Source organism: Diprion similis, chromosome 6 (assembly GCF_021155765.1).
Source record: "Diprion similis isolate iyDipSimi1 chromosome 6, iyDipSimi1.1, whole genome shotgun sequence".
NCBI lineage: Eukaryota > Metazoa > Arthropoda > Insecta > Hymenoptera > Diprionidae > Diprion > Diprion similis.
Window position 1 is genome coordinate 9,798,935 of NC_060110.1, and position 228,785 is coordinate 10,027,719.

Genomic DNA, 228,785 nt, shown 5'->3' on the forward strand with positions numbered 1-228,785 from the left:
CGAAGGCCACAAAGTGCCTCGCCAAGTGCGACGCCAATGCTCGCGCAGGAGTTAAATTCGGGGACGATTGCACGCCGAATGTTCTTGCGTCGTATCAAAGTTCGAGGAAATAAATAGGTATCATACCTACTGTGAAGTTGTGCAACGTGTGAAGTAAAGAGGGAGTAAAAGGAAGAAAGAAAAGCGTTTCATTCCATTTTCCACGTGAGTTTCTACAGGATCAATTGAATTGCACCGCAAACGGATACCAAGCGCTTTCACGCGAGTTTCCATTATAGGATATATCGATGTACTTTACCGTCCAGCAACCAGAGCTACCAATTACCTATTCCAAAGTTCTTGTATACACACTGTGCGAGTGTGTGTCGTACGTGGTGTAAAAGGCATATCTTGGAGAAACGGATGAAACTTTAATTGTACGTGTGTAAAGTGGTCGAATCGTTTTAGTGTGCGTGAATCGCGCGGTTTGCGCAGAGCTAATGTGTGTGTAGAATTATAGCTGCGCGTGTTCGGTGTTGGTTTAGAAAGTATACCTTCAGCTGCTGCATACACAGTGAATCTCAACGACGCGATATAAACTAAACTCGATCTAAAACGATTTATCACGTACGTGTACCGCGGTGTGGTTACAGTCCTCAAATTCGTTTACTCGTTAATCAAATTTTCTATTAGTGATCTGTGCAGAATTGAATAAGTATACAGAAACCGGATTTTTGCCTTTTTTCGTTTGTTTTCGCTAAAGCTATTGCGGTAATTTTTTTAATGCGAGAAATCGGCACGATCTTTGTAGACGAGACACCAAACAGTGAAGTGAATATCGTCTCGGCATATAGAGTTCTGGGATACTTACATCGTACTTCCAAACTGAGAATCAAATTTAAAATTCAATTTTAATTGTATGTGGAGCGTGATTCGAAATGTGACAGAAGAGCTATAGCATACGCCGTTGTAATATCAAATTAGATGTAATCCAATTAATAAACTCGTCAAAACGCAGAAAAACTTTATTTATACGGCTCCAAAAATATTTTACACGTCTTCGAAAAATCCTTAAAACTGCAAAATTAAATCATAGGTGATAGAAAGAGTGTTTTCAGGTCTGACAAGAAAACGTGAAACGAACGGTGGATAAGAAAGAAAAACCTGTATCAAAATAAAATCGTTTGTGTGTTTTTTAACTTGTTCAAAATCCACTGCTTCTAAATGCTATTTGTGAATCTAATAAATGTCCGAGATAACTCAGGCAGTGTTGGGTGATACTGACGATTCGTTAATGAAGCGATACAGGTGCATACAAGGGAAAAAAGTTGTGCACGCAGGAATATAGGTTGGAAGGAGAAACACACCCCGGAAAAATACGCCTAGCCAGCGATAATTGTGTTGGTCACTCGCTGCAGGATTTATCAGAGAATCATCAGCCCATGCAGCGAAATGTTCGTTATATGTGCGATCATCGCTGCAGCGGCCTTCTTCACAGAAGCCGGTAAGTTGCTACATTTGAATATGATAACGAAAAAACGTCCCAGCATGGGGACTTGTCGAGAATAACGATTGGTCGCCATTAGCGCTATTCATCAATACCATGTAACGGTTGAAAAATAGTCTGTAAACTTTATTACTCGTATACTGAGACTGCAACACAAGTATGTCACGGTTTTCAGTATACCGAGTCAATTTCAAGTACAGCTACTGCGCTGTTAAAACTTTACTGAGAAACTAAAATTATATGACGGTTTGAGCTTTGAAGGTTCTATATTATTCAAGGAAATTTATCTTGAATTTGAAAAGAGATATATATCCCCAAAAATTCATGCCAAGTTCCATTCTTTTCTATTTATTATCGTATATTCTTATGGGTCTGGAATTAATGGTAAACATTTTACAAATATTATGCATATATATAGGAATACGTGAACCATATGAGGGTCCAAAGAAAATCTCTCTTGCACAATATTGCAGTTATATTCTTTATAAACGTGGTGGGGCATCAAAGAGATCGTGATCAAATACCAAAATTTCTACCAGGACGAAAAAATGTCGCAAAAGAAACAGTAGTGAACTTGATCGACGAATTGACTTGATGCCAGTAAGCGAGGAACGTATAATCAGGTCACCAGACACCGCTTGCTGTCTGCAAGATGATGCAGAAGGTACTCAACGTGCACCTGAAACTACCTTTCATGTCACATGATCAGCATCGCATTTCTGCGACCAGAGTCCCGATTCGGGTAGCTAAATAATGCGAATTACTTTTTTACAAAAGTATTGCCTCGTTGGAACATACGTAGCTTATTATACCTACTTCAGCGATTTTATAAGCACTTTGAGTGAGGAGAAATTGGTTCGCCGCGAGTTTTAAGACCAGCCGAGAGATTTTTATATTATATGAGCTTTTAATCTAATTGTTGTATGCTATTGCTTCGATGCGATAATTTCAGAGAAAGGTGTTAACACTGACCCCATTAGCACAACTTCACATGGCACGTTAATACTGCTAATATTATAGAATATGTGAATTTTTTGCAAATGCGAAGGAAAAATATAAGGATTTACCCACGCATGGTATGATAATTATTCTCTGGAGTAAAGTAAAAAGGTTTTAAATGAATCGAGATTTATAAGATATCCTGAAACTCGCTTGAGTTTATCGAATCAGTGAGTATTGAAACGATCATGATGAAATTTAAACAGTTTTCAGTAAAACAACTCTGTTGTCGTTAGGTTTTAAGTTCATCGTTCCATAATTTTCTTTCAATTTTCAAGGTCTCTTGATTCTTCAGAAAAATCTGATGAGATAATTTCCATAAAAGCTTTCAGAGCGTTCAATTTTGAACCTGACCAAGAAATGAACTTAAGTATGCTGAAATAAATTGCCGTTAATTTGTAAAACGGTGTTCTAAGGAAATCTCTCTTTACTCCGTACGCGAGATGAGTAGATACCTATTTCTGAAGAGCTAGAGTCTCCAACAATTGCAACCGCACCGTTGGTGTTGAACTAGGACTCTTCTTTATACAACAGCGAAGTGATTTTGGTGAAAGTAGGTAATTCAGCTATTTATATTCAGCTGTCATCAACTGATAACCAATAAACTAAAATGAGATTCAGTGAGCCTGAAACTTCATTCTACGTTGCTAAATTCTATCTTTGGTATAAAAAATTATCGGCGTGATTAAAACCTGTGCGCTCGCCATTTTTCAACTCTGATCCTTTGCTGGTATAATATTCGTATGCTGATGAATTTTGGGAAAACTATGAAGTTCCAGTCTCGGCTTTATACTACCGCAGCTTGTTCAGTGATGAGTCACGTATGAAGTTGTGGAATGTTTGACCACTAGAGTCAATATAGCGTTCACGCACGACTCAAAAATCGCGCAACTTCAAATAACTCTATCGGTGGCTTAAACTCAAAAAAAGTCAATCATAAAACCGAGCATAAAGCCGTGTCTAAATACAAGACACTGTTAAGTCATCATGCGCATTCCGAGAACCAGAAATACGTTATACAATGGTAATGGTTCCCGGTTTTGAGGGAGGCTGTAGTAATAGCTCAAAAATCAATACGGATAGACCAACTGTCATAAATTTTCTCAAACGCTTGCTCAAACGTATTAAAAGAGTAAAATTATTCATATGGATCTTTAATAACAATAAATAATAATATTTTTCTTACAGGGATCATTACACAAAACTCTAAAAGTGTGCGAGATTAATGGTTGCGATGAGAAGATGGTGGCTGGCAGAAGTGTTCATCAGAAGTAGATGCCATTTTTTGGTGTAGAAAATTAGTATAGAAAAACAGAACCTGCATTATGTTTATCCTGAAAAACACATTAATTGTACCAATTGGTTAAAGAAATTAATGTCAATCCTGAGATGAAAAACTGTAGGGTACCAAAGCTTACAGAAAAACACTTGGGCTAAGCTCCTTTGATTTTTGCCAAAATTTTGGCTGACTTTATAAATCTGTCGAATTAGGTTTTGACCACTAATGATTAAGTCAAATTTAACGATGCTTTATTCACCGAATATGTGAAAAGCCGCTCCATTATTTCGATAATATAATAAATTGAATATTATTTCATAAAATTTACCAAATCGGTATCACAATTTCGTCTGTATTTTTTATTCAATAAATTTTTTTCATTATCTCAGAGTGGTTGTTTGATTGATTTTGTTATTTACACTAAAACAGTTATTTTGGTTATCCTTTTAAAAAAAATTCTTTAAAACCTATAAGTCAATTTGGTTACAAAAAAAAAAAACGTATCTTGAAACGTTTCTTCAAAAAAAAATATCTTCAACTCTGTAGTTTGAATGTACAAAATGGAAAAAAAAATAAATACACGCAAAGATTACAAGTTCTGTGTAACTAGTTTATACTCGCATGCTAATTGACCTGGAATTATAAATCGTCATTTCAAGACCTAGAAATCTACCGTCAAAGTAAAAATAGAATCACGGGTAAAGAATACAGAGAAAACATGACACATATCGAAAAGAGCAAGTGCAACTGCTTGACGGATAGCTGCGCTATACTGAAGAGATACAGACACGTAGAAAGATCGAAAGCAGAAAGCATTGAGCAAAGTTGTAATATATTTACACGAGTAAAAACTCAAACGCGAACGCTGCTGTGGGTGCATCTTCACCCGGACTTTACATTGCGCAGGTTTCCAGATCTAATTGAACAATTAAAATACTCGTAGGATATGATAATGAAACAGCGTGTTCGTACATTCATCGACGTACATGGTACCAATAAAAATAATATGACTAATCGTAAACTAAAACGCTTTTAACACCGTAGGAATTCTCATCTTCATGGGGTTAAATAAATTTGTAAGTAGAATGAAACTATTAAGTTCTTTGCAAGTGCCTGTAAGTGAAATTCAAGCTTGACAGAAAACTTCCGCCAAAGAAAATGATTTTTGCGACTGAAATACCGCGTGCAACAAGCAAGTATTCATAAAATGCAAGAATCGAATACTTATTGCCTTGAGTTGAAGTAGACAAAATTTACCGCCAGCGAAGCAAGTTCCTGTTTCTTGTTTCAGTCATACAGTCGGTTTTAAAAAGGATGATTCAGAGTGTACAAGTAACTTTAGACCTACCTAAAATGGCCGCGTGTTTTTGTTTTGTGTTTTTTTTTCTGGGAGGTTCCAACTCAATCATCTCTACGTGTCTGTGGACCGAGTCTGAACTCAGAACTTTCACTTAGAAAAGGCCAGCCACGCTTCTCAAATATTCAGAACCTAAGGCGACTTCACTTTCATGCGCGCTGCATGATTCTCGATTCAAGAGAGATGTGGTTACATTTGTTTTATCCGCATCCGATCGTCAAACTCCGATTTTCGTTTCCCAATACTATAATCGGTTGTCCCGTAATCATTAGAAATAATTTGTCGACTCGATCGGTAAAACGGTCAAATATTTTTCATTTGAAGAATGTATTTTTCAAATCCAATAAATCCTTTTTAGTTCGTAGACAACTGAGCTGAAAAATCAGCTATTTCTAATTATTGATTGTGGATTTATACGAATCACTGAAATGGCGAATTTATCGGCAAAAAGAATTCAGCATCCTCGAGCACGTTTAACAGTACAAAATGAGCCAACGGAGGCGGCTGCTTGAGTCATGCTGTATTCGGAATTCGTATACAGCAAGTGGTACGAAATGTGTGGGAAACGAAAATGGCGAATGCAGCTTTCTGGTCAATGAGCGCAGGTCGAATTCTCTGTTGCGAATTTACCACACAAAGTTGAATGGATCACAATCAGACGTTGTACTCCGAATCGTTGAAAAAGTGAAATAATTATTCGGTTCGATAATCTATACATGCGATATCAGTCATAGATGCCCCAGTTTTTAACTATCCAAAAGACGTGCTCGAAGTCAACGGATCTGCGTTGATGATTATACTTTAGCCTGAAGTATGCAAGAATTTTGCGAATAATTTGGCGACCTTAGTTGTGAATAACTTGATTAGTTCCGAGACCTTATAGCCGATGGAAAGAAAAATAAAACGACTCGTTATACGTGACGTCACGATTAAGTAACGACGCGTGATCGCCCACCTGCAAAGCGGGCTTGAGGAAATCCTCAACAGGTTGGATATTTTCAAGCTTACATATTTTCGTTGTAGATCCTGTTTCCCCCTTGGCTGGGCCTCTTTCACATTTTGTTACGACCTATTACGTAATCCCCGGATGCGATAGCTTTACCACGAAAATCTATGCCTATAATACATACCTATAACGTACGATGCGTGCGTCTGCAAGCGGATGTTTGGTCTAAGATTGGCCTGATGGGTAGGTATTATAAAACAGGACCGTTTTTTTCCGGTAAAGTTATGGAATAAAAACCGAACGACTGTTGTGAAAAACGGTCTTGATAGAAAATAGTATAAATATGCTGTCCAAACCTCCGAGCTCCATTGCACGAGGTTCAACGCTGTGGAATAGATTTGATACGTCAATATAGATACTCGAATTTTATGGACCGCGAATTAACAAAGAAATATCACAAATCAGCCAATAGAGAGCCTTTTGGCTAGCTTTCTAGCCGGGTAGAGATTATATAGGTATACGTTCCTTTCGCCATACCTGCGTTAACGATGTATAAAGATAACCGCTATTTATAAAGTGATCTTCAAATCGTTTATGTAGTCCAAACGATCGTTCAAACTTTTTTACCATTGTATCCTGAACAATGAATAACGTACTGTTATAAAACTTATACTGTAAGACACACTGCGGCGTTGGGGATCCGATTTAATCCTTCAGAGGCAAACACCAGGTCTGAAAATCCAGAGAATAAAAAACGGGGCGGTAAAAGGAGTAAATAAAAAATACGAAATGGTGAATAATGGAACGAGTTTTAATTTGTTATGCCACGACAAAGACAGATCAAAAGAGAGAAAGAGAGGGAAAGAGAGAGTAAGAACGGAATTAGGAAAAAACCAGGCACGGTTATACTTTACCACGCACAATTTTATGTATATATGCGTCTTCTGATATCCATGAATGTCTACCAGGAAGAAACCTGAAGGCCGTTAGGATGTAGTTGTTAGCTACATTCTAAAAAGTTTATACCTCTAATGCGTTATATTGTACTGTATCAAAGTGAGTAAAGGCATGGATTGGCTGATATTTATATTCGACACCTTTCACTGACGAGCGTAGGTATGTAGGTACAACTTATAATTCGTTCGAACTGTTGACAAAGAAACGTGACAAAGAACCGTTAACCAAAAACTGAGCAACCCGTAGTCCCATGTAAATGACATAATGCTGCTACCGTAAGAGCTCGGGATACAGAAAAAACGTGTTCGATTTTTGAATCCACGACGATACGGATCGGGGAAAACAGATTTTTCGTTCACCTGAATTTTCAGATTGCAGTTTGCAGCGTTCGTTAAACTGATGTTAAACTTTCTTAATTATGCAACAATATATGAGGATTGGAAAGTGGTTCTAAATTTCTCATGATACCGTTGCAAGTGCAATTCTACTCGTACATAACGCATATTTACGCAGAAGTTATAAAACGTAACCAATCATGTTTCCTGATTTTTTTTTGCGGGAAATTCAAACTTGTTAAACTTATCTTCGGTGTGTATTCGTCAAGGTGAAGTTCGGTTGGCCCGGATGTACGTGCAGACCACGTATATAATGCAAAATTACATTATCACATATCTGTGTGTTTCAGACATACATACAGCACATCATGCGCATCCTGGTGGATATATGTGTCTACCGAATGAAACTTTCACTGCAGGAATGAAACGCATTACACCTTATTATTATATACCATACATCCGTAATGCAAAAGAAAAAAATTATATTCACATTAATTCTGTGTTTGCAATTTAAAGCGACTCTGTGAGGATATTTGAGGTTATTCAGGATGTGTATAGACACATGGAATTACTTTTGCAATAACATTTATTTTAAATATAATGAACTCAAATCAACCGTATTTCGTTTCACGAAATCATTCTTCCACTCATGTCCATGTATATTTGTTTGAAAAATTAAGGCTTCCGATTCTAAGGACTGTATAGAAATCAGCGTAAAATTTAAAGGTAGTGGGTTTAGAAACCAGATGAATTATGAAATCAGGGTTTCGAAAGTAAAACTGAAACTGCTTGTGTGAAATTTTAGGGTAATGATCTATCCTGGAAGTGAAAAACATTTGAAAAACTGAAAATCTAAATGATTATAAAAACTTGAGAGATCACAATTATCTCACGTCTTATTGACTTTTTTTTAATGGATTCTCTTCGAATCGCCTGAACTTAATTCTTTTGTGATGCCAATATTTTTTTCAAGTAGTAACCACCTGTGATGATTCGATAAGAAACGTTTTTCTTATTAAGAATTATAAGAAAAGAATATCGAGGTTCATCTCTGGCACTTTGGAGAGAATGCGTTTATGGGAAAATATATATGATCGTAACACATTAATATTCTGAAAATAATATCGTTTTTGATATTTAAAAAAAATTCAGAATAACGTATTCGCTTCGCAACATTGTGAGAACAAAACATAGCTGTTCAAGTTAAAAAAAATTCCGCTTGAAAATTTTGTCGAAAATGTTGCGAAATCAACTTTAATTATATTCAGCTTGATTGATTTGAGTTACAGATTTGGAACTACGATCATTTCATACCTTTGTCCTGTAGTTTTAACGCTCTCTGTACATCATTAACACCAATAGATTAGGATTAACCGGTCTTAACCCAGACGTTAATGTATATAGAAAAAAATAGTGAGGCATTTCCCATATAATACAGCGTGAAATTGTTCGTTATCTGTCGATTGAATTTCATTTTCAAATATATTCCCTATCCACGAGTGAATTATAGTAATTATCGATGTTTTCAAGTACGATATATCGAAGTTGGTAACCAAGAGAAATCCTGAATTCCACGAATAATTCACGTTTCCATAAAATTTTCCATGATTTTCCCAACAGTCACCCACCGTGTGATTCGAACCGGCAAAGAAGTGAAGTCATCGGCAGCCATTGCATACCACTGCATCAACGTAGAGTATTTAATCGTTGAAAAGATCCGGTATCACAGGGAAATCGATCGACGTCTGTAATATTGGGTGGTCGTTCACATAGCGCAAGGTCCAATTAGCAGCTCCGACGAAAAGAGAAAGTCTCAAAGAGAGTTCTTGGAATCGCGTAAGGCTCGGCCTCGAGATGAATCGGTCGACTCTAAGGTGCAGCGAACACCGATCTTCGTGTAGATGTACACCAACACTCGCCGGTTCCATCCGATACACTGTGTGCATCGCAGTCATATATATATATATATATATATATATGTATAATGCGTTCCCAGGTATGAACGCAGCTGCGATCCGGAATGCAGTGACATTGTGTAACCAAAGAGCGTTGGGCTGCATGGAAGCGGGGAAAATTGCGTTGAAACGACACGTGGTCATTCATGTTGGCTGCCTTGGAGCTAGCAATGCGGCCAACTTCATTTTTCATCATTCTTACCTCTCATCATTAGCACAGCGGTATTTTTCTGGCTCGGCTTTGAGGAAATCTAACCAATCGACCATGTCGTTAAGTCAGGACATTAAGAGTGTAGAAATTTCCTAAAAATTTGTATCTAGAATATGATGTATGAAATAAGTTAATGATAATTTTCTGGTGGGATTCAGAAATGCATGAGTTTCTGGTAGATCGTGTATAATAATCAGTTCACGAATTCAGCTGTGATGATTGAGTGGCATCATTCAGGTTACTTGCAAAAGTATAAAACTATTATAATACACGAGGAACACGAATACTGGAGCAATTATACGGAAGAAATCGACACATGATAATGAGGAGTAGATATCTTGTGCAGTTAAAAGACGGCAGAAATTTCCTAGTGCTAAATGGTATTGCTTAGCTCCACAGTTGTTTGGTCGCACTTTCATCGTCCCACTTTCTCTGTAAGATGCCCGCTAAAGTCGGCGCATGACGAGAACGACAGTCGTATTCATGTCAATGAAAATTTTCTTGACGAGTAAATATATGATTACTGTGATGCATCACGCTGCAACGATGTAAAAGTGCATTTTTTGCGCATTTCTTAATCTCTTTTTTTGCCTACCAAATCAATTCGGTGTTGGAATGTTCCTGTCTTACACAATGCTCAAGCTATAATTTTTGAGGAGCCTAATGGAATGTAAATTTGTAGCATAGATCGAAGGTTATTCCTCTAGGAGTGCATAATTTTTATTCAACGAATCATCAGGCGCCTCCTACGAATGCCCGAAAAAAAAATCAGACGCAATCAATATTGTCCAAACAGTCTGTAGATACTTTTGTACAGTTGCATCACTCGCTTAGCAAAAACTGCTTATGTGTAATACCAAAAACAACTTTTACGGATTTTTGTAAATCCATAAGCCAATTTGGACATGAACCGTTCGAGATGCAGTCTGTATCCACTTTCTCGCACCAACACAAAGTCAAACTACTGTTTAAAGGGTACGAGCAGTTCGATTCCGGTTCAATTGCATTGTTACAATGCGACAGGCAACAGGTACCCCCCAGTTTCCATTCTAACCACCGACATTGTATAACGGATGCTCGAAACGAAGACCGTCGCACAAGTAACGATGTTAGTATATTTATTACAGCGAAATTTTTCTTAGTTAAGGTGCACGTTTTCATCTATTATACGGTGTCAAGAATTAATACACCATTTCACTAAATCTGCTACGTATATACGTCGTGTCCAAAAAGAGTCTTAAAATTTACAATACGAGTCTACAAAAGCGGTGAATTTCTTTCATTTTCATTACTTCATTTTCACTTTGTCAGGTGTCTGAAGCACGCGTAACAATGTCAGATAACAGACAGCCATACAGGAATGTTTGACTCCGTTGTATCATACATCACGAGCACATTTATCATATGGCAAGTATATAATAACAGTGATTTAGCCGTTCGATACTTACGCAGTGGAACACGTGAGTCTAGGATGGTTTTCATGTCCTAGATACTAGATTTCATTACCATATTATGAGTTGCGGTCCGACTATATGCTTACCGCTGATGTGCATCGAGCCTATAGCGAGCATCACGTAAGAAAACTCACACAACATTTACATAGATTTAGATTGAGGCGAAGTTCAATGGCTTTGATATATAAAAGGTAGCCTAGTTTTTTGGTTGATGTGATAGAAAAACTGCGTCTTCGGATCGGATGTACGTGTACACACTGCGGTAAATATAAGTCTAAGTTAGTTTGCTATAACATGAGACCCAATTAGTATCGTCAGACGAAAGCCATTTAGTTTTAATCATATAGGTGTGAATTCCGACTGTAGGAAGATGTCGACTAAATTTCGTGGCCGATCATTCTCTTACGCTGTTAAAAAACTACGGTGAAGACTTCTATACAATAATTTTTTATGTCGATCTAACACTATTTGATGTTTCTGAATTCTGAATTGACCATAAAAATTATTTTATAGTAGTCCACGCCAGTCGCTTTTGGTCAGTTTTAACACCGCCAATTTTATACAGTGCATGGATGAACATTAGCCACAACTGTCGGAACATATACCTACATGACATGTAACTATGGGGTCAGTAAAGCATCACCATGAAACCGAGCAACGGATACCTCAGCAAAAATTATAACAATAGTCGAACGAGAAAGCGACAAGACAAGGGTCACACTCTACTTGACGACCTGAACTAAAAATCTTAAGACATGCACATCAAGGTCATTCTCCTATACGGTGTATCTCTGCCTCCATCTTTGTAAACAGCTCTCTCTTCAATTATCACTGATGGTAATAACATTCGGCTAGAACTGTTGAGCGTTAAACGTACCGTGGCATCATCGCGTGAAATAGAAGTTGCTTTCCGCGAACGTTTTTTTAACCGATCCAACACCTTAAGGTAGCTATGAAAAATTGCTCACAATCAGAGGATGTAATGGATTAATGTATGATCCGGCATTGTATTCGGGGTAAGATGATGAACAATTCAAAACTCCAACGTAATCCACTATTTCTGGATTACTGTATGTATAAAAAAAAAAACTGGTACATAGAGAGGAAAATCGATGCCGTTGGCACATTTTTATCTGTCCTTTTGCGCGAGAAGTAAGTGGCAGAGATAAATTAAAAATTACGAGACTACATAAACCATGTTGCCCCCTGTTTATACCTTACGACTAATTGTAATTGGAGACCGTAGTGAGTCACAAATATATTAACTACTTTTTTAAAATTGACTTACAGGCTGCCAGTACAGTGAGAACACTCCTCCAGTGCCAAATGTCAATCGGGATTGGGTGGTTGCCGACAATGCGACCATAGGAACTGTCGTGACGATGGTCGGGGCTGTAGACAACGAACAAAAAAGGTTCATTTACGGATTGGAACCAGTGGGACACACCTTGAATTGGGAAAACACTCTGCAACGGCCCTTGCCTTTTTACATCGACAACAGCACAGGGACTGTCTTCACTAACGAGTCCCTCCAAGGCAGAGTGAGTTTCATAAATAATTTGCATGAAGATGGAAGTAATACGAGTATTTAAGTGTTTTGAAAGACCGGCATATGCAACGGATCTAAACTTTTCGAAGTTAGATGTGCACCACAAATTGTGCCTGCTCCTTACGAAGTTCAAACTATTTATTCATCTGCGTTTCAATGTGAAATTTGATAAATTGTTTTCGTCCCTGGCTAGTTACTGAGTCCGGTTACTAGTTTCAGCTTCAACTCGGTCTGAGCTATTATTTATTGGAAATGTGTTTTCTAATGCGACTCAATACTGCGAAGCTATACTGGTTAAGTTTCAGTGTCCCGGTCACGGGACCAGACGGTAAACGAGTCTGTTCACTGTCAAACCAGATTCTCTTATACCTCACAAGCATGTGTGTGTATAAAGACTGATGTACAAGACTGAAGAGTATCTTGATGTTTTACCCGACAAATCGAACCCGAGCATGCCAAGTGGCACATAGAAAACGTGACGAATATTATATCTTTATTCAGTATTCAATATCCAACAGTTGCATACACCATTGCATCCCTATCGTACCCAGCTGTAATCAAATTTATAAAAAATAGTCAGATATGCGACTTGTCAGACTGCCAACATTGACATACTATATTATAAGGACAACGGTTACTCGGGTCTCGATCGATTCAAGTATTTAGTCGAACTTTACTGATTATATTATGACCAGAAGCTAGCTGCAAATGTCGTGTAGGTAGTACGCAGCTTGAATGTGGAATAATACTTTTTATCAAATGGGTTCAGATTGCAGCTAGCCCAACCATCTTGTACCAACCATCGTGGCCGTGGCCGTAGCCGTAGCTTGGTTCCCAGAATCTAACGTATCTCTTGCTTGATTAAGCTTAGTCGACTACTATAACGTTAAGCTCTTTACGCGTTTTTGTTCCGTATTTCCAGGGAGGTGAGAACCTGTCTCTATACGTGACTGTCTCGGATGGTGCCCTCGTAGTAAAGACTGAAGTCTACGCACGCATCCTGAACTCTTCGGCACTGAATGGAGGCCAAACTAGCAGGTGAATAAAGCGTCCAATTATAAAATGTACCATAAATTTCGCTGATTCACATTATCAATATACATTTATGTAAAAATTTATCTGGTACGTACCGATACGTCATGCCGAACGATGTTTGTTATCAGATTAGAGTCAGGCGGAGATTCCGTTTCTAATATGATCGGGATTTTCCCGGCAGAAAAACAGAAGCGAGACGTTTCGAGTCCAAGGAATTCCAAAGAAAATGCATAATTGCTAACTCTTTTCGTCTAAACTCTTTTCCGCGACTTCTTCATCCGATTCATCAATTCCTAATTCATCTACAATCGTTTCCGGTAACAGTCGATCACCTTATAGTCAACCTTCTGGAGATAGATTCAGACCACCGTTTGGTTTTGTACCGTACCATGGATCCCCTCAACCGCCGGATAGATTTCCAATGACGAACAGGCCGCCGCCGCCGCCTCTTCCGCCACCTGCGACATCTCCGCGAACAACGATCCTACGTCCGCAGCCACCTAGGACAAAAAAACCCGAAGTCTTACCCTCGTCCACAACCCCACCAACGAGCAAATCGGTGGCATCAAATGAAATTCCTGGAACTGCATTGCCGAGTGCAAACGCGAATCCCAGCGAACCAAACGGGCCCCAAGACCTTGCCATGACGATTGTCCCTGTGGCTGCTGTGTGTGCACTTGTTCTTGGACTGGGAATGGGCGCTTGGTCACTTAGGCATAAATTTTGCAGTAGCAAGAAATCGAAAGAGGAAATGGTGAGTCGGTTTCCCATGAGTGAAGCTCCAACTCTTAATACTGGGTACTAAAAAATTCGACATCTCTAAGTGTTTGTTTCTAACCTTCTACTTTCGATGGTTTTCAGAAAGAGTCAGCTTCCGCTACAGTCTCGAATTTATCCGACAATCCATCCCTCGTCTTCAGCGGATGGGGTCGTCCAAAGGCACGCAGCAACACCTACGAAGGTTCGGACAAAGAGAACCACTCGGGAGTACAGAGTAAAGTTGCTCCGGATGATTGGGAGTTTCCCAGACATCGGCTCAAGGTGCGTAAAACAGCTTTCTGGACTCTTTATTGGGTCAGATGTAGAATGTTTCGATCAAACGTTATACCTGACTCGATAATTGAGGCTCGATCATTAATTTATCTTACGCATCCCGATTTTCAACCGTTTCCCATTAGACAAAAGTCGAACGGTTTAGACCACATGAGTCTATTTTTATGATGGTTTGGCATTAAGCATAAGATATTGTTTTCCCATGTACTTATGGAGCAGAAATATTAAATTCGTCGTAACTTTGAAGTCAACTCTTTTCGAAATAAGTCTCTTCGAACACACACAACGCAGGTGTTAATTATCGTCGATGCAAGACATTCCAAATAATATTTTTCACGGCGCAGGATGAGATTTTCATTGGAATTTAACAACATAATTGCTTTTTGGTTGTACCATTGAAATTCCTCAAATTGAGTTCTTAGTTTCTTCAACAATCTCTCGATGAAAATATGTAGTCACACTTTTTAAATATGAGGAGATTTGAAGCAGACGAAATACTATTTTGGACTGTGGTTTATACTAACGTTGTACCAAGGCCTGAGTGTGATTGACAATGCTGATTTGGAAGTTAGTGAATTTCTGAAATTTAACATGTACGACTGAAACACCGCTATTATACCATTAAGATCCATTAAACGTTGCATCAAGCTTAAACAAATAATTCTAGAAACATCTTTAGAAATGGCAAAGGCAGCAGGCTGCTCACGAAGTTGATTTTCTGTGTTTTTAGCGATTAATTTCTTAGCCGATGGGTTTTTGTTTCGAAACAGCAAAGTCAGCTTACCTATGCTTGTTATTCATTATCACGTCGGAAATATAGTGAATGGTTTTGAAAGCAGTAAAAGGCTTGTCAATTATTTCCAATGGCACATTATCACAGACAATTGTACGGTAAACAAATTTCAAAACTAATTGTAAGTCAAAACAGTTAATTGACAAATATCACATAGCGGGAAGAGTCTTCGAGTTAGACATGACTAAATGGGGATAAGTAATTCAAATAATCCTTTTCAATAAGTCTAATAATCGGTCATATTACCGTTGCAATCTTGGTAAATAAAAGTAGTACTTTGGAATTAGTAAATACCAGTTTATCAAATATTTGCACAATCCAAATTTTCGTAACACAACTCAATCGATGACGACCATCCGATGCCCCCAACGCAGGTGATAGAAGCGATTAACGATAAAGCGTCAGAAGTTGATCCGTTAAGCTGCGCAGGATTAAAAATATTTGCCAAGTTGCAACGATTTTCAAACGACGTCTGATCTCCGAGAAACCTCTCATTAGAGATAGATCGAATTCACTTTTTACAGAGTTTTAACTAATGATGACGCACCATAAAATTATACCATATTACCATGACAAAACCTGATCCTAATAACAAACGAGCATTGAATGCTTCACAAATCCAACAAAGTATTCAAAATATGACTATATTATTCCAACTTGTTTGTCATACAGATATTCAACATTCTTGGCGAAGGCTGCTTTGGACAAGTTTGGAAATGCGAGGCCCAAGATATCGACGGCAAGCCTGGGCCCAGCATAGTGGCTGTTAAAACCTTGAAGGAAAATGCTACGGAGCGAGAGAGACTGGACCTCGCCCAAGAGCTCAAAGTTATGAAATCGTTGGAGATACATCCGAACGTCGTGAGGCTGTTGGGATGCTGCACGGAACGCGAGCCAATGTTTGTCATCCTCGAGTACGTCAGCGGAGGGAAATTACAAAGCTTTTTGAGGGCCTCTAGAGAGGAGAGAAATCACGGAGGTCCCGGTCTAACTTCGCGGGATCTCACTGGATTCGTTTATCAGGTTAGTCAAGCTCGCGAAGGAAAACAGCCGAGAGCACTTCTGACGTAAAGACGTTATCTTTCTGTTATTGAAGCAGCCGAATGGATCTTGGATCTTGGTCCTCGGAGCTGTTGGTTTTCAAAATTTCATTACCTTCCAGATTGCGAGAGGAATGGAGTACCTCGCAGCGAGAGGAGTCATTCACAGGGACCTGGCAGCTAGGAATATTTTGATAGACGAAAATCGGGCGTGCAAAGTGGCGGATTTCGGATTCGCCCGAGACGTGGCGGCGAATCAAATATACGAAAGGAAGTCAGAAGGACGACTACCGATCAGATGGATGGCGCCTGAGAGCCTCTACGATAATATATTTTCGGTCAAGTCCGACATATGGAGTTTTGGAGTTTTGATATGGGAGATCGTCACCCTAGGATCCACGCCATATCCCGGGCTGGCGGCTGCTGAGGTAAGGAAATTGCGCTAAACAAATATAAATAATGACGAAATAGTAGCATACCACAATCAAGGGCTGATGATCTGTAGTTATCATCTTTTTTCGCGTCGTACTAATTTTTTTATGACGTTTGGAAAATTTTAACCACGACATTTCGACGGCTTCGCCTATGTTCACGGTATAATGTTCTCGGATTTTTACCGAATGCTATAACGGTCCTGTAACTGGTTGCAAAATAAGATCGTTCAGACAATTTCAGAGAATAATCACTGTGTATATGACATAAAAATTGATACAATGACAGACATTACGTAACATAGATATAAGTTGTTGTGATGTATGAGTTTTTGCAGAGTTTTTTGAACAACTATAAAACGGTTATATACTGAATACATTTTCCTATTCACGTTTCAAGAAAATTGCACAACTTCGGGTACAGAAATATCAATCGAAATCATTGTGGAGTTATTTATTTCTTAAAGGTTTTAGTACATCACAAAAATTTTCAGAAAAGAACCGTTCTAAACACAAGGATAATTCAGAAATGCTTTAGATAATTCAATTATGAAAAATGTTTTTCCTGTAGAATTTCAGGAATATTTGAAAACAAAAAAAAAATCGAAAAATTCGATGCTATATGTGGGAAATTATTTTTTTCATACATCATAGAATTGCAGAAAACGTCTCCGTTTATTCACATAAAATTGGAAAAATTTTGATGCGGGTATTTTCGGTGGGAGAGTAATTGACTTTGAGTTCAAGACAATATTTTCGTTCAATAAAGTCAAGAAATTTTTAAAACAGCGTCAATCATTAAACGAATTCTTGAATTGCCTTTCAGGTAATGAAGAGGATCAAGGAAGGATACAGGCTCGATCGGCCTGAGCACTGCAAAAGAGAACTCTACAATATAATGTATTATTGCTGGGACAAAGATCCAGCCTGCAGACCTTCGTTCACTGAGCTAGTCAATCTTGCAGAAGGTTTACTGCTTGATGAAACCGATTATATAGAGCTCGATAGATTTCCCGACCACTCCTACTACAACGTCCTCAGTCTCAGTGGCGAAAAATTATAACAATAAATATAGCCGTCAGCGATCGTGTTACAGGAGCTAGAACTGAAGCTGAGCAATGATATTTTCGAGACTGTCAGAATTCGAAGTATCATTCGTTCGTTTTAGATTCCGATCATCGCGCTAGTAGACATCCGACAGTGCACATTGTCAACAATGTAATTTTTACGTCGTTTGCCTAATCGAATAAACGATTGGAATGAGGGGAAAGTAATAAAAGACTTGGAGAAACAGGACCATCGGCGATAAAATGTTTATGGAGACATTGAACGTTATATTATTATTATTATGTCTGTAATTTTGTCGAAATTTTGTGTAATTTTTTTTCGTATACTGCATGAGTTTATTTCTTAATTAAGAAAATTTCACGTTAAATTTCTCGATGACTGTTGAATTTCAGTTTTAATTGATTTTAAAAAATTTGTTGTAATTCAAATGAAGGTCTCCAAATTTTTGACTTGAATGTACCTCAAAATCAAACAAATGTACGTACTATGACAAACTTTTTTTCCACATTATTATATGCGGAATTGTGTAACTAGCCTCAACGATAAGATATACTCTTGTAAATAATTTAAAAAATGAAAAGAATAAGCATAACGAATAGAAAAAAAAAATTACTAGGTTTTTAATATCGTTTTCAACTAATAATCATATTTCGGTCTGTACTTATGTCAAATTCAGAATAAACCTTTGTTAATATGCGGGGAAAAAGTAACAGAAACATTGATTTCAATAAATAGAACAACAAAAATCGAAAATAAGCTCAAAAAAGAACGAATGAATCGATCGTTTGATGGAAGGACGAATAAATAGTAGTTTGGTATTACTATTTCATAAATATCAAGCCTGGATTGATAGTAACATATATTTTAATGCGAAAATTAAATAATCTTCGCTTAATTTTCAACCATATTAGAACGCGCCAAATAAAAATTACTGTACTTGTATGAAAAACTACAAAAAAAGTCATACCTTTCTCTTCCAACGTGTAAATATGTACGTCAATGTATAACAATAAGTTATTTCTAATGTAATGTAACGTAATGTATTATAATAATGGATAATAAATACCAATAAGTTTTTCATTATAATAGGATATCACCAAATTGTCTTTATTTTCATCAGAATCAGTTGAGAAGCTATCCCACACGGCACGTAATATTTCAGAAATGTTTCGAATAAATTACAAGATTTTAGATCCATAAAATATTCCGGCAATATATCTGCAATGATTCTGAAGTATTTAAAAAATATACAAAGTGACTTATAACGCTTTTGATATTTCTGAAATATTCCAGGAATATGTCAATTGCAACATAATACTTTTACCGTCTCTGAAATGTTACGAAAGTATGTGAATTGATACATAAAATTTTAAGTATTTCTGAAATATTTTGATCATATGTTAAAAATTTCAGAAGTACGTTGTTTTAAACAAAACAGTTTCATCAATACAAAAATATTTTACACATTTGACGATCCAAATATGGCATGCCCAATATTTCTGAAATATTTCTGATCTTTCATATACTGTGCCGACCAAATTATAGTTTTTTGATTTTTTGAATAATCAGTCAATATATTCTTATTGTTGAATTTTAATATTCCTTCGATAGAAATCATATGGAGAAAACTGAGATGCTTATGTAACCGGTAGCATAGCGTAGTGATTAGGACGTGCGACTTGTAATGCGAGGATTTCGGTTCAAATGCCGGCTAGGACATAACAATGCAAATAGCACAGTGAAATCGAAATAGACATTGTAATCGACAATCGGACCTGTTCGGATGTGTTTCGGTAATCGAAAAATCCTGTTCACACTTCAAACATAGATTTTTGTATTTATTTTTATATTAACCTGTTCCATAATCACTTGATGTGAGCCTGATCGTGGTCGAGGCCTGATAGAAATTTCTGATCGAGCTGATAATCATAACTCAAGAAATATTAAATCACGTTGACAACGACTGGATCTTCAATTTTCAAAATTTCGTGGAAATTGACACTTATATTTGTCGCAAAATATCGCTGGGCAACTGACACATTGACAACGTGATATATCGCAGGCGTCTGAAGGCGCCAAACATCCTTTTTGTAATTGAAAATTCATGATAGCATACCTTCAGTATATCTCCACATCAAATCATTCGCGACAACATTGATTAACGTCTCGACCAATCACGCGTCAGTTGTGTTTAAAACTGACAAGCACAGGGATGGAGAGCCTAACATAAATTAAAGTGGAGAACGTGCGAGCAAAAAAATCGTGGGTAAGATTCAGCTTCCGTAAACAGTGGAAAGTAGTACTTTATTTACAAAGTTTTAAATTTATCGTAAACACAGCGGTAAAAAGGAGGCGATGACAAGCTTACACATCTTGGCGGCATCGACTCGGCGTCGGCGCAGTGCATTTCGGTAGCTGCGCGCGCAGCCGCGGCTCACTTCAGACCTTGAGACTCTCGGCAGGCAGGCGTGGTAGTCGATCTAGTCGGCCATCGGCGTCGCCGCATCGTTCGAGTAAAAAAGTCGACAGACAGGAAGAAATCCGAGGTTTCGATCGAGGGGATAACAGCGCGCATTCTGTCCTCCGAGGTGTCGTGGGACCGTTTTGCGCGATAGTTGATCGCCTTTTTTGCACTTACCGCCAATCATGGCCGCCTCCGTATCGACGACGCTGCACTCGCAGACGTAGTAAGTACACGCGCACGAAAGCTCTTTGGAGCAGACGACGCGTCGGACAGCAGCCCGCTATTGTCAACTGTTAACTGCAGACGGTTTTCAACGAGGGAGCAGCGGGGGTCTCTTGACGATATTTAAACCCGTCTCGGCGACGTGTCGACCGGATTCAACCCCGATTTAACCAGAGGCCGAGAAATGGACACGGACAAGAGCTGCGTGCCGTATTCTCAGAGCGGAGATAAGCAGCAGGATGAGGTTAGTTTGACATCGATATTCTTTTCTGCTTTAATATCAATTATTCTTGTCCTAAGTCCGCATTAAATTATATCCTTCGATTGTCATTTCTGACGTTTGTTTCGCCGCTGGTCTGTCTCTGTTTTTCAAACAATTGAACTATAATACCAGCCTCGCGTCGCATTTTATCGCTTATAATAAACGATCAATGTTTATTAAACTACCGAGTATAATGTCGCTTGATAGATATACTCGACGGATTGCGATAAATTATATACGATATGGACGGTATAATTAGACGACTGCTTGAACAGTCATTGGAATTCTAATCACACGGTGATTATCGTGTTGACTGACTGTCGTAAACGAATTTGGCGGTACTTTGATTCGATTCAAATGTCAAGTTCGAATTGACACTTGACCATAGCTGCCGAGAGCCTGCTCGCTTCTTATATCGTATGTTGAGTTTCCGGTACTTGAAATCCTGCGTTCGATCTAAGAATTTTCATCGTTCCACAAGTTTCGTTAACAGAAAAATGCATTGTTTCTTATGCGTGTAGTTCATATTTTTTTACTGCTGTCCTGTACCTCAATAAATTCTTTCGAATTACTTCAAAGTTTTGTAAATTTTTAAACACCGATCTTAGACACATAACTTGTAAGCGGGCGTCTGTATAATTTCAAGAAAAATATGACCTCTGATATATATTCGGAACAGATGTTCTCAACAGATGGAAAGAGACGGAAATTACAATAAGTCAAAAAAAGGCCGAACACACCTGGACGCAAAATAAACAGGAATCACAAGAGAAATGAGAAGAGGCATAGACTATATTATATACGTATATTATAGATTAAAATAGCTATCGCAGAAACAGTTTCTAGCTACAAAAGCTCAGAGGCGTTGAAACGTTTTAGGTTTCCGCCTGCATAAGCGGAATTTCGGAAAAGTTTGGTATTTTAAAAATATGTTGTTGCTCTAATATTGTTACGGGAAGTGTTCAGAATGTGGAAAACAAATACTGTTTATCTATGTAAAATTTAACCGGAAGGAAGTACAGACTGATAAAACTGTTTGTCATCGGAATGGAAATATTCTAATCTAATCATGGTCCTTGTTAATTAGATGAATAATAGCTTCGTTTCGAGTATCTGCATTGCATAAAAATATATTGTATTTTGAAAGACAAGAGATTTATCTTCCAGAGTCAATGAATCATCTGCTAAAAACTCTAATATTGAAATCTGTGAACATTTTTTCGTATTGAAGACGTTATTTTTCAAGTCCAAGCGTACGCGTTAAATGCCGCGTTGCATTCATCCTGCGGCCTTTGCTATCGCTGTTTACAAATTGAGATAAAAATCATCGGGTGAACGGTGCAGGCCCTGCGTATCAAAAAGAGCCGACACGAGGTGATGCTGGATAATGTAAAGAGACGGGCTTACAGATATCAGCTGCACTCGTTGTTGCTGACTGTTAGGCTGAAATTCTGTTACACAGAGACACAAATATATCCGGAAGTACTTTTTACGCAACGTCACCGGCAGAAGTGTTAAGTGAGAAAAAAAGCTTCAAGAACTTTTTCTCGAAATATGTGTTATGACTATTTAATTATATACATGCTGTCATAATTATGCGTGTCGCAAGCTTGTCTACTCATTATTGCACCGATTATAACGACAGTTTGTTGATTATTTAGTTCCACTTAGCGTTTCACGATTCCCATCAGAAAAAAAAGAAAAAAAACTGTTCGAAAAATTCATAAATGACGAACGAAAGTTAGAGTCGCTGTGAGCACGTACATAATTAAACATAGAAAATACTAATCCTGACTAAAATAACTTGAATCATTCCTTTCGCTAATCTCGCCTATGCGATTGTGGATTGATTTGAAAATCGTAAGAAAAATTATTTCTCTTTCTATCTCTTGGCTCCTTCGTCTAGTTTTTAATCAACCGACGCTTTGCTTGGTTGAAAGAATATTCCTTTCGCCACATTTGGGCGTATTTTGTGAAGTATGGTCCGATCGAAATTCCAAAATTGATGATTGTACATCTCATGGAGTGAAATCGTAAGATATTCTCGAATTGCAGAAGCTGCTGGAACCATTCACGTACATTCTCCAGGTACCCGGAAAACAGATAAGAGCAAAGTTGGCTCACGCATTTAATTATTGGCTGAAAATACCCGAGGACAAACTCCACGCCGTCGGTGACATTACCCAGATGCTCCACAACTCTAGTCTATTGTGAGTACCAGCCACTGTTCGATTTTCAAAAAGCACCCTACAAACCGAAGTGAAAATGGATCGCTATACAACCGATTCGAAGCTTTTATATTTTAAGATGCAAAAGAAGCTCGCTTCATGCGACGAACGTCGAATTGTTTGAACTTTTAGGCGGATGTGCTTTTGGCACGTGAACAATGTTTTCTAATTTTGTTTATTCGTTTATTTCAACTATCTTACAACAATTTCGTATTGTGCTGTATAGGTATAATCGATGATTTGCTTCTCGCTTGTAATTAGACAGCAATATTTTTATTTAGCAAAATTTTTAAACACCATATAATTGCTAAACCGCAGGCAACCGCCAAGTTACCGTGGTCGAAACGAAGAATTGCTTGCTTTACGTAAATCAGACGTTGACACGTTTCCGAAGTTCGTCTTCTCGATTGGGCAAAAGCATTTTGTTTGGTACCTAAACACATATTATTCCATCATTTTTGTACAGCAATCGTAAACATATTTCGATATCGTTCATTATACATGAGATTGTACTCCGTAACGTTATTTTAACGATGCATTTCTGGAAAAACTCGTCATTTCGTGACACTGAAATTGCCTGACATTTGCAGTCAACCGTAGTACACTATACTAACAAACTCATAGTTTGTAAATTCAACTTCCTTAGAGTTCTTCCGAATCTGTAAAACAATAAATTTTATTTCACCATTTTGTCACACCCGCGTTACTAACTTGAGCCTAATCGCTGTATTGGCTTCAATCGAATTCGAATGTCATCCCGTTATTTTTTCACTGCATGCGGCTTTTCCGTATTACATTATAATTGCTGCTGAATATAAATAACTTGAATATTGTATTGCATGTGATTAGTTCGTGTTTCTCACTTTAACTCCCTGCTATTAAATAATTTCAGCTGTACATAGTTTTCTTTGGGTTTATACGTACGAAGAAAACTTCAATTCCGAAAATCCATCATTAACTTATTTAACACTTTACGAGATTTTCACAACATAGATCATCGATAAAAACCATTTCACTGTAACTGTACTTAAATTGAAAATCTGTGAGAAATAATGACTATTCTTGCCTGAGCACTGTGCATTCGATATAACAGCTTTCAGTTACAATTTACAATTTAGACGATGATTATTTTGAGTATAACACGTCGCGGTTTTTTCTTAGGATAGACGACATTCAAGACAACTCCATATTGAGGCGTGGAATCCCCGTAGCCCACTCTATTTACGGCGTAGCCAGCACCATCAACGCGGCGAACTACGTGCTCTTCATAGCACTTGAAAAAGTTCTGGCCCTGAACCATCCAGAGGTAAATACAAAGTCGATTCCTGCATCTCCGAGAGAATAAATTCCTACACTGATTGCAAGAATATATACATATTCTTAGTTTCTTTCGCTTACAATTCCGCTCGCGAAGAAATGAATTTAATTCGCTTTGGTCTATAACCATTAACCATCGTGTATACATTCGTCGAACGCTTTGATCTTCGGATCGATTCATCTTCAAATGCTTGAGAATTTGAATAATGACGATATTTTGCTCACTTCGTGGAGTAGAAATTAATGAATTACGTATCACCATGCAGGCTACCGAAGTCTACACACAGCAGTTGCTCGAACTGCACAGAGGACAGGGGATGGAAATTTACTGGCGAGACAACTACATTTGCCCATCGGAAGAAGAGTACAGGGAAATGACGATACGAAGTAAGTTGAGACTGTATAATGAAATCGCGATCAAAGCTTTTTTGCACGTCAATGACTGGACTCACCCAGTCGCATAAAAACTTGTAGAAAAGACGGAATCCTATTCGATAGACTCACTTGGTCTCGTTTTTCAAATCGCAAAACAGAAACTGGGGGTCTCTTCAATCTAGCCGTACGACTGATGCAATTATTTTCCGATTGCAAAGAGGACTTCACACCGCTCGCAGGAATATTAGGATTGTATTTCCAAGTCAGGGATGACTACTGCAATTTGTGCTTACAAGAGGTAAGGATATTTTCGAATTAAATTAAATCTCGGCGAATAATAAACGGTTAAAAATCTCTTTTACGCCGATCGATCTCGCTCTAAATTTTCAACTAAGAAAACATTTTTCAATCAATTTTTTTCTGAACGCGTATCCGTCGGCTTTACTGTAAACATTTTTCCGCTCGCGTCGAGCCTCTCCAATGTTTATTATTGTGTTTGAACATCTTTTTAATACCGCATTACTTATAACTGATAAGACAAATATTTATAACTGATATTTCATCAATCTCAGTCCGTAGATGATTGATGATAAAACTTGGTGGGAACTACTCTTTACTTTTTCACCCAGCCTTCCTAACGCTATAAAGGATTGATGGGTTAGAAGCTTCGATCAGGCGGTCCCCGAGATAGTAGCAACCATCTTTTGTCGCGTTTTACTGTAATCTAGTCTTTTATTTATTTATTCATTTTTTAATAAAACCATCATTTTTATTTAAAAAAGGTGTTCAAATTTGAGTCTATGGGTACCGGAAGATTGTACGGTAACTTTATGATTGTTCGTGAAGCTCTATTCAGTCAATTGCACTCATTTTTGCACACCAAATGAATAAATAAAATTATACGTGCAAACTTCACATTTATCAATGTACGACATCGCGCAGTTCGATCTTCCAAAACACTATTTTTTTAATACTTTATGTTTCGCAAATAGTAAATTTGCACTCGTCATTGATACGCAACGACTCTTGTATATTGATTATCTCTGTTTTTTGAATTTTTGCTCAAATCGAATCGACTTACAGTCGATTGAAATCTCTGGATCCCATTTTCAAGTATTTGAAAAAAATTGATAAATTTGAATTATTTCGTTTTCAAGTATACGGAGAACAAAAGTTTCTGCGAGGATCTGTCGGAGGGAAAGTTTAGCTTTCCAATAATTCATGCGATACGAACTCACCCCGAGGACCGGCAAATCATGAGTATCCTTTACTTACGAGTGTTTAACGACGATAAGAAATTGCCCTTCACCTTCATCGTGCATCAAAACTAAGTGTTCAACGTTACCTGAGCCAAGCAAACTGCAACATTTTTCTTAACAAAGCTGTGCAGACATTCTTCGGCATCGAACAACAGACGTCGAGGTGAAACGCTATTGCGTAACGCTTCTTGAAAAGTTTGGATCCTTCGGTCACACAAGAGGAGTTTTGGGAGATCTTGACCTGAAGGCGAGGGCCGAGGTCGAAAGGCTCGGTGGTAATCCTCTTCTCATCAAAATTCTCGACGAGCTTCTAACGTGGCAGAGAACATGATGCGCGTTTACTTTTCCCGCAACTTTCAACGGTTGTCTTAATACAATTCAAACCAAAATTCACACGCGTAAATGCTTCAATTTATATCGTAACAAGAGGTAAAAATTCTTTACTACAAAAATATTTAACTCAGCTCGTTTGAAGCTACGAAGTTGGGAAAATTCTACGGAAATTTTTACTACCGTTGTAGTATAAGGCACGCCTAATCTTTGGATAGAATAGTTTGTTCAGACAATAATTTTCCACTCATTTTGATTGAAAAATTGGCCAAATTGTGAACGAAATCTGCCAAGGTTACAAAAATGAGGCCGAAGTAAATGGTGCTTGCTAATTATTTGAAATCTTCCGTTTACGATTTTTCCAGAAAATATTCAATTCGTTGAAAATACTGTTTCAAATTGTCGAAATTTTCACGTTTTCTGGATGAAAAGTATTTGAATGATTGAAGTGCCATCATCATGTTAAACGTACTTATAGCTACGGTCAAAATGAGCTAAGATATTTGACATTAATTTTCTCAAATCTCCGTTTGTAAAAGAGTACTTTGTTACGGATCAGTACTCATTATAAAATAACTTCAGTTTGAATCACTTTTACAGTCGTCCCGCTCTATTAGTACGTTGAATTCTGATTTTCAAAATCAATTTCTTTAATCCGACGTATTATCCTTCTCAGTCGTTATTACGGATCTCAATTTCGACAATTATTTGCATATTTTGAACGATAATTACTCGTTTTAATTGTCTACTACGTCAAATCAATGTACTTGATTAGAAGATATTAATTAATAGATAACTAAGCTAGCGTGATTTTTATCTTTACTTTGACATTAGAGCTTACGATGATGTAGTTATTTCACTGATGATGAAACTTCGAAACGAATACATATAGCAATATACGAAAAATCTAATCCTATTAATAGAGACAAAGTAATTATAATAAATAACAAAAACTGATTATAAAACACCCGCATGTATACAGTAATGCTAGTTGAGGAAAACAATAATAATGATAATAATATTAATAGTAATAATAATACGTCATAGTATTGAGGAAAATTGACGCTAATATATTGCTCATCGAAATCTACGTTTTCTTTTCAATCGAAATTTGGACAAGATTATAAACTAATCCAGAAACTTTCCGTAGAGTACGGTGAAGTTATGAATACAATTTTTTGGAAATCCGGTCGATTCGCAGAATTTACTTTTTTTCAATAGGTTCAAGACAATTTTTTATTTTTTTAGTTTATCTTTTCTTTTTTAAATTTCAGCATTAAGTTTTCAGGGGTAATCGAATACTATTAAAGTTATAATATTTTACGTCGTGACCTGCAAGACACAGCACCTCGTTATAAAAACGCGACGCTGCTTTGTCTAATAAAAATAAACTGCAAAAGTTTTTTTAATGATTCCATTCTGTCCTGCAAGCTGAAGCTAAGGTTCGCCTAGTTTTTGTTCCCTGTTTTATACCTGAAAAACTTCAATAAACGAGGAAGAAAATATTTACTGCAATAGCAAAAATACAGGCACGTGCGACAGAATTCTGGTTTAACAATTCACAATTTTTTCTAACTATGCTCACTTACATTTTCAAAAAAAATCGTTGATATTTTATGTACCATGAGTATACATATATAATTGTAATGAATTTTGTTTCTAACTTGACCATTCAATTAAACCAGTTTTCAACCAATTTCAAAACAAATTCTCACCTCTCAGCCAAAAAGCCAAAAAATCTCAGAAATCGGCCGATATTAAGCTTGCCTTACATCGCAACCTATTCTGAAATGTCAAAAATCTTACGATTTTTAAATGATCTCCATATATCCTTATTCATGCCATCTGTATTAAATTAGGCACACCAATTTTCAAGGTTACGACAAGATCAAGTCTCTACTATATCAAACGAAATAGTAAACAAATTCCTACCACCGAATTAATCCTATAATCTTAATATCTCAAACGATGTTTCATATCTCTTCAGTATAACATGTAAATTATATCTTTTCCAAACATTTCTCGAAAGTTTACAACTTTCACAACTACCGGCTTTTGTAGCGTCGCGTACGGATTGGACGAAATACACCCGGTATCAAAATTCACATGCGCACTGCTCCGAAACCACGCATCGACTAACGCCGCCGTTTGGGTGTCGGATAATCGGTATCTCAAATCCCTCCCCCCCCCCCCCCCCCCGCCCTCCTTCCCGTCAACACGCGCGCCCCCTTCCGCCGGTCTGACCACCCTTCGCCAGCTCCTCTAACAATAATCATGATGCGACAATTGAACGTATGAGCGGGTGTGATATCCGTAACTCAGTCTGTACCCTAAGGGTTACGTGTCATCTGAATGGTGAAAGTATTCCTTATATATGCAAAAAACCGATTCAAAGCTTGCTGGTCAACCACTGAGGGAATTTTCTCTGGCGGTATCAAGAAAGAACTAGTCAAGTACATTTTACAAATGCACCAACAAATGCTTGGACTAACTCTAAGAGATGTATTCGAAAATTGGGAACGTCACTAGTGACGAAGGAGGAATGGACAATGCTGTAGTGCAATGTTGCGCAAACTTCTCATAATAATATTTGTAAGACGTGGATGGTTTAGGAACTTAAATTTGGTACTTTTGCTGGCAGTATAGTGCAAGTATGCTCAACAGGTTACAACACAGAGATCGTTTCTGTGTGTGGATAAAGCATTTCACTGATACTGTTCACTTGTACGAATGGCAGGGTAGAAAAATTCCGGTATACAACGGAATAATCTTGCTGCTACTGCAAGACACCGATATTGCTATAGCCTTCTAAAGAATTGTAGGAAATTTAGAAGCAAATATTCTTGTTCATGTTGACCATCCTACTGCCACGCTTGTTCGCAATGTTAGAAATTTAAACTTGTATACCCTATGTAAGTATACGTATTTAATTACATAATATATCTAGTTCGGAACCGTCGGATTATTATTTACATATAATTCCACGGCATAGGTTATTCCAAATGCAAAGCAAATAATTATTTAATGTTGATAACAACGAGTTCCGTTTAACAATAGCAATAAATTTGTACTCGATAGTAACGTTAGTACACATATACATATGCGTACACGCAATTCCTCGGAATATACGGTCTAACTGCTACCACATCTTTTATATTATCACGAAGTATCCCTAATTTTGAATTTAAATCACGAGGCTGTTGTAAGCCTCATCCAATACGTTCGGTCTGCTGAGTGGAACCAAAGTTTTTACTCTAATTCAGAGCTTTTTTTCACACACTTATACGAATATTAAACGAAATTATACAATGTTTGAATAATTTTATTATCAACCGTAATACATGTACAACAATATGATAATTTGGTATTTTACAACAATAATATTAATAATAATAATAATAATAAGTGAACTTTTGTAGCGGTTTCATGTGTACTTTGTTATATGTATATATATATAATAATATATATACATTATACATGTAATATATTATAATATCAGTATTCAAAGTATAATTATCAATACACACGGTTATACGTATAAAAGTTGACGTGTTTTCCCTTAAATCCCCATATTTGAACAATTATACACGACAAATTCGGCACATTCTGTACATTTTTCATTAATTTTGCCGTTCCCTTGAACGGACCCATTCTCTCTGCAGACAAGTAGAAGCCAAAAAGTATTTGTTCTCAGCGAGTTTTTTCATGTCGAAAAATAATTAAAACAATTCGATTCCCCGGCTATTATTCAATGACTATACCCACGCAGGGTCATCCAGGCATTATTTTACACTTTCCAAAACGTTGGTGGCTAATAAAGCGTAAATTTCCGTTACTGGATTGAGGAATCTGTCCCGTAACAATTTCCATCTCTTAACTTAATCTTTAGCAACTATGGCTTTGAAAATAATTGTTTTTTTCTTCAATATTTGGCTTCATGGTTTATTTTATTTTAAAACTCTTTGTGAACTTTGTTTTGTATTGTTCTCCAAAAGTTACAGTGATCGAAGAATATTTTTGATCCTTAAATTACAGCGTTATTCGCAGATTCTTATCGAACTCTATCTGTATATTTTCATTACAGAGGGTAAAGTATAGATTCTAGATGAATTTCTATGATTGATGCGTTATGATTAGTTTTCAACGATTTTTTTATTACTTCATCGAATTTCGATGAATTCTCGATTAAACCACTTTTCAGGGAATCACCTGATGAGAAAAAAATCGTCTGATAACAGTTGATTCACGTATAGAGGAATTTTAAAGGTTTTCGAGAAAGTTTCAGCAAACCGTACAAAAATAATTAATTCTATTCTAACACCTAATATACATATATATGTGTATATACCCAATACTTATATCGGTGTTTGAAAAGATGAATTGAAAACCTAACTGAATTTTTCTGAAAATCTCGATAATTCCTCTATTATATAGCGTAAAAGTTTTGAAAGCATCGAAATATCCTTGACATTTCCATATAAAAAAAAACTAGTAGATTTGCAGTTTTTTTTCCAGGATACTAGTCAATGAAATACAGATTCGGAGGGTTCATATAATTACGATCGAACTTCACAACAGGTGAGTCCGTTTGATCGTTCAATTCTTTTGGCTGAAATATGTTCTCTGATGTAAAATTTCTTGACGAAAATAAGAAATGAGATTATTTTACGAGAAAAAAAGGCATCTATAAAAATACTATCTTGCCAAACTCATTGAAACAATACTTTTCGCTTGTGCGAATAATTCACCAGTGTATAGTTTCAGGAGTTTGTACAGTTGAATATCAATAGTTGTTTAATAATTTTATTACAAGACAGTCGCAGGTCAAGTATCTATCAAATTATTACATCTATAAACTACAGTGTTTCCCTCAAAATTTAAATAGTGTAAACTAAAAGAGGCTAAAAAACTGCCTTAAAAATGAAAAATTAAGTAGAATCGACTCGATATTATTATCGTTCAATATTCAATTGTCCAAGATTTCACTCATATTGATTTCGATAAAAAAATCGCTCTACTCAATAGACTATTGAGTGAAGAGAAATCTAGTGCAACGAATTTGTGAAAAAAAATTGTTTTTCAAAAAAAATTAGTTATCGTAGAGTGAAATTGCACGATTCTAAGAACTTTTTCACCATTTCCAAACAGTTTGGCATTCAAAATCGAAATCGAAGCTCTTGTGTGTAATTTAAGTTCAGACCACAGCCTTAAGATCCATATCGATCTAGATACATATAATACCTCAGCGTGCAATAGTCTTGCGCCGACAATCTGCGTACAACATACCATTTCGCAACCGAGCTTACATTCGTGTAATATTAGCAGTATACATATATAATTTTAATTTTTAACTAGACCGCATCACGAATATAATAATTTGACGAACACTCGACGTGAAACCATCTGTAACGTGCAACAAGTTACCAAAAAAAAAGAAGTCACGATTTTCAACTGTACAACCTCCTTAAGAGTCAACACCAGCACCAGACAAAACTGCGTAATAATCACGACTTCCATTCTACCTTCATCCTTAAAGGTCGTTCTTATAGTATTTGTGACTAAAAAATTCTCCGCCGACATCGGGAAATGTGAGAAACATCGCCGAAGCCTCGCGAGTCATAGAAACAAACCCTTTGGCCCATTTTTTTTCCATAGAAATTCATCATGCATCGGAGTCGGCGCGCCTTTCTCGCAACCCTTACGAGCACCCCTCTCAACGCACATAATATACAAACATACATGCCTCGAGGCGAATTATCACGTCTTGGTACTCCATTCGACTCGAGCCGACTCGACGTCTCAGCTCCGCTTCCTTCAAAGGCTCGAGCCTCCTCGTCGTCGAGACCGAGTACCGGACTATGAAACTGTGGCTATCTGACACGTCCTTTGCTCGGGTTCGCTGTCCTCGTCTGATTCGCTGGCCCAGGAGGGCTGCCGCTCCTGTCACATCTCCCCGTCACTCTCGACCATCCGATTGGTCGAACCGGGAACTCCGTCGTCCAGCACCTCCGTCACCTTCTCGATCGCGAGATTCAAGTTAAATTATTAAAATTTCGAGGGGGGGAATGGAGGGAAAACACTCATCGATTTGTCTCTGTTAGCTATAGACCAGGATTCAAACTGAGTAACACATTTTGAGTGGAATGTCCAGTACTACGTAAGAACAATAAGTTTTGCAAACAAAAGTTTTACGCTTTAGAGGGAGGTGTAGGATGGTTCTTTTGCTAAGAAACTCATGCAAACTGAATAATAATTAAGGGACATTTATCTTCATACCAAATAATGTTAAATCTTCGATTTGGTGATTTGAATGCCTGCATTAGACTACGACTTGTGAGAATCCTGAGTGTTTAAAGTTTATTGCAGAATTATTTTTCTGTTGAATTCGTCTTAATTTCCGTACAGAAGTTCAAGGCGCCTTCGGCCTCTTCTTACTAAACGACTTATCAACAAGGTAGTTGTTTGTATCATCTTATACCCCTCTAAAAACACCGAAACTTTCTTCAACGACACTTTTATGTGAAGTAAATGTTTTCCGAGACTTTTGCCCTTTCCACAAAAAAGGATATTCTCTACAATTCAATTCAAACTGAATTCATAAATATTTCCTTCAATTTTATATAGAATTTCTGAGACATAAACTAATTCCAGCTAAAATTCCGAAAGATTCGAGAATATTTTATCGAATTTTCAGCTATTTTCAAGACTTCTTTTTTCTCTCTTTATAGGTATATAGCAGACGGTATCTCCCGGAAACGCGTTATTGGATTTTTCTCTTAAGCGAACTCATCAAACGGCATTATACTCACCAAGACATCTTCGAACCGATCGTAGCTTTCTGGCCGCGTATTGAGCAGGCTTTCCCCCACGCAATCTGCACCCCCGCTGAGCTGACTTCCACGACGCGATAAGGCGCTGGATAGTATGTGGAGTAACGAGAGTACAGCTAGCAAAGCAGCTAGAACCAAGCCAATCACAATCGGTATCTGCAGTTCTAGTCAACGTTTATATTGGGGGGCGTAAATCAGCCTCTAGGTATAAATAGTATTGACATGTAGAAATCGGTCTTCATTATGCGAGAACAATATCCACCCGGCAGGGTCGCCACTTTACCTGGAAATTTGGAAAACTTGGAATAGTCAGAGTTTTTTGTTTAGCATAAAAAATTTTAATTTAATAACCCTAGAAAGTTTTGTGTCGTACTAAATGTCAAAGTTTTAGCGAATTGCTCAGTATATCTGTATAGGTATAAACCTATTCCGTGATTCAATTTTAAACGAAAATTTTTAATACAATTTACAATTACAAGGACTTTAAAGTAAATAACGAATTATCTTTAACAACTGATTAAATTTTTTATTATATATTATAATATATTGTATCCAAAGGATATCTGGAAAATCTGGAAATGTTAAAGAATTTTACAATAAAAATAAGTGGCAACCCTGATTCCTGTTTCGTGTTCATTATCGATATATTACCCGCAGTTGAATATGCAGCATTTGGAGTTATAACGATCTCAGAAGCGAGTCAAATCTCATTTGCAATTGCTAATTGAGATGAATAATTCTTCACAAGTTGTAATTTCGAAACGGAACCGTACCAGCAACAAATGATAACCATAGCCTGTGCGGTTTCCATGCCAAAATGCAGGCTAAGGGTAGATAGAAAATGGCTCTCCGCCATCCCCCGGTTATCGCAAGAACTCCGGACCAGCAGCCCCAGCAGAGAGAATCGTCATTTCTATAAAAAAAGTAGACAAATCTCAGTTGCAGTTAGCCCCAAATAAACTCATATTTCGATATTCATTACACACCTTACAGACGTGTTTAATGTAACATTAATCAGCTATAATACCAAAACCACACAGTTTGCAATGTATAACACAACTGACTGTTCGTAATTGAATAGAAACTTGTGAGTAAGTCAGGTTGAACGTGTGGGTGAATGTGATCGTAGATTCTGGTAAGACGTGTGGCAACTGATTACCTCAGGTTGACGAAAATTCACTCAAATTAGTCACTTCTGGTTTCCTAGGCCGGTCGCTGGGTGTATTTAAGTTGAACTTAGTTCCTCGACTATGTATACAGTCGGGTTGTTCGCGCGTAAATTCTACCGTATTAATCCCACCGTACAAAGTTCACCTACGTATACGAGAAGTTAGTCGCGAGTGTAGAAGACCAGAAGTAAGAGTAGTTCAAGCTCCGGGCGCTCGTAGACCAATTCGGACGAAATTGGTCCAAACCTCTGTCGCTGCCTGTTGAAACGCCCCCTTTCTCGGTCGTCGCGAATTCCCCCGATTTAGTTGTGCAAAATGCGTCGCTGTAAGTTGGCAAAGGTATAAAATCTCCCTAATTTCCCGCCCCCCTCTCTTTCTCTCTCTCTCTCTCGATCGCCAAGTAAATTTTGTTTTGGTATCCAATCAACGCTCCCTCGTTTTCCGATGGAATCGGGAAACGCAGTGATTATGTGTGATTGACTAATTGAGGGCTTTCGCTCGTTCCGAAATTCGGCTGCTGCAAGGGGCTCGATTTCCCGATGAAAATTGGAATTTCCAGCGCGCCAACCACGCCGCGAATTTGCTGAATTTTCCCACATTTTTCTTCCCCGTAGACTCGAGTACTGAGAAGCAGAAAACGTCGCGCCGATTCATCTCCGTCTGTCAGTGAACGAAGACTTATTACACCCAATTACATTTACAAACTGTTCACAAGGAAGGAACAAACTCGCTGATAAACACCCCGCGTGTGTCTCAGGTGAACAAGAAACTTGAACTTGCTGCCGCAGTTTCTCAGCAGCGTAAATCTTCTTACTCGTACCTTAACATCGTGCGATTTCCGTAATGTACTTGCCTGATGCAAACTTGGATGAATAACGATACCGCCCACGTGATTTCCATGAAAAAAATCACCACTGATGCCGCACTGAAAAAGAACGCAATTTTAATATTGTAATGACGGAGTGAAATCCAACGAAATTTAGATCTATATGATAATTATCCTGTTATCGAAAAAAATATTTTATCTGATAAAAGTGTATTTTAAAGGGATAATTTTATAAATTTTTGGTACGAACGATGTAATTATGAAATAAAGTATTATTTTCGGGTGAAATGAAACAACTTTGAATCATTTTGATCCTTAATTTTTGCCACACCACATTTTGGGAAATACAATTTTTTCTAATTCAACGTCTTCAGGTACATAAATTACCTATATATCTTCGAATTTACTGATAAGAGAAATGTTTAATAATTAAAGCGTTTTCATTATTTTTTACTTTTACTGCAGTAGAAAAAAATGTATGATTTTGTAATCCTCTGAGAAAATCCTGCAGAAGTAACTGTGTTTTCGCAAGATCACGTCTTTGGACTCGAAGATCTTCGGCTGAAGGTATCGGATATCTGTAGCAGATGTTAGTGACACACTCGTACATTGTATAGAAAGAAAATATAATCGTATAGATAGAAAAGCTGAAAATTCCACTTCGTATATCGCCCACTTTAATCCACTCGAAGAAATACGTAACCGATACTCATTTCCGATATCTGTACAGCGGGACAATATCACGATCCAATGAAACCGTATCATGGGCTTCAATATTTTATGTATAAAAATGTCTCGAGCGGGAAAAGTTTTGATTTATAAACCGTTGAAGTATAAATATTAAATATAGGTATACAACTTCCCACGGAATCCCGGCGCCAGGGAATTATCCTCCAAAAATTGGCATCAGTTTTTTCTTACTACCATGCCATACCATGAGGGTTTTCAAAGAAATTTATTTTCATCATTCATCTTCTTTTTTTGGTCTCATCGTTTGGTGTACAGATAAAACAAAACGAGTCTCTGCTTCTAAAGTTAGTTTTAATAATTTAATTTAATTGTAATATAATTAGTTTAATGATTAGTGATCCGGAGATTTTCTCTCAGTGTGTGAATTCTTATGTCGGAAAAAAGTGCAAAAATATCGTGAAATTTTCGTAAGTCATGACATTTAATTTTCTCATCTATAAGTGAAAATAAAACCAAAAGCGGGTGTGAAGAAAGAATTAAGCCAAATCGGAGGTAGATGAATCTGGTGTAATCTCTAGTGTCAGAGTAATTTATACATCATTCACCTCGTTGTGTTTCCCATGCAGCCTTACATAACGAGGCATAAGATCGCATCTGAGAAAATTAATCTCGTTAAATTACGCGCACGTTTCGGGCTGTCAGTACGTACGAAGTGAATTTATTTGCGAACCGCGCAAAATTTATCACATTAGTCTAATCATTTACCCGGAGCGTTTCAGAGTCGTGATTCACGCGAGGTGTGTCACAATTTGGAATAGTAGTTGACTATAGGTTGAAATTATTCCCAACCTTGTATGTAGAATGAATAAAAATTATACCTCTGCGTATTTCAAATATTGAATTTGTCATTTTTGCAAATTGACCGAATTAACATCGGGAATAAACTTCGCATCAATTTATCTTCTGATAACTTTGAACTGTGAGCTTTAATTGCACGAGTGAAGGTGCAGCGAGATTTTTTTTGAAATTATGAAAATACATAAAAATTCTTTAATAAACTTTCATTTATACTGGGTTCAAATAGATTACGTGAAATTCTCTCACGTGACATAAAATCCCATCACGTGTTGATGGTAGGCAACATCCACTCCAACACCACAGACAACTGAAACAGACAAATTGAAAAAGATAAATAAGTAAACAAGGCTAAATCACGTTTCGAATGCGATTGCTAAGGTTCTTAAATAACTGTTGCCTGGATTTGATATGTATCAAATATGTATGATGTATTCAAGATATGTATTCGTATTATAGTATTGGCAGGCTCTATGTATCCTATATAAACTATTGTCACCCTCGTGTATTAATAGATATATACGCTATTGTTATTTAAACAAATAACAACACACAAAATTTACCCCAATAGGAATATCATGCTTATCGTTTATTTAGTCGTGTTTATGATGAAGATTTGCAGTAAATAACTACGATTAAAGCAGTGAAATTGTCACTTATTACTGATGTATTTATCATGGTGTAACTTTCAGGAGTTTGATACCTATAGATTGAATGGATACCGTTCATTCTCGACATGTCCACAATTTTCTGAGTCCTGTCATTTTGTCATTTAATCTTGATATTCAACGTTGAATACCGTGCGTAAAAGCGATTTTTAATTACATTCTAACGATATTGTTAACCTCTCGGTAATTGAAGTAATCGACGATATTTTAAAAGTAATTTGACACAAAAATGAACACGAGAACCACAATTTTAATTAGCAATTAACCTGTTCTCAGGTCATGCTTAAAAAGTTAAATCGCGCTTTTACAATTTAGTTTTAATTCAATCTGTGCCAAAGCCGGTTAACTTCGAAATTTCCTTAACAAGATTAAGATTTGCTTATCAATACGTAATTCGAGTTTGTCAACAATCGTTCGGAACTCGATTAATCTAGGAGAGAGAATTAGAAACTCGAATCTCAGCTTCTACGAGCATGACGATAGGGTCGCGACACGGACAAATGAACTTCCCTCGGTTGTCAATTAGCCAGCGTATATATCCCAGTGATATATGCGAATGGCTACGAAAACGGTCACGGTTGATTTCCGGGGCTGCACACTTGTCAGAGAATCACGTGTCCAGGCGGGCAAATGACTTATCCCTGCAGGAAACAGAGCTGGCTGGGCATTTGCCCTGCTGAGTTTGGTGATCCATCTCTTTCGAAAATCGGATCAGATGTCCAAGCATTTTACTCTGAAGCTCCGAAGGTATAAAACGATATCCACTTGAATAAGATCAGCGTTTCAACGGTTCCAGATTTGAAAGACCCTCGTTTTCTCTGGGAAATCGACTTGGATTCTTATTTTCCTATCATATCATCAAACAGTGATCAGTATTGCACAAATTGCGTTAGCCCAACACCCTCGGCTGAGGAGTAAATCTGATCCTACCTCACAGTTCAGGATTTGGCGCAATTACGTCGGCGTCCAGAGCTTGACGTAACTAACCTTGTTACATTCGTGATGAATTTGTTACTGAAAGTTTACCGCGGAGCGAGAGAAGGTATTAACTATAACTTTGAACGTGAAGCGAATCTCCGCAAAAGCACTACTGTGTCTTGGATTAATTCTAAGCTCGTCTGGAAAGCAGCGGTTTTTTTGTTACTATAGATTTTTCTCGAATTGGCAAAACCTTCTTATATTGTGTGATGTGCGATGTTTGCTCGAAGCTTTTTACATCGGGGCTGTAGAAAAACTTTGTCGGCCACGTTACTGCAGTGAGAAGAATGTTACTATATGTATATTAAACCTTTTCATCGAATTAGAAAGGTGGTTGCCCAAATACACTGATATTTTTTACTAATCTTATTAGAAGATGGACTACAATATCAAATTATTGTACATTCGTAAGCTACGAATATCTCTTTAAACATACAAAAGTAGAATAAACTAGAATTATAAACAATTGTTTTCATGCATAAATACTTCATTTCAAGTGGTTCAATATGGTTGAAAATCTGATAGATTCGTTCGTTTTCACTCTACGATGGATCAGTTCATTCGGAAGATTATTTTCTTTCCAGTCACTCTAACAGACTTTCATGTTTCTCCAGGATTTAATTAAATAATCCCATTTGTCGATCGTTTAACAATACCAACACGATAAAAAAAAAAAGAGTTTTAGCACGAACGTGCAGAAATAAGTTTCCGAATAAATGAGCCATCCTCTAGTAAAATCGATTTTCAACGATTACAAAGCGATTTAAATTAAAGCACGGATATTGAATCTCTTATATATTTATAATCGCAGTATTTTGTGTTCTTGAATTTGAAAAGAGATCTTGATAACATAGGTTTGCAAATACAATAATTTGAAAATGAGTGAATATAGGATTATTTCGTAAAAAAATTATGAAAAAGTAACAATTCTCCTCCCCAACCAACGCTCCTAATTAATGGACGCTGGCTGGTCACGCATTTGTTCGGCAATTTCGAACCGACCTCGACATCTCGCGTGAATACTTTATCTCAATGATAGGCTGAGCACGTATAAACAGGACCAAACAACGTGCCAAATTGTCATGTACTATGTATATACGAAGCTGGTTGCCCGGGCGAAAAAGGAAGAAGTTTCAACGCCGCGGAGCGGTCGCGTTTTCGTTAGCTACTCGACTCTACTCCACTTCACCCCCGTGACTGGTATATAAAAGCGACCGGCGATGCTGCGAGCCACCCCCTCTTACACCAGGCAATGTTTTATTCAAGAAACAAAATCGCGAAAGTTTAATAAAAGAGAAAATCACCCTTGCCGCGAGCTTATGCGGGTGGCAAACCCAAAAAAACGTAGAAGGTTCGAGCTCTCGGCGAAATGCGATGTACAGACGTCGTGTATTCGTATTATATTTACGTGCATGAATATGACGGAGGAAGATAACGTGTATATGGGTAAACGGCAGCACAAAACTCGTGCGCGTAGATTTTTTTTTTTAACTTTGAAAACCGAAATCCTTCGTTAAACGCTCGAGGCGTTTTTTTCTAAATTAAATGTTGGAATGTTTTTACAAGACTTTACGCTGCGAAATATATACAAATTTCATTTTACATTCACTTCTCGTCGTATTATACATATATTGTGGGCTAGCTGTTACGCCCAAAGGGGTATGAATTATACGGTGCCATGGCGATACATAAAATTGTAAAAGTTATTAGGGAACCTGAAGGTTCCGACAGATAATTAGAAAGTGGAAATAAGCAAGATGAATATGTAACTTTGAGCAAAAAAATCATCACTTTTCTGACGTGAGTGCTTCTGGCGTCCGTGATCCTGCTATGGGGTATATTGTTATGTACATCCATATACATACATATATATTTTCTAGGATAAGCAAGGATGGGACTGATATGATGGGTAAATAAAAAAGAAGGAAAATACAAAAATACAAGGAAAAGCGTGTAACCCTGGCACGAACCGAGCATAAAGTTTTGAAACTTTTTACGGAGTTGTTGGTTCAATATTTCTTAATCGAAAGTCGCATGGGTTTGACATGCCGCACACTAAAATACGACGGTAGTATAACGTCACAGCTTTGTTGATAGACTACATGTGTTTGTATGGTACTAAAATTTTCATCAAGAGATATTGAAAACAACTGCAGGAGAACTTGTGGAGTTTTATAATCCTTGAGAGTCCTACAGATTCATCCCTTACGTAACAGATGAAATTAATTTACCCAAGTTTTATTCAAAACATAAAACAAACAGTAAAATTCAATTTTTTTTTCGCATTGAACTTCAGATCTGAAATCATATCAGAATCGAAATAGTTTAAGATATGGCATCTAATTTTTACAGTCCATTGCGTTGAGGTGGAATTAATAAAATGTGTTCGTTTTCGAGCATGGATCGACTTTTTACACAATAATCTTAATGGTACTAATATCATAAGGTTTTTATCGAGGTTGATCAATTATATCATATAATGTTAACAAACCTTCGAGTTTGTCGCCTAACAATAATGTAAAAAAGCCTGAAGAATTACGTTGAAAAATTTCACAGACAAAGTCAAGACTTCTAATGATAAATTTTTTTGTGCTCGGCATCGGCAATTATATGAATATCCTGTATATATATATATTAAAGGGTGAAATTTCGAAGTGGCAATTGAGTTAGCACATTGGTGCCATTCAACTTCTGAAAGCTAAAATTGGTAAAGCCAGTACCGTTTGATGACGCGCGTATAAAATAATGAAAATCGAGCCACAGGTTGTGGTTTACGCTGTTATACCGACCCTACCTTTTATCATAATAGCAAATTATTTCACTCGTTTCCAACCCCCCGCAGAAGAGATGTGGGGGGGGGGGGGACAATTTTTTCGTATAATTAACGCTTTACTGAAGAAAGCTTATCAAAAATACGTAGAGTGCGAATTATCCGTTTTTCCAAACCATAACGAGGATTTATTAAGGTGAAAAATTCAAGCATAAATCGTAACACGCATTTTGTACATTGCGAAAATTTTTACGCAACAACATTTGCTCGGGCTGCAAAGATCTCCACACTAACAATAAGAAAAATCTCGTTTGTTTATTAAGTTACTATAAAATTTTAGTAAAATGTGACCTCAGTCAGAAAGAATGCTAAGACGTACTAGATTTTCTGGTTACCACCGGTATAAAATCATTTTCACTTGATACTCCGAACTTTGTATATTTTTCGGTAACGACAAAAAATGATAATAGTTAAGAACTGTGAATTTAATAACCACAACTTTAAATCTCTCTTATAAATAATAAGAATAATCGTGTTACGGGAGAATTTTCGCCAATCGTGATTCAGAAGTATAAACTCAAAATCTACATTATATCGTGACTTTAATCTCGTTTAAAACGTAATCGCGTCCTCCGATCAGTCAATATTCAATTCGAATCTTTAAGACCCTTCGCAGTATAACCCTCGACCATTACGTAGCAAAGCGCTTAATGTCTGCAGATGGGAATTGAATCAAATCCGTCGAAGTGTGCAAGACGATGTCTTCGAAATCTCCGTTGAAAAAGAAAGTGAAATAATATCCGAATTCAAAGTTTAAGGCTTCGATTTCTTGACACGTTGCGATATCTAAAGTAAGAAAAACAAATCTGCACACTGAGAGAAATTTTCAGCTGCGGTTAGTGAACAGAGTCCTCAACTATTTCCATTTCTTCAGCGTATAAACCCGAAAAGTACAAAATTCAGTTCTGGGATACAAGATAAAAATGAGTTTAATTGTAACCGTAATCCCAAAATCTAGTTCGTGTTGCTATTGTTTTTAACGATGATCACTCGTGCTGTAATTTCTTGTAATCGTTGGGATTATTTGATGTTGGCGCAAAAACAAATTTATTTCAAAGCGTAGTTTAATTAAAAAAATTTAGTAAACTGAAGAAACTAAATAACGATGTCGCAATAACAAAAAATTTAGCTTTATCAACCGTAATCACCCTAAACAGTAATTAATCAATTGTTCCACATTTTATTTGTATTATATGATAGTTTGGTAATTATTATGCAACCACCTCTTCGAGAAGTGTCCAACTTGTCAGGGCTGCAGCTGCGGGCTTGAAATAAGATTCCCGGCATGTATTTACCGACGGGAAATCCGGAATGGCATTTGCTCGTTGTCAGCGGGTATTGTTCCGTCGGATTAGCAATTAGCCCGCCTCTCCAGAACCCTCGGGGGCAGGAGCGACCAGCGAGGTTGAATTTACTGATTTCCCGCTACCCGAAGACGACGAGACGCGAGGCCACGAACATGTCGTTGCATTAATTGATCGCCATTTGATCTGGACTCCATCATCGTATACCTGAGATAATCTCTAGCTTTATTTTAAACACGTATAATATACGGAGTCGGATTATTTCGGAGCTTTTCGTGCGTCATCTCACAAACATATCATCACCCTGTCGTGAGATTTTCCTTGCAGAAAGTTCTTATAAGGTTACAATTTAGGGTGGTTAAGATCAGATTTTAATTTTGACTGGCTCGCTTCAGAAATCGGCTCCACATAATTGAAAAATAATTCCCTAATTTTTTCATATTTTTATCTCAACTCTAATTCGTGCCCCGAAGAGGGCGGATTACTCCATTCAATCCTTTAGAGTTATCAAATTTTGAGTTGAGATTCGTAATCAGCGACCCAAGAAACCCCCCTCTACAAAATTTCATGTGAATCCGTTGGATTTGATGTGCCTCTGAAAGGATTGAATGGAATCCATCCTCTTTAGGACACGGGTTAAAGTTGCGATAAAAATCTGAAAAAATTAGGGAATTAATTTTGAATTATATTGATCCGATTTGGAGGGCAAGCTGGGTGAAATTCAAAAATGACCTTTTTAAGGACCAACCTAGACTGTACATGGTACATTATATTTGCCGTTCAAGTCGAAGTCGATTTTCGTCGATGAAACGTGGTTTCTTCAAGTACGATTTATCGCTTCAACTCTTTTTTTTTATTCTTTAAAATTATTTAGATGGAATGATAATGAAAGGACATGTATTTAAACTCGGTATCTAATCTTTGAATTGGCGTGTTTTTTTTCTATAACATCATACATACCAAAGTGGTATCATCATCGACTATCGAGATTGGTGAAACTGTTCACATGTTCATATGATTTCACGAGTGAAGAGACATTAATACGTGATACCTGCACCTGTCAGTCTGTTACAAAACTGCGACAGCTCGTAATATATTCTCGGATACGACGGAGGTATTCCAGAGATGAAATATTCATTGGCTGTCACCCGAGGACGAAGGTGTGCCTAGTCACATCTTGAAGATGGTTCGAGCAATCGGATATTGACCAAGAACCAACGCAATATGAAGATATACCTACATGCGAAGGTAGGTAAGTATAATATATATATATACATGCGTCTCCTATACATATGAATGTGAGTACACGCCGGAGCAGAGGCGGAAACATCCCCGAGCGGAAACGAGCTCAGGGGGATTCACCGAGGTAAGGAAGCTAGAGGAAGAACATTTCTCACCGCAAACTGAAACCCGTGTAATTTGTTGTGCTTAAATGGTTCTTGCAGGCGAATGGTCAAGTTATCATATAAATCTTTTTGACCGTGTAGAAGCTCACGTTTGGAGTAATCGTCGAATTCTATCAGACGTGGGAATCTTATCGTTAATTCAAATTATTGGGAAATGTTTTAGAAATTTTTCAATGCTCAATGAATTTTAACTCCGGTTCTCCCCTTGGCTTCTGAACAAGTAGAAACGAGTCTAGAAAAAGCGGGAGAAATAAATGGTCAGAATCAATAAATCCATCCGATGCATTCACTCTTGAATCCTCTACTCTAACCCCATCCCTCTGTACAAGCATATCGCCAATGGATTACGGTATGATTGCCAGTAAACGTGCTTGAAATGATCCCCCAGTGATCTCCGTTGATCGAATATTATTCGACTGCGACAGCGAGTCACAATCAAGATCGATCAATATTTTCTTCAATATACAAATGAATGTTTGATCGACGATTGGCGTGACATTGTGATTAGATGCAGAGCAGCAAGACGATCGTTTGAAAATTATATTTTTTCTATTTAATCCAATTTACGCTAATAAGTAATCAGTTCAGGGTAGTGGCTTAAGAAGCTTCTCTGTTAACGATCAGGTATTCATTCGCTGTGCTGCTCATGTTCGCCGGTGAACGCCAACGGTTATTCAAACCCTGTTATCCGGTATAATTTAATGCAAGGTAATTTATCTCGCTGATGCAGGAGAACCACAAACCAGGTGTGATGTAACATCCTGCCACTGTGCACCGCCTTTCATCCCTTCGCGGATGAATGATTTTCAAATTAATTAAGGGACGGTAACGAATCACGCTTTTCACTCATACGTACGTTCAAACATCGATACTTTGTTCACTTTTCGCACGAATTCCCGCTGTGATTATGATTAAAAATCGTGGAACACTGATTAAGGGTTATTATAATCAAGCTCTAATTTTATTGTTTAATGCCAAGCAGTCGAATCGAGTCTCGCTTGCTGTGAATAGATTTTCGAGGGTTCAACTGGAAAACAACAAAGTGGAGAACTTTGACGATACCTTACTCTAAGATTATTCCTTCCCATTCAATGGATTCCACGAATCTAGGTAATCAAAGTGGGTAACTGTGTTCGTCCTTTTGGGTTCAGATTCACTTTGGCCAGACCTTGCTTCCAGGCTTCGCTCGTTTATTGTGTTGCACATACACCCCTGAACTCGATCGAGTAGTCCAAGCTAAATTTTCACTCGTCTTGCACTTAACTAGATTAAACCGTTGTGCAGTAGCTCGAACGTACCCTCGTATCGATAAACGACACCACTTGGGCGATTCATACTTATGCCGGACACTCTCGTGAACGTTAATCAAACAAACAAAATGAGCAACTCTCGTTTGAAAAAAGTGATGAAAAATTTAACAATATCAAAATCATTTTACTAGATGTCAGTGTGCAAAATTCAGACAAAAATACAGCATAAAGAATAAATAGCAATAAAAAATTTTACAACCCCAATTTCGCCAAGAAGAAGAAGAAGAAGAAGAAAAGAGCAGAAGAAACTTCTTGAGCAGATATAATCAAATTAAATCAAAGACACCATCTAGTGACGTTTTACACAAGTGTTGACTGATTGTATCACACTTGAAGAGGCAATTACCGAATGTCAGTTGAAAATGTTTTAATTGTCGTGAATCTCGGTGGCTTTCGGTACCCTTCAGCGCTTCACCTGACGTTTACTACAAGTGGAAGGGAACCTCTATGAGGAATTCTGAGTTCCTCCGACTAATTGTATTGCGCTTCAACGCGCAGCGTAATAAAAAACCGCGCCAATTAAAATAGTGGAAGCAGAACTTAATTATTAACGAAGAAAACATAGACTCACCGACACGAGAACCAACTTATTTTTATGAAGTTTCTCTTTTTCCGCGGTATTAAAGATGGTAAAAGTAAGCTGTAGAGAATTCTTGCAGAAACTCGTAGCCTCCGTGAAGCGAATTATAAGCCACTTCGAGTGACACCTTGTGTACCGAGTACTCTCGTGCCCCACTGAGAAAGCTTTCTCGAATACCCGCCGTAAATCGGAAAGAAAAAACCAAGGCATTTTCCTCCTCCATTCGGAATAAGTGCCAAGGAGACGTAAGATTGGATACTTCACTCTTGGCTGGAAATAAAAGCTTCTATTTCTGACGGAGGAAAACTCTAATCAAATTCAGGACTCATCTTCTTTTTTCCTTTGTCTTGTCTACACCTTGTCCTGAATTCAATCAGATTCACATGTTTTTTCTAAACATCCACATACCGCTATTATATTCCGTTGTCAAATAAGTGTAATAACGTTGTCGGAAGAGTTTGTTGCCAGCACTTTTCACGTGGTAACTTAGACTTTCACAGATAAGATAAAATTTTCAATCACAATTAATTCGGCCAAATAATACTAGTCTAACTTTTGCCTGGTCTCCCTGCTGGATAAGGGGTGAAGTTTAGTTTGCGCAACTTATTCCTTTTCTCAAACTTTTTCCTGCAGCTATTTTTATTTCCACTTTCGCAAGAGTGAACGCGTTGCATCGCGCCCCTTCGCGACTCCAATATTCGGGTAACATATCCTAGTTCGACATTCAGATCCCCAAAGAAATTTATACTTACATACTAATATACTTCAACGTTTCACCCAACAAATTGATTTTATTGAAGCAAAAGTCGAAAAACCTGGTTTCGACAGGTTAAGGATGGAATCTCAATTGGTATTCGGAATATGGGGACACATATGAAGCAGCCCGCACGCCATCACATTGATTAATGCTGGCTTTGTGTCTCTGACAAGGGACTTTTTCAAGTAAACAATATTTCACAAAAAGAATACCATTGTTCTGTGACTAACGTCGTAATGTCTGCAATATATCGAAATGAAGGTAAATCTATGAATATTGAATGCGATTTACCCCATACTGTATGAAAGATTGTGTATGACGTGTAACGTGCAAATGCCTTTATAAATATGTCACGTATCGCATGGATGTAGAAATTGATGTAGAATTTTCATTGCAATAAAGCGACGAAGGAAATATCTTGGATTGTTCATTTTATCTCACTACGCTTGACAGCAGACCGCGCCATGCCACCATCTGTTACCTAAGGCGCCGCATCCTGTCTGAGCAAATATCCGTAAGGAACAAAAAACTAGATTCCGAACTTTTCACTTTTTACGCGACAAGAGTGAAAAACACTTGTTCTAATCCGATTTCCTTTCGGCTGGTTTTCACTGAAGTAGTCAATATTGAAATATGTGTAACTATCGTTCACGTAAATGACTAGACGTTGTCAATGTTGTCTCAAAGAGATCCTCGCCAACTTCCTCCGGATACGCCGACGGAAGTGAATTAATTTCAGAGCCACTGGAGTAATTCAATTTCCTCACTCGTATGCCTCTGAAGATTTTTGCCTATTTCGACTCAGGGGACAAAAGGTAATGGCGCTGGCACGTCGCAGTCGAGTGGCATCTTTGGATTAGTTATTTATAACATTCGTGAACACTGCCATTCAAATCTCAGGTTGAAAATTACACGGAGAAGATTCCCTAGAATAATAATTAATCTTCTTCCTTCGCACATATTTACTTGAAGCCGGGATTAAGGTGTCTAGAACGTGAAAAAACCACCACAGAACAAAACGAAACGGAGGTGTTTAAAGTGCACAGGAAAAAGTCGTTGAATAATTTCGAATTGAAAATTCAATCTCGTGAATTCTGGAACCAGCCAAAAGGAAAAGAAGCCGAAGATGTTGGAAACTTAGTTTTGAATTGGGGTCGAAATTGAGTTTATCAAATCGTTATATAGTTGGCAAACCGAGCAAACGTCATGTAGTGCGTCAAGACCACGATTACAGACTGCTATTCGGTAAATTTAATTTTTGCGCTGTCGAGTTTCGATCAGATCAAAATGAAGTTCTGACGTGAAAACCGCCGTTGAAGGATTAAGGGGTTTGATGAATCACTGACGTTTGATATACGAGAACCGGTTAGTTTTCATCCTGCAGCATATACCTTCGTATATAAACCGCTTACATCGATGCGAGGTTTTACTCATTCAAAGAGTATAAAGAAGCTTCGGACTAAATTCGTTTCGCTCTTCGTCAAAGAAAGTCTGTCGTGCTTCGAAATTTTTTACCTCACGTCAATGTCTCCCTAATTTTTTCATGTATAATGTGAGGACAGTTGAATTTATGAGGTTTGCATAACTGATGTTGTTTACTGCAATAATAATGCACGTCAGGTTCTGTTCGCACTGCGAACTCACTCGCGGTCGGATTTTCACCTTCATATATAATGTAAGGTGAACGCAGAGGTGCAGGTAGATAGCCGAGAGTAATACTTCAACGTCAGATTTTAGCCACATTCTTCTTCCCCGGCTGACACGTCTACGTATATCACAACAGGTATATCAAAATATGAATTCGAGATAATACGTGCGAAAGCTCGGGACTTGGAACAACGCAGATTAGCTTGGAGTGAAAGATTTTCTATGCAGGCTATTTTCTATCGAAACTTTATACCCCGCAGCGTACACATCAAGGTACGTATTTTCCGGGTAGGAATATCTGACTGAAGAGTGTTGAAATGGGGAGCGAGAAATAGAACGGAGAGAATGGACCAACAATGCGGGCTGCTTTCAGCCTTTCTTTTTGCCTTGGTTCTGCTGTTTTATGATTATGCTGTCTCTACCCTTAAAAGCGAGTGCCTCGCCCAATGGGCTCTGCACGTCTTACAAACCAAACTAACTTCGAGCTCGTTCCCAGCGCGATTCAGCTGTTAGCAAAGTCGTGTAATAAATTTCACCGCCTGACTTGTTTCCTTTCCCTTTTTCTCTTTCTCTTTCTCTCTCTCGTTCGCTTTCTGCATGTATTTTTTCGGTTCTTCTTAGCTTTTGCTTTTATTTTGACTCAGAGCCAAGTATTATTCACCTAAACTTCATAATTTATTATACTACTGAATAAAAACTCGATCATGCGTATTTCAAAAATTACTTGACTCAAGTGAAATTACGTGCACGTCATAACCGGTCAAAGATTTTTGAAATGTCAGAGTATTCCTGTACAATTAGAGATAAAGTGAGACGTGTAATGACTCGACACACGAAGAAAAAGATTCTTGCTTGATTTTCTAGTTTACTATACCTAATTACAAGTGTAATTTTCCCCGTGCCGAAAGCCACCCTTACACTGGAAAAGTTAGCGGCTGAATTAATCAGCGCTATAGTGTATTTACGATTCTAGGATGAATCGATGCAAAAATATAACCGCGAAAAGCTACCAGGGATGAACGAGAAGTGAAAAATTGGGTGGGATGAAAGGTAGGAGGGAGGATCAATCAGATTAAATCGAAAGACTCACCGGCGATTACTCATTCCCGGAGGCTGAGATTCTCGGTGTAGTCACGGGACAAGGAGCAGCGGGATGATCCGTGATAATAGCCAATGCCGCAAAACACGCGCACCCAGCCAGCCAGCCATAACCGGTGGTGAAAAAGGGGCGGTTTATAGATCGCTCGCAGCTCGGTCAAAGACAGACGACAATCAGCGTCCTCCCCTCCTTCGAAAGTCGGTCGAAGATCCATACAAAGATCCATCCGACAAAAAGAAAAAGCAGATCTCGGCTAGTTCGCTGCCATGGCGACTCGAGCAGTCTCATCCGAGTTCGTTTCACCCCTGGTATACCTAAACGAGTCATCGCAGCATGACGTTGCTTTTCCCCCTCATTTTGCCTCTATTTTCCAGCCCCTGAAGCGCACGTTATACCCTACAGTCTTCCGAGAACTTACAACCCTGTAGATAGACGGCTATTGTGTATCGCACGCCAGCCTGACAACGTTTATTTATATACGACGAGGTATAATACTTTCGCCGTGTAGAGATCACACAGCTCCCGATTTTACGTCGCGACAAAATTTCTCCCAATTCTTACTTACGGATTAAAATTCGAATTTCACTGAATGCCGAAGGTATTCCGCGTTCGAACTACCCACTTTACATGCAGATTTCCGTTACGTTGTATTTTCATCAACGTTTCTCGAATACCTACATCGAGTTTAATGTTTCGACTGCGTTCCACGGTCGGATTGAGAATCACACCCTTGATTAAATCATATCTCTGAACGAGGCACGCATGGCTGCGTCGTAACGCCGCGTTGGAAGTGCAGTAAATCACCCGGTAACTCTTCCCTCTGACTTATCTCCAGGCGAAATTCAACTTCTCGGAGATAGTTAGTTCGATTGATTTCGCGCGATGAAGGCGTAAGACGGGAAACAAAACTGGAAAAAACTGCGGGTAAACCAAAAAAAAGGTGGTAAATGGGGACGAGTTACGACCACCGAATTGGCTGTATTGGTTATGTGTTTCCAGTTACGCGCTATCGATGGAGTCGAGAAAAAACGTGTCTGAAAGAATTGAAGCAACGGCAGCAGTCGCGTCTTTGAAGATCTCTCGTTTGATGTTCCGATCTCTATACAAACGGTTTTACAATCCGTTTTATAACCTGCTATGAAGGTAAGAATCATTTCTCCAAACTGAAATGGCACGCAACGGTCGTACACGAAGTTGTCGATAAAACAAGAAATTAAATGGCAAGTTGGCAATGTGAAATCATTTTTTTTTTTTTTTTTTTCTCGTCATTCGCGAGTCTCTCTTACTTTATACGACTTGGAAACTTACTTGAAATGATATAAATTCTTGTGAAATTATCTGGGTAAAAAAATAAACTGTCTTTTCACCAACATCGAGCTGATCGGTTATTTGAGGGTTAAAAACCAATCCTAAAGTACACCCCGAAAAAATAAAGAATAAAACACCGGAGGGTAAAAAACTCTGCATATTATCGGTTGTTAATGGTATTTAAGTTCTAATTAGTTTTAGCACAAATATTGCCATTCTCATCCAAGAGTTCCCAAAAAATTGATTTCCCGGGGTAAACTTTATCCTTTGAACTGAAAAATTAATGCGCAAAAAAGTACATACCCAATTTTTTTTAAAGTACTACAACGTTCCACAGAATAAAGGAAATCGGTGACGTATACCTCGAATACTTTCCTTACACCCTAGATGGAACAGCCTAGTGATATATCAGATTTATCTACTGACTTGGCACGCTTTTGGTATTAAATACAACGTTTGTCCGATCCGTACAGGTTTAGTCCAATCAAATCATTTTTACTGCGCAAAAATTTACCAGAAATTCTATTTCAAGGTACATTTTTTCTATTTATTATCAAACACGTTATCAGAAGAGGCTCGAAGGTTCTAATTCTATCGTTGGAAATGAAATTGGTTGACTCTTTTAAGACTTTGCTGACATTCGGTTGCCCATGTACGACTTCGGCCCTGATATAAGTCTACCCCCAGCAGTTTGATTCATTGTATCCCGGTCCCTTTGCAGCTTTCCGAGCTCTCTCGCTTCGGAGTCTCCGACAAGCCTGGGCTCCTTAATTGATTTATATACGTGACTATAAATCAGTGTGAACGTACAAATTTCCTTACACGTGATCTTTCACTTGTTTACTGGATTTTCCTAGTCCCAAAGTAATTTCCTTCGCATTTACCAAATCGTCGTTTGCGAACGCGGTTTGAAGTAATAGGATAAAATTTTTGGTATACATTTTTTGAAACTTTTCACCAGCACAGAGAAAATCCCCGGGTTTAGTTAATCTTTCACCGATAATAATTATTTTTTTGGAAGGGGAAACTTTCCGAAAAATGACGTGACCGTCAAACAATTATTTTCGTTCCGTCAATTTGAAACAAGTTATGTATAAGCTGATGTTGAACGGCAAGTTAAATCCCTGCTAAGAAGACAACGGTTCCCGGAATTTTCGAATTTTATAAAACGATGGAAAGTTTAATATTCAGCCTATGTTACAGCCTTCAAAAACTGTCGTTTCATCGTGATTAATAGTCCTCAGAGCCTCCCTATTCCGGGGAATAAACTCAATTAGGTTGTAATTAATTATTATCCGATTCTTCCCATTTGCGTAAAAATCGAGGTTACGGGTTGACACAGGTCGGAGATATATCCGACCACTTTTGCCAGAGATCGAGAAAACGGTAACTCGACCTCCAAATTGAAAACTACGAGATGTCTCTTCCCACAGGCTTTCGAACTATGCCTGGGTTTGCTCGAGTTCGAATCGGATTGAATGGAATTAAATTGAATCCGTCCGTTTGGCGAGCTACAGACCATAGAACAGGAACTCCGAATAGGAGGAATTAGTCGGAATACATGCTTTGGATGAGGGTGAACACCGTGTCTCGAAATATGAGGATCAACCACGATTGAACTCGCTGCGTTGCACAAACGCGAAACGTCAAATGCAGATCCGCCGATGCATTAGGACACTCTTCGTTCCCCGATGTTTAAATTCAAATATTTTCCTCGTGGCCCGAGGTTGAAAAGATAAACGGAAGGAGGTAAACCGTGCAAACAACTTTAATGGGAACGAGATTTGATTACAGTCTAGTAAACTTAGTTACACCGCGTCTAGGCGTTGCCTTATAAAAACTTTTATTCCCCGCCGTTTTCATCCTCAGCAATAGCTATAATCCAGTTTTTTTTATACTTCCAACTTTTCTACTTGTAGTACCTACAATTCTACGTTCTCTTCGATCGCCAACTATTCTTGTTGGTCCCCTGTGACCTGCGTCTCGACTTCATAGGGAATCAACTCTCTCTTCGAACAGGCTCCGAATAAGGACCCTGCAGTCTAAAAGAACAAAGCTTTTGGTATCACGCCGAGCCTTGAACAGCTCATAAGATCGGACAAGGGTTGCACCGGAAGTCCGGCTACCCGAAGGGATGAAAGAATATTTGTTGGAGTCACTCGTCGTCGCTGAATTTAAGATGAAAGTGAACGAAAGATTGTCTGCATTATTTTTAATGACGTCAGTTATTGCAAAACTGATTCATCTAAACTTAGTATTCTAAGATTTAATTACAGTTCTGCTACGTGGTGTACCTGCAAAGAAAACTTTTCACCAAATAACTGTGCAGTGGCACGACTATTAGCGTTAGGTAATTTTTTACCGCTCCATTAGATAAATTACTTATTCAGAATCCCAAATTGCATGCTATTCACCAGCTTATACGTTTATCTCGAAATGTGGGAGAAAAGTATTTGGGTAAATATAAGGTCAAACTTGGGTTAGGATATGATATTTGCAAGCTATTGAGACTTTCTGAAAACCTGGAAAAGCGTTGTACTTGATGATTGGATTCTTCCAGAAACAGCACGAGGGGAACAAATCGGATTTTGTATCACGATCAGATAGGGAGCCAAAAAGAAGATGAATTTTATGCCTGGAATCGTGGTTGACAGAATTAGATCAGACAGAAAAATGCTTTTTATTAGGTTTTGATAAAACTTACGAAATACATCTGACTTTGAATATAGACTCGTTGAAAGATTTTGTATTTTTTAATTCATCTGAAACTGATTTCAAAATCTGTCTCGTTTGTTTTGGTCTCTGAGAATATTTTAACAAAAAGATGTATGATAAAGAAATTTTTTAAAACTCTTAAGAAGCCAGGCTCGTTTCTCAGAAGCTTGTTCGGATGAAATATAAATAACAAAATGCAGAATAATGAAGATAATTCGGAACAACGTGCCATGGCCGGCTGCATGGTTCCGGTTGAAATTGGCAGCACATCAATATCGCTAGATTCTGTAGCAGCCCTTGAAATTGTATAACTCATTTGTACCCGTTCTTACGTGCATATATCTCTGAATATAAAATGCCTACCGTATAAATTACGGTGAAACCCGGACAGTCAATTTCCAGGCTTGGGGTTCGTAATTCAGTGAATTGAAATTCAAATTAGAAACAATGAGAGAATGAGATGTGCGCTATCCGCTGCGAGGCTGCTAATAAGGGGTCCATTTTTTCGTGTCCGTATAAAAACAACGCGTCACACCAATAAAAGCTCGAGTCCGACTCGGCCGTTCATGCAATGCTAAATAACACGATTTGAGCCAGCTAATTTCGCGGCTGTTTAGTTTACCTATTCAGAGTTCACGACTGGGAAGTTTATCGTGCGGAAGTAAAGTAAAGTTGTCGAAAGTTCCTTCAGGCTTCGCGTACTGCGGGACTAATACCGCTAATTATGCCGCGGAAGACGCGACAAGGTCTGGAGGACCTTGTTTCCCTAATCTCACGAACCAAGTCATGCCGATGTACGTCGTAGGTACACGTAATGCATGTCATACTCATGCATAGACGTGGGAAGGAATATCGACACGCTAAGATATAATAAGACCCTGTGGACGGTTCGCAGGCTCCGAATTTTACCATCCTTGAAATAACCACCGACCTCAAGTTCTCTTTTTATATACTTACTTCGTTCCCGGTAATAATCCAAGTATTTCTCATCTCGTGGCAGATGCTCAGTTGCCCCCTTGGGTTGAACCGTGGAAACGGAGACGAAGACGTCGAGCTGTCTTCGCGACGAATAAACCACTTCTTTTAATACTCCGGAAAAGTCGCAATTTTTCCACGAGCTTAACAATATTCACTTCTGGCTTCCCGCTTTCGTCTTCTTTCGTGAGTATAAAGGTGTATATAGGTGTATATAGGTGTACATAGCCACGCGGTGCTCAACTTTCAGGGGGTTGGGATTCTGTTTTTAGTGACATCCCCTCATCTCGCGGGTTTCCGGTTCCAAGTAACCCACCTCAACGCCGCAGTACGGACGCATCGAATGAATTAGCACCGAGCGAAGTAAAAGTTGGCTAATCCGTTAACGCGAAAACAACGAGAGTGATCTAGAAAACTGATATCTCTAAACGATCGCTTTTATTCGACGGACAAAATGCCAGCCGTATATTCAATGTTTTCCCAGCTAATAAAAGTCCCACCCGAGAAAAACGTGACGTACAGTCCAAACACTGTCCGTGTTGGTGAGTTTAGGACGAGCCGTGCACGTAGTTTCGTAAATTGGCCGAAAGGTCGATCCGAACGAGTGATCACGAGGGGCACTACCGAAAGGATTTCACGCAGTTTACTTCGCTTCGAAATTCCACGATATTATAAGAGACTTTAACACTAATAAAACTATACAGTCTGTAGCTATTTTCAAGTTTTTTCCATAATCGGAAAATACAGTTTTGAATACAAAGTGAAAATGAATTTTCTAGCTGTAACCCAACAATCGAGTATACCTTATACCATTTTGTTTAGCTACGAACACTAGTAATATACTTTTTTCAGATTGTGGGAATAATTTGATGTTTGTGTAACAATAAATTGATGTCCAGGCTTTAAATTCAGTTCCTACGTGGCTAGCAAATTCGGGTGAAATTTCGCGATTCACGCGATATCGTATCGAAGTCTATTATCTCTGCAACTATACAGTAATTAATTGATACGATGAGTAGTTCGCAAGATAATCGAATGCTAATGTCACATTGATGAGCTTTCATTCTCCTTTCCACACACATGTCAGGGCAAAATTTTTTTCACACTTCATTCATGCTCCCAGGGTACCATGACTTGAAAGCTACTCATCGCTACGCCATCCATCAATCAGCGATCATGACCAAAAATTTTCCGAAAGAGCAGGTTACGCCGTGTATTTCTGCTCTGTTACTGGAAAAACGTACCATCATCGGATGAAATATGTCTCTTACTTTGAATAGGTTGCTTGTAATGATAGTTCTGGTAGTCGTAAAAACTTGTTACCTATTCTTTTTTTCACTTCGTGGCTAACGGCACAAGCCGTTGACCAATTTAATTCTTTTGCTAATATTTGGCAGAGTAGGAATGCCATCCGCGAATTGAAGTCGAAGAAAGTGAAAATCTCGGTGGAACGGGCTGAGATGATTCTTATAAGACTTCACACCGTCGAAGGTGAATTGAATAGGCCTTTCAGCGTCAATGGTAGGATTAAAAATCTCCGGATCGAAGACATTTCGGTTTACGAGGCGAACTCTGTGTCTCCCTTGGGCAGAACTGGGGCGGCAAAATCGTGCCGAAGACCCCTGACTTCCAAGAAGGCGAATGAAAATTGAATACATCCTTCCCGCATGCCTTTTCCGAATCTCCAAATTTCCTTATTCCTTTCTGGCGCAGTCAGAAGCCGGCTGATATCCTTCAGTCAAACATCCTTATACGAATCTCTTCAGCGATCACGATTCGTAGGCACGATTTCACCTGATTTACACATTTACTTCCCACTCGATGCCAATCAATCGATGAGTGGTGTATCTGTTCCACAATAATATTCACCTATCAGGAAAAATAATACACATATTTCTCGTATTAAGAGCAGATTTTTTTCCTGCTCACTGCTCTTCAATCAATCCCGATTGAAGGGTCGGATGTTTTTCTCCGTACCGAGATCTCCGTTTCACGTCACCCTCCACGATGTGACGGATGAAGCTCTCCGAATATTCGGTAGGCATGCGGTCATGCCTCGTTTAATTTTCCATCACCAAGCATGCCTTCCAGCATCACTCGAATGCCTCACAGCCGGGCTGCATTGATGTGTGGTTAAAACGAAAGGGTGTAACACAAGGCGATGGAAGTCACATGTAGACATCCGTCAAGCTCAACGATGCAAACTCGTCGCATTTCTTTTACTTAGATTTTCTCCCTCTACTTTATCCTGGTCAACCTTACACCTATTGCGTTTTTTATTCTCTTCGTACCACATGACCAGAATCTCTTGGTGCGAGGGCGTTAATTTAGCAAAATGCCTTCGGCGCGACCTTTTTCATTTTTCTCGATCTAAAATGACTTCGTCAAAAATAGAGATCAGGATTTTCTCTCTGCACGCAAATAAAGACTTCTTTCCTCGCAAGTTAATGGAAGGCATCGACTTCTGTATACTGACTATGATCCGGTGTCAATCTAATACTTACTTCTGACCATGAACTTCCCAATTGACTACAAAGATTGTTCTATAGTAGTCCACACTGGCCAATTTCGTCAATTTTAATACTACAATTTTATACTGTGCAGACATCAGATTGAAACACTAACAGCGGTGTTTTGTGAATTGGACCTGATGATGACACGATGAATCGCCAGTCAAGTTCGGCGTTCGATTTCTCATTGCTAACTTTTTGCCTTACCGTAGTTACACCGGCGCTTGTAAATTCCTCGTCATATTTCACCTGTTCAAACTCCGTGAGCGATAGCTGAGCTTCTTGTCGGGTATCGAAGGATTCCTTGGGCCAAGATTGATTATGCAAACACGAATCTGATACGTTGAATCGGACGACACGGGGTGCGCCTTGAATCTCACCTCTCGAGGGTTAGTTTACGATAACGATTTTCGCTCTGGGACAGAATATCCGCACCACCGTCATCAGAAGCTATACTATTTTCACCAAGTATACGTAAGTTTAACTTCCAAAATATCTGCATTGATGCATCGGTTTTGAATTGGGAAATAAAATAAAATCAAATGAATGAATAGAGGCTGATCTTGATAGGGAAAATTACACCAATTGTTTCATATACTGATGATTGAACCGAGCTTAACACAATATGGGAAGCTGATTTCGTTCGCTCTTCGAATCGAGACATGCCGACCGGATTCTCTGTTCGACCCTTTTACTCGGCGGAAATTTTCGACTTATCTTCTGTAGCCGTTCCTTCGCTTTTTCTAGGGTTTTTCTTATTCTCAGTCGTTTTCATTCCGCACTGTGGATGTCACGTTCCGTCGATGTGACGGGCGTGGCCCATCTCGATCATTTGTGACTCGATTCGACTCCCCTACTCCTTCGGTGGAGTAACTCAGGAATCTGCCAGACAAAAATTCGCCACCACAGCATTGTTTCGCGTAGTTTGATTCGTACGTGATTCGAGCTGTAGGTTCGAATTTCACTTTTGGTTACCTCGACAACTGTCTAGATAGCTGATATTTCCACTCTGATTTTTTTTTGCAATTGTAGTTTTCTGTCTGACAAGGTGTTCGACGATCCACAAAAAATGCAACCCACCAATCGACTTTCATACATTATTCACGATTTTTGCAAGCTCGCAAGCTCGCTGTTCAAAGTACAATGCCCTTTGCAAGTAGCGGTGTTATACACATTTCAGTGATATCTCATCTTGTGTTATTCGAATTTGCTCAATTTTACTTCTATTGTTACTAAAAATGTTCTTATTATTCGCGTTCACTATATTCTGATAAAAAAGATACCTACACTACAGTTAGACGGTGGATATTTTATCGCTCTCATAAGTAAACTCTAGGAAATTTTAATCATTCAAGTCCCAATAAAAAGGATGCAAATTAATCTCGAGGAAGATTTTTGAAAGCCACTCTGACGCTGCGGCAAACTTTTCATCGTATCCAAAGCCTCAGCCTGTCTACTTGTCTGGTTATACCGACTCAAAAGTCTCCCAGCATTCGTACTCGCATTTACGTCACGTATGTTCATATACCGTGACTTTTGAAACACCACCTCTGACGCACATGTGCCAGTCGACACGTTCGCTGGGTTCGAACTACGGCGTGGATCCCTGCGATATATTTGACTATAAATTATTTCGTCCCGTCTGTATAAGTGTTGCAATTTATTCAAAGGTGATACACCTGTTTGCAATTTGAAATTCATCACAAATATTCAGCTCGCTAATTTACGAAAGGGTCAACAACGCGGTTAGCCCAAAAGAACTAGGGTAGAATTCAGATCACGGTAGAATTGTACCCTGATTTGTCTATAATTGGGACTCCCCACGAGGCGCATCCCGGAAATAAACTGGGATAACATAATGAAAAATGGATGAAACGGGAGTGTTTTAGCGGGTAATTCAGGGGTGATTTGGTACGTGGTAACCTCGGAAAATGACTATTATAATCTGTTGAGGAAATGAATAAGGCAGTTTAAGGAAATTGCCACTGTGACTATTACTACCGAGTTCCGGAGTTGTTACTCTAATCTCCGTGATAATAAGATGTATGGTGGGAAATTCGAACCTGCGGTCCTGCTAGATACCGCTAATGAGTATTTTCACTTAGCAGGAGTTTGTTCAGTTAATTAGAGTAACGTTGTAGCTAATGCTACTAAACGTCAAGCAATTATTTCGAGAAAAAATATTAAGCCATTTATTATTTTATAACTGCTATAAGACTTTGATTAGTTCTGTTCAATTTCCTTACTTTCAAAGCGACCAAAAAGAATAATTCACCAACTTCTTTGAGTCGAAAATTTTACCTCACGAGCGAGAGATGCATGAATTATCTGCGATACGGAAAGAGATTAATTTGTAAAATTCTCTGGTTTGAAAATAATTTCAGTTCATTTGGTCTGAAAGGCGACCAAAAGCCGTAGAACGAAATAGAGCTCGGAGATCGACGAAACTCTTTGCCGCTTGTGCACACACATTATATCCGTACATATACCTCCCGAAAGTAATAGTTATAGCTATTTGCCGCACCCTAAGCAAATTTAACCGGATCTACCCTGAGGGCGCAACCTTTGCAGGCAAGTAGCCGGGTCAAAAGGTGAAGGGGATGTTAGTTGCCGAGGGCAAAAGGCTCGTAGTACTAAGCTGGTCATGAGCTACGATATGGTTGTCAATTAGAAATTAGACATTCTGGATCAGAGCTTTCAGCAGCTACAGTTTGCAGTGAGCACCGAATAAGTAGAAGTCAGATCCGATTGAAGTCGACTAATCGTAGTGGTTGTCAAACACGAGTTAGAGGCTTGTTTAATCCGTCAATCGTACAAATTGTAATGCTTTTAATTTTTTTTTTCATTAGTATCGATGTTCCCACCGATATAATAGAGACATACAATTCAAATTTTTAAACGCGATATAATAATTTCACAAAGTTCTTGGCAGGTTAGCTTAGTTTCAACCACATGCATGTCACCACAGTTTTTGTTCAGCTAATTAACACAATGAAGCCACTCACCTTGTTAAGCACGTTCTTAAGAACTTTTTATACTTCTCGGTAACCGTATAGACATACGTGAGGTCGGAATACGTGCTACGACTGTTATAGGTACTCTCTTATTTTTTCACGGGTTGAAACTCGGTGTTAAATCCAGCCACACAATCGCAGGGAAGTGCAAAATTAAGTTTGGACAACCTATAGACACCCTTTCATGCCTAGAATCCATTCATCCTGATCTGGACTCGTCAGTTTTTCTGTTCTCTTTCGTCAAAGGGTGGCGGAATTTTTCCAATCGCGCAGAGTAAGTAATATCCAAAAGTTTGTCACGCGCAGCTCTCTTCCCACACAAATTTCGATCAATAGTTTCGTCCAATGCAAATTAGTGCAGCTAAAACGAGACACTGACCGGGTACCCCGGGGAATCAAATCCTTTTGTTTTAACTACTTTTCGTTGTTCTCTTTTCTTTGACCGTTTGTTTTTTTTCACAGATATTCGTAATTCGACCAACGTCAGTTCACGCAAAGCTTTTACGAACTTTTATAAAGGTGAAACTCACCGTATTTGCAGCCTATAATTACCTTATAATATTCTACACTTTTCACACAACAGGCGAAAACATAACAATAATAATTTTTTTTGCGATATTCACTTGCAAAATGTTTTACGAGATTATATTCGCTCGACAGGTCACGTAGATACAAAATCTTCGAAAAATGTATTCTTCAACGATGCGTAGTTCGATTTGTGAATCTTTTTTGTCCGCGCTTTTCAACAAATTTTTAATGCTTTTACCGTTGAGATTCTCGGTCGAGTTTCGTCCGTCAGTGTCTGCAAGTAAAGTCGTTACAGGAGTTGCAATCCCTAGATTTTACAAACGGGATACCATCTCAGTGTTATCGCGACTTCGTCTTAAGTTGAATGAAACGAAAATTTGCCGGCGGTCGTTTCTCCCGTGCAGGATTCGTGGATAGCAGAGTTTTCTCTCTCGAAACGATTCGTTCGATTTACGCACAGATTCGTTCAACGAAATTGCACTAAAAGATGAATGCGAATCGGGCAGCTGCTTCGCACTCGTCAATTACTTCCGTGATTAAAGTTCACACAATTTATCGTCGATCGTGAGTGCCGTAATATAATATATGATATGTGACACTTTTTAAGTGGCAATTGGTCTGATCATACAAATTAAATACGGAAGGAAATTTGTCATTAGAAATCATAAAACGATTAGGATTATTGGGTGAATGTGAAATAAGTAATCCTTATTTAGGGAAAAAATTTAGATCAACCTGAATAGAGTACGAAATGACCCTTGAGAAATTGATTGGTAAAAACTTACACGGACGATGTTTGCCCTTCGGAAAAGCATAACTCTTTCGAATCACCTCACCTCAAGTATAAGACTTAATCTTATATACGAGCTCACAACGGGGGAGAACGATCCAATTTGTGACATCTTTATTTATCCCACAGGAGTCGGATTCCCATCTTACTTTGCATCCCCCTGCTTCATTCCATATGCATCTATACATTCCCATAAAGCATGCAGGAACACTACTGCTTGCGGTGCGTTTGCAAAGGGCTGGGCCAAGTCAAGATTTGTCGAGTTATTTATCGTCCGCATTTGTACATCCCAAGCCACAACTCTCGCTCTATTTCATGACTATAAGATAACAAGCGTGTTTTGCGAAAACTGCTGACGAGACAACAGACTTTCCACCGTCCGCAAAAAATCTTTGATCAATCCATTCAGTTATGACTCAGCAAATGGATGGTCAAGATTTTTCGAGGACTCTTTGTACGTCCTCGTTTGTGGTGGCGATTTTCCTCGCTAGAAAGCTTTCTCGTTCGCGCCAAGGTGGACTTGCAGGTCAATTCCCAAAGGTTGTGACATCGCCCCACCATCATTTTATCAAAGTTACCAAAGTAGCATCTGAGCTGGATCTCTCGCCTCAGCTGGCGCTTCATTTTGTGCTTGCGAAAGGCGGGAGAGCCGGGCTTTTGCGAAAGAACTCGAACTCACATGGTGCCATAATGGCGAGTCGAAGGTGCGGAAAGTGGTTTAGTCAGTAGAGTGTAGAATGTAGAGTGGCGTACGTTGCAGGAATCTCCGTAATGTGATGGACGGAATTTATCTGAAAATTTGGAAAGAATTGACGGTTACCTACGCAACCGGATCAAACCCAACTGTTGTACAGTGGCAGATACTTTTATCCTAAAAGACAAATTTTGAGGCAGTAGTCAGATACAAATCGTACGGCTTACGTTTCGTATCGATACACGATAGCGGATTTAAGACGTCTAAATAAAGATGCAGACGTGTGAGAAATTCAAATTCCGAGAGAAATGTAGAGAAGTGCAATAGATGAGAATGGAGGAAGCTGTGGTCCTGCTCCAAAATGAGAAAACGTTATATCAAGTCTTGGTTTGAAATTCCAAGCACATTCTCGTTGCCGCAGCAACCTCGTATTCCACGAAGCGTTCTATCAACGGACGTTGGTGCTTCACTTTGTTCACGGACAGCGTCGTTTTCCATTTTTTACCTTTTTGTCAGCAGCCCGCGATCCCGGCAGCCACTTCCTGACCGCGTTTCCTCCTTTTACCGAGAGCTGTATACCTTACATACACGCCAATTTTAGCGAACGAATAACCGTGCAGGTCTTAAACTCGCGCGGAAGCAAAGTTTTCTCAGTTTTCGTACTGATTACTCGTCTTGTTTTCGCTTTTCTTTCACGCTGTGAATTTTCTGTTTTCGCACATCATACCGTCACCTTGTCCATTTTTTAATTTCCGGCTACATTGATGTCGCGCAAGTGGAACGACTCCGCAGCGCCATTTTCCAAAAGCAGATATGCGAAGTGGTGGGCCTCGGGTAATCGTGACGTCAAATCGTTTGAAGTTCCAGCCTGAAATGATTGCTATTTCCCGTTTATACCATAAGCCCGATCGACGTCCTTGAGATTATGCGTTTAAAACTTTATTTTCAACTTTCTCCATTCGACGAGCTAATCAAATTATAATCTATAATGCTTCCGCCATTTACATGATCACCGATGAGTTTTAGAGAACGAGAATAATCTCTCGAGCTTGAAATTATACGACTATAGAATTGGGGCGCAGCACAATGTTCATGATTGTGGAATTGACCGTGGTTACCTGATTTGGTTATAGCTTAAAGCGCGGAAAGCGCAGCTGCTTCGGTTCGAACTTAATGGTTCTATTAACTTTCTCTAATGAAGTAACCCTATCAGAAGACAGCCTGAACTGATCTTTCGCAAATACGGAGAGAAATTCTCGATTCAAGAGAGAAAATGGCGGGGGGGGGGGGGGGTCGAAGGCGAAGATTCTGTTGAAACTTCAAGCTCGTTCGAAACAAGCCTGGAAAGTTTTTCGATTTAATATACTCTCCTTGTTCCTCGAGGGCAAACCAAAACGTAACGTAAGAAGACGAGGCTGCTTCCGTAAGGATCCGAGCTTTCAGTGGGCACCACGATTCGCTGCAGGCTGAACGAATTTCGGATCTCTTCGATCGAAGATGTCGATTGGATCCGGGGTGCATACATGCGGCCATTCCTTCTCTGCGTGGAATAAAGAACAGTGAGTTACAAGTCTCAATCTCAAAGGAAAAGTTGAATTAAAGTTAAATTTTTACTTTTCTTTGTTCCTGAAAATTTGGAAATACTTCGCTCGTAGCGAGGACGCTATTGTACAAGCTGAACGGTCGGATTATTTCTGGGTTTCGGGATCGTTCTCAAAGGATTGCGGATATTCGATACCTCATCGTAAACGCGGATTTGAAAACCGATTTGTGCGAAACGTAGGTTGCTGGAAAAGTTCTGAATCGTCGAGTCCGAGGGTAATAAAAATGCAAAAACGTTATTGCGCCTTTGTCGTATAAAAGTCGGATTTCGTCGAGGGTGGTGAACAGTGAACCGCAAATCGATTGAACAGCAGGTATACGTACGGCTGTCGAAACTAAATTTTTCGATCAAGTCAAACCCTCCCACGTAGCGACCATTCATGATGTATTCGATGATGGCAGCTTCTGGCAAAAGACCTGGAACACGCTCGAAGAGGTGGTCGACCTCGGAAGCGAGCAGAGCTGGGTGCTTTGAAAAATTTCAATCTCGTTGAATAAGTTCGGCGATGGGAAAATATTCTCCTCGAACAATCATATGAAACCAGAATAGACGTGATACTCAACTATCAAAAAAAAAAAAAGAAAAATAAAACAACAGCACTATCCAAACGAGCTAAACAAATTCTGCGTTTGTAAATGCGTTTAGGTGTGAAACGAAAACAGAGAAGAACGGCACGTGGATATCACGCAGCGGCTATTAACACATTTTGAATCGAATCGCGTTTGCATTGGCAAAAGAGAGGAAAAAAAGAAAGAAAAGCGGGTGGATATTATCTCTTCGTTTGAAGATGGGAAGCTAAATATTTTAGCGGTATTCCATTCACATGAAGGGGAGGTTATTTCAACACGCGGTATCGACAGGGGCCACAGAAGGCTGCAGGAAAGAGTGTAACACGTACCTTATCTTCGAATCCGTGAAGATGTTGACACAACTTGTATACTTTGTTTTGAAAGCTTGAAAGGGTCGTGCCCTCCGTTTCGAATTCCCAACCCTTAGGAAGGTCGTGCTCAAGTAGCAGGGGAGACGGCGAGGTTTTTCCGATCCATTTCGAGGGAATAAATCTCTACGAGATTAAACAAAGTATATAAAAATAAATTACGTGTCTGATTAGGAGAATCTCGGTTTGAAATTCCCGTCGGACCCCCAGTTGATCAAAGGACTAGCCACGTCCCTCGATGCCCTTGGAGTCGATTAAACCATAATTAGCAAGGGCTGCGCCGTCTTCTAGCGCCTGAGTATAAGCACCAGCAGCCCACAGATTGAATGATTAAAGGGCTCATCGAATCATCGTCCACATGTCAATTTGACCCGATAAAATATCTCACGCGCAAATCCTCTCGATGTTTCACCGCGATGAAAAAAAAATGGTAGCAGGAATTACGGTGAACAATGGGATGCGAATATTCACCTCGCTTATATGGTGCATGGGGGGTAATATTTTCATAGAAATTCCATTTATCTGACGAACCTTCTTAATTAACTTGATGAAGGTATACTCTGTGATCTGAAAAGGCAATTCAACAACCACGTAAATAACAAGCAGGGGATTAAAGTATGCCATAGAAACGTGCAGAAAATGAAGCTTCGAAAATAATAAGAATCATCTGTTTACTCAGATGTCGTCAATTACTTCAACAATGTGGAAAAACGTATTCTTGTATACCAAGAGGAGGCCGGTGATGGGTTCGTCGACGTAATCCGCAGTCAGAGAGTCAATTATTTTTGTATGTGCGTCGACGAGATCGTTAGACTGGATTTCATGGCGGCCTACTACTATTATCCTTTGCAGAAACGTTGTCTGGAAATTCGAAGCACGTGTCAATTGTGCAGAGAATAGACTTTGTCTACGGGTCGCGGGAGATTGGCAGTTCCTACTTTCTTCTTATGGCTCTCAATGAAACGACAGATAACAGATAATAAGGATTCAAACAATAGCTTTTTCAATAAAGATTCATGGAATCACGTACGAATTCCTTTCTGCGTCATGCGTATGATATTTGAATTGAAAAATCACCGAGTGGTTGAATATTTAAACAAATTTATGACACCAATTCAGATAATATCTGTATTTGTATATCTTAACGTTCGTTCTTATCAGCGCCTTGAAAATAATTCACAATTAAAACCCGTTCAATTTAAAGTGAAGTGAGTAGAGAAACACTTTTTGGATAATTTACAGATGTTTGGAGTTTTTTTTTTTTTTAATTTGCTTTTTTCCCGCGATGTAAACATAATGATACAAAATATTTAACGGTAATCGATATGTCAGAAAATTTTATCCGTTTGTCATAAACTTGACAACTGTTTAATGTACAGTATATCTCGAGATAATCGTAAAAAATGAAAATCAAGGTTGTACACTATAGCGTAGAAAAAAACGAATGGATTAAAGAAATCAACAAAGACTATAATCACAAGCCTGACGAATTTTTATTTCTCTTAGAATTAACTGGTTGAACAAACATTACATAAAGTACTAGAATCTAATTTAGATAAGCAATCTCGTTGATTTTTTTAATCACGAACCTCAGGGCTTAAATTTAATGCCATCCACAATCGCATCACGCTTATGTCCCATTTGTATCATATTTTTATATTAGCTCACCCGATGAGCGGCCGATAAGTTTTCGCGCATGTACTGCAGTACAGATTTTCTTGAAATCTCGTCCATTTTAATCACCAAAACCTCCCCGATCTCATGAACTACTAGACAGTTTTATAAGACACAATGCGATTATTATATGAATATCCTTCAACCTCGAAATGTCGATGACAAAACTTGAATGTGTACTCATTGAACTACGTCAGTGAAGAACTTCAAATGCTCCATCTTTTGTTCAATCGAGTAACATTCCACTTCCATGATATCAGACATGCCATATTTTCCGTATTCCAGAGGCCTAATAAAGTTCTCAAACTAGCTGCACGGTAAGATAATACTCGTAGACTTAGTGGCTACAGTCTTATAATTCCGGAGAGAAATTCGTTGATTACTGAATGATGAGTCACGTGTCAAATTAACTCGAACTTATGCGATACAGTTTTGAGAAGCTGCCATAATCTTCAAGTACCGATCATTGCACACGCGTTATCGGTTTGAAGACGCTTTACTCGCCACTCGCGTAGGACATCACTATTTTGCACCTTTAGAATAACTGTAGAATTTGAATTTACAAAATCTGAGTTTATTCATGCATTAACGGTTTCTTAAACTTCAGGCAACTCTCTAAAGTTTTAAAACAACGAGTCTTTCTAAACAATTATAATAAAGCGAGTTTGAAATGAGTTAGACTCGAATACATTTCATTACATAAAATAAAAAAACATACGGAATTGATGTTCTATAAATTTTCCGACTTCTCAAATTTTTCCAATCTAACAAAAATGTGAAATAAATTTTTTTCATACATTACATTGGCTGTGTCTGATTGTGAGACTAAACTTCAGGTTTTTGTGTTTCTGAAACTGTTTGTCTCATTTTTTCGTGGATGCCTGCAGGTTAATAGCAATATTAATTCTAAGTGTACTATTTTTCAGATACCGAAAGACACAAATTCAAGCTTTCAGTCATTCTTTCATTCAGAAAGACATTGATTCAAATTATATCAACAGGAAGTACAGAGATATTGACTATTTTTAATGGATGAATCAACAGTCCAAGATTCTTTAGTTAACTTTATACGCAGAACAAATAGGAAAAACAAACTCTTTACCGAGAGATTGGTAATTCATTACAATTATTTCCTTCTCTGCAATTGAAACGAATATATTCATTATCGGGACAAGTATGAACGCATCATAGGGAAAATGGGAATTATGAGGTAATAATAAAAAGAGTAACCTGGATTTCTTCCGAGATAGAAAAACATAGATAAAAAAAAATTTAACGATCCATAAAATGACGTCACGATTGCGACGCACAAAAAATTATCGCATTGTCTCAGACGATGACAAGGCACGCGTTCAAGTGATCGCATCGATAAGGACCCAGGGAGGAGCAAAAGAAACTCGACTGACAAAAATATAGGAGATTAATCAATCGGATACACGGTCTTCTGAAGCATATTTCATTATCATCTGTCTCGGCTGAAATTGGGTTTTCCTTTCTGCGCTCACAAGGATTCAGAAGGTACCTATCTATTACCAGTGTAGGAGGATCAGGAAATTATTGGTTGAAGAAATTCGAGCCAGAATTAAAGTAGTTTGACGTGAAAACTTTTTTACATGCTCGATTCGAAATTGGGGAATATTGAAAAAAGGGAGATGATCAGTTTTTTTCGAGATGCAAATACTGTTTAAGCTTAGACGATCACTCAACTAATTTCTAGAAGTATCGTATTTGAAGTATACATTTTTCTTGACAACATCAAAATTAGTTTGATAAACACTTTCACTACTTGGTACACTTTTCTTATTTTCACATATACCTATCGCATGACACACGAAGTTTCCAATTACAAATGTTTTGTCATATCGTATGACAAGCCGTCTGCGAACTAACCGTTGCCGCATATTTATGTCCTCATTTTATTGCCAGAGTGGATAGGTATAATCTAATTTCAGTTAATATGAGGAAGAAGTTGTTTTTGACAACTTGAAGTGTATTCCGCACTACTGCAATGTTTTATTTGTGAATCTGAGACCAGCACTTGAACATTTAACCTGATTTCTATATGGTGTGACAGATACTCGATAACAGTTATCAGAGAAAAATTGAATACTCAAGTGTCCCATCTTTGTTAATGTTAACACTTCTACCGGAGAAAGTTGATTCAACTGTTACTTGCGGATATATAGGGTGGCTAAATAAAATAATTCCCTGGCCAAAGATGGTAAGATATAAGTGTATATTTAATCTTTTTTACGAAGTCATGAGCGTTGCATCACTTTATCACTTATTGAAAAAAAAGACAAATGCCTAAAAATGTCTGTGAATCTTTTATGGATATATTTAGTCAATCAACAAGTCTGACAACTAGAGACTACAATACCGAAGCAGATATTCAAATTCGATCTGAGGAATGTTTACGAGTTTATCAGCAACGAACACACATCATCCACTTCGTTTTTATCAGCGAGGAAGATTAAAATCTACGAAATTCTGCCTTCCAGCTTCTGTTGAAAAAAATGTGTGATTTTTAATTACCAAATTTTAATATCGATGCTATACACTTTGCCGTCAGCATGTGATTTTAATAATGCTCTCAACATGCTGGCAATATTATTATATCCACCTTGAAGTTCGATGAAAGATATATGTTTCATTGTATTTCGCTTACTTCCTTATATTTATTTCCCCCCCATTGATTTCTTATTTATATATATATGACATTTTTTTTTTCAAACGCGCATCCAAATTTCGCTGTAGCGTTTCAAGTAGTACATCTCATCGAAATATGAACTCGTGACATTGATATTTAGGGGTCCTTATGTTTTTCCATTTTCTATTTTAAATAACACGTAAAGAAAATCGGGAAATTATTTTTCTCTAAAACGGTTTGACTTATAAACTATCCAAATACAGATGCTTATAGGAAATTTCACGCTCTGTAAAAAGTACTGAGTAAAAATTTTCCTAACTCTAACTAATCTATCAAACGTGTTGACTATTTACATACATCAATCGTACCTCTATAAAATGTGGAATTTCAAAGTAAAATGCCGACCCTCTAACGTTTAATGAGCTTCTTTTCAGTGCCCCATACGTTCGTCCTTCATCGCATCACTTTGGATTTCCATCAAAGTCTTCCCCTTCGTTTCTTGCACTAGAAGCCAACCGAACATTAAAGATATCGCCATAAACACAGCGTGAATCCAGTAAACATAACCTTCATCCATCAACTCGAGCAGCCATTGATAAACGTATATTACAATGAATGAAAAAATTCCCGACGACACAGATGAAAGACAAGCAGCCAGAGTCCGTATATTTGATGCAAAGATCTCACTGAGGGCGATGCTGGGAATGCAGCTGACGCCTAGGTTGTACCAGGATTTAAATAACACCACAGCTAATATCGGTAGCCATTGCAATATGGTCGGATCGTATCCACTGCCAAGAAGGTAAAAATGTGTCCCAAGAGCGATCATGGAAACGCAAATCCCACCACTCGAGACAGCCCACATTATTCTTCGACCACATTTTTCAACAAAGTACATCGCCGTCCACGCTGCTATGAGTCCAACACTGTTTGCTATGACGGGAACCGTAGCAGGTGAAATAACAGTTACCGATCCTCTGATCATTATAATTTCCATGTAAGCCGACAAGGGAGCCAAACCGCTGCATTCTGAGAATATGATCAACCCAATCAATATGAGTCCATTCTTTCTGTTTCGGGAGATATTGAATTCTCGGACTCGATCAACAAACGCCACTGATTTCTTAGTGGTGACAAAGTTCTTGATGGACTCCACTTCGAGGTCGACGTCTGCCTTTGGGTTGTACCTCAGAATCGATCGCTTGGCATCATCCAGTTTATCCTTGCTCACGAGATAATAGGGCGATTCAGGTAACCACATGAATACACCGATTGGGAATATGTTTAGAACGATGGCTATACAGGCGAAAATCCTCATCGAAATGTAAGGACCAATCACGTTTCCCACCAATACGCCCAGGAGCACTCCGTTGAATGCCATAGTCACCATAGCACCTCGAATATTCGGGCTACAAATATCTCCAAGGAAAAGCGAGATGCCCATAGCAGAAAATTGGCTTGCCGCCCCGCTGATGAATTTAGCCACGTAAATCCAGCTTGCGGAGTTCGCCATGATGACGAGAATCCACGAGAGAAGTAGACTGAATCCGATTCCTACGATTGATCTTCTGTTGCCGAAGTATTCGATGAAAATTGCACCGAGGATTCCACCTGGTACTTGGCCCAGTGTATTAATCGATGCTATCCAGGAAATTTCGTTTGTGGTCACAGGAAATGGGGAATTTCCGGATTCGAATTGAGCCAGGTACGGTGAGGTCCAGCCATTCCACAGTCCGTTCACAAACATCATAATCATCGCTAAGGAAATCGGGAGAATATGGTAAACAAATAATTTAAGGAATATGATTATCGATCGTTACCTGCGAAACCGCCAATCCATTGCAGCCACAACACGTCTATAGCGAACATTTGACTCTAACCGAAACCGTACTCTCAAAATTATACCACGTGAATCAAAAAGTCTCCTACTACTTTAGTGATAATTATACCGAACTTGGATCAAAGTCGTGCCTTCAAGAATCGTAGAACCACTACCACGAGTTTATTCAACTGCTGATACTACCTGTTATTACCTGACTGTGGCTTGATGTGGAGTGGGAGTTCATGTACCAAAGAGTTTTGTAACAGTTGTGACATAAATACTCTACCCGACTGTACACCGACGTATGAGATGTGATACTCCGATCTCAATCCGACAATTTTACTTCACTTTGTTATCACTATTTACCAATCTCATTGATGAACGATTGAGCCCAAGCATTAATTAATGAAAGACAAAGAAATAATTTTATATTAAACTTTACAAGATGTGACTTTAGAGCAGTAAATATCCACGTGAGACATTTCACAGACAACGAGGCCACTCAGTGAGAGATATTAAGACTGGCTGACATAGTCATATAGACATAACAACCATGAGTTACAATTACCGCATTTTACAATCAATAGCTTACTAGGATACATACACCTTTCAAGGGACTAAAAGTGCATAGTTGAAACACTTTGCGGATTTGCGGAAAAAATAAGGAGTAAAATGAGCCATCGTGAGACTGTTTTCATTCAATATTGAAGAAATATACCAGATTTTTTTCAAAGTTTCTAAGACGTATGGTTTGAAACGCATCTATTTAAATAGAATTTATTTTTTCGTGTCATTCATTCATTATACTTCGGAAATTTATCTTCATTTGGCAAACGGTTGAGGATAGGAAGTTTGAAAAATTGAGCTTGCGAATTTACAGAACATTTTTTAACTGTCACATTTACTCTGAATGATGTTGTGTACGTAGTGAGCACCAAAATATTAGCACCAGAAATAAATCCTAATAATTAAAAAAAATGTATTATCGCTTATCTTAGCATTGCTTACCCTCGTATCGTGATAGTTTCGTAAAAATTCCTTATCTCCTTGCAGCATTGAATCGATTAATCTGCAATCAACTGCTCTATGGCAACTAGTTGCATGTATTCATTAATCAACTGATTACCCACCAACCTCAGGTGCGCTTTGTTTAATCGTCCTGTATTGAATTATCCGCGATATTAGTAGCAGCAAGTAGCAGGGAAATGAAGTCATGGAGAATATCGGTAACCATTGCACCTAGCGTGGATCGAATCCATCACTTAGAAAGTAAAAGTGGGTTCCCAGCAATGCCATGGATACGAAAATTCTACAGTTTGAGGAGACCCATATCTTTCTCCGTCCAAATGGTGTGCTTTATTTTTGAAATAATTTGCCAAGTTGGCGTACCGTGAACTCAAACCTATCAACATTTCAATATACTCTGAAACTGGATCTGTACGATCAACAGTTCGACGTATGATACTTCTTCATGTCACGTCGCATCTGTACTCGGCCATCGAGGTAAGCCATCGGCTTACGCAAAATTCAAAAAAACGGACCATGTATGATTTTTTCAAATTGAATTCAACATTGTAACACGGTTATTTTTTTAATTGCAAAAAATTATTTTAATTCAACGCTATGGCCGGTCGTTCACGGTAATGATATAATCACGATTGCCATCGTCAACAGTAAGATTATGTACATCAATTTCCCATCGAAATACAACATGCTCATCGCGACAAATGAATGAAAAAAGAATTCAGTCTATCAAAGAGCTGTATTTTGAAATCTTGATTGAAATATTTGATTAACTTCCGTATATCGTGATAATAGGTTCGAAATCCTTCTATTAACACTTAAATTCTGTCTGCTGTCTTCATCGTCTTTGATTTACCGTAATCTACCTTGATAAAGAAATTATCGATAATATCATATACCATGTATTCGATAAGAGACCATTTATTCAGGTGCATAAGGTAATCATAATTTTTAGTCTCAGTACTTTTGTTGGGATGTCTTACGAAAAACCTTAAAAAAATATTTGTTAAAAAACGATTAGTTACGATGTCTAGTGATCGCAATATTTTGGACCGCAACACATCCATTGGGAAGCTTTGCAAACAATGTGATGTTGATTCGTTTGTGACCTTCCACTTCCCTAACTTGAGCAATGTCATGTGGGCTTGGAGCATCCTTCCAAGCTGGACTGAAATTTGCTGCCACTACCCTGACTCACGCGCAGAATTTCATTAACCATTTAATATAAGGTTTTTGAGAGCCAGCGAAATTACTAAATCGCAAACCACGATCGTATGTTCAGTGACAGTAAAAATATGAAAATCCGAAAGTTACTTTTCCGTCATGACGTTTTGAATCTCCGTGAGTGTTTTTCCCTTCATCTCTGGCTGATTGAAGGAGAAGACACGAACGGAAGAGATAGTTGGCACGACGCTTATAAATGCGAAGGTTCTCATCGATAAGTAAGGGCACATCGTATTACCGACAAGAATTCCCAGCGATAGGCCATTTGACGTCATGGATATCAAAGCTCCTCGAAATTTGGGCTTGAAATTTCTCCAAGATCTCTGCCATTGAGGCAAGAAATGGAGAATCATCAGCCGAAAATTGAGCCAGATAAGGCGAGGCCCAACCGATTGCCAAGCCAACCACGAACATCATCGTCATCGCTGCGTAATAGATGAATACGATGAAGAGGTAATACGATGTAAATGCCAGAGAAAAAACTGGAAATACTGAAGCTTTAAATGTATCTGATTCACTTTTACTCACCAGTGAAGCCTCCGACCCATTGCAATCACAAAGTGCCTTTGGATAGTGATTGACTGAGGCTTAAAACCATACTGTGAAAATTGAAGAGTAGAGATTCAAAATTGCACTGATACACCATACGACATACGACAGACTATGGTCTCTTGACTGGAACTGGCCTGCAGTCTGCTCCTTGCGGATGTATTTTTCCCAGGTGCAGCTCAACTGATTACGTATTAATGTATTATATTCACGATCGGTTATACCATGCGAAAATGTGCGGGTTCGTGTACTTATCATTTGTTATCAAGGTCAATGCATCTGTAACGAGCTGTTACGTGATACACGTATATAGCGTTTATATTGCAGCTTATCTGTGTAATTTGACAGGAGTACCAAGTTCATCCAACTTTGGATAGTGCATAGGTATACGCATATCTTTGAGGCAGCGTCAATTACTGATATGTCTTATCACACACTGGTATCAAGTGAATTTATATATACCGTTTGATCAACCTGCAAACTGTACCAAAGCAAAGTTGTAATGAAATGTGAAAATTGAATGCAAAAAGCTCAACCGCATTATAATAAGTGGTTCAATTTGAAGCCCTTGATTACATCTTTCAGGAATCTCTGAGCAGCCAACAATAAAAGTTTACGTTCATGAGTTTATCTTCATCTCGTAATCAAATGTCGTTTCATATTAACACAATAAACCGTAGATTACGAAACGGATTCATATTTTTAACAAATTCATTTTCATCGGAAACGAAAAAATCACGCGATATTAACAATAGGTATGTGATGAACGAATTGACCAATTTGCAATTCTCAAAATCTGATGCTCTACCTTAGTAGCATTTTCTATCCGTTAAACTTATATTCGTATACACACATTTACATACCTATATTCAAGCGACTTAGTCCGCTTGTACATGTTCATGATGGTAGATTTCGAAGTTTATCCATATTGCTTGGATATAGACTCGGTGAAAATAATTTACACTTTTCATTTATTATATTCCATCTTACATGACCTTGGGTAAAGACACGATCTGAAATATATTCAACAACGCAGTAGAAAAACCATGTGTTTATGTGTCGTTATGTCTAATGAACACAATTCTCACTGTACACGTTCGTCGAAAAGCTTCACAAACTATGCCATCTCGATTTTTTTCGTTACCTCGTGGCTTCCTAATGTAAACTTGGTTCGAAGAACTTGTTGAAATTGATTAAGCTGGCTATATGCTAAGCGAAGTACCACAGTTGAATGACTAATGACGACAGAATCATTGCAATTCATTACGCTCTACTTCTTTGTCATGACATCTTGAATCTCCGAAAGCGTTTTTCCTTTCATTTCTGGGACTAATAAGAGTCCAAAAATTGCCGATATAACCATCAATATTGCATAGATCCAGTAGATGTAACTTTCATCAATAACTTCTAGCAGGTACTGGTAACTATTAACCGAGGTGAATGCAAATACAGCCGCAAATGCACAGGCGATGGAGGCAGCTAGAGTTCGGATGTTTGCTCCGAAAAGCTCGCTGAGAAGAATGGCTGGAATACAGTTGAGTCCCATGTTGAAACATATCGTAAATGCAACCATAGAGATTATCGGTATCCATTGCAAAAGGTTGGGATCTAATCCATCATTCAAGAGGTAAAAGTGTGTGGCTAACGCTGTCATAGCTAGACAAACTCCGCAGCTTGAAAAGACCCACATTTTTCTTCTCCCGACTTGATCAGCCAAATACATCATAAACAATCCAGCCACGATTCCCAGTCCATTTGCTAAAATGGGTACAGTGGAAGGTGTAACGACGGTGACCATGCCCCTCGTTATGATGGTTTCCATGTACGCGGCTATGGCGTTTATCCCACAGAATTGTGAGAAGAAGGCCAATACGACAACTATTATTCCAGCCTTCCGGTTTCGAGGGATGTTAAACTCACGTAATCGGTCGATGAAGGTCATGGTATTTGTTGTGGCCACAAATTGCTTGATGGTTTCCACTTCCACGGAGATATTTGCTTTTGGGTTGTATTTTAGTATCGACTTTTCCGCATCCAGCAATTTTCTCTTACTTGTCAGATAATACGGAGACTGAGGTATCAATATGAAAATGAGAACAAATGAGATTGTTGGAACGAGACTTATAGACGCGAAGATTCTCATCGAGATATAAGCACCCATTATGTTACCCGTCAGAATTCCCAAGGATAAGCCATTCAGTGTCATAGCTATTAATGCACCCCGGATATTTGAGTTTGAGATATCTCCAAGGTATAAGGGAAAACTCATGCTAGCTACTTCGATGGCCACCCCGCAAATGAATCTGGCCACATAAATCCAAGCTACGGAATTTGCCGCGATAACTAGAATCCAGGAAAGCATTAGACCACAGCCGTTTCCGATCATTGTAGTTTTGCTGCCGAAGTATTGGTTGCCAATGAAACCAATGGCCGCCCCTGGCAACCGTCCGAGATGGAAGATCGACGCGATCCAAGAAATCTCGTCCACTGAGGCAGGAAATGGAGAATCTCCAGCCGAAAATTGAGCCAAGTAAGGCGAGCCCCAACCGATTGTCAAGCCAATTACGAACATCATTATCATTGCTACGGAACAACGAAATTGAGTATCAATGAGAAATTAATTATCCAAAGGCCGTGAATAATTAAATTCAATAATATGTTTAAGACGTTGGCACATACCTGCGGAACCTCCGATCCATTGCAGCCACAACGTATCGTTCGAAAACGGCGAAGTCAAACGGAAGAGCATTCTCTCAAAACTGAAGTATGTGATCTTCAAAGATGTGACTAATTTCGACAGACCCGCACCTTGTATTTAAAATTTCCACAAGACCAGGTGGTGCTAATTTTGACTAACCTGCGCTCTGTCTGCACCTCACTTGCGGACTGTGAGCATATTCGCTTCTGTGTTGAGAGCCTGATAAGTACTGCAGATTATGTGAGAAAGTCTAAAAATACCTAGGTGCAATTACGCGGGCCGAGTGCATTAGCAGATGCAATCTATCATATCACGTGGGTGTAATAATTTGATGTGTGCACCTTATCTACACAATTAGACTAGAATATATGGTTCATTCCAGCTGAACTCGACCCACTTTTGACCTCATGTTTTCGGATTTGGTTCTCAATTTTTTTCGAAGTTCTATTAACCGACAAAAAGATTCCATTTTTTCAGATTTTTTAAAAAGAACGGTTTCGAGTAATGATTTTTCTTGAAATCGCCTTTTTTAAAAAATGACATTTTTCCAGCGACGAAGCGCAAAGACGTGAGGTTTGACAGTAAAATTTCATAAATCTAAAATACTCAATTCAGTTCAAAATTTCATAAAAAAGAGAGAAAAAAAAAAAAAAATGGTGAATAAATCTGCAACCTCCCCAAAAGTAATTCTTTCTCCCTAAAGTAAAAAAAAATTGAATTTCCGTCGAAAGTCCTCTTGTGGGCTAAAAGAATTGAAAAAAAAAAAAAAAAAATTAAAACTGAATCCAAATTCATGAGGTCAAAGGTGTATCAAGTTTAGCGGGAATGCCCCATATATGTATATGATACCGCTCAAATCCTGGTGCTCACAGTAATGTATATTATGCATATCACAACGACTTTGGACAAATGACATTCACGAAATATATCTTATCGCGGTGTTGGGTTTCACCGAGTCTATTCGAATGCAGAGCATCTCTTTGCACATATTTTTTCCAATGCTACTACTTGAACCTACGTGCCATATATATTTTTTCTATAATTAATGCCGTTCATATTGTAACGCCAGTGTGGATGGCTTTGCCTATGTAAAAAATAAATTAATAAATAGTAATTCCTCAAAAGGGTTGAAAATAGGACCAGTCTTGCCAAACCGGAAACGCCTTGATCTTTCTCTAAGTTTCGCAAACTCGTAAATATCCAGAGCTGACTTTGTCGCAGATGAGGATTTTTCACCGTCGCTCCTACTGGTAAGCAAGTGTTTTCAATTTTTGTATTACGAGTGCTCGAATCAAAGTCTGTCATATATTTTCGAATACTCTTGAACCTTGTCTCGATCTCATTACACGTTACGTAGGGTCAGACATAACTGAATTTACCCGTGTGAATGGTCCATGATCAGTTGTCAAAATATTTGTATACTGCTTAGCATTGCGTAGCTACCAGTGGGTTTCGCTTGATAGAATGATACATAAGAATTATGAATGCAGTAATGCTGTACGCTGTGATGGTAACTGTATGGATCAAAATAGATCTTATGGTAAGAGCGTGTAAGACACTGCTATAGTAATTGCACGTCGTTGATTAGTGGCGCGGACGGAGCGCAGCTGTGATGTAACAATATTTTTTCGAATCAAATACAAATTAAAATAGTAATCAACACTTTTTTCGAATCAGTACGGGGCCCATTTTGCCTGAATCTGGCATTTAAGCAATGTACTTTTCTTGTTTCATGCCACCTTAATAAATAAATAAGAATTCCTAAGGATATCGGGGTAAAATGGGACAAAAAAAGACACACACAGTATACGCACGATCCACCTCCTCATTTTTATCAAAGCTTGCTGTCACAAATTATGAAATATCTCGAATCGTTATCACCACGTGAAAACCATAGAAGTTAAAACCCCTACACGTTGGCTGCCGGTGTCAGCAAGTGGCGTGAACGTGCCATTTTTGTGCGAGTTCACGGTGCACAGGTTGATACGTCGTTGACTTGACAAAGAGCACGATTGGTTACCGGTATCCCGGTATCGTCGTTGACTTGACAGTTCGGCGATGAGTTTGACAGATCTTTGGCTTGACAGTATAGAAATTATCAATAAAGTTAACTACTGCAATGCCTAAAGGACAGTGACGAACATTTGAAAAAATCGGAATAGACCTTCACAAAGATGCCTTCAATCATGGCCAATTGTATGTGGGCTTCTCACGAATAGGATCTTGGGATGGTTCGAAACTGTACCTTGGTCAATAACGAAAAGACAATTTAGTCAAAAATCACGGGTGCACAAAATTGTTAACTTCAATAACGCAGAGTCAACATTGAATGATCTCTGATTCATGATATTTGATTGATTAAAACAGAATAATTCAGGAATATACTGAGAGTACATAATACGCGGATTCTTTCCAAAAGATATTTTCTGCTCAGAATCTTACCTTCAAATTTACATGTTTTGAATCGCTTGCAAGGTCTTACCCTTCGTTTCAGGCAACGTAAAGCCAAAAATAACAGCCAGAAACATGATAACGGCATACATGTAGAATACGAAAGCTTCGCCAAAGGCATCCAGCAAAGGTTGATAACTTTTCGTCGAGGCAAAGCCGACGAACCCCGCGAGAATATTGCCCAAACATGCTGTCAAGCTTTTCAAATTCGGCGCGATAAGCTCACTCAGAAATATGCTCGGAATGGAAGTGATGCCTACGAAGAGAAACACCCGGAAGCTGATCATGCAAACAACCGGCACCCACTGTTGTTCGTAGGAATTATAACCATTGGCCAAAAGGGTGAAATTTACTCCGGTTGAAACCATGGATGCGGAAGCTCCACAGGCTGAGATTATCCACATGGGCTTTCGTCCATATCTGTCGGCCAAAGACATCGCCACCCATCCGCCGACGCAGTCGAGTACGTTGGCTACGATCACCACCGTCGCGGGAGCAATCGCGGTCACGTTGCTTCTTTTCAGGATCATTTCCATGTAGTATAAAATGGAGTTGAGACCGCTGAAATGCATGAAGAAGTGCAGTAGCAGTATTATCACTCCAACCTTCCTGTTTCGAGGTGTCATCAACTCCCGGAGTCGATCTCCGACCGTAAGCAAATTCGATTCGGAGGTGAATGTCTGCAATGACTGCAACTCCTCGTTGACGACCACTTTCGGGTGGTACCGGCTTATCGACCTTTTGGCCTCGTCCAATTTGCCCATCTTGACATAGTAGTGAGGAGATTCGGGGACGCATATGAAAATGATGATATAAACTATGGTCGGCACCAAGGCTATGTAGCCGAACGTAGTCTTTGGCAGGTAGGTGCCCAAAATGTTGCCTACCAATGAGCCCAGGGGAAACCCGCTCATGGCGAAGGATACCAACGTGCCGCGGGTAGCTGAGCTGCTGACTTCACCGAGGTAGACGGGAAAACTGACGAACGCGATTCCTATGCCCAGCCCATGGGAGAAACTGGTCCCGTAGAGCCAGATTGCTGAGTCAGCCAGGATGAGACAAACCCAAGCCAGCAGCAGAGGGCATCCCCCGATAAGCATCGCCCTCTTACCCCCGAGGTAGTGGACGGTGATTGAGCCAAATATCCCACCCACCAGGCGCGCCGGACTGGACAATGACGCCACCCAGGAGGCCTCGTCCAAGGTGAGGAAGAGTGACGAATTCGGGGTGGTCATCAGGGCCAGAAACGGCGAGAACATCCCGAACAGCATGCCGATCACAATCAGCATCAGCATCGCTGCGAAACGAATATTCGGTGATACGTCGCGATAGCTGAAGAACTCACGTGTTTAATCACTTCCACTTACATCCTAATCCTCCAATCCACTGAAACCATAATATCTCCGTTGGCCGCGACAGCCATTGCTTCTTCCACAGGTGTCCGAACATTGAATACGACGTGTCCTTAGTAACGATTCTGTAACGTCACTTCGGTCTAGCTGTCAGTGGAGTTAGAGTAGATCGTGATTTCAAAGATGCTACCCTCTGCGGTTCTCTGAACCAATAATCCTGCTTGAATAAAATATGGCTGTGAAGTGTGATAAGATACTCAAATCAGGGTACTCCGTATGCGAGACCAGCTCCAACGCAAGCATTACATGGGACTGAGAAGAAATCGATCAACGCGCAGAGGTTTTAGTCTCCAGGACTATATTCTGAGAATCATAAGTAATATGAGATGAAAACTTCCGTCAACGCGGTTGCCTACATCAATCAGCTCACAATTCTAATCCTCCATAATTGATACGACTCGCAAATATGTATGATCTATATTCTTCAAATTTTCCCTCCCCTGAGTACTAAAAAAATATACGGAATCTTTTGACTTGTCGTCCTGAAACGAACTAATAAAACTTCCTGAATTTCAGATATTGCATTTCTATACAGAATGACAATTTAATATGCCCTAGTTCGTCACAATTGCAACGTTCACCCATCACAGTATTGTATTCAATTCTATCCAACCACAGTTTCGATTGTAGCTACACCAATGAAATAGGACCGTTTACTCGATCCGAAAAACTATGAACTTTAGTGTTTTGAAGTGATGTAGTAAATTTATATAAATTAACCTCACGAGAAATGTTGCCAAATCAATCGCCGGTCAAGCTTGACATTTACGTTTCGATCAACGACACGTTTCCCATTTGGATAAACTACAAGATGAAATAGACGGAGGATTTCTTAGTAGCCACCGTTCTACATGACGTTCAACGCTGTACTGAACGAACGCTAAAGGAAACCAAGATGATCATGAACCGTCGGACACATTTTCCTTTCTGGTGCAATCCACTCTACTGTACGCCTGTCTACGAACTCGACTATAAATTTCCAATGCGATTATACAAATGCATAATTTCATTTTTCTAGATAAGCGCTGTTTAAAAACAGAATTATCCGACTTAATGAAATACTTCTTGACATAACAAATAGTCGACCTAATGTCGCGCAGAAATTTTTTATCAATTATGACATGCAAAAAATATGACATATAGGATGTTGATATTTGGTATGTTCACTAAGCGGTCTTTATTGAAAAAATTCCCTCATGGTGACAAGATTTCAAAAAACGATCAGACTTCACACGTGCATTTACGATCACCAATATTCTGTCATCGAAATATCAGTCTGAGAAATTGCCGTAGATCAGAAGCTAACATTAACATTGTAGAAAACGCGTCAGTCGTTGTGAAAAAATGGAAATGTCCAATCGAGATAACGTTATCGCAGTATAGAAAAAATGTGTACTGCACATTCATTGGCTAACAATTCGCAAGTTCATATTTTCGGAGGTCGATACTCAAAGCGTAAAATGTCTCGGATCTGATTTTTTCATGGATGATTGCCCGTTCTTGATAACTGTCTTCAAAGTACACGTATAAATATCGAAATTTCAAAGTTTCGCTTTCCCATTTATCAATGACGGAAAGTCAATTTACAGTCGACGTGTACACTATTACTTGTAAATTGACAATCTAGCGGACATTCGTGAACACATGGATGACACGAAGTCAAATATTTGCTTCAGATACGTCCTATGCATCAGTCCCCGATAGTTGACTTCATGTTTTGCCGCCAATAAATCAAATGTAAGTTAACCGTGTGCTACACTATGGGTATCTGCACACCGCAACATTCATGGACATATATTATCGCGGTGCAAAATTTTTCGATTTGTTCACTAATTTATAGCACCTTGTAGCGCATATTTTTCCGATGCTATTATTACAAACCACATATTATTATTCCTCTACAATTAATGCTGCCCGACTGCATTACACTTTTATACCGATCATTTGACACACAATTGAGTCACAAATTACCGTTTACAATAACTATCGGTGCCCGTGACGTTTGAAAAATCAGGGGAGAAATAAACAAATAATTTTATAAATCGCAGGGCTAATCGCTACGTTAATTTTTCGCAATCTTACTCGGCCTCACGCAAAGCTCACGGCCACCTCATTTACTGTCAGATTTAGTGGACAGCTGAGGCGGGATGTCGTTAAAATAATCGCAAGAATTTAATTTCGAATTAGGTAGCTAATTATTAGAAGACATTCGGACTGTTTATTTTTCGACAGCATTGTATTGACAAAAGAAAAATACAACAACAAAATAGTGATCACCTTTAAAGTTATGGCTAATCGTGATTTTCCGTTATAAAATCTCAATCCTCAATGCGCCATATTGAAATACTACATTGGAATTTAAAAAGGCGTTGAAAAAGATGTCGGACTGAAATTCTTGATGGAAAAAAAAACTCTAAACAACATATTTAAAAAAACTCTATACGACCGAATATACAAAATTCCAAAAAGCCAAGGTACAGAATTGTTCCGAGGTACAGAATTTCGAAATGACGAAACGGACGTTCAAAAAAATAATTTTCACGTATGAAAAATGTCGCTTCTTTGTGACCTATTTTCCTTCCGTGAAGTGTCACTTTCTACAACCGACTTCAGAACTCCGGTAGCCGGTACGAATACTTTTCACGTTCACGTCTGTGCCATGAAGGATATTGCCTGTATCACCAACGTTAACTGTCTTCCGATTCGACTGATCATTTCGGCACGACTGCGCCCCCTCGGCGCCACTAATTAGCGACGTGCAATTACCATAACCACGTCTTACACGCTCTTACCATAAGTTCTGAGATCTATATCGATCCATACAGTGACCATCACAGTGTCCAACATTACTGCATTCGTAATTCTTATGCATCACACCATCAGTTAGCAAGCGAAACCAACTCGTAGCTAGGCAATGCTAAGTCGTACAAATATATTGTCACAAAGGGTGACAGTATTTTTTTACAGATCTAGCCTTTTTTACAGATCTAGTAGTTGGCATAGATAGAAGAAGCTTAAGAGTTCTTTTGTCATAAAATGAATAAAGTTGCTGCGTCAAGCAATATTATTGTAAAACCAGTCTTGTTTCTGACTCACCATAGACCGAGAACCACGTATCGTGGAATAAAAGTCTTTTTCCTAGCTTCGCTCACGAACCCGCAATTCCATTTCGTAACGCGAAAGTGTTACAATATATATATATACAATATATACATATATGATTATATTTTCACATTAAATAACACATAGGATGCATGATATCAGATTCGGAATAATAAACTCTAGCAACAGATCTTAGACACAATAATACAAAAAGGTAAATCTGCATACCGAAACGTGAAGAGCGTGAGACCGGAAATTCGTAAGCATTTAATCATCCTCTATTCCTTGGACGCGAATAGACAAAACGTCCCGTCAGCACCAATCGATTGGCCCTCGCAGACGAATCGTCTTGCGCTGACTTATCTGAGAACGTAGCTTACCAATGAAGAACTCCTTTTCAAACTCCTCCGACATCCATCCTTCCAGACATCTCGAGACACAATGCAGACGATAATTTGACATCAAAGAGTAAAGATAGTAATTGAAGATCAAAAAATAAAGAACCTAATTAGACTTCAGACATTAATCTAACATCGAAGAAGCTAGTACTAAATTAAACTTAGATTCAATTCCAAGTTCAAGTGCAGAGTAAATAAACTAAAATTGAATCTTTCGAGGCATGGATCACTGATTTCAGAAATTTAGAATTGTAGAAAATGATTCGATTCACAAGTCAGCTGAGATTCGTTCGTGAGAATGAATTCAATTAATACTGATCAGTGCTCACTTTACTGCGACTAACCAGCAACACCAGCCTTTTCGACATTGTAGAATTCAAACTGAGTTCAATATAGAAACGGAAAGAAAACAGACAAAACCTGCCGCGCTAATTATATAAGCGAAGACGTAACTATACGTCCAGCGCCATGTGACAGCTAACGGCAAAACGTCTATTTCTTCTCGAGATAATCATTGTACATTTTCTAGAGTTTGAAGCAAATTTGTCGATCGACATTGGCGTCTTACGATAGGAAGGAAATCTGTCTTGAATTGTCGTTGGTTTCCCCCTGTGCTTGTGAATCTTATTCACCGCAAAATCAGGTGACTGATTCTACTTGTGAAAGTTATAGGTGAGTTATAATCCTCACGGTTCTACCTGCGGGCACGTAACCAATTTCCTTGCATATCCATGTCTAGGGTCGCTTTAGAATTGGTCGCGTTACACGTCCAGTAAATATTTGGAGATTAAAGAACTTTGCTAAACTTCGGATAACTAGTGTATTCCTCTGTTCTCGTATTTCAATGCTTGTTTTAGTGATGTTGGAGTATTGGAGCTGCAGGGAAAGTTTTTATTCGTTTTAACTCTAAATTGGGATGTTTGATTATGGTAATTCACATAATTTTTTAAACTTTCGCAATTTTCTTACTCGGTAAGGAATTGGGATACATTGTGGAGATAAAATTCAATCCTTTGACTTGCTTTAATCTCATTTAATGTAAAAGCAGAAAAGCTGTCGTGTGACAGTATTCTAGATTGAATACTTTTGAAGGACAATATTCACCTCGATTGGTCCCAGTTCTCTCTTTAACATTCACTCGTTCGGTCATGAGAATAAATTATAAATAACCTATAGATTATGAGCAAGTGAGCTATGATAACTTACAATTAATAACTTACAAATATTTGTCACTGAAAAGAGTATATTATACGATATATATGTATGTATAGATAGTTTAATAGTTGACTATTGCGGTTCTAGCCGCAAATATTTTCACGAAACTGTAAGACGTAACCATATGCTTTTGTGGATTTTTTTGTAGAGCTCATCGAGACTCTGAAAACTCGTCAGCATAACGTTCCTGCATCTGTAAGACTTTAGTCAGCGTTCGTAAACGTGTATAATCTTATTTCGACTTGGCTTAGAAATATTGTTATATTTCCAAAAATAATGACCTAGTTGTGACGACATTGTAGCCTCAGCCCTGGCGAGACATTGCAGCTATCAGAAGAAAAAAATTAAAATTGGTTCAGTGGTTCTGGATTCATCAGCAAACATACCGACAGACGGAAAGACGTTGGGTTTTGTACGTAGATGCGAAGAATATGAAAAATATAAGATATATCAGTTACATCTAGTGACTCGACCCACTACGGTGGCTTTCTGGTGAACTGAAGTTTTACTACTTCTTGAATGTATCAATTTGAAGTTCATAAATAATCGTATTTACAGAATACTATATAACACAGATTCAACGTTCAATGATTTCTGATTCATCGTAATTGCTGAATTCAAACGCAAACAACATTAGAATTTTCTCACACTTCTTTGCGGCGGCTGTTTCCAGCTTGTAAGGATATGTTTAAATTCACATTTTCTGAATCTCCTGCAAGGTCTTGCCCTTTGTTTCAGGCAACTTGAAGCCAAAAATAACAGCTAAAAACATGATAACGGCATACATGTAGAATACGAAAGCTTCGCCAAAGGCATCCAGCGAAGGTTGATAACTTTTCGTCGAGACAAAGCCGATTAACCCAGCAAAAATATTGCCTAAACATACCATTACGCCTTTCACATTCGGTGCGATAAGCTCGCTCATAAATATACTGGGAAGAGAGAAGACACCCACGAATAGAAAGACCCGGAAGCTGATCATGCAAACAATCGGCACCCACTGCTGTTCGTAGAAATTATAGCCATTGTCCAAAAGTGTAAAATTTGCTCCCATTAAAACCATGGTTACGCAAGCTCCACAGGCTGAGATTATCCACATTGGCCTCCGTCCATATCTATCCGCCAAAGACATCGCCACCCATCCGCCGACGCAGTCAAGTACGTTGGCTACGATCACCACCGTCGCAGGAGCAATCGCGGTCACGTTGCTTGATTTCAGGATCATTTCCATGTAGTATAGAATAGAGTTGAGACCACTGAAATGCATGAAGAGGTACAGTATCAAAATTATCACGCCAGCCTTCCTGTTTCGAGGTGTTATCAACTCCCGCAGTCGATCTCCAACCGTAACCGAATTCGATCCGGAGACGAATGTCTGCAAGGACTCCAGCTCCTCTTTGACAATCACTTTCGGATGGTACCGGCTTATCGACCTTTTGGCCTCGTCATATTTGCCCATCTTGACATAGTAGTGAGGAGATTCTGGGACGCATAGGAAGATGGCGATGTAAACGATGGTCGGCACCAAGGCTACGTAGCCAAACGTTTCCTTTGGTAGGTAGGTGCCCAAAATGTTGCCTATCAATGAGCCCAGGGGGAACCCGCTCAATGCGAAGGATACCAACGTGCCGCGGGTCGCTGAGCTGCTGACTTCTCCGAGGTAGACGGGAAAACTGACGAACGCGATTCCTATGCCCAGCCCATGGGCGAAACTGGTCCCGTAGAGCCAGATTGCTGAGTCAGCCAGGATGAGACAAACCCAAGCCAGCAGCAGAGGGCATCCCCCGATAAGCATCGCCCTCTTACTCCCGAGGTAGTTGACGGTGATTGAGCCAAATATCGCACCCACCAGACGCGCCGGACTGGACAATGACGCCACCCAGGAGGCCTCGTCCAAGGTGAGGAAGAGTGACGAATTCGGGGTGGTCATCAGGGCCAGAAACGGCGAGAACATCCCGATCAGCATGCCGATCACATTCAGCATCAGCATCGCTGCGGAACGAATATTTGGTGATACGTCGCGATAACTGAAGAACTCACGTGTTTAATCACTTCCACTTACATCCTAATCCTCCAATCCATTGAAACCATAATATCTCCGTTGGCCGCGACAGCCATTGCTTCTTCCACAGGTGTCCGAACATTGAATACGACGTGTCCTTAGTAACGATTCTGTAACGTCACTTTGGTCTAACTGTCAGTGGAGTTAGAGTAGATTGTGATTTCAAAGATGCCACCCTCTGCGGTTCTCTGAACCAATAATCCTGCTTGAATAAAATATGGTTGTGAAGTGTAATAAGATACTCAAATCAGGGTACTCCGCATGCGAGACCAGCTCCAACGCAAGCATGGGACCCACAAGAAATCGATCAATGCGCAGCGGTTTTAGTGTATAAGACTATAATTCTGACAATCATAAGTAATAAGATAAAAAGCTCAGTCAGCGTTGTTGCTTACTGCAATCGCTCACAATTATAATTCTTCGTAATTAATATGACCCACATATATGCATGATTTATATTTTTTAAACCTTTTCGTTTCTGAGTCTGAAAAAAGTTAATAATAGTAATAGTAATAATGAATAATAATAATAAAAATAATAATAATTTTTTTTCATTTGTTGAACACTTTTCGAGACGATCAATGACATTTATATTCCCTCCCGTTACAATCGAAGTTTGCTTATCACAATATAATATTCGAAAGACTCCAATCACATGTATAATTCTATTTACAGGGTAGGGGTTAAAACTTGGAAGGGTCAATATTCCGAATGGCCGATATATCAAAATTTCAAACATTTGAAAATAAAAAGAAGAAAGATGAATAGTTCGAAATCTTGAGACACTGGTTTGTAGTCATTCTAATCAGCGACACTTTCAAAAGTCAAGTTTTCGAACAATTCATCTTTCGTTATTTTGTTTTCACATGTCTGAAATTTCGATATATCGGCCATTCGCAATATTGACCCTTCCAAGTTTTGACCCCCAGTCCATTTACAGACACATTAAAAATATAAGACTATGAAAAATTGGTGTTCTGACGCAAAGTATTAAATTCATGTAGATGAGTCAGAGAATTGGTTTCTAACTTAATCTTGACTATATCAACAAAGAGAGCTCTCTTACCTATTCGAGGGCAGAAATTACACGATATTGTCGCACTACACGGTGTGAACTGTGATGCCTCGGACCACCCTCTCTGCTGGGGGATGCTGGGGCAAAGGAGAATTCTCGAGTGCAAAAAACCCGGCTCGTTACAAGACCCCAAGGTATCGAGAACAGGAACAGGTCTTGTCGTCCTGTAAACGACTTGGGACAACACACCGCTGGTTCGATGTCACAACCCTATAGTGTTTCGCCCATACAACCAACTACAGTCACACTGATAAACTATTAGAGAACAATAATTGTATACGCGACGGCGCAGCCGAATCACAGAATTCATAGATTATAACGGTACCAGAAATTATCCTGAAAATTGGAATAGATGCTGAAGGCACGACCGTTCTCTGTGAAATCTGTTTTCTATATGCCTTAAGTCGAGTGTTTGCGGGGGGCCTAACCGTGTGCAACACCCCCCACATCCAGCGCAGTGTATATATGTAACCACATGTCCTTCTGAGCGCAGACAAGGAGAAAGCCCGGGCTTTTCCCCGAATCTCCAAATTCAAGCCGCTTTCTCTAAATTGTGGCTCGTAGACAATTGCTGGACGAGTTTGCCCTTCAGGCCTTGGTATTGGTATTTCGAAACTTATTCACACTAGGGTGTGAAGTCGGAAGATAGCATATCAATATAACGGTTTCTGAGTTAGTGGTCAACTGGCTAATCGAAATACTGGAAATGTCCACGGATCGATACTACAAGGTATGACTCTTAGGGTAATTAATTATCGATTATTGAATATGGTAAAAGCTTAGTCAAGTATAATTGGGCCCTACAAATCAATAAGACTTTCTTTGATCCTATCAAGGAAGCCAAGATATGGACTCAATGGAAAAATTCTATATGAGAGATTCAAAATCGTGGCTTCAAATACCGGTAAATACGACTAGGCCTCAGCACACCCTTCTACCAGTGGAAGAAGTCTTTTGAAACTTGTTTTCCGGGGGTTTTTGGGGTCGGTGATGATGAATCGGTTATCAGAATTGCACAATGGCAAAATGAAGAATCTAAAATGGCCACGGCAATACTTGAAATTTTTGTAAAACTAGGCAGTTGATGTGAAAATCGTCACTCGAGGGTTTTTTGGGTCGCTGACTACGAATCCAAAATTGGAGAATGAAAGAAAAGAAAAATATGCATAAAGTAATAAAAACTCAACTATATTCTGAATAAAACTCACACCTAAATCCATAACTAAAACGAAACTGGCCAACTAAGCAGACTTCCCACCAATACCAGTCTGATGCCAATATAAATAAGTAGTGAAGTGAATTTATGATCAGTATCTTAATATGCTGGCGATCATTTCTCACCCTAAAGGAGTGGCAAATTCAAAGAATAACCTTCGCAATAGAATCGAAGACCTCAAAAACCCCGTCAGGTTCCCACACCCTACACAAAATTACTAATTTAAATATAATAACAAAATTAATTTTAAAAAACTGAAAATTTACCACGAATCACCCCTGTTTTCACCCTTAGGGAGTAATGAAATTAGGGAGCCAAAAAAAAACTCGGGTAATAATTTTGGAATAAATCTGCATAAGAGCGCACTAGGTACGAACACCTTGAAAACAACAATTTGGATATTTTTAGTGTTTTAGGTAATTCAGACCTGAAAACCTTCAGTAGATTCGCTGCTTTTGTCCATCACATCATGTATGATATAGAAGAACTATCAGCCTAAGGAAACGGACATATATATTACTGCATCTGCAACCCACACCATTGCGTTTTCTATTGTACAATCTTTTTAGACGAAACAATAAATTTATGCTATTACGATTATCCACCAGCAATTATTGTCATGTACGCTTCAACCTCTACGAATTTAACAAATATATTTACCGCTGATTAAATCCCATTCCTATTACTTGATTTGCTCGCAATGAAATGGGTTTTATGAATCCAATTGGAGTTTTCCTTATTTGTGTGTGTGATCGAAAGCACCGAGCAGTTAAACCGAATCTTTCCATTTCTCTGTCTCTTTTCTACTCGAAAGAGAAGAAATTATCGTAATTATCAGGAATTGAAAATACGAATTGCGACGCAAAGAAATCAACATAACTGTTTGTTCTAAAATAACTCGCAAGTGGATTAGTTTTGAAATATATTTTGAGCGCATCGACCGAATTCTCAAAATCGTCAAGAAGAATTTTATTCAAAACAAGAAGATACTTGTTTCGCATGAATTTGTTGCCATGTTTGTCTTGTCAGTCGGGTAAATATCTATATTCTATTTGTTTATCATGTATTGCTGGGAGATCCGAGTGGCAGTAAACTGCAATTTCGAGTGAAGTGTAAGTATTCGTTGATCATGTCATGAAAAAAAATATTTATCGACTTTGTCTGTGAAATGAAATGCTTAAAAAAAAAAAGTAATAAAGTAAAAGGGATCTAAAACACCTGACAAACCAAAACGAGCCGAGAGCTAATTCTCTAGAAATACACTCAACCCCGTAATTCTTCGATTATTACTCCACGTTTTGGGCAGCAACAGTGGGTACGACATGAATAAGAGATCATACACGGCAGTTTGGTTTTACGGTTATTGAACATGGCCATTTTACGATCGCATGAAAAGATAAGCATCGCTTCAAGCCAACCTCGTTGGCGACGAAAATGCTTTTCGCGTTGTACACCATTTATCGGGAAAAATTGGCCCGGCTTCAGGCAACAAATTTTTCCTAAGCGAATGAAGTCGATCGATTATACAAATTTCAATGCACTCAATGCAGCTTTGAAGTCACTTTGCATTTCCCTTTCGAACGATGTTTATGCTTGGTACGACTTTGGAATCGGTGGAAAAATTTGAATCTTCTACAACAGAGCGAAGAGAAAAAGCAAGTTGGTTGGCAGTCGTTTTCTTGCTAGTTGATTGAACTCTATAGATTTCCATTTTTTTCCACTACGGTACATGCATTTGTCAAAATATTGATGACATGCAGCTTCTTACCTGCGGCAATGTCTCACATTGATAATTCGGTGCCAGATTAACGGTAAACACGCGCAGTCTGAATATTCTTTAAAATTTGGACATTTCGGAAAAGTTTGAAACCTCATGGGTGGTGTGAACTTTGAGCTGATAGCGTCAGCTTTTCACTCGATGACGCAATTCTTTGTGTCATATTATGTAATCATAATATTCCCGATTCGTTCTGAATGTTCAGTGTAAGGCTCGTGCTCACTATTTGGTTCCTTTTTGCCAATCCATTCGTACCTCAATTTCCAAATCGCGGAAAGATCCATTATGTAATGCAAAAAACCCCGCAATAATCTTGTGGGAATTGGGAATCTTCAGTGGAATCGTCTGGATTTTTTATACGTTGTAGATCTTGGCATTATGAAATAAGTCTCCATAGGCACGACCCTCCGCTATGAATAGTTTGGGCTACATCTAGTATTTCTTTGTGTGAGAATAACTAAGAAAAAAATAATTCTTTCTAATAAATAAAACTTAGCCATTGTAACGACTTGCTCGTCGTTTATTTCCGAGCGGTAAGGAATATGTTCGTTTGGTCCAACTCCGCTTTTATACTTTGTAGTAACCGGGAAGGTGGATAGTGAGGGTTGACGATTCTGTATGTTTATCTGTATTAAGAGCGTTTTATTCGGAGAGTAGTGTTTAGTTCGAGAGGTGGATCAGAAGAGAAGTAGCGAGTCGAGAGCAAAGGGAGAGTCAGTGCAGAAAAGCAGGGTGCATAGTCAGGGTTCTGGGAACGAGAGGAGATAGTCAGGTGTGGACAGGATGTATCGGAGATAGTGTAGTCGGATGAAATGCAGAGTATCATTGATAAGTGGGACGAAGAATGAGCGGTGAGTGTGAAGAAGGGCTGAGCACGTAAAAGCCATGTAACCGGACATGGCCACTCTAAGTCTATGGACTCATCCGCTCTTCCGATCCCAATGATCTTACCTATAGACGACGTCATTTGGTGGGGCTTGTGCAAATAGATGTTTTTAGTTCATCGATGGAAAAATGGACATTAGAGAGTATAAAAACTGGGACCGCGTTTTAAATAAAACCTCCGTCAATTTGTTTATGCTGGATAAACATGCAATTATTATTGATAGATTGGAAGGTACCTAGGCTGCAATTGTATGTTGCGATTGTCAATGCGTTGATAGCAAAATAATCCACGTATCTAGATGTTGACTCTGGATAGATTTGACAGTCACTTTCATCATGGAGTATATTTAAATAAAGGGAGTACTAATTAGGAAAATCTACATTTTATGATAAACAATACTTGGAATTGTAGAAACAAGTTTCTGTACTCAGTTCAAAAATAAAAACGTCCTTTGTACAGTCGGCTCATGTAGTTAGTCGAAAAAGATGTGACGTTCTATGCGGGCTTTCTCTGTCAGAATGTAGGGGAATTAGAATTCGAATTTTTGATTCCATTAAATTTTTTATGGGTGATTACATCGAATAAGAAGAGCTTTTCCGATTTTTTTCGTTCATGTCTTCTTCAGTTGTGAATTTGTTAATTTTTTTTTTCGACAATCCACAGCTTCCCGAAAAATTGACCCAATGGGGTGTTTTTTTTTTTGTTTTTGATTCTTTTAAAATTATTATTTAAGAAAAAAAAGTACAAAAGACGTTTTTATTTTCAATTGTGGTATGATTTTTTTCATTTGAAGCTCAAACTTCACGGCTTTGAGAGGTTGGACACTATTTTTTTTTCTTACACATTATGCAGTCGAATTTATCGCGGGGTCACATCTCATTCTATTTTTATTTATTTATTTATTTTTTTTTTTCATTTTCAAGTTTCGTTCTGCAAAATAAGGCTTCTGTGTCAAATCAGCAGAAGATTTCATCAAATTTTGACTCCTTCTGGAACTTGTTCACTTAATTTTATTATTTTCAGTAGTAGCGACTATTTTTCACAAAATTTTCGCGAGTTGAATCCTGCTATCAATATTAAATAATCTGTCCATGTTGCGATGTTTTTTTCTATTAGAAAAGCATGCAATTGGTGAAAATTGTTGAAACTTGTCTTTACTTACGTGGATGCTATACCTATAGCCTATAGTTAGTCTTTATCGGTCGAATTAAATGTGATGTATTTTAATTATTATCGAAGTCTACGATTACGGAAAATTGTGAAAAGTGAATGTGACAGGGTTAAATGCACATGCAAAGTGCAACAACTATCTGTGCAGATTTTTTCTGTACAAAAATTTTTATCGACAAAACAATTCTCCCAATACCGTTAGTGAAATATGAAAAATTGTTTATTGAAAAACGTGAACATATTTGCAGCGATTTTTTTGTAAATTCTTCTATTTACAATTTAATTACCAATAATAGTGGAGGGTACTTTTACAAAATGATGAAAATGAAATCCTTGTAGTAAAGTAAATTGCAGCAATGAAATAAAACCTCCGTCAATTCATTTCAAACGACGTTGTTATACTCTCTTATGTCCATTTTTCCATCGAAGAACTAAAAACACCTATTTGCACAAGGTCCGACCAGGTAACATCGTCTGTAGGTAAGATCATTGAGTTTGGAGGAGGGGATGAGTCCATAGACTTAAAGTCGCCATATTCGGTTACGTGTCTAAGTTTTATTTATTAGAAATAATAATTTTTTTCCAAGTCTTTCTTGCACAAAGGAATACCGAGTATAGGATGAAAATTTTTCTAGCGCACAAACTATTCATAGCGGAGGGTCGCACCCATGACTGAGACTTATTTCAGAATGCCAAGATCTACAAAGTATAAAAAATCCAGACGATTTCACTGAAACCCAATTCCCACAAGATTATTGCAGGGTTCTTTAACTGTCACATCGATTCTTGCGCAAACTAACCAAGTCCAAATGCCATGAAAATAGCATAGATGAAATCGACAGCTAATCGAAAAATTTATGTTCTGTGGGGAGGAAACTGACGAGCGGTTGGTAAAATTCTCAAGAGCTTAAACTTTCGCGGTGGTGTAACCAAACCGCTCAAACTCGTAAATCAAGACGCCTTATCGGTGCGCAGGGTTATGGATATGCGTCATCCACCCCGAGCGATTATTGCGTCGACATCATATCGCAAGTACAAGACAAGCCACAAGAATCAGCGAGGAAGATCAGACTAATGCTGTGCCAGATTTCAAAGATCAGATGTCACGTTGTGGACAGCTTACGATGAGGAATAATTAACGCTGGATTTCCGATTTCCACGAACCCCGCGCAACGTAGGTGAGAACTAAATTTCATTCGACCAATGCAACGTCGAGTTAATTTTATACGGATTTCCTCGGAATTTCCAATACGCGGAACGCTGCGCCCGAATGGATATTGCCCAGCGAACCGTATCGACAACTTCTTGTATGTTTTTTTCATACTGAATGCGTAAAGGTGAAGGAATAAGTTTTCAGAAAACCAAGAGCAAAAAAGGCCTTTTTACTCAACTTTGAAAGACTTGTGAAAACTACGTTGATCGGGCGTGAATACAACAATTCTTTGATTCCTTCTTCACTGCTAAGCAATCGTGATAAACAACTAGAATTGAGCAGCAGTAAACAACCTGTTGTTCTACTCTTTTGATACTTGAGCCCTAAGGTGCAATAACAGTTTCACACGAGTTCGGCTGTTTTTGCTGATACGTATGCACACAATTATATTCTGGGAGCCGTGACGTCGTATTTCCGCATCCTGTTTTAAAATTTTATTGAACGTCTTCCGTTCACAGGCGTCTGACGTATGATGGTGATAAAAAAGTAACAAGTAAAGTCGTTTTTGAAGAAGATGTGGGGAGGATCATTAAAACACAATCTTTTTAGTTAAGTAAAAGAAACAACATTTAAAAAAAAAACACCCATATTACAAGAGAATTGATCAGTGGATCGAAAAATGCCATGTCTGTTTGGCAATGCATGATCAAAGGGAAATCAAAGTTGAAACAGAATCAAATATCGATTCAATATACCAAGAACAACGTGAGACAATACTAAGGTCCGCAGTAACGCGCAGTTCACTTGACATAGTATTCTCAACATTTTTTTTTACATGACATAAATATACATATTCGTATGTATTATGTGTAGACACGATCATTTGACACATCTAGAGATTATAAGAGAATTGCTTGAATTAATAAAGTGGCATTTCTAGTTTTCCTATTTTCTAGCACGACCGCGATGACGCGCATCTTCTACGAAACATCGATGCGTCCTAGCCATGAAAATTCTGATGTGCCCCCAGTCGATACATCTGCTGTTCCATGAATATTTCATTCCATTCGGTACATAATATGTGCGTGGGGTAAAATGTGGGTTCAGGAAAACGTTTCATACCTGGTACCATAATCACGGTATCACGTGAGAAAGCCACCCTTGAAGCGTAAACCTTCATCTTCCTTCCGCGAGGAAGTTGAACTGTACGAAACTTTTTCTTCCCGCTGTCTAAAGAAATTTTCTACAACATATTTCACTCTCTTTCACCAACTCCTTCGCATCCCTTCCTTTTGAGGCAGGAAGGCAATAGAGGAACGGAGTGAAATGTACCGGGAAAATTCCAAATGTACAACGCAGATACGTAATAATTACAGTGACGAAAACAACAACGATAGAATTTCAGGAAACAGTGGTGACCCAGTCTCTGTGAATAAAACAAGTCTGCACATCCTTTTTCTCGGAGGTTGGTTCAGTCGCGAAGACTGGGACGGAAAAAGGGGTCGTGGCCAGAGGCCAGTATCTATTCATGTGAATCCTGCCCTGTTTTACTCGTTGGCTTTTACGTTTTATCGGAAAGCCACGTGCCGTTGGTTGTCCGGATAACAACGTTACGCCATGAATCGTATCACCGCGAAATACGCGGCACCTTTTGGTACACATATGTACACGATAATAAATACGACCCGCTTTGAATTATTCGAAACTTGTTTGGAATTTTGGCGTTGAAGACGGTCGACAGGCGCCAAAAGTCAGGGGTGTTTTACCTTACATATTTACTTTACGTCACACGTGATCTTTCATTGGAAGAAACACTAAATTCCATCAACGACAAAGTGTTCATATGATGTTGAAAGTCGCCGTAAATACATCACTTACACACCGAGTGTTAAGCACAGTTCTCACGAGTTAATGCCATTCGTACAACTTTTGTGCTCAGGCTTGGTAATCATAAATCGTGTGACGGACAATCTTTTAACGCAAACTCATCAAGTTCAATGTTTTTATACGTTTCAAACCTCCTTATTAACCTGCCGCACCCTTTTCATCCTTGGCGAAAAGGTTGCTAATGACGCGAATTCACCATCGTGCCTTTACACTCCATCGAGATCCAAAGAGGTTTTTTATTTCATTCTAAGTCGACCAGATATTTATCTTTCAATATATATTTCGATATACCTGTGTATGGAATGGAGCTGAATCTGTTACGAGTTACTTAAAGCTACGTACCAAGAGTTCCGCGAGATTTAAATTCTCATCTATTTATATCCGCTTCGGTATATCTGCAGCGTAAGCTGAATAGTTTTTTTTGGCTGCAACTGTACCAAGCGACTGACTTGCAAAGGTATCTTACGTTTACGGAGGAAGACGTCTACTGCAAAGCTTGTCTCAATCCATAGGCAGAGAAGTTCTATAATTATTCACAAGTGAAAGACGATTCAATTAATTATTGGCTCGTTAATTAGAAAGATACGATACGTTGAAACAGTCCTGAGTTGATTAAATTAAGGCGTTTCAAATTGTTTTTACAATCTAATTAACGTGGTGTAATAATTAACATGCGCAACGGTGTCGAGTGTACGTGATTATCATTTTGCAAGTACGATTTTCGTACATTTTTGAATATCCTGCGAGGGCGTGACACGCCCAGTTATACTTTGTAATGTTAAAAGTGATGGATCTGAAAGGCCTTCCTTCGTGCCTTCCTTCCTTCCTTCCTTCCTTGGTTACCAACACCTCCCACTCGTTAAGCTTCGTCGTAAGCGGGGTACGTGGACCGCATATTACAACGATTTCATTTCTATGAGGAAAGATTTAGGCGACTCACGTGACGTACATACATAAAAAATATCAAACCATGATTCGCACGGAGTTCTTCAAAAGTTCCTCTTTTTTCATCACTCATTCCAAAAGTTCTCAATGAAAATCGTGACCCGTATTCCAAGACCAGAATATTCGGTATTTAATATTTATTCACTTCATGTTGCGCGAACTTTCACCTCAAAATCCGATAAATCCAATAATCACCCAACTGGTTTTGCGAATCCCCGAGTTCAGCCCATTTTACGACTACGTACTCGCTGTCTTCCGAACGTGTTGAATGCAATTTGGAACTAACGAGATGTGTTCAACGCACCGTGATCCTGCAGTTGCACTTGGTGGCTCTACGTCGAAGTTAGAGACTCAAATTACCCGGAGCAGTTCAGAAGTTTGAAACTTGATTACAAATGGCTGCTTTACGAAGGTCAGCTTTACCCGCCCTTTGGGGCCTAAGCCGAGAAGGGAACTCATGTTTATCAAGTAAGTAGACGGGTATATTATCATCAACGAATCCCAAGTTTACATCAAATTCTCAGGTCTCAGTAAATCGGGGATTGCATCGACCGAAAACTCGATGCATTACAATCTTGATCACAATTTTTGAAAACGCGAGCTCACTTCTCTCGCTCACATTTCTCGCAACAATGAATTTGCGACCGGGAAAACAATCAACTTGTTTGTTAAATCAAGAAGTGCCCGTAATTCTCAAGTGGATTGACTGTCGCTAATTAACGATGTATTGTTAGGTACACATACACGGGTCGTAAAAGCATGCCGTCAATCAATAACAACTGCAATTATTAGTATAGGGAATAAAAAACTAGATTGAAGTCTAGAGAAGCAACGTAGTTATTCTTGATTCGATTGGGTTGAAATGCTGATTTATATTCGAAAAAGGGTATTCTGATTGTGAATTGGACCCTACACCCTCGCTACGGTGTAGATAATAATATATTTCACCTTGATTGAAGGTACGGACGAAACAGTAAATTGTATCTGTCAACAAAGCGCCGCTGCTGTAAGCTTTCCGGCGTCTGTTATTGCGACAAGCATGCGTCGCATCAGCGAACGAATAGAAGAAGAAACACCGCAAGGACTAATAATTATTCGCGTCTGTTCGCCTGATTGTACTCAGATTATAACAAATTATAACAAATTCGGTTACTTACCGACTGCCGTGCATATCCCCAAAATCCTAGTTACCGGCGTCAATCTGCTTTCGGGTGGTCTGCTGTATCCCGTCATCTTCGAAGTATCACCCAGAAGCTCGAAGTCCTTCTCATCAGTCACCATTAAAAATTACCCGATCCCCCCTGACTCAGCGGGCAAAGCTCTAGCTACGATGGAACCAGTTTTCACTACGAGTTAACATCGCGATTTCGTCTTGGTTTATTTTTCCAGGAATAGTTGGGGTTGGGAAAGGTTCACGTTAAGCTCTTAACGCACCGCGAGTTCGCGCGCGACTGATCTTCACTCGTGAGGTTTCGAGCTTTCCCAACACCTCGCGCCGAAAGTTTGCGTCGGCGCTTTCCGCGAAGTTTCTTAACTTCGTTTGTCTTTCAGATGTCTCGTTGAAAGTCGCATTAGTCTTGTTTAACTTCATTTCACGAATGTTAGTTTCGAATTTTCATCTCCCTTGCGTTTGCACAATTTGATCGTATGATTTCCTCTTTGAGAAAAGCGATTCTGTCTAGATACGGATAAAATGAGCCCATCATCGAAGCGTGTCACGAAATCCGCAATTAGGTTTGAGGGATGGGCGGTATAATTACGTTGCATCGACGAAAAGAGGAAATACGCAGTTGGTCGCATATACGATTTTTTATTCCGAAGATACTCACAACGCGTGTGGTTTACAAAAATATACTGTATACATTTATATCGGTTAAGTGATTTGATTGCATATTAAAATAAAAGGGTATACGCGATCTTCGATAATTTCGAATAAGCGATTTTTTTTTAACATACTTTGTGACTATGCTGAATTTGATCGTGTTCTATAATTCAAATTACTTACATCAGAAGTGTGAATTTCACTAATGGATTTGAAACACTTTTCACCGGTTGTAAAAATTCATTTCATCTTTCAAAATATCGTTGAACTGTTTGCCTCTTCTAGTGCCTGAAAACGAGCTGTTACATTGCTACTCGACAAGGTCTTTTAAGGGTCTTTTCAAATAAATATAATAAGTTCTAAAGAGAAAGAATTTTCTCGGTAAAAGTTATCAAGTACCGAGGAAATGTTTTTCTGAAAAAACGGAACGTTACGTACGTTTTTCACATCGATGAACCCCCCAAATCGAGGAATGCGCGATATCCTGATCCACTGAACTCGAACATCCCCAACTCCATGTGCTTTGCTACCATTAGTAACGACAATCAATCAATCGAGCTGACATATATACGTACAAAAAGCTCTCTCTACACCCCAATAAACATACATACATACATACATCCGGACCGTTAATGCCAGTGTTTGCGGCATCGGTTCGTTGACAAAGCGCACACACATATTACGGGAATGTTTGTCTTCATCTTTTATCCACTCGAAGCTTTTTCTCTCTATCTCCCCCACTGACTCCCCGTAATAAACGGACAACGGACATACAGACCCGCCTAAAATACACTTGTGTACGTACAACACACAAATGCTAGGCGTTCTATTTTTGCCAAGGCTGCAGGCAAATAGGCGAGAAGCAGAAACGCATCTCGAGCAGTTCAAGTTGGCTTGTTATCAGATTCGTTAAGTTGCCAGTGCTATTTTCATAAATTTATGCCCTGGAATATTTCTATTAAAAAACTGTCGTGAAGCAAAGGAAGTGCAAATATTACGGTTATTCGGATGCAGTACTAAGAATGCTCGGTTGAGGCTAATTTCCCATCGTCCGCACTCATCAATAACAATCGTCCAAATCTCTTTATTTTGCTTTGGTTGTTTTTTCTTTTCATGACTGGAACAGTTCTAACCGGGATATACGCACATGCACTTGCAAAAAATCTGTTCAGATCCGATCAGACTAACGGTATAAAGAAATTCATCCGTAAAGCCTAGAAGAGTTCTTATCATTTCACCTTCTTTTCGCGGACGGCCGCATTTGTTATCAATGCATTTAACCTAAGTCTGCGGTATCTGCGGTAAAGTAAGATGAAATGAATACATCTTATCTACATCTCGTATTCGTATGCCAAATCAATCACGGCATCTTATCAAACACGGCGAGGTGTCTAGTACGTGCGATAATGAGCTGCTGTACTATCCGATTAGCTCGGAATAAATTTTGGTCCCTTTCGTTCAACGTAACTCCGCCGACGACCTTATTTCACGATCATGGCCAGTAATTAAACACATATATTTGTACGAATTCGAACAATTCCTAATGAATTTCGTGCTTTTTTACGATAGGCGTAACGCTGTCGGTAAATTTTTCATCACACGGTATAATAGCGTTCGAAAATCTCATCTCGCGTCATTATTCTTTACTTTATTTCCTATCTTCTTAACATTTCGCGAGCTGAACTCCCATCCAGCGCTCGTCACGTTCATCCTCGATTTTTGCCTCACTATTCGCTTGCCGTGAATTTCGAGGCATGTTCTCTCAGCAGCTCGATTCGCGAGGGGGGATATCGGCATTATTTCACGAGGGATAGGACTTAATGAGTTCCGACTTCTTCTCGGCTGGCTGAAGGACGTTGCCAACGATCTGGAATAAAAATTATCCTACTATCAACCTCAGCTTAAAGTGAGAAAGTGCAAATGTCGCCTGGAGTAAAAATTTCATCCACCGATTATACCTGCGCTGGCTACTCGGAAGCCTCGTTATGTCGATCGGAGCCAACTTGACGTTCTTCGGCCACACAGTCGGACAAACCGGCGTTTGCCAAGCGGAATGAACTTGCGGTATCTCAAGGAGACCAACTCGACGAGCCGAAGTCGTTTTGAAACCAGAATTAACGCTCCTGGCGGATCCTGGAAATTACAGAGACGAGGAAATGTTATATAGTTTACTCCAAGTTCTTGCAAAATATTTTTACCGGAGATAATCAGCATATTTTACTCACTTTGCCCTAGCGAAGATTCGAGAGACAGTCTCATCGATGTCAGAGGCGTTGATTTCAGCGTCGAAAAGCTCTCTTTAGTGCTCGTCGCAAACGGTACCGGACTGACGATTATTTTTTCAGTAAAAACTGTCCCGAGTGCATTTCTGGGCAGCTGTGGCGTGTAAAGACGGTCTGTGTTCGCCGAAACACAGTCAGAAGTCCTCTCTCTCATATTTCTTTGCCTCCGAGCGGATATTGGCATGATGCTTCCTTTACTGGAATGTTGTAATTTTATATTAGACTAATGATGCGATTGAAAGTGGCGCTGAATTCCGTTGACTTAATAGCCGGTAAACAGAAAGAGTAGGTTTGATGACGTGAGAAAAGCTTCTCACGTTTGTCCAATCTTTACATGAGTGATTGAAGCATTTAATATCAAACCTTGAGGTTGTTGTATTGCATCAATGGTTTCTTTCTACGTCACAGATTCTCCAAATTTTAAACAACATGACGAGGAATTAACTATATGAAAAATAAAGTGAAGGAGAAAAATACCTTGAAATAAATTGTAAATTACTTTCGTTTCGAATCAGGCAACCTACCCAACGGAGAATCTTGTCGCAGATTTTTCAGCGTGGAAACTGTTTTTCCGAACTTCCGGCAGACATCCAGACACTTCAAGAGCGTCGCTAGATTCCTCCCTCTCGTTTTTGTGCAATTTTGAGTTCCGATGGGTTTGGCCGACGAACTCGTTCGCAGTTCTGTGATTCCCGAGGGGATTTCTACCGCTGTAAGTTGGCGCCGGAGTTATTCTCAGCACAGCGTCCAAGTTCTGACTCAACGATTCGTCGACTTCGTTGTCCGCCAATAGTTGGGCACAAACAAAGTCTAGAATCATATCAAGAACTTCGTTCCGCGTCTCTTCCCGGTTGCGACCATCCGAAGCATCTTCCTCACCCTGTTTTAACGGTAGCGCGCATGCCATCAGAATAGGATTTATTCAAACAGTATATACCGCATGAAAGCTTTCGAAACGAATCAGTTCAACGTGTGAAAAAAGGGCAACAATTTTCCATCTTAATTTAACGCGGATAATATGAATATTATAAACTGCTGACTCACATTTGTCGGCACTTTGTGCTCTTCGATTATTTCTTCGACCGTCGAGGGAGCCTCTTTTTCTTTCACGTCAACGGGTGCCAAGTTGTCGCTGTTAGCATCGACTACCTGACGCCTCTGCAATCCCTTGCCGATAACTCGCAGGTGAGGAAGTTGAGTTCTCCACTGTATGCATTCGCTCCGCAAGCTCTCTGATGTAACTTGGTTATCCTCGTCGTACAAAGTTCTCTCCACAGCTTCCCACTGGTCAATTACTTTCTTCGTTGCAACTTCTTCCATCTCTTCCGGCCAAGATATCGACGTGCCGCTGCTGCGACGATCCCAGCTCCAAGAATCGTCCTCTGCTTTTGCCCACGGATGATGCGACATATTCGCAGCGCTTTTGGCGAACGGTTTTTGCGCCGGAACCATGGGACAATGATTTTTGAAACCATTTTCTTTTTGTTTCTGCACTGTCATGTCCGTCGGGAGTTCGGGGTGCTTCAATTTCTCTGTCAGTGGTCTGGTCAAAAATTTCATATTTTTATTTAAAATTGAGTTTGAAATTGTATAGACTTTCGATGATAAACTAGATCTTATCGAAATTGGGATGGTCGACGAATATGTCTGGACTCTCAATGAACAAGAAATGATCCGAACAAGATTTAAAATGTGTAGCTTTGATTATGAGTATACCTAATAATCCCGATTTTGTCCTAGCTTTACTAAAATTTCCCCAAATTATTGCTCCAATACCAATCTTATTCCTCTTAGCAAGTATATTCCAGGAATAGGTATTATTAATTTGCCAGTGATTGACAATATTATAAGATGGTAAATAACTAGTTTCATTCGAATCTGATATTGCTTCAGAAATCAATAAATCCAATTTCAGCTTTATAGCTGCCGTTTTAACATATCAGCGGGATTAGTTCACATGATTTCGATAATATTCTCACATTTGTTCCAAAACACGGCTATTCATTCACTATCAGAGTTTGGTCACGATTATCTTTGACATCATGAAGCCAGCAGTGACTCGAGAAAAAAGCAAATCTAAACAAATAATTAACTCATACCGATAATTGCTTGATAATTTAATTACTGATACTGCGACGAAAAGTTTCCAATGTATATATGTTATATACAGCGTGTGATATGAAAACTTTGAGTTTTGAACTTTGAATTTCGAATGCTATTCCAGTCCTAAAAAGTAATTCCAAAAGTACATTTTCAATGCTCATATTACACTTTCTATGCATGAGACTACACAAGTTTAATTCTCATGATTGTGTTAATCCGTACACAGTCTATGATCTTCTGCACGTGCTATTAGAGCGCGGGAAAAGCCGTGCTTAACGCAGACAAATGTGTGTACAGCTGGTCTCAGTGGCTGGAAAGTTTCATAGTCACGCAAATCGCGTAGCGCCAACGAAAACGTATGCTGATATTTCTCATCTACATGTTCGATCGCTCGACTTTCCTCAGACATAAGTATTCATTAACTGCCGACAAGAGTTCTAACTCTTACACGGCACGGGAAAACTACATGATTTTATTATTATTATTAATGAAATGTATGTGAATGTTGGAATTTTATTTCGCAATCACGTTACGTATAATATTTTCAATTACAGCTGTTATGTACGTACAAGCATACAAATATATAATCTGCAGTGCACTATACTCATCACATGTTGATTACCTCAAATTGTGACTGACATTGAAAGGGTATTTGAGACGGACTTATACATGGGACAGAATTTACGGTTGAAGCATGTACCAATAGCTGCTGAATTGAAGAAATGAAGCAAATTTAAACAACTCGCAGCTTCGACTCGAAGGTCACTGCGAACATTGTCGACCTCAATTACGGTAACATGATATGAAAATGAGATATATTACTCTCGGCTATGTAAATTGCAAGTCGTAGCATAAAGCTCGATCAAGGTGAAACGACGGTATGATGATTATCATTCATAGTTGTTTATAAATCCAGTTGTAAATCGATATTGGCAATAGGTTATACACGTAGATACGTGAATTTGATATGGGTCAGGGGTTGGATAAAAACTTTTCTTGCAAATACACACCTGTGCACAAATACGATTAGTGCATGCGACAATCAGAACGACAACTTTGGCCAAAGAGTATTTGATTCTATGTACCGTACTGATTTTAATAGTTGCGGTACAATATTTAACATCGGATAATAGTTAGCTTACAAACAGCGAGAAGAGTGGATCAAAGTGAATCATGTTACGTACACGCTTCTTTTTGATGTCTTCCTATGCATTTCATGCTTCTTCGTCGCGAAACGTCAACGCCGAGGCAGGTGTTCACAAGCGTCATAAGAATTATTGATTATTTCATTAGCGGCCAGTTTTATACTTCTGCATGTGATGCGATGGGAACTTGAATTGAACATCTTACTATTGTAACGTGTAAACAGACTTTTCTAATCTAATATTCTAAACGCGATTGTCTTTGATTTTGGAGAAAATGAACCGCTTGCTGGAGCAAATGCGTGAATTCTCTCGTGCTTGTTTTGGGCTCATTGCGCGTGCTTCAAAATGGCCGCGCTCTGCCACCTCGCAGCCGTGTTTGGAGCTTCTTATATGCCGATGGTTTGGAGCCAACACAGTGATCAGCACACGAGCTGTATTATATATGTTGCTCCGTGGCTGTGTTGTGCAATTTCCAAATGACGTTCATACCACGCAGTCGACTCATGGAATCGGCCGATCGAGGAGGCGCTGAAATTTAAAATAATGGCCGTAGGCAGCTTCTTTTCGACGCCCTGATTGGCGGGAAAATTTGAAAACTGCACGGCAAGCGGCTTCACCCTTTGGAAAAGACATTTAAAATGTGTCCTACGATACATTTTTGGACCTTAAAAACATATCCTCACATTCAATTTGAAAGAATTCTTCTTCATGCAAAAAATTGCATACGCTGCAGCATTGTTTTTTTTAAATTAGTATTGGTTTTTGGAAGCAAAAAAAAAAAAATTGAAAGGCACTCCATGAGAGATTACTGAATGTTCCTAGAGATAGTGAACTAAATGAGAAATTATGTTATTGCTATTTTTTAAACTTCTGCGGACTATTATTACGCGATTACTTATGTAATGGGTTACAAAAGAAAAAGTTTTTTGATCATTGTGCTGTCTGACGATCGTCTCAATAGATGTATCCCCAACAACGTCAATATTCGTTATAAATTCAGTTCGATCGGTTATTATTTAAGATAATATTTGAGATATGAGCGTGTCTGGCCTTTTATATAAAAAAAATGATTTATCTATTACATACATTAGTTGGTTTCAGTATCATTCGGATTTTAGACAATGACCCACAAGAATTTCCTTTATTTTTTGTGAGTCAAGTTTAATTTTCAATGATACACTATTTGCATGACTTGTGCCGTTGACTGAAGAATATATTTTTTTGTGTTTATATACGTATTTACATGTACGTACAAGAGGTGCAGAATCCGGTTGCTGTTCCAAGTTGAAACGAGTTCGGGAATTATTGCAGTCCTCTATTCAAAACAAACGTGCATTGCACCGCTGTTCAAATATAACACGTAAGAATTTTCGTTCCAATTTCAAAACCAGAATTGAATATATTGAGTACTTGATTCGAAAACCCAGATATAATGCGTCGACTGTGTCAACCGCGATGTAATGCGGGTCTCGAAATGCAGGCGTTTGAAAAATCATACTATTTTGATGTATGTACAATCGTACATACATTATTCTTAATCGAATACCTGACTGAGTTCACAATTCTTCAGAACATATTCACCTGAGTCTCAACGGGTACATAAACATTGCGAATGACTCAAAATACATAATTAAAGACTATGTGCGTAATATTGAATTAAATTATAGGCGTACGTAGCATATTCTTATTTGCGAATAAAACGCTCTACACTTTAAGTGCAGGCACCGTAACGTTGTAACTGAATTTATTTGATAATAGCATTGTGAATAATTTATTCGTTCGGTATCGCAGTTCAAATATCCCGCCGTGTTTGTAACGGTGACTTGACAATATGGCCGCCGGAAGTGGACGTCACCTAGTGCCAACTGCCAACTGATTTGGCTCCCCCCTGAGCTGTAGACGTTTCGTTGAAAGAAAGTGATTATTCACTGTTTTCTAGTGGTTCCGCACATTTTTCTCTTAGGTATGTTAAGTTTTATTGTTCAAAATAAATTCACGACGTTTGCGTCCAATGTCAAACGAGATTTGATGCATCTTTAATTGTTGTCAAAAGCAACTGCGCGACGAATAAGCGTGTTATTTTTGGACCACGTCTTGTGGGCTAGCGTAGTGTTCTTTTGTACATTTCAGTATTTTTTTCTCCCTCTTTCTTGGACAGCAGTTCGATCCGTATAATAGTTAATTTCAGAAGCTATCCATTCCTATTTTATCGCAATTATTCTTCACCAATTTGCATCTCGTAATCTGCTTTAAAAACGGTCACGTTGATCTTTCGAGTGAATGATAAGACGGAATTTCGTTTGACGTACGCACACACTTCTCTTTTCACAAGGTTAAGCTCATACGTACGTTGCTATCTTATTAAGAACTTTATACTATTTTCACTAGTCATCATGTTTCTTATTTTTGCAGAGTCATTTAGCAATTAGCACGCGTAAACGCCACACACAAAATGTTCATTTTGGATTGGTTGACGGGGGTTCTTGGTTACCTTGGTAAGCATATTTAATACTAATAGCTTTTACAAATTCCAGTTAACGCAAAACTTATTTGTGCTCAAGCGCAAATTTACAAATGCGTACGAAATGCTCATTATTCGATCGGTGACCCAAACCACATAACTGTCCGCTTTTGGGTCTCGCATCTACTATTTTTAAAACCATCAAAATACCATCTCCAGGTGACTAAAGTTTACCTGTGAAGAAGGTGATGCCACCAATACTTGTAACACATCCTTACTTAATTTCGTGGCTGAAGTTACAAACACCTAACCTGAATGTTCTTAAGAGCCGTACCACGATTCATTTTGTGTCATTGTTTCAAGAAAATTAACCAGAGATTCTGATCCAGCGTCACTGATCGAGATATATTCTTTTGTCTTTGTCTATTCTGAAGCCAAAAAAATTAATAACAAATTGACATGGTTGTTGCCGTTGGTGGAAAAACGAGATGAAATCTTAAAGAATGTCACAGAATACAAACTAAAAATATTATTCAGGAAGGTGAATATAACTACTTTTCATCACTTTGTATCTTATTCCATTGTGTTTGTGGCTTTTACCTAATATGAGCTTTTGAATACTGTATCATCAACCGACCAACCAGCATATTAATAAAAAAAACTCGTTTACCTTGGCATAAATGTAAATTCTTTATAATAAATTGCACTACAAACGGCCTTGCTAAATGAATTTATTAATACATTTTTCTTATATATCATCGTTATGTGGGAATAATGCCAAAAACTCATGTTGTGCACGCAGGAATAGATTCCCACAAATTGGGCAGTTCATCGCCATCGGATTTGAGTTGCAAGCAGAAATGATCTATAATTCAAAATCAAATTCGTTTTTTCTATCATCTTCTGATCTATCTCCCGTATTTAAGAGTCACAAAAATAGTGGAATTATGATGTTTTTATAGATGACCGCCGCTGTTAAAAAAGTAGTTATTCCGTCACTTATAACCATCCGATAAAATTTTGATTTTAATCTGATTATACCGTGAATCATAAGTGATAAGCCGAACAAAAAGAAAGACCTGAGTTTCGTAGGTTTCTCTGTTCCTGTCTGTCGTGGGAGATTCGCCTTTCTTGGGCTGCCTAACTCTGGCCGGCGTTCACTGCTAAATGCTGTCCTAAACGAATGTCTAATAGATCCAGTAGAAGCCACGTTACAACGTAAGTCAGTTAAGAACAAATGCATGACGTTTGTCTGTTTCAATTCACAGGGCTTTGGAAGAAAAGCGGGAAGCTACTGTTCCTTGGTTTGGACAATGCCGGCAAAACGACGTTACTTCACATGCTCAAGGATGACCGGCTCGCCCAACACGTGCCTACGTTGCACCCAAGTAACTAACCCTACAACTAACCCAGAGATTTAATTTGTAATAGTACTGTATGTTAATGGTGTCGAAACACTCAAACTGCCACTGCTATGCATAGAACATAATTGTCTCAAGAATGAAGTATTTTTGTCCACTTGCGAAGAGACGTTTATAAATTGAAGTTGATTTTCCACGTGCACAGCAGGACAAGTATATTATTGAAGAAAAACAAAGCTAGAAATTTTGTTATAAATTTACGCAATGACTAACGAGTACACGCCGAGTTTAGACAACTTGTTAATATGTTATGTAATCAATTCATAGTATTAATCAATGATTGTCTGTTTTCAGCCTCTGAAGAATTATCTATTGGTAACATGAGATTTACAACCTTCGATCTTGGTGGGCATACTCAAGGTAAAGACACAAAGCCTTTGTGTCACTGAAGTTTTAAAATTTCACTAATAAACAAAAATTAGTTTTTGTTGATACAGTTCTAATTCTATTCAAACACCTCAAGGTATACGAATCTACTCATGTAATTCACCAAATATCTGTTACAGCACGTAGAGTATGGAAAGATTACTTTCCTGCTGTTGACGCGATAGTTTTCCTGGTCGATGCCAGCGACAGGTCTCGGTTACCTGAATCCAGAGCTGAACTCGACGCACTTTTAACTGATGAGCAGCTCAGTGCTTGCCCCGTCCTTGTATTAGGTAACAAGATTGACAAGCCAGGTGCTGCCTCGGAAGATGAGCTTAGAAACTTCTTCAATCTTTATGGTCAAACTACGGGAAAGGTGAGTAACTAATCATGTAAAATAAATATAACGTGGTAAACATCTTGAAAGATAATTTTTTTTATGCTCTCAAATTTGAGCCCATTTGAACCGAGCAGAGATCCTAATTTTTGATGTTATGCTTTGTAATATTCGCGAATGCAGTAATAGAAATTGTATCTCCAAAAACTTGAGCATGACGAACTGGTCTTTGAGAATAAACGTTATGTTGACCCCGATAAGACCAATCTTTCTCACTCATGTGATACATAATAAATTAATATTATTAGGGAAAGGTAGCGCGCAGTGATATTCCCGGACGTCCGCTGGAGCTTTATATGTGTTCGGTGCTGAAGAGACAAGGATATGGGGAAGGTTTCCGCTGGCTAGCCCAGTACATCGACTGAGCACGTGAAAACAAAATGTAATATCACTGACTCCCGAAAACTTCCTCTCTTTTCTACTCGAAAGGTTGTCTTTGTCTTGCGATTTTCATTCACCCAAATGCGTCACAATGCAAAATAATATTACGGTGTAAAGAAATTATTTTTAACCCTTCTTTAATTGATAATTACCTAACTCGTTAACAATCTTGAAGTAATGGGTTACATCCAGGCAAACTATTTAGATGTAACCCACCTAGCAATGGTTGTCCATTGAATGTTTTCGGAAATACTTACCTTCTAAATCCTTTGAAAATGCATGCAGAATGTTATGAGTTGAATTTTAATTGGAGATTTATTATTTGAAGAAGTTAGTAGTCCCCGCTTTGGATGAATTCCCAGTTACAATAATCTCAGAACATTCTAATTCACTAAAATATACTTCGATAATAGAAAACAAAAAATAAAACAGTATTCGAAGAATATTCATGACGTGCATATTGTTTTCGAACGGTCATTCTATGAATATTCTATACATATTTTGTGCTAGCAGGCAAGGAATATCTTCCGCTTGATCGAGACAACACTTCTGGTATAATAGAAAAAAACGTTTGTCACCCTGCCCTAAAAACTTTCTGAATCCTACAGACCTCCCAATGTTCTATCCTATAGACTTACATATTTCAGTGCTATGGGATACTGTAACGCTCGTACAATGCGATATAAACCATTTTGATAAATAAAGTACGGAAAAAAATAAAGTGTCTATTTAAGAATAGTAGATTTCTTATAAATTATTTTGTTCTGTTGAGTGGTCCTTACAGAAGTCAAAGTTAACATCATTTCGAGGAACATTAAAACAGGATCAATCATTAATCAACTTCACCGCTGAGTTTCCAAATTTTGGTATACTTTACTTGTTTTTACTATAATTCCAGTATTCAGAATACAATACGTGTAAAATTTTTGAACTAGTATACGCATTGCACATGCATTGTCAGTTCGACAGCATCAAAACTTTTCGTGGAAACTCTGTGAAGTGTATCATAACCAGACGTTAGACAATTTTTGTAGTTATAATAATGAAAACTTAGGAAAAATTCAATTTACTCAACCTTCTTAAGTCTCTCATAGAGACAATAAATTTTTAATTAGCAGTTTTTAATATAATAAGACAGTCACATCATTTGTCCCCAAACATCTACTTTAGTACAAGAAATGCTCTTTTTGGTTTCTCAATAATATGGGTAGACGGATGCTGTAGTTATGTTTATAAATGCCAAACACTATTGAATTATAGCAATTAATTCCATTAAAACCTAGCAACGTATTTCCAAATCCAAATTATAATGTGATAAATTAGAGTTAGTAGTTTGGGGACTGCTGAGTTCCGCATTCCTCATTCTCATAACAACGTTGGGATTACACAGAAACGATCTCTCGAAGCAGGTCCATCCGGCTGGCCTTGCGAATTGAAAAACAGCTTGCAGCATTTAATGCAGGGCACAAGTCACCTTTATTACTTCAGAATGCGCGCTCCGAGAGATCCTGATGGTATAGTAGTGATGAATGCATCAGGCAAAATGTTAACATGCCGAAAAAACGAGAAATACACACTCTAGTTTACTATTATGCCGACTGTATTGAGAGCGTTTGACAATGCTGGTTTTCTAAATATCAGCAATACCTTGCACAATTGCATCGAGTTTACTTTATGTCATAATATTTTCAATGTATGTAATTAGGTAATGATGCATTTTTTCAGTACTAGGTATAAAACTATAGTAATCGTATGGCCTTATGAATAAAAATGTACCAATTGCTAAAAGTGAAGATTGATTATTGAGAATCAAAAGGTTAAATTTTTGAAATGATAACTTAGTGTGGTAACTAGTAATGGTTTTGAAATAATCGATTGCACTATAGTTATCGAGATTGGCCTGCCTCAAAAATCTTCACTTTCGAATTCCGCTGTTACTTACTATGCGCAGTTTTACCATTAATACCGCTTTCTTTCAACGAAAATGTGTAGTAAGCAATTCATGAAACATGTTATAACCTTAGCTGTAACCAATGTTTTCTCCACTCAGCTTTCATTTAATTCTTCAGTGTCGTTTGTTACCATTTTGTTTCCCGATTGAATGATTTACTTCTGTCTTTCTATCGGACCCGGTGTAACCCTGATGTAAATAATTTGTCATTATTCTATGCATACATACGTAGCTTGCACGGTGCCAGGCGAGATCACTGTGTTGTGATTGTGTTGTCAATTTCATGTTAGAGTTCCATTGGTAGCATTAAAAATGCAACGTAACACACCGTGATCTCTGATATGTAGATAGAGGAATGAATGAACTTAATTACTTTCTACTTGATTGTGGAAATTGAAATTATTATCCGAAACAATCGCTTACTTGTAACCAATTCACATATGTATAATTTGAATGCATTATCATTTTGTCCAGTTCAAATTTTTTATTTCTTGGTAACACGGTTTAACAATGGATATATGAAAAATATGCATTCAGATTTTGTCTGAGTGAAAATTTAAATGCTATTAATAGTAATGTTAATTGAAATTGTTCTGTTCATTGGTTTTTACATGAAAAATAAAACAGTTCGCTGAATTTTTATATGACGTTTCAGTTAATTATTCTTAATTTGAGCACTTGAAACGGTGATGAAAAACTAGGTTACTTAAATTACGTTTCCTAGAATTAAATAGAATTTTTTTTATCGGTAATGTATAAGCTTTTAAGGAATTACAACATCCGTTTCAACAATATTGACCAAAGTTCTTTACCCAGCGTTTGACGACTTATAAAATTATGAAAACGACAATCTTTTAGAGCCATGTTTTATGATGAATGTATCAATACACTTTCCACAACAGCACATTATCAAAGTTGCAATTCCTCTTCGTCAGGTAGTTTTGCAAATCTTGCATCTATTGCTTTCTGTGAAATTTCACTCAACTGAGCTGGTTTCCACATTGGTTTTTTGTCTTTATCGACTAAAAGAGCTCTAACGCCTGTAAAAAAAATTGTTATTCAAAAAACTCTAGTATCCATGTAACCATGTAACAACAATTTAAAATCAAACTGCAGCCAATCACCTTCGTAATAGTCACCATCCTTCGATAGAGCTGCGGATACTAGCCTAAACTCCATCTGCAAGCATTCTTTCAGTGACAGTTGAGATCCTTTCTCTATTGCTTGAAGTGTGACTGTAAGAGACGTGGGAGACATTTGTTGCAATAACTTAATTGAATTGACTGCCCAATCTGATCCATCTGACTCAAGCCTGAAAGTATAAATGCATTACAAATCAAATTAACAATTACTAGTAGGTAGTATTAAGAATGCTTCTCACTGTATACAATACAAAATTCTTATTAATAGAATTTAATTGTTTTTATCAACAGTCACCTTTTTATTATTTCTTGAACATTTGGAGCAGAGAAACATTTATCTATTTGTTTTAAATATGGCTGCAAACTAAATTCAGGATTGAAATTGTCTGGTTGATACTTTGTTATGATCTCACTAATATTGTTGCCATTTGATTCTAGTAATTCGTTTGTTAAATCTCCAAGTCTTTCAGATGGAACGTAGTGAGTCGCTATGCCTGCTGCAAGAACGTCAGTACCTAGAACATCAGTAAGATCGTATAGTCCAGTTCTGAGAAAGACAAATTCAACATTGCGAAAGTTAAACTCCTAATGTCTCACCTTTGAGACGATGGCCAGTTAGGCCCAAGTAACATCCCAGCTTTCCGCTCAATCTGGGAAGGAAGAATGTACCACCCACATCTGGTACCAAACCTATGGCGGTTTCGGGCATGGCAAACAGCGTGTTTTCGGTAGCTATTCTGTACTTGCCATGAACAGACAAGCCAACGCCACCTCCCATGGTTATACCATTTATTAAAGCTATGTATGGTCGTTTGTAAGTCCCAATAAGGTGGTTCAATCTGTAAAAAGACGTATTTCAATTTAACAGTGAGTTTTTCTCTACGCGAGAAATACAATCCTTGCTTAGATCATTGATTATATGTACTTATATTGTACTATGTGTACTGTGTATTTGTAGTTTGCTTTAATACTGGAAATATGTTATAGAATTGTCAAGAAGCAGACAATGCTAATTTCACCAGTACTCACGTGTACTCTGCACGAAAGAATTCTTGTCCGACTTTCTTACCACCAGAGTTATTTAAAGCCAAGGCGAGTGTTTTAACGTCGCCACCAGCACAGAAAGCCTTCTCACCAGTTGCTTTCATAATTACTAAGTTTTTTGATGCTTCCCATTTTTTTAGAGCTGGATATATTTTACGCACCATCGACAAGTTCAGGGCATTCAAAACCTTTGGGCGGTTTAGAGTTACAATACCGCTGTCCTTGATCTGAAGATGTAAAACTGTGTAGAATCGATATGTTATCATTCTTCAATACATCATTTCAAATTATCAAACTCACATTTTCTATGAGAACGTCGTTTTCATCGAGAGAATCAGATTGTATTTCGCTTTTTTCCGCAAGTGTTGCTGGAATTCAAGTTGCTCGTTTGGTAACAGGTGGTAGATGAAGGCCCTGAGTGTTAGTTGTTCATAGCAAAGGTCACTTAATTTTGGTATATGTAGCGAGTTAGTAGCATATAGAGTGTTGGAATTGTAATTGGAAAAACTTTTTGCGTATTAATGCAAATTTGTGAACCATATTTATAGACCAAATATTTGTATCGATACAAAAAAAAATTGACATTATTTCTGAGCTAGTGGGTATAAAGGATCTGAATTAATATATCACGAATTTTACAGATTTTCTATAATTGATAATTATTTTTCTATTGACAATTATGCACTAAAAATTGCCTATGTATGGAAAAGTTTTGGTATTGTTTTTTAGAGCTTTGAGGCAATGGTGAAACTGAATTTTTCTAATGTAATGTTTCACAAAAAGGAACAAACTACTAAATCTGAACCATTACATTATATTTATGCGGTTTAGCAATAACTTCCTCAACTTCTAGATTTTCCATATATATCGGAGCTTCAATAGCCACCCTATTGTTCTAAATCTTCCATGAATTGAATTTCCATTAATTGTTTATACAATACCAGCTCGGATTCTTTGAAATAAAGTAAGATTACGATCAGAAAATTCTAAACTATCATGTTCTCCCGCAATGAGTAACAATGATTGTTTCGGAATTGTTCATAAATATCGCAATAATTTAAATGAATTGTTCGACAAATAATTGCATATATTTCCATAGCTTGTTTATATCCTCTCATTTCTTGTAATTTACAGTGACAGTTGCAAGAATTTTAGCGGTATTTATTCATACCTGAACCATGAATTGACATAATCCTTGCGTTGAACCAACCCGCGGTCCTACTCGCGGTGGTTTTACTCAACCGAAAGGTTATGTTGGACATCTAAAATAAAATAAGAATAACTATTTGTCTAAAATAAACTGGCAGGTAAGGTGGATTTTTAGGTCAACAAAATATTACCATTGTGTCAGCTTACTATTTATCTACTACGATTGTGTTCCGAATATAAGTAAATAAAAAGTTTGTTTCCAGGCAAAATTCTTTATCCAAGAATTCACCAAGTGTTACTATAGAGATGGATAGAATTGGAGCAAAACTGGTTTAGGAATACGCAAAGTTATGTAACTTTTCTTTGTTCGGTGTTTCCGATAAGACTTCAGTTCAGCAAACACCGCTCCATCCAATTTACGATTGGCATAATCATTATTCCCGCTGGAAATTCATTTCGGGATTGGTAATTGTGTTCGTACTACTGCCAACACAGCGGCGATTGCATGACACGCGTGTTCCGCGTGTTCGCTTGTTGCGCACAAGGCGCGTGCGTGGACTACCTACCCTAAAAACTGAATGACAACTTACTATCATCCATCATCTATCATTACAGCAGATCAGTACGGGATCTGTAGTGCCGGTACGACTGACTGAACACTGACAAAATTGTTCTGTTCTGTTGACTCATGTGTTAGAGAGAGATAGTGAATCTCCTATTATCGACTGGACACCCCAACACGTCTTTGTTCACCGACAAACAATTGGACTTGTGTGAATTACCAACTTCAGTCAACTCTCACGGGTATTATTTTAAAGCAAATAAAAAAACGTAGAGGTAACAGGAAAGACCTACATTTACCGATTCGCTCATGAGGGTTACAATCGTTAACTAACTGACATTTGACAACGAGTCGGTACGGTAAAAAATTTCTATACCGCAACTCTCCGCACCGTCCCTTTTATTTTATCATTGAGGTTCAAAATGCCCAATTTAATAGCTGACTGTCTTCGTCAGTCTTCAGTCAATACTTTCATGTTTCTGTAATTTACCGTTACATACTTTTACGGAAACACAAAAAGGACGCTATGTTATTCCATTGCTTGTATGAAAGCACATTATTTACGGAGCAATATTCGCGTGACGTATATAGATACTACCATGCAGCGTAGCGGAATATTTGAATGAAGGTCTTATAACCGGCCTGGCAAAGATATTTTTGTTCTAGAGATGTTTATAAAGTGCACAGCGCTTCAATGTCCGATAACTTTTGACCCTGGACCCCCGCAAACCGTGAGATAATTCCTTTGACGCACTCGATTGAACGAGCTAAATAACAATTGGCGGGATCGAACCTATAAATGGAGGGATCCGCTTCAGGGTCATACACTTGTTGCCAATCGAACGACACATACGACACGCGTGTTTGACTCCATTGAAATCAGTCTCGTGCCCGTTCAGTCATATTCCGGTTTCGTTTTTGAAGACTGTAGGCTCCAAACCACCGTAAATATGAGTGGAAAGATTGGTGAGAATCAGTTTGCACATTTTAATTAACTTTATTTATATTTACCAACGTTCTTACTGCTCAAAAGCTTTGTGAACCTTACGCCGGGTCTCGAGATTCGGGTTAGCTGTACCTTCTCATCGCCTCGTGCATTTTCCGATTACAAAGATGCGAACTTAGAATAGATGTAATATATTTTATTCTTCAGTCCGCAAACTCACTCTTGTAATTATGTCTTTGGTAAAACACTGGGTTTCGACCCCTTCGAAGTGATGATTGATATGAATAAATTATGATGATCGTTGTTTTTTTTTGTTTTGTTGCATCTGCATCAGTTCATCTTCGTCTATTTTTATTGCACAAGAGGGAAAACGTAGCCACAAACCTGTTATTAATATTGTGTATTTTGTTGCAGCTTTGTTAAGTGTGTCTGACAAGACGGATTTATTACCTTTTGGTAAAAAACTATACGACTTAGGCTTTGTACTAGTCGCATCTGGAGGTACCGCAAAATCTTTGAGAGACACTGGCCTACCAGTTAAAGATGTATCGGACATCACGGGAGCTCCTGAAATGCTCGGAGGACGAGTTAAAACTCTTCATCCTGCTGTTCATGCAGGTTGGATTTAATATTCTTTCGATTATCAACAATGATAACGCGTGTTAAATGATTCACAAATCTAGTGGAAATTAATGTTACTGAATGGGATATAATTCACCAATAGTCATCGAATATAACAATGACTAACTTTTTGGTTTTTTCCAATTTATTATTACAATATCTCTATTTAGTTTGTTTTTCATCCCATCAATGAACAGAGCTTTTTAATATTATCATTATTGTTATTATGCATTTATAGGTATTTTGTCTCGCTTGAGTGATTCAGATCAAGCCGATCTAAAAAAGCAAAAGTATGAGATGATAAGCATCGTAGTATGCAATCTTTATCCATTTATAAAGACAGTAACTAAGCCTGACGTCACTGTCGCCGATGCGGTAGAAAATATTGACATCGGTGGTGTGACTTTGCTAAGGGCTGCCGCTAAAAACCATGCAAGAGTCACGGTTATCTGTGACCCTGTTGATTATAATAAGGTTATCAAAGAACTGGAAAGCTCCTCTGATAGAGATACTTCTGTTGTTACTAGGTATTCAAGCTTTCATTTTTATATCTTATCGGTTTTTAATTATGTTGTTATTTATTCGCTTTAAACATCAGAATGCTCTAGACTTATACTTATAAATGTTTTGTATTTTATATAGTTCAACTTAGTAATTAGTTGATCGCGTGTAAACAATCAGCAAAAGTCTTCCTTTTATCAATCATTGATACTCACTGTTTAAATTTTTCCGTCTCTAAATGGAAACTTTAATAGTTAAAGGTTACTTAAGTTTCACTAAAAAGGGCCTTACCATATCTTTATTTTAAAATTTCAGACAGTCCTTGGCTCTTAAGGCATTCACTCACACAGCTGAGTATGATAATGCCATTTCTGATTACTTCCGTAAAGAGTACAGTGCAGGACAATCTCAGCTTACACTTCGCTATGGCATGAATCCCCACCAAAAACCAGCGCAGCTTTTCACTACTCTAGAAAAGCTTCCATTGACAGTAGTTAATGGTTCACCTGGATTCATAAATCTTTGCGATGCCTTGAATGGTTATCAGTTGGTCAAAGAGCTTAGAGCTGCTCTCAATTTACCAGCTGCAACTTCATTCAAACATGTTAGTCCAGCTGGCGCAGCAGTCGGTGTCCCACTAGATACCGATCAAGCAAAATTATGTCAAGTCGAAGATTTGTTGGTTCAATTGACTCCGCTAGCTTGTGCGTATGCTAGGGCTCGAGGAGCGGATAGAATGTCCAGCTTTGGAGATTTTGTCGCTCTATCGGATCCTTGTGATGCCATTACTGCCAGGATTATTTCACGGTAAGAATTGAGAGGTATTCACATAGTTTTCATGATCAAATTTTAATTATAATTTCTACGTGGAGTTTAGTTTCAGGTAATTCAATCATTATTTTTCATTTCAGCGAAGTATCTGATGGCATTATTGCCCCTGGTTATACACCAGAGGCACTTGAACTGTTGAAAAAGAAGAAGAATGGCGGCTACTGTGTTCTACAAATAGATCCAGACTACACACCAGCTCCTGTTGAACGCAAAGTTCTCTACGGTCTTACCATGGAGCAGAAGCGTAACGATGCGGTCATTGATAAAAATCTGTTTACCAATATTGTAACACAGCAAAAACATTTACCAGAAGAGGCTATCCGAGATTTGATTGTAGCGACCATAGCTCTGAAATATACTCAAAGTAATTCTGTGTGCTACGCACGAGATGGACAGATAATTGGTATCGGTGCTGGACAGCAATCTAGAATACATTGCACAAGACTCGCGGGCGACAAGGCTGATAACTGGTAAGTTGTTGAGTGACATTGGATATGTCGTAGTGAACCTAAACGACCTTGGTTAACTTTCGTGCAAAAAAAAATTGGCATTCGTTTGATTTTTAAGTTAATTTGAAAATATTTCATTTTTTTTAATTCATAAGGTGGCTTCGTCAGCATCCTAAGGTCACGGGAATGCAATTTAAAAAGGGAGTGAAAAGGGCTGAAATCTCAAACGCCATAGATAACTACGTAAATGGATCAATTGGAAAAGATATGGATAAAGAAAGTTGGGCTGCTGTTTACGCAGTAGTTCCTGAACAGTTCACTGAAAAGGAACGATCAGATTGGGCTAAAAAATTGGATGGTGTAGCTCTTAGCAGCGATGCCTTCTTTCCTTTCAGGGATAACGTTGACCGAGCCAGATTGGTTAGTAAAGAATTGAAAATTCTCAGTCACCTAATTTCATTTATAATCCTATCGCATTGTGACAAACCATTTTTATTGCCAAATTTGTTTTATTGCAGAGTGGTGTTCGATATATTGCTAGTCCAGCTGGTTCTACCAATGATGAAGTTGTGATTAAGGCGTGTGACGATCACAAAATCACTATGGCACACACCAACCTTCGTCTATTCCACCATTAAATTGTTTAATCCAATTCAGTATAGCCCCATTCAGGGAAAATTACTGGGTTTGGGTGGTATGTAGTATGCACTATCGATCTGAGTATTTCGAATATTCCTGTTATTAATAGATAAATGTATTTTTATACATTACTGTTATCACTATAAATATGGTAATTTTATGAAAATTTTGCCATATTATGTTATATATATATATATGATGTATGAATATTATGATTCTAGGCTCCTTTGTATTTTTCAACAAGACTTGTATTTCTAAAAATGTTCAACACTACTTTTTCTAAAGAACCTAATTTTATGTATCCAATCTTCACATCTGTATAATCACCAGACTCACGTGATATTGAAAGATACTTTGAGCTATATGTAAGAATTAAATTTTCATGATATAATTCTGTACCTAACAGAATATCAAGACAGTTGAGGTATGCGGTCCAGGTTGGAAATCTTATAAAACTGTTTCATTTACAATTAGAACCAATGATTCATTTTCAATATTGGCCGAATTCAGAGTATTCAGTTTGCAATAGGTGTTTCATTATTCTCTCATATTCCATTACGAATTAAGAAATTTTTCCCAACTGTTATAGACAAGCAGAAATTTCATGGGAAAATAGCCAAAACCAATCACTTGTCTCGTGATCAGTCTATAATCATATCGTGATCTCAATAATAATCATATTTTCATACAAATTAACATCGCAAAAATTCGACTATCTTCGTTAAGCGACAAAAAACAAAAATTGATTTTATCGTCGATTGAAAATTCCCTCCGTATCCAATATAAAGTTGAGACGAAGGGAGCTTCAGTACCGGCTTGCTGCGACAGCTGTTGTAAGCTTCGCGAAGCTCACGCCCTGAAGTTATCGTTGTATCATCGCGTTCGTCGCAGCGTTGACAGAATCAGACAGTAATCACGTGTTTACCGAAGTCTGTTAAAGCTAGGTCTTCTGTCTATCTATGAATGGCTGGGTCGTTATCTGTGCACGTGAACCGCGCCGCAAGTTTGTTAACTCTATTCCGCTGAAAAATACCGTAGATGCAGTTAATACGGAATAATAATTCGCCTGTGAGTTCGGTCGTCAAACGTATTACGCGCCAGTCCTAACCTAAGATTTCGCAACATTTTCCCGGGATGACGCTTAGAGCAATAAAATGGGAAAACGGAAAGCTGGAGATTTTGGATCAAATTTTACTCCCGGTAATCTCAAAATACGTCGCTGTCAAGGGTGTCGAAGACGGCTGGAAGGTTATCAACAAAATGCAGGTAATGCACCGACTAACTTTTCTAACTAACGATCAATTGCATAACGCAGGTTAAACGCCGAGGTTATCCTCAATTCTGTCGGCACATGTTCCAATATTAGAAGAGTAATCGTCGCTCTGAATTTGTAATTAATAATTTCTTTTATTCATCCGTTGACCCCTGCTTGATATCACGAATCACCGAAACTTTCCAGTCATATTTATCAACTTCGATATGATACTTATTCTTAACAATGTATTCTGGTCATGATTAGCAGTTAATCATGTTGCTTTTGGCTTATCTGGCAAATGATGTCGATGGTTTTTACATACATCGAACGCATACAGATACAGTTTTAAAATAATAAAGAGGACCACAACGTCTATGATTTTATATAATATTGTAATATGTGGAGAATATTCTAAGCCCAGACTTGAGTTTCATTAGCCTTAATGTATTAGGCTGGTAGTTGTATTTTTATTCATACAATTTTTTAAATCGAATCGTTGAAGTATTTTATATAATCTCAGTATTGTTGCTCGGACAACCGTAGCTCAAGAATGTAAAAGTAATACTCTCAACTCTCAATATAAACGTAAAGTATAGCATGCGTAGTAGTGTGACGATCATGGCTTGAGTAGAGTTTTAGATTCGATATTTTTTCAGGTACGGGGGGCACCGGCGATTGCCATCGTTGGGTGTCTTAGTTTGGCCGTAGAGATTCAGCCCGAGGTATTTACGGACAAAAAGAGTCTCCGTCAAGAAATTGAGGGGAAACTGAATTACTTAGTATCCGCAAGACCGACTGCAGTGAACATGAAAATAGCTGCCGAAGATCTGATCACACTTTCCAATCAACTTAGCAAAGATGATTCTGTATCTGCCGCAGATATGAAAGAGAGGTATGCAATTGTCATTTTTATCTGCTCGAATGACTACAAATTTATAGACAAGTTTACCAATTGCACCTTATGTTAATTAAAAACTGGTTTCTTTAGTTCTCTAATGCTCTTTACCGTATCACTTGCTCCAATGAGCTCAATTATGGCTTAAACATAGCTTTAAGAGATTGATGCTTATTAATACTCATTTGTGTTGATTGGTGATTGGTAATTGCACATTAATTAACTTTTCATCTGGATGTCAATAAAGATAAGTTATCAGATTGTGGCAACCAATCTGTTAACTTCACCTTATCAAAGTTGATCCAACCTCGGCAAACTTTGTTGAACATATCATCTTACTCTTTCAATTTTCTTAATTGACAACCTCGACTTTGGCACTGCAGATAAAATTTTTATAATCTCACACTTTGGACCACATCATTTCCAAATTTACAAACGTTTCAACTTTGTCTTCGATAATCTTGCATTCTTTTAGTTTCTTGGTCAATATATGTTGTTAATACCTTATTTTGCAATAATTAAACAATAATGGATAGTAAATGAGGACTTGTTTTTCTGTTTATTATTACTGTATGTTTGTTGGAAAAATTCTAAATTGATTATTCTGTCAAAGAAAATGCTATTTTGTGATGTTTTGATAAAATTCAGGCAGCATTGTTTGAAAGTAGAAGTTTCAGTTACTTCGCACAATTTTAATTTTCAACAGACATGATTATTGTTGTTATAATGATTTAGTGGCGCTATGTTACCATTCTATTAGTATATAAAATTCTGAGCTACCATATATGTGTGTGTGTGTCTGTCTTATACACATGGCGAATGTAAAAGGCAAAAAGAAACAAAACAAAATGAACATTGAATAGGTTCCTAAAAGCAATAGATGCGATGTTGGAAAAAGACATTGCCGACAACAAAGCAATTGGACGTCATGGAGCGCGGGCAATTCTGAACAACGGGGCAGGAGATAGTTTGGTGAGGGTTCTCACCCATTGTAATACTGGCAGCCTTGCCACTGCGGGATACGGCACGGCATTAGGTGTTATTAGAACATTGCATGAAGATAAAAAACTCGGTAAGGTCTTCTTATTAACTCATATCTTCTTATATTTATTGTTGAATTATACAGGATAATAACTTCTACGCATAATCGACTAGAAACCACTTTTCTTTAGCTACTAATGTCACCATTACTTTGCTGAGAAACTAGGTATTCACATTCTCTTATAATGAAGTACATTTATTTCATTCATGATTTGATTATTCTATTGCCTTATGTTGATAATTTTACGTTTGCATTTCAATTTAAACTGCTAACACTATTGCTACAACAAGAAGTTTACTTTTTATGTTTTATCTTATTTACTGTTCAAGTATACTTGACTCGTATTTTTGTGTGCATATTACAGTGTACTTAACAAAGGTAGGTGTTTGAATTGCAATGTTGAAAATTTTTATTTAATTGTTTTGCTTAACACATCTCAATGCGCGTGACTTAAACAAATTACTTATTATTAGCGAGTTCTTTATTTGTTTCAGAACAAGTTTATTGCACTGAAACGAGGCCGTATAATCAAGGTGCACGATTGACTGCGTACGAGTTAGTTCACGAGAAAATGCCTGCTACTTTGATATGCGACGACATGGTCGCGGCATTGATGAAATCCAGAACTATATCTGCAGTTATTGTCGGTGCTGATCGAGTTGCAGCGAACGGCGATACAGCGAATAAAATAGGAACTTATCAAGTAATTTTTTTAAGTTTCTGATATTTTTTTAATCCAGTAGCGCTGTCTGCCTTACTCTTTTTTGTCTTCAGCTTAATACACCGGCTTTTAAATCAAATCCTTTGATTTCTGGTCAATTTAAAAACCATGGTAATTTGCAGATTGCAGTCGTTGCAAAATACCATAGTGTGCCATTTTATGTCGCCGCGCCTTTCACCTCCATCGACTTCACCATTCCCAGTGGCGATCGTATCATCATTGAAGAAAGACCGGAAAGAGAAATGACGCACATAAACGATCAGCGAGTCGCTGCTGCGGGTATACAATGCTGGAATCCGGCGTTTGATGTAACACCAGCTGCGTTGATCACAGGCATAGTTACAGAGAAAGGTGTATACTCCCCTGAAGAATTAAAAAAGCTTAACGTATCCGAGAAACTGCAGGACTAACAGATTTCGAATGTGTCATCCTATTTGCTGACGCAACATGCACTTGTACAATTCAATTGATTATCATTGAATAACAACTTTCGTCATTGTCAGAATTCTGCTGAGCTTACATGCTTAATGCATCCAATGTGTCTGTTGCACAGATTATATAATCTATGAATACGGTGCAGGGCTTTGATATCCGAATAGAATATTCCATCTCAAATTACAGGTATCGGTGAGTTTTGTGCTACACAGCTTTTGAAGTATTCAGCTTACAGAAAGCGAAAACCTGGAGCTATACATTTTAAAGAATTCAATGATTGATTAGCACTAACAGTATGTAATTCTTCTCGTAAACGCCAAATCATACAAAAAACGCACTAAGATTTCAGGCGAGTTGGTAAAATGCTGTCGCTTGAATAATATTTGCACAAATAACTTTTTGGTGAGATATTCTCACGTACAAATATATTTCTTGTTTGCCTAATCATGTCAGGCACGTTTCTCCTATTTAAAATAATGTTTTGATACTTCATTTACATCATGCAGCTAAGTGGGAGGTGGTAGTTGGATTATTGTCCCGATATTTCCTTGCCAAAAGAGAACAATAATCATATCAGATCTTTTACTGTTGAAATAAAAATTTAATACGTAATCAAATTTTTCAGATATATCACTACTCACGTAGTAGATTATTTGCCTGTCTTTTTAATTAGACTGACTCTTAGCGATGAAAATATTTTGTTTCACTTGATATATTCTACTGGATCGAAATTTAGAAAGCGAATTTTTTTGGCGGGCATCAGTGATGCTGTCGTTCTCGCTAATGCACTTTCTACATTTAATAACAACGAAAATATGGTAGAAAACAAATGCATTTTTGAATTGTATTGAACATCTTCAGTGTAAAACGGAATTCTTGACCTTTATGATGTGACATGTAGGGAAATACTGTTGACACGAGTAAATATTGTTATACGTTTCGTTCCAAAATTAGGGCCCTCATCAGACTTACATTACCCGTTCGTAGCTTCTTTGAGGATAAGGACAATTTTCCATCATGTCTGTACGACTTTGTTCCCCGTGCTAACGCACGTTTCCAATTATCCTAGAAATGAATAGAGGAAGGTATGGAATCTCATGAAGAACCGGTTACTGTGTACATTTATCCATTTGGATATGATTAAGTGTTGGTGGTTTTATTCAGTATGCTCAAATTAGTATAACATTTACAGCAAAAGTGACAACAACCGATGTGTTCCAGTGATTGAAACTTACGCTCGTGAATTGCACTATTTCTTGTACTTACTATTCAGCACAATCTTTTGATATCAATTTTAATTATAATAGAAAAAAAATTGAGTCCTGGAGTCACTAGATATTTTCTACTGATGTGCCTTTTAGAAAGAATTGTTCTCCCTTGCCGATTTTTGAAACTATAATTGTAAATCTTGATCCTGGATGAGACTGGTTACTATATTTAAAATACAATATTGTGTACATTTGCAGCATGGTGACACAAAACATGGAACAGGATCGTTCCGAACGTATGTAATTGTACTTTTCATACATACTGCACTTGCATAATATACCTACGATATTTAAGTAATTTATTAGATGTATAATCTAACGCGCTTCTACACTCTGTTCAATGTCATATTTTTGTAATTGTATTGTATAATAGATTGATCGTAATTGCGCTACGAGTAACTTTTTTTACTTGCTACGAAAATACACTTTTACCATTTAAAACAACAGGAAACAAATTTTCCACCATCTTACCGATTTCTTTTATGCAATTGGTGTGGGAATATAAGTAATTTAAAAAGCATTACTTGCAATTTACAGAAATTCCTCATTCTCTGTGATTTTATATACGTATAATGCATAGCTGCCTCGAAAAAAATGCGGAAACTGAAGGTTTATGACTGATCAAAGTGATGAAGATTCTTCCGTTAATACTACACATGACCGTTGTTTCAAACTCATTCTCGAGATTTGAATTCATCTGGAATTTGACCCAATACATGAGACAACGATCGGTATAAACCACATATCAAATTCCATTCGCACAATCATAATTTTTCTCGGGAAACGTTTAGTTGTTTCTGTTCTCCTTTCTCTGCAGAAATTAATAAACTGAACTAATAAATTTTTTTTCAATAATGTATACGTCGCACGTAGATCTGACCAACATTGTTACCGAGTGTTAAGATTTTTTTTCGATGCAGTTACAGTAGATTTCGAAGAAAAGATTCATTGAAAATACATTTTTCTTCTATTCTTTGCTTAAACCACTAGCGTAATTTAGGTAGATTATAGATTGTCCGTGTCGAACTTGGTTTACTTCAGATGAGTGGTTTCCTTAAAATTCATTCGTTCACGTAATTGTAGAGATGATGCTCGGTTTTTTCTTCCTCCTAAAGATATTAGGAAATGTCCAAATTCATTTGTATTTTCGTAATTCGTCAAAATTGACTCCCACCGTTTTTATTTTAGTGTTACGAACAAAGTGCCAAATCGCAGTGCAGTAATTTTCAACCTCATTGTCAGTATAATCATACCGAATGTCGATTCTCTCTTTAGTTGAGTGTAGATAGAGTTTGTGCAACTGTTGCGATTTGATACACAGAAGTCTGTGAAAACTGTCGAAACTGTCGAAACCGCGCGACTTGAAATGTCAAAATTTTGGTATAGTTCAATATTTCTCGAGTATTACACGACGAATTGGCACAGTTCGATTGGTTTTTCGAAGGAATCTCCTGCCGATTCTCTCGACGAGAGACAACGAGACCGATCAGAGGGAGAGCGAGAGAGGCTGGAAACGAGAGTCAGTCCCCGGGTCGCGTAAACGGCACGGAACGCGTGTACAGCAGCCGTAACTTAAGGGAAAACTGAAATCTATTTTCGCTGTGAAGACGGCTTGGAGGGCCAGTGGAAGCAGTTTGGTTTAGTTCAGCCAGTCGCGTCGTTCGGTGCAGAGTCGCGTCCCGGAATTTTAAGGAATACCGCTCGCATCGCTATCGAGCCTTGAGTTTTACTCAGCGATAATTTCTCTCCTTATACGCCGGCTATTTTCCGAAGGAACAAACCGGCATTTCCGCCTTTCCATAAGCTTTCCCATTGTATCCCGACCTCTTTTCGTTACCCGGTGTTTGGCGCTGCCGCCGCTGTTACCACGGGTAAAAGCCTGAAATTTTCGACCCTGGAGGGTGATACGAACGAAAATTTACCGGGCAACAGAAAAATGGAAGTTATGGACGCCCTGACCCCCGTCATTTCGACGCCTTCGACGCCGGCCGTCGAGGTCACCGAGGAGGATGGACCCACCGTTGAGGAATCATACGAAGTTACAACCACCCGCCGAAAGACGGTTCGCACAAGCTACAAAATTCAGGAAGTAAGTCGGTCATCAGATCACGATAATGATGGTATTATTTGAGATTTGAGATCTGGGTGTGTGTGGCAGAAACAAACAGGGTCAAGTTAATTGTCTTCGAATTTCAACCGTATCGTAGACGCAATTCAAATCTGTCTAATTGTAAACCCCATTATTCAGAAGAATATTACTACTGCTTCTACTTTAATGACGTATAAGCGCGGGAAGTTGTTCCATACGTTATATCACCGACCTTGCACGTGTTTTTCATGTACATTTATTTATTCCAACCGTCAGAATAATTTTACGCTTAATCGTGGAATAATAGATGATTCAAATTGTACACAGGAACAATTTTTGTTGCTACATATGATATCAGTACATTTCGTGATGATTTTTGTAATCGACATATTTTCTCATCGGATTTTATAATTAGCGGAAGAATGTTTTCATTTTCTTGTTTTTTTGTTTTGTTAATACGAAAACTAATTTTCTTACAATCTCTTATCAGTATCAACAAAAACGATTTATTAGTTATGAGAAGAATGAACAATCATGCTCCCCGTATCAATTGCTGTATACATATGATACAGTTGGTCATTGAAGATGTTTGAAAATCATACCGAAACTTAATTCTCAAACCGAATGATGCTAGTTTTAATGAAAGTTGGTCGACACAGAGTTAGACCTAATTTTTGCACTGGATTTGACCCGTGTTGAATTGTCTCTGCACCTAGATCTTCGATTTCATACACGTATTTACAACGCGTTTCCGTTCTTCGGGCTTTCAGTTGGCGCATTTCCGTTCTATGTCTAAACATTAGGAAACGCTCGTATATTTACACCGACGCCATTGAATTTCGTGTGCGTCAAATAAAAATTTTTTTCACCGCGTGAGTTGCGGGGAGTTTTCCGCATTTTTCCCCGCATCAGATAAAAATTCATAATAATATTTCTATCAATTTGTAATCGCCTTTCGACAATCCGCGGCTCAATAAGATTTAGGCTCGCTTTTTAAGGGCGATAAGAAGCAATAAGAAACGATCACTTTTCAGCTAAGTTGAAACGTGGCCGCTGTTTTCTCACTCTTCGAACAATAATGTTAGTCGCCGACGTCGTTGAAGAACGTGAGATAGAAAATTGAAATACAGGATATATTTGCCTCCTCGCACTTGCCTGCTACTATCTATCGCTCTCGATTACCGAAGATTTTGCGTCATTCTCCTCGCAAGACGATTTTAGAGCTGGCTGTTGGCAACGGGCTGATTCTCGTTGAGGAAAAACACGCCAACATCACCGACACTTTTCGCAAACGAACAAAACGACTTCGAACTTCGAAGCAAAGAGTTAGTTTCTTCTTTCCGGTTCGTCATGCTCCGGAGTAAATAATTCACTTACTTTGTCTTTACATTGTGGCGAATCGTAGGCAACCTTTGATCGCAGGATTTTATCTATCCGTTACAGCAGCTCTTCCATGCATCTGCATATATCCGATAAGACAAAAGCTGTACCTTACATCCATCTTGTTTATTGACCTAATTTGTTGGACTCTTGTTTCGGGAGGAGATCCCCGATCAATCCTGACTGAAAATAGTTTTCTCCCTACGTCACGGCAATAATTTATTCAGACCTGCATCCTATGACGAGAAAAAATAATTGTGCAATTTCAAAGAGACACACGTTAAAGCTGAGCCACGCCTTCCTTTTTGTAAGCTGAAGTTGTTGTGGTCAAAACTCGAAACGCGTATTGGGCGGAAGTCATTTTTTTTCTTTGTCTTTTGCGTTTCACCATATTTCTGAGATTTAGCAGCGAAGCGTCGATATATTTCTACTCGATTATTCGCGGCCGAAGATTAAAGGATTACCCAATGCATGTCGAGTGCAGTTTAAACTGCATCGAATGTAATATCAATACCCTGAAAATTTGAAGATTGTCCTTCCGTTGTCCTTGAAACCATATTTATAGCCGAGTCTGTTCCACCGAAGTGGATTCTGACTGACTGACCGATTATATTAATTCTCGAGCGGATATCTGCCTCGTGCATGCAGCCTCGCCAGCCGTTGAATTCATTCCAATTAAATCAACTCCCGGCAAGTTGCTGGTCGTTAGAATTACCTGTCGAAATAAACACACGCCGTTATCCTGCGATGGAAATAGCCGAACAATCGCCAATTTCCTGTTCTTGTAATTCTAGCTCAGGCGAAAGATGATGAAAATGAAGCAAAACTTACTCACCTTGCCTTGCTTTACAGGAGTTTCGCGGGTACGGAATCAGTTTTTCGCCACCTCGGTTTACTCCGCGGTCTTGCTAAATTAGGGCCAACTATTTTGCAAGTTCTCATCGTCGTCGGCGGCTCGAGATGAGCAGTTCTCTGGTTCGAGAAGGCAACAGCTGTGTTTTGATGCTCTAGATTAACTTTTACTTTCATATACTTCTCGCTAAAGATAAAACGCGTGTAGGTACGTGACCGATCCTCTTTCAGGCAACTCCTGTTGACCAACTGAAAACACTTTATGGATAACGTTGGCAGACTTGAGACTACTTCATACTATAATCATTTGAAGATGTTCTTATTTTTTTGTCTCTGTAGACAGCTGCATGTATAAATTTGTAATAATTGGGAAGTTTCCAAAACTTTTTCTTCCCTCTTCATTTCGATATGCATTTGCGATGTCGAATAATTTGCACTTTGCTGCGTCCAAACTGCTTTGTTTTTTTTGTTTTTTTTTACATTGAAACCTAAAGTCGAATACGCCCGTGAAAAATGACGATCATATTTTCAAAGAGCAAACAGTTTTCTTGTTTTAGCAGTGATATCATTATCAAGTTTCAAAGTCATTTGTTTTCATCAGTATTCAAATTTACGAGACTCGGGCGAAAGTGCGATTCATTGCAACGGCGTTGCACTCGCGGTGAATTGTATTTTCTGCGAATGTTCGCCCGGAATACTTTCTGAGAATACATGTATGAAAGCTCGAGAATTAATACGTGATCATGTTTTTGAAATAGAATAAACGCTGCGTGTCTTCTTTGTATATATACAAAATAATGAAGACAATTTCTTACATTCTTACAAGACATTGGACATGATATACTTGAAATTGCTGTACAGTAGAAAGCGTATAGATGTATAATATTAGTAATTCCTAAATATCGATCTAAGCCATTGAGAATACGCTTCGTAATCGATATTTGAAGATACGGTAAATGTCCGAAGCTTTTCTAGATCGTGTCATGGCTGACGCTTCGTTTTCCGTTGATTCAAACAACGTCGTGTGTATTTATCTGTCGAGACTCAGGGAGCTTGTAGAACTCGGAGTTTTCGCGGGTTTCCAAGCTCCGATGTGAAGCCAGTGTAGTAGCACAGTGGCCAGTGGTCGCTGACACGCTAGAAATACCCATCGACGTCTGTTTTGTAATCGCACCAGCGTCACCACCAATATTTTATGATCACGGGTCCAAATTCGTTTTCGATCTCGTGTTGATTTACTCTGAAAAAGCGAAACTCCTCTCTGTATCTTCGTATAATTCCTACAATTATAATGCGGAATGATCAGGAGTTACGCTACGTATAATGCGTTAGTTTCTCAGGCTTCGAGTCCAGTAAAACAAAATCAATTTTTGCCCAATTTTGCGAAATGATTTCGTCGAAATCGAGATGTCGGACAAGTTTATATATCCTCCAAAAAAAAATCTGTAATTTCTTATCGATGATCGGTTAAATCTTCGTCGAATTATTTATAAGGAACGAAATGCTTGCACGAAAAATTATTCGCCGCGTTTTTGGGAGTGAGTGAAAATTTTACCACCCCTTTAATCCTACGCCGATGGCCTCCCCCGCAGTTCGGGCGTCGCGACGCTGATCGCTTATGCGAAGAAGCGACGCCGGTGGCTGAGAAAAGCGAACATGTCGTCATTCGCACCAGTTGGTCAACCCGTGGAGGCTTTTTAATGGCCCGCTGATCTTTTTTCGCAGCAGTGTATTGGATTATAGTTTCATCACCGCGAGATCTCGCAGCCTCTTCTTAATTCTCTCCTTTCTTTCCTTGAATCATAAACATTGGAGACCCCTGATTTTTATATCTATCGATGATTATCGTCGATTGTTCCTGCTGATTTTTCACACTATCGCAGGCATTGTGTAATATTTGTGGTTTAGAAATATTTTCTCTTTTGCGATGAAACTGTTTTTGCCTCGTTTGATCGTGAGATATCTCATTATAGTTTTACGAAGCGTGAGACAGTAGTAAAACTACGTCATAGTCAGGCCACAGATTATCCCCAACCTACTGAAATTGGAAATTGTTCTCATAAATATCTTATGTTTAGTATTGAAATGACAAGAACCCGTTGAATTCGTATAATCTTATTGCGATCTGTGTAAAGCTGTTCTAGATTACGCGCCTCTGTTTGTTGTTGCAGAAAATTTAGTAGGTACAATGAGAATAACTGTATAGAATTATATTGAAAAAATGTCTTCTGCATATTATTATCATCACTTCGAATTTTTGCTCAATTGTTTCTAATCAACTGCAGGCGCTAAAGTGCTTTACTATTTTTACTAAACAATACTTTTTATTCTGATTGTTATACAGAGTAAATCGCATACTCTGACTCTCATTTTAATTAAGTGAACAATGAATGCGGGATTCGTTGAATTAGAAAGTGCCGCCGGGAAAAAAAGTTGCATGATGGAATAGAGTTCTTTGTTGCTTAGTGCAGTGTTACTGGGATCGAGGCTTTCTTCATCGCGTCATTTTCACGAGCTATCAAGGTGACCTTAGTGCTGTTTTTTTTCTCCTTTAACAAGGATATATGTAAGAAAAGAATCGAATCGAAACCTACATAACGACAGCATTGATGCAAGCCAGTATAAGACTTGCAAAGATTGCGTTAAAGTTTCTATTTTTTACGCGATGCAGGATCGTCGAACAATGGCAAATCGTCTTTTCGGTACAAAGTTTTCGCACGGATCCAATCGAAAAAACACCTCTTCCGCGACATTCGGAAAAATTCTTTTATCAAGCCAGAAAAATTCTGCCCATGAGTTGCTGCTTCCAGATAAGAAGGGCTGATACGCTTGTAGAATAATGTCCAAAAGTTAAGGCTTGGGTTTTTTCTTAAATCACGCTGACATGATGTAAAGTTCCAATTAAAACAGTTAAGGTTCTTCGGCATCCTCGCAAGGTTTGAGATGGCACCGGGAAAGCGGATCCTTTGTGCCGTTGAAATTGTGCGAAATGGCTTCCTCGCGGTTTTCGTGCCAAGCGCTACAGAACAAATTGTTCTATTTTAATGTCCCGCAACTGGCGCTATACGAATAGTCATTTTTCTTTTCTTTTTTTCTCTCCTTATTCAAAATCTGAAGACCGATTTACACAGCAATACATCGAGCATTCAGCTTTGATCTATTTAATTTATAAAAATTCATACGATGTATATTTAAATCAGGTATAGGTGCATGCATTTCAGCATCGATCATGGAATATCTCTGTCTGCGCTGTATTAATATATCATCGAGTATTATATCTGTCTTGCTTACGACTATGAATCTCTTACTCGAAGCTCAGCCTGTGGACGAAGTTTATTCTGGACATGCAGTTACGCGTTTCGAGTGATCGATTGAACGATTTACCCCAGTTTTCTCCTATCATTCATCGTTGATAACATTTTTCTGAGATCTTCAAGTTTTGTACTCCAATTTTTTGCCAAGACTGATCCTGTAAAAAGAGACTGAAAGGAGAGATAAGGTTCATCGGTATTTTAGAAACTCAAAGGAGGGTTAAATGAGTGTGAATATCAGAATATGGTGCATTTAACTTTGGGCGGAACTGACGTTCGGTTCAACGTCAGAGGTGATTTATAATAAATGCTTTAAAAATTTCCCGTCATTCATAACTGCTTCTTGAGTGACGTCGGTGAGACGACAGTAACTGTAACGAGGATATCCTCACTCGGCTATTACCCCGCTATTTTTAGTTCAAATTCATTTTTCCCCTACGCGGAAGTCTTATATCGCCGGTGATTTATAACTCAGAAAATCGATTCCTCGGATTAATTATACATAAACAGGAGTAAGCAGTGTTTTCGAAATCTTCACGTTTTTAATTATCCAACCATGAATTTATCCGCGTTACAAGGAAGACAAGAGTGGCATAAATTTCTAACTTACACTCTATTGCCATCGATACTCTTCCGGAATAACGTTCGGTATACAGATTCCTTTCACATTCCTCATTTCGTCTATTAGGTTCATCGTTAAACGACTGAAGCTTATTTTCAACGAACCAGCAATATGATTGACAATGACTGGCTGCATTATGCGGTGAGATTTCCCTCCGAAAAGAAAAACGTCTCGGCGTTAAAACAGGGTTTATATTTATCCATCGTTCTACGAGCGAGGCTGAAAAGCATGCAAAGTTGTCGTTACGAGCAAGTCCATCATCGAGGAAGTCGCGTAAGTTTCGTGTTCCAGCATCTCGTCGTTGGGTGTTTCCTCTTCTTCGTCGATGACGGCTAGTCCATAACGTCATCGAAGACGCCGGGACACGTGATGCTTCCTAGCCTCTGTTTCTCGCACTCGAAGGAATGCGTTCTGGATGAGATTCAAGTCTGTCAAACAGCCACCCGCGCGTAGGTACACCTATAATATATTCTTTGTCAGGGCTACTTCCAAACCTGCGAAGCGAGCCTTGCGAAACTTATGTATAAATTTGCAAAAACAAGTCGTCCTTCGGGGTAGGAAAAAGTTATAGCCCCTCCGGAATTACTTCGCCCTTGAGCAAATATCGTCGATAAATTTTATGCCTGAAGACATCCGAAGCTAAAATAGGTACATTTATCAGACTTTCCAAGATCAATGTCCTTGGGAAAAATAATTCGCAGACTGCACGAACGGTTCGTCCAGTTTCATCCTAACTAATACATCTCGCTTTGCGGAGCTCGAAATCGCAACGGCTTAACATTCTATAACTGATGCCACCTACAAACGTTGACGTATTTACATTTTTCGACTATATGACAGTATTATACCTGAAGTCCGGCGACGTCGTTCTGGCGCCAATATATAAGCCGCGGTAACGGCTAACGACTGCAAACTTCTAAAACTAGATTTTACGTATTAAAGTAACTTGAAATGCTCTGCTCTGTGCACGATGCAATTCCCGAATACTGTATTTTTGAATCTTCTATTTCCGGTTTGAAACCACTAATGCGACCCTTGCGACATTACATGTTTGCAGTGACGTCCTATCTCCGTGTGACGTTCACCGCATTAAGTTCATCTACGTCGGTCTCGACGCCTCTGTTTTCCTTCTCAAAATAGAGAGTATTTATTTGTTATTACAGTCTGTTTTAGAGTTGCATCGTCATCGTGTAATCGCAGCGGCGATGCAGTGTTTTTCAAAATTTGAAAAAGATCGTTCGGAAACAAATATTCTTTTGAGTTCGTGTCGCGATTTGAATACGATTTCACGTATCGCCACGGTACCTAAAATTTATTGCAGAATTTTGAAAATCTGTTATGCTGCAGATTATAGCCAAGGCGAAAAAACGTGCAATCGATATTCACTTCACAACTTCCCGACCGAATATATCTTCTATATTCTTCTAACGAGTGGAAAACTCTTTGGTATACCCGCGTAGAACGATCGTGCAGATCCATGCCGCGACCACGTGTAAACAGACGACGTGTTCTCTAGGTTGTTTATTATAGTGACGCAAGACCACGATAGAGCTTCTGAAACGGAAATCGATCATCTACATATGTTGTATCCCCATCCGTGGATTAGAGATACAGAAATAATTTTTAATAAATACTGCAGCGATACTTTCCTGTTACGTGATGACCGTTTTTATTTATGAAGTGACAATAACTTGATTCCAAGTTTTTATTCTTCATTGAAAATATTCTTAGGTTACAAATAAATGAAATTCCATAGTCTTCGCAATTGTGATTTATAAAGTTGTTGCAGCTACAAGAGAAACTGCAAAAGGCTTCTTTATACTTTTCGTCTGATATGAATTTTACCCAGTCAGATATAAATATAAGATATATGAGAATTGAATTTTTGTTGACACAATCTTACAAGCTCATCCATTCACTTTTCGGACCGTCAAAGTTTCCATTCGCTATAGACGCGAGAGTTTTCATCGTTCGTGTGATCATGCTGATGGACGTTTCTTTCCTTGGAATTTTGCCACTACTTGCAAAGCGGCTGTAAAAATCAAGTGGAAAACTGTGGTAGGGGGGGAGGGGGGGGAGGGGCGAAGAATTTACAGCAGTGTACGAAGGTAGACGAAAATATATAACTTGAAAAATACAGAGATCTGTGTGTAACCAATGCAACATTACGTTCAAATACCAATAGTGGGTAGAAAAAATGCACTGATTTCAATTATTTACTTGATAAACCAGTGTTGCCGATTTCTTTTAATTGAAACTCGGTACATATAGAATAATGAACGATATACATTTAAAGACAAAAGTTTTGCACGGAGCTGACGGTTTAGGCGCGTGTTTAATGTCAATCTGCGGTTGAATAACACAAATGGTCTGTGGAAATTCAAGCCCGTAAATACAACCGATAAGAGGTCTCTGAAAGCGAAAGTCAAATAAACAGTTCCAGCTGCGAATTAAGTTATGCAACTCGCACAAACTCCGCTTAGATCACGAGTGTCGCCTGGCTAATCCTGCGGTTACGCGTTGAAAGCATTATGGAATAGGTATATTATTGCGGCCTAGAACTTCGCCTCACGTGCTTTTAACCATTTTCGCACTCTCCTTGTTGCACAAGACTGTGAATATGCTTTTAAACGCGTCGTTTTATTCTGTGTAGATAATTGTCTTTTATAGCCTTGATTGTAGTCTTCGCGTACAATGCCCTGAAAATGTTTACTTTTGGTTCTACTGTGCAATATCGTCTGATAACGTCAAATGTTTACTGGTGACAACCTCTTGACTTCATGACTTGTCAAATCTTACCATGCTTTCTACTCCATTTTGATTTCCACTCCAACCTGATGATATGATACTAAAAATGGTTACTCTGCACTTTCTCAGGTCGAGTCATCGTCTACTGCATAAACAGTTAATTAGAATCAAAACAGGGTTTCATCTGACATACTATATATATAGTTCAAACTTCTTTTCACTTCGTCATGAAATTCAACGTTTGCATTCCTTCTCTGATAGCTCAATTTTTATCACGTATTCATACCGTTTGAATTTACATGGCGAAAGACGTTCTGGATGTATGAAAATTTGAAAGTTGAACAATTCACGGAATCGGAGTTTCAAAAGTCTACGTTGGTTCATTCAGAAGTTTGAGACGATATTAATGTCGTCATAGGTATAAAGTGACGCCGAGTTGGCGGAGCATCGAGAATCGAGGAGGTCTGCAGTGCAGTTATGGAGGGTGGAGGTAAGGCGAGGACTATCTCGGTGTATAAAAAGTCTCCATATAAAGTGGAACGAAATTAAAACGACCTTGCTGTAGCAAAAGTTCTCTCCTTTTGGCTGACAGCTTTTCGGTTGACAACCCATATGAGACGATTCTCCTTACATCCACCCTCCGTAAGTGTAGTGCATCAACCACCGGCTAGCACAAAGTGGTTCCCTAGTTTTCCCGGCCAATTACCGGCCTCCTGGCTTCTGGTTTCCCTGGTTTCCTAGCTGGTCTGATGTTTCCTGGCTCGCGGCCTCGCCGTCTCAATTAGAGCCTCGTGTCGCTCGGTAGTACGAACACGATGTATAACCATACCGTCACGGTGCACCGCTGCAGACGATCGCCATGTGCCTCGATCTGCGTCGAAATACCGAAATAGATCGTATTGTGCGTTTAATGTTTTCAGTTCATAAGAAGCCAGCCCATTTGACGGGCTTTTCGCCTGACGGAGGTGCGACAGACTTCGGCAAAAGCTAGATCTCCGCATATTCGCAAAGCCTCGGTGTCTTTGTCCAGAATTCACCTTCAAACGCGGAATTTTTCATTTACCTATCAGCACTTCTCGACCGTTTCAAATTTGGCGAAGAGCTTAAGTACCGTCATGCGGATCCGCCGGCAATGCCAATTCGACGTTCCTCGTTTTACTCGAGGCATAAAGAACACCGGAATTCGTGTTTTGACTAGCTCGCTTGGAAGATGATCAGGAGATTCTGCAGCGCACGGCAGGCGAGACGTGAATTGAAACCGACATGTGATGAGCTGTTAGAGGCCTCCAAGATCTGGTTTCGTGCATCGTAAAGGAAATGGAAAAGCACTGATCGTGAGTTAGACGCGAGCTCGGTTTCCGATGCACGAGCAGCTGTGCTGCTGTGATCCTGCTATTTCCGGTTCGTAAACACCACCGGAAATAAGCGGATAGGACGATCGGTGCTTGAAAATTTCCGGTTAGATGTCAAGTAGGGCGATCGATGAGAAAGTTATTCAGCGATATTCTCTATTCAACTGCGACTAGCTTGAATCCAATCTGCATGCACCCGCGGAATCACAAGTTTCAGAAAAATAATGATCGCCGGTGATTGCGTGAACAATGCTCTGATCCACTTTCAGAGTTATTTGAAAGGAAGCATTAGAAATCTCGAGATTGTTGGTTGATGTATGTTATATTCGCACAGCGTTTAGAGCGGAGAAAATTTATAGTGAAGTAGTTACGTGCGCTGCTAAACACGACATATTTGGAAGCGGAGAAAATGGTTTAACAAGTATCTTAGATCATTGTCTTAAAAGTGTCACGAAAGAATTGCATGTCCCGGAAAAAAATGTAATCTTAATATATCGAATTTTTGAATTGCAGACAAAAATAAAAAAAAAAAAAAATCTTGCAAAGAAAAATAACGAAGTAAAAATAAATTCATGCAGCGCGCCGCTTTTTGCTTCAATATTTGCTTCAAGGGGTGAAGAGGAATGACTTTTTTTCCTCCGAGAATAACGAGACCTTCCTCGTTTTTTATTTCACCCTAACTCGCCCGACGTCAGGATGGAAAAGGACGAGATTATAGCGCCGGCTGATCTCTTTTCCTCGGTATCCATCACTCTGGTAGAGGCGTATATTTATAGCTGATCCGTACATCGCCGTCTTCTATACATACATCACGGTCTTACAGTAACTACTTGAGTAGTCGTGACGTCATTCATTAGCACTTTCGTCGTTTCGAAGACGATAAACATTTGATTCCAACCGTGCGATTGTCCGGTGTTTCTTGTTTTCATTAGGCAAATATCGGCGAGATTATTTTAGCGCTTAGGTACATTTTTGAAAAATATTCCACCGCGAATAGAAAAAGCGAGAGAAACAAACGTCGAGTTCGTCGTTCGGCCAAAAATTTTAGCAGGCACAAACAAGTGCTAATACCGTCGATAAATGATGCAGAACAGCTGTCTACACGCTTATACATTTCTATATGCATATTATACTTATAGTTACTCTCACATCTTGGCACAACGAGCGAGTCTTTCTTCTCTGAGATATTTTTTACATTTGTCCAAAAGATGGATGTATACTTATTTTGTTGTACTTTAGCTTGCAGCATTCTATCAGACCGATCTATCATCTGATGAATTTCAATCAATTACAAACTTACTTATGGTAATGGCGTTATTTTATAGGTATTTAATGTTTTGCAGGAATATCTAGTTACTTGTGTAACACACGTAATACACGACGGTATCATAAATCAAGGCATTATACAGTGAGAAGTGATTTGTTGAGATAACTAATATTCACTTGACTGACTGTCAGCCAAATACAAGAGAAAAAAATGTTTTATGAGTTGAAAAAAATTGACTAAATTTGAAAGAATTATGACAGTCAATTGTGTTCTAATCACCATTCGTTCGAATGAACTAAAAAATACAGCAAAATTCTAAAAATTCCTTTCTTATGTGTATACATATACAAAAATGACAAATTCGATCAAGATCATATTATCACAGGAATGTGGGTCACGGTATTGAGAAAGTTGTATTTTTTTCATCAAATTTCCATCGTTTTAAATCGTGCAATTTATTATTGACCGCTGTTTTCGTGGGTGGAATATTATCTAGGTCGTACGGCTAGCGAATTTTTAACCGCATAAATACTCGACAAAACCACGTGATTCTTAGGTGAAAAGAACCCGCTGGTTGGTCGGTGAAAACATTCTGCGAGCTATTAATAATTTACTTGAAACATTGTAGGCATGTACAACTAGTTGAATCCTGCAGCGGTCTTTGTTCGAATAACGATCGACTGCAAAGAGGCGGGAAAGAAAATGAAAAGCTGAAACGACTTGCGACATATTTAAATAAAATCTTCGCCCAGAAGTCAGAACAATTATTGAAAGAAATTAATTGCACAGAGACCTAAACGTTTTTATAGAAAACCAATATTGTTAATAAATCCAGAACCTTGCGAAATTCAAAAACTCACTCGAACTACGGTAATTTTGACGATGCAGAGCTCGAGTTCACTGATCGTCAAAGACGCACGTGCGCTTGCAAATGTGGGTGAGACTTGGAGTACATACGTGTGGATTTACGGAGGTAAGATTGCCCGAGTACTTGCCGATGCTAAAGTAAAAAGCTCTAGCTAATTTCGGGCTATAGCTAGGCAGGTATATTTATAATCACGCCTATGCTTCGTAATCGAGGAAGACGAAGGACCGTGACTTCTGACTCGTCTCCTCCATTCTCTTTGCCGATTTTGAGGCGTAGCGAAAGCACGCGGTTTAGGAAGTTGCGTAATTGCACGTTCATTCATAAATTAGTCGAAAGTGTTGCTTCGCGGTAGGTATAAAAAGCAACACATAGTGCGGGAAATGAGGCTCGTCAACGGAGAGCGAAGAGGCCAGGGGGAATAAATGCTCATTTTTCAATTTTAGAAACTGTTACATCGTCAGTTTCTTTTATAGCCTTTCACTTCTTTTCATCATTCTGTACCGCGCTCGTGTTCCGACGTCGATTAAAGCTCGCGCATTTTACGCCGCAATCATTTCGAGAGCCTTGCATTTTCTATGTCGTTAATCAATCAATCGCGAAATATTACTTCCCGTTTTCTGTATTACTGCGACATCTGCCTGATTTATACTACGAGCGAAAATATATTCACGATACTCCTTGCGTATTTCATGAATTATCATCTAGGTGTGAGAAGATCAATCAGTAGGATCTTATAGGTAATCCTCTAAAATCAGCGGAAATTGCACGAGAACTTTCAAGTCCCAGTAAATTATTGAAATCGTCAAAGTCATTACCAGTCGGTTGATCTTCTTTCAAATCTAGACAAATTTTTCAAAACCCTGACGACGTTAAAAAGATGTTAAGTTTAATCATTTAGATCATGTTCAGTTTCCCGTTGTTTTATTCTAAAAATCTTTTAAAATTTCGACGTGAATTATTTTAAACTCATCAACCTTGCGGTAATTTTACGTGGCACTTCTTTTCATTCTCGGCTTTTTAAGTCCTTCCGTCAGCACGAAACATTCTCCAGGAAACTACGTAAGTCAGATGTAGACGGCAAGCACGTCGTGAAGCGTAATTAGTTCCGGTTGGAATCGCGACATCCCGCGTGGTTTTGCAAATTAATGAAATAGCCGACGTTCCGTGAGTAAAAATAAATTAGTCGTAATCCTCGAAGTCGATGTCGGAGATTTTCAAGACAATTAGCGGAATCCCCGGCTGTCGGTTAATGATTCCACGTCTCGTTCCAGACTGAGCTGCGTCTCGACGTGGCTGGAATTTGTTATTGGGCAACGATCGAAGGTTAATTGAGGAAGGTCCGTGTTGGAAATACCTCGGCCCCTGGTGAACAGGGAAAAGTGATCGAAAACGTGATAAATAGAAAGAAAGCACAAAACTACCGCCTTCAGAAATATACGGGATACGCTTTCCGCCGCGGAAAAGCTTAACCCTCTCCCAACCATAACTTTACGATTCCGACAGCCGAATATATGTCTGGAAGACTGGAAAGTCAAGGCAGACGCTCCGCCATTCCTTTATCAATGTAACCATCGGATCATTGTACGTAGGTATTCGAAACGGAATGTACTTTGTACAGTCTGCGGATTTTATCTAATTTTTTGCAGTTGAGTCTTGGGACGATTGCTACGCGGTTTACGTATAAAAATCGGCCGCTAGATAAATTGGTAAGGAAAAATACCGACTGGCCAATTGCAAAAGACACGGAAAATCCGATCAACAATTTCGCGAATTGGATTGTAATTATTACTGTAGAAATAAATGTACATAACGCATCCGTTGCTCTGTTAGTGTTTTCACGATTATGGATGAGTGAAAATAAACTGCCACCCCAATTCGTGGGTTCAGGTTTGGCTTGGCTAAGCGTGTTTATACCCGGAAACTGATATTGCGTATCAAAGTGTCGATCGCGTGTCCGATAACTGATATTTCAATGTTTGTGTAAACTCGACCAGGATCTTGGAAAAATTGCCAAATATATTTCAAATAAATTATCGAATGCAGATAAGCTATCGCAATAGACGAAGAAAAAATTGAAACGGTCAATTTATTCGGCCAGAAACACGAATGCTGTACACACTTTTGATGCGATTACGGATTACAGGACGGACTGTAATTTTGAGGGATGGATAAAAACCGAAACCGCTGTTTCCGTCTGTCTGACCGTTACCTTGGCAAAGCATCAATTCTGAAAATGCTGTTTTTTTTTATTACGTTTGTGTATTTAGTTTTCCCCGTACCTTTGTCACTTGTATTGAATGACAAAGTGTTATTATCCGGTTTTTCATTCTCCGCAAAAATCTGGCGAGAATCATTTTCCTGTCGCGTAAATCTCTCAGCTTAATTTTACCCACCGAAGCAGGTACCACGTTGTGTTCTTTAAACATCTATAACGATAAGTCACGAAAATCAAGATTGCGTGCTATTTGCTACGCAAAATACACCATTGAGCAACGAAAAAAAAACATCTTGTAAAAATCCTCGTTTATTATTGAAAACTCTCCAACTTTAGCCTTCAGAAGCTGGACTGTCAGTTTGGTTGGATTTTAAGATACGCAATTTTTCCAACTTCTTATCGATAATCTCATCTTCCTCCATAGAATGATAATATGCAGACTTTTAATTGATGTGGCTGTAGAAGTAGAAAGCTTGTCAGTTTTTATGATAAAATTTTGTGTTTCCATTTCAATAAAAATAACAAAATTCTGAAAAATTAAATGACGTAGGTGAAATGTAATGCTGAAACGACTCATCATTATTGCTTTCAACTTATTCGAGTGGAACTATTTTCGATGATCTATGGTTTTCTGTAATTTCTCGAATTGAATGTATTTTTGAAAAACAAACAAAACGACGTGAAAATTTCCTTCCTTGTGAATTAAATTGGATTGGATATGTGCGCGATGGGTAATATTTTGGCAAATATTTGTACAAATTTGATTATGTCGAGGGAATTATAGAAATCAATTACGAGTCAGATGCTGCTAGAAAATGCCCTTGAGTCGAGTGCTCCGCACGGCATATAACGTGACGGCATGCTACAATTTATTATATCAAACATTCGCTTGGCTACTGCGCTGCAATTGGCATGATGCGTTAACGGTGGTAGTTGGCGCGCAGCTTGGCCGACCCAATTCCCACATATAACGCAAATTTTAATATTCCGTCAAGCGAACGAAGATCAACGGAAAACGGTAAAGTTTTCATCGGCGCTTCACGACTTCACCTCCGGCTATTGGTATTAAATTCATTTAATTTTCACGTGCTAAAAGCCAAATATATTGCAGAACATTCCGAGTCTCGCGGTATTAAAATTGATTTCCTCAACGTGGGAACCAAATTAGCACGCGTTCAAGGTTTTCCCTCGAATTTGTTTTCCGCCGTCAAGTATTATCGTCTCGAAATTCCTATTTTCCTCAGACTTGTTTATTCATTCTTTTCCTCTCTCTCCCTCAAATTTCTCTCCAATCAAATGCGTCGTTCATTACGTAAACTGCGGGTACTTGAACCAATTCTCAAGGACTCGGAACTTCGCAATACGTACGGGGTAGGCTGGTGGTTTCACCGCTGACGCAATGCTAAACACACGGCGAAGTCGAGCTTGCAAGCACTGTGACCAGTCGAAAAGACAACGTGAGCTTTGTACCTACCTGCGACGGAAAATAACTTGTAGGAATTTTCTTTTTCCCCGCCTTTTTTTTTATTATGAAACCCGAGTTAATTTTATCTCGGCAAAGGTCAAAACGCTGCGATTGTCCGCCTGGCCAATACTGCAAATAGAACTTGATAGTCATTTCAAAGGCAAAGGCGTTGTAATTGAAATCATTGCAGGACATTGAAATCGCTGTTTTATTGCAAGTGCGGCAGATGCCTTTGGCCCAATTCGAAAACTCACGTTTTTCAAGCTCGCAGAAAAGCTCTCGGCGGTCGAGACTCGTCAATTGACGGGATGTTTCGTGCCAAAACAATCCGACTTCCCAACTAAAAGCTCCCACTGCAGTACACGGCTCCATCTTTCGCGCTTTATCGGAATCTTGTGAACGAAACACTTCCTGCAAGCTCGCATCTATTTTAGACGAGCTTCGCGACGTGCCGCCACCTACCTACTCCTTGGAAAACTAATTCCTCTATATAAAATAATCCGTCATGATATATCTAAGTGTTCGTCTTTTATCCCAGAGCTTGCAGCTTATATTCTGCATCTTCTCTGCAGCCTCCGTCTTTCCTTTTCACGTATTTTATTTATCTTAAGCTTTTAATTTGTATATTTTACGCTATTATTGGTATTTTGACTAACTCTCATAAAGCGAAATTGAAAAGGGACAAGGGATAAATTCAGGAATTAGGTTCTCGGATACACGGAAAGTTTTTGATAATTTTAGCTTTCGGCACTCTGTAAATCAAATAAATTCTACAGCCTGATTTATAGATCAATGTTCGTTAATTGTATCAAATTTTTGATAACTCGATTTACAAACGAGATCGAAAGAAATTTATCGAATTATTACAGACATGAAGTTAATTTCATCCTGGCCTAATACCCATTTCATTTGTAGTATCAATAATAATTAGAAAAGACGTTCGTCAATTAATTTATGATCTGTATTCTGACATTTCTAAATTTCGTCAGAATAATAACTCTGTTATAGCTATTATTATGATACTGCTGTGAAAATAAACGTACTATTTGCAAAAAAAGCGTGTATTTCACAATTTGCAATGAAACCTGCAGTTAATATTGTTGAATAAAAAATAAATTAGCCGTCAAAAACAGGCGTAAAAACAGAGGAGCAATAGCAGAGCCTACAGAAATTTCGGCTTCTGCAGAAAAATAATATCAAAGCTTTTAAACAGATTTGCATTAACTTGTACGCCCGTCTAAAAATCCTTGGCAATTTGTAACTAGCGTGGATAAAAAATGCAGCATCATTATGCGGTCGCTGACTTCGGGATTGGAAGCAGAGTTTCGAACAATCCCCGTTAAATCCTGATGGATTGAAATGCGACGCGACCTGCGGCTGGCAGCCAAAACCGGGCGATTCTGTCATCGTTGTCAAATTTTTCGGGCAGATTAATTCAATCGGAGCCAGAGACAAAGTGGAACCTGTGCATAGTCCCGAGCATATATTTTCTGCCAAACAAAGAAGACTGATGTCTCGGATTTTCGCATATGCAATCTTCTTCTGCACCGTGTACTCTCATTGGCGCTATTTCTCGCCGCGAAATGCTGCCGCAGACTTATCTTACATTATACTCGTGCGGTCTATTTCTCTCTAGTAAATCTTTTCTCGGAAGATGAGAGTTGAACGATCGTCGCTGTTCGTCGCTTGACCGTTGCACCGCAGCTGTCTTTTCCCATCTTTCGCTAATCCTCACGATGCCGCGGACTTTAAGCTTTTCCGCTCTAAGCACTCACCTCCGATCATTTCCCAAACTCGTCACGCGAAACGATGAGATTGCAGATCTTCCGCTCCAAGAAATCTCATCGTAGATTTCCTCCCAATCACTTTTCCTGTTCGATTCGTTGGATCGATTTCATGCACTGGAGTTTATTTTCAATTTTTATCGATAGAATGGAGAACTTACATTCCATTATGCATGATCTAGACTAACTTTACAGGCAATGAAACATGCAGTGAATTTGGGATGGGTCGAAATCTGCACTTAATAAATCGTTTTAAACCAAACGAAATCGGTATGATATCATGACAAGTCTTACCTACAAGTTTAGGACTACAAGATTATCAACTTCTGACTAATAAACCTAAGTCTAGACTCAAGAACTAATCAAGAACTAAATTTCAATAGTGTTGAACTTGAGGACTCGGTTCAAATAAACTAATGAAGATTTTTACAATCATCTATATATTTGTCGAAGTTACGCTCTACAGAGCGTGACAAAAGTTGACTCCAAAAACGAAATGTGCTTGCACAGGTGCAAATTATAGCCTTGCAATTGGGTTAGTTGAGAAAGCGTGCGATTATGCATCCAGTATGATTCTTACTCTAGTTAATATCACTGATCACAGTCACTCGAGGTGTATGAACTCCTTATTTGTCTACCGAGTTTTGTACTGTTGAAATGTAGAAAATTGAATTGCAATTCTTGTTACTGTTCAGCTTAAGCCTAAAAGAGTTTTACGGTCACTCTTGATTTTTCCCGATTTTCGTCTGGGAAATTTTTCCACCGTTGCCGGAAACGAGTGTAGGTATAACCAAATGAAATTTAAGTCAACTTTCACTTTAGATTTTTAAAGGGAAATTTACCTTCTCTCACTCCTTTCACTCTTTCGCTTATGATTTTATTCTCACACTGTAGGTGTTCGTGTAAACGTGAACTTACCCAGGTGAGAATTTTATACGGATATTATGCGAGTTATCGCTTTTCGTCTTCTCCATTCCTTTATTTTTTTTTTGTTTTTAATAAACAACTTTTAGAGAATTTTCGAATTAATCTATTCAGGTACGTTTGAAATTATATTATTTTCTAACTGAGGTACAAGAAATCATTTGCTGTACAGTTGTAGGCATGGAGTATTCACGTAGATTTGGTTGAATTGCTCGGTTTCGTCCAAAAATAAATTCGAGTGCACCTAAAGCCAAGCAATAATAAGTGAGTTCGAAGTACCAACTCGATATCTGATTTATCACCGAGGCTCCAATCTCGAAATAGCGATGCTTTTCGTCGAGCCATCGGTTCTCCAGCTGCACGTACCTACATATACATACGTACGTTGCCCTGTATCATCTATAGTTTTACTCGGACTCGTTCCATCGTGCAAATCCGCCTTTTCGATTTCGCTTTACAGGTCTTGCACTTCGTGTTTTGTTGCCCCAAGTTTCGGACGGTGGTCACTTAAGCACGGCTGTTTATCTTCGTAAAGAGCCAGTCGTAAATTCACGTTCCGCAAATCCGTTCCGCTAGTGGGTGGAAAGCCTCGCCTATTCCTCACGCAGGGTGAATTATATTTAGTGAAGAGATGAAACAAACCCACCGGTAGTCCTGATCAGTGATAGGCAAAATTATAATTACTCAATCAAATTGCAAAAGAAAATAAAAATAAATTACCAATTACAAATGTTATTCGCACATAATTACTATCTGAGTACAAAGTACAAATGTAATTTGTATTTTATTTTCTCACAATTACAAAAGGTAAAAGTAATTTGCATTACAGTATCTTACTGGTATAGCAATATGCGAATGCAATTTGGATTTTAAATAGGTACTTTGAATAAAAAATTTACCTCATTGGTACTTTTAATTTTTCTATCGTTCTAATGTCAAAATACGAAGCTATTTATCCGTCTGATTATAAATTACAAACGCAGCTCGCCTTAATTACAAAAAAGTTTGAAATTTTTTACTTCAGTCTGATATAATTCCAGCCCTCTTCCGTCTTTCGCTCTGCTTCGAGCGAATATTTTTCTTTCGAAATCGCCTCATATCTTCATGATTTTATGTCAAAGTTTCCGCCAACAGGTGTCGAAAGGTAATTTCTTTCTCTGTCCAATGTGTCCCCGAAATACGAGCATCGTGGCCGGTGCAGTAGTCGCCGTTAGAGTCACTTCGTGGGGACTTTATGCTTATTCCGTAACCATGAGACACACGTGACTGATGCAAGCGATTCCTTTGGAGTTTATCTTACTTCAGAATGTCAATTTTCTTCCAGACCAACCAGCCGTTGATAATGCCGAAGCGAAAGTTTCTGATCTTTCTTTATCGCTGTTTTTATCCCATGAAATAGGAATGACGTAGGAATTATCGCACCGCCAATTGCCAGGCACTCTATGCATACACAAAACTGATGAGCGTCATAATTATAACTGTAGAAGAGCGTGTAACGGCGTCAATTAATTGCGCGATAAATTCCTCCTGCTTATAACGTTTATACATATACTATATACACCTATACACTTCGTCGAAAAATAATGGGAATGAAATGAAGTTTATACTTCCTGCGGCTTGCGGAGTCTCTGATGCGTATACGTGTAGGAGTATTCACCAAAACTCTAGTCCCACGGAATAGACGGACGGTTTGTTTCCTGAGTAGAGAGTGAAAATTGGACGTATCATTTTCCTGATGCTGATGGAGGATTAAAGACATTCATTTCTTACCGTTTATACTATCGTTTGAACTCTCCGAGTCTGCATTCGTATCTCAAATATGTATAAAATTGTTAACCTTGTATTTGAATTTTGTAGTTTATGTGTGAATTTCTTATACACATTATTTCATTTCATTTCAAATCACAACAAGCTGTATATTAAATTTCTCCGATCAAATTTGATGGGGTAATCAAAATATCCATTAGTTCAGTTTTGTAGTATGTATATTTTTCAAAATTCAAACATGGCGTATTTTTATATCAAATTTGTGAACAAAAGACACAGTCTTCAGAATCTTGTGTCTTTTGAGACTTCGCATATCTTGGTGAGAAAATTTGAATAGTGATCGACGAGAGTAAACGATGAAAAACGAAAGTCTTTAATCATTCGAGTTGTTTGGACCCATGGTCGGAGCCTTTGTTGATCCTGCGGTAAATGATTGGACACAAACTTCGAGGGTCCAAACAGATATTTCGAGTGTGCGAATTTATAGGCATTAACACGTCTCGTTTGTGCGTATTTTTAATTCCCGAAGTTGTATTAACCTTCGTGACAGCGGAAAAAATAATAATAAAAAGCTGTGCTTGCGATATTGTCCTGAATTTTTTGTTCACTGCGATAAATAAAATTCAATCACTGATTAGTATGTAAAATAATCCGAATCTTATGATGAAACTGAGATTTAAAAATTCGCGGACTTTTTACCTGCTGTAAAAACAGATTTTTTTCTCCAAATTTAATCCGCTGATAAAACAGTAAACACTAACAGCCTATATAAAAAATTATTAGATACTCGACTCACGGTCATCGTATCTTATCGGCATATAAACGTTGCGACAATTCGGTAATAAAACGGTTGATCGATAAGCGCGTATCTTGTTAAATTTAGCTGCACCTTGTTCAGTCGAGACGAAATATTACAGCGTTGGATAATTATCGATTAAACATCTGCACGGGTTGATTCTCAAGTGAATTAGAGAAGAGACACATAATCCACACACTGCCGAGTAATTTTCTAGAATTCGTTAGAGTGGCTATGCAATAATTTATTTGTTGTACTTGCGACGACGTGGACACATCACATGTTATGATTACGTCGTCCAAGTAGCCAATGGATAAATGCCAGCTTTCGCCCTGCACCGATTTTAGATTGAAGACGTTAGCGCAGCGTAACTATACCGCGTTCATGGCAAAAAGGTCAGACACTTGCCTAAATTTCGTCCAGTTTTGTCAGATCTTGCCTAAAATCTCTCTTCACCAGCTGGCCAGTTCCGGTTGCAGCAGGATAGGGACCCCGCTCGCATAAACTTTGCACATTATTTCTAACAGTCGACCGTCCGGTGGACACATTTTTCAAACGGTTTGTGTGAATTCTACAAAGATTGGCTTTTTCTTACTGTGAATTTAATTAGATTTGAAATAGTTATGGTCATTGGTGAAAGCGTATGTAGAGGGCCGCAATAAAACGATGAAAACGAAGAATGTAAAAATATTACTCAAAGAAGGTGTTTAGGTAGGAACAGTCGAGCATTGCGGTAGTTCTGTACGGCGCGTTGGACAGAAGAAATGAGCAAGATTGTGGGGAGTTGATGAAACAGATGATATGCGATCATTTATAATTAACGTTGACGACGAAAGTCCTAGTCGGTGACAGAAGCAGAATGTTTGAATTATGTTTTCATTTTATTGAATAACCTTTATCAGTTTACAATATAAAAAAGTATAAGGATTTAAAAAATGAATCGTATTTTACATAAAACTGCTATATTGAATTTAAATCATGACTTTTTTGTTCCACATGTTTAATCGAGTATAACTTTATCGAAAACACTTTAAGATGGGGGAAAATATAATACCGATGAATAAACAAATTATTCTTGTTTCGATTTGTGTAAAATAAATAAATGCGTCAAAAAATCGTACAAGCATAAGAAGATTTATAAAAGTGAACAAATGTGAGTGCGGTTTCTAAATTATTTCACCGATCGCATTCGCAGAGCGTCGATCTTGCATTTGACGTATTGATGAAGTATACGGCACTGAGTTTCGCGCTTCACTAATTCCACTTCAACCCCACTCCGACCGGACCTGAGTGAGGGCTGGTCGTTTTCTCCGTGAACGCGGTATAGTATCACAAAATACGAGCTACGAACTTCATACGCGGTCCTTAGGTGTTCACAGCAAGTTAGAATCTATTTTCACGGTACCGTGTAACTCGTAATATCATAGCTGAAATAGCCCAACTCCTCCCTGTGTCATCAGGGTTCGGCTTGTAACGACTGTGAGATATCGAGTGCACAGCCGCACCCTCTTGCTAGCATTTATGTCGATTTTAAAAACGTTTAACTAGAACTCAATTGGAAAGCGGATGTAGAAATAATTTGTTTTGCTACAAATATGTTGGATAATATCGTCATTCATCATTGCAGCCTTCGACCATTTATGAAAAGATGGGAATTTGTAATTATTGAAGTTTTAGGTGTATCGGTTTGTTTTTTATATCAACATTCAGTAGCCAGATGATTCAAAAGTCATTTTACCCTGTTAGATGATGATGAGTAGCAGTAGTTCACCGAAGCCTTTCAATCAGGAATGTAAATAACGCATTAAATTTTTCAATGCATTGGCATTTCTGATAACTGTTAATTCTAATTTTTTTAATCGAAAAAGTTTTCGTTTAAAAATTAAATTTAATGCTTAATGTATTATTTTTTTATAAAAAATTTTACAACCCAGCTTTCACTCAGCAGGCGAATTGAAAATAGGATTGATTTTTGTGTCTGTAATAACTCGCGAGGAAAAACTAACTTCATTTAGTACACAGTTTTCTGTAAGTATCATAACGGCACTTGAATGAAAGCGTATGACATGAAATTTGTTCGCGCTCTTTTAGTCCATTCAACCTGTTGCTCGGAATAATTAAACTTATGAACAAGAAAAATGATTATGCAAGTCCTGAACCAGCACCGTGTTGTGATTACTTGGTACTTTTCTTCTCAAGTAACCTAAATCAACAGTCGGTTATTCAACTACGCAACGGATGAAATGTTGCCAGCGTCATGTAAACCAGTAAATGCGGTTACGCGTCGAGGATTCTAACATTTTTTAATAGGAGAAAGAGACGTTAATACCAAGAGACCCGAGAGCGTTCGTTTACTAGAGATAATTTGTTGGCGGACCGAAGCTGTGCCATCTGTTGTTAATTTGTCTTGTAAGTTTGAAAATTCCACCTCGCTGACTATACGTTAGAGACTGAATCGGAGCAATTTTTCCTCTTCCAATCTTCCTACCATCATCCAATTGGTGCACCGTCTGTAAATCCATCAGATACAAGGAAGGAACATTTGTGCAACCGAATACCTACCTATCGCAAGCAGAGGTGATACATGCGTGTGACACCGATCGGCTGACGTGACGAGGGTGTGTAAGTGCCTCGTAAAATGTACTCGGGCGCATTTAGTCATCTATACCAGTATGTAAAGTGTTGTTGGTCGCACTACGTGCTGACAGCAGCGACGAATGATGTATTTATCTCTGTCCAGTCATTAGCAACCATGAGGTCCGGGGCTCAAGCAGCTCGCCAACTTCAAAGACGTCCCCCTATTTTTATCCTCCATTTTGCCGAAGAGATCAGCATACGTACACAATAAAATGGACCAAATTATGCGATTGCGATAATTTATCGAAAGGTTTGACTTTGCTCCAGATGGAAAAGATTCACCCGTTCACAGCTGTGGCTTTCATTCACACCTCATTGTTCGGAGAGGAGACTCAATCAAGCATTTCCCTGCAGTTCGTTTCTCCACTTGTAAACACGCCATGCAAAGAAGCTCTCTGGACACTCTTGGCTAGCTCTTCTTTGATCTGCATGCAAAAGAGGCACAACTGCAGCTGCGGGAAGGATACTCGACGAGTGCCTGAAAATTAGTGAACGTCCCGACGATTTTTTAGGGGACTTTGATAGCGACGGATTCATCGTTATAATTCACCCCAGATGTGCTTTCTTGAGCTTCGTTCCGCTGGCGAATTTGTTTCATGACATTAGTCATTCACTGCCCCGCTGTCAGAGCTTGGAAAGTCCTCGTTTACCTCGGGATCTTGGATGGATCGGCGAAATAATGTGGAATGGTGTGAAATCAGGTGGCAAATTGCGAGGCGTGGGTGACGGGCGCCGAGCTTCCGGGTCTAAACCGATTCCAACGGCGTTCGAGCGAACAGTTTGGCGAACCTGGACGCGGTTTGGGACTGTAAACGAATGTACCGGCGTTAATTGGCGTTCAACTTGATCCTGGTACAGGCACTACACGATCATTGCTGAACGCGAGTACATGATGAAGGGATGTGAATGAACTCATAAGCGAATAGATACTTCCTTGACTTCAAGACGAGGGATATCAGAGTAATGGTCCGAGGCTAATTGTCATCTCTGATGAATAACGTTGGCCAAACCTACTAAGTTTTATCAGCTGGTAGCACTTTCGTCAGTGCTCCGGTTATTATTTACACTTCTCGAATTTTGCCAAGAGTGAAACAGAGAGTAAAAAACAATCTTCTCGTTGTACGTTGGGCAGTTGATACTCAACGAATTGTTGGTCTTCGGAATCTGTAGTGCATTTGAATGGTCGGTGTTTAATCGTATAATAATCCAGAGTCTAATATTTCTAAAGTATACGATCCATTTTCTGCTCCGATGTAGCAGATATTTACAGCCCAGCTGTCAACGAGATACAAATATCGCGTCCGTTCATAAATCAGGGTGAAAATTTTTTCAATCGATTCTAGTAGGCGTTCACCGACCATCCCATGAATCAGCCACGTCCTGGCGTCGTCGGCTTCGTCGGTCTGAGGCGGGCACGGGAAAATGGAATGCTTGCACCTGATGTACGTTGTGCAGAATGCGAGTGTTGCATGTCAAGGCGTTCCGTAGACGCTCGGCCAAGTCTCTCAGACGACGTCGGCCTGACGTCGCGGAGCGGCGACTAGCGACTAGCGACTAGCGACTAGCTTTCCATCGCTATCCTAATTATATTTATTTCCCCGTATTTCTGGAATTGGAAGCGAGGCCCGCAGCTCTGCTGATCCGCTTGGAGAGCGCCGCCCTCAGTCGTGCGTGGTCCTCCTCGGCTTGCGCATAACTTCCACGTTCTTGCATCCGGCCGTTTCTCCCCGCGTTTTCCTCCTCCTTCCACTTTTCAATCCCAACAGCTTCCCCATTTTCCAGGATTTTTTCACTGGGTCTCGAGTTAATCTGTGAGCTTGTGCCGCGGCTTGACTTTCCACGGCAATGTTACCGCAGACCTTTGATCAATCGAGTATTTCTGCCTCCGAATCCCATGGCGTCTTCCCTTTTCTGAAACACTTTCTCTGCGGTTGTCAGATGAGCGTTTGACACTACGAAGAAAAAGAAATTTCCGCTTTTATACCGGGCTGATTGAGGAGATAGTATACAGATTGCTGCTACGCCGCAAGAAGACATCTGCAAATATCGTTCAAGAGCTTTATAGTGACCGTTAAATTTGTAACAATTTGTCGACATTTGTTACGGTTATATAGAAGTACACAGTGAAAAGCGCACAGTGTGATCAAAAGTTGGTTCGTTCAAAGGCTCGGCTGTTCTCGTACATTGCAAAGTGTGACTCGTTGTTATAGTGATACGAAAGGAATAGGAAAAATTGTTGAAACTATCACAGTTGCAATCATGGCCACCACCGAGGTCTTCCAAGACTGGGACTCCCCGCACGAAAATTTATCGAGCAAAACAACGCGAATGAGTACCACGAGAACGACGACGAAAACAACAACGAGAAGAGAGGTGAGCTTGATGCAATAATCGCGTTGCCAAACAGAGTATCCAGTGAAGTAACGAGTACTGGGTCAACAAATTATGTTATTGTTTCGGAACTAGCGTCACGGAAAGACGTCATCCTTGTAATTTTTTGGCCTGGAAATGCTTCTAAATTCACACTTATAGGCTTGACATGATTACTTTGAGACGGTGTTCAGCTTGCTCTTGATTCATTTCGTTTTTGCCACAAGCGGAAACTAACTTTGGAAAATGAAATCGTTGTTTGGCCTTTCGTTTCGAAGCAGAATCAGGCAGCTTGAAGCGATTCCAAACAAACTCGCCGCTACTTAAGTGCTATAATTAATGCGTAAGGAAAGCTCCAGCTGATTCAAAGTTGGTTGAAATAAATTTTTTCGAACCATCATAGACACTCCCTAACCGGTTAAAAACCGCAGACTGTTAAACGTTCGGGTAAAAGTTCAGGGGCATAAATCATGGCCCAACATTTTGACACTGGAAAGTGATCTAGTGCCGTTTTTGATAAGTAAAAGACTTATTGGTTTGGTAGAAAAAATCCCTGAAAGCTTAGATGATGATTTCCCAAAGATATTCCGTCGGCACATAAAAGTTCAGTCCAAGTAACAACTCGGGGATTTTTTGTTTTGCTAAACGTCATGCAGACATGCGGTTGTCACCAGGCACGTGGGTGTTGTAAAATAAGTCAGGTCAGGTTAGTTTAATTAGGTAATGTCAGGTGGTACGATTTTTCAGATAAATAGAAGCTGAGAGCTGAGAGATTGTCATTTCCAAACGTGTTGCCGCACGGGCAAATGGATTTTCGTCGTGCAGAACGGATACAACAAAGAATTCTTCCAACCCGTCCGTTAACCAGTTTCTAAAATAATATGTTGATTCACACGTCTTCGCAGCAGCTATGCCGCGTCTGGTGGCCTCTAAGTCTCTCCCTGGCTGCTGTGTATTTCCACAGATATGATTCCACATCTTTTCTCGTCGTTGATCTTTGGCACGTGCAGGATCAGCTCGTTGCTGATACTACATTCGATAAAATGTGTCCCGATCGCTCAATCTTAGTAAACCCTGTCTTGACAAACCGAAGAATTTTTCAGCTTGCTAAACGTCCTCGAGGTTTTCACCGGACTTGTATTGATTTTTCTTAATTTTTATGTTTCAGGTACGTATTGACAACAATCCTGTTACTGTCTTCTACAGATGTGAGTTTCTACCTAAATTCTCACGTCACATTCTTCGTTTTTCATTCGTCAAATCGTGCAGGATTTTTTGGATGATCGCCGAAGGTGTGTTGACAGCTTTATCATTTAATTTTGACAGCTGCACTCAGCGCGTTTTACATTTTATTTGATTTCTCTGAAATTTCTAAAGCAGTAAAAATCAAAAACATTCTGGTTTATTCCCATTAGTTGGTATTCAGGTATCGCGGTGATAGGGATTTCAACACTGCACGATGTAAAAATGTTATATTCGCAGGAAAAACGGTTTATTTATGTTCCAGCAAGATTTCACTTTGCAGAATACGCAAACTCACATCTGGCTTACACGTTTCGCAAGTCTACATCGATGATCCCCTTGATACACCTCGCCGACTAATCTTTAGTCCCAATTACGATTTCGCTAAACAGGTATTAAATGTTTGAAACGAGGAATAAAATCGAAACGACGGAAATATAAACCCGCGTGCCACTGCCCACTTTTTCACGCCATTAAACGGCTGCTTCGCGTCGAAGACTGTTTCAATATACGACGGCATTGAGCTCCCACGATCGCGTCAAATTCACATTTTGCAACGTTTGTCGTACGTTTACCCTGCACATTTTGGTAATTTTATATTGGTAAAATCATACGAGGAGTCTTAACTACACGAAGCACTTGATTTTCCATGTAATGTTTACCCGATGCGCCTATAACTATCCCCATGACAGCCTCACCTATAATCGGCACGCAAGTTTATTTTCAGAATCCAAGGAGCTTTCATACGCAAACGTCCTTTGGCTTCGCGATATTTCAATACCCACTAGGTATACGTGATGCTAAGCAAGCCGTATGATGACGAACCTTGTCATCGTTATTAAATAAATACAGAAGAGATGGGATACACTAGAATTGAAGTCGTCATCAAGTCCATTAGCTTTTCGTTTCAAACAGCGTTATACTTCTGTCTCATCAAAAATTTGTACTTGTCACACGCGATATTTTGTCATGGGAATATACAATCAATCAATTTTAATACAATGAACGATCATGTTTTTCACGTTCTATAATCGAAGTTGAAAAATTTCACTTTTCCGTCGTATACGTACAATAAAGTCTTAGACTGGGTACTAAATGAGCTGTTAGACTCGATTTAGTTTATAATATATGTTTTCTTTTTATCATCTGCGTTCAAAAATATTCTTCACGCTTATTTACTCAACTATTTGTTCGCCGTGAGAGATCACTTGGCTGGCCATACGTATAATTTGACCCTCGCTTTATTATACATACTTGCATGCGGTTGTCTCAGCGATGTTTTCCTCTATTTCTCCCAATCGCCTACTTAGTCGAATCGCAAAGAATTCTCATAAGCTGAAAACAGAAATTGTTATTCGACCGCATTACTGCATTAAACGTTTGCATAGCTACGCGGGTTTCGATCGTTCAGCTGTCATCGAGTTCTTTCGGGAACTGCATACCTGCGAGATTTTCATTATGAGATATCGGCTATGAATAGCTTGCATAAAGCAGACGTGAGAATGCGCACCTCGCCGACGATTCGCTAGGACGGTTGCCAGGCCCATCTTTCCGCAAGGTCGGCTATACCGGCTATACCGACCATGCCCAAGCCTCGCGATAAATAGAGATTCAAATCGTAAATGCACGCTGTCGTCGGTGCAGCAAGTGTCAAGCTCACCGGGAAACGCGGCCATGGGTGATCGTTTTTTGATGCTGCTTAAAATTAGTTCCCCAATTCTACATCTTCCGGCACCACGCAGGGTGAACATCCTTGAACTGCAGCATCGGTTATACCGGCTGTACGGAATCGAAGGTTTGCTTACCTTTTTTTATCGAATCAAAGAGAGATCGACGTTAGATTTGAAGGACAGCGATCACTCAATCTTGACGAGATTGGAAGATACTTGGGATAAAAAAAATTTGCAAGTCATGCAACAACGTTGCGAGTGAAATCAAATAATTTTTTTCGTATATCGACTCATTCGAAAACTCACAGCTCACAATTAGAAATTAAATTCTCGTTGAGAAGATCGTAATAATAATAGTTTGAACATTTTTGGGAACGATTTTATGCTCATCGCTGCTCCGACAGATGCGAATCGTTATGAATTATGGCGACTCTCCAGCGTTTCGTTGTCGCGACCAGCGTTGCAATGCTCAATTAATTACTAAGTTTCTGCCAGGATTAATATTTCTCTGTGATATTCGGCTTAGCGCGGAGATAATGCAGCTTGGTGTGTCGAAATTGTAGAATATATAATGCAGATGCTTCGAATGAATGAAATCTTGAAAATTGTAATAACGATTTTCACCGTGGTGACACGGATCATTGCTCAGTAAACAATCCGTGTTACTCAAGATGTATAATTTTTTTGTAAAGTGTATAGATGGCCTCGATTTTCGCTTATTTTCGGCTTTTCAGGATTTTGGATTTAACATTACTGAATTAAAATTACAACCCTACTGACGATGAGCTGTTCTTGCAGAAAATTAGTCTACAAGAAACGAGAAAAGTACGATTTTTTGAAGTATCTATATTAGACAAAAAATACGGTTTCAAATAGTCTTTTTCATGAAAACTCATTGTCGAATTAAATTCGGGGAATTGGGTACATTCGCAGTAAAATTTTGGTAATATGTGCTAACGATACAAATGAAAGAAACACGTTTTTTACGAGAGGAAAATATCGTGGGCAGAAATTGCAATTTCAACTGCTAGAAAAGATTGCTATGATTTTAGAAATTCTTGATCTTCCGAAGCAACGCTTTGAGTGAAAATTTATTTTTGGAGCAGAAATTATCTGCTTTTCTTTGTGCCTGCAGTACTCAACTGATTTATATTCCGCAAATATGTTCAGTAATACGTTTATAACGATTTTTCGAGATACAGGTATAACCATAGCTCTATCCTAATGGATTTACGGTGCAATCGAGGTAGTAAAGTAGCAAACTTGGCGAGATATCGAGCCAAGCCGGAAATTTAGACGAAGCTCAAAACTTGAACAATAACTGACACCTCCCAACCGCTTCAAAGTGTTTTCTTTTTTTGTTTACCATTATGAATAATGAAATACCACTTTGCCGGATGCTGGATAACTTTTCCATAAATCAGATCAGTCGACAAATACCAATTGCTTTCACGAATGAAATCGTTTCAACTGTCTTGGCACGTGTAACGTACCGAATTACGCAACGTGCATGGTTGACAGGTACTTGGGTCGCAAAAATTACAGCCGGAAAACAGCTCGATTACTGTTTGTCTCCTCGCTTGCTCGACCAAGTGGATAAACCTCTCGGTGCCTGACCGAGGAGGGATTTCCTCCACTTGGCGTCAAGTAGCGTAACCGTACGTCGTCAGACGCCGAAGATCGACTCGCCTTTCTTCTTCGTTAAGCTTTTTACAATCGACTGAAGCTTGCAATTGGGGCAAAAATTTTGGGAATTGTGAGAGAACAAAGGCTTTAAAGCTTTGACTTAAGGTCAATCGACTTAAACTCGAGAGAATGTATTTATTTGCTTCAGTATTTATTGATTAGTATAAGACGTACCTACGAATGAATTCTTGGTTGAATTTGTTAATTTGTTTAAAATAATGTCCCCAATATAGACCGGAAAATATTAGAAAATTGAAAATTGTAGCTATTTTAACAAAGCCCGGCCGCACTTATTGATATCTTTTAATTAATTTCTGTTGAAATTTTATATTTATTGTTAGTTGAACTAAGTTGAACCTAAAAGCTAGATCCATATTCTCCGACGGATAATTTTTAGCTCGCGACGTTCGTTTAGTTGCATGAAGTTCACCATCGTACGTCGTTTCTTCTCGGCTGATGCGCAAAGCTTCTTGCCAAAAATGAATATTTGAAGTTTCCTGTTTCTCCGCGTAATTGACAACCTCGGTATGCAAGAGTCTGAAAGCGATCCTGTCGCTTTGGATTAATACAGGCGACTCTTATGCACATTGCATGCATTCCTGCCAGAAGAGTCGAAGTGCATTCTTGGATCTTCGAGTGAGGCATTCGCAGTTGGAAAAGCGACGTTGAAAATCTGTACGGAAATTATTTTCCTTGAATTTAAAGCATCACGGTTGATGATCAGATAAGCTCCAAGGCTTTCGCCGCGGTATCTATACGTGCAATAACGACTTCCGAGAAGCCACGAAAAGTCGAGCTTTACCAAGTTCACAGCGGATGACAACATCCTGCACACAAAAATCAAAAGGCAACAGCTGTTCCTGGTTATTTGTCGCGGTCTCTTCCAAACATTATTTTTGTACAAATTTTGGCTCGGAAAAATTGTCGCCTGACGTCAGGACATTGACAACTGCCACGTGATGTCGAATAGCACTGATGGTACATTGTGAATTCCCTTTGTGCAATAGCAGTGGCAATATTATATATATATTCACGCCATTCAGCCGGATGCAAATACGCCTGCAAATTGAATGAACGTATTTTTGCCCGCTTATCTAGCATTGCCACGTTGGTTGCCAAAACTCAAATTCGCCTAATATATCTATATTTCGGACAAGAAGTAACGATATTTGATCGCTAATGCATCTGGAAACAAAAAGCTTCCCAGGGTATAGATTATGTCATTATGTCAAGTCTATTTAGCTTCTATTCTTTATTCTAGTATTTATTCGTCTCGGAGAATTCCACGGGAATTATTTTCGGATTTGTTGATCTTGAGCTTGCATTGAACATCAAAAAACTTGGACAAAAAACGCGTTGGCTGATTAATATCTGTATTAGCAATGAATTATTTTGCTAGCTTTATCTACAACGAAAGTATGGCTTAGCTATTTAATTAATTCAATTAATGGCTTCAGTTGTTGAGATAAATGAAATTAACATTTCAATTTCGTATTAACATCATACTAGCCATAATGTAATTTTATAATTAAAAAATTATTTGAATCATAGGACAATTATAACTACAAGTGTTCTAAACAAATTTGCATGGAAGTAGGAACTTATTCACAGAAGAATTCAGTCGATCCTTCTCTTTATATCGTGATAAACCCATAAAATGCAAACCAGAAGCGTTTTGCATGTGCAGTTTTTTCGGCAGTTGTATTCAGCGTTAACAATAAAAAACAGAATTTCTATTTCCGATTACAAATGTGAGCTACGATATCGAAAAGTTGATTTATCGCGTCAATTGGTGAGGCGTGATTGTTTCAATTGTGTGAAACCGGGGCAAATTTTTACGTGGAAATAAAATTAAATAGAACCACAAATTTCGTTCGCATCATCTTCACACAAACTCCATTTGAGAGCAAAAAAAGATCTATTAATTTCGGCGAAAATCGCTTTTGTTCATTATTGCATTCGTTCGTTTATTTGGTCACTCTTTAATGTCGATGCTCTATTCAAAGCGTTTATTACCCTGCATGAATCATACGATTTATATTCATGTATTTAGAACGTGACCGAAGATTTAAGATACTTTTATATCTAAGATGTTGCAAAATGTTTCTGATGCTGATTTATCGGCTTGACTTTTTCCCATCTCTTGCCTTTCGTACATAGAATATATAATGAATTTTGTAAAAGTTTCACCTCGTAGTTAGACGAAGTGCCAAAAATATTTTGCACCCTTAATTTTTCGCGCCTTTACACTTGTATATACGGTGTAATTACACTGGTTTCAACAAATTAAATATCCTTGCGGCTTGAAAAATCTACGTATGATGTACAGGATTATTTTTGCCTTCTGACAGTTGAAGAAATTAAGTAACAGCCTCACGTAAGGATACGAACATCCTTCAATCACTGTACGCAAATAGCGAACCGAAGCATTGAAACTTCGCGGCTTTAATTAGTTACGGCAAATCTTTAAAATAGCCAGGATTCTCCGGAATGAAATATCGAGTAAAAATAAACCCGTGATATGTCGGGCGACGTCGGGCATCGGAGTCTCGGATGTGAACTCGTTAATCTATACTTAATACACATTTTAGTTTGGTTAAAAATAATCACCGCATTTCGAATCCATTCGATCGACCCTGCAGTGAAAAAAGGAAGAACGAACCCGCCATAAGACTTTTAAGTGATCACACAAACAAAAGGAGAAAATATTCCGCCCATTATTAGACCTACTGTTCTCAGTCTGCTGATAGGCGATAAAAATTTTCAAACGGTCGCGTCATTTCGACTTTTTAAAGGAAAGTTGTTGCTCCGTCTTTTGTATCAAAACTTGGTTTCGAGCCGGTTGAATTTTGCGTTTGTACAACACGTGTAACGCTAATGGGAAATATAATTACAGGTAAAAAAAAAAAAAAAAAAAAAAAAAAAAAATTCCGGGTCTAATCGCAATAAATTGGGCTCAAAAAGCCAATTAGCGACGCAAAGCGTATATCCGAGAATCCCGTCTGCGCCTACTTGTGTACATGAATTGCCATCTGTGCTCAAACAGTGACAGTGACATAACGAACCTACGCCCACGTCGTTTTACTCAACAGCGATTCCGATTCGCAAAAACTTGGTATCACCGTCCTCGCAATTTATTTATTCAACCTCACCTGAAGGTTATTTTTGAACATTTTTGGAGGCTTTGCGTTTAACAAACAAACTAGAAAAATCTTCAACTATGTCGAATTGACTGGTTCTGTTTATACGTAATAATATTAACGAATCCATATTGTTATATCTGTCCGAATGAGCTTTTATTGAAGCTATTGAATTTAAGCGTAATCAATTGTGTCAAGTAGTTTTGTATTCCATCGCGTTGAGACAAATGTTCAGTTTTATATGTATTAATTTATATATGTTAATGCAAAAGTTTTCACATGTGATACTGTGATAACTTTTGATCTCGTATCGCTCTCAGATTAGTTAGACACAACGAAACACGTCATTCGAACGTTACAATGTTGCTAGCTCGTTATTCAATTATTGTGATTAATGTAGTTACCAATTTCATTGGGATTCACAGAAAAAAGATAAAGCACGTCGCTACATGATATTGAAAATCTTCATTACTGTCGTCCCGAGTAAAAAAATAGGATCTCTTACGTAGGGCTCAAAGATCATTAAGTAGGATCTATTTCAATGCGATATCAGACCCTACTTTGACGCTAAAAATGTCCGAAGTTTCCCGATTTACCAAGTTCAGACTGAAAGTAGCGTCTGTTTAGAACCTCCCTTAACCCTCAAGAGGTAGAGATAAACTTGCTTGATTGAAACCCTCTTTTAACGCTGAAGTCCTACCCCGCTGATAAAGGTCTATCGATTCGCATTGATTACGATAGAAATACAAAAAATACGATTAAAACGTATAAAATCAAATTAATGCAGAAAAAAATGGCAAACGGCAATTTTGAAAAACAGTGAGAATTAGAAAATATATTAATAGTAAATGCAAAACTCTTAAGTCCCGAATCAAGTTTAGCTTACTTTTATCTCGAAGACGCTTTTGATCCGGCCCGAAGCTTCGCACTTCTTTTTTCTATTTCTCCTCCTTTCGTAGTTGATTATTTGTGGCTCGAACGCAAGCCAAATTTGATTAGCCCAAATGTTTGTTACAAGATTTTTTGTTTCACGAAATCGGTTTTCAGTTCAGGCAGTTCTGTTCGTCTGTTTCGAAACTGTTGACGTTTAAAAATCTGAATCCAATCAACGCTGAGAACTGTATATAAAAATGAGTGGCCGAGGGTTTGGTTTATATTTTGCATCCATAAGTAGACTTTGTAAACAGATTAACACACGCCTTAAAAACTTATGGGCTTGAAGCGCTTCTGCACACACTCCGTCGGCAACGTATAAAGTCTATCTTTTTATTATCTGCATGATTTTTTACGTAAGGTGTGCCGCCTATTTTACGATGGAAGAGAAGAGAGTATAGAAACGGATTGATGAATTGCATCATCGTTAAGGCCTCCAGCTTGGGGATCGAGAAGAGATCGCTTTCATGGAATTATGTCTTTGGATCTCGGAATTGATACATTATTTTTTCCAGTTTCCTGGAAAATTAATTTATGTGTCAGTTTGACCGATCATTAGGATATCTAAATGAGTCTCGGGAGTTTCTCTTTCCCTTGAAAATCGGACGATTTACTTGATGTACTAAGAAAAGATTTTGCAGTTTAATTCTAGCCACATTTTTAGAATATAATGTCCACTGTCATACGGATGGTCAGAAATAACAAATTATAAGATTAGAATTCGTTCTTCCTAAATCATATAATTAGCCATGCAAATCGTGAAGCTCGAGAGAAAAAATAGGCAGAAGTGAGTCAGCCACACGCGTCTGCAAGCCAAAAAGCCGAGCCAGTTGAGCTTTCGTTACGATATGATTGTGGCAGTTTTATCGCGGGTGAAAAATCGACGGGAGCAGTTTGATTTTGGAATTTGGGTTAACCGATCGCAGGAATTGACGTCGTTTATTCCTCCGCATCGCTGTTACAAGATCTGCATAAAAGATGAGTGTGCCTCGTGCGGAACGAAACTTAGCGAGACTTTTGTTTGACTTTGCGAACGAGGCGTTAAATTTCTCACACACATTGTTTCATTTTTCCAGCACATCAAGCCGCGGCCTGTTACTACTCAAAAATCCGAGCCCACTTCTCTGTTTGATAATAAACAACTCGGCGGTATTAAACAACTTGAGCACACCGGGTAAATATTGGAAAAATCGTGAAAGATAGCTTGACGGTGAACAAATCGGACGTGTTTGCGCTGAATGTAGACGCCTATGTAGCGGCCTTTTACAATTAGACTGACACAGCTGCTTTATCCCAAATCCTATAAAGTACCCGCTCCGCAGCTTCCGTGACGCCTTTCGGATCCATTTCAATCGTACAAAGATCCTCGTTTAATTCCATCAGATTTTTACAAAAATTTTGACGTTCCCCTTGTATTTGAAAACCCTAGTATAGAATCCTACGTTTGACTCGTGCTTGCTTCAGATAATAGGCTAAAATACTACGTTAGTAACATTTTTGAGAAAAACGTTTACTCAGTTCGATCCCTGTTCTGTCATCGATCAGCATCGTTTTGAGAATAAGAGAATGATGAAAGGTCTTTGTGCCCTGAAAATTTGTCAAGTTGTTTTTGGGTTGTTTAACACTACCGTTTAAATGTCTAGATTTATTTTTTGTCGTAGAACTGAAAACGACAAAAGATCCTTGCGTTACAGGTATTTCACGTGTGGAATCTTTTAATTCGATTTTCTTTTTTCTGATCTTGCTGTGAAATCGTCGCATCGCGCATAGCATCGCTTCTAGCAAAAGCGAATCTATTTCTAAGAGATGATATTTATAGTTTTAATTTCTTACGAGTGGTTCGGTGACGTGTAATACATATAGGTATTATATACCTATTCGTGAAACGTCGACTCGTATATGATATACTATATGGTATAGATATAGTATATGCACACATTGGCGGAGAGGAGGATCTCAACGTTGAATCGCGTTATATTCTCGCGGCTTATAAATAGATCCAGCAATTGCCTGGATTACACGTGTTCGTTCCACTGTGCGACCGAAGCTGCTGCGTCTGCGATTGACAGCTGTGATTATTATTTGTCTCTCTGCCATGCCGTTTCAAACTCACAGCCTATGCATGCATAATGTTACGCACCCCAACGTCATACCCGTAACAACGTGTCACCGTTGCAGTCCCGTCGTGTAGTGACTTACCGCTGGTAGCTAGAGAGTTACCTGCGAGTGTCAACGACCTTTGTCATACATAACTTTGACACTTTGTCGTCAGAATTAATTTTTCGTATTTATTTTTATCCGAACATGAACAGTGAAAAATTATGTTTACATGATTTTTTAATAATTGTTTTATAACGCAGTGGGTAATTGAAGACTGATTTTGGTACGAATTTTATCTGATAATGTAACGAAATTGCCTTGGACTAAATGCTGGTGATTTTTGAAAAAAAAAAAAGTTGGAAAATCACTTGATTCCGTTATCGAATCTTGATGCGCAGCATCCGGGAAGTGCACACGACGAAAGATGCTCTCAGAATAGTATGGCTCGATATCGCAAGTTATACACACATGTATAGCTATATAATATGCAAGATTGCCAAACAAACATTTCGCAAGTGGTTTTTTCTGACTCACAATATCTCTAACAATAAATAAGATGCTTCGCACAGCAGCATACGTCTGTGCAGAAATATGGGAAGATAAATTTTCTTATATATTAAGAAAATTTCTTAAATATTATTTATAAGGTATAAAATCTTGCGGTCCAATATATTTTTTTTTTTTTTTTTTTCTTCCTTCGCATACATTTATCTACAGCTTTTGAGAAAACGAAAGGAAAATTTTTGTAAAATACCGCGTTAGCTACAAACTCTGGTAATTTATCGCTGCTAATGGTCTGACTAACAAAACAGCTGTGGTGGATAAAAATTTATTATCAAATCTGAAACTGATTAACGCGGTGATACGTTAAGTTGAAAAAAAAAAAAAAAATTCTTCGTATTTTAACAGTTTCTTTATTAATCCACAACGATTTTTTTTATCGTACAATATCAAACTCCAAGCCGTTCATTTCTACTTCACGAGTAATTACATGTAATCGAGAGGCCATATCCTGACTTGATGGAAAAATGTTGTCAGCGAATTAGCGGCAAGTTGCAGCAACCGTAACAAAACGAGCCAACTCAAATCCGTCCGTCAATCGTCGACGTTTTCTTCTTCTTTCAAACCTTGTTACGAACGTAAAGAGAAACACGAAACCTTTTCCGTTTACAATTAGAAGAGAGACAACGCGTCCGCGCTTCTTGCTTCTGAACAATACTGCACGTGAGCAGAATTTTCGTGTTACTTTATATTATCCGTATCTTGACAAGCAACTGTCGACTGGAAAATTACTCTACACATACTGGAGAAAATTCATTATTCTAAACATTGACTCGTGGGATGCATTAGCACAGACAAAGAGACTGTGAGTAAGGGAGAGAGAGACAGAGAGAAACAGAGACAACAGAAGCATGTAATTAGCTCTTTTATTCCGTCTCTCATTGACATCAGAAATCGTCATCACATTTGGAGAAGAAAGACACTGTAATTGATTCAACCATCGCTAAATGATCAATACGTGGCATCTACACCGTGTCTTTATCCACCGATTAAAAATAAGTCTAATTGGGAGCGAAAACCTGAGATGCAATTTCTCTGATGAATGAAATTGCAATGATTATGTTCCACCGAGAACTCTGGAATTAATTAGCTCGTGTTGCTTTGATATATATATACGTTCAGACTTTTCTGTGCGTTCATGCGCGCTGAGATTATTGGTTTCTGAATTTAAAAAATTCTTCTGTAAAAAGTTAGGTACGTTGTTACGTTCATTAGGTTTACGTCATGGTCAGTCGTTAATCAGACGAGGAGGTCGTTCTTTGCCAGTTTCAGGAATTGTCCGAGACATCGTTTTGAGAAAAACTACCGATAAACTTTGAACGTTTTCTGATAACGATGCAGACTGCATATCTCGTGACAAGTGCGATCCCACTTTTCAGAACATCGCATGTCTGTCTAATTTCACAATACACTCCGCATTAATTCCGACTGCAAAATATACTCTAGTCAATTCAAGGGTCCATTCCATTCAAAGATGATCACAACTTATAATCTGGAATTACCTATGGGCGAGAGAAAACTCCGGAAATGAACAAGTTGGAAAGTTTCCTGCGGTCAGAACAGAATTAAACCACATGCAACGGGCACGCTGCTGCGTTAGGAAAGGTCAGTGTAGGTCTGCATCTTGCTAGAGCTCGTATTGGCGTCGATGAAGGCAGTAGAGCGTGCTATTTAGCCGATTGTCTTGTTGTTAGTCAGCTCAGAATCTAATTGTCCGAATTCAGTGCACGCTTATAATTAGCTCGTCTGATTTCACACAGCTATAATACGCGTGGTAAATACACATTTGATTTGGCGATTGACGAAGAATATATTGATAGATGGGAAAAAAATAAAAGAAGCGATTTTAAAACGCATTGACTATCGATCGTGGAACGCGTTTGAATCGAGGAGTAACGTCACGCTGTGAATTGATGAGACCTGGCACGAATTTCATCTCGCACGACTGCAGCTGAAAGCTCAACTGCACGACGCATTTTACTTCAAGTCAAAAGTGGGACGCGATGGTTGTAAACTTCGCAGACATCAGCCCGACTCCAGATGTGCGCTTTCTACGTAAAATTTGATTTTCCACGGATAGGATAAACTTGTCTGGGAATTGCGACAGCCTTTGCTGATGAAAACTCACACCCACGTGCTGAAGAGAATCGGTTTTTGCGTATCATTCGCTTGGTTTACGTGTTTTAAGTGGGTTTATAAACGAAATGGAAGCTAAGCCGTCTGCATTTATCCTGATGCGATTGAATTTCTTCCCACCGCAAAATACACAATGTAGAATATGCCTGAATTGTAATTCTCTGCATAGTGTTTGAAACATCGGGAACAGCGTGGAGTCGATTGAATGAATAGAATTAGAAAGTTATGTACCCATCAGCACGAAACGAGAATGCGAAGAAAAAGATTAGAATGTAATTAGAAACGAATTGGCATTTGTTTACTCTGAAAACGACAATCTCTCCGCGTGATCGATACAGCGCAGTATTTACGATGTGGATTTTCGTGTTTCTGGAGGCTTTGGAGTGTCTTTGTACACCTAATCAACTTGCATAGGAGTAAACTGATGTTTCATTTACCTCAGAGGCACTGCTGTCTTTTTATACAAACCATATTTTGTATCGTACCTGAAATTTCCTGTGTCAATGACATCATAAGCTGATAAAAAATGTAAAGTTAAGGTGAAACACTCGATGAATTTTATTTTGCGGAAAGAGAGAAAAAACATTTTCTCAATAACTTCGTGCAGACAATAGAATCACCGTTTAGCAGACACTCTTTATATCTTTAATTGCGATTCTGATCAGATACTAAAAATTACCCGAGTAGACTGATCTGCGTTTATGCTCTAAAATGCGTATTTTTATATTCGTGTTGTTCACAATTTAATGAACTTCGTTCTGGACAAAGGAGAATACAAAGCATGGAATCCGAGGAGCAATAAAATCATCATTAGCCGCCTGAATTACGAATTTCTTTGTCTCAGAAGATGCAGAAGCTTGTGGAAACGTTACAAGTACAAGAATTTGGTTAGAATCCCGATTCAGAACTTTTGCAAATGAATTTTCAATTTGTGTATGACACACTGTAACGTGTGTAAAGATTTGAGGTGAACTTTGGCGTGCAATTTAAAAGCACGTATTGCTTATACGCATGAAAAAATTCTCTTGTATCAATCGAAACGAGCTTAACTCGTCTATAACCTGTAATCGGTGAGAGATTTAAAACGGGCAAATAATTGTCTAGATTTACTCTAGTTTTTATTTTCCCACGCACGGTCGAATGCTTAAGAGGGAAATTAATGTTCAATGGTATCGCTTTCGTCGGTAAATAGTCGCGTTGAGAGCACGACGTTTTCACCTTTTTTTTGTCTCATCCGTGAGAACTGGGACTCGGAATGAATGATTCCTGAACAATTAAAAGAAAAAGCGTGTGTAAGAGTTAAAGACTAGCAGCGGTGGCTGGTCGCCGTCCGGAAGAGTGAAAATTTCCAAAGTGAATTATGGGAATTCGAGGTAACGCGACGCCATGGGTTTTACGAGCGACGACATAAACTCGGGAACATGGAACCCCGAAGAAACCTTGAACCTTGAGTGCATCGGACAAAATTATCCCAAGACGATGCGGCGCATGTAATTTGGGGATTCGTTTCATATACGCAACGCGTATCAACCTCAACGCCTACGCCATTAATATCCTGTAAAGTAACAAAAAATAAAGGAGAAAAAAAAGGAAGGAAAAGAAAATAAAATAAAAAAAAAAGAAAGAAAAAGGAATATTTCTACCGACTTCGAGATAGACTTGCGCCTGCTGTATCCTCTTGGCAAAATGCCCGCTGGGCTGCGCACACCTTTGTTGCTCGTAAAACTTTCCATCCTTCTCTGGAGGCCAGGTCTTGAGACGTTGTGCACTTTCCACAGGGTAATGGCTAGATGAAAACATCTCGCTTGCTTGTAATCCGGAGACGTTTCATCGCCATGTCACTACAAACTCATACCCACACAACGTGGATCATTGTACGTACATGATGGCTACTTGATCATCGGACACCCCGAAGCCCTTTGTCAATGAAACTTGCGATATCGTTCAAAGACATCGTCATAACGCGATTCCTCAAAGTGTGCAGCTGATTTTTCGCCACACAGCAAACATTATACTGTCATGAATTTTTTCAAGGCATCTCATGTTATGTACAATGGTTGCCGTTAATCCGCAGGCCGAAAGTGATATCATCCTGGTAAAATGGCGTCATCACTCCCCACGCTAATTTCATTAGGGTCTATTCACAGCGGAATTGACCCGGAATGACCTTCATCCTATGAAACCACAACGTGCTGCTGCCTCCACGCCAATTCCAATTCCGATATCTCGAAAGAAACGATCAGCTTTCCTCGACTCTGATTTCCTCTGGAATATAATTTGTGTCGTTAACACTTCCTGCAGGATGCAACTGAACGCACCTCGAGGACGTGGTCACCCTCCGCCTTCACCTATTGTAGGCTGTACTTGTATGCTGTCCAAATGCACGTGCATTGAGAGATAAGTGTTACACAGTGCGTGAGTCCGCATCGTAGTCCCTGTCATTCTCTCTTCGGTATCCTCTCTCTCGCTCCCCTCGCCTTCCAACGTAACACAACTCTGTTGTCTAGTGCCATTCACTCCGGAGGTTTCCTTCTGGTCAGTTCCGCTCCTTTGTCAGGGTAGCACTGCTCGGTCTTCCTTCGTAAGGTTTCGAACTCGCAAGTAGTGTGCAGACACGTGTCTTGGAAGCTTGTAGAAGCTCCGATAAAGTGCAACGAAATATTGGATAGAGCCAGCATTTTTGGTAAGCATTTCATCATTCGTTATTAGTACTAAGTGTATGGTATGGTGAAAGAACTAACACCTTCTATAATTGACCTCTGGATTTTATTTCCTGCAAGGATAAAATCCATTTCACTTTCATTTCATTGTCGTTTCGCAACTCTCAGAGATAAGGATAAGAGTAAAAGTTTATTTAGCGCATCGACCTCGTCGCTCAATACAAACGGTGCGAACTTCTCCAATCGATATATGCATGCATGCGGTATGGCTCTTGGTGTTTATTGCACGTGCTAATTAAGAATAAATTATTTACGACTGAACCGGCAGATGGAAGTGTTGATGTACTTACATGGTCGCAGAAAAGTTTCATCACATTCAAAAGATGACAGGATACAGTAGGATTGGAAATTACTAGAAATATGTCTCTTCAACTCTTTCACGCTGGACCATTTATCTAAGATTTTCTTTCATAACATGAAAATAGGAAATGTAAACATATTAGAAAATACAAACCTGAGATCTATACAAGAATTGCGCAATCGGCTGCAGTACCTCGATCACTGACCTGTTGGTACTCTAATCGTTGGTACGTGACTTTTCAATAATTGGCCGAATCTCGCTGTTGTATAATATTTACCAATGAAAATAGAAGCTGACTGCTAATTTGAGCTAGTACAGTCGTTTTAATACATTATATAAGTGCAGCCTGTTCTATATTACACGTATAACTGGGTTAACTCCCAGCCAGTTAGTGCAGAAATTCACGGAAACATTTTGGTGTTTGAGAAAAGACATTAACAAACGCTTAGTACATTTATTTGTGGAACTATTGACGCTTTGTTGCTTTTTGTATCCGTACACTGGAGTCCATGGATCGCCACACGAACTGTGGTAATGATCTCTTCGACTCCAGACGTGGCGATTTATTGTTGTTTTGCTGTTTCGAGAAAAGACATTAACTTATGCTCAGTACATTGGTTTCTGGAACTATTAAAGCTTCGTTTCTTTTTGTATCCGTGTATCAGAATCTATGGGTCGCCGAGACAAGCTCACAAGCTACACGAATATTATCTCTCTGACCCCAAAGCTGATGATTCATTGTTTTGCCGGAAAAATGATTTTCAAATATTAAGAAAATTGTACAATTGGAGAAATGACAATAACTATTTTACACCAAGTATGAAAAACTTCGAGAGATACGATTGCGAGACTATTTCATATATTTGTCTATCCATGGTAAAAGAAATTTTGGTTAATCCGTGTACGAAACACGAGGGATTGAATCGTAGATTGAAATGTTTATAGTATTATTTGGTGATCAATTGCCTGCAGCCTCATGTTTGATTCCATCCATAAAATTCAGGAATACGACTGCCTTCTGTTGATGATCGCGAGCATTGACCCGAGTCTTTACGATCCGCAAAGAAAGCCCCGACATGCTGACGTCGCAAAATTGTAAAGCATGTGTAAACATGAATCGAAAGTAAAGCCAAACCTTCGAGTCTACTTTGATCATAACGATTTTCTCAAGTAATTTCGATATATTTCTTCTAAAGCGTCACGCCGGAACGAACGAAAAGAAAGTATCGGCAATATATCGGAGATCAAGATCTTGAACTCTGATGTATAATTTCTTCGATGAAAATCTCTGCGAATTATAACTAAAAAATGTGTGAAAATACATCCGCGTTTCACTGATGTTATGCAACGAAATTGAAGTGGAAGCTGTTGGCATCGCAGTATATAAAAGTGCTGTTTTATCAAACGATTCCATGCTGAGTGAATAAGTGTACCTACCGTGCCTGACACATACTCACATATGTCACGTGACTTGGCTGACCCACCTGTCAACTGGTCGACGTAACGAAGACCTAAAGCGGTCCCTAAGCGGCCCAAAGAAACCTGTCAAGGCCCCAAGGCAAAATTCGGTCGATCGAAAGTCGAGAGAACCGGGGAAGCAGCCCGACAATAAAGTGATACCGTTTCCTGACACGAACAGTCGACCACCATTGCAGAGACGGAATATAACGGGATCGATTCGTAATAACCGTGAAAATAAAATTGTTACAAGCACGCACTGCGGGAGTCCAATGATTGCTATCCCACGGGAATGCGTTCTCTTTTTTATTTGCCAATTCTAATCACGACCGTTGGTCTCATCGACTTTCGTCGTACCTTCACGTCTTTAATTCCTCGTCATGTAATTTAGGCAATCTTGTTCCAGTTGGGCAGTAATCCGAATTTTTTAAGTGTATCATGGGGTTATTATGGCGGTAACAGATTTGGACATGTGTCAGTTTTGGGGTTAATCTGGATGATGAACGTGTTTAGTGGACTGACGTGTTCTTGATAAACGAATTATTGCTCCATAAATTAACCGTACGGGAAATCGTTTCTAGCTGATAACTTGCAGGGTTCAAAATTCACTCGCTGATTATTATAGTTGATAATCGGTTGGCGTAATCTTTTTAGAAGATAATTATTACCAGAGACAATACGTTCTTGGTTCTTTTTATACGATGTGTTTTTAAATCTCAATAGCTGCTCACATGATACACATTGAAAAATCCAAAACTGAGCCAAAGTCTCGGACCTAGCATGCAAGAGACGTTTAATAAATCGAAAATATTTTGCGAGATACGAGATATGAAAAACAAGAAAAGAGCAAATAACGATGATGAAGGAGTCCATAACTCGACATAAATGTGAAGGCTGAAGGTCTGCCGCACGAAGTTTATCATTAATTCTAGTGTGGGAGTTGAGTAAATAAAAAAAATTATCGCTTCATCATCATGGCAAAGTTTCCGCGTTGTAGCAGCAGCATCTATTTACGTAGCCACCCTTGCCACTTGACGCTGATCCAACCATATCGGTTGGGAAGCGAATCTGGTTTGCCCACGCGGCAAATAATTACTCGTGATTGAGTAGGCTTACCTGCATTCATAATTATTATTTCACGGCTGAAAAGTGAAAGGACGAGCAGTGATGCTGGAGCTGTAAAGATCAAGCTGTGCTTCGACACTTCGGTGAAGTGCCGCTTGAGTATTATTGTTTCTTCATTACTATTACCGTAGTGACTAGGTACCTGTACCCTCTTACTTATGAACGGCGTTCCGCAATCTGTTCTAACAGATTGTAGCTTCTCAGCTATCTCTTGTTGGATGCAAAATTTCACAATCGCAACCATCTGCATCACTCACGTGTAAACATTTGAGAGGTACAAGAATCCTCCGATGATTCCAGCCGCAGTGAAACTAATTGGGTTCTCTTATTACGGCAATCGGAATAGGCCGATTATGATCTATAAAATCGGCTGTCATACTAACATCGTAATAAAATGTTTATTCGAAAATTTTTAGATTTCATTTGGTTCTTTGGATGAGAGAATGACTATCCGATTTGTTCACTGGTCGTCGAGCACCGAAAGAAGTGCAATATATTTACAGAAATTCGTTCTTCGTTACCTCATTCATCTCAATGTTCTCGCGCCGTTATTGCACTGTCAAGAAACTACAGTTATAAGGAGAAAACACGACAGGTGGTTCAAGCATGTTGAAGTAAATTGCAGGCAATGAAGCGTACGATTTCCGGTGAAGCTGTGCACACAGAGTTTTTGTTCCATCTTTTGCTTCCAGAATTCATTGGGTCCTTCTAACCTGCAGGTATATAACTCGAGATTCTCTATACCAACGAGCGAAGATTGTCTTATTATGAAATTCGTAATATCAAGGTACAGGTTTTCCCGTAGAGACCGTCTTACATCGAAGATTGTGAAACAGTAATTAGGTACGATGATAGCTCGGGATTTAATTACACGCGTAGCATCGCCATAGCTGGTATAATAATACATAAATTATAATATTGCGGCATTCGTGTTCCTGGGTTGCAGATACTTTCTAGGCATTGATTAGCTTCCAATATGCAGATCATATTTGAGAGGTTAAAGGACGTGTAGCTATATAATGTGCTCATTCGAAAATTGTAAAACACTTATAGTTGCCATTTGTTACCATGCATACTGTTGGTTGAGGGTCCGTTTACCATTTACATGTTAATCGCCAATGAAGCACAGTCTTCAGCACTTTTGCTTGGTACAAAGTCAACGTAGTTCCTTATACACGTATTATTATACTCGGAAGAAAAAATATAACTGCAGTATAACTGTTCAGTACTATTTGAGACTAATTAACAAGCGCGTTGATTATCGTCAACTAAGTTGGCAGGTGAGCAGCTCCCACACGTTTATTTATCTATACAGTAGATAGAAAGTTGGACAAATATGGTATCGGTCGAGGTATGGTAGGTAACTCATGATGTTCACAGCCTGATTTGTGCTGAACCGTGTAGTGTAGGTTAACTCACGACTGGATAAGCACGATGATACATGTTTTTTGATCTTGGCTGTCGATCGTAATTCAACTGACATTAAATCTCGAATTGGTGTTGGTGGTAGCTGCAGGAGGTAGAAAAGTGCCATAGAAGAATTGCCATATTTGTCTCACTTACTTTCACATTGATGGTGATTAGAAGCGTTAAAATTGAAGATCGATCATTGCGTTTCTGATTATTTTTTAAGCATTCGCAGCTACTGAACGGTTTGATATTATACTGTTGATCTAGCGAAATTCCAGCAGACTTATTCGATCGTCCAGTTTCTCTCCGGTCTTCCGTTCCAAAGTTAAGTTCTCCCAAGCCGAGCAGCTGGGCAGGAGATGATCGTTTTTTAAAAATGAATGAAGCTGATCTAAATATACCTGATAGGTATAACGCCGCGGTTGATATTCTAAAAAGAAAGAAAAATCTTCGTCTAATCTTCCGCGTCAGACTTTATGGCTTGTCGTGTCTCCGCCATCAAACAAACGGTCACGCCCGACGATTTTTTTCTTCTGTTAAATGGCCATTGAAATGCTTAACATCCTAACGAAATCTTTCTCGATTCTTTGATTTTGTATTGTCACCCTCCGACGCCTTTTGCACACTGTGCTTAAATGCTCGGCGGAGACTGAACTCCGAAACATGTGTCAGCCGTCTGCGTATTATTATAAACTATTTCAGACGCTGCGACGTGCTATGGACTTTGTTGTGATATTCTCGATGAATTCTCACAACTTTTATCCAATCTTCCTTCGGAAAACGTTTTTCGATGTATAAAATCCTTATACATGTATCGCGACATAAATTCTCATTGGCAAAACATTGCATTTGATTTTCTTGAGCCCACGACTCCCAGGACTAAGTGTGAGGAATGCCGTCTCGTTGAGCAATGAGGGTCGTGCAATGCCTCGATGATTCAGAAACCACGTACGGTAGTTTGTTTCTCCAATTTATTTTCGTGAACGTTGCTCATCGTTTTCGTGTTTATGATACTATTTCTGAACAATTTTAACGTAAACATTCATTCTCGAGTTTAGCTTCACCAAATATTTCCCTAAATTTCCATTCCACTGTACAGGCTGTTGATGATGTTGGCATGGAACGGGGCATAGTGCAGAAATTACAATGGTCGGTATTCGTCATCCGGTGGATGGGATTATCGACAGGCGTACTTGGGCACGAGCCATCGCCGAACCGTGAAGCACCAGGATTTTATCGCCTCGTTAATTTTACCTCAAATTACACATTTCTACGTCAGCGTGATCGATAGCTCCACAAAGTGGAATGACAGGAGAAAAATGACGACCCTTTGAATTGAGCTTTCAACTTTGAATAAAAAGTATCGAAATAGGTAGAATATAATCTACCTCTTTTTTCTTTATGCGCAGTTGCATTTGATGTTTTCTCCTTCTTCTTTCCCGTCTCTTTCACCTAATGACCATATCAAAGTAGATTATCACCGCGAGTGTTATACTACGACGAATCTCTTATACGTCACGCTAGCTGTTATTTACTTAAAACTCCGTTATAATTAGATGTCGCAAGTATAAATCCGCACCTCGGTGCGTGAAGGTGTGACAAAAAATCATTGTTCATCTCACAGTGGACAACCGGGTTAGGATAACATAAGCGATCATCATGGAGTAACCATGACGCAATTCGCATACCCATCGTGTTTCTTCAATGTCTCGATTGGTTCTCCAAATGAATTTCACTCATTAGAAAACATACGTGTACCAAATTCGGTCCTCCAGATGATCCTTAACCAATCAAGAGGCTCCGAGTTAGCCTGCTTATCATTTCTCCCTAGTTTCTTGCACTGGTCAGTGCAGATATGGAATGCGTATGGAATGGGCGGCGAGATGCAGTGCTGCAAATCCGTTTTCGCGTATACTATATGCGATTATAGGTATGTACGTATGTGACGTTTGCGATGCTGTAGGTCACGGGCAACTCACCGCCCGTTTGCACGGGCAAGTTGGTTAGCGGGAAGGCTAGTGGCCGCGGTACCATGGACTATAAATAATCGAACCACGGGGATGTCCAAGTATAGACCGTTGGGAGGGTGCCAGCCAGCCAGCCTCCGAGGAGGCCCGGTCTATTCTCGGCCCTGTCGCCGCCACCGCCACCACCTCGCGAACCGCCAAAACCGCCCGAACCATCAAAACCATCGGAGCCACCCCGGAGCCGCGTTTAAAAACCAGGCGCAACGAGCGCAAACGATGATGCCGGATGGCTTCTTCCCCTTTGCCGAGCGTATTTTCGATGGGGTCATGGTTCGCGAGAGTAGGGGTGACCTTGAAAATACCATCATCACCTTGTCACCACTGCAGCTGGATGGGTGAAACGATTCAGCAAATCTCGACTGAAACATTATTCATCCCCTGATTTATCCTGTAGGAGGAAATGGTTATACCTACGATTGTTACTGATTGTTGGTTTAGCTTCGTGATGGATATTGCACAGGTCGATTCTGGGAATTTGGAAAATTCGTCGGGTGTAATACATCAATCGAAACTGTTGTACTGAGCAGTTTATCGATAAGATGCTGGTTATCTGCAGAGTTCCTATACCTACCGAATGTATTCAATTCACGTCGCGTGATGAATTATAGATTATTCATCGTTCATTTTATTGCCCTCGAATAACGAAGTCTTATCCAAACAGGATCATTGCGGACATGGGCATAAATTGGTTTACAACTATTGCGGAATACCAGTGTTGTTACAGTGACGGAATTCAAAATACCGTTTCCAGTATTTTAGGTGTATTTGTTTATGTTTAATCAACGTGCAGTAAATTTTGCGGAGGACCTGCTTTGTCAACACCGTAAACTATATATTATACTTTTTTTCGCTTTTATCGATCTCTTGTTCTATTTGAAAATAGTCGATTGATTATCTGCATTACTTTTATTAGACTTTATCTTTACCTTGTTGTTATTATCTTGAAAAAAAAAGGAAACAAAGAAAAGAAAAAACCGTATTCAGCTCAAGATTATTGTTACATATATTGCGTTTATCATACACGCAAATTTTACGATATATATTGCATGAAGTTCCATTCCAAGTATCCGCAGTCAGGCCTGAACGCATTTCAGTTAGTTATCTATGTCTTTGATACTTTATCAGTTGGGTAATCCATTGTAACAGCAGCAGTAGGTACCAGGTATAAACTTGACATAATAACTTAATCGCGATGATCTAATGCGTTGCTTTTTGATAAGCTCGAACGAACTTCGTATTTATTACCTCGATACGGAAATTTGTAATCAAGTTTTTAATTACTCAATTTAGACGTAAATCGCTACACACGTTTGGGTGTAATATTCTTTCTTAGGCAATCATTCGACTTTTAGAGCACTTCGTCGAATCGACTTATTGAAGTTCTCAGTAACAATTGGTTGCCTAATAGTTATCACGATCACGTCAGCATAGTCGCATAACTCTTCCGACAGCTATAGGGTATTCATAAACAACATTCCAATTCATGTATTAATCAGCTGCAGGATTTAAATGTATGGAGATCTAAACGTGCCGGAGATGAATTTAAAAATAGCAAACCACTGTCGAGCACGTATCGCGCGCTTCGTGGTTCTGCAACCTGCTGTCAAATCGGCTGGCAGCCACTGTATGTACGTACGTACATACATACCATTCAACAGCATCGAGCTGAACGATAATGCATTCTACATGTTGATATTTACAGACTTTTAGATCGATTTTGACGGCGAAAAAAACCGGAGTGCATTTTCGGATCGCGTTTCATTCGTTCCATCATACATACATTATGGCAATATAGACGATTTCACGTTGATGTGGAAATATTTCGGTTTAAAATTCACATATTTTGTCATTTTCTTCAAAAATAATTTGCATGTGTATCAAATTTCTGTCTATATGTTTTAATAATACGTTTTCAGTGGCACATCAAATTTTGATGATTTGAAAGTGTTGGAGAGAGGTTTATTCAGGTTGAAAACACGATTTTTCTCAATTTTCTCTCGATTTATTGTCTTGCAACATTTATTATTGTTGTGTATACAATTAATAACTTTAAAGCGTTGTGAGATTCTCATACGAAAATATTTCAATAATATCAGCAAAAAATTTTCCAAATTCGATGTCACAATAGTTGTCGCTAGAGAAATTATTTGCCTATTATTGAAATTACGGTGCACTAACGCTTTTGGCCTAGGTCACGGTTTAACGATTGCAAAGTCAAGTTGAGTTTCTGTGTATTTCAAGCTAATTGTCATCCTTACAATGCCGTTCTAACGTAACTGGCAACTGCCCATAACGAGCGGCCGTGTTTTGTTTCAGAAAATTGTATCCTACAATTTCTGGCAATCCGATCGTCTTCAATTTTCTCCTAAAATCGGTGCATTCGATTGCCTATATAACCGGATTAATTCGAACCTCAGCTAGCTACAGCAAAGCATAATCCGCGGCAAACGCTCCGAGTATGCATAATTTGAAAAATAGCGAAATTACGGGTCGAACGATTCGTAACATCGTTCCAAAAAGCGGCTTTATAAGCACGCACATATACGATGGCGATCATCCAGGAGCGGCCGGCAGTCAATAATTGCGCAGAACAGGATGCGCAGTGAACACTGCCTATAGTCTGCTCACCTTATCGCCTGTAGCATCCATCGTGAAAGTGTCGCCGTAATTATTGTCCCCATTACGGGGCTGGTGAGTTTTGGATAGAAAAAAAATCCCCAAGAATTCACAAAATAACGCTCCGCGGGGCAGGACTGATTAGCCGGACATTTTGTCGCCCTTTATCAGTTATCTTACCGATCGTACATCATTCCGTGACATTTCTTAGTTCGGTCGAAGTATAGTCATCAAAGGGCGCTGCCGTAATCGCTCAAGTTGGACTGCTCTCTAGGCGCTAGTGCTTCTCTGCTTTAGTGTTTGCGTTTTCTGTGTGTGCACGCAATCGCTACGAAGGTGCTGGTAGCGTGTGCGCTAAAAAGTGGGTGAGGTTATTCGATCCTGAGTTGGTTTTTAAGGACACCTCGACGCACCGATGACTGTACGTAGAATCGGTTTTATCGCCGTATTTTCCATCGCTCTGATAATACGATATCGCTGACGCGACGTTGAGTTGAGTTGAGTTGAGTTGAGTTGAGTTGAGTTGTTAATAACGCCTGAAATATACACGGTATTCTGCACGCGTATATTCGACCGCCTACGTTTGGCAGGCGAATTGTCAATGAAAATCTATCGCGGGCTGCGCTGTCGAATATAATTAAGGTCAAAGGGTATTGGCCCGCTTGGATTAGTGCCGAATTTATTTAACCGTCAGTTTGATTTATTGGCATCGGTTGCTGCTTCAGTCGATCTCCGAGGAGGACATCGAGCGAACGTCAGACGATGGAAAAGCGGTTTAACCAAAAATGGGTTAATTGATAAATATATATAGCACATAGAATCACGCTCAAAGATCATCCGCTTATCTCTATTCGCAATTTGAAGAATCGCTAGATAGTCGTCACCTCCGTTTAAACGATATTCTGATGATTTTTCCATCAAATATCTGTTACTCGTGCAACGATTCCTTTTTGATTATTTTTTAATTGGGAACTGTGTATCGCTCTGGTTTTCACTGATGTTACGTTATTCTACCAAAAAAGATGACTTAATGTGATCGTTTGATTTTACAGACGTCCGCGTCGACAAAAACAACCACCATGACAACGGCAGCCAAGCTGTACGGCAAAGACCTCAGCGAATATGACGATGTGGATGTGGACGATCTACTGTCACAGCTTTCGCCTGAGGAAATAAACATACTTGCAAAGGAAGTTGATCCAGATGTGAGTAAAACTGTTTCTCATTGTAGATAGACTCTCAGCCAAAAACCAGAAATACCACTGTTGATAGCCAATGATGTATCAAAGGGTAAACGTTGATGTAAACAAGCGACAGGTCTTATAATTCTTAGGGGTTTTTAAAGCTTAGTAAAAGTATGTTGAAAGAAATCTGATAGAACCTAGAAAAAAGTATGAAATTCGAAAGGATTTGCTACCCAGAAATTGATGGTCAATCGTCCTACTAATTGCATCTTGGACTAAAATCTTTCTAGCAAATAACATGCGTTGTTACCAATAGGAAGATGTCACTTATAATTTTTTTACTTCTTAGTAAACAGGCATTATTAGTCAAATATTATGAATCTATAGATGTTTTTCAAAGTCTAGTTTATTATTTCTTATTATCCTAATAGGTGTTCTCATTTTACACAGCAACGGCTTTAAAACATTGTTTAATGTTTGTCAAATAGCTAATATGTATATCCTACTGTGGAAGAAGTTAAGGTTGTTAATTTAGTGTAATGAAGCGATATATTTATGTGTGCTCTTTTTATAGGATAGTTTCATGCCTCCGTCGCAACGTTGCAGTTATGAATGTGATAAAGATCCAACAGGGCCGCTAAACCGCAAGAAGCTCATCGATCACATCAACAAACAGGCTTTAGAGACACCTGATATCCCAGAGTTGAAGCCATACGTGCCGGGAACTGTTCGTGGGAAGAAAGTAAATGTTATTTAATTATTTTTATGCTTGAGGGTGAGCATCACACTCCCTAAAGCTTGCCTTTGGCCTCTCAAGGACTTTGTATAGGGCATCGTTCGCATGAAACTTTGATTCGAGCGATTCACAATGAAATAATTTTGTCCAATGGTCTAACACAGATGTTTTTAACATACTTTACAAACTCTCATTCAACCGTACAGTTTTCACATCATTATCATAAACCTTATACCTAGATTATATATCAATCAATATAAATCGCTCGCAAATTTCATATTTACAAAGATTAATGTATCAATTCTGTACCATTTATAGTGGATTCCACCACCACAAGATAATCAAAAAGAAAAGGAAGCAGATGAACAAATTGCAATAGATCTTGGAGATGAATATGAACAGGCTCTCTCCGCCGCATCTCAAGAAGAGATTATTGATCTCGCTGGTAAGAAACGTTTATAACATATTTTATCGAGTAATGGTTCAGTGTAGAATCTATTTTTAACCTTTATAATTGTTTGGCGGCACTATTTAACACTTCAATGTGATGATTTATGTGGATTCTCTGTGTTGATATCAATCAATCTGCTTTTGAAACGTATTCGAAATGTTTCTAATTTGGCTGTAACCCCTATTTTGCAGAAGCAAACAGGAATAGTTTGCGTACATTTAGGTGGAAACCGTTCACAAACCAGTTATGACAATAAATTATTTAATTTGACTTGAGTAAAGCGTTAAAGAGCAGGTTACTTATTTTTATAATTCCAGCCATCCTCGGTTTTCACTCGATGATGAACCAAGACCAGTACCATGCCTCCCTACTAAACTCTGGCCAACCAGTCGGGCTGGGGTGGGATGGTATTACGAAGGCAAGCCAACCCAAAGTATTTCCCATGGAACCACCAAACAACACGGACGTAGACGCAACGATCAAACAAGTTCATGACGATGATCACATGTTGGCGGATCTGAATTGGAATAATATTAAGGTTTGTCTCTTTAACTGTACTTTGCTTCCAGTTCTTCTATTCAATATGTATTGCGGAAGCCTATCAGTAATTTTTTTATCTAATGTCTGATCAAATACTGTAATTAGGTACTATTGGCAGTCAAATATTGTTTAGCCTTTGTTCATACTCCAGTAGCCAGAGTTTAAAATGATGATCGAATTCTGTGACAATAAAACGGTAAAAAATGTTTCCCACAGAACATCTCAGACGAAAAGTTCATTCAGTTGTTCGAAGCATTGGAGATCAACACACACCTCGAAGCCTTGAGTTTGACAAACGTCGGGCTTACCGACAAGACTGCACTCAGATTAGCTGACGCCATCGAAAAGAATTCGACCCTCAGAGTACTCAAGTAAGTTTTCATTACATTGTGCTGGAAACTGATGTCAATCATCAATAAAGTAAAAATTGAACATTGAACAGTTAGAAAACTCCGTTACATCTGGCAGATGTTAACCATCAGATGTTTGTCTTATTGCAGTGTTGAAACAAATTTCATCAGTCCGTCTGTGATAGTAAGGCTCATCAAGGCTCTTCTTAAAACAAAATCCATTGAAGAGTTCAGATGCTCAAACCAGGTAAATATTGAAATTAATGTAATTTACGAGACATTCTAATAATGTTCAGATATATTTTATTCAAAATAGAAACAGCGGCATCCAATTTAACGAACTGACAGTCACTATGGAATATTGAATTGTAATCTCAACACATTGTTTGCTTAGCGAAAGCACCTGGTGTAACTTTGTTACCGAAAAAAAGGGAATCTGGTTCTATAAGTTCTTTATTAATTGCTATTCATTTTTTTCCTCGCAGAGATCACAAGTACTGGGCAACAAAATTGAGATGGAAATAACGCAGCTGGTTGAGCAGAATCCGACGCTCCTCCGGCTCGGTCTTCACCTTGAATTTAATGATGCCAGGCACAGAGTCGCCGCTCACCTACAGCGCAACATTGATAGGAGTAAGTACTCCGCTTTTTATTAAACGATTGCATAATACGCAATTTCTATTTCTCTCTTAATTTTCTGGTCCATTATAAGGTGAGATATCGGATATTGAAGAGAATTTTTTCGAACGTCCAATTTTTGGAAAAATTGTTACCTATATTCAATTCTTGAAAGTCAATCTTACTTGTTTACTTAGAATAATTTTTTTCATACTTAGGTAATTTTTCGACTCTGAAATCCTGTATTTTACATTGTAATGAACTTCATTTCACAGGTTTGCAGAAAACGATATTCTTCATATTGGGTTATTAAGGATTTGGCATGGTTTTAGCCTTAGTGTACATTTTTTCAGGCAATTATTTTGTTAGAGCTCTTCAAGAGGCCACAAGTCATTTAAACCATTGAATTGAAACTGTTGGATTTCTCGAGGTCAAATCAATCACCAACGATGTGTCACAATTACTGCTTATTATCTATTCGTGATTCTTTATGAAATGAATCTTTTGTACAACGGAATGATTCTGACTCATATACATCTATTTCATTAAACAGTTTTAATCGGAAACATACTCCGTATTTTTGTACAAAAGACTTATTTTCTAGTATTAGCAGATGAAGTCAACGTGTTCCAGCCCAGACAGAGCGCAGCAGAAAACTAAAATAATTAACTCCACTGAATTTATTTACATACATTATTTGCAGCCATCGGAATGTTAGACTTGATACAGATGGTGATGGATATAATGATTTCGTGGGGATCCAGCAGCTCTACGTGTATTATATAAACTGCAACATCATACAAGCAACAATTTCATGAATTTAAATATGCATTTTTAATTTTAACAGCTTTTGTTAAGTTCAGTTTATTAAATTTTTATTTCAACTTTTCGCTTAGATGGATGCAACTGTATGAGAGACTACGGAGTTTATACAACCAAAAGCTTCTAAGCCTTCTAGTTTTGCTTCGTAGTTACAAGTAGTCGCATTAATAGTCATTCATCGTCCGATCATCCTGCAATAGTCACTCATTTTAATTTCGTAGCCATCATTATATCAAGGTATTTATGAGACCCTGAAGTAGCCCTGCTCGTCAGTTATTATACCATGTTGTTTACTATTCTTGTAGTTGATCACCTCGTCCTTGTAACATATCCAAATCCTCTCACACATGAATTGAAAAACGTTTGTTCGGTGGTGATTATTGTCATTTTATCACCATCGTTATTTTGCTGGATGAATGTTCTGTGTCTGACAGGGTAATGAGTGATCCAAAATTGTGGATTTCTCATCTGTGTATATTATATTATTCAGAAGCTGACAGGGTTAATTTTTTTCAGCAAAATCAGAGATAAACTGTCTGTACTTACAACACCTTATTCTATCAGGGTGTCTGTAAAACTTAAAAGTCTCGAAATTTCATGCTGCCTGGTATCTCACATGTAAATTTCGAAAATTTCGAGTGAAAATATTCGGAAACTTCAAGCAGTTTCGATAAGTTTTATACGCAATTGTTTCGATAAGATTATGTATCCTTTTCAACTTTTTCTCATCAAATGTCTCTTCGCCAGCAAAACTGGCAGGGAAATTGTATATATGATTAAAAGTGAAGGCTGCTCAATAACAAGAGAATGAAGAATTTCATTCTTCGTATTTAACTATTATCAACATCGGACACCCTGTTCAGAAAATTAATTGAGTGAACATTTTATAAGATGGCTTCGTTATTCTGTGCATAATACCATATCAAAGATCGAATGGATTCATTCATAAAACAGAAGTACTCAGATTTTATGTTTTCTATTTTCAGCAAAGCACATAAGGGAAGAATAGAGTAGTTTAAATCGGTACGCCATAAAATTTTATTTGTTTCTTTTATTTATTTAATTCAGTAATAATAACAACAATAATAATATTGCTGTAGTAGAAAAGCTTGAAAAGATGTACAGATCGAAAGTAGAGCTATCAATAATTCTATATAATCACCTATTTTAACTTGCTTATGTAGAAATGCTTTAGAATTTACAGGCCTTGGTTGAAAGTCTGCGGGTCGATTTTCAGGGTATTCTTGACATTCTTTGGCACATTTTTGCCCAGGTTTGTCAGATTGAACTGTATTACCTGTTTATGTGTTTGATACTCATGCTTGTCATTTTTATATACATATATATATGTGAGAACCCACCAGTCTCCCTTGACTGTTGTATCTGTGTAGCGATTATGTTTTCCGACTGCCCCGTTACTGTCAGAAAATTCAAATTCAAACCTCAGTGAGAAAATCTATCCAATTCCCGAATATCTTATACGGTTATTATTTCATTATTTTTTCAAACTACAAATATACCCAAATGAGATCGTTTACCTTTTATATTATACTTTATTTAATTAATTTTATAATTTCGTATTATTTGTGTGGCCAGTTTGTCGTGTCGAATACTGGGAACACGCTAAGATGGTAGCAATTGGCTCAGGTTATTATACATACACCATTCTTCCGGCTGACTTCCTTAAGAAACGAAAACAGAACTTGGCGCTTGCATAGCGCAATGAGTAAGCCATTTGAAATGTCGTTTTGATATGTGTTTCAAAGTTAACCCTCCGTTCGTTGAAAGAATGCCCCCCTTTTCGTTGAGAGAAAAAAAAAAATATGAAAACTATCGTGACGTTGAATAACAGAGAATGTATCAAAACCATCAAGCACCGTTACTACGTCAATAATTCTCCCCCAGATATTATTTTACCCTCTGTGTTAATTTGTTCGATTTTCTTAAAGATGCATGCATCTTGAGTAAAAGGATCAATTTTAAGAACTCGAGTTTTCCGATATCGGATTTCACTCAGAATTTATATGCGTAAACTCTGACAGGAAATTCGTAGAAAACCATTACCAGGAATATAAATTTGATTCTGAATTGGGTGTATCGAACACCGCGCAGTCAGGGTCAAGGAAATTTCGTCCAGAATATTTCTCGTGTATATTTATTGATGTGGATGTTAGATCATGTATTTTTATTTATTATTTTTTTTTTTTTCATAGAATGTCTTGACGTTAACGGCGCGTTTTAATATTGAATCCTCTGCAATACACACAAAAACACTTTTTCTCTAGGCACAGAAAATGTTGCCAACTCTATTACTATCCAAGACCGAGACATTTCAAGGCGGCTGTCAGACAACTAACACCTGGTTAATATTTCAATGTTTCGACATTACATGTATATTGAAACTTTCGGTACAAGATTTCATTTACATTTTTTACATTTTCAGCCACTCGTTAAGAGACGCTCTTCTCGAGTTTGGTAACGCTACATTTTTGTCTACATTACTTTTTCTCTCTCTCTTTTTATGTAACAGTAATGTGGCGATACTAACAAGAAAACGACCGATTTCCTTTTTTTTTTTTCTACTCGTGTTTTATTACTGTTACTACTTTTTTCTTCTTTTTATCTTTCGCTTACCTCATAACTATTTTTTGTCATTATATTCTGAATTTCTATACAGTACTTTTTACATACGTTTAACTTATTTTTGTATCCTAAGATATATTTTTTAGGTCCAGCACTAATTGACACGTCGTTTGAAACTTATATTTGCAGTCCGATAAGCAAATCGACCCAAGGAAAGGTTGGAACTTGACAAAAAGAGAAATGAAATTCAATAAAATATGTTTCAAAGAATTACAGCCATCAGATTCACAACTATTCGCATACCTCTAATACTGCATACTGCATTGAACACCTGTATACAAAGTTCCTGCTGAATATTATTCATGACACATAATTCTTTTCCAACAGTACGGAAAGACCTTACGCTGCGGCTACAGTTCAGATTCTTTAACATGAACCACAGGAAACCTGATCTAATTCAGTAAAGGTAGTTACACCAAGACGTGGTATACCATAGTCCGACACAGTGTGCCCATCGATTTGGGAATCATTAATGCGCTGCTTCGCTAACATTGCTTAGATAATAGATATACGTAGAAACATATTTATAACATGTAGGTACGGCTATATTGAAATAAAATTGTTGGATAAGGAACGAATGCCTTATCAGGCATGAAGCCATTGGCACGATTGTCCAAGGTATTTCTATTTGTATACCCACAATTCTTTATCTTCATTCGTAGACCATCTTAGACAAGGACCGTTACACAGAATTGACTAATTGTTAGACATTGCGTACAGGTTGAATGACTAAAGTTTTCACTAATAATAAACGAATTCTTCCAACGATTATTAATTGATTGATGAAGAAAAAACATCCTTATGTGTACGAATCGAGACAAAGTAGAACATAATATCACGCGACAAAATTTATGATCAGAAAAACGAAAATAAATAGATTCTGTAAATTTCTGCATTTTACATCCGTCGACAACCTATAGAATTAATAACAATAAACTGTCTACACGTTCGACGCGGCCTCCGAATTGTTTTACTTTAAATCCAACAAAGCGATTCGAAAATCGAAAAAAAATTCTCTGATTTGTCGTATTATTTGTCGCATATAAAATTATTTTCATATAGTGCAGCGTGATATTCCTCGTGCAAACACGCCTTCACCACAATCAGTCGCGGAATATTCAATTTTCCGTTACGATTTACAGTCAATATAATGACAGTCGCCTTTTCGCAAAACCTTGAATACATTACACAGACCCCACAAAATACCTTAATTTCGGTAATTTTGTCACATCATGCAAATAGAAATTAAAACATACGATAAGATCGATTATTTATTTACGGATAAGCGGATCAACTTTACAACCGAAAACTTGAAATTTTGTTTTACTCGTTGCATGGAAAATCCGCAGGTATTAGGTATCGAAATTGTTTATCATTTCCTATTGATGGATGTTCAAAAAAAGTCAAAAAACGGTGCATATTAAATTATATTTTGAAATTTTAGCGAAACAAGCTGTCGCAACAGGTTCGCTATAAGTTTGTAAATCATCTGGAATACAATCTTTAGTGAAATAAATTTATTTTCATTCGATTGAGGGACTTCAACGAATTCTCGTCGAAGGCAAATATACCTGTTTTATTAACTTACATTGCTCGGAATAAATGAAAAAAGTAAAAATAAAAATGTTGAAACTAAAGAAGTGTAAGCAAACTGCCGGAGTGAGTAACAAATGGTTTTAATGCGAAGAATTCTTACTGTGATTGAAATTTCATGGTCCATTCACTCGCGAGAATCCTACTTTATAAAGCAATCGAGTGTTAAGGCTGAATTAGTTTACTCACAATATATGCAGTCATATGTATATGTATATCTCGGGAGTATAGTTGTAAATTATAGAGTTACGGATGCATACGGAACCAGGATTCGTGTAGTCAAGGTAATTGCATCGCGGCATGAAATGCTGCCATTCCGCGTATTATTTAACGTTAATGTAGGCAGGGTGTGTTTCCTGATTGAGTCTTGAATGCCGATTTCCACGCCAAGCCTCCAGAATCGCGTGAGACGCTCTGATATTTAGATCAGCTGCCAAAGAGTAAACTTGACGTATCATAGATGGATTTCAGGATGTTGTGCCAGGTGTGATTAAGGGCCGGGAGGACTACGTCAGGGTCAGTGGAAAATCAAAAGTGCAGGATAGAAAAAATCGAATTTTCTAATCCGACCCCTCGTCGTGGGGCGGGTTTGAAGTTCCAAAAGAGCCTAATTCCGAATTACTTGGTGGTGAAACTTGAAGTAAAGAAATCAAATTTTTACGACACAAGAAAGTTTCAAATGGTCGCAAACTTTCGAAACTTTGAGCGTCGGGCTTCAGATCACTCAAATTTTCAATGTTTCGTCAAAGTTTGATTTCTGTACTTCAAGTTCCGCCACTAAAAAAATCGGAATTTGGCGCTTTTGGAACTGTTCAAATTCGGAATTTCAACTCCGCCCCTTCATCGTCTTTATTAAACTTATTTACGTCGCCCATAACGCGACTGGTAGTTTTTTTTCTTGGTTAATTCCAAGCTTTTTTTTTCTTATACCAAGCCAAGTTATTATCGTAAAAATGAGATTTCTTTAATCTACTTTATTACGCGATTCAAGATTGTATTTCAGATTAAAGTATAAGGGCGGAATGAAAAACTGCAAATTTTATTGGTACGAATTTTTAGTACCTTACAATAACTTTCGACTGATTAAAAATTTCGTTTACCATGCGCCATTGCGGTGAATGTTTATAACTTTATGCGTTTTGATTACTTATCGTTTTAGGACTTGGTGGGCCAATGTCAGTGTGTAAATATTTTTGTGTATATTAAAATAATGAAACAAAAAAAAAAAACATAGAAAAAAGAAGTAAACCTAAGAGTATACCTAATGTGATTAGAGGACAATTTCACATAGCACATACCAATTTCGACGAACGTAACCTAATGCAGCTATGCGTTCAATGTGCCATATGTATATAATTATACGTTTGTGTACATATACCTGTATATATATATATATATATATATATATATATATATGTATGTGTGTGTGTATCTATTTACTAACCGATGTGTTTTTGACGTTTCAGAGTGTTTATCTTGTTTTCCGTTTGTTTTTTCTTATACCTTGTATTAACATATTGATTGTATGTTCCACGTGCCTTAGTGATTTGTAATTGATATTTATTACGCATCTGGTACCAGATGGTCCATACATTTGTTCTCTTAATTTGTAATCAGCGATTTGATTTTTTTCCAAACTTTTCAGATACACTTTTAGCGGTTTTTGCAATCTAATGAACGGATTCCTTCTTTTCAATTTTCTCTTCGAATTGACGTTTCAACTAACGTATTAATTTTCTCTCAATTCTGTAATCCATAAATCTGCGAATCGCATATCGTACATTTTTTATTGTAAAAACAATTTGAAAGATGAAAATATTTGCTATTATGTGTATTTAAAATTTTTGTCTAATATACTTAATCTCGTGGCGTCACAACCCATACAATTAATAAGTACTAATGATAACATTTCTCTACTGATTTTTATTACTAACAGCAACAGCATCGAAATGTTGAATTTATTGCACCGCATTAAAAGCTCGCCGTGTGAATCGTGTGCTATTCTCCCCTCTCTCTCTCTCCCTCTGTAAACGTTCTCTGAAAAAATATTTCAAACGTTCAATTAAATATCTATTTGATTTATCGGTTATTTACATTTTCAATTGCAGTAGTGAAATTTTTTGTTAAATGGAAATTCGGAATTTCATTGCGAATGCGCAGACATGTAACTGATGAGATCTCGCAACTTATGAATCGGCGATGTATGGTTTTATCTTCACTTATACTTTTTCCTTTGCAATTTGAATTAGTCAACTTTTTTATTATCCCCACTCCAGTTTCACTAAATTCTTGCCATTATTTATTCTTGATAATTACAAAGGTACGCGTATAAAAGGTAGAAACTGAACCTCAAAAAGAGTCACGTCAAACTCTGGAGAAATGAATTCGTAACGCGTACGAATCGGATAAATATTCACGTTGTGCGGAGAACTTGGAGCGAAAGGGAAGGAAGCGCACGCAAAGTTTTCCCTGATTAGCATGTAGTAGATTAATATTTGTAAAATATTTCAAGTTTGCGAGATGAATGCAGATGATGACGTGGGGGGTGGGTATTTGTTGCAGTACGGCAGTCCCGGGTCGGGGCAACGACATCCTAGTGCGATGAGGCGTTCGCCTAGGTATTGTACAATCAATACTCTTTATCCTATCCTTTAACTAAGAGACAAGAAAAAAAAAAAACAATTTTCAACTCACATGCACAGCGACGCACTTTATATGTAAATTTATATACTTCAACGTTGATCTTCCCTTTCCTTTAATAATGTAATAATTAACATGTCAAGGCGAGCTTGATTCAAAGTCAACGTGTAACTTCACTGAATGATCTTGCACACGTCGCTCTTGTAACGCGAGAATCTCTTTTCAATTGGACACGAAGATCATAGTTGATGAGATTTTCAGGGAGGATCGACCTTATTGAGACGAACCATATTTTTGATTCGTTATTCACTTTCGTTCTTTTGTAACAAATTTTAGACTTTTGATCTCACGGTTGATTGTTCGAAAAACTATTCTCCCTGCTTAATATTTTATTTTATATTTTTGTCAGGACAGACATGTCTCGAATTACGAATCAAGGATGTTTCAATAAGGTAGAGAAACTTCCCGCGATCATTTTGACAAGTTGTAATTTCACAGTCATCACTTACAATCATTTTATTTTAATCACCAAACTCGAAGTTTAGATCCTTCGCCAATTTCTTCTTAACGCTGACATAATTTGTTCGGTAATCTACCATTTTTTTTTTATGTGAACAAATATACATGTCCAACTGTTCTCATTGGCAGTATACGTTTGAAACAATTTTTCTCATCTCGTCATTTTTTAAATCTAGTTCTGGGTTCGAAAGATCTTGGCTTCACTTGGTTCACCCGCTTTTCATTCTCGTTACATAATCATTTATTTCATTTTTCATAACCCTTCCCATGTATTTTCATGATGTGGAATAACTCTGCGTCGCCATTGCATGTTTTGGATATTTATTCGCAAATAATATCTTTGTTTTTATAGTTATGCAATATTTTTTTTTTACTTCTCTTCACCCACAAGTTACTTTTGAAGAATTTGATTTTAGTTTAATAACTGATTACATGAAACATCAAAGTGCATATTATCAGAAAAAAATACTTATTTTGTTCTTCTAATATGTTTGTAAGTAATTCTAAAAATTCCAATTGACATAATTTTATCTTATTGATGTTTTCACCTAGAACCGTGTTCTATTTCTCATGCAGTGGCAAGGTGAATCGACGTTCAATGAAATCTACCCTTCGCATTTAGAAAAAACAAAACTGAAAAATAATCATTATCATTGATAATATTCATTAAACTCTTACACTTATTAAATTGACAAACATTTACATAAAAAAGTAAATACAGCGGTTCATAATTTGTGATTTTGGGAATGTTTTTCATCAACATTTTTGCAAGCTCTGGTTCCAATCAACGTTATATTGTTATTGATCGCAGCATATTGGCAGTTGTTTTTCTTTGCGTTTAATTAATTTTTCCCTTTTCATCGGTACAACCGGAAGCCGTGTCAAATCATTACTGTTCCTTGTACATTTACGATTTCACGCCCCTGGTTCAAAGAGAAGGACAAAAATAAAAAAAAAACTAACAACATAAAATGAATTGGTGATTGCCTCTAGTACCTATTATTTCAACACATAATGCTCGCACGCAAAGTTACTTGCTCTAACTGCATCGGGGTTCCGAGCTATCTTGGAAATATGCAGATCATGCCCATGCCACGGATCCGGCTAGTCTTTCAGGTTAATTTCAACGTTCAGTAACAAGGTTCATGCCTCTCCTGTTTATCGCTACTATTCATCGGCTACTTACTACAATTTTATAACCCCTCATATTATAGTCCTGCCGGCAAATGCAGCAATACCAAGGCGTAGTTAAGATTATGGGTCTGTTCGATGAACCTCTGCGTAATTCATTTAGGTATCAATAATCTGCCTTTTCTTTAAATTTCATTAAAAAATTGAATAAAAATCTTTACCTAGTCTACAAGATTAATTAGAAAATTTTTCCTATCGCCAGTTTGGTAAAGCTAAGGATTTGAAGAACGAAAAACTTGTTGCATGTTTATAACATCAGCAATTCGTTGTTTTTAAAAAATGTAATTAATAGAAAATGGCATACAGTTGAATAGAAAGCGAATGTCTGTATGCGAATTTTTTTTTCTAAAACCTCTAGCTGATAGCACACTACTTGTGACAAACTAACGGAGCATTGATTAATCCGGCAAATTCAAGCGGTGATTTAACCTAGAGTCATAACGTTCCTTGCTTGCTTTCATTCGACTAATTGCAAATTTAAGTTGCGCGAAGTTTGATCCGCGCGGGTGCAAAGGCAATTATCGAACAATGCCAGAGCATTAGGAAGGGTCGCGTATTATTCCCGGCTATTCGGTTCACCCAGGGCGTCAGGGTTCCTGGTCCGATAATACCAACTGTTGATTACTAGACACGTAAATGAGCGTTTCGGATGACGGTGGTTTGCTGTGGTCTCCCCAACCGGATCAACCGTATGCCTATAGATAACACCGTTTATCCATCATCGCCAGCCTGCCATCTACGGGGTGTTCAAAAATCCACACCTTACGAATCACCCGAAATATATTGTGAGATGGTTTTCATACCGCTCGAAGCTTCATCGAATTATTACCATACCTTATGACGTTTTGAATCGGAAAACTCGTGCAGGATTTCATGCAAATCCTTACAGGATCACGTTGGAAATTAAGCAGCTTGAAATATTATTGATGTATCTTGTATTACTTGGTTGAATTCATAAGATTTCCCAGTCAGTAAATGAAGACAGGAACCTGCAATCGTTGAAATAAGTTTCAGATTCGTTATTTTGAAACGATGTATAGATTGCACTCAGATTTCACTCGAATGAAATCCTGTGGATCCGTTTTCCAAAATTTTAAGTATACCTGTATACCTAAATTTGATTTATACAAGTGCTGAAATAATTTCTCGAGAAGAACTTTCACTGACGGAAGTACGATTTCTGTACTTGAATTTGTTACGGTTCCGGTACTTACTACGAGAACTCCGAATTGAACGCAATTTATAACCACGAGGTGAGATAGAAACGCGCGCTTTTTAGCGAAACAAGTATCTGTGAATTAGGTCGAAGCAACGTGTCGCGAGTTTGGTAATTTCCGGACACCCCGTGTGTTATGTGCGCGATGCCTGCGCTTAATGCAAACTCTACGAGAGAATTCTAAGCTGTGAATAGCAAATGACAAGATTCGTATTCAGCTACACGGATCGTTCTTGGTCTTTTCTAGAAATCGAAAATTCGTCCCGACGTGAAACAGAGTTTGGATTCGAATCGCTTCAGGCTAATCGTGGAGATACAAAATAATGCAATACTTGACTCGGGTGTCTCGCCGGTTCCTGGATCCTTATAAATTTGTCGCGGCTTTGGAAAATACGTGCTATCTGTTCGTGCGTGGAAACTGGAGAAGTCTTGCAATTAAGCCTTTAACCTTCGCTTTCTAATCTTTGCCTTACTTCCCAAACTAGGTACACAAAGATTTAATTTGCAATCTACCATCCCTTTCCTTCTCCTCCTTGCAGCTCGCCTCGAGGCCGACGCTATTTCGATGAAAACTTTCGCAACTCAGCTTCCAACAAGTTGTAAGTTGAATGGCGGCAGTATCCAGTAGATTTAACGTAGACTCCTTAATCCGAGTTCCGACCTGAGAGTTCCGCGACTTGGTTATGCGTAAAACGCACCCTCCCATACACGCGATGTATCTACCGAAGGAATTTTCTCCCTAATTTCCCGTCTTCCGATAGTGAATTAACACTAATTTTAACGTAAAATAGTTTACAAACTTTATAGAGAAAATCGTCTTGGCCACCTTTGAAGATCGTTCTAATCATCGTACAACTGTCTTATCATTTTCCTTAATTATTCCTCAAGCTGCTGGGTAATAAATTATAGATCGATATTTTAATCGTTTATTCGTGACCAATTCACAACGACCTTTTGAAACGGAACGTTCTTAAAACAAGCAGCTTCATAAGGCGAATCGATTGCATAATCAGTCTTTCTTCGATTTTTCAAACACAGTGCTCTCTGAGTAAGTTGGATCACCAAAGATGGATATCTTCTGTTAATTTATTGACGAGAAAAGTAGTACATTGAATAAACAAATCAATATATTGTTAACCCATTTACGAATGGCAATATTCAATTAACCACTCTGATAAAAGCAAATCTGTTTGAAAATTGAAATGGAACAAATCTATTTGATTTCTGTAACAATTTCGAAGCGATTCGAAACAATTAGCATCGATATCTAAATATTTCATTACAATACCACTGTTATCTATATTTATATTTTCGAATGCAGCTTCATAGTTTACGAATAAAATAAGTTGATTAATGCGAAATTAATAACCAGTATCGATTTCTAACAACTAACCTCCCTAAAGCCATTTCCTTTCCTCCGCCTTGGATAACTCAAAGGGTTTTACGGCGATGACGATAAATATCGAGCAGCTTTTGTATACTCATGCCAGTTACGTAATTGCGTTGGAATTCTGACGAGGCGCGAGGTCACCGGGGATTTCGAGCTTTCCCATAGAATGTCGCGTTCTGGACTCCTTAACCCGTGCAGACCCGGTTGAACCGTGACGTGATAATGCGCTGTTATGACAGGGCATGGCCTAGGGCTGCATAATATGTTTACCCCTTTGCGAGACAACATGTATAGCAGTGTCTATCCACTTCGCGTATAATTACAACGGTTCTTGGGATCTATCCACCTGCGTCTATTGTTGAATAATAATCGTTGTCTTCATCTCTAACGATGTGTTGCACTTTGTTGATCCCCTTTTCCTCACGTGTCACACCGTTTGCACCTAATTTTACCCAAATTGTAGGTACAGTAGTTTGCAGACAGATATATAATTGTTGCAATATTATCAGTTGTTTTTACGAGTCAAATTGTTATCAGCAATAGCAAGGCTTGAGGTACGATTGCACTGAGTCTCGGACTTACGTAGGAAAATATATTCAATCGGAGCGACACGCATATTTGCAATTAAATATTTGCAATTATAAAACATAACTCTGATTAGAAATAATATTTAACTTTTACTCTCCAGAGCTTGCAAGCTTCTTGTAACTTACGAGTTTCCTTTTTGCTTTTTCATTTTTCTTTTGTGCGAAGAGTACTTCATATTGAGATCGGTATTTTTGATTTGATGATAATGGTGCGATGGACGATGTGCTGATTCCTAGAGCATCTTATTCTTTTATCTTCTCTCTCAGTGTCGGTACGACTCCGTCCATTGCACCCACACACTTGTGAATAAAAATGACGTAATCTATTGGGTTGAAAATATTTTTGATGGTCCAAATAATATTAACGTTGCAAAGTTGCCGGTGCAGTTTTTTTCTTATCTCAAATTCACATGCACATAGCTTATGATCGTTCGCAGAAAGTCGCGAAAGTTTCGCAAACTGTTATCACAGAGTTGCGGAATAATTTTCAAGTCTGGCTAACTCTGCGTCTGTTCAACAAACCCCACAACGTCAATCAACATCCTTCCTACTCCGCAACTGGATTTCCGAATCAATTATACCTACGTCGGTTCGTCTTGTTGAGCAGACGAACTTCGCTAGCGTAAACGGTGCTAAATTATATTCCTTCCTTCCTCGACGTCTGCTGCAACACACCTTTGCATACGAAGCAAAGATTATTCCATGTAATTCATGTAGAACGGAGCACATCGCGATCTTTCAATTAACGGCTAACCAAATGTGATCATAGTTGTTTTCATATAAATCATATCTCATCACACCTTGCATACTGTGGTAGAATCTTGTTTTGACAAAAACGAGGTTCTGCTGTAATTCTATTAAATTTCTTCAACAGTCGAGTAACGTATATGTTTATTTGTTATAGATTTAGACTCACAACTCACATACCATCCATCCTCTTTGCTCACTGCAACCACGTTCAAACATTAGTATAGGATATAGGTGTAAGTATTTACGAGTTTTCTTTTCTCTTTTCTTTCTCAGACCGTTTACGCCGCACAGGGAGGGCTTCTCGTAACTACACTATAGGCTGGGCAATGCACTAGGAACATGAAGAAAAATCTTCGCCATCATCCGCTGGTTTGGTATTCTTGTATCGCAGTTCGACCGCCTAAAACTTCGCCAAAAAGCGAAGCGAAACATAAAAGATAAAAGCTTGCCTCGAAGAACTGTCGTGTGAAAATTTGATGTCTATCGATCAATTCATGGCTGCTAATATGGTTTTCATAATTTCACGAAAAGCATTCAGTATTTTGAGGCTTTGTTTGAAGAAACCGAACTGCTAAAAACATCATAGTATTGTGAAAAATGAAAGATTTGGCAACAAGGGCGAAAAAGGAACTGACACTTAATCTTCTGAAGATCGCGACAAGCAGTGCATCCGGTTCTTCGAGACACCAAAGAGATGCGGATTAAACCTTACCGAAAAAATGGCGTCCTACGCCCAATGACCTAATGCCTAATTGGAACGGAAACGGCGTCGGCGAAGAAAAAAAACAACAAGAAATCGTAGTCTTTTCATAGAATCTTGAATATTTAATAGTTCCGCAATTCGCTTCCGGAAATTAGGATGCAGTACGCAATCGCAATTTGTCTCGCTTAATCATCCAGTATTTCTGGTGTCTGCCATCAAGCTTACGTCGTTATAATTATTTATTTTTAATTTTTAATCTTTTCCTTCGAAGAGAGAGAGAAAGAGAGAGAGAGAGTGTGTGTGTGTGTGTGTGTACGTATGTGACAGAAAGCGAGAGAGAGACAGAGAGAGAGAAGCTTTCCTTGGTCGTATATAGTGTCAAAATGTAAGCGCAACTTTTTACTGCAGTGTCGCTTTTTTTCTTTTTAGTTGTAGCTAAAAACTTATATGTCTATTTTTTTTTTTCTCAATTCTCAATCTATTACAAATTTGCGGCAGTACACTGCCAGTTTTTTAAAGCCACGTGATCTAAAAAGCGACGAGACAGAGTGGAAATTATATGTGGATATCATTTATATCGCTCGCGGATTCGCCTATCGTGTTGGATTTGTCAAAGCCCAATAATTCGTGCAGCGCAGATGTCGGGCTATCGTCATGATGCGACGATCTAGGAATAGCGATTCAGCTCGTGGCTGGAAACGAATTTATTCCTTGTCTTTTTTATATGTTCAGACGTCACCTCGTTCGGTGTAATATTCGAGAGTAGGTGGAAACCTCGACCTCTGCGGCAACGTGTCAACGGATTTTGTTTTCATTTTATCATTTTTTTTCTTCCTCATCTTCAAAGAATCAAATTGACCAACAGAATTATAATAGAAGGTATAATTCGTGGTTCAGGATAGTGATAATTCGAATGATCTTGTGTGCGAACGGAATAACGGTTACGTGTCTCAAAGTATAGTATCTTGTAGTTTAATTTCAAGGAAAAATTGAATAAAAAAAATAATAATTTGTCCACGGATATTCTAAACGGAAATGTAAAGCCCGAGGATGTCGTCGCTCTTGAATGACTTATATATTTTAAATTAATGAAATGAGAAGGAACAAACAAAACAAGTAAACGAAAAAGAAAATTATACATGATATATATAATAATAAAAAGAAAAAAAAAAAAAATTTTAATCCCCGCACTTACTATTATCGTAGACATGTATTTTTTATTTATAATAAACGATAATATTGTTAATTTTAATGATGATGTTCATTACGATGTTGACGAATACGACAATGATAATGATGGTGATGATGATGATGATGGAGTTGGTGATGATTGTACTGAATCACCGTGATAAAAACCGTTAATTTTTAAATAAGTAATTAGAAAAAAAAAGTGGAACACAAACGATGTAACTTAACATCCTGTAATGTTCCCGTTGACACCGAGGCGAACCATCATGATGTAATAAATTTAGGTCGATTGTATGTATACATAAATATTTGAAAATATATATCATATGGATAACGATGATGAATAATATATTGCAACTCTTATGATTTTACTCCTAAGACTTAGGTCGATACGCGCGGATAGTCGGACGAGTGGCCAATGCTTTTTCTTACGTTATTTACTACACTTCGTTTTTTCATTTCACCATGAAATAATTTGAGTCATTTATATATTATAATCCACCTTAGAGGTGACGAAAATCGGCTCACGTACGAATTTACCGAATTGAAAGTTGAAATAGGAATTAATCACGGCCTTTGGCCACTCGGTCTCTCCTTTATCTATTATTACGATCAATATATTATATACTTATATTTTACCTACTAATATAATGAATAATTATTTTAATTAATTAATTATTATTTTAGAATTGGTACGAATTATCAGTCTGTACATATTGTGTTTATTGTGCTTTCAATTATATATTAAAAAGGAAAAAAGAAAACACATTTGTCACGTTCACATTTCTTGAGAGGCTCGCTGAGGAATTCGACGAGGGGTCCACGTCGGGATGATTGAAAAATTCTTGTTATTATTATTGTTGTTATTATTATTACGATCACTGCAACCACTACTGATGTCACTCACTATTACCGCTACTTTCATAATAATCAACATTGTTGTGACGTGAACCCCGAAGGACAAATAAAAAAATTATTACAAAAATGAGTTTAATAAGAAAGAGAAAAAAAAACAACATAAAAATATAAAATTTATAGAGAGATATAGCGCTAAGTGGGCTCGGAGGATAACGACAACTGTAGTGGATATCGTCATCATGTACATGTTTACATGAATATATGCGTATGTACCCCAATACCCCATGTACGGGCTTAAGTGGATCGTTAGTAGCTTTTAATAATAATAATAATAATAATAATAATAATAATAATAATAATAATAATAATAATAATAATAATAGATAATTATTTAAAGGATAAAGAATTAGTCTGTATAATTTTTTGCGTTTATTGGATTCGTTCGCAGCCTCGTATCTTATAAATCTCTAATTTTTCTTGTATATGTATTATTTCTACACAATCGCACGATCGAAGCCTTGCTAGCCTTATCTTGTAACACGAAATTTAATAAAACTATAAAACGACTCGTTCGATCAATCGCATCAAAATTAATTCCGCTTTAAAATCCCATCTAGGTTAAATCTCGTATTTTCAATATTACCGAATCTTTGGAGAAAATTTTACGTACATTCATATATTGCAGGAACGATCGTCATGTGCAGTTCGGAATCACGTATTGCGGGGAACAATATTGCAGTAAACGTCGTTGATAATTCAGAGTGGAGTACAAAAAATAAAAAAATACAATTAAAATTGTCAGTAGTTAGTTGAAATCAACGGATAACAGTGAAAAATTTTCTCAAATTCATTACGATTCGCGTCCAAATTTAACGCTGCCGTTGTGAACTTTCAAGAGTACGGAGACTTTGAATGCCGGAAATCTTGACAGTTTCTATCGTACAATCCTACAATAATTAGGTTCCGTTCTGCGATGACAGGCCATTCTATGTACATTTTTTCCGATCCGATTCAATTGATTGTTAAAATTCCGTTTCTGGGACACGCGGATTGGAAAACTCGATATCCTCTATCCAGCGTTAAAACAAAAAAGAATTAAGCGTATTGCTAATAACTATTACCGTTATAAATGAGTTTCAAGATCCGAATATATAGTTACTATAAAAAAAATGGTACTCGATCAAAGTCCCAAGCGATATTACCATCTTAATGAACGACATTGTCGATTCATCTTTTCGCAACTTTTTCAATCAACCCAATCTAATCAACTCGGGACGAGCAATTTCTTTTTTATAGTGTATGTGCATGTAACTTTGGAACAATCGATAATGACTACTAGATTTCATTCCTCTGTTTTCCCCCCTGCACTCTAATTGATGATCAAAGAAAGAATATCTTCACCAACTTCTAATTGCGACTGGCATGTATGGGAAAAATCACTTTAAAATATCGATGAATGGCGAGCCAATATTTCGAAATATGAAATGTTGTTTTCAAATATACGAGCTGCGCTGTCGAACTCTGTTAGAACAACTCGAGCTCCGGTGATGAATATTTTCAGTCAGTCTGCACGTTTCTGTTGAAACGCCCGGTTCCGGTTCTTCTATCCATCTCGGAGAAGCTGCACCCGATGCATCTTCAAACGCGTCGGACTGGATGCTCATGCGGAAACTGTCGGTTCACTCGGATCTACAGGCTACGGCAATGGGCGGATTGCTCGTGATGTTATTCTCTCTTTAGATAAGCTAGGCATGAGTGAATAATATACAACAAAGAACGTTCTCCTATACGGTGAAAAAGATAAGCTCAGCGCTTCGCCAACTGGCGCACAGCACAGCGTTATACAAAAGCTGGGTGACTAATTAACAGTTTTATTAATATTTCAGGAGACAGCGAGATGCTGCAATTTTTATGCTATTCGAAAGAGAAACGAGAAACAACAAACAGAAAAAATAAACTTCTTTTAAATCTCTCTGAAAGATTCGCCGAGCAAGAAATTCGTACAAAATCTATTCGATTTCTGGTTGCGGATGCATGGGATGTAGAGTCGAAGAAAGTATTTGAACAAAGGTTTCAAAAATTTATACACCTAAGCCGAACAGTCTTACAAGGAGAATTTGAAAATATGCATCGACTTTGAAAGATGTGAACGCTTCATAATTTTAACAACATTAGAGAGACATCGCATTGTTCCATCAACTTTATTTTTAACCGAGAAAATCTATATTTTTCTTTCGATTCTAACGAAAATAAAATGGAAAAAAAATAGTGCAATAATCTAGTTTCTCTGATATTGTTAATATTTGTTGATGACGTTAACAAGATATTCAAATTTATTGTAAAATACAGGGATTTTTTTTCTTGTAGTCAAGATTCAAAAAAATAATTAGCTTCAATCGTAATTTTCAAACCCTTTTGTCACACTTTCGTTTCAACAAAATTTCCCACCTGATTATACGTTCTTAAATTCCTTATGAACATTCTTCCGAATATTTCAATCTGTCTGGAATGGCCAATCGATACTTGAAGCGGTGTTAAATTTACAAACTTGAGGCAGGCGTGTAAAATTCATGCTTCATTTGGGGCGTACTCAAAGCTTTGCCCGGCTCGGGTAGTCGGCCATGTTCAGGTCGGAAGGATGTGCTTGTAATCATAAATTCATCCCTTCCGGCTGCTTCCGTATATCTGTGTGTACAGACGTCTAACACAGTTGCATTATATCGCGATGTTTGCTTGCCCAAAGAAAGTCTGCCAGCCACCGTATGAGTCTCTCATTTCTCACGATTTACTTTCACCAAATTTGATTTCTCGACTCGGGGTATCTTTGGGTGTCCAATCCCCGAGCGGTCAGCTAAGTGCAATTGACACTGTGTAAAGGATTCATGCAAACCGAGGGTTAATTGTACGAACGAATTATTTGTCAAGTAAATGATTCAAAATATTCATTGGTTTGTAGTGATTCGCTGAATTTTTAAGAAGTCTTAAAAATATGAGCTGTCGAAAATGACTGAAATTCGAAAACCTATGTCACGTTACGTGTCGAAATTTTTTTGGGGTGATTGTATTGAACGTGTATACGAAATGCGACAGATGGAGTGTTCGTTAATGTAAACACATAAAGAATTCCTTTTTTAGAATTCACTAATCATGGATAATGCAATTTTTCATTTCAAGCAAATGTATTTGACTTTTTACCCTTTCAATATTCTATAGAATCGAACGACATGTTTCTTTGCTCGCAATATGAAAATCTTACGAATTACAACAAATCCGCGTCATGCGATTCGACTCTGACTTGAAATGACGATGTGTCGGTGAATTAGGCAGAATCTTACTTACGAAGGGACTGTAATCCAATTTGGAAGTACAAAGGGCGTGTTGACACCACTCCTTAGTCCTCTCAACCCTTTTTAGCCCCTGGTTAATAAACCCCACCCGACCTTTGACCTCATCGAAATTTCATTTAACCGAATTATCGAAATTTTCATTCGAAATAACAAACTGGGCCGCGTAATTATACTGATATGCCGGGTGTCGAATGTGCTTAGAAATGATTAATCACTCTCCGAGACGATGTGCAAACACGCAAAAAGTGGATATTTCTGTTCACTCCGATTTCGGAAAATTTGCTGAAAATTTTAATACCTTTTTTATCATGCAGATTATCAATTGAAAAAAAATCACTTTTTCTATTCTGTCACACTTTTCACCTGAACATGAGCCGTGTTCGAGCCGACATCGAATCCCGCCGGTTGGTATAAGATCGAAAGGTGCACAAACTCCGCTGGGAAATATCTGACGGTGAGCCTTACCTCGAGCTGGATATTAACGATCTTTATCAACCGAATGTAGGAGGGAGCGACGTTGTGAGTTTGAATTTTCCTGGATGGTACGGGTTACACGCCTTGCCAAAATATTTCAATATTTCTTTTAACGTGTTCGGATATTTGAAATTTCACCGGCTGTTATAGCGGAGGGTGAGAAAAAAATTCTTCTAGAATTAGCTATATTGATCTTTCACTCGGTGAGTCTTGGCGAGATTTGATATCGTGCCTTTTTTTTTGTAAAATTTTTATGTCGTAAAACCTGGCTGCATATTGGTTGTATTATAATGTTCACATAACCTGTGAAAATTCTCTGATTTTTCAACGCTTAGGCCTTATTTATATTCGCGAGAAACACGTCGATCCATGTCACGCTTCTGAATTGAATCTTAGTATTCGAATTTCGAGGACTTCTTTTCGTCGAAAAAAATATTCTTCGATGTGTTCTTTGTGTAAAATAGGTCGATCGTGCCTAATATTAAATCTATGTTAGAGTCCACCCTCAGAAACCGCAAAAAATAAAAAATGTCTTTTCACTAAGTCGTGTAGGTACACGAGAAGGACTAAAAAATAAATTCTTTCTACTTAATTCTGTGAAAGAGTTTAGATTTTTTTTAGCATACCCAGAAATATGGAGAGTGGGATGAACACAGAATTATAATTAATTTGGTACGCAAATGTCCCAGAAATATCTAATAAATTTATTGTACCTACTCATGTATAATTAATAACTTTTTATTAATAAGTTTTTGGATATAATGTTCCATAATGTCTCCTTTTAACACAAGAAAGCCATTTTTCCTTTTAGTCCTTCGCAGGATTCGAATGGACTAAAAAAATAGGTTTTTGTCAGTACCTCAGGATCTTCCTCACAAGGGATTTCACACTCGGAGAGATCAAATTTTACTGCACAAGAAGCAGATTCAGTAATATTTTTCCATATTGTCTAATATAGCCGTGTTTCGTCGCCCAATTTACCGGTAAAATATGCCTCACGCGCCAAAACGGAAATACGCGTTTAGTCCGCTATCGTCGGAATTCACCGCTTGATCTGATTTTATATTTCACCCCCGTAGGTTCGTTAAGACTTTACACGGATCAGGCTGTTGTTTTTGCCAAGATTTAATTACGACTCTGACGAAGCAATACTTGGCAGGCCTTGTAGGAGCCGTAATTAGCGTCCAGCTATAAACAGCGAAAGTTTTTTAGTATATAAGTGAACTTTTCCGTGCCCGGTGAGGATGAAAAATCTGGCTTAACAAAATGCGGCAGCAAATGAAGACCGTAGTCAGTTACTGAATCGCTGTTTTTCTTTTCCCCCCTCCAGCTTTTTCGTCCCGTAATTAACAATTCAAGATCCGCGCGTGGTAATCGGTGTTAACGAAATGATCGGCGTATTAGTCCATCGCGCAATTCCGACGTCAGAGGGACAAAGCTTATATTTGTCTTCTGTTCGACGTGCGAAAATTTTTTCGAACGATTCGACTGCAAGAAGTGTAAAAAGAAAAAACAATTTGCAGAGTTGTATTAGATCCACGCCAGGTTACGCGAACCAATTATCTTTAGGCCCTTTGAAGACGGCGTGTAGTAATATTGTTCTTCATTTTTTCGTTGTTTAATTATTCTCGACCCCCTTTGATTCATTCGTACAATAAGACTCGATTTAAGTTTCGCGAGGGTAAAAAGTTGAGAGTTTGAAATGTTGGATTCAAAGCGTTATGCTGCAACATCTCAGCCTCAGCGGAGAGAAGTCAGCTGCTCAAAGCGCTCAAATATTTTCTCAGTTTATACTTGTTTTGAATTTTACAAGGAAAAAATGGTGCGGGGAAACTTTTGTATGTATATATTGTATAATTTAGATACTTTCAGAGGTTCAGCGGTATTCAGAACTCCCACCTCCTCCTTCAACGTTTTCCCAACTTTTATACGACTTGCGACTTTCTTTCGCGATATACCCATCGCCACCGCCTTTTTGTAAGCTTGAGCTATTTTATTTCTAAAATAAATTCACTTACATACACAGCCTGTGAATCCACAAGTTTGGGATCTCTTTTATTTCCGTATCTGAATAAATGAACAGAGAAATTTCATGATTCGCGTACCAAAGTAATTTTATCGCGATAAAATCAAATATCTATCCATTGGAAATTTCGTTTTCAATTTAAAATATACAAAACATATTCAATTCCGCAGTGAGATCGTAGAAAATGTAGCTTTTAATACAGCATGTGACTTTTGATGCGTTGCTTGCAGCGTATTGCGACTGCGCTTAATCGATTTCTCTCGGCAAATTACGTCGGAATAGTGCCTCAAAGAATTGATCGCAGCACTTTCCAGAATCGTCAAAAAACCAGCAGCAGCAAAACTGACAAAACACAATGTTGTTGTGTAAAACACATGTTCAACTCACGCATTGCAAGTTCCGCTGGAGATGGATCATTGCCCTATATTATCTCGAGGAGATAAATGAGGAAAGAATCAAGCAGATACACAGAAGTGCAGCTGAAATGGTCAGCTGTGCTTGGCCCATCGAAAATCGAGATCCGTCTTATACGGCCAATACGGTCTGCAGCTGAATCGAGGACCGAACAGATAAAAGCCAATATCGCACGGATACGCAAAGTTTCAGTGCCGAGGTCAAGAAGCGGAACAAGCAGACGAATATGTGTAGGTACGTATGATGCATAAAATATAAAATGTCAAATACAGAAAGGAAATATTTCGCGATCCTCTTTTTCGCCGCGTCGTTTGAGAGCTGAAGCTTTTGGCAAAAGAACGGAACATTACATTCCTCTGCACGCGATTTCAGGCAAAACTGGTGGTGACTCTGTATTCTGAAGATCAAAAAAAAAAAAAATAAAAAAAAAAAAAACACAGTGTGAAGCCCCAAAAACTGATGAACAGAGAACGGAAGAAGCTGTCGTTTACTAATTGCACGCGATAATAACGTTGGTGGATATAACGACGAATGAGCGAGAGCTTGAAAAATGAGTGAGAAAATAAATGATATCTTCAAGAATTACGTGAGAGGACAGAAAACTCTGCAAAGTCTCTCGGATGAGAGGAGATGGTATATTTTAGGAGGTCTTGTGCGCAGCTTCTACAGCGTCCCATCCAATTTCCCAACGAAATTGAGAACCGGGTCAAGCAAAATTCGGCGGTTGTCGCCGTGTCCGCTCTCACAATCGTTTCCATCCCGAGCAATCTTGCCTCTATAAATCCACGCAGCATGGACCAGAGCAGAAGTCGGGATTCATGCCGGGGGATCAAATATAAAAGGGAAATGAAGGGACTCGTTGACCCGACACAGCCGGAAAGTATCCTGGAACCGTATGATTTGCGGGAAATCGCCTCTGAGGTCGTTGCGTATTACCCCATAGACCCCCACTTTTTTCTCCTTCCCTTTTCTCCTCTCAATTTTATCTTTTCGAAAATATTGACGATCAGTCACTAAATCGAAACGCGTGAATGCAGAGGCCGACGTGATAACCCCAGCTTGAAAAAAAATATGACATTCCTACACTCCTTGAAACTTGAGGTTAACTGCTGGCGAACTTATAATGACGTCAAAGAGTGCACTATTCATGTAGTTGCGAAAGAAAAAAAATTGTACAAGTCACAGTAATCCTACAATTTAATTGTTCACATAATTACGAAATTGATTTAGAGTCAGCAATTTATAAAATAAAATCATGGGCCTAAACATTTATATTTATACCATATCTTTACTGGGCTTCAATATGATATATTGGGTTCAAATATCTTATAAATTATGAGACCGGTGGTTATTTAAATGACTAATTATAAATTAAATTCTTTTGTTTCATCGCTCTTTCATCTCTTGTCCACATAATTCATCGTAAGAATACAATGTATTTGGCAAATCTATCCGGAACAATTACGCGGAACATCCCTCGGAGTTGATTTCGTGAAATTTTCTGATCAGCTAATAAAATAATTGATAAATTCCTCTCCAAAATATTCCGGACATTCTTTTTTTCCGATGAACAATCATTGAATCGAATACATATACAAGTAGAATCAGCAGAGATCTGGGATTTTTTTTTCTTTCTAATTCTCTTTATCCTTTTCATTTTGAATCGGGTAGATGTGATTGTTCCTTATTGGAGTTTTGTTCCCTCCAAGCCCGACTAGCTCTATTGGATAATGCACCATTCCCATTCATACGAGATGAAATTTCTAATTATAATTGGTCTCTCCATTTTCCTCTGGATGCAGAAATGTCAAAGAGAATAAAAAAAAAACAATTGCAAGAAATCATGCTCTACCAGCTGCTTTTAATACGTGCCAGCTATACCTTGCTCATTATGTACGCGTTGAAAATGACATGCTTCGTACCTTGTCTCGGTAGATTTATACATGTGTAATGAATATGCGAAAAAAAAAATAAGTGGACGAAATAAAGTGGAAAAAAAGAATCTGAAATGCTTTTTCGGACGCGTACTGTAACATTCCAGCAAGCAGGTACGTACGTACAATGCTTGAAGCGACGTGAATTTTGTGACTCACCTGAATCATCTCGCGTAAGTTTATTCGAAAATTTCATTTCCGTTTTTTACACAGCTATTCTACGACAGCTCGTAAAGCACTCCGTGATCCCATGGTGCATGGTTAGTCGGCTCGGAGCTATGGGGTGTTATTGTATTTATTTCCTTTTTACCTAGTGTCCAACTGAGCGGAGGAGCAGGTAGAGCGGTTATCATTTCGTAGTAAATTCAACCGGCCATGAGATTTGTTTCACAGGAGATTAGTGAAAGCGGCGGATTTACGAGTAACAAAAATAGAGGAAATTCTCGTTTAACCAGAACAATTCGTTTCAGCCAACCCTGCGGCATTTTCTTTTTTTTCCGCTCGACACACAGGCACTATTATCTGCATATACTTGACTGTGGGGAATGAATTATAAAAACTGGTTTTATTTTTACAACAGGGCTAGAAGCAGGAATGTGATATTGTGATATTCATTTAGATTTGACGACACTCTATATGAGTGACAAAATCGACACATTGTTACGTCATTCACGTATAGGCGTGGATTTGATCGTCGAGTGCAAAGGCTGATTGTAAATAATTTCACCATCAGATCATGACGTGTATTATTATACATCCCGAGGCAAATGGAATTAAACAAAAAAAAAAAAAAAAATTGAATCAATACTCGCAGATAAATAAAGTACGAACCTCCACCTGCAAATGTGATGAGAGATATGTAAGTATTCATTTCGTATAAATGGAAAGAAGACCGTTGACTACGTATATCTCTTATTTGCTTAGAGAAAATAAAAATAGAAATCGGTTTACTTGCAGATCATTTCATTCGGCACGACGAAATTATACTTGAAACAACCAAGTGTTTGCATACCGGGAATAAACTTGACAGACAAGCACGGCGGATCTTAAGTAGAATCGTGTTTATTCAATCGATCGTACCTTTGGCAATACCTACGACCTGCAGTGCTCGTCACGTACCTAAATCCAAGGATCCGTGAAAATCACTTTGCGGAGAAAAAAAATAAGGCGAAAAATCGACACGAATTATCGTCTAAGACTCAAAAGTGAAATAATTTCGAGACTGTCGGTTATAATTTGGTAAATTTAGTATTTCTCAAGAATAAATGAAGGAAAATTTAGAGGTCTCGCCATGCCGTTCATTTTCTAATTATCCACTCACCAAAACCTCCGAAAAGCATGGGTAATGCTTCTTGCTAAACCGAATGCCCTCTGAACACACCGTGACCGTTGAATAATCAAAGCAATTCTAGGGGAGGTTTGAAAGCAGACGACGGGGCCAAAATTTATACCGTTCACTTTCTCGTTAGGCAGGTGTAGCCTAGAAAGGGTCGCACCAGATGGATGGTCAATTCATTCAATCATCCCCACGACCCCGAGGGTAGATATAGGACGGATTGTGGAAAAGGTGAATGGCCTGAACCCATCTCAGTTTCCGCAGTGGCGGAAGTTGAGTTTACCGCGGATGCAGTATCGCGAGGAACAGCCTCTGTCAGCCCCTCCAAAATCTCACCGAGCTGTGTCAAGACTCTGGTTTTTGACCCGAGCAATCTACAGGCTGAGCTAAGGGATCCGAAAAACCGTAAACAACTCATAGTTTATTCCGAATTCGTTGTAGGGTAATGCTCGAGATGAATATGGTGTCACTTGTTCCGTGATTTCAATCGTACTGAAGGGAAAGGTAGATGGGTGTACAATTTTTTAAAGTACCGAGATTAATGTGGGAGTAAAATAAACTTACGATAGATTTTCTTTTAGGTTTCTTCCAAAATTTCTTACTTAGGTACTTAGGCACTGTAGCTAATTGATCAGCGTGATGTTTACAGTGAAGAAGGTTAAATTCTAGTTTTATTTGTAGTTTTTCGACCCCTTTGTTCAGATGCCACGATGTATGCATCACCGTTAATACTCAATGACGAACGTTCTTCTGCATTCATGCAATGTTTAAGTACAGAAGAAGCATTTTGCTTTCTGGCTGAGGAGGCTCCAGCTTTTCCGATCCGGAATACATTATCCTATATTCCCTAACTCGGGTCTACGTCAGGGCATCCGGGTGACAGTTTAGCATAAAGCAATAAACCGGCAGCATAATCCTATCAGTGAGCGGCTGCAGGGATAGCTGCGATGAAATATCAATGCTTTCGCTGTTTCTAGAAACTTCTCAATCAAATCAGACGGCACTTGTTCTCCGGAGTGATAACCCTCGAGTAAACTCCCCTTGACGATCCATTGCTGGGTACTAACCAAAGTGCATCGGAATGTCCGCGTCGGAAAGTGCACCAAGTAAGTGTGTGCGTGATGCACATCTACGGGAAATCCACAGGAATAAACGTGCAGTCTAAGTCGGCGCGAAAGCGTTATTTCAAGGGAAGTTGGTCGGCGTAAGTCGCTGAGGGTGTGAACGAAAATAACGACAAATTCACCCTCGGACAAATAACGAACCCCGCTAAGCCGCGAGAACTTCGGTGTCGAGCGAATCGTTGCAGCCACGTCGGAAGTGGTTAGACCAGGCAGATTGAAAAGAGGTCAGAAAACTGAAAGAGCTCTCGAATTTAATCGTGTTGAGCGAAAACTCGGTACTGTAATGTCGTGGGTACCTACTCCCCCCCCCCCCCCCCCTACTCCGAATCAGATTTCCAGGTTTATTTGCACTCCTTAGAATCGATTTAAAAATCTTGACCCTCGCGATTTTTCGAATCCCATTTTTTCACGAAACGAAAGTTCCGTAGTACCTTGTGAAGGGAATTAAATATCTAACAATAACGTGGGAAAATCATCGTTCAGTCTATCTTTTCATTATATTCGACATATTGTCGAATTAAGAATTATACAATTGAACGTGAAATTTATACTTCATAGCGTTGTAATTCATTGCTTACAAGCAAACTATCGTCCCAATTGAACGTAAACAAATCGATGCCTGAAGGTCTTCGGTTCATTCGGTCGTATAGCGTCGCCGGCAGCGGTTGTGGCTCTTACGAATCTCAAGTTGAATCAATATTTCCTTCTAAACAACTTAGTACTCTATTACCTAAGTCGTGTATTGGACTCCTCGCTCACTGCCAAAGGCGAGCTTACGGTAAAAGCTTGGCGTTTTCGCAAGTGGATTCAGGACAAGTCAATGAATTCTTGTGCTGCGCTTTTGAGACGTGAGAGTGATTTGCTGAATTCCGAGTCTTTCAATGACGTTGTTACGTTGAACATTGGACCCGTTTATTTTCATTTTCAATGCCCAATGTCCAATATCGTTTCGAGATTTTACAATACGGCGGAATACAACGCATACTGGTCGAGACTCCTGTAAGAATTGTTGCTTTCTTTCTTTCGTAGAAGCGTGATTAAGGTGAAGACAGAAAACTGCCGGCAGCGCAACACGCGATTCTCTATTTTCTGCCGGCTGCTAGGTATGTGCTCGTTTAACAAATCACAATTTCGCAACAGCAGAGTGTTTAGTGCAGCAGAAAGTGCTTGGATGTGATACAGTGTAAAATCTGTTCCCGTGTAATTTGATACGGCTTATTATCTTCTTCGTGTACAATGTGATTTTTAAATATGCATACATACGTTGTCAAAAAGCTCTAAAAAAATTTTTATCTCAGTTTTTTAAAAGTAAATCAAGTGTGAATCAAATGTGAAGAGGCATCGATCGACGGAGGTGATCGTCCAACGTCACATTGAGTAAGTGTTATAAGTTTACTTCCATGTTCTATTTAAACCCCCTATTTCATTTGATTTTGATGCAATGAGCTGCAGTTTTCGTTTATAAAAGATAGTTTCGCTAACGAACGAAGCAGACTGAGACTGATTTATTGCACTTTCCGAGGGTTGAGTTTAAAAATAAATCCCGAAAGATTTCATCGACATCATTATTCTCCGGTTTTTTCCCTGACCCTGTCTGATTTACTGAGATATTTCACGGGCGATGAGGTGAAACGAAAAGCTTCGTCGTCAGTTCAGAACGCTACTGCGGTCTGTTACGAAACAACCTGGAACAAATTAGCACGTGTACTGTAATCGCGACTACATCGGTAACCCCTTAGTTTTGCGGTTGGTACACATGTCAGTGATCAACTAATATTCAACTTATTCATGCACGTGAACAGCCAAAGTTTGGCCTCCAAGTTACGAGCACACGAGGGCCGGGTACAGACTGGATCACATCGTGCTATCCTATTTCACTTCCGGCTTAGGGATTGTTCCTGTAGATATTGACCGGCTTACACTGAACATGGCGTCTGATCATATGAAATACTGCTTCTGTTATCACGACGGTCCACTGAGGTTGCGATTTTGTGGGACTTTGTGTGTCACTTTACAGGAAAGTTTGACTACAATTTTGTGGTCATAAAATAATCAGAATGGTCATATTGGCAATTTTATGGTTCACCATAAACGTAAAAGCTGATGGGGTTGAGAATTGCAAATGAGCGTAATTTACTCATCATTTCATTCGTGGACACGAGCACCAGCGTTTGAATTGCAGATCAAGTGCAAACTGTGTAAGATGAGCTTTGGAAAATCATTACCAAAATTAGCATTAATCGTGGACATTGTATGCAATACGTCAATCCCTTATACACCCGTAAAGACATTTCCTCTCTTTATCGATAACACGCATAGTTGTGTAATCCTCGATGGAAAGTTACCTTCGCTGACCGCCAATTATAAGTTGGCTAATTGCCCGATTAACCTGTCAAGGAATATGAATTATAATCAGCCGATGTACTGCAGTAACTCAATTCCGAGCTTCACGCCGCGTTTTGAGTGTGGCAGAAGGGATTAGCCCCGGGCTCTCGGCCTAAAGCTTCCAGGACGAGAGTCGGATACGCCGCTGAAGTTAGCCGCAGGTTTCACAAGCCGCCTATCATGCACGCAAATCTAGTGACGAATAGTCGCGTGGAGGCCACGCTGTAAGAATTCTCGCAGTTGCGATCTGAAATGTGTTCCACTCTATTAGTTCAAGCAAAGTTTAGAAAAGTTCAATTTTTCCACACAGCTTTTTGTACTAACAGATGACATTTGAAAAGCGTCAACGATGTCGAGGATTCCTCCTCTTCCGGTTGGGAATTTGACTTCGTATATATTAATATCCTCACGTCCAAGTTATAGTTCAGGGGCGTTTCTGGCAGCTGGTGTTATTACCTCACGATTCGCAACCTTCTCAAACGTAAAAGCGGAGATGAAACGGAAAAATGGTTCAGCTACGACTTGCTTCAAATTTTCTGCTCAACGGGTGTCTGGAAATTTTGGTATTAGAGCGGTCGCTGAAGTTTGTAATCATGTTTCGTCGATAGCTTTAAACGTCAAGTATGCTTGAGAGCTTTTCCACCTGTTTCAAGCACTGTATTTTAAGATAAGGATTCTCGACCTCCTTCAAAGTGTGACGGATCCGAAATGAGGCGGCACCGCCTTTCCAGCGAAGAATAAGGTCCGAGCTGTGAGTTCAAGTCTCGAAATATTAATGGAAAACGGTTACCACCTTCAAGTTCTGCGTTGATCTTTCACCAGAGAAATGTCGACTGCTGGAAAATTATAATTTCTTAAAGTACTATCAAGTTATTATTGAATATGTAATTAATGAGTTTGATGGATAATTCGAACCATCATCTGCATGCTTGTACGACAAATTTTGCTCGATTGACGCAGATCTCGAAGTTTTATCACAAGCTCTGATCGATCAGAATTAGTTTTCTCCTGAGTGCAGTAAAAACTTTTGCTCTTGTTTGCCGACGCGTATCTCCACCAAGTAGATCAATTTAAGTATTATAAATTGCCTAGGCTAAGCGGTTCGTTGTATGCGCAAGTACAACCTGCTCGGGAATTTGTCTCATTGTCAGTTTGCGTCTAACCCGGAAGCGGAGAATATTGTTTAAGGCAAGGGTAGCGTTGATCGCGTGTAAAAATGATATCTCTATAATAATTGCACGTTTCGTGCGACATCTCGATCGCGCTGTACAAAGTCATGCATTATTTAAGCCTTCCGAGCACCGGGCATCAAACGAGAGAGAAAGAGAGAGGGAGAGGGAGAGAGAGGATCTCCCGTCGAAATCCGTTTAAGCGCATTGACGAATTACACGTCACGGAAACTGGAGTGGTTGTAGATTTTGCGGCGGGTCAGCGTGACGTTATTAATTATTATCGCTATTGCTACAACCGCTGTCGTTGTTAGGTACTATCCTTGCACCCTACGGAAGGCATGACATGCGGTCACAAGTCACAATGTGCCTGCAATCAATTATCATCTGCCTTCTAGAGACGACGTAGGTACATATATGTATAAGGATTCTCCGGCAGCTTCGAAGTATTAATCACTGACGTGTTCTATTCTTCCAAGTGCCATTGTACCTCTTCGCACTTATCGTCATATTTGCATTCCCTCACTTTCGTTAAACTGAACGTGAGCGTTGACACTTTGCAAGCTCGTGACGTGATAGAAAAAAGCTCGTAAGGGTGCGTAAACCAGACTTGGTTAGAAAAAGCACCTCGTTGTTTATTATTCATCGGACACGTATCAGCTGCGAATATTTACACTGAAATTAAAAGAACTGGCATAGCATGATTATTGAGTGGCTGGAGAAGCTGTTCCAGTCTGGGATTATTACTTGGAATGAAGTGGAGCGGCGGTCTGAGCTTAGAGCTATTGTTAGCTCAGAACCTACAGTAATAATCTTCCCCAGATATTTGTTCACGAGTTTACGTAGATGGACCGAGATTCCTGTTCCGGAGGAACTAATCAGCGCATAAATGTACGATGTACAGGCATCTATAACGATGCCGCGAATCAATGTTCCAAGTTTTTTCAACCACATGTATTATAAAGTATTGTATCAACTTCTCGAGCCGTACCTTCGCAAAACTTGTTTTAAAGTTACCCGAGCAAATGATTCCACTGTTATTTTTTACTCGATTCTCGGGACTGTTTATAAAATTAAAATTTTCGCCGAACAAGCAACGCGGTCCCCCCTGCGGTGTACATTCGAGGAAATGAACTGGACTTCAAGATCACTGAATAAGACGAGTGAAGACGCTTACCGCGGGGAGCACGACGAACGGGTCGCTGCAGAGAGATTGGCGAATCAATTTCGTTTTACCAAGTGAAAAGTTTCCTTCGAGTTACTGAAAGTGAGGAAGGACGAGGAAGAGAAACGGGGGGGTGATGGAAAATCAACGGGGGTCGCGTAGCTCGAGCAAAGCTCACCTCAACGATATTCGAAGGCCCGTTGACTTGGACCTCGGGGGAATGTGACTACCGATCACTGGAATAAGTATCCGGACTCTGCGACATTCGATTGCCAATTGAGAAACGTCGATCACGACGTCAAACGAAAGCGAGAACGTCAGCTTGGGGCTGATGAAAATTTAGAAAGTGGCTGATTGCGAGTAGAAGGGTCCGGAATTTTTCGGGAACTCCAACTGATATCGAAACTTATTGAATTAGAATGGCGTACCCGGAAAACGATTTTTAATTTAATTCACCCTGCTTGGCCTAATTCTCCGCACAGTCTCCAACCTTCCCTTGGAATAATATATACGGTCTTTCATCGAACCCTACTTTTCTTTATTTCCTTCTTCACTGGTTAACCGCAGTACACCTCGATTTAAACCGAATTCGAACATTATGTGGAAGTATCGCGAGGAAATTTTCAGAAGGAGAATATTGCTTGCAATTGCTTGCACCATGGCTATAGTAAAAGCGAATTTTAAGTTCTTGATGAGGTAAATTTCAATCAGAAATAACCAAGAATTCATAATAATATAATCTATAAACACCTTTTTTCTCGGAGTTAATTCAGAACGTTTGAATATTTTCCGACCGTTACCAACGTCTTTAGGATTTAAGAGGCGAACTCTCGAATCGAGCGTTGAATGGCACGGTTGAACGTGAGCTTTCTTCGAAGGTATATGTATATATGAAACTTATAAGTGAAATTGCTGAGAGACCGAGCGTAGGAGGGTATGCGCTCCTCGTTCAATCGAAGAATTCAGATATTCAACATTCGGTGGAAACTTGAAAGTTCTCCGAATTCGCACGATCGTTCCAATGAACGAGATTTACGGGTCGTGTTCTATTCCAGGTTTCGGACGCAACTATTCGCCGATAAGCGAACTGCTCAGCGCGGTGCAATAGTAGCTATGCAACGAAAGTTCGTTGAATTGCTCTTATTTATACCCCTTATTCTTGCGTGATTCATTCGACTGCGCAGACAGCGAAGTGTACAATTACGCGGCAAACTGATATCACGTGATTCATATTCACTATGGAACGTAGCGTGTGTTTTAGATCAGAGATACCATTAGAATGGTACAATAATTGCAAGTGTCATGAATTGTATGCCCGGGTCGCTTCGATACTTTCTCTTTTCCAATCCTTCCTCTTTTTTCCCTTCGCTCAATTTCGGAATGGTTTAATTAACTTAACGACACCAAATTAAGCCATGTATCTCCAGCTTTGTTGAATTTAAATTCACCGCATGGGGTTCCGATTTTTCGAAGGCCACGGTTATACGAGCGAAACTTTAATCTCGCTCGAAGATCGACTTGACAGTCTCCATATACTTCATTTCACCCCTGCACCTGGAAATAATTTATACGGTTCACAGTCACGGCACACAGGTATGCACGGTTTATGTACAGTATATGTTACACATAGTCCCGAAACAATTCAAAGACCGCGGTGAACCTGTGCCGTCATATTTGATCTACGATCCACGTAAATGTATATGTGTATTATGTATACACCTGTATATACATGTATATGTACTCAGAAGGGCAATTCCTCCCTGTTATTTTGGAACGAGGCTCAAGCGTGCGCAAGTTTGATGAAATTTGTTTTATCAAACTTGGCCAATTAATTTTTAGCCGTAACCACTGTGCTCCGTTTTCCCGGTTAGCATTATTAATCTCGGCCCGAATTTTGATTCTCCGTATAGCTGGACAGTCTTATATGTCGAAAAAAATTGAAAAATTTGGAAAGTATTTCGCTTTTTGTGCGCTTTCGAGTCACGTAATATAGAAAATTTGAATTCAATTTTTCGACAGAGAAAACAAATTGTTTTGGGTGGGGGGCGGAGGTAGTACGCGAAGGTCAGTATTCCTTGATTTTAGTTGTTTCGAAAAATCGATTACGTTATTTTTAAATGTCAATGATTATACCCTCAAATTCAGCGCCAAATTCCGTGAGACACTATTCAAAATTTCATCCGCATATTCGAGGTATCCATTTTTCGTTTTCAAAAGTTTTCGAAAATCTTACAAATATTTTATCACGTCTTTTTCGTTCTCTACGAGACTGCATTTCTCGATTTCATTTCGTTTACGCATTTATCCCGTAATTATTGAACGCGAACGAGAAGATTCGCATGAATGAGTATCGAGTTGGATTTTTTATGTATGGCATATTGATTGCACCAGTCTTGCATTTAACTCTGATTCCACGTTACTCAGGAAAATTCCGCGCACGGTTTGAGGCCGCGAGTTTCTACGCACAGGCACAAGCTGTAACTACTTCTGCTCTCTTTATACCTGTTCCGTATTGATCTTTACTCGCGAAAGAAACCTCTGAACACTGTGCGGTGGTAGCCGGGGTATTTCAATCCTGGCACTTTGACACCGAGAATAATTACCTCGAGCCGTCAAAGCTATGTGTGTTAGTGTTACAAAAAGCCCCGCGGGTGTGCCGGAGTAGCCTTTCATTGTGCGATTTCAAGTCGTGTAGAACCGCGCAAACACGTCAGGAGGATCCGCCTTGGAGTTTAATTTCAACGGTTTTTCGGCTTGGCATCGCCTTTCTGACGTATAAAAAATCTCGATGATGAAAACCTGATCACTCTTTGTTCGGATATTATAAATTTACATATATGTATAGCTTTCTTTAATCAACTACGGATATGTTGAACCGAAAAACGAACCACTGACGAGTGTTCTCGTCTTTATTCTTTTTCCTACCATTACGAATTCCCTGGAATTTGATAGCGTGCCGAACAGCAGTTTCGCTTCTTTTACTTACGAAGATGTGGTAACTTGATACTTGGCATTTCATTATGGGCTGTGTGGATGAAAAAGTCTCCATTTCACCGTAACGAAGAAAGTATGATAATAAGCGATATGGAACAAGTCGCAAAGTGAGTAGGCTAATCAAAGAGCTGATTTTTTTCACCGAATGTCGCTGTGATCAGTAATAAAATTCTAATCCGCTCTTGATTGTGAAAACCTGTGAAAACGCGAAAAGCTCGATGATCTATTCGATATCTCGTGCAGATGAATGGATTCGAAATTCAACTGCAACGCATCTCCTCTTCCCAGAATTACGTCCATTGAGGTATGTCCAACATTTTCTATGCTAATCCAGTTTACGCGTAATGAGATACGGCAAAGAGAATACGCGCTCAGTGATGAGGAAAGGATTGAGTTAGAGCGGTCGTTCCGCGTCTCTCCCTGGGATGCATGCGGTGCATTTCCCTTGAAAGTTACCTTCGAGAGTGGAGAAAAACGAGAGAGAAGAAGCCAGAGCGAGTGTTACATGTGCATGTGCTCGACCAATTTAACACGTATTATTAAAGCCGTGCTGTATAAATTGGACACGATTATGTATCATTTCTGACCATATAATTGCGGATCCAATTTACTGTCCTCGTTTTGAAAAATGCAACAATTACACTACTTTTAAGTAATCAGATCATACTGGGGAATTTATTCATCGAATAAATAAAGCATAAATCAAATATTTACAAACGAGATAACGGGAAAATGTTTACAGAGCTGGAACGTCACGTGTATCCAGATTAATATGACTGACACCGTGGCTGTTGAAACCCCCGGGCGAAAATTATCCGTTTTTGAGTTTAGGATTATGGAGTAACTTTGTCACCTAATGCCCTGTAATTAGCTCGGCTATGCCAACTAATTGTACCGATAACGCAGTGACTGACTCTCAGATGCCCCGACTAAGGGTGGAACTGTCCAGTATAAATGCAAATGAGCGACGTTAATTGCACACCAGTTCCCAAGTCTTGCGAGTGAACAGCCGCGGCAGTTAATTGCTTCAAATTACGTGCTTCCCAATTTTTCGACCTGTTATTAGATAGTTCCTCGATTTATTTGCAGCCTGCTTAAGCCCTGTAAAGCAACGAGGACTTCGTTTGCAGCTTTAAAGATTCGCCACACTTTTCCAACCTACGCGGAGTAACAACTTGTTGACAAACCTGTTATCCTTATCATATAAATTTTAGCAGAACCAGAAATTATGCGTAAAATATCTCATCCACCACAGCCCCGAAAGCAGGAATGTGTGATTAACTTTCGGTTATTTTTTTAGGCGTACATTTTCAGGATGAATTTACTTCGGCTGCCAAAGTTTCTTCGTGAGAAACCCGAGCTCTAGTATCCGGCGATTATAAATTCCTGGGAAAGCTAAGCTGTTGATCCCCAAATCCGGTGTTGCAGGTTGAAACGTTGCGGTTGTCTTCCGCTTCCGTTTTTATAAACTATCCAGCTGAATATTCACTCATGGGAATGGACGGGTGTTCCGATTTTTACAGGCCTATAGTGTTCGAGTTTCGTGTCAGTCGCTTATACAAACGGCAAACCGAATTACAGTACGAAGCGCAATCGCAATTAAGCCGTCGCATTGTTAGACGGGTATAATTATACAGTAAACTGGGGCATCCCGCGAGAAGGGGGGGGGGGGGGGGGGGGTGGATGGGGATGAAACCTGTGTATACGTTGGTATACGGGGTAAACCGTCTTCGCGCCTCCGGTGATTAAGACGTGGCATTGATTTCCGCGATGAATAACGCCGTAATAACGTATAATCTAATCAGAGCATCGCGCACATCGGATGATGCTGCGAGTACCGAGCATCTAGCAACCGTAGGTACCGCTTCATCCTGAAGTGCATTTTCCGTGGGTTTCCTTCGTTACCGTTTCACTCAAGATCCGATAGCTCAAAATCCTGCCTCTGTATTTTTCCTTTTCGTTGTCTGTATTTAAGGAGCAGAATGGGCGAGGAAGTAAAAGATATTATCTTGCTCGAGAACATGTTTTTTTTTTTTTTTTTCTTCTTTTTATTTTGTATAGTTTACTCAACGTTTCTCGATCTTAACGAGGATAGTGGAAAAAATTAGTGAAACTTTTCGATAAAGTTGGGTTATTCAAGGAGGAAATGAATGAGGTGATTTTTTACGTGTTTCGCAATTATCATTTTTGGCTTTGGTGTCATTTCTCATTTTTATCCTAAGCTCTGTAAATTAGCTTTACTACCAGCTGCCATTCACGCAATTAATTTCCTTCATCCATTTCTTTTCCCTTTTCGCCCTTCCAGCGTGTTGCTTCTTTTTTTTTTGTTTTCTGCCTTCGCTCTCTTTTTTCTTCTCTATACTCTTTTTCACCATCGTATACTGAACAGTGTACACATACATATATATCTTCCTCGCTTTAGCACTTCTTCATTCTATCTTAACCTTACCTTATTCATATTTTCAGATTTACTCCTGAATTTTTATCTTTATTTATTATCATGTAACTTTGTATTTCGGTTCTTGACATGGGTATGCTATGATATGTCACGGGTATAATAAAGATTCGATCTATAGATCAATCTATCAAACAACGAATCAATCAATCTCTTGGTTCGGAAAATTTATTGGCCTCAGTGAACATTGTATCAAACTGCTGAACAAGTATAATAACAAACTGCAGTTCTCTGACTGTAAAATCAAGTTAAACTTTGCAGAGCTGCTGCTACCAGTAACTCACGTCCGATGTATAAACTTTTACAATGTAAAGTTGGTGGGCAAACCATTTTCGGTTTTACCTAGGAAATGTTATATGTATTGTTATAATTTAAGGTTTAAATGAAAGACTCATTCGTATTAATGTATGTTATTTATATACATGATTGAAACATGAAAAATGTATAAATTCATACGTGGGTTATAACAAATACAGTGTGCACCAAGGGCTAAGCGGGCCTTTTAACCTCGTGTGGTTGCAGTACTCGGTTGAAAAAGGCCCGCTTTACGTCCATTGGTACACAATATACTCTTTTGGCTTCTTGTTTGGCTAATTAAATTTAATTTTATGTCTTTAACCAAGAGAATATTTTTCATTTCAATTTCTACTTTTCTTTTCTTACAAAAGCTTGGAAATAACTAATAACAGTGCAAACTTTTGTTGCTCTTAGAACTTAGCCATCACCATGGAATATATATGTAGGCTTATTTAGTTCAATACAATTAGTATAATATTTATCTTTATTAATAATATGGTGCGTGCATTCATTATCCAATACTCACATCAGTTAAATCCATGCGCTCGGGCACGACTCATTTGAACCGTAATACTAATGACTCCGTGTATCTCGATATTCTTCTGCTTGGTAACCATGATAGCCTCGTCTTCTGCTGTTTGTTCTTCTGTTGTGTGTTCTTCTGTTGTATGTTCCTCTGTTGTATGTTCGTCTGCCGCCTCTTTGGCCTTGTATTGACGACCGTTCACCACGCTTCCACGAGTTACCATTGCTTTCCATCGCCGGCGGGCAATCTTTTTTAAGGGGATGCCCTGGTCGATTTCGACGTTGACTTATATATCTGTAAATATCGAAGTCCACGTATGTCAAACGCGAAAAAGGACTTAACATTCCCATTCTATACACAATTCTGAACCAAAACACTCCAATACATTTTCATTTGACGTAGGAATAAAGAATTGGCAAGAATTCTCCGAAATCGCAATAATAAATTTGTAGAATTTATGCCACTTCTTTATCTCTACGTCAAATCAAAATGTAATGGAGTATTTTTTGTGAAATGCCTCAAACCCCCAATACTTCTATAGAATTATGAGGATAAAACTAGACCGCATTTTTCTATTTTCAAAAAGTTTAGCCCCTTTATCTACTAAATCTGGACGTTAGCTTCAGCTTCATCTTCCATATGTCAACTAGAAATAATCGTCTCGCCAATTGCCACAGATTTAACTATCATTAATTAGCTGTATGACCTACATGACCAATGTGCTATGTACTTGAATGTACATAGATTAGTAGTCATAGATTGATTGAGTACAGAGAACCTTTTACACATTTAAAAACAAAGTTTCTGAAAGCAACCAGATGAATTAAATACACATATATAAATTTCTTTTACTCTCACAAACATGTATGTTTCGTTGGCTGAATATAGTTCATTAATTTGTCTGGAATAAAAGGTTTCTTTCAATTAAATTAAATTCTTTGAATGCCATAAAGTTTTTAGTCTAGGCTCACGTTATAGAAATAAAAATTTAATCGACACCAGCACTTTATTTTTATAAACGAATACAGTTGCTGCATGTCGGCAACAATTTATAATCAGAGTTAGAAACTAAACAACAAATATTCAGGCTACGGATATTAGCAGTGTAAAACAATGTAAAGACTAATATCTGCACTGATAGTCGAATAGCATCGAAAAAGGAGCCCAAACTTAATTCCCGTTTCTCGCGATGAATTTAAAGTGCCATGCACCTCTACGAGGCAAATCCTCGAAAATTTTATTCGCAGTACTGCAAATATTGATGGAGCTGTTTCAATTCCCACGTAGAATTCTGCATACCACTCAGGGTTGTATAATGCGACTCACATACAGATATTACGTAGGCACACACACGTCGATCCCATGCACTGGAAATTATTTGCGAATTAATTATGAACACCTGCAGTTCTGTTTTCTATGGACTGGAAAATTGTTGTAGATTAATCAGATAGTGTGAAGTAATAATAATTATTTTATTGCCTTTGTAGTTTAATCTAGGTCAGAATCGGGTCGACCTTTCAATGTTTTTAGTGCTGCTGGCTTGACCATGGTACCAATTTACCATCTGCTAAAGGGCTCAGACCTTCGCTATAGAGAATAGCTTGCCTTTAAAGTAATTTCGTTAACAGGACCTCCTGACCTTTCATGTTACGTGTGCATATAGTTTCGGCCGAAAATTTATGATACCAGGCTTTAACGGTATATTACTTCTTTTGTTACGATTGCAGAGTCTAAATATTACGATTCAATTTATTGATTGTTAAAATAAGTAGTAACAAATAGAGCCAGAGGCATGGTTCGGCATTTTTGTACCTGTCGTGAAGCAATAATTATCTAAATACAGAGGCACGTGAAACGAATGTGTAAAAAAATACTCTGCGTAACTTACGAAATAAATAAAGCTCAGCTTTAACTCATCGGAGTTTCAAGGTTTATTTCCGTGGTGGATATTTACCCAGCGGAAAAAATTTTCGCACGGTAAATCCAGTTTTATTCATTAGCTAGGGTGGTTAATGAGACAGTAAGCTTTGAGCCATGGGTTCCACACGATACTCGCCATTCAAACTTTTAATATAGGAGCCTGATTCATTCATAATCGAATGAATACGTATTTCATCATTGGTTCAAACATTATCCTCGAAGATATGAAAAAAATAAAAATATTGAAACCGTAAACGGTTTCAATTTAGCAACAGCATCTTGCCTCGAGTGTATAAGATTGGCAAATAATATCCTCCTCGGATATCGCTTGAATACGTTTTACAGGTACATCTGTTTTGATAAATAATGAATTCCGATGCAAACCAGGAAGCTTTCAGACCTTGTTTACACTCCCATCGTATAAGGGATGTGGAATAGAAATGTCTGTTTGCACTGCCGCATAAAGTATGGCTGGGCTTAGGCTCTGACGTCTGAAGTATCATGCTTATACGAGGGCTCAGCGAAAAAGACCGGTCACGGCTCGGAAGAAACGGGGGTGGGTTACGCGTTACGTCACGTGTTTACAACTGAGATTACAATTCCAGCCAAACAAAAAAAAGTAAACGAATTTACTGGTACTCGAAAGCTCCATATTTTCTCACCAAATTTCCGCCCGGGCAATTTTTGCGCAACGTTCATTTCGGTTTTTGACTCAAAATTTCGACCGCATAACACAACCGAAATCACCGCAATGTAGGTATTCTCGGTAACACGCAATTAATCGTATTAAGGTCGCGGAGCCAATCAGACGGAATATGATTGCTTTGAAATTATTTCAATACGTCAAACGTATTGCGTTATAACACATTCCGTGTGTTTACGCAATTCGTCGAGCGTCTAAAATTTCGTGCATGAATTGACGCTTCAGTAATCAAAGTTTGGAACCGAAACCATCTGTTTGGAAATATATATGTTTTTTCACACTATACGGAAAGCGGTTCTACATTTTATCGTACTAGAGGAGGGACTAATTTCAACCCTCATCTTCCTTTTTCCGGCGTCCTTTCTCACTCTCGCACTTATCTAGCCTCTCGGGAAGACGGCCCCTGAGGCACTGTGCAAGGTAAGGGTTGATTCTGAGCGGGACTCTGGGCAAGAAAAATTGCCTCGCGTCGGATTTAACCCCCTGGGACGAGAGAAGTGACTAGATACTTCTAGATGGCCGCTGCAGGACATGACCTGCAGCGAAAGGAAGGGAAAGCACCAAAGCATGCACCTCCTACATCTTCGTATAACCAAGCCGCAAGTGTTTTGTGCAAAGAACATTAATTGCTTTCTTTCTTTTATGAGCATCGGATTGATAATAAGAAAATAGAACAAAGAAACTACTCTTCACTCGAAGATAATCTAGCTGTTCTCTTCTATTCAGCTGCAACGAGAAAGCCGTTGGTTTTCCTCTGGCACTCACAAGGAACGTTACCTAGATGTACCTCGTGCACTGATTTTTTTCATTCTATGATGTGTTGCAGACACGTATTTTTTGCGTCCTTATTTGGCTATTCAAGGGGTAAAAACTATGCCTAAAATTTATCCCTAAAAATGTTCGATTAGTTTTATCATAAAATTTTACGTCATCATTGAGAAATCTTAACCAACGATTTTTTGAGGTAAACCTTAGCGGTTGAATTGGCACGTAAAGAAATGAGCGTCTAGTATTTTTTTTATGTGCAAAAACATATCGCAGAACATAGAAAAAAAATCGCTGACATACACCTCGTGAATTTTTCTTGACGGTTTCTACTCAGCCCCAAAGAATTGCTCAGCTGTTTTCAGTGTCTCGTGCATGATAAAAGCTGTCATTCGATTCGTGGACTTGAGCCAGCAGTTTTGCAGTCCGGAAAGGGATCGAGGACAAATATTGGGGATATTGGATATTAATTACTGGAGTAATAGGCGCGTAATTGGCGGTCCACCGAGATGCGAAACCGCGGAGAGGGCAGCATCTACATATATGTTGAAATGTAACTGTGGCGTATATACCCAAGTCTTGTATCAGGTTATCGAAACGTTAAGTGCATTGAATTTAGCTTCAGAAGCAATAGACAGAATTATTTTCATTTGTGCATGTGATGAGAATTACACCTAATTGCAATCGCTAATGGACACGGATTACATTAACTATATTCACGTTCTTAGTCCAACGACTCCTTATTCTGTCTCCACTATTAATTCTCATTTGATAAAGTGCTCTTAGACTCTCTTTAGTCCGTAGATAAGTTGAGACGCGTGTATTTTATTATGAAATCTAACACTTATTCCACTTCGAAGCCTTTCACACTTTACCTTAGTTTACCTTGTTTGAACCGTTACAATAATCACATTTTGTGACTAGCTAATGAATTTGAAAGTATACAGTCGACTGTCTCAACAGGGCCACGTCCCCCTTAAGAAAGCTCAGGGGCTTCTTCACTACTTCAGGTGAACAAAGCGTAACTGGAATTTGTCAATTAGCCTGTAACTGGGTAGAGAATTTTGCCTGGTTCATAATGGTCCGTTACGTATCGGGATTTACTTATCCAACGTTTCGCGGTCTGACTCTTTTCTGCAAAACCGCGGATCTTATTGCCACCGCTTAGTCAAACTCTTTGCGAACTGCGTTCCCCGTTACGGTAGTTTTCAGGCTGAACTTTACCGTGGCCAACGATCGTGAAATGACGTGAAACCAGCTTTAAGTGCGTTTTGCAAATGTTATTGGATTTAGAGAGGAATCGCGTCGAGCGTGAAACGCGAACTTTGTCGTTAGTCGAAAGAATTTCATGAAAACGTCGCATTACGAGTTTTAGTACGTCTCGTAAGATTATTTTATCATTCGCTTAACCGGAATCGTAGTTAAGGAATTTTATTAACATAGCAAGTGCTCATTATATGAATTTCGAACCGGAATTCAACCTCGGAAATAATCAAGCCACGACTTGATCCTGAAGTTGAGGAGATACGAGCCGTAGAAATTAAGGAGTTTCCCAAACTGTTAATCGGTATACATGAGACCTGAAACTCAAGCCTGAAAACTTCGCTCTACGCATCTGCTTGTTTACAAATTTACAAATTAAATTTTCGGGATGTCAAAATCATCTCTTTATCATCATCTCATGGATATTTTTTTCCACCGGTTTTTGTACCGTTTTCGATGTCAGATTTAAAATATTTGGCTGGTCATCCTTGATCCAATGACAGGCTTAGTTTTCGTGTTTTTGAGTCGAAGAAAATGTTGCGCTGCTTGAAAAAGGATGAGAAAGAAAGCCAATCCGAGACAATTTTTCGATCACTTCTGACCATTTCCTCGAAGCCTCTCAGCGATCAACATTTCTTATCACGGAGTGAAAGAGGCTGAAAGGCGTGAAAGCAGCCGAGGCTAAGTGGGATTTGGGTTTTGGATTATGTGACAAAACTTGCCACTCCGTTACCGTTCCATGAGAAAATTTCCCCGAAGGCATACGCCTCTAAGCCATGAGATGCGCGAGGTGGTTTCAAAGCATCGTGCCAAGGGCAGCAAGTACTTTTGGGACGCGTCTAGGAATGGCTATATTTTTGTTCCAACTGTGCAGGGATTTACGACAAGACACGAATGTAAGAATGGATGTAAAAAAAAGCTGTATGATGATGTATATAAAAAAAAAAAAATCAATGCCAGTGAATAAGTGGAATTTTTGGTGTGAAGTGTGTGGAGGTTAAACCTGAAATTTGCTTCAAGAATAAAAATGTAGCCCATTTGTAACTCTTTAGAAACAAGCTTTTATCACTCCCTTCGTAGTTCAGTTGAGGTCATATTATTCGTTGGAGCAGCTGGCCGTGGTCAGTATTCCCAGAGTGTGTACTTGGAGAAGTAGGTGCTCTTCCCAGGCGTTGATACCAAGCAGCGGGAATAAAGCAACCCTTGCGAAGGAAACTCGCGAAATCATCTTACACTAGTGTCGGTTGGATGGATCTACTTTTAAATTTAGTATCGTTGAAGTGGTGCTAGACACACCCGGCTAGAACACCGTACTTTCAGCATGCTTTTACGACGTACCTATGCAACTGAGATATACAGGGTGTCTTGTATCAATCCAATTTGCGCACGATTTTTTATCGTTACGATACGCCGTGGGATGTATGGAGGATTCCATACCGGATCACACACCTTGTGACTAAATGCCCCACGTACAAAAATTTTGAATTAAGTTTTCACTGACAAGACTTTTATAATAAAACGTAACGATTGTTTTGGGGTATTTTAAAACCAATTTAGGAAATCGAACATAGTATTAATTTTTGCGTTCTCGAAAACCTTTATTACTCAAAGCTCATTTGATGGGTGAAGATTGTGTGAGTTTCAAAATTTTCATCGAACACCCAGTACCGTGAAAATCGTTGTATAAAAGTTTTGCGCATATGTATTGTACATGGTTCTAGTAATTGAAAATTGAATCAACGTCGACGAAAGTCAACGTTGTCGGCGTCAGTTCATTTGAGGATTCAACACCGCCAATAATTTTGTCCTCTGTTTCTCATCTATCTCACCGTGTTTCCTGGAAATTCTCCTTAAAAACAGCAAGGTACAAGCTAGTTTACAACGATTTTCGTCAGTTTCATCGATGCAGTTGAAATACTTTCAATTTTTATTTTTGTGGTTTATTGAAAGCTGTGAAAATAACCAACAAGTTTTGATCAGTATCAGGTGATACAGAATTGCGAATCACGCCACTGCAGTGCAAAATTACGACGTACTGAATATTGAACAGTGTACATTCAAAACACGATCGAAAAATTCATCCTCTCAATTTGGTGACTCGTTTCGTGTAAATAAAGTCACACTCGATAAAACCTGAGCACAAAAAAATGCTGTAATAGCACAGACACATGGAACTTGTCAATTAGTGGTGGCTCTGATATCGTACTGTTAAAAAACAAGCGTTACATCAACGAAAAACTCGTCACCAAAGTCACAGTTTGTACTTCAAAAATCTGTCTCCATTACTCACCAGAGAAATAACATTGAGTTTCCAAGATTTTCAATGGAATTAGGTATACAAGACAATAATTTTGCATTTCACCAAGCTGCTCTTACGATGGACATCGCATAGCCAAAAATGATTTGAAATTACGTAACAGACACTATTCACTGACGTGTTAAAGATTTCACCCAAGATGAGAGAACTGCTTACGATCAGTGAAATGTATTTTCTGGATTTCCCGGATAGGTAGGTCTTTTCGCTTCTTGGTGTAATAAATAGGAAAAGAAAGAACAAACCGGGTGGTAATAGTTACATTTCACGAAGCGTCGTAATAACACTTCTCGGCGAGTTGTTTTTGCAGTTTATTCCTCTCACGTTGAGGTCCCCGCACCATCTCGATTGTCTCTGTCTTACTTCGTTTCGCGAGTTCGGTTCGTTTGAAGTGGGTTATACCCACCCACCGTGGCGTTCTTTCTTGTTCTCACTTTCAGTCCCCTTCGTCTCGCTTCCGCTACTCTGTCGTCACTTCGCCCGTCCCTCTTTCTCGCCATTCCGTTATTTTCCAATCTGCTCCACACCCGATATTGGCTTTATTACATTTCCACGCCCCAATGTCCTTTCGGCTCATCTTTCGCCCTCCTCCGCATCCCCTTTGACTCTTCTCCTCTCGTTCGATCGCCTCTTCGCCTCTTCCCCAGTTTGAAATATAAACTTGTTTCCTCCGGTGTTCACCCGAGGCTTTTCTCTACGTCCGATTTTCATAAGCACCCCTTATACTCCACCGTCTTACAGTCAACACGTGTTTTTCTTTCCTCTTATTTCGCGGCGTATTTCTCAAATCTGAGGATGAATATTTCTCCTCTTATGAAGCCTGTAATACACGACGTTATACCTGTATAAGGGGAAAGAAAAAAACATTGTCTCGGGCTTGAATTCAAATTCCCTTTCAAAGTGATCTCGACCTGCATTTCGCACCCTCTTCTTATTCTTCAGGCAAGCTTCGCGTTCCTATCCGTGCAAAGAGTACCGATTTTATAATTACAAGTCGTGTATCCTTCCTCCCTACGATTCGGAGGGTGATTTACGGAGATTTACGAAGAATATATTCTCATTAGAGACATTGTTTATAATTTACACGTTTTTGATAACACCAATTGACTGACAATAATAAGTAGTGTAAAACGGCTGTCAATTGGTCGATACTTATTTACGCATATAGATATGTTTACGTTCAATTGGAAATACAGGAGTAACATGAAACACTTCCAAGGATCACTTGGGAAATAATTCAATGTGTGAATGTAAAGGGTATAAGGTTGGATATTTCTGCGGGAGAAATATGTCGAAGATTTTTCATCGGGCTGCGACGTTGGTAATAGAATTTGAGGAAAATATTGAAAAATTGTTTGTTCTGAGTAAACGAAAGAACCATCTATTGATACGCGCGTTATACGAATTATATTATGTATCCTGCTGACGTTGATACCTATGAAGAAAGAGAATTTTGAAGGAAACATATTGAATTCGTAAGGTAAAATATATTAACAGGTCTTTCGGAAGAATGCGACTAGTTTCTATGTTTCGAACAGCTTTGAATACTTCCAGGAATTGATTTATTATTCTGTTGTTCACTCATGCTTTTGACAAATAATTGGAAAACTGTACTTGAATCCTTCACTTTGACGCACTCGATTGTCAGTGTCAGAGTGGATTTGGGCTCGGGTAAATAAAGAGTCCGCTTATGCAGATTGTGAATTACTGACAAGCTTTCAATGACAGATAATAAAATGGGATTTTCCTTTATTTAAAACATTTATAATTACATTAGTGATAGGAAAATGTTTACGTAAGTATATTGATCCGCTTTTAAGATGCCTGAAAGTTCAAACGCGTTGAAATGAAATGAATCCCGGTGCTTTAAATTCTTGTATTTTTTACAAGATATAGCTTATTCGGTTATAGTTTACGCATATAATAATTCGAAAAATACTCAAAGCTCTAATATCTCGCAATAAAATCGACAAAAAT

General features: G+C 38.6%; 12 protein-coding genes across 33 annotated transcripts; 6 read left to right on the forward strand and 6 right to left on the reverse strand.

Annotated features, from left to right (window-relative positions):
- Positions 1 to 1,203: 1,203 nt before the first annotated feature.
- On the forward strand, positions 1,204 to 18,673 carry LOC124406836 (tyrosine kinase receptor Cad96Ca). 2 transcript variants are annotated; one of them, XM_046882466.1, is made up of 8 exons: positions 1,204 to 1,483; positions 12,270 to 12,520; positions 13,451 to 13,566; positions 13,888 to 14,317; positions 14,425 to 14,604; positions 16,082 to 16,432; positions 16,572 to 16,877; positions 17,707 to 18,673. In XM_046882466.1, the coding sequence occupies exons 1-8, from the start codon at positions 1,432 to 1,434 to the stop codon at positions 17,941 to 17,943; spliced, it is 1,923 nt and encodes a 640-aa protein (XP_046738422.1). In that variant the 5' UTR covers positions 1,204 to 1,431; the 3' UTR covers positions 17,944 to 18,673. The 2 variants fall into 2 exon arrangements, with proteins under 2 accessions (XP_046738422.1, XP_046738423.1); XM_046882467.1 differs by having other exon boundaries at positions 13,921 to 14,317.
- Positions 18,674 to 20,414: 1,741 nt separating this feature from the next.
- On the forward strand, positions 20,415 to 26,774 carry LOC124406837 (geranylgeranyl pyrophosphate synthase). Of its 2 annotated transcripts, XM_046882468.1 has the most exons (8): positions 20,415 to 20,878; positions 22,952 to 23,106; positions 23,443 to 23,553; positions 24,286 to 24,430; positions 24,708 to 24,828; positions 24,975 to 25,114; positions 25,974 to 26,076; positions 26,207 to 26,774. In XM_046882468.1, the coding sequence occupies exons 1-8, from the start codon at positions 20,819 to 20,821 to the stop codon at positions 26,404 to 26,406; spliced, it is 1,035 nt and encodes a 344-aa protein (XP_046738424.1). In that variant the 5' UTR covers positions 20,415 to 20,818; the 3' UTR covers positions 26,407 to 26,774. The 2 variants fall into 2 exon arrangements, with proteins under 2 accessions (XP_046738424.1, XP_046738425.1); XM_046882469.1 differs by lacking the exon at positions 23,443 to 23,553 and having other exon boundaries at positions 20,417 to 20,878; positions 26,207 to 26,773.
- Positions 26,775 to 31,945: 5,171 nt separating this feature from the next.
- Positions 31,946 to 64,470, reverse strand: LOC124407303. Its single transcript, XM_046883325.1, has 6 exons — positions 64,390 to 64,470; positions 37,025 to 37,085; positions 35,258 to 35,329; positions 34,009 to 34,148; positions 33,215 to 33,363; positions 31,946 to 32,423 (listed from the first exon to the last, which is right to left on the reverse strand). Exons 2-6 carry the CDS (start codon positions 37,039 to 37,041, stop codon positions 32,349 to 32,351), a joined length of 453 nt encoding a protein of 150 aa, XP_046739281.1. The 5' UTR covers positions 37,042 to 37,085; positions 64,390 to 64,470; the 3' UTR covers positions 31,946 to 32,348.
- A 4,712-nt stretch (positions 64,471 to 69,182) lies between these two features.
- On the reverse strand, positions 69,183 to 70,621 carry LOC124407300 (facilitated trehalose transporter Tret1-like). Its single transcript, XM_046883313.1, has 2 exons — positions 70,573 to 70,621; positions 69,183 to 70,510 (listed from the first exon to the last, which is right to left on the reverse strand). The coding sequence occupies exons 1-2, from the start codon at positions 70,619 to 70,621 to the stop codon at positions 69,183 to 69,185; spliced, it is 1,377 nt and encodes a 458-aa protein (XP_046739269.1).
- A 4,000-nt stretch (positions 70,622 to 74,621) lies between these two features.
- On the reverse strand, positions 74,622 to 77,082 carry LOC124407299 (facilitated trehalose transporter Tret1-like). Its single transcript, XM_046883312.1, has 3 exons — positions 76,918 to 77,082; positions 76,050 to 76,318; positions 74,622 to 75,953 (listed from the first exon to the last, which is right to left on the reverse strand). The coding sequence occupies exons 2-3, from the start codon at positions 76,117 to 76,119 to the stop codon at positions 74,641 to 74,643; spliced, it is 1,383 nt and encodes a 460-aa protein (XP_046739268.1). The 5' UTR covers positions 76,120 to 76,318; positions 76,918 to 77,082; the 3' UTR covers positions 74,622 to 74,640.
- Positions 77,083 to 78,515: 1,433 nt separating this feature from the next.
- LOC124406491 lies at positions 78,516 to 86,790 on the reverse strand. Its single transcript, XM_046881919.1, has 11 exons — positions 86,709 to 86,790; positions 85,345 to 86,638; positions 84,768 to 84,839; positions 84,421 to 84,484; positions 84,197 to 84,307; positions 83,890 to 84,084; positions 82,724 to 82,848; positions 82,533 to 82,675; positions 80,062 to 80,107; positions 79,887 to 79,996; positions 78,516 to 79,816 (listed from the first exon to the last, which is right to left on the reverse strand). The coding sequence occupies exons 1-11, from the start codon at positions 86,788 to 86,790 to the stop codon at positions 78,519 to 78,521; spliced, it is 3,540 nt and encodes a 1,179-aa protein (XP_046737875.1). The 3' UTR covers positions 78,516 to 78,518.
- A 13,163-nt stretch (positions 86,791 to 99,953) lies between these two features.
- LOC124407298 lies at positions 99,954 to 104,490 on the reverse strand. Its single transcript, XM_046883311.1, has 6 exons — positions 104,209 to 104,490; positions 101,966 to 102,464; positions 101,446 to 101,801; positions 100,865 to 101,118; positions 100,598 to 100,772; positions 99,954 to 100,506 (listed from the first exon to the last, which is right to left on the reverse strand). Exons 1-6 carry the CDS (start codon positions 104,235 to 104,237, stop codon positions 100,263 to 100,265), a joined length of 1,557 nt encoding a protein of 518 aa, XP_046739267.1. The 5' UTR covers positions 104,238 to 104,490; the 3' UTR covers positions 99,954 to 100,262.
- A 1,491-nt stretch (positions 104,491 to 105,981) lies between these two features.
- On the forward strand, positions 105,982 to 109,343 carry LOC124407302 (GTP-binding protein SAR1b). 7 transcript variants are annotated; one of them, XM_046883318.1, is made up of 6 exons: positions 105,982 to 106,132; positions 106,582 to 106,664; positions 107,723 to 107,848; positions 108,346 to 108,411; positions 108,558 to 108,793; positions 109,063 to 109,343. In XM_046883318.1, exons 2-6 carry the CDS (start codon positions 106,622 to 106,624, stop codon positions 109,177 to 109,179), a joined length of 588 nt encoding a protein of 195 aa, XP_046739274.1. In that variant the 5' UTR covers positions 105,982 to 106,132; positions 106,582 to 106,621; the 3' UTR covers positions 109,180 to 109,343. The 7 variants fall into 7 exon arrangements, with proteins under 7 accessions (XP_046739274.1, XP_046739278.1, XP_046739276.1 ...); XM_046883322.1 differs by lacking the exon at positions 107,723 to 107,848 and adding an exon at positions 107,899 to 108,018 and having other exon boundaries at positions 105,983 to 106,132; XM_046883320.1 differs by having other exon boundaries at positions 106,013 to 106,128.
- Positions 109,344 to 111,942: 2,599 nt separating this feature from the next.
- Positions 111,943 to 115,052, reverse strand: LOC124407301 (3-hydroxyisobutyryl-CoA hydrolase, mitochondrial). 3 transcript variants are annotated; one of them, XM_046883315.1, is made up of 8 exons: positions 114,838 to 115,052; positions 114,504 to 114,594; positions 113,633 to 113,700; positions 113,318 to 113,559; positions 112,886 to 113,127; positions 112,584 to 112,803; positions 112,271 to 112,458; positions 111,943 to 112,186 (listed from the first exon to the last, which is right to left on the reverse strand). In XM_046883315.1, the coding sequence occupies exons 2-8, from the start codon at positions 114,592 to 114,594 to the stop codon at positions 112,056 to 112,058; spliced, it is 1,182 nt and encodes a 393-aa protein (XP_046739271.1). In that variant the 5' UTR covers positions 114,838 to 115,052; the 3' UTR covers positions 111,943 to 112,055. The 3 variants fall into 3 exon arrangements, with proteins under 3 accessions (XP_046739271.1, XP_046739270.1, XP_046739273.1); XM_046883314.1 differs by lacking the exon at positions 114,838 to 115,052 and adding an exon at positions 114,673 to 114,817; XM_046883317.1 differs by lacking the exon at positions 114,838 to 115,052 and having other exon boundaries at positions 111,944 to 112,186; positions 113,633 to 113,746.
- Positions 115,053 to 115,739: 687 nt separating this feature from the next.
- Positions 115,740 to 119,322, forward strand: LOC124407297 (bifunctional purine biosynthesis protein ATIC). The gene is made up of 7 exons (XM_046883310.1): positions 115,740 to 116,009; positions 116,404 to 116,607; positions 116,849 to 117,137; positions 117,427 to 117,918; positions 118,023 to 118,412; positions 118,547 to 118,811; positions 118,910 to 119,322. Exons 1-7 carry the CDS (start codon positions 115,994 to 115,996, stop codon positions 119,027 to 119,029), a joined length of 1,776 nt encoding a protein of 591 aa, XP_046739266.1. The 5' UTR covers positions 115,740 to 115,993; the 3' UTR covers positions 119,030 to 119,322.
- A 586-nt stretch (positions 119,323 to 119,908) lies between these two features.
- LOC124407010 (methylthioribose-1-phosphate isomerase) lies at positions 119,909 to 125,041 on the forward strand. Of its 2 annotated transcripts, XM_046882780.1 has the most exons (6): positions 119,909 to 120,094; positions 120,176 to 120,296; positions 120,942 to 121,177; positions 122,044 to 122,252; positions 122,717 to 122,925; positions 123,066 to 125,041. In XM_046882780.1, exons 1-6 carry the CDS (start codon positions 120,069 to 120,071, stop codon positions 123,351 to 123,353), a joined length of 1,089 nt encoding a protein of 362 aa, XP_046738736.1. In that variant the 5' UTR covers positions 119,909 to 120,068; the 3' UTR covers positions 123,354 to 125,041. The 2 variants fall into 2 exon arrangements, with proteins under 2 accessions (XP_046738736.1, XP_046738737.1); XM_046882781.1 differs by having other exon boundaries at positions 119,910 to 120,296.
- A 1,241-nt stretch (positions 125,042 to 126,282) lies between these two features.
- Positions 126,283 to 196,345, forward strand: LOC124407742 (tropomodulin). 11 transcript variants are annotated; one of them, XM_046884190.1, is made up of 11 exons: positions 126,283 to 126,735; positions 179,271 to 179,423; positions 179,977 to 180,144; positions 180,457 to 180,583; positions 180,907 to 181,127; positions 181,346 to 181,500; positions 181,630 to 181,726; positions 181,965 to 182,112; positions 184,516 to 184,645; positions 189,718 to 189,773; positions 195,722 to 196,345. In XM_046884190.1, the coding sequence occupies exons 1-9, from the start codon at positions 126,583 to 126,585 to the stop codon at positions 184,635 to 184,637; spliced, it is 1,344 nt and encodes a 447-aa protein (XP_046740146.1). In that variant the 5' UTR covers positions 126,283 to 126,582; the 3' UTR covers positions 184,638 to 184,645; positions 189,718 to 189,773; positions 195,722 to 196,345. The 11 variants fall into 11 exon arrangements, with proteins under 11 accessions (XP_046740146.1, XP_046740152.1, XP_046740148.1 ...); XM_046884196.1 differs by lacking the exon at positions 184,516 to 184,645 and adding an exon at positions 183,906 to 183,942 and having other exon boundaries at positions 126,284 to 126,735; XM_046884192.1 differs by lacking the exon at positions 184,516 to 184,645 and adding an exon at positions 185,890 to 185,968 and having other exon boundaries at positions 126,284 to 126,735.
- Positions 196,346 to 228,785: the final 32,440 nt, after the last annotated feature.

Bases quoted from the DNA above. Each gene is read 5' to 3' on its own strand.
- LOC124406836 (XM_046882466.1), top strand. From the start codon at position 1,432: ATGTTCGTTATATGTGCGATCATCGCTGCAGCGGCCTTCTTCACAGAA. The intron at 12,521-13,450 runs GTGAGTTTCATA...CCGTATTTCCAG, and splicing joins ACGAGTCCCTCCAAGGCAGA to GGAGGTGAGAACCTGTCTCT. The intron at 16,878-17,706 runs GTAAGGAAATTG...ATTGCCTTTCAG, and splicing joins CCGGGCTGGCGGCTGCTGAG to GTAATGAAGAGGATCAAGGA.
- LOC124406837 (XM_046882468.1), top strand. From the start codon at position 20,819: ATGGACACGGACAAGAGCTGCGTGCCGTATTCTCAGAGCGGAGATAAG. The intron at 24,431-24,707 runs GTAAATACAAAG...ATCACCATGCAG, and splicing joins TGGCCCTGAACCATCCAGAG to GCTACCGAAGTCTACACACA. The intron at 24,829-24,974 runs GTAAGTTGAGAC...ATCGCAAAACAG, and splicing joins CAGGGAAATGACGATACGAA to AAACTGGGGGTCTCTTCAAT.
- LOC124407303 (XM_046883325.1), bottom strand. The intron at 34,149-35,257 runs GCAAGTACATTA...CTTTTTTTATAG, and splicing joins TTCATCCAAGTTTGCATCAG to AAATGACGATTCTCTCTGCT. The intron at 32,424-33,214 runs GTGAGTATAATG...CTCGCGATCGAG, and splicing joins ATCGGTTCGAAGATGTCTTG to AAGGTGACGGAGGTGCTGGA.
- LOC124407300 (XM_046883313.1), bottom strand. From the start codon at position 70,621: ATGTTCGCTATAGACGTGTTGTGGCTGCAATGGATTGGCGGTTTCGCA. The intron at 70,511-70,572 runs GTAACGATCGAT...CGATTTCCTTAG, and splicing joins ATGGATTGGCGGTTTCGCAG to CGATGATTATGATGTTTGTG.
- LOC124407299 (XM_046883312.1), bottom strand. From the start codon at position 76,119: ATGCTCTTCCGTTTGACTTCGCCGTTTTCGAACGATACGTTGTGGCTG. The intron at 75,954-76,049 runs GTATGTGCCAAC...GTTGTTCCGTAG, and splicing joins ATGGATCGGAGGTTCCGCAG to CAATGATAATGATGTTCGTA.
- LOC124406491 (XM_046881919.1), bottom strand. From the start codon at position 86,790: ATGTTCGGACACCTGTGGAAGAAGCAATGGCTGTCGCGGCCAACGGAG. The intron at 84,308-84,420 runs GTATCCCAATTC...CTTTCCCTGCAG, and splicing joins TTGAATTTTATCTCCACAAT to CTCCAATACTCCAACATCAC. The intron at 82,676-82,723 runs GTAAGAGCGTGT...GTCGCTAATTAG, and splicing joins TATAGATCTCAGAACTTATG to TGGCGCCGAGGGGGCGCAGT.
- LOC124407298 (XM_046883311.1), bottom strand. From the start codon at position 104,237: ATGCATAGGAAGACATCAAAAAGAAGCGT. The intron at 102,465-104,208 runs GTACGTAACATG...ATTTTTGACCAG, and splicing joins AAGACATCAAAAAGAAGCGT to ACCACTGACAGAGAAATTGA. The intron at 100,507-100,597 runs GTATAATCGGTG...TTTTTATTCCAG, and splicing joins CTTCCGAGTAGCCAGCGCAG to ATCGTTGGCAACGTCCTTCA.
- LOC124407302 (XM_046883318.1), top strand. From the start codon at position 106,622: ATGTTCATTTTGGATTGGTTGACGGGGGTTCTTGGTTACCTTG. The intron at 106,665-107,722 runs GTAAGCATATTT...TGAGTTTCGTAG, and splicing joins GGGGGTTCTTGGTTACCTTG to GTTTCTCTGTTCCTGTCTGT. The intron at 107,849-108,345 runs GTAAGTCAGTTA...GTCTGTTTTCAG, and splicing joins AGTAGAAGCCACGTTACAAC to CCTCTGAAGAATTATCTATT.
- LOC124407301 (XM_046883314.1), bottom strand. The intron at 113,560-113,632 runs GTGAGTTTGATA...TTACATCTTCAG, and splicing joins ACGACGTTCTCATAGAAAAT to ATCAAGGACAGCGGTATTGT. The intron at 112,459-112,583 runs GTGACTGTTGAT...TTATACTTTCAG, and splicing joins GTTCAAGAAATAATAAAAAG to GCTTGAGTCAGATGGATCAG.
- LOC124407297 (XM_046883310.1), top strand. The intron at 117,919-118,022 runs GTAAGAATTGAG...TTTTCATTTCAG, and splicing joins ACTGCCAGGATTATTTCACG to CGAAGTATCTGATGGCATTA. The intron at 118,812-118,909 runs GTTAGTAAAGAA...GTTTTATTGCAG, and splicing joins ACGTTGACCGAGCCAGATTG to AGTGGTGTTCGATATATTGC.
- LOC124407010 (XM_046882780.1), top strand. From the start codon at position 120,069: ATGCAGTTAATACGGAATAATAATTC. The intron at 122,253-122,716 runs GTAAGGTCTTCT...TATTTGTTTCAG, and splicing joins GCATGAAGATAAAAAACTCG to AACAAGTTTATTGCACTGAA. The intron at 122,926-123,065 runs GTAATTTTTTTA...GGTAATTTGCAG, and splicing joins ATAAAATAGGAACTTATCAA to ATTGCAGTCGTTGCAAAATA.
- LOC124407742 (XM_046884190.1), top strand. From the start codon at position 126,583: ATGGAAGTTATGGACGCCCTGACCCCCGTCATTTCGACGCCTTCGACG. The intron at 180,584-180,906 runs GTAAGAAACGTT...TTATAATTCCAG, and splicing joins AGAGATTATTGATCTCGCTG to CCATCCTCGGTTTTCACTCG. The intron at 182,113-184,515 runs GTAAGTACTCCG...TTGTGTGGCCAG, and splicing joins ACAGCGCAACATTGATAGGA to TTTGTCGTGTCGAATACTGG.